Raw genomic sequence first — 288,358 nt, 5'->3', positions numbered from 1 at the left:
CATGGTCCTGGAAATCTCAGCTTAGTTATCATCCAACCCTGGCATAAACTAAGTTCTGTATGTGCACCTTTTCATGACATTAAAGTTTCCTGTGCATCTGAATTTGTTTCCTTACATGCCCCAAGTCCCTTTCAACCTGAACTACCCTATGAACCTATGAACTTGATGCCTAACTCACACGTAAATACAAGTATCGACAAAGCAGACCATTCTTGACCCTGACCAAAAGGATGTGCAAAGAACATACCTAAGCAGTACCATATTAACACAAAAAGCTGTGAAAGTAAACATTTTCCTTTGAAAAATTGCCACAGCACACAGCAGGCCCCTTCTGGCAACCTGCTGGCTGCTTACTGATGATGCTGACTAAGGCACTCCCTGCGTGGGATGGTGCTTGTCCTCGACCCTGGGTGACAACTGCCATGCAATCCACAGGGAGCCTGGATGTTTAGAAGTAAGGCATTACAATCCTCACTGTTGTAGGCTCCAAATAATTTTGGTTTTTTTTTATATTTGTCCTTCAGTTTGTTTGTTTTAAGTGAAGGCCGAGATCCAGAAGATAAACTGGGGCCTGTTTTATGTCTTTCCAGATGTGGCTTTCTTAGATGCAGGAAAACAGTGTCCTATTGGAAGTGCAAAGGAAATTCTAAATACTAATTCTAACTGCAAAATCTGGCCATCAGATCCCTAAAGCAAAATGTACAACAGAGGAATGGCAGAGGTATATATTCTGTAGTTAATTACAGCTCTCCAGAGTGTATAACTCCTGCTTCCTCACCCTGTCCTTGAATTTTAAAAATGAATAAATTTTAAAAATATCCAGTAAAATAATCAAGCCATGGAATACAAGCCTGATGGACAAAGGTAGCCAGATCTAGTTTCCACTATTGTCAAAACAATAGGAAATCCATTTCAGACATGAAAATAAACTGCTGCAGAAGCGTGATTTGAAGCTGGAATGAAATATGGTCTCTTCACACAGGTTTGTGTTTGTTGAGTTACTATTCAAGCAAGGTCTTCTAAGCAGCAAAAAAGGAACTAAAAGTGCTGAAATCCAGAATAATCCATCCAGGATAGGAAAATATTTTTCTTCAGACTAATATCTGAAAATGGAGTAGAGTGGCCTTACCTTTGTTTGTTTGACAGCCACTTTCTTTTTTTTTTAGTCTGTATTCCTGTGCCAAACTGAAGCTCTAATTAGACAATATGAAATGTCTGTGGCAACACCGACCTAGGGTACTACCTTCCACAGACAGAGCTACAACCACAAAGTTTTAGAGGTCAAAATGCTTTCATATACAAAGGTAAAAGTGAGGAAAGGATATGCTGATCAAACCTTATGTTTCTTTTGTACTGCTCCGGATATCCTTAAAGAGCCTCTGTCATTTGTGGAAGATCCTTTCTTATTCCTTTGTTTGGCTTTGCAAGGCAGAGTTACGTATGGACAGAGGGTAATTGTGTGTTATGTTCTGATCCTGGACACAAAAGGATAATCTGTCCATTTTCATCAAGAAAATAAGAAAAAGCCTCAGGAAAATAATCTGTGCTAATTTCTCAGTGAGACACTGGCCCACAATCTAACACAAACCCACAGACTAAATAGAGATTTCTTACCCATAGAATGAAGTGCAGACTTCTTTCACTGCCAGACTGTTTACTTTTCAATACTTCAATTAGTGTACTACTGTTTTCTCACACTTAATTTCTGGTGTTTTTCTTCATAAAACTGCAATTTCCTCTATAGAGAAATGGGAAAGATATTCCCAGAGGGAGAAAGTTATTTTATAAAATAAAAGCCTTTCTTTGGAAAAATTAAAATATGGTCAGAAAGGTTGGATTCTCTTTGACACCTAGCAAAAAATTCTGATCATGATGTACCATCAAGGAAAAATTTCAGGTGCATCAGAGTTTTGAAAATTATACTAAACGGCTGCCTATTCTGGTAGGTACTTAAAACAACTTTGTTAAAAATATTCCAAAATTAAGATTAAGAGTGGTTCCCTGGAGATTTACTGCAGTCTGGAAAAGCACCCAAACCAGGGAGTGCTTTGTCTGCATCCTGCAGGTTAGTATAGCTGAATACTTTCTGAAATCAGATTTCACTGTGCAGTGAAAGCATAGCTTTTCTTTGGAAAGAACCCACAAAAAGAATTACATGTCACGCATGACCCATGTTAATTTTCTTACTCAGTGAAGCAAAATTCAATCTGTTTTCTGTCCAGAGACTACCATCTTTTTGAGGCACACTTACTTTGTCATCACTTCCTATTCCATCCATACTGGCATGTGAGCTGGTTTCAATAATCCACAAGGTGGCTGTCTATAAGGTGAAATACTTATTAAAAATACCTATTCTCTCGTTTAACTTTACATTAGAAAATTATAGCCTCACTCATATAAATTACAGAAATTCAAGTAACCAGAAAATGATGTGGAGGAAGCACAGCAATTCTCTCCTTTAGAGGACTTTGCCATTTCCAAATCTGAGCACAGTCTAGTTAGAAATCCTTTGTAAAACTGAATTGTTGGCAGAAGAGCCACCAAATCACAAAAAGCCAAGCAGGCAGAAGAGCAGGGAAGAGGCATGCAGGCAGCCAGCTTGGTTTCTGCCAGAAGGTTTTCCAAATGGCTGAGGTCTTTTCCATTCTGACTGGTTACCAGACTTCAGAGGTACTGATGTTGCAACTGAGTATTTCTCTGCCCAGCTCTAATCATGACAGAATTTAGTCTTTTTGAAATATTTTTGAAAAAATATTGGCCAGTTTTAAATGCAGGATGCTGGTCTGAGCAGTGACCTTGACTAACCTTCCAAAGAAACGGCTTTATTCAGACTATCACTTAACATGTGCCTATGTCCCTTTTCCATCGACAGTTAAGCATGTATTTTAGACTAGGCACATGCTTGATTTTTCCTGAGTAGCAATAGATGTAAAAGCAATCCTCATGTGAGGTTTCCCAGCCAGTTCTGTCACATGTCAGCACTGAACCGAAACACGTTTACAAAGCTGGAAAGGAAAACCTTCTGAGCAGAAACTGCCTATCACCAGTTCTGTCAGCTCATGGGGCAGCAAAAATTAGTGCTAAGAGAAGGCTGTCAGGTTCCTCATTTGATCCAAGGTCAGAATTTGAGCTGGACTTGCAGATCCTCAGGTGCGACTCCATCCACTGACTCTCTGGATCGTTCTGCCCATGAAGATCTGCATTACTAATAAGGCTGTAAATGAAAAACCAAATGCTTCTTGTGCAAGCAAACACATTGTCTCAGCTCCTTCTATGTTACTGTTGTGAGTTATTACAGGACAAGTCTGAGAAGAAGTGATATCCTGTCCATGCATAAAGACTGTCTTGCTGAAGGAATTTCTAATTATTTCCTACTGTGGTTCAGATTTGATGAAATTAGCAGCTTTGCTTGCCTTGGACAGAAAAAATTACAGTTGCCACCAAGATTTTTTAGACTGGAAGTACCTATTACTGGAGTTGACCTCAAGTTGTCACTAGAAAGAAGTAGTTTTGATACCTAAAGTAGGGGACCTCACCTGGACCATCAAGGCCAGCTCAGGGAAATTTAATCAGCATGCAGCTCCACTGTGCATTGATTTCAACCTCTCCACACTTTTTTTTCCCCCTAAGGGCAGCGTATTTAATCTTGCTCACAATGTATTTAATCTTGCTGGGGCTGGGGCTGAGATGCACAGTATTTACTGTTGCCAGTACTAATACAAGCAGGCATAGGATGTGATTTAGGGATGTAGTAGTTGTGAATATTTTGGCTTGCACTGGAAATAACGTTTATTTCTTCACATACACTTTGAAAGCTGAATAAAGCTCGACTTGAGAAGGGGTTTCCTGTGGTAGTTAGAGGGTGGTACTCTTACAGAAAGAACAACATTGTCCCTACAGATGTTCTTTCAGAGGTGGAGTGCCAGATGGTTGCATGGTGTCCAGTTTCATCATCTGTAAAAAGGCTGCATTATATTTTCATTTAAGTATGTGCTTTCCAAACTGTGGTGACATCAGTTATCTGTTACAGCCTGGCCTGCTTCATTAATGTAAGTAAGTGTGGAAAAGAAAATTCCACCCTGTACTCACTGAATTAGACAAGGAAAGTAGGATTCTCCTGCGGGCCACCTCAGAGTATTTTTTAAAATCCCACCCATGGAGTGATTGTACGAACTGGTAGCAGTCAGTAGCCGCAGAGTTAAGGCCTCTGTTAAGTCATGGTTCAAAATATGTAAATTAATGGATTCAACATGGGGAAAGGAAAATCAAAAGTCAGGGAGGCTTGTGAGGTTTGTGTCTTCTAAACATTTTTGTTCTGGACAATTTGTTCACAATTATAGCATCTCAAGGCCAAATTGCCTGGTTTGTTTCATTCATCTTGCATTATACAAAGTGAACGTATGCCAGGCAGAGGGATTCACTGCTGGGGAATTCCCACAAGCCGGGGCAGTCTCTGGCCACTTCAGACACTGTGGGGAGAGCTCTGCCACTCGTTCCCCATGCCCATGTCACCACCTGCTTTCCTGGACACTCATGCCCTACAGTAAGAGAAAACAGAGCACAACTGAATATTTTTCCCTGTGTTTTCCATCCAGAGGGATTCAGCAGACAAAGCAGGTTTATTTTATAAAGAGTAAGTTGGAGGGGTGCTTCCTGCAGCCAAAGAAGCCCCCATTTTTTGGGGGCCGGTTGCGTGGGACACTTGTCCTGCAGGGCAATTCCTCAGAGTTAAGCCTCTCTCACTTTGGAAGGCAAAGGATGTGAAAAGCTGCTCTACCATCAGATGGATGTGCTGCCCAGCCATGCCACCTTATATATCCATTTCTTTCCTCTGCTTTTATTAACACAGTGTTACCCTTCCCTTAGCTGTTCAGAAAATTACTACAGAGATCATTTTTGTAATCCATTTCTTTGATTATGGTTACCTTTGTCCCTGCACCTTAAACTGTGCTTCTTTATTCTTTCACATGAGAGAAAAACTTCAGGTTCCTCACTAGCTAGTTCCTACCTCCCCTACTATTTCACCTATAGTGATTGTGGACTTCCATCTTTTGCAGTCACGTAATTTCACATAATTGAATTCTCAAATATGGTCTTGGAAGCAAAGGCATTTTATGGTTTCCTTCAAAACCCTATCAACATCTCTCTTTTGACAAGATGCTTGGGAAAATCATGACAAAATTAGGCTACCAGAGGGTTGACACTGACAAGAGCGCTGAATGTTAAATCATGGAATCATAGAATCATTAAGGTTGGAAAAGAGCTCTAGGATCGTCAAGTCCAACTGTCAACCCAACACCATGCCTCCTAAACCATGCCTTGAAGTGCCACATCTACACATTTTTTAAACACCTCCAGGGATGGTGACTCCACCACCTCTCTGGGCAGCCTGTACCAGAGGCTGTAATGTACCTGTTACCAGTCTTCTGCTGGTATCCAGCTCTGTCACCTTCCCTCAGAGAGACCATAAATTTGTGGGTGAGTCATCCCTTTTGATCTCACCTACCAGTGTTCCCCATGTTGTGTTGGTAGTCCATGACTATGACTCCTAGGCACAATGCAGACATTACCTAAAAAATGTACTATTAGTAAAAGTAATAGGCAGGGGTTTTATAGCTCACTTTTCTATTACAATTGGTTTAGGCATTCATGAAGTTTCTCTATTCTCAGTGACATGCTTAAATCTCCAGAGCAATATTATTCATAACTCATCTTAGCTTTCAGAACAATAATAAATGAATGTTAGAAATTAATTAATAAATTAATTAAATAAAGGAGACAGTAGTTTCCTCACATTTTTTTTCTATCTGGAATGGTTACAAGTGCATCTAGAGACTGGCTTTTCCTAAATAAAACCCAGGTTGAAAACTTCATCCAGAAAAGAGTACAGTTTGACTAAGTTTGTAGGGAATTAAAATTAAAAAGGGGGTCAACCACTGACATAGTCAATACATTTTAAAGCTTTCCTTTAACTAGTGTTCCTAAAACTAGATTTCCAGTAGAACTCTAATGTCTTTAGAACATGCCTGTTTTTATTCAAATCATACCCTTCAAATCTTTTACATAGCGATATCAGCACACTGGACACATCCAAGAAGGCAGCCTGCTTGGGTGAGGTGATGCCTTGCTTTTTGTTTGTGCTCACTAGCAAAACAATATGGATTCAGACCTCACAGAAAGAAAAATGTCTGTGTTCACTGGAAATTCAGTAAATCTGTGCTGTCTGTTCCCAATATTCCTTTCCTAATATTCAGCTTTTCCCATGTCTTAGAAAAGGAATAAAATAATCCATCCATTCCCTGCCAGGTTAGAAAACAGGCACCCTGGATTACCAGGCTGGCAAAAAGGACATTCTTTGTCAGCTCTCACACACAGCTGAACAGAAGTTAAAAGGAAAGCTGTTCTGCATGAAGGTCACCTCTCAGTTGATGAAGATTTGCTTCTGATACCATATATATTCGATGTGGTGCATTTTAACTGAAAATAAAAGAATAGAGGCACAAAATCAGTAAGGCTGGAAAGTTGCCGTCTTCATACTGCTGTGGTGAGGACATGCGTGATGGATGTACAAAAGAGATCCAAGATCCCTCTTTCTCTCATCCAGCACAAGGCAATGAACCAAGGAGTAGCAAGAAATGACCAGAGTGATTCACTGAAGTTGAATTCTCCCCTGCGAGGTTTAACTTCTACCTCATTCTTAACTGTTTGGAGGGAGAAGATGAACAGTAAATGATTCTTCTGTCTGGCAAGCGATTGATCTGTGGCACAATTTTTGGAAAGCCACATCATATCCGTCTCCTGTCCTATCTTTTATTTGTCAGGGTCACTTTGATCTCTGGCTTTTAAGGGCAGAACCTGTCTCTCACCACATGTTTGCACACAGCCTAGCAAGGCAGGCTTTAGTTTGGATCAGGGCCTCTAAGTACTACCATCATATATCATTCTCAAAGAAACAAAAATCAAACACGAAAACTACAAGGGGATGAAAAGCACACATGGTTTCCTGGTGATTCATTTTGTGCAGTCCTGAACACGTTGTTTTATTTTGCTCTCAAAAGCCAAGTCACACGTGGTGCCATCCAAAGAGAAGTAAGGATGCCAGCACAGAGGAGCAACTAACAGCAGAACTCAGGGCAAGCATTTAGGGACTGGGCTGCTTTTTCTCCTTTTTCCTCCACTGAGTACTGCATCACTAAGCAAGTATCTCTCCCTGCCAGTTATAAATAGGCACTAGTGCCTTATCGTGTTCTCACTCACTGGGAAAGAATGTGGATCAGCTGAAGAACGAGACACCCAGGAAAGCTGCTGGACAGCAACAACAATTCTTTTTTTTAAACCCTCTCCCCTACAGTCAGAAGCATACATTCTTTGGCAGTGAGTTTCTTGACCTGGTAAATGACACGATGCTTTATATACAAAAATATTAAAAGGAGATTATGTCACTGGTAAAAATGTGCTGAAATGAGGCCTTTCCCTTTTGCAAGCCTTTAAAGGAACTTTCCAAGCTTAACAGAACTGTGCTGTCATGCTTCTGACAGGCTGCCAAGTTCACATAAGGACCAGTCCAAAGGCACCTTCAAAGCCAGGGTACTCATGGACACCCATATAATGTGGTGTGTGCTAGGCACCGCATTACCAAGGCAGGACCTCAGTAACCAGAGCCCAGAAATAATTACCCTCCTTCATTCTTGTATCACAAGGTGAATCTTGAAATAGCTGTAAATCAGGACTCCAGGAAACATGGGGATGATTAGAGAAAGAGAAGCCATTAAGACAAGGCACTGGATGGGGATCAACAATACACAGGCCAAGGTCCACATAGGTATTTAGGTTCCTATCCTCCCATCAATCTGGTGGTGAGCACTGGTGCCTAAAAAGGAGTTGCAGTATTAAATCCTTTTGTAGATTTTGGCCTTCTGTTTTATTCTCGAGCTTGTTCAACTGACAAATCAACTCACCTCGTTGTGGAGAGTTCACGGTTCATAACTTGTAAAATGTGCATAACACATGCATATCACATGCACACCTTCACAGACTCAATGTCATGACAAGAAGGAGGACAGAATACCCCCAGGTAAAACCATTTCAGTCAAATAATTGAACATTGATTCTGCTTATGTGGTAGGAAGTACTTCACATTTCAGTAGGTATTTCCAATAAAGCAAGGCATCAGATTGCTTTTGCCAGTTCAACTGCAGCCATAAGCAACGGACAGGCCAGGGATTTTTACTGTTGAGCAGGGGAGAGTAAATTCATTTGAAAATTGTCTCTTTGGGGACACTTATGCTTTCATTTCTCCATACAGTAAACACCTAACTCAAACTGATACTGCTTTATTCGGAGTTCCCAGGTAGATGTTCTATTCATTGAATCTTCATCATCTGAGATCTTCGGAAGGCAATAAAATTAAAATAAGGAAAAAAACCCCAAAACCATTGTATATAAATAAAAATGTGGTCAGGATTTGACCTTAAAAGGAGTAAAGATTAGCAAAAAATGAAAAATAATTATAATCTTTTTCAGCTTTGCAGTTTGGTTCTGCAGGAGAATTTTTTTTTTAAATATTAATTATTTTAAGCCTTAGGAATGTCTTACCTAAAGTATGTATAGAGCCAAAAGACAGAGCTATTTTTAGAGTGATATTTCTCAGCTTGTTTTGGCAAGGTAAACGCCAAAGTATTTGAAATACTTGCATCCCCCAAGATTATAAACTTTGAGAATACACAGGTCAGTCCCTGTCTTCTGGGGAGTTTGGCAGACGCCTACCCACAAGAGAAAGCTTTCCAGAAGAAAACTTACCGCAATAACTTATTTGCTATGGGTAGGGTATTCAGGACAAAGTAATACTCACCTTTGCTCAGTGTTATATAAAACATGCTATTAGTATAGTATTTTCTAGATTACTCCATGGTTTCCAGTGCTTCCTGAATCCCTTGCTGTAACAATCCATCTCCTTCAGACATTAAAAAAAATAGTGATGCTGAAGATCTATTTTCTTCCACTAATATCCCAGAACTCTTTTTGGATCTCAACAGTAGTTGCAAAAGACTGCTCTGGTTTCAAATTCAGCATGATTTCAGAATAAAGGGACACCAAATGAAAAGGGATCCCTCAACCACAGAGGGATCCCACTGTCCCACATACCAACAATCTAGACAGCAAGAAGAAGCGGTCTTCCCCATACAACTGAAGTTGCATCTAGCAGATCTCCTAAATCTGGTAGGAGCCATGGGACAGTGCAGTAGCCTCAGCATGGAGATTAGGAGCACCCATTGGCACTTCATTCCCACCTATTGTTGTATTGAGGTCACTTAGTACCTCTCAAAGCCACCCAGCCTTCTACAGTGCCTTCCCCTTTACATATTGCTTTGTGGTTAGTCCACTTAAGGGTTTGGAGAGTAACAAGAGATGAAGTAGCTCAGTGTTAGTGTAGCAGCTAGAAGACCTTTGTTTTTCAGGAGCAGAATTCTCATCTTGATTTTACTAATAACTGTGCTAGAACAAGAAAATTTTGTTTTGATTTTTTTAATACCAACAGAGACATTTTCTAAAATAAACGTAACTGCAGACAGGAGTCTGGGCTAGTATGGTAGAATTACACAAGCAGACTGACTTACATCAAACTTAGAGAGCTGCTCCCAAAACGTATACACACCCTTTATACTCAAAAGTGCTGGACTTTGATCTTCATTTCAATTTAAACCACAGCCAGGGTCTAATTTCCCTTTCTTCACATTTTCAAATTCTCAAAACCAACTCAGCAAGTTCTTAGCCTCCCCTGCACCTGGGTAGTAAAAAGGCCAAAAAGGCAAGAGAAACAGCCAAAAGGAACAGGGATGTTCCTAGGCTGCTAACTGACTTTGGTCTGAGAGGGGTGGAAAAAGTTGACCTACTCCTAGCAGGTGTTGTCACACTGGTTCCCACTGACTTCCATATGTTTAGGATGCTAAGCAGATAATTAATCCCCTCTGACAGTGCAACATGCTGACATGGACAAGCTGTCTTATTCTTTGTTCATAAGGATCTGCCAGAATACTCTTTTTAATATATCTGGATGTCTCCACATACATTCACTCTTGGCCACATAGTAGAGGGATCCTCTGATCAACCAATCAACCATGCCCTTTCCGAGTTCTTCAGCTTGTTATGCATCTCATAAAAAAATGTTTGGAAATAGTAGTAGAAGAAAGACTCACATCTCATGTAACTTTGTTGTGCTGTTTTTTTTTTTATTTTATCTGAGAATTTGCATTTTTTAAAAACATACTGGTTAATGAAACAAAGACTCTACCCCTACCCATAAAATTCCTGTATTCTACAGCCCTCAGACTTGAGTTCAATGTAGAACACTTGCTTTTCAGATTTGGGAGCCTGTCCTTTTACGAGGACAACTGAGAGTACTTCCAAATCTCATCTATTTCTCCCTCTAACGCATAATAATGAGCCTTTCCTGAGAGGATCCTCCACTGCCTTGTCCCCACAAATGTCAGCCATGCAGTGAGTCTACAGGGACAGGCAAAATCATAGTGGCAGTGCATTGATACTGTCTATAGCTGTGTGTCTGAGCCTTCACAAAGGCTCTGCATCCAAACGTTCTTTTCAACATGTTCAGAGGCTTTTCCACAGTCAGATGACAGCAGAATTTTTCCTCCTCCCAGTGCAAACATGCAGCAGTTCATGCTCAAAGCATGGTAGAGACAGAAAATATCTACAGAGATGGGTGCAATCCCTTGCATGTCTGTTCCACAGCTCCAAAACAGTCACAAACCAGATGTAGTTTGGAAGCTGAGCAATTACAGAAGTGCAGCATAAACTCAAACCAACGTAACTGTCAGGCAGCAAAGTTAATCAGCTTTGATTCAGCATTGTATTAACGTAGTCAAAGCGTGCTGTAGGCTTGGCAGCTCAGCTGGCTTTCCCCTACTATGTACCAGAACTCTCTTTAAAGTACTCAGTGTAAAGAGCCTTAATGTGAGTTTACCTGTAGTTTCCAAAGATTTTAATGCATCTCCACATTATTGAAGCAGAATATGCCAAAGGGTCTCCACAGTGCAGTGAAATGAAAGTTTGACTATTATATTTGCTAGTGTCACAGGCAAAAACTGGGCTATTTTTACTTAATTTAATTAATTACTAATTAACAGAAATATCTGATCACTGATCCAGGTATTGAGAAAAAAAGAAAGAGAGAACAGAAACAAACACTTAAGTAAACATCTTTTCTCCTCCTTCCTCAGGCTTACCTTAAGTCAAATACCTATCCTCCTTAGTCTCAGTTTCCCTTATTTTTGCAAAGGAAGACACTCAGTCCATCCCAGTTGTTGCAGTGAAGCAGTGGGTGGCCCAGGAAATTTGGACTGTGTGCATAGCAACTTCTGCCTGTTGCTCTGTACCCGTTGGTTTCTTTCGGCTCCACTGGTTTTCTTCAGTGATTCTGGTGTTTCTTACTGGTTTTCCAGTATCATTTCCTCCAAGCTCAAGAATGGCGCATCCTGACAAGAAGAAAATCAAGCAAAGGTGGCAGGAGGCCTGCATTGGTGAACAAAGACCTCCTGATAAATCTCAGACATAAAAAGGATGCATACAGGAGGCGGAACCAGGGAGATGTGACCCAGAATGAATATAGAGACAGTGCTCAATTGTGCAAAGATGGTATTAAGAAAGCCAAAGCCTACTTGGAGTTGAATCTGGTGAAAGACTTGAAGGACAACAAGAAAAGTATAGGGAAAATGTGGCCTGCTGCTGAATAGGTCATGTGCCCTTGTGGCAAAAGACTTGGAAAAGGACACAGTATTCAAAGTCTTCTTCACTTCGGTCTTTGCTGGTAAAAACAATCTTCAGAAACCCCAGGGTCCTGAGATCAGTGGGAAAGTCTACAGCTAGGAAGACCTACCATGGAGGATAAGGATCAAGTCAGGGAACTTCTAAACAAACCGGACAAGCATAACTCCATGGGACCTAATGGGATATACTCATGAATGCTGAGGGAGCTGGGCAGGGTCACCACGAAGGTGCTTGCAATTTGTCTTTGACAAGTCTTGGTGATCAGGGGAGGTTACTCAGGACTGGAAGAAAGGAAATTTCAATTCTATCATCTATCTATGGGACACAGTCCCTCAGGTGTGTCTCTGCTCTGGTGTGGGTCATTGTTGGCAACAGTCCCTCATGGGTGCCCCTGTTTCAGTGTGGGTTAGCCTTAGCTGCAGTCTGTCAGGACTGTCACTGCCCTTGTGTGCATCATCCCCAGCCACAGTCCCTCAGAAGTATCTCCTCCAGCACAGAGTACCTCCTCCCAGGCATGCCCCTCCAGCTACCACCTCAGCAGTGTCACCCTCCATGTGTCCACTACCCCCAGCAGATGATGCTCTTTCTTAAATATATTTAAGTGGGGCACCAAAGGTTCTGCTGAGCAGCCAGAGCTTTGGCATGAGGTAGATAACATGTCAAAAACAACAGCATGGAGTAAGACCCATAAAAAGAAGGGAACTAAGGTATGCAGAGCAAAGGAAAGAGGTAAGGCACAGAGATGACAGACATAGACATCAGGGGTCTATTAATCTATTCATATTTCTGGAAGACCCTCTTTTATTGATCTTATAAAAAAGAAAAAAGCTGATGGACTGGAGCCCCAGTGATCAGACTCCAGTCTGGACCTGAACTTCGTTACAGTTGTGGATTGTTGGGGGGTTAAGTGTTGCCTGCTCTCTGTTGCATAATTGCATTGCATGCACAACAGGCCTGCATTCCCTTTAAAGAACTTGAGTTTGAATTGTCCTTCTTTCTCTGGACCAAATCTGGTTTGAAAAGTCAGTATATTGCACAAGGTAGGCTGCAGCGTCTGTCACCATTTAATCTCTTTTATAAACTGGTCAAGTTTCTGCCTTAATCATAGTGGGAGGAAAGGGAATAAACATTTACTTGAAAAATTATGTAAACTTTTCAGTGAAAACAATTTAATTGATTGTGAAAAGAATATACACAATTAAAATACTTAAGAACTGAGGAAAATCACATTTGTTTCACATAAAATGAAATGAGCAAACAGGACAGGAAGACACTGCTTAACACTATAAGAATGCTATTATAACTGACTACCCACATTTCAAAGTTGTAAACACCATAGAGTGAGATGAATTGCATGTAATTATGACTGACAATATGACATTGAGCAATGCGAAATGTTGGCTTTGTATCTGGAAAACAAACCTTTTTATTAGAGACAAATCTGCTATACAGCAGCAGACCTAACTACACCTTAGCTTTCTGTAAGTGTTCCAGTGTCAGGCTAGGGAAAGCTTTGGCTGATGTACCATACCCAGGGTACACTACTGGCAGAAGGATAATCATATTCTTCTTGTTCCTGAGAACTAGGAACACCACCTACTTAATGTCCATATTGTTGGTCACTGTTTCCTGACATTGCATACATCTTCCTATATAATCCCATTCAGCAAGCTGTGTTTTAAAACCAGTTAGGTTCCTTACCCCAGACTCATTGTACCTCTGCTAAAACTTTGCAGTACTGCCAGTTCTTTCAGTTTCTACCCCAGAGTGATTCATAGTCAAATTAAAAAAAAACAACCCACCATATTTTTTCCTGTGCAACACTGTCTCTAAGCTCAGATAGTTGCTCCCCCTGCTTTCCTTCACCCATCAATGGACTTAGGGAGGGCAATCCTGTTCTTTCACTATGCTAGTATGTATAAGCCAGTCCTCCTCAGTCTCTATCTTGTAAGATAGGACTCACATCCTCTGGCCACTTCAGTGATCCTCTCAGCACATGTTTTGTTTAAATTCATTTTGCTGGAGAAATGTTACTAGGTGCCAGAGGTAAAATCGCCAGTGATGCTTCAGACTCATCTGCAGGCTATGTTAGAAACATCGCACCTGATAAATCTTAAGATGATGTGTGCCATTTTCAGGACTGGTCCTGTTGGTGTTTCATAGTTATCCTGTGACTGACTAATACCCTCAGCCACTATAGCATACACTCCATCCTGATTTCCAACAGGTGAACTCCCAGTTTCCAATAGAAAATCTTGCTATTTACTTCTAGGTGTGTAACTTCTGCACTTCGGCAATTCAAAGGCAGGACAAGAATCTAAATCACCTAATAGTGCAGAACCTGTACATCTGCTATCATTCTCTCTGTCTTCAGAATTGTTAGCTCTTCCCCTTTTATGGAAAAAAAAGAATGACCTAAATAGAAATACAATGCATTTCATGTTTGCATGACCTCACCCTAGTCTTGTCTCTTTGGAAAGTACCCTACACTTGACAGGCATTCCAAGTATACACTGCTTTGTAAATGGATTTTATTACTTCTTCCCAGAGCTTATTTTAAGCCACTAGTTCCTAAACGAGGGTCACAACCTTACTTTTATGCACAAGCTTGGCTGTATAATTGGAAGTGGGGTCATGACCCCAGAAGTGGGTCTTGACAGACAGATGTTCTGAGATTCAAAACCCCTTCTGACCTCTTTTAACACTGTTAAAGTCTCTAGTAATGTGAAGCACATCATGAGTGCAACAGGAGAAGATGAAACTCCACTTACCATCATTTGAGCAACTCTGATGAACTCTGCAGCTCTCAGCTTGAGCAGCGGTCATGTTCCTGGTCTCAAGACATAACTCACATGTTTACCCAATATGCAATTAGAAATACACTATTCTTTGGGTCCATACAAGGTATTTTTAAGCAAGTGTAATGTAAATATTATAGAAAAGCTCATAGTAATACACAGTACTTCATGAAGACTTTGGAGTTTATTCTAGGCCTCTCTAATTAAGCTGTGAAATTATTCTGGCATGCTGATAAAGTCTTTCCATGCTTCTATAGGGATCATACATATCATTCCTTTCAGATAAATTGCACTCAGTTATTCCTGTGAGCTGAAATAGTTTGGTTTAATTACAGATCAGTTCATGCCCAGATAGTTCTCTGGAAGGAATTCAAGGGCAAACATATCCATTTTCCGTAGAAAAGGGACAGAAGCAAAATAGCTGCAGACTGAGTCCTGTTGTCACAAACATTGTTATTTAGGTCCATATCTTACTAAACTCATAAAAGGAGGAAATACCTTTTCACATTAGGGTGGTTGTGGACCAATGATGAAATGTGTGCCAGAGCACTCTGGTCCCACAGTTGTCTTAACAGTCACCTTTCCTACTTGTGTGCCCAAGTCGCCTTCTCAGGGCAGCCAAGCCATGAGATTGCCTTTCTCTCACTTTAGACCATGGTTAGGAGGCAAGGGCACCTATATCCAGATCCTGGAATTGTGAATCTCTCTGGAGTCCAATACCAATGAGGCTATGTCTAGGCTAGTAAGTTAAGCAGTGCCCAGGAACAGTCCCAAGCACTGGAATGCAATTGTCTATACAGTTACCTGTCAGAGGGCTCCGAGGCACATTTTCGGTCCCTGCCACTCCCAAAAAATTCCTGGATATGGTCTGGGGCCTGAACATTCTCAGGATCGTTCCCAGCAGGGACTTTGCATGCACGTCCTCTGTTTTACAGGCTGAAAGAGTTTATTAGAATAGGCTCAGACTATTCCTGCCTGTAAGCCAGTTTAAATTATGTATGAAGAGTGTTAAACATTACATTACCTTCATTAAAGGTATTTGTGACGTAACATGTTATTGTGGTTAAGGTGTTGGGATCCTCACTGTAGGACACAGTAAAGAGGCTTTCTGAAATACTCTGAGCAAGAAGCAAGATCATTAACAGCTTTTAATGGACCTGAAGGAGGGCAGAAGTATTCACTTTGTTCTTTTTGTTGTTGTGTAGCTGCTCATAGTATCAGTCCTGTCTTCCCCAGAGCATGGAGACAGAGTTGGCAGTGGTGCTTGGCAAGGGATATGCCAGCCAAAAGAATAAACTCTTGCTGGTGGTGGATTGCCTGTGACAAAGGGCACCCACAGTACAGCTGAACCTTTTTTCTAGTCTGACTGGCAAAGGCAGTTACTATCAATGTCCGCTGGTCTCAGCCAGAAGTCTAGCAGCCTAGTGATTCAACGATGTATACCCTAATAAGAAAGTCTCCACTACCTCGACTAAAGGAACCTTCACATTATATGTTAATCATAAATCTGTCACTTATTTTATTTCTTTCCTGAAGAAGAATAGTTGACACACAATAGATTTTTTTTTTCTGTCACAATGACACTACCTGCTTTTCCCTTTTGGTGGGGAGTTTTATTCCTTGTGAACTGACAAGCTTTTCTTTCTTTTGATGCTGTATTCTTCACTTCTAATTTAGGCCTGTGTTTTGTCTCAGTGTTCCCCCCTAAAATGTAACTAGTTTTGCCACAGTTCCTAATTATTTTCCCAAATTTGCGAAAGGAAGTGAATGTGCCTCTGCGGGGGTAGTACTTACCCTCTTTAAGTGACTGTGCAAATGTCCACATCCAGGACTTAACAAAAATAAATCATCCTTTACTCTGATACCATCAGTTTGAGGTCTGTGGGTCTGAGCATAAATGCTTTGCTTGTACCTGAACCCCACAAGCCAACTGGCAGGTCTGTGCTTCAGCATCCAGGCAGTCTTGGTCTGCTCTATTTAAACTGCTCTAGACATCTGGCACTTTTATCTCTACTGTTTCCATTGCTCTTTAGCACATATGTTCAGCTACGGAGCAGCTCTTGAACAGTCAGAGTCCATTTGTATTCGTATCTCAGTTTACTAAATTTTGGATAAAAGTGCATAACGTGTGCTGCCGCTGGCTTTTCCAGTCAGAATGACCCAAACCCCCTCCTCAGGTGGCATATTTTCACTATAACTTTTATCCACTTAAGATAAAATAAAAAAGTCTGGCAATGAATATTCATGCCCATTTGAGAACACAGGTCTGGTGACTATAGCTACACGTGCAACCATATGGAGAGCTCAAACAGTGGGTGACAAAGATAACACAAACCTTCAAGAAGGCCTAAATCACCATGCAGCAGATATAACGATAGAGTCGTACGTGACAATACCTCTCAGCAGTGAGTCCTTCTGTTCTGTTTGCTCATCAGTTTGCTTTTTTGAGGAACGTAGTTGGAATTTAGGCTACTAAAGCAGAAATCCTTATAAATTCCCATTGCTCCCAGTTTGTCGCCTTAGTAGTTATGTTGTGATTAAGGTTCTTTAAACCTCTTGCAAGGACCATCTCTTAGAGTCAAACCCATGTACCTAACCCTTGGTGGCTAAGTGAAAAAAATGAACTCTGAAAAATTCCATCCCAAACCCTATGGCTCCTTTGTTTCCTGGAGAGTGGGTCCACATTATATTTTGTCAGTGTATTGGGTTTGCGTGGCAAGGTTTTGGTAGCAGGGGAGCTATGGGGATGGCTTATGTGAGAAGCTGCTAGAAGCTTCTCCTGTGTCTGATAGAGCCAATGCCAGTCAGCTCCAAGACGGACCCACCGCTGGCTAAGGCTGAGCCCATCAGCAATGGTGGTAGTGCCTCTGGGATAGTATATTTAAGAGGGGAAAAAACTGCTGCGCAACAGCTGCCAGAAGAGAGGAATGAGACCAAGAGGAACATCCCTGCAGGCACCCAGGTCACTGAAGAAGGAGGGGCAGGAGGTTTTCCAGCTGATGGTGCAGAGATTCCCCTGCAGCCCATGATAAAGACGAGGCAGGCTGTCCCCCTGCAGCCCATGGAGGTTAACAGTGCAGCAGATATCCACCCGCAGCCCATGGAGGACCCCATGCCAGAGCAGGTGGATGCTCGAAGGAGGCTGTGACCCCATGGGAAGCCCACGCTGGAGCAGGCTCTTGGCAGGACCTGTGGCCTCATGGAAAGAGGAGCCCAGGCTGGAGCAGGTTTGCTGGCAGGACTTGTGACCCCACAGGGGACCCACGCTGGAGCAGTCTGTTCCTGAAGGGCTGCACCCCATGGAAGGGACCCACACTGGAGCAATTAATGAAGAACTGCAGCCTGTGGGAAGGACCCATGCTGCAACAGTAGGGCAAATGTGTTTTAAGTCTGGTTTTATTTCTCATTACCCTCTTCTGATTTGATTGGCAATAAATTAATTTTTTTTTTACATTTCCCTGATTTGAACCTGTTTTGCCAGTGACAGTAATTGGTCAGTGCTCTCCTTGTCCTTATCTCAACCCATGAGCCTTTTTTCTCTCCTGTCCAGCTGAGGAGGGGAGTGATAGAGCAGCTTTGGTGGGCACCTGGTGTCCAGCCAGGGTCAACACACCATAGTCAGGCAGCAAGAAGCAACCAACACTTATTCATGTCCTTGTCATGCCCTCGGCTGAGACAAGGCTGTTTTGGGTGGGTTGCTTTCTGCCCAAAATGAATTTTTTTCATTCATTTACATTTACATTCATTCAACATTTGCAATGGTAAAAAAATGACCTATAAAACAAAAGCACACCTTTTAGTCCAGATTATTTTATTGCTCTGATTAGACCATAATATCACAATTGTATCAAGACACTGGAGGGTGCAGTTGTGCTCACCTCTCAGGGAAGACTTTCCTCTTCCTCTCCCCTTTCCCACTTTCAGCTCGTTAACACCAGCTGCCCTCCCAGCTGTGCCAGGGCAACTCTGTGGGGTTCCTCTGTAAACTCTGCACTGAAATAGTGAGGGTGGATTTCGCCCTTCCTGAAGAAGTTGCATTTCTGCCTTGGGTCACAGGGTGGATGGCTCCAGAGAGAGCGGCACCGGCACTCACGGGAGGCACCCGCTGTGACATGGGGAAGGCAGTGATTTCGTATACCAGCTTTACTTTCAAAGCTTTACTTTAGGCCTTGACAGCACCCAGTCCAGGCCTAAGTCCCATCGGGAGGTGCACATGTCAGGCCCAGTCTGGAAGTCCTCTGGTCACCAAAAATGTGGATAAAGAATTACTCTCACACAATAATATAAAAGTTTGCAGTGGATCAGACCAAAGGACCATATCATCTCCAGTAGCGCCTTTAAGCAAATGCTGAGGGAACACCCTAACAATAAAGGAAGCATGTTTCCCTATTAGACTGTCACAGCCTCTGAATATTTCCATCTCAGTGGCATCTTAAGGCTGATATGATTTCAGTGTGTTTAGAAATTCTCAACAAATTTCCCTGAACTCATTCTGTCTCCCTTTGAACTTAGGTCAAGTTGGACTACTACAACCGTGTTAATAACCTTTTTTTTTTTTCCCCTCAATCTGGCTCTTACTGGCATCTTTTGATGTCCTGTAGTGTTACTATTGGAAGAGAAATTTAAATCACATCCACCACAACTTACTCTTTCTGTGTGAGTCATGAGTTTATAGGCCTCTACTACATCAGCCTGAGTCATATATATCCCAGTCTGAAAAATCTAAGTTAACTTAATTTTTTGTCATACAGAAAGCATTCTGTATCTCCAGCCATCCCTGTTGCTCTTCTCTGAACTCCTTCCAGGTCTGATACACCCTTTTTCAGATGACAGGATGAGAGTGGCATGCAGCATTCAAGGTGTGGGCAAGCAAGGTTGTAATGCTGTTCCCTGTTTTATTCAAACTTCCTTATCTTCTTACCTGCACTGCATTTCCATCTCCCTAGAATGGCACTCATTGTTGCTTATTTCATCAGAACTATCCTTCTCCCAGACCTATCAGGAGGCAGGGACCTGATGATTTATTTTTCTTCCTATTTAGGCCTGGAGTTTCAGCTGTACAGATTTGGTGTTACTCATTAAGGCAGTTCGTTCGTTAATTTGTTGATTTTGTATTTATGTTAGGTTCTCATTAACTTCTAATATTACTGCAGTGCCAGAAGAATTTCTTATGTTTTCTGGTATATTTTGTACCACCATGTACCATGGTGAACCTTCTTCCACCAAGGCTGCAGCATACCCAGTGTCAATATTTTCATGAAGGCTGTGTACTCCATTTTTCTCACTTTCTTTATTAGAGTCCTTGCAATCATCTGCAAGGTCACACACCTCTCATTTGGTTCCGGGGAATCTAAATGACAGTTTTCCATGACTTATGTGACTATCAATCCTCTGATCTGCCTCATATTTGGATACAGAATCCAGAGCAGAACTGTCTCACGATGAGCTCTTCCACGCCCACCCTTTAATGCTCTTCAGTTTAAAAACTCATTCACAACCTTCTTATTTCAAGTGCCTGAAGTCTGTTTTCTTTAGCGTCTATACAAATCCCATATGTCTGTATACGTTTCCCATATACCAGAAGGATCACCTATTCCTACCATCCCGAGTCACTCTTCACCTACAGTCTTTTCTGCTGGACAAGTCTGGTGGTTGGCTTCTCTCTCCAGCCCTGCACAGAGCACTGCAAACATTTCTGAGACCACTGCCATAGAAGCTTTGCTGTTTTTAAGGTGCCTAGACTTAGCTTCCAAAATCTCTGCCCTGCCCCTCCTTTTGCCCTTGGTGTCTGTGTGAACTAGGAATCCAGGATCCTGCCTGGTGCATTTTATGAGCCAGCCCAGACTCCTAGGGAGATCTGCCACCTTCGCAGCCTTCCCCAGACTTCTCCCAGCTGATGGTGACACCTGCTTCCCAAAGGCAGAGTGGGACCTCAGCTCTGCTGTAGCTCTGCATGTGCACTCACTCCCCACCCCACATCTTTGGGATCCAAAGCTTTGCACAAAGGTCCGAAATACTGGAGTCACTGTTGTGGCAACAGTTGAAAAATCCACTCTGCAAGAAAGGAAAAGTTTAGCAATGTTCTCCTTTTTCCCTAACCAGCCTGGAGACCCCATGAACTCTCCCCACTGCCCACACAGTCCCCCGCATCACTAGCAATCCAATTAGTCCCTTCTCTTTCAAAAAGGCCACAGGTATTTGAGCCATGCCAGATGCCAGACACTGGGCCCTGTAAGAGCCGGAGCACAGGAAGGCCCAAGATGTCTTGTTTCCTTTTAATTACTTACGGTTATAAATCTGAGAGTATAAACTCTGCAAGGCTAAACAATATCTTCTCCCATGACTTATTAAAGTTGAATGACACGCGGTCTTGTTCTTTTGCCATGCTATTTCACAGAGCTCTGTCTCAGACCAGTTGGCGAAAACTCATTTTAAGATGAAAAGCTTTTGGAAAGAGAACAGCACATTCTAAGCACATAACAAGTGCTCTGAGGCAAGAAAGGCTTTCTCCTATTTTTAAAGTTAAGCTCATTAGGGATTGGGCTCATGTTTTGTAAGTGATGTTGCAATGGCAACAAAGCTGGCTCCTTAATTGCTCTAGGTGGGACAGACTCACCTTCTCACATCTCCCTCCAGCATACTCCTCCCCCTGCCCAGATACTCTGTTCCTCTTACCTTTGAACACACCAGAAAATCTGCAGGCTGTGCATCCCCTCTCACTCTGCCCAGGAGAGTTGTGTCTGACTCACTGGCTGGTGATCACAGACCACTTGTAGTCTCTCTCTGAGTGCACGGTGGTCTTCTGCTGAAGCAGCGGAGTAGATAAAACATCCTCTAGAAGCTGTTTGCAGCTGTGTTCTGTACATCTGCAGCTGTGCTTGTCATAATCTCTGCTTCCACTGCTTTCCAGTATTGCAGCATTCTGGTTCACAAAAAGCAAAACCACTAACAAAAAGTTCTGATCATATTCTTTTACCTCTCTACTGGGTTTCCTTCTTTTCCTGCGTGAGTGTAACAATTCTCATTCTTTTCTCCAAGGCCAATTAAAACTCTGTCCCACCTAATTTTTTCCTCTTGCATCACAAATCACAGCTTCAGTGTTTTCCCACTTCAGGTCAATCACCTTCCATTCCCCAAATCATTTCTTTTAATCCATAGCCCTCACCTCCTTCACTTCTCAAGTTTGCCGTTTGCATCAAATCCTAGGGAAGAACAAGGACATAATGATATTTTAAAAGTCAAACAACTTCACAAGGATATATAAAGCAGAATTAAATCATCCTTGGCCCCATTTGCAGAAATAGGTACACGGGACCATCATGTGAAACATGCTGTTACTTCGTGTTTTCCTGCCTCATCCCTTGTTTGCTGCTTCTCCTCAAAGCTGCACAGCTTTGAGAGCTTATGTGCTCCAGCATGTCTGGGTAGATCCCAACATGCACCGATAGTCTGTGTCCAAGGAGAAAGGATAATCCCAAGAAGAATGAAATCTGGAGGCTTTTCTCTGGCAGTAGTACTTTCTGTGAACTATTTTTCCTTGTTCTGCTGTTTCCATGTGGAATGACAAAGGTAATACTGTTATGGTCTGCATTATATTTGTACCTACTCATTTATTACTTCTATACTTTCCACTGAACAAAGGACAGGGTTTTTTTCCCTTTAACTAGTAAATAAAAAAGAAATGACAGATAAATTTCTCTACTTTGTCACCTTTCAGATAGAGGACTGGCTTTCATTTTGCACAAACTTAAATATTTTTAGTGATAAAACTCACAAAGTGACTGACCAGCCAACTACTTTTCTAGACCCCAGTGTCTGAGATGTAGCATTTCCTCAGCTGTAGCATCACACCTTTTACAAGACTGTGAAAAACAATGACAATAAGTATGTTGTGTCTCTAGGGAAAATACTGACTGTGGGGTCAGAAAGGATATTGACTGTGACATCATGGGGAAAATATACTTAAACATTGTATTACAGGCAGAAAAAAAAGAAAGGAGTCTTGGCTTGAACTGATGGTGAAAGTTCCCTTGCTGGAGCAATTTGCCTTTGTCCATGCTACTGTTAATTACGTATGTATGTGTATAGAAATGTTCCCGTGAGAAAAAAAATCAATTTGGTAATGACAAAGTGGCAGCATCATATTCTGTGCTGGATTAAAATATTTTACATTAACCAGATCAAAGTAAAAATTGCAATAACAACTGACAAATTATTTCCTCCAGCTGGGCAGAAGAGAATGAAAAGAAAAACAAAAAAAGGAAGAGAAAAAAGCCACAGAGACAATTAAAAGTAGAAGAGGAGAAGAAGGCAGCCAAAACAGGGCACGGATTTTATCAGATGGGCATACAGAGAAGCTGGCTGGCATGATAGTGCTTTAGGAGCTGGCAAACAAAAACTTGATGCTGTGAACTCTCTGCTTTGCTTTGATGCGGTCACTAGCATCCTACCTAAGAGAAAAGACACAGTGTGTACAAGTGCCACACCATTTTATGAGCACTTGACACAAAGCATTAATCATTTTTCCTCACTAGAAGCAACTTGCCAAGTACTGTTCTCTGTTCTGGGGTGAATTCAATGAGCACTGCACCTAGCTAATAGAGACTGAAAGCTGGCCCAGGGTTTCACTTTGAAGGCATTTTGCTGGAGCTTTCCTGTCATAAGGCATTCATTTCTATAGGGTCTGAAATCTTTAGCTCCTTAAAGAGCTACATGGGGACACAGATACATGGGGGTCACTCCATGCAGTTCAGCACATCCTGCCTCCAACAGCCTCCATTTACCATCACTCTGGGAAAAGATGGAAACTACCCAGACAACTGCATAAACCCTTGCGGGGGAAATGCCTTCCTGGTTCCTGCAGAGATCAGCATCTGCCCTGAAACGTGAGGTTTGATTGCCTTACTCCAGAGTATAAAACTTGTAATGCTATTAGAAAGCCTTCAGGCTCTTAGGCATTTTCTTGAAATATAGCTACCATGTCTAGTTTGATGACCCTTATGGAACAGGTTATGTGCCTGGTATTTCCTTGTACTAATCACCAATCATTAACATCATTGCATAAGCCCTGTTCATAAGCAAACGTCCATCTGCAGGAAGCCAGGGGCCACCCAGTCTTAGCTTCCACCAGAAAAGAAAAGATCAGTCTTGGATTTGGGACTAATAGGACAACTTGCCTACAAGGCCTATTCCTCCACTTCCTATGAGCAGCTGTGCACACACACCAGTCTGGGAGCCCAAAACTTCTCTGCAGCAGTGACATCCTCAGAGGAAGCATGCACCTGCCAGCTGTGAAAAGTGGGTCAGCGTTTAGCATTTTGCCCAGAGGCTTATTTTCAACCTTGTGGTGCACCTTCTGTTTTGCCTAGGGGCTTGGATAGAGAAAGGCCCTGTGAAGTAACTGTGGTTTGGAGAATCTCAGGTCTGAGCTATTCCGTGAGGAAAAGAAAGAGAGAGACAGACAAAGCAAGATAGTTTACTGTTGGCTAAGCCTGTGATCCCTTGTGGTAAACTGACAGGCACACTCCATACCTAGGCAAACAATGTTATGTCATTTGCTTGATCTGCACCATAAAATCAGATCAATCTGAATAGTCTAGGAGAAAGGTAAAACTTTTTCTAACCCTGTCTCCTGCAGATCATTCAGCTGTGAAGAGTTCATACCTTGCCTCAGAAGAGACAAAATGCTCTTCTTTAGGTCCATTGATACCCAGAGATTTGCTGGAAGTAAAGGACCCCTGCATCTCACATAGTAAGATCTGACCTGGTAACATCACTAGCAAAATCCTTGCTGCCCTAGGTGAAGCCAGGATTTCACTCCCTGGCCCTGCAAAAGCTTCAAGTTCTGCAATTTCTCTGCAGTAAGATCTGTGACTCCTGGAAAGTTTTTATCTAGAGTTACACTTTAGGCATTTTTCCACCGTATATTAACAGGTTTTACAAGCAGTACAGTCAGCTGGATATAACAAATGGTGCTGGGCCAACTCACACGGTGGCCCTGCGGGCAGACTCCTTTCCTCCTCCATACAGGTCTTCAACAGGACAAACAGAATGCAGAAGGATCCAGCAGTCTCCTCCCTCAAGGGTAAGGGGACATACAGACAAAGATGTGTGTATATTTAATGTTACCAAAAGATCTGAAAATAAAAATAACTACCTCTGTGTTGCATAATTGTGCAGAAGGCACAGAAGAGCTATGATAAGACAAGCAGTGATCTCTGCCATACCATGTTGCAATTATCTCCTTATCTAAAATTATTTTTTTCTGACCTGACCTCTACTAACAGTTTTATGTGCTCAGCAAATATCTACTTGTATATATTTCTGTTCTGTTTTCTCACCCTTATGTCACTCCTTCAAATGGCATGATGGCCCTTGTAGAGAACAAGAACCTTTATCAAATCGCAAGCACAAATACATGCAGAGAATGGACTGAGAGCAGCCCTGAGGAGAAGGAATTTGGGGTGCTGGTCTATGAGAAGCTCAAAGTGACCCAGCAATGTGCACTCTCAGCCCATAAGGCCAACCGTATCCTGGGCTGCTTCAAAAGAAGCGTGACCAGCAGGTTGAAGGACGTGATTGTCCCCCTCTACTCTGCTCTCAGGAGACCCTGCCTGGAGTGCTACGTCCAGCTCTGGGGGCCCCAACATAAGAAGACATGGACCTGTTGGAACGAGTCCAGAGGAGGGTCACAAATGTGATGAGAGTGATGGAGCACCTGTCCTATGAAGACAGTCTGAGAGCTGGGGTCGTTCAGCCTGGAGAAGACAGGGCTCTGGAGAGGCCTTATAGCAGCCTTCCAGTACTTGAAGGGGGCCTACAAGAAAGATGGAGAGGGACTTTTTGCAAGGGCATGAGGGCATGTAGTGGTTGGACAAGGCATAATGTCTTTAAACTGACAGAGGGTAGATTTAGATTAGGCATAAGGAAGAAACTCTTCACTCTGAGGGTGGTGAGGCACGGGAACAGCTTGCCCAGAGAAGCTGTTGATGCCCCACCCCTGGAAGTGTTCAAGGCCAGGTTGGATGGGGCTTTGAGCAACCTGGTCTAGTGGAAAGTGTCCCTGCCCATGGCAGGGGGTTGGAACTAGATGATCTTTAAGGTCCCTCCCAACCCAAACCATTCTATGATTCTATGATTCTACGATTAGAGATATAGCTGAGCAGAGAAGGGATTTAAAGCCTTATAGTTGTCAGAAAGAATAACCATATGCTTTATTTTTCAAGTTGTGCTGGAAGGTGTCAACATATTAATATATTTAAAATCAAAAATATATAGCTCAACATAAATATTCACAATTTCAGAAAATGTATAAAGAATTGAGACAAAAATAACCAGCACTGCATGGGTGATACACTGGTATCAGAATGAGAGGAAAACCTCAATATCCTCCAACTCACAAAATGACTGGAATTAGAATTAGGGGAGGTTTGCTGTTCTGCTTAGTGCTTATGCCTGCTTGGTTCTTTACGTTATCAAATCTTAGTTTGAGTTTAATTTTGTGTTCAAATAAAGGCAAGAACTTAAAATTAAATTAAGCTGGAATAGCAAGTTTTGCCCAATTTTAAGATGACATTACCTCTTTTTTACAGAACTTCTGCCTGAAAAAACTTTTCACCCATGCCTTAGATAATGCAGGAAAACAACTGAGCTATAAAATATCTGCATTGTTAACCTTCTTTTGTCTTTAAAGCTTGAGAGAATTTGGAGCAAGGCTTTTTGTTTTGACACGACCAATTTAAATGGCTGTAGATGTTTGTGAATCTTTGAATGCACCTGCACTATGGAATTTTCTCTGTAACAGGACACTAGACAGACTTTAATCTGCCTCCAGACTTTAGAGAGACCATTTGAACCCTATAGGCCTGACTCAATTGTCACTAGGCTCAAGGCAGAACTATGTCTTTCAGAAAACAGGGATGTGTTCACATGCAATGTTTTTTTGTATGAACCTAAGTGGTGCACTTTTTCTTTCTGACAAACATTTTTTTTTTCTGTCAACAACTTATTTATGCACTTTCAATATCAAACTGGGGCAATCTATCAGAAATGAACTTCTGCAAAGAGGAGGTCTGGCAAAAGCCTAATTAGAAAAGTGTGTTATGTCTATGTAATAATCAGTTTTCCATTTAATTAGAGAAGACAGGACAGGATAACTAGGGAAATGATAGTGGTACTTTAAATTAAGCATTTTACGAACATTCCGTGACTTGAATTCTCTGCTATACATATAAAGTAAGCCAACTGATTGTTAAAAGCATGTTTATTGAGGATTAACGTTCATGTAAAGGATGCATGCTTCCTAAGCCTTGGAAAATCTGGTTTTAATTATCAACTGGCATGCAATTAGCCAAGAATAATGAACCTTTAAGATCTACATTAAAAGTGTATTGGAGACATTTGTTTCAAACTGTCAGTGAAATATTTCTCAGCTAATGGCATCAACATTTTTATTCAGAAATATAGAAATAATCACAGGCTCTTATTTTTGTTGCCTCTCACTGAAGAAGGCCTGATTGGAATAATTAACTATGTTATTTTAAATTAATCCCTTCTGTTCCTCAGAAGATGAAAATGGGTTCCTCCCCACATTTGCATCCATTAAAACCCATAAGCATTGTCTCCTGTTCATGCCAGCATTCTAATGACTTTTTAAAGTTAACAGCATTAAGGATTGAGAAGAAAAGCATTAATTAAAATAACGGTTCTCATAAATCTTCTCACCATAACACCTCACTAAAAACTTTGCAGGTGACATCGGTGGGTAAGAAACAGCTGTCACTGCTGCAGAAGAGTTTCTGGTTGCATGCACTAGCAAAACTGAACATTAACTTTTTAGGGCAAGCAACAGAAGAATAACTTGTCCTGTCAAAATATTACCTCTCCTGCCAGTAGTTGTTGCCAAGTCTGGGTCAAGCTGGGGGGAACTTCGGGTTGGTTCTGTTCTGCTGTTCACACTGCGTTGGTGCTGGCTGCTCTAGCACTTACCTTCAGCCCCTAGATCCCAGGGACTACTTACCCACAACAACAGTGCACTTACATTAGATAAATGCAAACTGATCGTTATGCTGGTTCACTCAAAAAGCCCCGTCGCCACAGAGCTTGAGTATGGTTTGTTATTTGGAAAAGACCACTGCCTTAGCTCTTACTAGAGGCAATCATTTCCATTTCTACCTGTGTGGGCCTAGGATTGGGCTTATATTTATCAGCTGCTGATAGATTTGGATAGGTACTTGGCAAGAAGAAAGTAGAAGAATTATTCAAAAGAAATTAACTGTTATTATCCTCCTGTATTTCTAAGTTATACCTCGTATCAATGGACTCTAAATCCCACAAAACAAACAAAACCAGTCATAAAACTATCACTGGGATATTATTTGGGGCAAGAAATGTACTTCCGGGGACATGTCAAGGAAAGAACACTAAGTGTTAACAGTTACTGTATTAGACTATGCTAAGTAGTGGGTTGATTTTTTTCTTTTTAAGAGGCTGCAGCTCTCTGCTTCCTGAGAAACAATAAAGCCTTGGATTACTCAACAGGAAACCCTAATTTTTCAGAAGAATTTATTATTTCAACCATTCTTTTACACTTATTCTTCTGGAAAACCTAAGGAGGGAGGAACAGTTTCTCCCAACAAGGCTGCAAGGATTTGTTCATCTGTTCCTGATGAAGAAATCCTCTTCTGCAGTTCCACAGCACTTATTCTTGTGCTCAGACTGAGCTTCCTCATTATGAGAATAAACAAATAAGTAAAAGCAAGTCCTCTTGCCATGTGTCTTAACGATCCCTTTCTGAAGTCTTAGTTTAAAAAGCAGTGTGTCCCCCATTAGTGCAAATAGCTAGGAACTTCACTATTTTAATTCACATAAACTCATGCGATAGAAATCCTATGTTTCACATTTAACAGATGTGAAACAGAAATGGAGGCAAATGCAGCCTGTTGTAGCTCTGTGGCTCAGTGATTTGTGCAAGATAACACAGGAAGTCTGTGACAGAGATTTTAATTTAGGTTTCCTAAATTTGCGGCTATCATCCTGACCATCCTCCTGCCTTTTTCCTCTCATTGGTAATATCATCAGAGTGATCATTACCAAGCATCAAACATGTATTTGGAGAGGAAGTGCAAAGTAGCTGCTAAGGCTAAAAAGAAAGTCTATGTTTTGAAAGAAAACAAGCCCTGTACTCTCCAGCTGGCACCCACCATTGGAAAATGAGCTTTGCTTTCTGTTCAGGGTGCAATTAAAAATGCTATTTGTTGTGGACATATGCAAAATATGCATAGAGGAGAACTGTCACAAGCCGGGGAATAAAATAACCAAGCCAACTCCTCTAAGCCTTAAATACCCTGAAAATTGCTTTCTCTAAAAAAAAGACTGAAGAAGTGTGAGGACTTTTCGACTGGTGTCAGTTCTCTTCTTTTTCTGTGTGCGAAAAGGAGGCTTCCCGTTGCTGTGCTCTTGGTCTAATGACCTAACTGAGAGAAACCCTCCTCACCTAAGTGGCACTGTGGCTGGCCTTCAGAACATAAAGCTTTCTGCATAAAACAGCCACGTTCATTTCATAAACACAACATCGCTGTGGAGAGACATGCTGAGATTGGAAATTGTGCTTATGAAGTAGCCTTGCATTCCTGTGCACCTCTGGCATGCCATAACCCTACCCAGTCTGCTGCCTCCAGCAAAACAATGCGTTTTTATAGAAAATGCCCGTAGCCACGACTGCAGTTGAGGGTCTGTTGTTTTTAAGTGACCTTAGACATAGGCGACATATATTTACATGGCAAAAGAGAGTAAGACCTCTTTATTATCTCCTCCAGAGAGAAGCAAAGCATGCAGGAAGGCAAAACTGTATAGTTATCACTGATGAATATACAGTAAAGAGGCATGTCTGTTGTAAAACTCTGCATTTCTTTTCAGTAGTGGAATGAAACTGTGAGATAAGGCTGAGAAAAGTAATCCTCTGAAACTTAGCAGGAAGTGGTTGTTGGGTTTTTTTGTTGTCATACACAGATGACTTTGCCAGCCCAGTGAGAATCCAAGAGAACTTAGTGTCCCCGTTTAGGCTGAAAATGGCCATGATAAACAACTGGAGGGTGCTGATAGCATATTGCCCTACATGCATTCTCCACAATATCCTTGCATTGCTCATTTTAAAAGAAGAAAAACATTTCCTGCCTGGATACATAACAGGGGAGGGCAAATGTTCTGGAATGACCTGAGACAAAGGCAGGGTTTTTGTTTTCTTTTCTTTTGTTTTAATGAGACTCCGAGAATAATAGTGGTTCAGGATACCAGCAAATAGCACAGTTGGGCTTTTGCCCTAGTACTCAGAAGGAAGAAAAACAACCCCCCTGGACTGCTGACATTTTTTTCCTATATCTATCTTACATCTCAGCCTGGAAGGCCTGCTAATGCTGGGATGGTGGTATTGCTTATGCTAGACTGTTCATAAAAAGTCCTTCAAGTATTAAGATTTCTTCTTTATACTGAGTGGTGCAGTTGCCTTTTCTCACGATGCTTCTCCATTGCGTAGCAACAATGATAATGACTGTAGTAACCAGGCGCAAAGCTGACCTATTCATCAGCACTGAAACGAACACCCCTATATTCAGAAACTTTTATTCTAATACTTTTTAATTATTTCACATAAGAAACTAATTGGCATTTGAAAATGCACTATTAATTCAATTAAAGTATTTTAAAGTATCTTGAATAACATATTAACTCATCAAAGTCAGAAACAGAGAAAGCCAAGATTTGGAGAATCTGCTGGTTTTTCCCATCAGAAGCAAGAGGCCTGGCTTTGAACTTTCACTAGTGTTTCATTATTTTTGCTCAGCTGGCTTGCAGAGAACTCTTAACACCACTGTTAAGTGCAATAGGATCCAGGGTCAATGTTTTGATTACATTCAAAAATAATTTCATGTGTAACAGAAGAATATATACAAAGATATCCAACTCTTGTTTCTCAGCCCAATCTTCCATAGTGTGTAATATCAGCAGTCACAAGAAGTTTCCACTTTCCTCAGCTCTTAGTTCCGAGGAGAAGTAAAACCAAGAGGCACATGTGGAATGATTCTTCTTTCACATCACTGAAAATCAGGAATAGTTCCAGAAAGATCAAGTGAGCTGTACTAGCATAACGTTAGCATAAGTGAGAATACAAGTGATATGTAATACTGCTGTAATTGTTGGCAGTAAGAGTTCTGCCCTCTTGCGTATTTGTTCTTGTAATTTTGACTGTCTGCCTAGTATCTTTTCACATGCTGAATTTCATAGTTATGTTAGCCCCTGTTTATTTCTTTTTGTCTGGTGACACCCACTCTCAGACATTTTCTTTCAGGTTCTCCTCATAAGGTTAGAAAATCTTGGTAGATCATGAACTTTGAACAGTGTTTTAATGTTGAAAGAAGACTAACATTTTCTCCTTCTTTAGGGCAAAATTGCAATCTTTGCTATGAATCTCTGGATGATTTCCTTTTAAAAGGCTTGATAAACAAATTTGAACCACTAATAATAACCCTTGTATTTCTCTGTTCAACTCTCCACTTAGATTTTCAAGAGTCTCTGCTCCTCGCCTTTTTCAGCACAGAGAGCACTTTGTTCCTAAAATATTGTGCAGTACCAGCACTTTAGGTATGCCCCCTCTTTCTTATAAATGAACTGGTGACATGCAGTATTGTGTTTTCCTTCAAATCTTTTTGCATCATCTGATCTCTAATACTCAAGTTAATACAGTTCTGGAGTGGGACACATCTCACATAACCATCCCAAATTTATGGCATCTGGTCAAGTCAATTCCTCTGGTTTCTTCTGTAGTTCAAAGAGAGAAACCATAATGTCAAGACACAAGTCCTTTCACCTTAAGATCAGTAAGCTGAATTGCCTTACATCAGTTGGAGATTTACCCTAGACAGTTAGCATGGACTAGGTGTCAGCACTCAAATGACAATGGTTAAATGAATGGTTAAATGAAATGAATCTGAATTCTGGTCACAGGAGTTGAGGTCCCCAAGCATACAGTGAATGGAAAAGGATAACACTAGAAATAGTGTTTTCAAGTACAGGGATGGTAAATTTCACCACAGGTTCTTATTATACCATTTGAAAATATCTCCAGGGCTAATGTGATAAGGCTAAGGGCAGCAGAAATTTCATTAAAGCATCTTTTTTCAGTGTGCACAGGTAAGATCCAAGTTTATTGTGCACAGGTATAGCTACTTATGTAGGTATAGTGACCTATATTCAAATGAAGATGGAGTACGAGAGGACTTCTCAAAAGATCAGGAGCGTTAAAAAATTTACGCAGAAGGTAAGTCAGCGTGGTTTGGTTGGTTTGGTAAGACAATGCACAGGGAGTATTTTTCCATTTTTTGCAAATACATTGAAGGACAAGAAAATAAAAATAAAAACCAAGGAAGAAGATTTACATTAAATAGCAGCACTGACAGAAGACTAGATGGGGACAGAGGGACCGCAGACACACTTAGTACGGGTGTCAGAACAGTGCTGTAGGAGCCAAGCAGCAGCGTGGCTTTGTGGATGTGTTATTAACTCTCCGCTTCATGTGTGATCACAGGAGAGAGGCTGAGAATGCTCTGTTCAACAGAAAGTAGGTTGGAATAGAGAGTGCTAGGTCTTTTGAAAGAGGTTCTGCGGATACATCTATTTACATAGTATTCAAGCCTCTTTTTGTTACTGACAACACATACCGCTGCTAAAAACAGATTTCTTAAAATAGTTGAAGGGGTGAAAAAATAACACTGTTCATCACTTCTCCATCCAGTCTACACTTCCTTCTTTTTAAAGTGAAGATTTTGCTAATGGCTGCCACATGTAGTTTTAATACATGAATGGATGTCTCAGAAAAGTATCTAACAAACATTAACAGTTCTTATAGTTTGCAATTTAAACCCAATATAACTCTTCCAAGATAGGAAAAAACACTTCTGCTCAAACTACTGGTAGGAAGGTCATAGCCCCTTGAAATACAGTATGAAACTGGAAATACTGGCAACCATTTCAGCAGAAGATCCCCGCTCTACACTGCTATAAGGAGAATATGGAAAGAATGATACTTACATCAGCTATCACTTTCTTCAAGAGCTTAAAATTTTTTCCATAAAGTATTTTTATCATCTTACCAATGCTGTGAAAAATCTTGTTGCATCCCTAAATGTGGGCCAGATCAGGCAGCCAAAAAGGAATTAAAGCACCATTACTTTATAGAGAACTTTCTGGTGCAAGTAAGCACTTTTTGGATGTAGCAAGTGCTGTAGAATCTGGCCCAGTATTAATAGATGCTAGGCATGCTCTCCATTAATAACTTTATGCTCAATTTAGAATAAACAGTACTAATGAGGGGTGGTTTGAAATACATGAACGCTATGCAGAAGTGTTTATTCCGTGTCAGTGCCCCATTAATAAAACTCCGTTTGCTGCCAGTGGACATTTTACCATTCAAGTGACTACTTAAGGGGTAGAAATATTAGAGACAGTTACAGATTGCCTTCTGTTATTTTTCTTCCAAAAGGAAATTGTGTTTTGATACAGAGCTCAACCCAGCCAAAAATACTTGCTTGCTAAAGGTCATAGGTCAAAACAAAATAATCCTGTAAGGGAGCAGGAATGGAAAGGCTGGGGATAAGAGGAATAGATGCAGGTGTGGACTAAGGCACAGGACATGTGTAGTGTGTATGGATCAGACTAGTCATTAGACCCAAAACCAGAACTAAGTTCTCAAAGGATAGGTATTGCAACATTCAAATTTCTGGCTGTGCCCAAAAGCTTAGATTTCCAGTTTCCTATGTACTGAGCCTCAGCACATTTGGGAACGTGGCACTTCAACACTCAACTACCTGTACTCCATCACTCGCAGCTGCCTCGAGCCAGCCAGATGAGACAGACTGAGCCTTGGTACCTGCTTTCCTCAAGTTTTCAGTTGATGCCCAAAGAAGGGTGAGTCACTTCATGCAAACACTGGGTAAAACAGAAACTGCCCTGCAACCTGCTAGCCCTTAAGCGACATGCTCCCTCTCCCTCTCTTCTTGGCCCAGCAAGTGCTGGATTCCTCATTGCATAAGGTTTCCTCTTTAACAGAAGCTGTGGAAAACAAGGTTTCCAAAAGCCAGATGATTAAGAAATTCTTCAAGGATATCTGAAAGCAGACATCACACAGACTGGACAACTGTACTATTAGATTAAGTAACTTCATGAGGACTAGGTAAGGGAGGATAAATCCTACTTTAAGTGCCCATCAAAGTATAAGATATTGCTTAAAATCAGAACTGGCACTGCACCCCTGATTCAGAGATAGCTGGCATCCAGACTCCTGAAGCTCAGAGATGACTAGATTTGAAAGACTTTTAATTAGATTTTTGTTTATTTGTTTGTTTTTATAAACAAATCTGATCTCTACTGAGAGATCCACAAAAATATCAGCACAGCACTTTGAGCCCATTCACGACCATTCACCACAGGAACAGATCAATATTCAGTTCTTTTTATAACACACTTTTTATATCATGTCCTTTTGCATGGGGCCCAGTAACAGATATCCTATTTCAGGACATGGATTACATATTCCCTTTGAATAGCTTGCATCCCCAGAAAGGCCAAAAGCAAGCAAGCAACAAGAGCGGCCAGACCCTCACTGCCATCCCACCACACCAGCCTTCTGCTCAGCAGTGAGGACTGGTACTGACAAAGTGTGAGAGTGTTCTGCTAAATACATTCAGTATTTTGGAAACTTTCTACAGGCTACCAGTGGACCCCAGGTGTCCTTTCCCTGGGCAGAATGGACTTAGCACCTCAGGAAGCTGTCTGTCCTCACAGCAACATAAGGGGACCTGAGCACCATGCGCAAAAGGACTGCCCCTTCTCCCTCAGCTGCATCCTAGGTGCAGCCTAGGACAGTGTTATTAGCCCAGACTTGTTTCTTATCGTACCTGTCATGCACATGATGATTCCAAAGGCAAATGTATGCTTAGGAACTTTTGTGTCCTCATGAGGCTCAGAAAGTTAAATCCCTTGGAGATCAATCCAGCTGTATTTCAGTCAACCAGAAGATTCCCATCGGCCATAGTCAGGACTGAACTGACAGGGATGCCTGCTGCCAAGAGCAGCATTTCCTTTAACAGCTGCTGGGTAACCTGGAAGCTTTCAATCATGGGAAACACTCGACACTGTAATGCTGTGTTCCATAAGAGTTCCCAGGAATTTGCTAAGGAAAAGGAAGCTGAGGATATAAAAAAACTCCTTTTGTTTAGTCTTCAAGTATCATAATAAATTAACTATCTCTTGCAATGTTTAATCTCACTTTTCCCAGCAAAGTACTTTTGTGAGGATATTTTGTATATAGTCTGTTAGCTTCTGTACCTTGTCTCTCACTAAATGCCCCTCCCTCCCATTACAATGAATTTTAAAAAAATCATGTTCGGAGCCATTGTCTCATCTCAAGGTAGGGAACTTCTGTGACTTGGGAGCTATTACATCCCGCTGGTTTTGTGGTGGTATCTAGCTCTTGTGGAGATGTGGTTCCTACTCACTCAGCTTTCTTTGGACTGTAGCATGCATGCTAAAGGACATTATCACAGCAAGAGTTATAACATCCTGGACAAACTGCAGCTTGGAGCTTAAAAAATCCTGTGAAGAGACAAAGCCTAACACTGTTCCTGTGGCTCACACTGTCTCAGATGTAGTTTCTGAGAAGGTCCAACCCTATATGGATCACGCTTTTCCGTGGCTTACCCCTGTCCTGCATTAAACAAACAGAGAAAACATCCACAGCTGCCTTAAGAACGGGGGTTGAAGAGAAATAAATGTACCAAAGACTTTCCACAAAAAAATTTGGTAACAAATAAACAAAAAATATTAAAATATTAGAATATTTCAGCCCTTGCTGGAAACAGAAATGGTATCATAATACCTTAAACTTTTTTATAGCTCGTGGGCTTTAGGCTCATATTTCCCGCTTTAAGCATAGCTCTCTGGTTAAATCATATTTTCCAAGGCACACCACAGCCTCTTCACTTGGAGAGAATATCTGGTTCATTACAGGAGCCAAAGGTCAATGCAGGAGTGTGCCCTTTCATCAGAAAATTTGAACACAAAGTTTCAACTGTACTTCTGTGCCCAAAACTAATTTGTTTTGACTCCTGGCATTCGCTTTTCCTTAGCTAGCAATCTACATAGATAGATAGACAGACAGACAGGTAGGTAGACAGGCAGACAGACAGACAGGCAGATAGATTTTCTACCAAAGGCAACTATTTTCTCATGTATTGTCATTTTTGAAAAGGCAGTTTTCAAACATCTATAAAAAATCTGAGTATGAGAGAATATGCAAAATTTGAAATCAGCAGCAATTAAAAGTCAAATTACAGTGTGCAGATTCACAATCCACCTACAGCTCTCTGGTTCTGGCCACATCTGGCTGTTTATGCTGAAATTAGAAAACACGTTGTAAGCCTAAGACTTAGGCTTAGAGGGCTAAGAGCATGCTGAATGCTGTTTGCCTTAGGAGTAGCAGACGTGTCTGAGTTCATAGTCCTCAAGGTGCATTTGATGTCTTGCTTTGGAAATGTTTTTCTGGCCCACAGTCAACACTAGAACAAGTAGTGGGCCACATGCCATTCTTCTTGGCCAACTATACTGATAAGGGGTCTTCTTGTGACCTTTTCACAGGACACGTTTGAACACCATGCTACATTTTATTATGCCTGTACGTCTTTCAGATCAGAACTGGCTGGGCAGCTTGGAGGACACAAACGATTATTCAAGTCTAACCTGTACCCACATAGAAAAAGATCCACCATATCTTTCCTGGGTATTTTATGCAGGCAACACCTGGAGTGATGTAGAGTCCAGCTATGTGGAAAGAAGAGGGAATTTCATTTCAGAGCTCATGCTCTCGACAGGTGGGAATGAGTCTTTCTCTTGTCTTTTTAATTCTTTTTTTGAAAATGTAATTATTGTCTGGGAAATCTGACTCCAGTTAGCCACCTGCCAAGTACTGACTCACATCTGTGCACAAGATGTTCCCAGCTCTTGTGCATGCATTTGTATCTGTTTGCAGAATGTATTGGACCAAATGCTTTCTGCATGCACAGAAAGAAAGGGGAAAGGACCCCCAGCATAACCAAGGGTTCAGGTTCTGGGGTTTCTTTCCCTCCTACTTGCTCCTGCTTGCATCTTTCCACTCTCGATGTCTTTTGACAGAAGTACTCCATGTAGCTCAGAAGCATTGTAAGGGACGCCCAGGCACCACTAAGTCATATGGCAGATCTCCAGCCCTTGTTTTTGATACAATGCTGATTGGTCTACTATGAATATATGGTGTCTTGATAAAAAGCTGGCTAAAACGGCTTAGTTCCCATTCCTGAATTACCAGGTTAGAGCACTTCTCTAGTGATTCAAATGTAATAACATTCATGGTATCAGCCTTGCACTGATGCCACCTTCCATCACACTCAGTGACATCTGGGCGTTTCTGAGCAGAGCAGTCGTTATACTCAGAGCCCTGACATCTAGCACTGGATAACAGTCAGGCAACGTCTCTTAAATGTTAGACTAGCCTGTCAGTAATTTGTGCAGACTAGGAAAGAAATTCCTGCTGAAGCTTGCAATTTGTTTCCTGATAGTCCATTGCTGGCAGTCCATTGCTGTTGGTTGTTCTTGAAGTATAGCACTCAAGGAAACCTGAAGTTACACTGTCAGGACTTGCAGCCTTTCGTATGGTGAGTTGCAGAAGACCCTGGAATTTTCTGTAAGCTGGAAATTGCATGTTTTAAGTTTTCTTCTGAGGGCAATTCAGAGTCCGTCTTGTCTCCAGAACTGTGTTTTGTGTGAGGAACTCGCTTTCACCAGTAACAGAGCCTACTGTACCTGGGTCCCCAGTTATTTTCTTTAATTTGCAGTCTACAGAAACAAGATGGAAAAGGAAAAGGCAAGGGGAAGGGGAAGGGGAAGGGGAAGGGGAAGGGAAGGGAAGGGAAGGCAAGGCAAGGCAAGGCAAGGCAAGGCAAGGCAAGGCAAGGCAAGGCAAGGCACGGCAAGGGAAGGGAAGGCAAGGGAAGGCAAGGGAAGGATAGGATCCACTTGGGCTGCTTTATAAAGCATTCTGCCAAACAATGTCCTTCCAGAGGAAGAACTTCTGCTGACGACACTGAAAGAAAGCATAAACCCCTTTGTGCTAAGTGAAAACCTATCTACAGTATTTTACCATATTTTTAATATTTGTGACATGGCAGATCCTACCTCCAAATTAGGTACAATCAAGCTGATCAGGTGTCCATAAATAAAATGTACATGATGTGTTAACAGTTTGTTCACACTCAAATATTTCACTTTCAGATGCAAAGATGCAGCAGATTTGGCTCCCGTAGCCCTGTACAAATAACACTTTTGGTGGGTGAACAGAAACATTACCAAACTATATTAGCTGGTTGTCTAGTCTTCCTTTTATTCACCTTGCTGCAAAGAGGAATGCTCTAAGTTGCACTGGACAACTGAAAAACAATATCTCAGTTACTTTTCACAGAAACTTGTGTTAAGACAGTATGGGACAGCACCCCAGATCTCCCTGCAGTGCATTGATACCTATCTGGTTGTCCAGCAGAAATGTGATTGGTCCATATGGTTGTGACTGTGTTGAAAAAGCAACTATGTTGTAGATAGCACTATCTAAACCACTTAACGAATCCAGCCTTTGGTCCTGAATATCCCTGAAGTGCAACTAGATCAAAATGATGCAGGCCAACAGGATGAACAAAAGTGCTGTTGAAAAAAAGAGAGAGTCCCTTCTGCTAAAATCTCAGACAGACAAGTCCCATAGGTTTAGTGTTTACATATCACAGAAACTGGAGCTGGAGACCAATGTCTGTGAATGTACTTTGCTAGCACCTAGAGCATCAGCCCCCCATAGTGTAGAAACTGAGGTGACTACAGGGTGGCCCAAGGAAGATTGTTTCAGAGTACTGCAGTATGGTAGCAGAGAAAGAGGTGGACTCTGGTGCGTAGGTTTGCTCATAAGGAGAGGTAGATGTACCCATCTCCCTGGCATTCTCTCTTGACTTGTGGCCAGCTGTGGCTGGGGAAAAGTACAAGGAAAGTACAAGCATAGAGTGATGCATCCATCTGGAAGAAACGTCTGCAGTTTCCTAGCTATAGATCAGCGTAGCCTGACCTTCTCAGTGAGATTTTGGTTTTGAAATGTAGACTTCTTAAATGATTCAAAGGATGGAACACTGAAAGCAGAGAAAAATGGCAAAATCAGGGAAAACAAACTCTGGTGTCTCTTGAAGAGCAACATGAGCCTCTGGCTGTTACTTCATCCACTGATGCCATTTGGCAGAAGTCAACCATATAATGACTCCACAGCATATGTGACTGCTTCAAAGCACCTTCAGATTGCTTTCATGGTGTGTTTCTACTGAGTGCAGAGTGTATTTCTTGTTTTGTTCTATCATGATCCCCTTCAGCCGTAGCTATTTCTTTAGCAGAGATACAGGAAAAAACCCAAGGTCTTTCCGGCCAAGGAACAAAATCTATTCCCATTATATAAAGAGCAGATGTATGGACTTCGCTTCCACAAAACAAATAACACTTTGCTTAAGCAGCTGTATCTGAAAGTGGTGTGTGCTAGAAGCAAGCAAGAAAAAAATAGTAAAATGTGAAATTCTCCACAGTAAATAATGTCACAGGTACAAAGCTCCAGTGGGGGAGACTTGGAATCATTGTGAGACTGGGAAAGATAGTTTCAAGACAAAGCTTATCAACTGAGATAATGATGCCTGAAACTATGTATCATTATAATAACAGCTATAGCATTATTTGTTGTGGGTTTTTTTTCTAGATTCCTGAATATGACCGACATGACCTCAAGGAAGTACCAATTACCTGCTGGTGCAGCTTGCACTTACCATGCAAGTCTTGCAGTACCACTGATCAGCAACCCCACTCTTATCATATTGGCTGCCCAGCTTTCGCAGCAGCTGCAGTGGCGACATGGCTGGAGCTGCTGCTGCGTGCCTTGGAGATAAAAAAAGAATGCCCTATTTGACTCACTGAGTTAATATCTATCAGCTCTGCCAACACTGTGTTCAGTGTCTGGGAAGCTGATATAGTAAATTTCTGGCCATATTGGTAATGGCAATGATTCACTGAAGCAGTTGGAAAGATGTTAGGATCATGTAACAGGATTAGGATTTCTCTACCTGGCAAAAGAAATAGGGATTTAAACTACCATAAATTATCCCCAAAATCTTTCTTTTGCATTGGCTTTCTTTTCCATATTTAGTTGGATTTCTTTTCTCAACCATCTTTGTTTCCTTCACCTACCTTTCTTTCTTTCCTTTTCTTTCTTTCTTTCTTTCTTTCTTTCTTTCTCTTTCTTTCTCTCTTTCTCTTTCTCTCTTTCTCTCTTTCTTTCTCTCTTTCTTTCTCTCTCTCTCTCTCTTTCTTTCTTTCTCTTTCTTTTCTTTCTTTCTTTCTTTCTTTCTTTCTTTCTTTCTTTCTTTCTTTCTTTCTTTCTTTCTTTCTTTCTTTCTTTCTTTCTTTCTTTCTTTCTTTCTTTCTTTCTTTCTTTCTTTCTTTCTTTCTTTCTTTCTTTCTTTCTTTCTTTCTTTCTTTCTTTCTTTCTTTCTTTCTTTCTTTCTTTCTTCCTTCCTTCCTTCCTTCCTTCCTTCCTTCCTTCCTTCCTTCCTTCCTTCCTTCCTTCCTTCCTTCCTTCCTTCCTTCCCTCTCTTTCTTTTTCTTTCTTTTTTCTTTTTTTACTTTTCTGTTATCATTTTCCCTTCCTTCTCTCTCTCTCATGCTCTGTCTTTCATTTGTTTTTTTAATCATGCTCTATTTCTGTCTTCCTTCAAAATTGTGTGTGTGGAGAACCTAGGAGTAACTTGTTATGACTCGCTAATAAAATTCATGTGTATCTTCATAGCGTTTTGCAGATCTTTACTTTCCCTGGTCCCAATTGAAATGATGTGTTTCAAAAGTCAATCTTAGAAGAACAGACTGAGGTACAAGAAACATATTGATCACACCAGAGTGTATGCTTTTGGTTTTTAACCTGTTGATACTGATTATTGATGGGAGCTTGTAATTTTGCCAGCACATGTCTGCAGAAAGTTTGGACCCTGCAGTTTCCATGAGACATACCTAAACCTACTCTCCTTCCAGAGAATTCATGTTAGTTTGCTAATGACTGATTTAAGACACCAGAAAAGAACCTGATATGTAGAAATATGGTATTAGATGTGAAGGAGCTAGAACAGAAACTCAACAGGATTAATGGTGAAGATCAGGGGAAAGGAAGTTGCAGGGTTCAGACATTGCAAACAAACATGATGCTTTTATTTTGTATGGGCCTGCAGGAAGGAAGGAGGCTGAAGGGTAGAAAACAATGTGGACATGGAGTTCAATTGAATTTAAGTGTGTCAGGGAGGCAGCAGAAGAGCCTTACTGAGCAGCTGCCACAAAATCACTAGAAACTGAACTCCTATGACTCGCCCTGGGAAAGTTGGACTTTCAAAGAGGGACAGATCCAGGAAAGCTGTCCTTCACTGGTCATTGCCCCCAGTCTCCTCCAGCAATAGTTCTGGATATCAAGTATGATATGATATTGAAGTATGTGGAGGTCCACGGAAGAGTCACCAGTGGAGTCTATCTAGTATTCATTAAGTCCCACTATCTTTGTTAGTTCTATCTTCAGCAGTGCTTCTGAAAATGAGTACTATAGTTGGCTGGGCCGAAAGAAAATAATTGCTTACTCTGGTGCAAATCAATGCAGGCTGAATTTTACTGACTTAAGTAAGACTGGAGATCAGATGTCTTTGTAGGATGCATTTTCTTCAAGCAAAAACCCAAAAATATATGTTTATAAGGGCCTGCTAATGGATTTTTTTTGTTTAAATTAGGCGGAAAGAACCAAAGCAAAGTATGCAGCTCAGTTCATTCAAGGTGGCATAACAGCAACAGACAAGACCAATGTCTCACAACAACGTACCATCTTGGACTGTACTCAGTACATAGCATTCTTCAAATATTGAAACAGAACAGGGTTTAGATCCCAAGTTTGCTCAAAAATACTGGAATGAAAAGAATATTAAAAGAAAATAGTTGGCTACCACTTACATGGCTCCTGTTTGTTTGGAGTTGGGAGAAAAAATGTTTCTAGAAGCAGTAATTGATGACACTTCTGAAATTACACTGAAAGAGACAAACTGAAGCCCAGGTTGGTTAGATGTAACTGTTGCCCACTAGCTGTAAAAAAAAGGTGTACTTTTGTGATTTTTTTTTTTCCAGAAAATACCCTGTGGCTTCAGCGAAGAACTGGAAAACCTCCTCACCTTGGCACATCCATGGCATATGGTGCTCCATGTTTTTTACTATTTGTCTTATTTTCACTTTTGTCCATGTAATCAAGCCTTGTAAACCTAAAAAAAAACCCCAACAAACCCCCCAAAAAAAACAAACAAGACCCAAAGATCTATCTGCAAAGAACACGCAGTACCAAATAACATTTGAGGCTGTTGTGGTAGAAGAAGAAAACGGATCAACAATTTGTGTATTGTAGGTTTAACACCAATGGAGGAAAATGTTGTAACACACTTCGCACGCTCAAATATTTACTGTTTCCCTGTCTTTGCATGGGGCCAAGTTCTGGAGCTCTTGTATGCATCTACCCATTACCGCTCAACAACCTCAAATGCCAGTGCAGAATGACATTGACCAGTTCCTTTTTCAGTATCTTTACTGGGAAGTGTGAATGTTTGCAGACTGACTGAGGGCTAACCATTGAACTTCCCCAGTGAAGGAGAAAACTTAGTTATATTTTATGCCTTTTTTTTTTTTTTTTTGGTGGGGGAGGGGATGGGGGAGATTAAAAACATTTGATTTGGCCTGAAGTAAAAGTGCATACTTCACACATATTTCTAACCAACCTCCAAAAACAGTCTCTGGCTTTGAACATGTTGAACAGGAAGCCATTTAGTGTTGGAATGCTTGCTTTGCTGGTCCAAGAAACACACATTCTTATTACTCCTGGGCTATCTAAAAAGGTTCAGGGTGAAAAAGTTTAATTTATATGTAGAACCTTGTTTCCTGTTTTGTTTTTTCCCCTTGCATGCCAAGTCTGTTTTTTAAACTCTGTGATAGGAAACACATTTCCCTTTTTCTCCCTTTCGTCTTACTTTATTTACCCAGCTGTATATTTCACTTCAATTTATAGCTCATACTCTTACCTAGCTTAAAGTCCAAAGACACAGTAAGAGAGAGGGAAAGATAGATGTTGGGTTTTCATGGTTACTGAGGGAAGGGAAGAATCTGGGTGGAGGTGAAGCTTCCTTAATATCAATATCAAGCGAGTGGTGGATGGAGACTTCTCTTTCAGGATGTGCCACAGTATATGTTCAAGAAACGTGAGGAGAGGCCACAAGGAAAGCAGTGTCAGTGTAGCGCGTCCACTGATCACTGCATGAACTTATGCATGTGTTAACTCTATCTACTTTCTCCAAACAAGGTACCCATCTCAGCAATTTTGCTCAGTTTGGAACTACTTGCATGTAGAACCATGAGCAACTGAAAATAAAAATGAAATGAAGTAAAGTAAAATAAAAATGAAATGAAGTAAAATAAAATAAAAATGAAATGAAGTAAAATAAAATAAAATAAAATTAAATAAAATTAAATTAAATTAAAATAAAATAAAATAAAATAAAAAGACCAGTTCAAAGATCTTTCTTCTCTGATTCGTGCATGTTCTTATGCATGCACTCTGCAAGGGAATTAGCTCACCAAAGAGGAAGAAAAGCCTTCCTAAGCAAGGACTGTTGCATTTTAAAGTAAAATTGTGCACATAAGTTAAGATTTCTACAATTAAAACCCAACCAGGGAGTGCCTATAGAACTGTTTTTTATTATAATTAGTTTAGGACCATTGTTTAGAACAGACTTTGAGTAAATGGATGATTTTTTTTACTTTGGAGGTAAAGTGATGGTTAATGAAAGCCACTGTGCACAAGACTATACGTCTACCACAGCTACAGGGAACTATCAAGCACACTATTTAGTTTAGTACTCAAATTTTTAAGACTACAACAGCCTTTGGAATAGTTTGAGGCTTTTCTTCTTTTGCTGTCACAGCATTTTGATATTGCCCAATATAGAAAAAATCCAAGCTATTAAGTGGAGAGAATGCACCAAGAAGAAGCCTGAGTCTGTGGCTCTTCTTGTGTGCTGTCCTGGGGGTGAAGTGATGTAAAAATACCACTCCTCTGTTTTGCACTGCCCTCCCTCTAGATGTCAAAGAGTTTATGTTAACAGCCTCAGATTTAAAGTTTAGTATAAAAGCATATGATTTATCCTGTATGTACAACAGATCCTTCACTTCCTTATACCTCTATTGCTAAGAATTGCAAGCACCCATACCTCCAGAGGAAATCACTGCTGCAGTGAGGTCTCATGGGCTGCCATGCTGCGTCGCTTCTGCACAGGTTGCTAGAAGGCCAAGCACCAGACTGAAGAGATTTGACATGGCATTTGCCCATGTTTCTGCCAATATTCCCAGCCACACTGTGCTGAGGCAGGATTGTCAAAGCTCTCTGGGGAGCAGAAATACTTCAAAAAGATTGTTGCATTTGAGCACATTTTCCATTTTCCCACAGGCCTGCGAGTGGTTGCTTCCTATAGCTGGTGGCATAACCCAGATGGTGCATGCTGAGGAGGCTGTGCTCTGTGCTGGCCACAGCAGGTCTAGAGTTCGAGATCTTTCATCTCGCAGGTCCCTGCCTTTTTCTGAAGAGAAGGTTCAAGAACAGCAAGAAAAATTGTTCCTTATTTCCTGCCAGAATGGCACAATCTTTGCTAGAGTGTCTCTGGAGCAAAGCCTCGTGCTGGTTTGAGGAACTGTTCTGCCTCTTCTCCCTCCAGGGATTTGGGATGCGGGCAAGGAAGGAGGGCTGAGCCTTTGGTGCATATAACCTTCTCAAGAAGAAAAGATGCTGCATTTAACTGTTGGGTTTTGGATGCCAAAAATTCTGCAAGGGACTCACCCGACCTCTGGACAGCAAAATAAAAAAAGCCTTCCTCAGTCCGTCAGAATACTTGAAAAACAAAGTTAAATTATTACTTTTTTTCTGACTAAATAATATAAAAATGAGGCACTTAGTGCACCATTTCAAAGGCTGGATGTTAACCACCAGCAATAAATATAGTTCACTGGCAACTGAATGCAGGAATTATGGTAGAGCAAATCACTATTTGGGGCCTGGCTGAGCCATATTACAGTCAAGTACTGGCAGAAGTAGAATGAGCTTCTTTTATCCAACTAGCGTGCCTTTCATCCATCATCCCTTTTATTGTCTGAATAGATTGTAAATATTTTTTCTCCTTAGATCTTCCTCATTATTCTAAGAATCCTTAAAAATACCTCAATTTCTTCCCTGTTTTAGGAACTTTCCATTTTGTCTTTGTAATACCAGCTATAATCACATTACTACCGGCTTCCCCCCAGGGACTACCCTACACAAGGTAGCACGGGGTGATTTGCATCCATACCAGTCAGGGCTGTACTCTGCAGCAACTCACCTGCTGTCTCCTCTGAAGCCTATATGAAGCCCCCGTGGCCCTAAGACATAATTATTATTTTATGTTATGACCTTTCAGAACATTTCAGCCTGCTGCAGCAGAGTCTTTATAGCATGATGTCAAATTAATGCACACAGGCATGGTATGAGTCTATGTGAAGGTACCTGAGAGCATGAGTTTGCTAGAATAGCATAGGAAAACTGCACAGATCTGAACAAGCCAAACTACTGTTTTCCGGGAGTAAACTATCCCCAGAACAATTTGTAGATTTAATCTCAGGAAAGACCGGATTTACTCCGAAGGGCAGCCCAGAACTCTGGTATCCATGGAAGGAAACGAATAGCAATCCGGAGCCTGAGAACAGGCTGAGCACGTGTGTTACAATGTGCTCACCAGTTACAGTCCACAGCCTCTGGCATTTCTAACTAACCCTTAGCTCTCTCAACTCTTCTTCCTAATAAGCCATAAGTGGTCATGCAAATGACAGCTGAGGACATCCCGATCTGCTGAGAGGCTCTGCATGATTCCTGAAAGCCTCCAAGAGGTTAGATGGTTCAGAATAGAGAGCAGCTGCCTGTGCTACATTCCTTCTTACCAACAGAAAAATGAAAAATCATGGGGTTTTTAAATAACTTTTTTCCCATATCCTAAAAAAAGAGTTGATTAGCACTTGGAATGACCTCCTCCTATTAGTTTTTGTTTTATCCCAGTAGGGTTATTCTAATCTTGATCACTACTGTGCAAGCTAGTTGAAAAGCCAGTTTTCTGTAGCTACCTGCTCTGGTGAGAGGGACTGAGGGCCCAGGAGTGACGGTCTCTCAGGCCTTCAACTGTCTCAGCCACATTAGTTCTGGCCTGACACTCCTCAAAAAATTCAGGGGCCTGCCTCTATGCTCAGCAAAGTTAGAGTCCATGGATTTCCACATTTCCTTGATCTGGGTCAAAGCGTCCAATTCATAAGCAAGTCACTGGGGGTTTGTGCAAGAAATTACTTGGAGAAACAATGCCGAGAAAAAAGGTTTCTGGAGGGCCCTTAAATCAGCACTGTAAGGGCACATGAAAACTGAAGGTAAGCCTCCCCTGACTGCAATGCAAGTGGGAGTAATCACACAGGGCTTTTGGAAGTCACTTATCACCGATTAAGGTGTAAAGCCTAAACACTTACGCAGGAGTAGGTGTTTGCTGATAACGCCTAGGAAACTAAAATCCTTATTTAACGGTTAAGAGTTTTCCTTTCTGATATTAGAAAACTTACTGATAAGGATTTAAAAACCTGGGAAGTACTTTGTAAACTTCCTAGGCCAAATGGTTCAAGCTAGTTAGAGAGCTTGTCATCATCTTCTGTATTTTGTTGTTGGTATTAGCCTAAGAAAAGGTGGTTTTACCCCTGTTCTTATGAAAGCCTGCAAATGTAGCAACTCTCTTGCGTGCATAAACTTAAATCCTGCCTAATCTCTGAATCCTGGTGTACAGCCTGCCCCATCCAGGATCTATGTCTCTTATCAAACCAAACCAAGCACTAGCAGTGTCCACCGAAAAACAAAATACACCTTTCCAAATGTTCCCCAGTATGTCTTCCTTAAAGTTGACCATATAATACCATAGGAAGCACAGAAGAATTTTCTTGTTCTGTATAGTTCTCAATGACTGGAACTCATATTCAGTCTTATAGATGCCTAATAGAAAAAGATAAGGTTTATATTTCCATTTCTGAGTTAAATAACTGCAAGCACTTAATGAGAACTCCCACATATGCGTGGATGCTAGAACAATTTTAATGCTAGCAACTTTTTACGAGAAGAGGATTTTTAGCTGTTTTCTGTTCCCTGACAAAATCCAGATAACTAACAAAAAGAAGATGAAGGAGTATAACACAAAGCTTTCATTGCTGTAGACTTAAGATTTTAAACCAAGATAACTAACATATATTCTGTTTCTTTCTGGCTTTTGAACTTCCAGGTAAAAAGAGGTTAAATTGTAAACTCTTCTGTGTAATACCTGCACTGTCAAAAAAATGTGTGTAAATTCTTAACCTGAGTATCTCTGATTACTTAATACAATACACTAATTTATGTAAGTATGCAACCATTTAAAAAGATGGAGCAGAAAGGAAAAGATCAGTGCAATAATCACAAAACAACCCAAAGTATCTAAGAAAAACTAGTCCATAACTTCGCACATAAGCTACTTGATAGTAAATGTGTCAAAGTCCTCCTAAGCTGTAGAAAAAGTAGGTCTTCCAAAATGCCTGGAGGGGAGACCCCAACATGTCTTTCAGCAGCAAAGGAGAATTAAGTACACACAGGCCATGCTTGACATGTTTGTCTATGACTGCTCTTCGAAATCATTGCACAAAGGGTGCTCCACAGCTGCATTACCATCTGTTCCTGTATGTCAATAACCCAAATAGATATTTTTATGTAAAGTCTAATTTCTTTCTTTGCCAAAAACTAAGTAGAACTCTTCTTGTTCTTGTCCAGTTCCCAAAGAGAAAAGAAAGCAAATGTACATTTTCCTCCCTATAACATTCTATATATTGGAGGATTATGTTAACGTGTCCCCTCTAAGTCTCCTGTTTTCTAGACTGAATAAACCCAGTTCGTTCCTTTGCTGTCATGTTTTCTAATCTCATAATTTTTACTGGTCTTTTCCAAACTCTCATGCCAAAAGTTGTTATACTATTGTAACTAGGAACCAAGCAGAGTAAAAGAATTCCCTCTCTTACCTTAGTGTCTTACAAATCACATTCCTGTTAACATAAATTTAATTTTTCACCTTTTCTTTTTTCATTGACCTTTTAAAAGCATCCCATATTTTTATTCATATTTAGTTTGCATTGTACCAGCTAAGCAACCCCCATTCTTTGAAAAGCAGTGAACCTATGGGTTAGCTTCATGTGGCACTGCTCCTCTGACACCTTCCCTAAGACATTTTATTCCAACATACATTGCACATCAGTGCAACCAAGTTCTTGTTAACAGGTTGATATGCTCATCTGACCCCAAACTGAGGGCTCTCTGCTCACCTTTTTCCATGGCATGACCCTCAAGCATATTTTTATCCCTACACTTAGTATGGTGTCAAAACTACATTTGCCTGTCTGCTTCTGGAAAACACTGCCAGGCTGGAGAGGAGGTGCTTGCATGGAGACAGACACATGCCAAGAGTGCAGAGGCAAAACATCCTGGAGTTTGGCACAGAGCGAGTACCTGGGAGTGCTGAGAAAGGGAAGGGCACTCAGGAACACTTCAGGAGGATGAGCACAGATACCTGGTTAAAGAGCTCCCTGAGAAGCTTCATTATTTCTAATACATCTATGTAGCACTCTATTATAAGTGGTTGCAAGAAGACAGTGACAGAAGGTCAGTGGCCACAGTCCTTAACTAAGGTCTAGGTGGACAAAGCCATAGCTACCCCAATACCAGTGACCGTGCCCTCTGTTTAAAACTGGGAAATTATTCAGTGCAGCTCAGTGATTCTCTGTGGTGGAAATCTGGGGTCATGGGATTGTGTAACTTTTAGAATGTATTTTTATTGCCCACTGCCAATGCTGTAGGAAGTGTAACTTTTAAGAATTCCAGGTCATAAATTTCAGCTTCCCCAAATCCCAGAGCACTAGTAAATTCTAGTAAAATTGTCTTCTTTTTTCAAACCTTGGTATATCTGTATGGCTGGTGATACCCTCACCAGTGTATTTCACCAAAGATGAGATTATTTTTATACCATTAGTATAAAGATATTAGTATGTCTACAGGAAATATAGACTTTAGCTAATACTATGTCTATAGAAATGAGGCTAATGAAGCTTATTGTGTTACCTCCCTATAAGCTGTAATTTGCGTTGAAGATTATAAATGGAAATATTGAGGTTTTATAGGTAGTAAAGGTAGTAAAGTAGAGGAAGAGAAAGTGACTTTTGCTTTGAAGCCAAAGGACCAAGAGGCATTTCCATTCATTTTGGATGAACTCTCAATAAATAATCCTAGGGAAATTTTAAAACCATAGTACATAATTCCCTCTGCCACCTCAAACACTTGAGGGTGATATTTTTCATAGAAGCATTAAGGTTGGAAAAGATCTCTAGGATCATCAAGTCCAACCATCAACCCAATACCACCATGTCTCCTAAACCATGCCCTGAAGTGCCACATCTACATGTTTTTTTAACATCTCCAGGGATGTTACTTCACCACTTCCCTGGGCAGCCTGGTCCAATGCTTGACCGCTCTTTCAATAAATAAATTTTTTCCTAATACCCAATCTAACACTCCCCTGGTGCAACTTGATGCCATTTCTTCTCATCCTATTGCTTGTTACTTGGGAGAAGAGACCAACACCCACCTCACTACAACCTCCTTTCAGGTAGTTGTAGAGAGAGATCAGGTCTCCCTTCAGCCTCCTCCTCTCCAGACTAAACAACCCCAGTTGCCTCAGCCACTCCTCATAAGACCTGCTCTCCAGACCCTTCACCAGCTTCATTGCACTTCTTTGGACAACTCCAGCAACTCGATGTCCTTCTTGTACTGAGGGGCCCAAACCTGAACACAGTATTTGAGGTGTGGGCTTGCCAGTGCTGAGTAGTGACAGAGCAGTGGCACAGGCTGCCCAGGCAGGTTGTGGAGTCTCCTTCCCTGGAGACAATCAAAACCTGCCTGGATGCAGTCCTGTGCCCCCTGCTCTAGGTGTGCCTGCTCAAGCAGGCGGGTTGGACGAGATGATCTCCAGAGATCCCTTCTAACCCCTGCCTTTCTGTGATTCTGTGATTCTGTGAGTGCAGAGGGACAATTGCTTCCCTGCTGGCCACACTATTCCTGATAAAAGCCAGGATGCTGTTGGCCTTCTTGGCCACCTGGGCACACTGCTGGCTCATGTTCAGGTGGCTGTCAACCAGCACGCCCAGGTCCTTCTCCGCCATCCAGCTTTCCAGCCACTCCTCCCCAAGTCTGTAGCGTTGCACGGGGTTGCTGTGATCAAAGTGCAGGGACTGGCACTTGTTAAAAAACCTTGTGCAATTGACCTCAGCCCATCCACACAGCCTGTCCAGATCCCTCTGCAGAGCCTTCTTACCCTCAAGCGGATCAACACTCCTGCCCAACTTGGTGTCATCTGCAAACTTACCAAGGGTACACTCAACCCCCTCATCCAGATCATTGATAAAGATATTAAACAATATTGGTCCCAATACTGAGCCCTGGGAAACACCACTTGTGATGGGTCACCAACTGGATTTAGCTCCATTCACAACTCTCTGGGCTCGGCCATCCAGCCAGTTTGTTACCCATCGAAGAGTACACCCATCCAAGCCATGAGCTGCCAGCTTCTCTAGGAGGATGCTGTGGGAGGCAGTGTCAAAGGCTTTACTAAAATCCAGGTAGACAACATCCGCAGCCTTTCCCTCATCCACTAGGCGGGTCACCCTGTCATAGAAGGAGATCAGGTTGGTCAGGCAGGACCTGACTTTCTTGAAGCCATGCTAACTGGGCCTGACCCCCATGCACATGTCCTGCACATGTCTGGTGAGCTCACTCAAGATGAACCACTCCATAACCTTCCCTGGTACTAAGGTCAGGCTGACTGGGCTGTAGTTCCCCAGATCCTCCTTCTGGCCTTTCTTGTAGCTGGGCATCACATCTGCAAGCCTCCAGTCATCTGGGACCTCCCCGTTAACCAGGACTGCCGATAAATGATGGAGAGTGGCTTGGTGAGCTCCTCTGCCAGCTCCCTCTGTACTCTCGGGTGGATCCCATCCAGCCCCATAGACTTGCGAGTGTCCAGGTGGAGCAGCAGGTCGTAAACTGCTTCCTCCTGGATTATGAGGGGTTTATTCTGTGATCTGTCCCTGCCTTCCGGCTCAGGGGGCTGAGTACCCTGGGGATAACTGATCTGTGTTAAAGACTGAGGCAAAGAAGGCGTTAAGTACCTCAGCCTTTCCCTCATCCTCAGTGGCAATGTTCCCCCCACATCCAATAAAGGATGGAGATTCTCCTTGGCTCTCTTTTTGTTGTTATTGTCTTTGTAGAGACAGTTTTTTACCTCTTACAGCAGTGGCCAGATTGAGTTCTAGCTGGGCTTTTGCCATTCTAATTTTCTCTCTGCATGACCCAATGAGATCCCTGCACTCTTCTTGAGTTGCCTGCCCCTTCTTCCAAAAGTGGTAAACTCTCCTTCTTTTCCTGAGTCCCAGCAAAAGCTCTCTGTTCAGCCAGGCAGGTTGTCTGGGTCAACCCCAATTTATCAAGACTTATCTTTCTGCTATATGTGACAGTTTCTTTAGAGAAGATTTTATATTTTGGGTGAGTGAGCAAGTATGCACATGCAGATGTGGACAATTTCATGCACACAGTGTCAGGCTGTGTTTCTGTCTGTATTAGATTGTGTTTTATGACTAATTTTATCTCTAGAAAATGTTATCTGAGTGTCCTTAATGTCTTTCTAGGATCTAACTGACTCTATTAAAAAATGTTAGTTAAAAATCCAAGAAACTGGTTCCTTTCTGTTAAACCTTTGACTGCTTCCTGTAGGTAATATTTTGGGAAACTGGCCTTGATAAACATTTTTGTTTTCTCTGAGTTTTGCATGTTTATATATATCTGCAGATACGTGAATATCAATTACTTCATTGTTTATCAAGGAAAAAAATCAACCAATCTGTGTATTAATGGTCTTGTTTATTCCTACTCCTTTTTGACTTGCGATCCTAGTGGGACTTGGGTTTCTTTACTGTTTTATTTATAGATTATATAAACATTACAATTTTCATTGTATTTGCACCAACTCCTGCAGAAGTCCCGTAAGTCTCAAAATAAATAGCTTTCTGTGTGTTGTCAAAACACTATTTAAAGCCAGGTTGGCAATTAAAAGCAATTCACGTTTACTGTCTTTCAATGACTTCCCATCACTTTTCCTCAGTTTAAAAGCAAAAGGATGATGGTGGTTTTAGCTGTCAGTTCAATGAGCTGTTTCTTAGTTTGAAAATAAGGTAGGGTTTTTCCTGGCTTATGTATCATTACCTCTAAACCAGTCCCAGTTGCAGTAAGACATTAATGTAGAAAATGAGGGGGGTCTTGAGAAGCCCAAATGCCAGGAAAGCACCACAAGGTGCAAATCATTTATAACAACCAAGCATGTTATTTGTGGCGGGGCAAGTGGCATTGCACAGGGATAAGATTGCTAGCTTTTACTTATCAACCATACACATGACCCATGGGATTGAAAGAAAAACAGTATTTTATGTCCATTTACAGGATTAATTTTTTTTTAAGTCAGAAAGAGACAAAAAACATCGCCTATACCAGCATTTTTAGAGAAAGACTTCAGAAGTTAGACTTCAGTCTGGCTGATCTGAGGAAAGGATTTCTCTCCTTCTTCATGAGTATCTACCTAGCAAATACAAATAATCCATCTCTGATAACACTGTTTAAGGTTATTTTCCTTTTGCCTATACACATATCATTAGGCATCACTACATTTGTCTGTGTTTATGTAAAAGGTCTGGGGTTTAATATCTTGAGGTTTCCTGGCAAATGCTGAGGTGAAGATGGGCAAAATAGTTCAAACAAAATAGACGATCTTTGCCTATTCTTAGAATCAGTACTGCCCAAAGCTTGCCTTGGTTCCTGAAATGTTAGGTTTGTCTTTTTTATAAATGTTTTTACTTTTGTGCTTCTAGATCTGGGATAGACATGGAAATAAATGTCAACATTACAAAAGAAAAGCCAGCTGGGACCAGAAATATTGGAAATTTGTCAAGAAAGTCTTCTATTCAAACCAATTCCTCTTCAACTTTGCAGTATCAAGATATTTGACTCATTCAGATGAAGTATGGAGATAAGAGTCTGGGCTTTCCAATGTGTGTCCGAACTGAAAACACAAACTAAAGTGAAGTTGAGAACATTTTGGGACAAAAATATTTGGGCAATGGGTAAGTGTAAATGTTATAGGAAGCATATTCTAAAAGCTCTAATATCCAGCTGCTGTATAAAACACTGATTGTTTGAAAATCTATCATCAGTCAACTTTTTGCTAAATAGATGAATAAAACCTGAACAAGAGAAAAAAGAAATCTCATTACTGGAGTCCCTGTACCTACTCTGGGCGCAGCGACTGAAATCTAGGGAATACATTATGGGGAAGAATCCTGCTCAGAGCTCCAGGGGGATGCTCAGAGCATCCAGACTGATGCTTGAAGTTTGGGTCAGCCCCTCAGTGTCAGTTAATGTGCGCATTGGAATATAAATGTTATGTAAATGCCTTAGGATCTGCAAAAGTACAGGTCAAAAAGTAGAGATTGGAGGGAAAGACAAATGTGATGGTAATTAAGTCAGATGAAGCTAATACATTTTCCAGCTGCTGTTAAGAGCTGTTAAGTAAATGGCAGTTACATATTTTCATCATTCTAACATGGGAATGCAAGTATTTTATAGTGGTTGAAGAACAGGCTTTATAAACCACATTGTCAAAGTATGAACAATCAGCTTTTACTTTAACTTTCCCAAGGTTCTTTTCACAGTAACAGCATCACTGTTCTTTGGGAAAAGAAGAAAATAAAAGAGTTCAGACTGTTCAGCTAATAACGATAGCTTAGACATCAAATAATATTTTGTAATTATAGATATAGAGTAGCATTCTCATGTTAACCTACTTTGTGGAGTAAACAAAAATATCAACCCTAAGTTCAGGGAAGTAAACTAAAGCCAGCATTTTAAAAAGCTGGGTTTTTATAACTCAGTCCCTAGTTCTTATTATTTGTTAGTTCACAGATGAATCTAATACTGTTCCCTATTACTACTGTTTTCTGAAACATCACATTTCAAGAACTTATTTTCTGTTAGTTAAAAGTCTATCAGACTGAACTTTTGCATATAGTCTATCTGCCTCAAGACGAGCAGTTCTGAAATGCTTCAGCCAAATCGATAGGGATGTTCCTGAGGGTATGCAAGAACTTAAAGGCTCAGTGTTTTTGTTTTCCTGACCAGACTCATTTCACAACTTGGTCGTGTTTCAGCTGGAAGTGGCTGTGGCTGCCAAACTCAGTGCTGTGGGCATGTACTAGGCACACTAAGCTATTGCTTACAACATCCAGTTCCATTGGACTTAGGCACAGGACTGCTTAGCTTACAAAACAGCAGAAAGAGGCCATTATCTTCAGACAAGCCATCAAACCCCCCAGAACTGAGGGAGCGTAGGGATGTTTTGTGTTGGCCACCCAGGTACCTGCAGACTCTGCCAAAGACAACAGGCAATTTCTCACTGCTTGCTCTGACAGGTACATGTCTCCCTCCTACCTGAAGTGAAATTTAAGTCCATTTGTGCATCTGAGACATGAATAAAGCACAAGACATGCAATGAACAAATACCAAATTGCTTCTTATTTAGTGAGCCCCAGCCAATATGGGTCTCAAATGGAGCAGAACCTCTCTTGCATAATAACAGACACGTGAATGCGTGCTGCATCAAAATCTGCACATGACAAGGTGTTGAACGTACAAAGAGTGTCTGGATACTTCCTAGTTTGCCCTTGACTTCACGTCTTTTGCATAATAACGAAGTGTCACATTGTGGGTGTTTCTGGGGTGGATTATGTGACTAATTAATTTCCTTGTTTAATGTTCTCTGTATTACTATGCTTTGAACTTTCTAATAGTCCATATTTATTCCATAATTACTTGAGTCTGTAGAAATGAAGTGAAAGCAAAGGGAGAAGTGAATTGTCAGTGATGTATGTCCTTTCTTTGAATGCAGTCAGGGCAGCATCCTTTCTGTCAGACTGCAAGTAGGCAAATCACTATCCCCCTTGCACTGTTATAAGTCAGCTCAGTAATGTAACGTTTATTTCCAAAGACTCACTGAAATATGAAGCTTGTGTTGCACACCTGAAGATACAACAAGGTCTGATTATCAGTCTGCCTCTGTTCTGAGTAAAAACTTACTAATGTCAGCATCAAGTCTGTTAAACAAGTTGCAAAAGGGTTCCAAGAGGCATCTCCCCTCTCGTGAAGAGCTCTAAGACCTCTGTTACAATTCCAGGAACTGCATCAGATGTCAAAAGACATACTACAACCAGCAGGTCCTGTATTACTCAGTTACAGTCCATAAACTGTCACTTTATAATTGTCAAGCAATTGTAATAGCTTGAGTCATTTAGGAAAAAAAAAATCTAAAAAATGCTCCTTTTGCTTTTCCTCACGTCCAGCAAATTGTACTGGTGTTAGAGTCATATGAATGTCCTGCAGATGATGTAGACAACTTGTCTTCTGCATGCAATGGGTCTCCAACACACCAACATTAGTGGAAAGGTTGTTGCATTTTACTTTTTGTTAGAATCCAGTTTTTAAAACATCCCTCTACTGTTTGTTTCTTCTCCTAATTAAAATCTTGCACTGGGAAAATGTGATGACTCACCTACTTCTCCCTTTTGCTACAGTAAGATAAAAGGGGTTGGCAAGTGGCTGCAGAGCAAGATGAAGTCGAGAAGAGAAGCCCATTCTCCTGTAGCGTCACTAAGCAGCATCTAGCAAGTGCTGCCTCTGCAGACCTTTTCTCAGGTGATTCAATCTCCTGCATTGACTGTGATCCTGGAAAAGGGGCTTATGCCAAATAACTATCCAGATAAAGCTGCAAATTCCAAGCTAATCAGGGAAATTGCCTATTCACTTGAACAACAGTCACAGGCCTGGGAGACGCCAGCCTCCAACTGCAGTCATGCCTTGGCTCATTAGTCCTATGTGCCCCTGAAACTAAACTGTCAAAGGGGTGTTGAGTGCACAAAGCACTGGGCAGCATCTGAATTAAATTCCGGCGCGGAACCAAAAATAGAACACTTTGAGCCCCTTTTCTGTTGTGAAGCAAAGATGCCTGGACAAAAAAAATGCTTTTCTTGGTATTATTTAATGTGTTTTTCTGTCTAAAAAGCTAAAGATTTTTGGCCTCAAGGGGTGCTAGCCTGTTACCTTAGAGACTGTTTCTTTTAGAGGCAGTGGAGTGGCAGAGGGCATGCCTTTGCTGCTTACCTTGGCAACCATGAATTGCTAAATGCTGTTCCCATGAATGCAAGCCTTTCACTGCCATTAGCGCTTGCCCACAGGTATAAACATTCCTTCATGAAAAGGTCCAGGGGAATGTACACTACCTCGATAAAAATCAAGACGACAAACAAAAGCATATTATATAACAGAGCAGTTATATAAAATTAGATTTTAAAACAAGACGTGTCTTTAATGACATTGATCCTGGACGCGGTCAAATTTCCTGTTCCATTTATATTCCCTACAGCCATACCAAGCAGTGGCAGTGGGGGAGGGAGGAAAGCAAGAAAGCTTGACAGGATATTCTTGTTTCTCTAATTGCAAAATGGAAGACCACTGTGTCTGTACTCAGAATAAATGTGCTGGACAGCTTCACAGGAATAGTACGACTCCAGTGGTCTCCCTCCCTGGCACTGGGGCAGATGCAGGCAGTAGGAAAGCAGAGCTTGCCGGGACTGTGCAATGGCACTAGCTCCCCCAGCTCACAGGAATTCTTTATGGTCTATCTGGGCAAACACTACAGGCAACATTCTCAACGTGTTTACCTGTATAAAGCCCTTGTGCTGCAAAAACAAGAGATTTGTTGTATTCTTACTGTAAATGAGGCTGTTGAGCATGGAGGAATTAAGTTCTAAACTTAATTCTCCCCTCCCCGCCCCCAGCCTCCATCTTGTAAACTGATTTTTTAAAAATGCAAGATTTTCATTCTGTTATCAAGTCAATTCACTTTCTTAAGTCTCATCTGATAGTCAGTATTTCTAGTAAAACCTTGGCTCATATGGTTTTTTAGATTGCAATGAGGCATATTTTAGAAGGAGAACAATCTCTTGGAAAAATGGCCCCACTACAAGACATGTCTCTAAATGTCTGTCAAAGGCTGGCCAGAAAGCAATTAATGGCTCACATGGACCGAAAAGCACAGACCTCAGCAAAGCACGAGGAGGCTATGGTCTTGATCTGCCTATACAAGAACAACTTTGTGCAATGATATCAGGGTATTGTCCACAACAGGCTTGTTGGGACAGGAGAAGATGACTCTTGCCTTGAGAAAATCCAGGTAGCAATGGTGTTTAGTACCTCCCATGTAACCTTCCCTGTGAGCAGAATGGTCTGGCCTTGCAGCTCCTGTCTGCGTGACACCTGGTAGTGAAATGAGCTCTTGAAAGCTGAGCCTGATGCAAGGGCAGCATTGCAGAGTTTCAGGATTGCCACTGAGCCAATGGCCATATGGCTGCACCCAGTTAGCCACCTGTGTATACAGACAGACTGCTTCTTCTGAAACTTTCATGTGCGCCCAGAAGATATCAGTGGAACAGCAGCTCTTAGGATACCATGTAATAGGGCATGTCTGGGCCAAACCCCTACAGAATGGAGAATGACCAAGCTATTGGCATTCCACACAGTGCCCTGATGCAGTGGGTGTCTCTAATCTGTTCAAAGAGCTGAATTACATTAAGCAGCAGATCTACTATTTGGTTTAGATTTGAAGTATACCTGAATTCTCCTTTATAACTTAGTAGTAGAGAAAACGTGCCTTATTGTATGGGCTTTTCTTTCTTCTGCCTTTTTGGCAGAGTATGGAGAATTTTTTCTTTTCTGGTATTATCCAAGCTCACCGCATGCATCCCCTTTCTACTCCTTCCCCTGCAGGTGATTCAATGGTGGGCTTAGCAGTGTACAAGTGGCAGGGAGGGAGACTGGCAGGGCAAGTGAACCTCTCAATCAGCTGCAGGCACCTTATTTATTAGATGAAATTATTACTTTTTCCCCAAATTCCAAGTGAATCTTTCCCCTCTTTGTGCAAAGGGAAATGCCCATTGCTGTGAAACAAATGGCAGCAGGGTCAGCAGGTCGAGGGACATCATTCTGCCCCTCTACGCCGCTCTGGTGACACCCCACCTGGAGTGCTGCATCCAGCTCTCGCGTTCTCGGCACAGGAAAGACATGGACCTGTTGGAGCAGGTCCAGAGGAGGCCACAAAAATGTTCAGAGGGATGGAGCACCTCTCCTATGAGGACAGACTGAGAGAGAGTCGGGGTTGTTCAGTCTGGAGGACAGAAGGCTCCAGGGAGACGTTATTGCAGCCTTTCAGTACTTAAAGAGGGCTTATAAGAAATATGGGGACAAACTTATTAGTGGGGCCTACTGTGAAAGGACAAGAGGTAATGTTTTTAAACTCAGAGAAGGTAGATTTAGACTAGATATAAGGGAGACATTTTTTATAATGGGGGTGGTGAAACACTGGCACAGTTGCCCAGATTGGTGCTGGAAGCACCATCCCTAGAAACATTCAAGGTCAGGCTGGACGGGGCTCTGAGCAACCTGATCTAGTTGAAGATGTCCCTGCTCACTCCAGGGGGGTTGGACTAGATGACCTGTAAAGGTCCTTTCCTACCCAAACCATTCTATGATTCTATGAAAACATGCAGAGTGCTTCAGCAGGCGTAAGCAACAGCCACATACCAGGCAAGCACAAAGAAGGCAAAGTGTCATGGGAGGGAACCTGGCCTGTTGGCCATGCTCTGCCCCTCCTGGCTCTCGGCAGGGTGACTGGAAGCCAAGCAGAGAGGAGATGCAGAGTGGAAGACCTAAGGCTGACCAGGAAACCAAGAGCAGCCTTTTTCTTTGCTCCTGAAACCAGTGGGTTTAATATTTCTCTCTCAAAAGGGGAAATGTTACACTGACAGGAAAAATATTCACAGATGTCACTTCTCAAGATACTATACTCTTTCTTCCTCCCCCCCGCCACCTCAAGCTTCAGTCAAGTGGTTCTCAATTCTTTGCTGGTAAAGCAGCTACATATTTATTTTCCTTTGTCCCTACATTGTAGCACTGTCAGGGGGCAAAGCATGTGGTAGAGGCTCTCCTTCTGGCAGGGCAGGCCAGCCGTCCCCATGGGTCCTGCCTCAGCATCTCCCCTCACTCTCCAACCTCCTCATGTCCCCTCACCAGGCCTGGCGTCAAGCACTGAGAGACACAACAGAGACAGGGATGTTCCCAGCACCCTGTGAGTGCCGGCCAACAACCCAGTACCCTCTCCCACTGCAGTGGCACAAGCTTCGTGCCCACTGAACAATTAGTGCAATAACTTTGGGCTTCTACTGGTGTCACTGGGGGAACAGCTTTGTGCTTCCTTCTGCTAATCACATCACTGTCTCCTTGTAGGAATGGGGTCTTTACTGATTTACATCCCATACTTCTGTGAAACCACTGCCTATTCTATGACTTTCTACAGACACCTTTATTGACTTTTCCATTCCTTGTGCAACATCAAACGAATGAGGAACCTCCTGGTCTGACAAACTGGGCAGTGCCCGTGGGCTCCACAGTCCCAGGGGCTTTCAGGGGCCTGGTGAGGGTATAAAGACCTTGTTTTCAGGGTTTCTTCTGAAAAGGAAACCAAAAAACTTGCAGAGTACAGGACTTACTCCTGCTTGAATTCAGATCTCATGAGAGATTACCAGCATCCATCTGTATGCATATAAATACACAACCAAACCAAAACAGGCTGAGCCCACCAGGAAAAAATAAGCATTAAAACAGACAAAACAGTCCTTACACTTTTGGTTCCCAAAAAATCGAATGTTCTTCTCAGCAGCAGTAAATGCAAAAACAACAACAAAAAAAGAGAGCTATTCCTTGGCTTTTTGATTGAAATAACCTTCCTTCAAAAAACAAATAGTATCACTTTCCAGGTGTTTGTCGAGAGAGACAATGGTAGTTACAGGACATTTCTAAAATCCACAACTCCCAACTGAGAAAAATTGAAAAGACATTTAATTTATGAGACATGAAGCAATTGTGAAGCAATGCAGTTGTGAAATCCATTTAGTGCAAACATCTTTCAAGGAACACTAAAAAACTGGGGTCATGTAGACGAAGCTTAGCAACTTTACAAACTCCAAATGTCTGCTGTGTAAGAATTATGGTGCAACTCAAGAAATGAAACAAAAAAAATTCTTTATGATACTTTTTCCTGTTTTTTGTCCTGCATTATCTAAGTACATGAAAATGTTCCAAGTAGCAGAACAAACGTTCTGCTGAGTTCAAAGTAGCAGAATAGGTAATATGTGTAAATTGAATAGATTAAACAAAAAGGTCATAAACATTTCTGTATTGAATTTGCACTGAGGAAAAAAATTCTGTCTATTAGTTCTGTATTCTGAAACTGTTGCTCAGGTTGGTTTCTGAAGCCCTTAGTGTACTGAGAAGGTGAATATAAGCTCTGGCATCTCCTTCAGGAAAAAAAGAAAAAGATGAAGAAGAAAGGAAAACAATCAGGAGGGCTGGAGTATCTGTAAACATCCACCATCTGGCAGCAAAGCTGGTAGCAAGCAGATTAATATTTGGAGGCAATTAAATTTTTTAGTCAAAACCCATCAAAATTCTGTTCCCTTTTAAAGTTTTGGATGGTTCAGACTTGGGTTCCCTTCCTTCCTCTACCCCAAAGGCATCCTCTCCTTCCTCCCTCACCCAGCTCCGTTATGGAAGTGCATGCCAATGCCTGCCACAGTTTCTTTCCTGGCATGAGGCAACAATAACCCTTTACATCAACAAAAGATAAATCTGAGCACATAATGGCATCAGATATCAAACAAAACAAGCTAGCTATTAAACAAACCTGAAGGCTGGTGTGGGAATAAAGACAAGATCAAAGGTTCCATTTATCACTCCAATGTGAGCTTTTCCACTGCTTCCCAGTTGCGCCAGTACTGCTCAGCTGAATGACAACAGCCCACTGCGTTTCAGAGCTACCAGAGAAACTTCCACTACAGGAAACATACAAAATAAAGTCAGATACTTCATCATTTTAATTTTCTAGCCTCTGCGTTAGGTCACATTTACATTTGTTTAGCTGAATTTCCTGCATCTGGGCTGTAAATTTGTGACATATTCAGCTGTTCCTCCATAACTACAGCCCCCAGAATAAAATGTTCTTGCTTTGCCTTGCCTTGCCTTCCTTCCCTTCCCACAAAAACTCTTCTCCAAGACAGGAGTTTGGTGTGGTTTGGTCACCAAGTCATGACACTTCAGGTTTTAGAGGGTGGCTTTCCCCAGGCCTGTGCTGAGCTTGGCCCCCCTGCAGCCAGCCAGCAGGTGGTCCTGGAAGGCAGTGCAGCCATAGTCTTGAGCCAAGAGCACCTACATGATCACTGGGTCTGGTATCCTTCCTTGTTACATACAGAGCTAGCTTCCAGGGTATAATAATCTGGGTGGGTGAAATAAAATAAACTGGTATAATTTCAGGGGGGAGCAAGTAGCAGTGGTTTTGGTTCACTACACTGAATGTGTTAAAGGCTGAGAGCTGCCAGGAAAAGGACCATGGAAATTAAGGGATATTTTTTTTTCTGTAACACGGTGAAATTAAAGGAAAGCTAAAATTAGCATTCTAACACTAGCTTCACAGGTCCCAATTCTGCCATTACTGAATGAATGCGCTGAAATGTGGGGAAAAAAAAGACTCTTACTTCTGGCAGGGAGCTGTGAAATGCTGTGATTATCAGAGTAGTGGAAAAGTTCCCTGAAATTAGCTAGCGGTCATGTACCAGGCTGTTTCAACCACTGTGAACTGCTCGTACCTACTGTGAACACACCAAGGGAGCAGCCCTCATCTCCCCCTCTCCAGATTTTTGCTGTGGGTTGGGTGTTCTTGATCATTTTCTTCCCCTGCTTACAGCAAACACACTCTAATTCACCCACCAACATAGCTTGTCAGCTTCCATTGTAAAACAGTGGTCACAGTTTGCAGGTATCAGTACAGATGGCCCACAGTGATCCTCTTATATTGCTGTACCAAAGTCACCATCACACATTCCTCATTTGAAAGCAACCATCACCAATTGTGTTGCTGATTTATGTCACAAGTTATTGCAATACCTAGTCATGGTTAAAAACATGTCTTACTCCAAAAGTTTTGGACTTTGATGGTCAATACCACAAGAAAAAGCTACTAATTTTTACTTATCTGGTGGCTTACTTTAATCACTGCCTCTATAGCTAAGTCACTGCTGGGATGGTGGATAACAAATATTTAACAGTACTCGATAATGTTATGCGAAAGCGTAGAACATGAACTAGGGAAGAACACCATATCCAATTGAAGTGGCAGAGGAATGCAGTAGTCAGAATGTAATTACTTGTGTTAGAATTTGCCTAGGAAACTGAAGCTAACACCTCTGCTCCCTTGAAAAATGTACTTTTTAGCATATAATCATCTAACTTTCTTTGCTAGGTGAACATTGCATTGTTAAGAGCGTTGGCAGGAAAGTTAGGGTGAAAAAAAAACCCACATGCAACAGAATGAATGTTTCTTGAGTGTCTATTAATTTCAAGCTAGTATAGGAAAAAAAATGCCACAACTGCCTAAGGAAAGCAAAATAGAAATCAAGGGAAAACAAGCTTTGTTTTGAGCTTCACACATTTCTGAATTTCTGGAAGCAGGGCCGGGGCAGAAAGGACCCAGGACACTTCTGACCCAGGAAATACTAAACTCCATACAATTGCCTTTTTTTCCATAGGATTTATGACCTGGGCCAGAGTTACATTTGGAAGCAAGTGAAAATGGTTTGGCAATTCATTATGGTTCTGATGAGAGCACTCAAATATTTGAAAAAATAGCCTGGGATCTTTTGGATGTCCTTAAGTCCCAGAAGGAAGGCCTTAAGTCTATAGTCATCAGTAAGAGCAAAAGCCTACATCCAGAGAGCTATTCAAAGGCAGCACTGGTGTTTAGAAAACCAGCACCCAGCCCTGCGATGCTGGGCATCTACTACTAGGCACAGTGCAAGGGGTGGCTACAGGGAATTGCATCCACCCCGTGCACTGCTGAGACTAACACTTAGTAAAGAGCCTCTCCATCTAGCAAACAGGGAAACCCTGAGGACAAGCACAGATATTAACTCGGTCCTCAATGGCCCATGTGTTGTACTCAAGAGTTATTGGAAGGTGCCTTCCCTTCTTCAAACCAAAGTCTCAGCCTGCAGGAAATACCCTAAATTACAACACAGAGCAGAGGTGTCCAGCCATGCTTTGCAAAAATCACCTCAGGACAGTCTACAGCAGCCTGGTCAACATTTGCAATTACATGGGAAGTGGCTGACTGATACTCACCTTGGTCCTTCAAAATTGGGAGAAATGGGCTCTGCCCTTCCCTGTTTCTTTGGAAAGCTCCCAAACCAGCCAGTAACAAGCATGCACTCTCCTGCCTGCTCAGATGCCCTGTGCAACAGCAGGGCAGATGCTCTCGGACAAAGACAGAGCAAGTGGCAATTTACACACCATGCGTAAAGGATGAAGAGGGGTAGCTTTCCATGCTAACCTTAATCCCTTGGGCCCTGGAAGGGGCATAGCTAAAAAAGCTATTTAGCTGAAGCACAGCACCATGCAGAGGAAGCAATATTCCCTTTCAACCAGAAGCTAATTTGGGTGCGCAGGGTCTACATACGCGCTGTAGCCAACGGAGCGGGGATAGGCATACTTAGCTTCAATCACTGCTCTGGTCATCCATTTGTTAATGCTGTCTGATTTTCCACAGGTGATAAAAATGGGGTGTTCTGGTATCTATACAGGCTAAAGACAAACATTATACGTTGAAATACAATGGCATACATCTGCAGCAAGAAAGAAAACAGAAGACTGGGGAGATGAGCTTCAAATATAAAATTCACTTTAATGACATATCATATTTTAGGCCGGCCTCCCTTCACAATGTTCTACAAAACCAGTCTTGAGACATTTACAAGAACGAAGTGTACATTTGGAGGGAGCAAAGACCCACTTTATTCCAGGAAACTGCGAGAAACTTTCCATGTGCACAAACGTACTTGTGCACTCACAAAACCTCCTCGAGTGTAACTTTAAGAGAAGCAGCAGCATTGCTCAGCTCAGATTAGCCAGAACCGCTTCATTTTGATTGAGGAGAGGAAAAACAACAACAGTAAAACTCAAACCGCTGGGTTCAACAATTTGGGCCAAGTCCTAAAAATAGAACTGCTTTCTTATGGAAAGAAATACCAAAAAAACCCCCGATCCAAAACACAAAAATCCCTCCAGAAGATCTGAACTGTTCTCGAAATTGTCTGAATTTGGTGCCAAGCACACAGGGCAGCCTAATGCTTAAGAGGCCGCCTGTGCCAGCTCTGAATCCCTCCAGTAACTAGAGACTGCATATCCAAGACTGGGAAGTGACTACGGAAAAAAACCCTGTTTTCTAGTGGCAAGCTGTCCAGCTGTTTTAACCCTTCCTTGAACGCTTGCCTTGAAGCCTTATGACAAACAGCCTTTCCCTGGCAGCCTGCTTGCAGCTGCCAGCACTCGTGGCCTGGCATGGCACTGCGGCCGGACCAGCCTCCAGCACCCACCCTCCAGCAGCGTGTGAGGTGAAGTGGCAGCTTTACTGCTTGGGAGGAGATGGTTCGGCCCCACTGGTGAAGGGGGCAGCTCCAGCCTTCCCCACTGCCTGGGCTGGGTGTCTTTGGTAGCATCCACTTGCAAGAAGGGGGGCGGTTCACCCCAAGACTCCAGTCAGAGGGTGCTTGCATGCGCTCACTCCCACCATGCCCACTGGGCACAGAGCAACCTGCCGGCTTCCTCCCAACAGGGAAAAGGGCATCACTGGTGGAGAATGGATCTGCTTTTGCACAACAAATCACTACTGTGAATTATTTGCCTGAAATTATCATGGAGCAAGGCCTTGCTGTGCTTGGTGCTGTACAAACTCAGACATATTTCTGTAGGACTGAACAGGCACAGGGGATGTGCTTACAGTGGCACGCAAAATTATTTAAGAGGAATGGGCAAATTTCCCTGCCTGCGCTGTTCAGAATGGGCAAAACACAAAAAATAATGTTAAGAAAATAAGTAACAAAGCAGCTTATGTTTATCCCCTGTGAGACTCCCTATTATCTTACTAAGAACCAGGCAGAAATACAGCTCCTCATGATTTTGCTTTCATGCTTTGCCCAATCTCAAAATGTGTGGTACTAAGAGAGCATATCCCCTTCAGGGACAGACTATAGGAACAAATGCTTTCTCCACATTATACTGGCAAGAAATACAGGTCTTCATTATCCATGCAGGAAGGCAGGATTCTGGATTTTCACAAATCACCTGAGAGATTCATGCTAAAACACCTGAAATGTCACTGACATCTGGCAAAAGAGTTCTCAGGTGTTATCAAACCTGCACGTCCTCTTTCTCTCTAGACTGATGGCCTAACGGATATTTGTTCAAAACACCTGAAGATGCTGCCTGCTCCATTAGGGCAACTCTACCATCTTCCTCTGCAATCCTTCCCAGCCCCTGCTGTTCTTGTGAGGCATTTCACTTGTGGTCCAAGGCAGAGACCTGTATTAGTGATTTTGACTTTTGTTTTGGTATAATAAGGTATTCAAAAAAAGTGTATAGAAAAATTCTTAGTAGTACAATGTTAGTTAATCATAATTTTTATTGCTTTTAAACAGGCTCCATTGTAGCTCCATCAGGATCCACATAAACCCCAGATGCATTCCTAACTTCAGTTTCCTGAAAACCCTTGTTAGGGTGGAAGGATAAACTACTTTCTTCCACTCCACATCGCTGAAATTTGTATAAGGAGCAAGAGAGTCCAGGACATTTAAGGAAGAAAGGTCACTTCTCTTTTCATGTAAAAAGGGTTTTTAATAAGCCAGGATCCCAGCTGAATTTTTGTATGCCAAACACAAGAAATATAATATGAGAGAAACAGAAGTGCTATTTTGGGTCACATAAGTATCATATTCTGAATAATCCTTTTATTAGCAGGCAGATTTTTCCTGCCTCTTCTTTCTCTCCAGCATTTACAGACTTCAGGCTCATACATTTCCATCGCTGCTGTGAGGAGGCCATTTGTCAACTTACTGTCCCTTAAAAAACATAAGTAAATCTGAACTTGAACTTAGCAAGAAGCACATCACAAAGCACAGAGCAGCAGCTCTCATGGTTGTTTAAAACTGTGTTTTCAAGGAGAAGGTCAATATTTTTTATGTTAGATTTATCTTCTTTCTAAATGCCTGACCCAAATAAGTAAGCAAAGAGAATGAAAGCCTAAAGCAATGAGTTTGAATTTCATCATGTGATTCTGGCCTGGTCTGTAAGAAAACACTCTATTAACTTAACAAGAAAAGTGTGCATTGGAAATATTATTCTAAGCATTTAATGGAGTTGCATAACTCTTGTGTGTTTGCTACAGATATTAAAAACAGTTAAGAGAAACCTTTTTCAATAAAATATGCCCTTTTATTTAAAAACAGAAGGTGCTTATGCTTTTTACAGACATTTAGTATCAAGTGCTTCAGGTAAACATTATCAAAGATCTTCAGGTAACATTTAATAAAAATACTCATTAAAAAGTAGTCTCTCTGAACATGATGAAATAAGAATTGAAATTTTTTTTTGCCCAGTTTTGTTTTCCAGACAGCTATCACAAATACTTTCACTTCAGAGTTAAATTTCTTTATTCAAGAGTCTGAATAATTAGGGTATTTTCTCCCACCCTGTATCTTTAAGTTTAACCCTATGTTTTAAAGCTTTCATATGATTTGGACCAATTACAGAAGCTGCTTGGAACTGAACTTATGCCTGTACTAGGCGCAGCTCTGATGCCAGGGCCAACCAAGCGAGTGCAGGAGCATTTTTAATTACAGCATCACCCTATGCATTTATGATTACTTAAGCGCACTTGACCCCACCAGTTGTCTAATCCTTCCTTTTAACTTCTCCGCAGTCTATTAAATATCCCCATTTACAAGATTCTCTGCTGGAATTAAACCCGTGGTAGTTGCAATGTCTGCCTTTCCTGCTTACAATGTTCTGACAGCCCTTTACATATTCCAGTTCAGGTTTGACCTCTCAACAGTATGTGTCTAAATTGAGTCGATCTTACTGACAAAGATCAAACTGTTACTTAAAGTGTCTCGTGGCTGGATTTCCTTCCCAGCAGACCCACAACTCCAAGCCGAAGTAGACATGAAAGGCTGCACGCAGCTGCAAGAGGAATTAGGTAGGAGAACAGTGCAAGCCTCACATGATTTGAGCAGCAAGTGCTCCTGTGTCAGCGGTACAGGGAGAATGGAAGGGAAATGGGAGACAGGCCCCTGGCCCTAGAGTAAATCCGTGCCTAGAAAGCATGATGGTGACATTCATCCATGCACAGTGGTGATACCCACCTGCCACACTACTCATGCACAATGATGACACAGTCAGCATTAGATAAATAAGTTCTCCAAACAGAAATGAAAGACACTATGCTATTTCCCTTCTTCGCGGTGTTGCTTGATTCATTTGCACTTACAGCTCAGAATTTTTCACACATACCATCTGGAAAATGAACTTCCCTACAAATCCAGGAGGTCCAGCTTTACAACATGCAGTATAGGTCTCCTGCATGGAAAAATGATTTGCTGCTCTCAACTACATAGAGTAATTAATGAATGCTGTCCTGAAGGTGATTGCCAGCTGACATTAAAATAGAATATACAATTCCTACTCTTTTCCACTGAAAAGTAACAATGTAGACAAAAAACACTGCTTTTGTGGGGAGATGAAGAAGTTAAGCAGAGAGTTATAGCATCTACAGTTTTTATCTGTTTCCATTATTTACTTGCAATCAGGCATTTAATTTCCCTTTGAAGTTATATCTTCTTCTTGAGGACAAGTATTCTAGCAGGGAGAAAGGGGAAAACTCTTGATTTCACTTTCTTGAAAAGGCTATTCTGCCATTAATATGCTGGAAAACAGCCAAAAACTATCTTCCTGCAGGACCTACAGAAACAGAACTAGTACGGAAAAAAAAGCCTTTGAACTAATTCTTTCAATACTAATGTAAAAGAAAATCATGTGCTTGCCAGACAAGTTCTTTAGGTCTAGTACAGCCAGAATGTGTACTTTGAAAAACAGAATCTACTTCCCAGATAATAATGTTCTTTTGAAACCATTCCATGCTCCTAGAAATTAATCTGTGAAGTTTATTTTCTGGCTACGTGGGTGGGGAAACACAGATCCAGGAAATACACTCATCATTCTCCGTGGATTAGAAAAGTTAATGCCTGTCTCACACAATTCTGTTAACCTTCCTTGTTCCTCTCCTATTTTCCTAGCCATCATTTTTCCACTCGGTTCTACAGTGACTCTGATCTCACTGAATGCAAACTTGTTGCTCCTGGATTTCTTTACCTATATCCCATTATTGAAGAAATGTGTGGAGCTCTTTATTCAAAACCTTCTTCTAGCGAGTCCAAGCACCAAGGAAATCAAAACCAGAGGCATGGTAAGATCTCAATGGGTGATTGTGAGGGGTTGGGACAAATAAGGCTTTCTCAGGTTCAAGTGCTAAAAAAAGATACCTCTTATTGTTCTGGTAACGGAAAGGAGAAATCAATTAAATTGGGCATTTTAGAAAGCAACCCAAATCAAATACTTTAGATTTTGTTCTTATAAAGCAAAAATGAAACCAAAAAATGAGTAAAACCTCAACTATCCTGGGTAAATAGGTGACTAATTGTTCTGTATAACGCCCTAGCAGTGAGAAAACCACCACCTCATTTCAAGACGTATATAAGTATATATAGCAACCACAGATACAATGTATCCCCTAAGCAATGTTTCCTTCTTCAGGTATTACACAATGGACTGAAGTTTTAATTATCCCCTCCCAGCTTTGTACTAGCTCTCCTCCCTGCCAGGATGAAAAACCCTTTAGCATTTCAGTTCCACTCTGCAGCTAAGCATTTTCAGTTCACACCGCATGTTTCTTGCCTTGGGTAGCAAAATCAATTTGTTAATTCAGCTGTTAATTCAGGGGGAGAAGAGTGCCATTTCATGGCTTCCGTGTAATTCTCCATCCCTCAGCTATGTCTGGTTTTCTTCCAAATATACTGCGGGGTTTGGAATTTCTAGTAAACATGAGAAATTGTTCTAGGATTTGCTTTTCCTTTCAAAAGGTATTTAAATTGAGGTATCTGCCTAGTACCTAGCAATTATTCCTTAGAGAATAAAGTTTCTTGCTAAATCCTGTGTTGCACTTAGTGCAATACCTAAAGTTGCTGTGCTGAAGGAAAGTAAGGGTATTTTGGGGGTTTCCACTAAAGATGTGTGAAGACCTAAAAATCTCAACACACACCACATAACCAGCTCCTATTGTTTCTGAACTTCACATTTCAACTATACCACTGCCTTTCTTGCCCGCTATAAAATGACAGCACTTAATGACAGTTAGCACTTCCTCTTCTTACACGATAAAAGGTGATGGCACCTGTCTGTAAGCACACACATAAATCTGCTGGACTTGCATATTATGAAACATTTGAGGAAAAATGTCCAGTATCTCTAGTATGAGAATACTATGCTGTAGAAATAAAATGCAGAACGAGATTAACAATATCTAAGACACTTCATAACTCAGAATCTAGGCAGAGACGAACTATCATCGTACAGATTTCTTTGCATTCAGTGTGACTAAGTCTTTGACTAATTTAAGCATTTTAAAAGCATTTCACTTGTATGCCATAATTCCAGGAGCACAACAAGCCTTTTGATGCACTGCTGTTCGATGTTTTAAATGGCAAATCCTGTATGCCATGTAAGCATCTGCTTCCATTACAGTTGTTCTGGTTCCCAAGAAACAAAACCCTCAGCTTTTAAAAGCTTCCACTAGTTTCTTTCCAATTGTTTTAATAAAACTTGTGGAATATATTTCATTTGCATAGAATTACCGCATGTATTTTTCTGTGATGACTTCTTCCATGGAGCATTATTTTTGACTGTGCAAAAGCAAAATATTTGTATATTACAGTATTCAACTCAACATAAATTGTCCATATACCAGTCAATCTCTGACCTGAACTACTTCTGTCAAAAACAGGACCACAATAATGTACGACCCAACTACTGAGCTGATCTTCAGCGATTTCATTCCTTCTTTGCTGGACTCCTGGATAGAAGAGAGATAATCATTAATACACATCACAAAAGCTGCTTTGGTATTTTTGACAGTTAGACCCACTGAGGGTGGAGTTTTCTGACCTGAACTTATACACTTGAGGTAGCTTTTTCCCATCTGAAGACTGAAGAACCTTCATGAATCTGTGAGGCAAGACCTTTGTTGGTATGAATTTTCATAGTTCCTCCTTTTAGCTCTCACTTCTTATTATGAAGTGTCCATCAAAGACTGTATTCAAACCTGTTCTGCTCTTCTCAGTAAGTGAGTATTCAAGTAGCTGATTGTATTGGAAAAATGGAAATTACATAGAACAGCGCAAAACCTTACTATTTTATAGATAAATGCTATACATATCTATTCATTGGAAGAAATATATTGTTACATTTCCAGGTTCTTTGGCCAGTTCAATTTGCTGTCGTGGAACTCTCTAATGATATTATTTGCCTGGGCCTTTTTCTCCTTCCAGCCATTTTGTTCTGTTCATAGGGCCTGTGCTACAATGTTCAGTTAATGTTCTCCTCTGAGGAACTCAGCTTTACCCCAGCTGCTGAAATACAAAGCAAACAAAACGTTGTCCTGTTTCCTTCAGGTTTTTCTGCTGCTGTTCTTGTTTTCAAGAGTCTTCTTCCACGCCAAGACAACAGAACTATTCTCTTTCCCATGTCATGGACCCCAAGAAGCCCTTTTTCTTCCAACACCCCTTCTCCCTGTCCCTAAATCCTTTCTTCCTTTTGGGACAATATTCCCCTTCGAGCCTCCTCTCTATCTGCTCAGCACTGAGACTGGCAAACAAAAGTTGCCTCCTGCTCACCCATGCAGTATCTCCTGCTCCAGTTCCAGCACAAGTCCTCCTCAGCTCCAGTGCCACTTCTTCCCACAAAACTGCTCAGATAAGCTGGTTGGACAGGGAAGAACACTGTCAGATATATTACCTTCAAGGTGCAGTTTTAGCACAACAAGCACAGGGAAATCATCAGTCCTGTCTGAAGGATGAACCTTCAATATTCACATTTTCACAGGAACTTTCTTGCATTTTGTAAGTGCTTTTTATACAGGCCCCCCATTTTCATTTCTGTCTAGGTCTCAAGTTTAGGATTTAGCTGAAATAAATTAGTTCAAATCAATGAACAATTTGCTGCTATGTGTCTCAGAGTCATCCTCAAAAAAAAAAACAACACCCAAAGTTTTGTCACTGTGTTTTCTGCAGACATAAGAAAGTAATTTGGCCTAGGTGATTCATTGTTTATTCCTTTCCAGATTTAGTGCTCACTGTGAAAAAATAAAGACCTTTCTTTTAAATGGCCTGCAAAACAACAGTAGCGGTTTTCACAGACTAAGTATTGTACTCCTAAAGAAATATTGATACAGATATTGAATTGTCAAGACTCTCCTCAGTTTGTTGTATCACGGGCACAAAACTTTAGCAAGTTCAAAACACACCATTTAAATACTGAACATTATTCAAGATGAAGCACATGCAGGAAGGAACTCGACCGACTGAGTCTGCAGAATCACAGCTTTGAAGAAGAATCCTGCTTTAATGGAGATTGTTTCTATCTTTCCTAATTATCGTTAAGGCATTAACTGCTGCAGCTTGTAAGGATAAAGCAGAACATTAAGATAAAATGCAATCCTATTACATTTACAAATCTCAGGTACCCCCTTACTTTCTCATTTCTGGTTCCACAGGATGCTTTTTGTTAATCCTGAATATATCTATAACTGACTTCAGAAGTGGGCCTAACTGGGACAACTTCTCACAGGGGACCTTGGCAGGAAGAATTAAAGAAAACCTCCAAAAGAGGTTTCTCGCTGCATGTGACGTTGCTACATGAGACTTTCTTCTAGGATGGGATACAGATGTAAAGCAGTCTGGTTCTTAATATCCAGGCTAAATCACTGAGAACAGTACAAACCATGGTATTTAAATTAAGAAGAGTAAATAGCAATTTTCAGTCATGTTGTTACCCTGTTCTAACATGCTGTATGCTGTGGCTGAACCATCCAACATCTGGACTGTGAATATGATACTGCCAAAGCTGTACTCAGTGGTTGCCAAACTGCTGAGCCCACGTGTGGCTTCACAGCTTGATATCCAGAGAGCTCAACTATGATTCAAATTCTGAAAAATCACCATGTCCATGGTTGCAATATGATTCAGCAGTTTGGAGGAGAGCCTTCTTTAGGAAAAACAGAAAACAGCAGCAAAAAAACCCATAACTGACCATATATGGCATACAACTCTTAACAAAGAAGTAAACTCCTTGAACGCCTTCCCTTCACAGCAGAGCTCCATAACTTGACTGGTTGATGTGGCTTAACACAAGCATCAGGGGCTAAATTCTGCTCCCCTAACAACCATGCAAACTCAGATGAACTCCACTAATTTCAGTAGTACACAGCCTGTTTAAATATGAAGATAGAGAAGCTCCTCAATATGCCTCTTGCTGGCGCTATTTGAGGTAAGCTTGAGATCATTAACCAGGTAGAGAGCAGCTTCTTTCGGGAAGAAAGCCTCCAGTGGTATTCAAGGAATGTAGCTACAGAGGTGGACTCGGTCCCTACCACACAAAGATACTTGATTTGTAAATGAATTAAGGCTTGTGAATTGACAAGGAACAAAACCCCAGGTTCTGCACACACACAGAATGCACTGGGAACCTCAGTCTTACACTAATTGCTCTGTGTGTTCCAGGGATGTTTACACACACATAAAAGGTGACCGTAGCTTGCCAAAATGAGGTGCCTACTGGCCTGGTACATGGAAGAGTTCAGCTGCTAATTCACATTGCAAAGCCTATTCCTCAAACTTGGCTCCTTGCCTTCTTGAAGATAAAAATAGTTAAACCATGATTTTTTTCTTCATTTATTGATTGTTCGGGTGCGCCAGCACTCTGCCAAGTCATGAGAGCGCTCAGCCCTCACGCTGTGCCGCTCAGCCCTCCCTGGTCAGACGGGTCAGACACCGTCTATCCATCTGTACTGCCCTCATTCTTCTGGTGAGGATGCCTGTGCTTCCTTTGCCAAGCAGAGTGGCTTAAACGAATATTCTCTAGTCCTTACAAAATACATGCTTGGTCATTTGGGAAATAAATTAAAAAAAGTGAAATAAATGCCACTCCAAGTTGAACAATTTGTTCAGCGCTACAAAATGTTGCTTTAGGAAAGCTTCCTTTTAATATAGTACATGAGACAAATGGAGCCCCTTTTTCTCATTCCCTTCTCTTTAACAGTAATTGAATGAAGTAGAGGTTGTGAGGTAAAATCAAGCACATCTGGGTCAATTAGCATGGAAAGTCAATTCTTTAAAACCTGATGGATGCCTCTGGGAATCGCACACTTCACAGCACGAATCTCAGCGCAGTGCCGCACTCTCAGCAACTCAACTCAATTAAGCCATTACGTGGTTCTTTAAATCTGGGGATCCAGGGGAATTGGTTAATTGTCTGCTTGTCATGGTTCCTCCTCAGGGAGCATGTAAACGTCTTCTGTTTCTCCTATAGATGTGCAGTGCACATAAGAACAATCCATTTTAGCTGACTTATTCAAAGCTTATTTCTCCCGTGGGAAAATTAATCTTCCTCCTCAAACACTACCCAGAAGAACAAAGCTCTCCAGTGGAAACAAACCACGCCATCAATACGGGACAGGTTTTCAATTACTACAGTCAAGTTTATATTTTCTTTTCCTTGCAAGAATCAACTATTTCTCCTGGCTTTCACTTGTTCATAGCTTTCACACCCAAACTCCTCAGGCCTATGATAGGGTTTCACTGTTCTCCGCTGCTATGAGCAGCTTTGACACACTCTTGGACTTAACCTAAGGCACCGTAAATCAGCCACCAACTTTGTAATCAGCGGAGCCCGAGCAAGCCATCCAAGCGTTTATGAAGCACTTTCCTCTGTGGACAGAGCTTAGCATCTCCAGAGGATAACTCATCCCACATCCAGATAGGTGGGCAGCATGACACATTGGGGGATGGTCATCCGTCCCCACTGAGAGCTGCGCTGGATCCACTGAACCAAGGGGTCCACTAAAGAGATCTTGAACAACCAGCCTAAGGCAGACATCCCACTTTTAGGCAGTAAAATTAGTGAGATTAATCCCACCCACATCTCCCCACCTCTGTGACTGTGACAAGCACCCAGGAAAGACAGACTTCTGTCCGTCTCACCACACCACATCAGTGAGCTCCTCTTCATGTGCACACAAGCAGCTGCTTTCACACTTCTTTTGCTTCATGTTTCAGACTGCTGAACACCCAAAATCTCTACTGGCCTCAGTGGGAGACAGTTGCTGGGTGCTCAGGATTGAGGAAAACAAGTCACCCCATTTAGCCCCTAAATATGGATTTAGAAGGCTAACTTTAGCTTCAGATTTTTTTTAAACTTGGCATGGTATTAAAATTCATCCATGGGGCGAGTTAATTTTTTACCATCAAAGAGAAGTAAAACAACTTCTCCAAGGTCATACGGCAGGACGACTAGGATTAGAATGCCACAAATTCCGTGTGCTATAACCAGAAAATTATTCTGTTTCCTAAATGTAACATAATTGGGACATAGTCTGATAAATGGAGACTGAGTAAGCCACACTAAATCTACTGATGTGTTCTGCAACGTCTGGATGCATCCCCAACCCTAGCTATGAAAGGAAATGTAATTATGGCAATGGGAAAGTGCAGTCCACCCATCATTTGGGTTACCACACACATACGTAACCGATTCCAAATATAGAACTGCAGCAATGTCTCTTACACTCTTATCTCCCTTAGATCCCCTCTCCTTAAGTTGTAAGCTTGCCATCTTTTCCTCTGACAGGAGAAACAATCCATTTTGGTGTACGCATGCCAGCTAAAGGGTTGTCATGTCCTTCAGGGCATGGGGAACGGCTGCTCAACGTTCACCAGAGAGCTGCCATTGGGGGCAGACACCTTCACTTGCCCATGTAGATGTAACAAGAGTGTTTGCTCAGGCGCAATGCTGGGGATGAAGGAGGGAAGCTAAGCCTCAGGAAGAAAGTTCAAGGAGGAGAGGAAGATCAGGAAGCCAGAAAATTTTATAAAGCACCCTGTGTTTTGGAACCTATTGCCAATTTTAAAAATGAGGCATATGTCTCAGTACAGTCTCAGCCATGAATGCAGGGCAGTGTAGAGATTCACAAGCCTTATTTAAACAGCCTAGTTTGGCTCTGGAGAAGCAGAACAGCATAGCACACAGTCCAGGCTAACTTACACAGCTTCTGTGATGGCAGCTCAGACCAGTCAGTTCCTCAGGTGTAAAAAGGTAAATTTACATTGGTGTCCTTGGCATGTATCACTCACTTGGTTTACATCATCTGGAGGACCTGTCTTCAGAAGTTGTGCAATACGTATGTATAACTTAAAAATTTCAGCTGCAGCCCCAGAGTACGTGCAAGGGATCCTGACAACAAACTTTCTGGCTCTCCTGCCTGTCTGCAATCCAGGGACACAATGCCAGACATTTTTCCTCCTGCAGTGGACTGGCATGCAATTATTTTTGCGCACCTCAGTTCTCCTTGGTTACAGAAAAGAGAGGAAGTATTTTATTAACTTTCATCTCCTAAACCAGAGTGTGGTAGATAGCTAGACTTCCAGTTTCACCAAGTTTTTGCGGGCAAAGGAGAAATGGCTCATTGCCAGGTGTCTATAAAGGCATTCAGAGGTATCTGAAGTTGAAAAAGAGTTCTCACTCTAACTTGAAAATGTTAGTATCTTTAGGCTGTCATGCCTAGATGCTTACCATGAGTTACAGAATTATAATCAGAGGCAGCAGAGGCAGCAGTGGGAAGAATTAGACAACGGGATTATGACCTGCACATCCCCACACAAGGCTATCTTCTTGAAAGTGCCTTGTTCCTGTGCCGAGCAACAGCCTGCCACAGCAAAGTAATCCCAGCCATGGCAGGGGCAGCCAGTCCCAGTGCGTTGGTGGCAGCTCCTTCAGCTTTCAGTACTTCTGGACAGAGTCACAAATCAGTCCCTTCACGTCGAAGGGACTCTCTGTTCATTTTCCACCCACAACCAAAGCAACGCGATAGCTCTGTTCTCAGTGAAGATAACACTGATGCTCACGTATGTGCGTCATGCTGTTGTAGATTCAAGATACTTTAATTTCCTTTTTAGAAAAAAAAAAAAAAATCAGCAGACTATCTCTTCTGCCTTCTGCCTTTCCTAATGCCTGGAATTCATCAAGATGGTGCCTGATCAACCAATGGCTGGAAGAAGAAAAATAGGAAAGGACTAGAGTAATCACAGTAAATTCAATCCAACCAAGTCAACAGTGCCTTGAAGACTTTCTGGATGCCTTGCAATACAAATGCAAGGAGGTCCCTCAGTCTCCTTGCTGATAAAAATCTATCTGCACCCCAAAGTTAATGCAGATAGAGACCAATAACAGCCGAATTGCTTCCTGACCATAAGGTACAGTAGCCCCTACAGTTGAATATACGTTATATACAAGTTGAGGAGGGGACAGACCATTGTATGGCAACTGCATGCAGCGTAGCCAATTCCTGGCTGCCCTGTATATTCTGCGCTGTAGTCTTCTATCCTGGTTCAGAGATTGTGTAAAATGCTGCTACCATGTTTATGCTGGCTTCACTTTGATGCAAGGGACTACACAAAATATCTCACACACACACACATACACACACACACACTAAAGACAGGCCTTCTTCCAGAGCTGTCAGCAGCACCTTTGAACCTTCGAAACGTTGTATATGCACCTTAAAAAAAAAAAAAAAAAGAAAGAAGAAGAAAATAAAAAGAAAAAACTAAAAGGAACCATTTGCAGTGAATAAGAACTTGCTTTTCTGACCTTTCTTCCAAAGCAGCTCTAGCACCCTCCAACACCCTGGGTAGCACAAAACCTGGTATGTTCACCTTGGCATTACAAATACATACACGCACATGAACATACATACACATACCTACACAGACCCGAAACCCTCTCGCCAGGAATGTGGCCTTCCCTTTTCAGGTACATACCAGCAGGAATGCATACCCTGAAGAAACAGAGGCAGAAAACAGTCATGTTTTTTCACACAGTCGTTTTTATTCTGCTTGCAGCAGTTCCTTCCTTTTCCAGCCACAGGCAAGGGTTGAATCCAGATGAGCCAAAGGCAGTCTAGGCGGGATGTAAATGAGACCACACCTTCCAAACACCCTCCAATCATAAGGGAAGAGCATGGATGTAAATAAAACCACACCTTTGCTGGACCAGCCTCCTCTTCTTACGTAGAACAGTTTCCATGTAAATAAGACCACTCCCTCAGATGGCCTGCCTATTTCCATTCGTGATGAGAGGCATGTAAGCAAGGCCAATCCTTTTTACAAACTCTTAAACAAAACTGAGAGGAGTGTAAGTAGCTTTTACCCTTCTCTTGCTCAGAGAAAAGTTAGTTTCTTCTTTGGAAAGCGCTTTCTTGCTGTGCATGGGATAACATGAGCCAGCACAAATCTTTCCTCAGTCTTCCTGTCAGGCATTGAAGACTGCTTTATGAACAAATTTCTTGCCTATAGGACATGGATACACATGTTAAGATATAAATTTCACCTTGCACTGACAAGCCTTCTCAGCCTTTACGCTGACATTAGATGGGTGCTTTCCTTCCAACTGGGCAGAACTCAAATAATACAACAATGGAAAGAGTGAGATCCTCCTGCATTTTCTTTTATATCCTTCTTTCCACATGTACATCCAAAGCTGATTTTGAGATTTCCAACCCAGATCAAATGCAAGAGGCTTGTCCCATAAGGTAAAGAACTAAACTGCAGCCAGGCTTCAGTATAACTTTTTCCAGATGTAAGAGCTCACCACATCATCTCTAAAATCAATTCTGGTTTGGGCCAACAAGCCACACAAGTATCAGTAAAACATTACTGTCACTGGAGAGTCATTTAACTACTTAGAAACACTTAAGATGTCTAGTTTAGGAAGGCAAACAACATGAAGGCATTCTCAGAGGAAAAACACTGTTCTCATCTATGCTCTTCACTGTAAGAAAGTCCTGGAGCAACGAAATAGGCAGACTCCAACTTCCTAGAACAAGATACATGAGACAGATTGAAAGTGCTTGCAATGGCACAGGCTTTAGCCAAAAAGGTGGTTTTTAGTAAAATTGGGAAAGGGTATACTGCCTTCCCACAGAAATGGTGGAAACACAGATGATGTCCAAGTCTAGAAAAAACAAAACTGTCCACATTTTTGATGCTTGCACCAAAGGAAAAACTATCACTTTGAACATTTGAGGGGAAATTATTAAAGGAAATCATTATTATTGTCATGGCTCCCACCAGTGATACAAGAGGCCAGGGTCTGTCAACATTTTCCTTATAAATCCATCTTTCGGTAGAGTCTAAATTGGCCTGTAATAGCTAGCTGGGACCAAAACCTGGATTGTGAGATCTCTGGAAGCAAACCTGCATCTGGCTGTTTACAGAATTCCAGTCTAGAGAGACCGTGAGAGCTGAAGAGGGAGCATTTTTAGCAATTAAAGCTATCTTGTTTGTGGTGCTTTACAGTGCTAATCAGTGATCAGCAACCAAAAAGAAAGTTTGGAAATTGGTGCTGATGAGCATCCGGAAGTCTGCCTGCACATTCAGCCATCTCCTCCAGGATTTTCTTCTGAAACATGCAGCTGCCACATAACACAGGATATCTCACAATATATCTGGAGCTTGCGTTTCCAAGGACATCCTGGACAAAGCCCAGTGAGGACCACAGCGGGAAAAGAAAGATTCCCAAACATTCTTCATTTTCAGCAAAGAACTATTACATGCTTAGGCTTAGATCTAGGCTATGTCAAAAGCACGATTATTATACTAATTTAACAAACCAGTTCATTAGGCTCAAAGGGTAGCACTCAAACCGAAGGATAGATGCAGTTTTCCTTTTCAAGCCAGCCCCCCAAAAGTGCCTACCCTAAAGCTCCACACTTAATGGAAGACAGGGAGGAAGTAAAATGAGAAATGCAATCATAAGGCAAGTCCGATTTGGCAGATATTCCATTTTGTGGATGGAGGATACTGGTTCCTGTCCACTGCTCCTGTATCATTGCACTATTCAGAGGCCCAGGCCACTCTCATGTGCGTGTAGAACACCCCAGCTTTCTATTTGCTTCTACAGCTTCCTTCCACACTTCAACTTCCATAGCTGTAAAAATGAAAAGTGTTAATTGTGAAGTCCATTAATGTTTCCCTGTACCAAGCTAATTAGGAAGTTGAGCAGAAGAGCAATGGGCCCTGGTATGGGCTCTGGGCTACTCTTTCAGTCATCACTCCATGTGTTTTTCTGCTTTGCAGTTTGTTCATCTTCCCCTCAGCATTTTCCTTTCTTGCCATTTCTGCTCCAGTTTATGCCACATACCTTCTCTTCCTCGCTCTTCCTTGTACTGGTCTTGCACTCCACCTCCACTCTCCAACTCTTCCTACAGCAACACCCCTAAAGTCAAACCACCCTAACTGCACTCTCAGGAAATACCCATCCCAGGTTCTCCCCTATTTTACCAGATTTTACAAGCTTTTCTATACAAACATGCTCTCAATCTGTGCAGCACAACTGACAAAATCAGGACTCGAGTGTGGTCCCTTCAACACAGAGGCTGTGTTTTACCACACATTCCTGCAACACTGCACAACTGGTATCCTTTGCATGCTAGTTTACTATTAAAAATTTATTACCGCATTAATTATGTCTTAAATTTACTAGTTCAACAAATAATATGGATCCCTTACATTTTAATTAGCCAATTAGTTAGATCCTTTAGGAAGATGGTCACTTAAACTCCTAGGCTTACAACAGAATTATTTTGTGAACAAAATCTATATAACAGTATCTGAGAGAAACTTTGAAACAAAATATTACAAGAGAAAAACTGCAGTTGGTGAGAGACCAATAAACACACTGTAAATTCTGAGGGTTTGCACAAGAAACACTGAGTCGTGAATGACTATTCCAGAAATGGAAAAATAGAGAGTCTCTTGACATCCAAATAGGGTGAGCAGGCAGTGCTCCAACAAACAAATCACAAGTGGAAAGAGAAAAAATGTCTTCTCAGATCCAAATAGTTTTGAAAATGAAAACAGGGATTAAAAAAGAAGAATTGAAACATGGGAAGCTGAAGCCTATTCCCATATTTTATTGCACCACTTGAAAGAAAGCTAAATGCAGGCTCTGTCCAGATGAGAAGCAACATCCTCTGTTTTTCTGCCAGTGTTAGATAAAACTCACTGATGAAGATGGTGTTTAAAATAGGATGGGTTTTAAATCTGTGCACAGAAAGAGAGGTCATACCGCGTCCTCTTCTTTTTCTAAATGCAAGGATGACTTTTCTAACCTGTGCACTTGGGAGGTGGTAGATTAGGTAGATAAGGCTGCCGCATCAGCTCTTCCCTGTGTCAATCTGCAAAGCAGTGAGTCAGAATGAGCAACTGTTGGTAACACTGACAAGTGCTGAATGCTATTGCACTTTGATACGAAAGGCAGGAAAACACCTGAAGGAATAACCTGCACCGGCTCTCAGACAGCAACAACGCAGCCCACACTTGAGCCCTCTGAAAACATCCCTGGCATGTCACCCCCTCTGCGAGGTGCTTGAGGGGCTACAGCAGAAACCCAGCTACGATTACTTCGGAGAGCTGTTGAGTGTTAGATCCTTTCTGTAGGGACCCTTATATGAAACTTGATAAACACAAAATGGTCATGAAGAAGCTGTGAGGGGAGCTAAGGCCCTCATGTGCAAGTGCCACCAGAGAGCGGTTTAGTATCCTCAGGTCTCCAAAGGAGCTCTCTCTAGACTCAATCCCTCCTGCTCTGTGTCTCAGCAACTCCCCCTTCAACCCCAGCAATAAAAAAGTATGACATACAACTATTGTTTCTTTACAAGTAGCGAAGCTTTAGCCAACACTCCCAAACTGTAATGCGTACTCAAGCACAGGGCTCAAGTAAAAGCACACAAGACGCAGAATAATGGTGAAGGTTTCCAAAGAAGTCAGCAGTGGTGGATCCCTACCTGTTGGACTCACTGGCCTGTTATCCAACACTGAGCCTTTGAACTACCCAGTCCAAGGCTCTGTACTGCAGACATTCACAGCAATGGATGTGTATTAAGAACTACTGCAGCTATAGAAAACAGTAAAACTGCATTACCAAATTCGCTTTTACACAACAGGCTTTAATGACGCTGAACAAATTATAGGGTATTTTTAACTGTTCCCTGATGTGGGCCAGAAAATGGATTTTCTGCTCCTTGAAGAACACTGGGTTTCCAAACATCTCTTCAGCCCCACTTACAGAGACAGATGTCAAAAAAGTCCCTCAAAGTGAAAGTTTTCAAAGTGTTTTTCAGGCCAGTCAGGACTAGTAGATCATTGACACAAAGTACATTTCAAAATAAACTCCCCCAATGTTTCTCCCTTCCAAAATCAAACCATAACATTGACATGTTTAAAAACAAAAGAATTCAAAATTTTTTCTAAGCTTCATTTTGCTGAAAATTAATGCAAGCAAGCCATAGGGCCTATTTCATCAGGATGTATCTTTCTAATGAAAACAAACTTCAATTAAAGTTTCCCAGTTACCCTACAAATGTAAAGAGAAAAGACTACAAATGTTCCTCATGGCTTTTTCTCTCAGTTGAGGAAATGATAGGCTGTATAAGCTGCGTAAGACACGTGAATAGATAGGCAGGCAGATGCCCCCAACCTTAAACACACACCAAAAAAAGTCCCAAAGATCTGACAGGGATTTTCGTAGCCTGTCTGTAGTTCTGACTGGTTCCCTAATAGGAAAACAAATATCTGACTGCCTTATATGCTCTTGAAAAAAAAAATCCTGTCGTAATTTTTAAGTGTGTTGATCATAGTTTATTTTAAGATCTGACAAACCACAGAAACATCTCCAAAAATATTCTAAAGAAACACAGTGACCTTTCCATCTTGGAAAGCAGAGATGTTTTAACAACACCATCCAAGCTACTGTACAGGCTGAACAAATCTATAAGACCCCCTCAGTGGCCTACCAAAAAGACTCACACATTCACCTATACACTGTCCCATAAAAACTTCTCACCTAGGCTAGCAAAGGCAGTTTTATCAGCTCGTACTCAGAAGCAGATCAAGCAGTCACCTATCGAAGAGGGGAGCAGAAAAGGAGGTTCATGGGAACCCGAGCTGAAGGCAGTGAGGAGCAACAGCCAGCTTTACATCTCTGCTTGAGAGAAGGCAATTCACTTAGACCGAAGCGAAATGAGGAAAGGTGGTGAAAAGGCACTGAGACTCAGACTGCTCTAAGAATGGGGAAAGAATGGTCAGGAAAAGGAGAAAGCTTCCAAAACGATCAGGGATTTGATACACAAATGACGCAAAAGTAAGTGAATACTTCGCAAGCTGCAAAGGGCAGAGGTGAGCGGGGAAGAAAGTTTTACCCCTCATGCTCTGGTGATGCCATGTTACAGCTGTCAGGCAGAGCGTCACCGTGGTCCTATGGTCAATCTGCTGAAGCTTCCTATAGCTGGGTATTGCGTTATGTCCAACAGTTATCTCAGCCCCTATGCTTGCTTACTGATTCAAAACTTCCCTCCAAGCAAGAGCAGTCATTAGGCAAGAGGATCGCAGACCCAGGGTCTATTTTCACCAGAATTTTCCTGGCATCAATACTGTGGTCCCATATCACACAAATTATGGGCACCCCACTATCTTAACCTTTGGAGTTGTTTTCTCTCCACCATCCCTGTTATTCCCATCTTAGTTGTCCCCAAAATTCTAATGCATTAGTCCACTTAGTCTAGGACTATCGAATATACTCTAAGTCCTGCAACTATGTTCCTGCTTGGCTTTCTTGGTAAATATCTGTGGGGCACAACTTCTTGTTACCTTGCCTTTTTTTTTGTTGTGTATTAATTTTTTTTAAAATTCAGTGATGAGAATGTACCGCTCTGTGTTGCTCCACAGGAAAAGCAGGAAAAATGAAAGAATTTTGAGCAAAAACATAACTTTGGCAGGATTTGCTCTATGGCCTTCAAAAAACAAAAATGAGACACCTCATCCATTCAACAACTAATTTGGCTCGATATACAGCATGTGTGGTTTTCTTTCTGGAATTATATTGTCATAAAATAACCTTTTTCAAACGACCAAAGTGCAGTATGAATCAGCTCTGGACATAATGTAAAATGAAGTCTCTGCAGGAATGAACCTGTGACCTCTAGCACCAGAAACACACATCTATACCTCTTCAACTAAAAGAATGATTCAATTACACTACAATAACTATGCTGTCCATTCATCTTAAACCATGATCAAGAGTAGAAATAGAAGGGCTAACACATCTAGTCAGGTGTTGGATACCTTAAACCCTCAAAAAGAATTGCTGTAATTTCTGTCTAACTTCAAAATCCTTTTTTTATCCCCCTGAAAAGAATAAAGTGATGGAAACTGAAAAGCCATAGAAAGAGTTCTGGAATTACAAACCACATAATGCTGGTTTTGCTCTTGGTTTTGTCTTTGTACACATTGATTTGTCAAAGGTTACGAAACACACACTATGTCCAGAATTAATATCTTGACACTGTACTTTGCAAAAGCACCCTAACTCTGGCCTAGGTTTTTACATTTTTAGGTGCCTGCCTTTTTATTCTCTTCTTTTACATACTCACACTTCGTTGCCAATTTCCTCAGCAAATGTTCTAGGACAAAAGCTTTGACAAACCAAGCTGAAACTGCCTTAGGAAGAGCGGGACAGAAGTGTAGGTATCTTTAAAAGGGATTTATGTGACACTGTGACACTGACTCAGGTCAGTGTTCTTCAGGTTTTTATTACTGTAAGAGTCCAAGTGAGTGCAATAAACTGTAGTAAAACTGTCATTATTTTTCTGACTTTAATTCCTTCTATAACTCATGCATCATTGGAACTAAGGGAAAATGTCAAAGTTGCTCAGAATTTATTTAATTTTATCTTTTTCTGTTTGATTTTTTACCTCCAGTTAACTCCCTGAATTAGTACAACCATCCCTAAGAAAAGCCAAGAAATACGAGGTTTAGGCACAGGTTTGCCAAATATATACACCTTCTTGTTATCTTCGATGTTTATTGTTGAACAAAACCAGCCTTGCATTCCTTGAGACTTTCAATATACTTAACGTAGTTCCATTCAAACCTAAATACTTTACCTCCCAAAAGCATAAACAAATTCCTTATGACTTATTTGGAAACTGGACCGTTAATTCTTTTTTTGTGTGTATGTTACGCACAAGGTTGTGGAACAGGCATTGAATTATAAATATACTATACACAAAGAATGTGGATTTCTCCCAGGTTCCTTTTGATGATAGTTCAACAGTCCAGGAATCACAGACGTACAAAAAGCACAGAAAAATTTCACCCAAAGAATTGTTTTCCTTCCCACCTTACTTTCGCCATTAAAATCAAAATCAAAAACTTGCTTGCCATATTTTCCTCTGCATTCTAAAATAACACATTTTAGAAAGTAATACACAGCATTGCTATTTTTCATAATAGGTTACAGAAACATAAACGTGATTTTTCATTTCTCCTTTAATTCTTCCTTTTTCCTCACTTACTCTATCTCATTACAGATCTGCCTACTGAGATCTGGAGAATTTTATAAAAGAAAACGTGCCTGATTCACTCCTTTTGGTTGCTTTCCTGATAATAGTAGTAGTTCCTGATAATTAAATCATTCTTTCCCAAAGTAGTTGCTGAGAATTCGTTCATTCTTTCCCAAAAATTGTTGACTTGGTTGTCCAATGATAAACTCCCTAACACAGATGCTAAAAGCGAGAAGGATGTAGTCACACCACCGTGCCCCTCAATGCAGCCTCTTCCTGAGTGCAGCAGAGCAAGGAAAAAACCAAGACTGGCAAGGTTCTCAGAACAGGAGCTGAAGGTTCTCAGAACAGGAGCACCCAGACTTCGCTGCAGACACATCTCCTCTCTTCTTCTGGTAAATGAGCTCGCCCGTGGTTGAACAGACCTGAACACTGTTTCTCGGTGGTAAAACACTGTGAAGGCGGTGGGAAGGAAGCTGCCAAGCCCACCTCATCCTTGGCTGGTTCATTTACACCACTCTCCTCACACACCATTTCCTCCACTTCCTTCCACGTCCTCCCCCCAACCCTTCCCACACAAACATACACATGCACCTCTCTTTTCAGCCCTGTTTACCCTTTTCCACTCAGCACCACAGCTGGTTGCCTCTGGGTACAGGCTCAAATCCAGCACATGGGTGGGAAGCTAACAGGAGGGGTAAGCCCCTTTCCACCCCCTTGTCATGCTGCACTACTCCAAAATCCTTCCACTCTCACACCTACATCCCCATCTCTGCCCAGTCCCTCCTCCTCAGAACGACACCAGGCCCACTGGCAGGGCAGGACAGTGACTGACAGCTGCGCTGCTACCACAGACCATGCGCTGCAAGAGCAACTGTCATCAGACACAGGATGAGAGGGTAACCCCGCAGCCAGAGCCAAGGTGTGAGGAATACATCCCCCTTCCCCATCCTCGCTGCATGGGACCCAGAGTCTCCAGCTACTCCTGCGTTAAGTAGACAGAGTGGATTTCACCAACACCAACAGTCCCACGAGAACAACCCTTTTCTATCAAGTTGGCAAAACTTTCCTTGCTGAGGACTCTGCCTGGCAAAGATGCCTTGCCTCTGCCTAGCATTTTTTCTTTATTAGCAAATATCCTAACATGGGAAAAGCCTTTCGTCAGGACAGGGATTTTGCAAGTACTGTACTACTCCCACATGTCATCTTCCCTCCTGAGGCAGGAACACAATTTGGTCACATTCCCTTTACATCTGGACAGAAAAGCTGGTTGGAATGAATAAGAAAAACAGCGTGGTTTTGCGATGCAGTGAACCATTCAGCCCGTCCCAGCTGCAGAAACCCTCCAGCTCCTTCTTCCAACCAACCCTTTCATTCCTAGCACACCCACTCTTCTTTTGCACCCGTTCTTCTCCCTGTAAGGGACTGGCCAGGGTACGCACATGGAATACAACACTTGCTTCCGTGGCTTCTTGGGCAGCACAGTCCTTTCCAAACTTCTACTCCCCCCTGTGGCAGCTTGATGGCAAAAAAGAGAAATAGAAAGCATGCTTCCCAAGTCATGTACTCTACCATCACTCTGCAAGCCATTTATGAAGAAAAACAAAGATATGTGAAGGCCAACGGGAGGTCTCACGGAATTTAAGACAGTAAAATAAGAAAGCTGTTCCGAAGGAATCTGAAATTCAACCCTCCGAGTCTTGCGACTGACATAAGAAGAAAGAAAAAGATGTGGCTAGTTCGTATATGCTTTTAAAACTCACCTGAAATTTTTGTATTACAAAGTTCCTAACTCACAGGGTGAACACTGGTTAGGACAGTTTTAGGATTTTCAAACACCTTTCAAATCTTAGGTAATGAAAAAAGGCAATTGACGAACAGCCTCTTCAACCCATGTCATAACTGAATCTTAAATAATCATACAGATCTAGCATGCTATTAAGGTTACATTTTTCCACAAGATCCATCGCGGGTAACTTCCTCACTAGAAACGCACCACAAATAACTTCATAGACTCAATCTTCATAAAGACCCCATTGTCCAAAATGGTCAAAACAAACACCTAGGTACAGTAAAAACCTAACCTTGATTTCTATTTAAAACCCTTTAATCAAAGGGTTATAAATGGAGTAATATGCTCAGAAACACTTGCTGTTAGTGTGAGTCCTACCACTTTTACAACTTTATGCCTACTACTTAAAAGCCACTCATCACCAAGACATTTGTAGCAACATGACTGTAAATTCTAGACCTGGGACCACTGCCGTTTAAAATAACTACATTTCCTCAATTAGTTCCTGCAGGAAATCAAAATAACTTAGAAAGGCCCCCATTTCCCTAACAATGCACATTTCTTGGAGTATCTGCTTTTCTCGGCTCCATGTGAAAAATGATCCAACAGAGAATTTCCCACCGACACCAGAGAGATTAGCATTGTAAGATAGTTCTCAGACCTGGTCCAGTAGTTGCTAAATTTCACACACATCCGCAGGTCAATAAGGAAGCCACCTTGGCTGTTGTAGGTTACATCCTACTTTCGCCGTCTGCGTCACTTGTACAGATGTATTTACACAGGTCACATACCACACATCACTTGCTGAAAACACAGCCAGCCACGCTGGCAGCTGAACCGTGGGGAACCATTTTCCTGAAAATCAAGCAATCTCTAAAATCCTGTGTTAACAGGTTGAGGACATTACACTCCTTTGTAGGTCAGCTGATGCAGTGTGCTTATTAAGTCCTCCAGAGACCTTATAGACCCATGCTATAACCCAACTCCTCCACTTTCTCAGGAAGGCCTGTGTAAACTGAAAAGCCCATGCGACGCTATACCAAGGTCTGTGAACACCAGCTGCAACAAAAAGGGGGAAAATTTTACAGACAGTGATCTCTCCCTTTCTCCCCAAAGAAAACACTCTGTTCATCATCCCCAAACATACAAATACCGACCTAACCCTATTAGACAGCATGGACAAATGTCTCCCACAGCATTCTCCACCAGCCTCTACTTCTCCACAGCAGCTACAACATAAATTAGGAGATCCCATAGTTTACAGCAGAGCAAACCGCACTTGTTAAGTGAAGCCCCTAATCTGGTCAAGTCTTAATTAAACAGCGATGTGTCTCAGCTTGGGGGAAAAACCCACAAAACCTCAGAATTTACACTGGCTCCTGAGAGGAGCAGGTTGAAACCCTGAAAATAAAATCACAAGCCTTTTAGAAGCAGACCTGATTCGTTCCTGCCCACACAAGCCATGACAGAGTGGGCAGATGCATTCCTCCAGCTGTTTTCCACGTGGTTCCTCTAAGAGACTGACCTCAAAGGATTTCTGGTGGATGTTCTGCATCAAGTCCCTGGCCACGCTTCCTCTCCAGCAAGTGACACTCACTTTTTATGAATTGTTAACCATTTATAGGACAATCATGAAAGGAGCAGTTAGTGACTCACTGCAGTCCTACACTAGCTGACTTACTACTGCAAGAGGTTGTGAACCTCAGTCAAATCTGAGAAATAAACAACTGAAAGACTCTCCCCTCCTTTCTCACCTTTGTGAGCTGTGGAAGGGCTCTGTGCTTCCCCACAAAAACCTAGGACACAGCCAACCTCCGCACAGATGCAGTGAATGCTGCTCCCCACAGTGCTGATAAGATCTATGGCAAATTTTTCAGAATAAAATCAGATAAACTGAACCTGAGGTTCAGTAGGTGTAGGGGAATAGACAGGGATCGGCGACCGGAAGATCACGGGCTGTGACGGAAAGATAGACTCCTCCCCATAGGAGTGGCAGGAACAGGAAGCGCAAGAGCTATATAAGTGTGTGACGCAGTTGAATAAACACATTTTGTATCCATCATATTGATGTCTGTGCATCACTGTCCCCAGGGTGGGTAGAGCCCTGTGTCCCGGAGATATGCGGCCCAAGATAAGTTCTCCCATAGAAGCGTACAGCAACAAGTAGGTAAAGGACCTTTGGTTTCAAGCTACAATCTCTCTTCTGTACAAACAGCTTTACATGTGTTTTGAACGCTAGTTTAGATTATTCTACTTCCAGTAATCATTTTGCTGCTTTAAAACTGCACACATCCATAATAAACTCCAGCTACTTTTTAAGAATGAAGCCAAGAGCTTAAAACAGCATGCTCAGTGACTCTAGAATTAACAAAATATTACATGTTATAACGTAAAGAACATAAGTTTAACTAATGACGGAAAACAACATAACCCAGATCTGCTAATGAGTATTGCATCTGATGGTTTTGCTTTGCTCACACTGCTGTAGCATTAGCTCAACAGACTTGGGCTTATCAAGTCCCAGTATTTTGATGGCCAACAGTGCACTCAGTGAATCTGCCCAACTGACGCTAGCAAAGAATCCGACCCAGTATCGCGAGGAACTTGGACGAGGTCCACCAGTTCAGCCGCAAACATTTCCACAGGCCCTATGCCATCCACTGCACCGCCCAGCCTTCTCATTCTGGTTCACTTTGGAGAAGAGCTAACGCCTCTCATTGGTAAGATTAGCTGACAAGAACTGTCACAGCTCCAAAGCGGAAGGCTTGCACCACGTGCCTCACTCTAACAAAGCAATACAAATGGCACAACGTGGAGAACTTGCTTGACAGCCTCTGGGAAACAAAGTTTTCTATTTCGCTTTGCCTTTGCGGATTCGTGTGCTCACGCATCCCTCCAGAACAGAACAAGTAAAAGCCCAGCGAGCAGTCTCCTTCTCTCCTTCAGAGCACTCTCTATGCCTACAGGTACACAGAATAAGTTACCAGATGACTTCTAAGAAAGACAAATACCAAGTAACCACATTCGAGATGGAATAAATCTCTTTATTTTTATTCTGTGTCTATTTCTGAGCTAGCAGAGTAAGTCTTGTTTGGAATCTGCATTTTAAGCAAAAGCCTACGAACGTAGCTTTAACTAGACCTCTCAGGATTTTGAGATATATTTGTTACAATTTTTTAAGAAATATCCTGGTGAGCATTTTGGGAAAGGAACTAATTGGCATACTAAACCCAAAGCAAGCCAGAAATGTCTGAAGCCAGCTACAAGCCTATCATGATGATAAACAGCTCAGGGTCCAGATGTCCATATATGGCAAGACTTCCTATAAGACTGACAGTACTGTATGTGCATTGCGTATGGTTCTTGGATCAGATTCACATTCCTCGGGTATGTTTCTCTGGGAGCTTTTGATTTCCGCTTTGAGGGCTGGCTCAGACCTCCAATTGCTCTTATAAAAAAAAAATTCTGTGACTGAAAGTTGAAAATGTGCAAGATTCTTTCTTTAAGTACACAAACACTCCAAGTCTAGCCACTTTCCTGTAGTCTTGCCAGGTTTTCAGTGTGTCTGATACCTGATCAAGTGACTTTTTTGGGGAAAGGAGGAAAAAAAAGAAGGAAAAACACAGGAGAGGAATGTAGCATATCCACACCTGTACGTTTTACAAGACTTCACCAAAGGAACGATACCAACTGAAGCCGATGTAGACACACACATACCGTATATAGCTGTGTAAACAAGTCTGCAAGGCCCGTGTAGTGAATTCCTAGTTTCAGCAGAAAAAATATACTACCTTAAAAGCACGTGCTGTATAAACACCTGCATGGAAGTCAAAATTAGTGCATTTTAACCATTTTATGCATCAATACCAAGATGGACTTCTCCAACCCATAACATATTGTCATCAGAAAGGATAAGCTGGAGGCCAATTGGACTCTGAAAGGATTACCTTCACTTCCAGGTTCCCTTCGCCCCTGTGCGTACGTACACACGCACAAATGAGGTATCCAATGTGTCGTACCTCACAGCACAGAAACCAAAATGACAAACCTGATGGCTTTGATTCTTACCCACTTTCATGGCTTCGTACAACTTGTAATTCAGTGGGCTGATGGCGCTTCACAGTGCTACAAGACCAGAATTAGTTCTGAAGTCCAAATGCCCCTTTAAGCCTTTTTTCTCAGGGCAGCGAGTGGATAGGGCTGGCTGTACTCAGCCCGCAGTGTGAGGACTTTGGACAGATTTGTCCCTTAATTTTGTATCTCCTGGCTTTCTGGTGGCTTGCTACTTTTAAACATACTTTTTCCTTCAATGAGATTCTTAGCTTTTGTTTAATAAAATTGTTTCTCTGAAAAAAACCCTATAACATAGAAAGTTATAAAACATGTCTAGAGCTTCTCTCTCTCTGATGTTCTCCTACCATATTTAGGCATTTTAAAAAGGCATTCTGTTTACCTGGTTACATTTGCATTTTGGTATGCATGTCATACATAGTTTGGTACACATATTATTTACCCAGCACTGAGGCCATCGGAGTCCTTCAAGTAAAGACAGATTTCAGGAGGCCCCATGGGTTTGGGAACATATATTATTTACCATAACTGTTCCTCTGGGATTTCTTTTTCTTTCAGAGCCAATCTCATTTCTTTTAACGGAGGATTTCAAGTAGAAGAAACGACATCCAAACGACTTTGCCAGACAAAGTACAGTGCTGGCAGAACATAAATAAGTTTTACAGTACAATATATCCTACTGGGGCTTTATATGAGAACCTTTCTTTTTTCCTCAAGAATCCCATGGATACATATTGCTGTATCATAGTGTGGAGGGATGGAAAGAGCAGGGGAGGGGGGAGTGTTACGGCAGCAGGAGAAAGCTTACATGCAAAAGATGGTACCTTTTAAGATATCCATCAAATTTCCGTTTGCCTAATAAGATGCATTAAGCTGGTCTCTCTCATTAAACATTAACATACTTCCACAGGTCAAAAGCCAAAACGCTGGCATTCCTTGTGTTAAAGCAGAGGTCAAACAACATGACATCACTGAATATTCAAATAGTACATGGGGAGGTGGGGGAATAACCATCCTCCTGGTTAAAAAAAAAAAAAAAAGAAGCATAACAGTTATCTGCAATGATTTAATACAAGCCACAATGCTTAGGTCTTGGGTTCCGTCAAATACAAACCACAGCGTTTGGGTTTTGGCTGAGTGCGGCGGCATGCCAGTCTCTTCTCGTTGTAATCCCGGGGTGGACCATCGGCAAGGTTGGGAAGCAGGGATGTGCGAGGAACGTGTTGCTCAGAAATGACAGCTGCACGCAGGCAGTGGGAAAATAATAGCCACTTCTTCCACGCTTCAGACTCCGTCCGCTGTGCCAAATATTTCAGAGTAAATAGGCACTCTCTCTATTCATAGAGAGCATCTATTAGGGAAGGAACACATTACAAATATTCAGTATGATTCAGTGGTACACAGAGTCAATTTATACCCGGTAGCGTAATTACACCTTTTTTTGGCGGTACCAAAGCGCCGGGACCGTTGGCCGCCGGGCACCGGGGACCCCGAGGCCAGGGCTCCGCCGCCGGCCGCCGCCGGGGGGCTCGGGCCACCCCCGAAACCACCCGCCCCGCGTCCCCTCAGCCCTCGGGGCGAGCGGGGAGAACCGAGGACGGGGAATAACGGATTCCCCCGGCCGCCCCTGGCAACCGCCCCCCTCGCCCCTTCCCGCCGGGCCCGCCGCCGCCTCGAAATAACGCGCTGCCGCCGGGGAGGGGGACGGGACGGACACACGGACACGGCCGAGAGCCGCTGGCAGCGGAGGTGACTCACATTTAAAAAACATCAGGATGAAAAATAAAAAGACGGGAGGGCGGCGTTGGGGGGGCGCAGACGGAGGAATGCGGGAGTCAGGGGTCAGGGCCGCTCCGGGGCGGCGGCGGCGGGGCGGGGCGGGGCGGGCGGCGCGGCGCGGCGCGCAGGAATGCGCGGAATGTCGCTGTTTGTCCGCGGCCCCATTCAGCCCATTGGCGAGGCCGCGCCGCCGCCGCGTATAAAGGGGCGCCCGCCCCGGCACTCCGCAGTCACACAGACACCCTCCCGCCGGACTCGGAAGGAGCGGAGCGCAGGAGAGCGGAGCAGCGCGGCACCGAGCAGCCACCTACCCGCCCGCCCAGCGCCCACCGCCACAGGCCCGTCCGCGCAGCGCCGCTGAGGAGAATCGCCCGGCGGGAAACCCTCCTCACCTCACCTCAGCTCAGCTCATCTCACCCCGGCTCACCTCACCTCACCGCCCCTCCGCCGGGCCGCCCGACGCCGCGCCGCCCACAAGCCGAGGACCGCCGCGGGATGGCCCCCGCCAGCTTCGCCGTAGCCCTCCTCCTCGCCCTCCTCAGCCCGGTAAGCGCTGCCGCCCGCGGCGCCGCCACCCCCGCCCCGGCCGGCGCGGTCCCGGCGGCGGCCCTGACGGCCCCTTCCCTCTCTCTCTCTCCCCCTCTCCCGCCGCCGCTGGCAGGAGGCGCAGGGCCAGGAGTGCAGCGGGCAGTGCCAGTGCGGCGCGGGGCCCGGCCCCACCTGCCCCGCCGGCGTCTCCCTGGTGCTCGACGGCTGCGGCTGCTGCCGCGTCTGCGCCAAGCAGCTGGGCGAGCTCTGCACCGAGCGCGACCCCTGCGACCACCACAAGGGGCTTTTCTGCGACTTCGGCTCCCCCGCCAACCGCAGGATCGGCGTCTGCACCGGTGAGTGGGGGCCGGGCAGCCGCCAGCTCGGCGGGGGGACGGGGGTCCCGCCGGGCGGGGGAAGGGGGAAGCGGGAAGCCGGGGCCGCGGCCCGGCGCTGCTGCGCCTCCCGACCGCCCGCCTCACCCTCCGCCTCCTCCTGCCCCTCGCAGCTCGGGACGGCGCCCCGTGCGTCTTCGGCGGCATGGTGTACCGGAGCGGCGAGTCCTTCCAGAGCAGCTGCAAGTACCAGTGCACCTGCCTGGACGGGGCGGTGGGCTGCGTGCCCCTCTGCAGCATGGACGTCCGCCTGCCCAGCCCTGACTGCCCCTACCCACGCCGGGTGAAGCTCCCTGGAAAGTGCTGCGAGGAGTGGGTCTGTGACGAGGCCAAAGAGCAGACCGCCGTGGGACCTGCTCTCGCTGGTGAGTGGGGGTCCCTCTGCGGATGGCAGCCCCGGGGGAAGTGGCACCCTGCATGGGGGTTGAAGGCAAGGGGGCGGGTTGACGCAGGGCACCCCTGCAGCTGGAGTGCAGCAGTTAGTGGAGTCACCCCACAGATAAGTGTGGCTGCCTGAATTCCTAAGGAAAGGGAAGGAAGCCTCTAGCAGAGCATGATATCAGGCAGTGGTCTCATCTTGGTTGTCTGTCCCCTGCAGCTTACAGACTGGAAGATACTTACGGTCCAGACCCAACAATGATGCGTGCCAACTGCCTGGTGCAGACCACTGAATGGAGTGCTTGCTCCAAGACCTGTGGCATGGGCATCTCAACCAGGGTCACCAACGATAATGCCTTCTGCAGACTGGAGAAGCAGAGTAGACTGTGCATGGTCAGACCTTGTGAAGCAGACCTGGAGGAGAACATCAAGGTAAACAATCTCATCTTTATGTGTCATCTATAAGGAGGCTTCCATACGCTAGCAAAAACCCCGGAAATGTGCGGTTCTGACAGGTAGTCAGTTGCAAGAGGTTTACCTTGAAATTTGAGTTTGCCCCAGTGGTGAACAGTTTACAGTTAAATGCCCTTAACTTTCTTTCATGCTGTATTATGGCGCTATGTAAGACACTTTTGCTCAATGAAAATATAATAAGGATTAGCCTGTCTGCTTGCCCTTAGCTTGCAAACTTAGTGCTGTGTGAAAGTCTACCATCTAACCATTCTGTATTCACTTATATCCTAACAGAAAGGCAAAAAGTGCATTCGCACCCCCAAAATCTCCAAGCCCATCAAGTTTGAGCTGTCTGGCTGCACCAGCGTGAAGACCTACAAAGCTAAGTTCTGTGGTGTCTGCACTGATGGGCGCTGCTGCACACCCCACAGAACGGCCACCCTCCCCGTGGAGTTCAAGTGCCCTGATGGGGAGATCATGAAGAGGAAAATGATGTTCATCAAGACCTGCGCGTGCCACTACAACTGCCCTGGAGACAATGACATCTTTGAGTCTCTGTACTACAGAAAGATGTATGGAGACATGGCATAAAGCCAGAAGGAGACGCTAACTAGATTCTCAACTTGAACTGATTTGCATCTCATTTTGTAAACATGATTCAATAGCACAAGGTATTTAAATCAGTTTTTTTTTTTTTAATTTCAACAAACTGCTCCATGTGACTTTAAGACAATTTTTCTACTGACCCCAAATGGTGGTTTGAAGAAGAAGGTAAAACGGACAGCGGGACCACAGCAAGACACAGCTTCAGAACACGCTGTTTGTGAGGTGGTGTGAAGGGGTTAAGGGAAATAGGCAGGAAAAGCAAGAGTCAAGGAAATGTTCCCTTAATGTCGTACAGCGTGCTTCATCTAGTAGTGCAATTGAGGAGGAGACCCTTAGCATGTTTGCTGGTGCTGGTTTAAGTGACAGCAACAGCCGGAATGCAAACCCTCGCCCAGCAAAGCGCTAAGTAGAAGGCGTTCTGTTAGTCAGGACAGTAATGTTTCAGCTCTGACACTCTGATTCATATGGCTTGGTCAAGAAGAATCAGAATCATGTCTATTAGACTGGACAGCTTGTGGCAGTTAATTTACCTGTAACAAGCTACTTTTTATTAATATTGTAAATACTGTGTGTATATATATTTGTACAGTTATCTAAATTAATTTAAAGTTTTGTGCCTTTGTTTAATGCTTTGAAATTTCAATGATAGCCTTCTTTTTTGGAACAAGATAGGTAGGATTTAAAAGCTTGTCTGACAATGCATTCAAAGCATGAAATAGATACTCTAGTGGAAATTGTTCAGACAGGGCCAAATGGTGAGTTGAGATCGAGATGGAGAGTAGTAGAGCTGAGGTGCCTGTATCCTTACAAAGCACTCACCTGGCAAAATACATTTGCTTCCACTTTATTGGACAAGTGACTAAGAAAAATGGCTCTTCTGCAGCTCATCAGTCCTTCCACTCGAGCATTTGTTTCTTTCTTTGACTATGGCTCTTTTTGGACAGTTTTATTTGTTGAGAAGTGTGACCAAAAGTTACATGTTTGCACCTTTTTAGTTGAAAATAAAGTATTTATATTTTTTATATAAATGGCTTGGTATTTCATTTACCTTTAGTCTTCACTGTTACCTTACATATTCCTAAAAGGGCTTGGCTTTGCACCAGATGAAAATCACATGATGCATGGTGGGGTTTTTTGTCCAGAAGCACATTCACTCATGAATAAGCTAATGATTTATGGTTACTTGTTCTGTTACTAGTGAGCCAACTCTAGTTTGTTACTCTTCTGAATTCAGAATGGAGCGCAGGGCCAGGCTTGCTTCGCCGAGCCCAGTGTTGCATTAGAAAGTGCAGCAGGTACCTCACATGTCACATGTGGTGGCTTTAAAATGAGCCAGGTGCTCACCACAGTACTCAACTCCTGCTATCATACTCCATGCAACGTTCTTGATTTCATTTAAATGTTCCACTGGTTGAGAGTTTTCAGCTAAGGCAAGGGAAATGGTTTTTGAAGTATCTGCATTAAAGTGTCTCCTGACTCTGGAGGCAAATCCAGAGGTCCAAAATTTGGTAAAATACTCAGTGTAGAGCTAATGAGTTGCACCATAAAAATCACAGAATAATACAGGTTGGAAGGCAACTCTTAAGATCATCTGATTTAACCTTCATGCAGAGTAGGGCTAACTCAGATGTGGTTTCACTTGAATTAAGACCTCAGTGTGGCATGGTAGAGCACTGAACTCAGATGGCAAATACCTGGGTTATCTTCCTGCGTGATGGCTGGGGACAAATCATTCTACATGACAGTTCTGTCTGTGAAGTGTCCATTGATTCAAACTCTTGCAGGCTCACAGATGAGCAGCGTTGTAAGAGCTGCACATTTTGATAATGGTCCAAACGTTCTCCTCAGACAAGCGAAAAACAGTTTAAGAACGGCTGTGAGTCACTTCCCTCATCCCCCTAAAGCTAAAAGGAAAGCAGCTTCAGTCCTGTGCTAGCTCCTACATTAATAACAGACTGGGGTTTTGTCCCTTTATTAAGACGGGGGGATTCTCCGAATTTAAAATTAACCTTTGCACTAGAAGTATTAGTTCTTGTTTTCAGAAAAAACACATACTCTCCAACAAGAATCCTTTTCAGGCAAACAAGTTCAATCTGGAATTTCCTGGTGCTGAAAGAGTGTTAGCTTACAAAAATGTCCATCCTTCCTGAGCACCTTCCAATCCCATTGATTTCAGCTAGCATTAGCGGCAAATCAGTGTAACACCAGCTTTGACTAATGATGGACAACAGAGCCCTAAACTAATGGGAAGTCAATGGGAGTCTTGCCAGCGGCCTCACCAGGCTCTGCACAAGGCCATAGAAGCATTTCCCCTTCCTCTAAAAAATACGAGGAATTCTCCTGGCATGAGGAAGTGGCTTTCTGTCTCCCATATGAAATAGTTTTGGGTAGCCTCTGGCTCTTATACTCCCTGAGACTCTCCAGCATTTTCTCTCTCTCTCTCTCTCTCTCTCTCTCTCTTTTTTTTTTCAGGTTATGAATATGATGCAGCCGTTCAGTTGACCCTGGAAACACTTCAAGCGTTCATACAACCACAAGGCCTGGCTGTCCCAACTGCTACTGTGGCTCCACCCCCAAATAAGAAGAAAACTGTCACTTTTAGTTCCAGCAAGGACAGGACATACATAGACTACATCCATAGCCAGCACTATTGAAGCTCTCAGGATCAGAAGAACAGAAAGAAGCATGATATACCTGCCAGGCTGGGATTAATGCCTTTAAGAGCTGGGGTGTTTATGGTACTGCTTAAGCCTGTTCATTAACAACTCCGCCCTGTGTTCTTTTACAAATTGGTGTCAGTCATTATAATGAATGGCCATGCCTTATAACATCCACCTCTTGAGCCTCATGACTGGCTCACAGGATTCACTCAGGTTCTGCTCCCAGTCGCCTGCAGCGTGGGCTGTATCTCAGACACCTAAGCTGTGCAGTGCTGTGGCCTCCCCTGGCACTGTCCGCCAGCTGTGCCTGGCTTACAAGGCTGCGGGGCCGGAGAACAGCAGCACTTCTCTAATTTAGGAAGGGCCATCTGTAATTAGACACCCACAAAGGGGCTCCCCCAGAACGGCTTGGGACCACGACCTATCCTCTGCCTGGTAAGGCAATGATGCAGCTGCTTTGCCTGCCATCTGACAAATTATCACACTGCTTCACAGGCCAGCGGAGAAGGATGGAAGAGGCTTCCTGTCAGAATATTTCAATGGTGGTTTGCCATTGCCACTGTGAATTAAAATAAGATACGCTGCATATACGAATCTGCTTAGCAAGTTGTTGCTTTCCCCTGAACATATCAAGGATCATAAATCCCAGCTATCACTGCATTATAATGATTTGCACTCCTTTTTTTTTCCAGGATCACATGTAGTCTTCCGACAGAAGCATGCATTTTACACCATTTCACAAGTGTTAGACCTCTGAAGGTTTTACCTCCAAAGGTAAAGAAATCTAAATACTTTGTTGTAAGGACTCCCAGAGGTGGAGCTAGGCATCATACTGTTTGTAAGATATGCTTTCAAACATGTCCCGGGAAAAGGGAGCCCTTGTATGGCATTTATGGCACCTTAAATGATGGTTAAAATGTGGACCTTTCAACTGTGAAGACGTTTCCTGATTTCATTCATTGTGCCTAAGATGCATAGGTGCAAGAATAAAAACAGGAGTTCAAAAGTCCAAAGTCACTTACATGGGAGAGAACATTGGTTCACATTCCTTCCAAAACACCCTGTTTTGGAAATTTGCTTTTGCGTGTTTGACATTTGCATCCTCAGAAAATCCTATTGTGCAGGTTTGCTACTGTACGTTTAAAATATTTTATTCACATATGTAAGTATATTCATTCAAATGACGAGCTCCTTGAAATGGATCTCCAGCAGTACTAGTAGTACAGTTGGTAAGGGACCACTGTAAAGTCAATACTCATTTAATAAATGATACTCAGTTAATCATTAAACAGGAATTCAAGGTGGCTGGGGACCAGAGTGTCAAACAATTTGTGAAATAACTGTAAGCCATCATATTTCAGATTTTTGTACCGTAACACTTTTATATGGATTTTCAGCTTAGCTTTCTAACACAATGCAGATGTGAACAACAGACAGGGATTATAGCCCTTTCATATGAAATAGGCTCTACTCTCCAGATGGAAATTTGTCAGATTCCTCAGAGCTAAGAAACATCCAAAAGACACTAGTTAAGAAACTCTTCAAGAATGAACCACTTTTAATGATCTGTAACCACACAGGAACAAATAAGTCTTTGAACAGTATCCAGTTGTTTGTCTCAGAAAGAAGGGGTCTCAGCTGAAAAAACTGGCTTTTGGACAGCACTAGAAATAGCATACTCTAACGAGATAATTTGTATTTTTTTCATGTAGCATGGCTTTTTCAGACATCGCACTTGAAGAAAGCACTCGTACCATTACACTGAAAAGGACCTTAAATGTAAGAAGGAACAGTACTATTCTAACCTAAACATATAATAATTCAACCATTCTGACTTTGCATCCTACCACCAAAACCCGAAGTTCTTTAAAAACAGTGCTTAAATGTGGCTTTAACTGATGTTATGCTATGCCTACATATGGAAGTAGTTAGCGAGGAGAAGTTGGGATGAAATACCAGTGTAAGGCTTTGCCCAAAACCCAAGAAGAATCCAAGAGAGGAAGTAGCTCAGTTAACTTATTTTTCCTCTCATTTTCCACTTTTTTTCCTCCCTGCAGTTCCTTTGATTCATGCCCATAAATGGACATACCAAAAGCCACTACATTCTCACAGTGTTTTTCAGCCTGCCTGGAACCAGGAAATACCAGGAATTTCTTCAAGGAACCTGTTCCCAAACTGTACTAAAGCCTTCAACACATTCAGCGTCTGAACAGAGTTTAGAAGCATGACTAAGGTCCCATCTCCACTGCACGACCCAGCGTTGCTCCTGCATCGGAGGACAACTGCTTGCAGTCATTGCTGCCAGCTCCGGCCTTTCCTGCTCTCCTCCGTGCCGGTCCCAGTCCACGCGCCCAGACAGCAAATATGGTGTGATTCTGAAAAGTGCCCCCCAAAAACCTCGGACTGTGTGTAGTGGCAGCATTCCTCAGCTCCTGTCTGTCGTTGGGGCAGTGCCAAATGCAGGAGTATTTACGTTTGCTTAATGGTAAGTGAATCCAACCCTAATAGTAGTATAATAGTGTTTTTGCTGTGAGAAACAAAGCATTTTACAGCCTCCCGAGCAGGACCAAAAGGTTGCTAATGTGGTACTGCAGTGTAAACACAATCCAGTGGTGCCTCCATTCATTACTTGGCCCCATTAATTGGGCCACTGAAAGAAATGCACAATCCAAAGAAATGTTTGTTGTTTTAAATCAGTCCTATTAAAAGCAGGTATTTAACAGCTTTCAGCAGCTACAAAATATGTTTTCCTGCTCCTGAGCTAAATGCTGAAAACCTGCTTTTCAGCCAGTTTTCAGGACTTAGGTCAGGCTAGCTAATTGACAGAACTGCAGTCACGCTGGTTTATACCACCTGCAGCCCAGAGTCCCGAGGCTGTACAGAGTTAGGGGAACTGCAGGGGGCTGTGTGCCTGGGAGGGCTCCCAAGAGGCACAGGCTGGCTTCTGTGACATCTGCTGGGCAATAAGCACCTGGAGGAGCACAAATAGCACGAGAAAGTGTTACTTACCAGGGAAGTGATAAGCCAGTGTATCTGGTAAATCAATGCAATGGACTAGAATTCAAAATAGATCTGCAATACTGTTCAGGCTTTAGGCTATGTCACATCTGGGAAGGTATTAGATAATATCTCAATACACTGTGATACAGTGTGGTGTTAATTACATTTTCTTAATTACACATTTCTTAAATCATGCAATTACAAAAGAAGTCTTTTTTTCTTAGCCAAAGGAGACATTTGAGGTCTTCTGAGGAGAGATCATCTCATCATGGACTTTGTGATTTGGCACACCACCATGCTCTGAAGGAACCTACTTTGCCCTGACTCTCAGGCTTTTGTTGCACAGCATGTGCTGAGACATCCACTGATCCAAGCACAGGTATGGCCCAGCTGTCACAAAGCTCCAGCCCCAGGCAGAGAAGACTGGTAAAACAATAGAAAACAGATTGGCTAAACAGATTCCCATCCCTCTGGGGTTCAGCTTCGCAGCCAACAAGAGCAAGACAGAAAGATAATACTGTGCAAAATATGCACCTTCTTATCTGTGAATCAAGAACAAGAGAGAATGTGTATTTGATGGAAAGCATGAGAATAGTTGAGGACCACTACATGCTGTAAGGCCAGGGAGTAGAAGTACACGGTCTTGCTAAGAAAATACTTATTTTCACAGTTTTCCAACTTCTGCCACCCTAAGGAAGGTCAGTGTTAGAGTTCATTGATCTCAGTGGAAAAGAGTATTTCTTTTGACTTGGTTTTCAAGAACACCATGTATGCACAAGAGCAAACATGCAGAGCAATGGAAATACATAAAAAGTCACATTTGGCCTTTTCCATTTATACGTATTGTTCTAATTCTAGGCTTGTTCTGAAGTCAAAAAGTCCAAGGTCAATAAGTTGATGAAGCTTTTGAAATCTAACATGGTAGGAGTTAATAAAGAAGCCCAGCTTAGCTTATCTTGGGAACTGCCATGAGTGTCTTCAATGGGCTTTTCCTATCAGCATCGTAGCTGTAGTTGCCCACCTGGGGGAATCTGCTCAGCTGAGGATTTTCTTCTACATGTGACTACGGAGGTGGTTATTAGATGGCATAGAAATGAAATGTTTCTTTCCTTCCATTGATCTTTCCAGCCACAACTCCCATAGTCAATAAATAGCCACTTTGGAAAGCACTACCTAATCAGAACATGCCCCAGCCAGTGATCCTGAATGGACCCCAGAGTTGCGGACGCCTGCGAGAAGCCACCTGGGATCAGCACTGCAAGGGAAGGCAACATGTGGCTTTGCTTGCTGTGTTACAGGCTCAGCGTTGCTGCTCATGTTTATGTTCCATAGCAGTAAAAACCAGCAATGTAGAAGTGCCATTTTATTTTACAGTTATTTGATTAGATACCCAATAAAATTCTGTTAGAGACAGATTGGCAAGGTTACCCACCTTGACTTAACAGCCAGAGTACCAGACTCATAGAGCTAGTCAATGCCAGATACATCTAGTGCAAGGATATCCTGTAAGGTCTAACCTTACACACACATACCCCCACACACCCCCACACCCCCACTGTAGCTTTCTGTATTATGCAGTTATTCTCATGAGGATGCAGTTATAATATAAATGTGTCACCCTACACAATATTCCACTCTACAAACGTGTTTATGCTCATCTTACCCTTTGGAAAACTGTATAGTGCCGGCATTTTAGTTCTGGCTTTTCTGATTTCTGCAAGTATATCATGAACGTGGCAGAGCTTGGAAGTAGATACAGCCTTTAGCATGGAAGGACTCTCTGGGTAAAAACTTGTATTCTATATGAAGAATTAATAAACTTTCTGCATGCAGAAATCAAGGAAGACTCTTCTACCCTTAAGAGTGCTTTAATTTCATGCAGTTGAAAAGCAAATGAGAGACTATTTCTGTAATATTTTCTTTGGCTCTTGCATGGAATTCTCTACAGACCTTATCACAGAACGGTTTAGAAACAATACGTATATTTGCTAGCAACTACACACAGTCATACATGAGCCAAACAAGCAACCGTAATGCTGGCTGATAACATCTCCTTGTGACTGCTGATTGTGAGAGGCAACAGGTTATTGTTCCAAATAGCTAACAGTTTTGTCTAAGAGCTCTCTTAGATTATTTATTAGACTTCATTAAACTGGTCTTTGAATTTCTTTGTACTCTCTGTATCCACACCAGGACAGCTTGTGGGTAGTAGGATCGCACAGGAACAGCCTGTACTTGAGTCAGAAAATAAAAAATTGTGCCCTGGCACCTGTATTTTGCCTGTCTGCTTTTCCAAAATGAGGAGGAGGAAGTTGGTCTCTCATTTTATTTCACGAGTGCATTTAGATAAAATTTGTTTTTTTAATGAGGCAGATCTGGAACATATAATTCCTGTTATATGATGCTGCTAACAGATGGTGTAGGAAGTATGGCTTTATATTCTAATGTTTAACCTACCTAGCACTTCATACACCCCCTGAACCTGTATCAGACTAACAACTCCTGAAACAGCAAATAATTCCTGTGCTGGTAACTACCTAGGCCCGGTCGGGTCCCGGTTGGCATGCAGCTTGGCCGCTGAGGGCTGCCAGACATAGAGCCGGGTCCCAGGGATGAGACCAGGCTCTTTCTCTGCATTACACTGACACCGTGTGACTGCTCTGCAGCAGCAGCAGTAGCAGCAGCCGCCTTGTGCTCCAGATACAAACTTTGCCTCCATATAAATGAAGATAAACAAGCTCATTGTGCTCTTTTCAGTGGTAGGTATTTTGTTTCTCACTTGAAGCAATTCCTGCTATTTTGGTAAGGATGGTGTGAGCTAAGCGTAGGCTTGTTTGAAATGTAGGGAATCTTATTTTCTCATAAAGTATTAAAGTAATAGCTACAGAGGTCTGTCTGAGCACCATGCATTGTTTATACACTCTGCAAATCATTGTTATCTGTATTAAAGATGCAGAAAATAAACCACCCAAGCATGCAGTTAAGACTGCTCTGGAACCAGCTGCAGGTCATAGGCTGAGGTCTCACTGATCCCCTCTCTCCTGCTATGGGCTGCTGCTGTGCTTTGAACCGGCAGCAGGTGCAGAACAGGAGCCCCTTGCAGACCCTCCCTGGGCATCCTCTGACTTCCCAAAGGCACCCATCCTGGAGGGACAGATCTCAATAATATGTCACAATATATCACAGTAATTGTCACCAGCAGGTACCTGGAAAAATAATCCAAAATAGAAATTTATTTATTAAAGGCAATAATAAAGAGTATACTTTACATGTCTTGCTTTTTATCTTGCATGCTTATTAAAAATTAATCAACCCCCCGAGGTCCAAGTTTTAGGATGAGCAGAGCTTGCTGCTCCTCCTTAGGTGGGCACAGACTCATATGTAGGCATTGGGCATCTGTCAGAATTCCGTGAAATTATCTTATGTAATTGCATCTCTTTTTCCAGTTGACTAATTATGTTACAGTAAGCCTTTGACTTAAATGTTGAAAGGGAAACGCATATCCTTCCTGACTTCTTCAACATGCATAAACATGATGAGTCGTATCCATTTTGTGTAGGTTTGGTCTGATGAATGGGACTTCAAGTCTGATGCTCTGGGTCTAACCCAAACCTACTGCAAAAAACCCTCTGATCCAGCTCCTTACTTGGGTTCCATCTCTGTGAAATGGGTTTGGACATACAAACCGGCAAGAGGGCTGCTGTGCCTCGTCCCCTGGATCCTCTCTACTGCAGCTGGCCCCGCAGCCAAACTGTGGAGCAGGATCTGGTACGTGGGCAGCTACATCACTTAGACTCAAAAAAGCAGTAAGAAATGCTGGGTGTTTGTTAGGTGCATACACAAAGCTGTCAAAATCTATCTTATTAATAGTGGGAAATATTTCCTTTTTACTTATTTATCCAAGTCCTTTGGGCCAAAACAGGCTTCTGGTTAATTGCTTTTCCTGTTTTAAAAAGTCATGTGATTGTTCTCAGCTATTAGATCCATCCCCTCTAGTTCCCAAAACACTGCCCCTCTTTTGATGCCCTTTCAGTAATGGAACAGTTGCGCTTTTGCTGAAATATCTACCTTGTAGGTAGGTCTTTCTCTTGTAATACTTTCAGTTCACCATCATGTTTTTGATACCAAAAATGTCCATCTTTCATAAGCTTTATTTTGGTACAGATGACACTCTGGCAAATTGTCATTGTGAAAGATTCATTCTGGACGTTGCAGGGATCTCCACACTTTCCGTATTCAGGGAGCTACATGTCAAGAAGCTACATGAATGCAACTTTCAAGTGCTGAATCTAAACAGCTGTCACCAACCGTTTTCCCAGAGCTACGGCTATCTATGCCCTCAGACGACAAAGCTATGGAGTCTGCAAGTCATTCTAACTCCTGATAAGGACTTAGAGCCAGCTAGTGGGTACGTCTACATATTGGTGCCTTCTTCCTCAAGGCGTTTTCTGATCTTCCTAAGTTTGTTTGCTTTGCCCTTTATACATACTGAGAAGTGTCCAGTCGAATGAAAACCCTTCTCTCCTCCATGTGAACAGCATATCAGTCCAAGTCGTGTCCTCTAGAACTTGAGATCTGCAGCCAAAGTTGTTAACGTAATAAAAATACAGTCTTTTCCATTAGCTGACTTTCCTCTGAAGCCATGAGTGTTTGTTGTCATAACACCACCCCACCTCTCCCATTTGAATCAGGGTATTTTGGCTGCAATGTGTTCTGATCTTGCAGTATATGGGGACAAGGGGTCTGGGGTCATGCTTTTGCTTTTTTTGTTTTTTTTCTTTTTTTTTTTTGCAGAGAGCTATGGACAACCTGGTTTATATTATGTAAGCTCCAAGATGACATTAATTTCTGTAAGATATCCCAAGAACAGTTATTCTCCCCAGCAATGAAGTTGTTGATATAGAGTCAAGCTGTATTTCTGCTCTGCTGAAGCCACCAGTGGGAGTTGGCAGTGCACATTTTATGTCAGTTGAGCTCATTTGTAAAACAAAAGTGTTAACATCCGTAGTGTAATTAGTCCCACTGGTATGTCTGATACACAGGATATACAATAATTTAAATGAAAAAATAAACTTCCTCTGTGTAGCATAACCTTCTTCCACAAAAGTTTTTTTTTATTCTTTCGATCCCAGTAATTCAGTCTTCCCAGTGCTCTTGTCTCTGAAAACTGTAGTAGGAGTGTTAGCTAATGACAAGAATGTGAAGTATTTCATAAAAAGCTTAAGAAAGCCCATTCTTTTCCAGGTGGTTTGCCTGGATTTCTACTGTCCCAGGTCCATATTTCCTTAGAAAATGCACAGTGAGCAAAACAGACCTTTTTCAAGTTATCTCAGATCAGACCAGAAGAGGGCCAGGTATCACCAGCAAATGCAGCTGTGTTCATTTGTTCAAAGTCAAATGTATCCATATGTGATTATCAAACTTTGCACCTCCCCAAAAAATTTATTTTGAACAGCAGAACCAAGTGTACATTATTCCTTTCTCCAGTATGAAGAAGCTAGGTACCGTTTGAAACCTAGTTACAGCACTATAACAGAGTATAATTAAAATTTTGTAGTGGACTGTGCCATCTTATGCAGCCAGCAGGTATATAAGATTTAAAAGCAAATTCATCATCCTCAAGCAGCACCCTTCCTGCCACACAGAAATTCAAAGCGTCAGTACAGACACAGGATGGCGACGGTAAAGCCTCCAGCACAGACAGATATAGAGAGACATAAACAAATTCTCCTTCAAGCCCCAGACGGAGGCTGGTGCTGAAGCACAGCTTTGCCAGAGTAGCATGAGTGCAGAGTCTCATATCATCTAGACTGGCTTTCAGCCATGCATATATGCCTTACAGACACGACCAAAGGGCACTTCGCTGTCTTCTAGTCAGGGGGAGATCGGTCAGGAGCTTTGGGGTGATTCAAAATGTTTCCATCCTGCTGTATTTATTTCAGCAGAGAAACTAAAAATAGAAAGGACTAAACCTGCAATAAAGGGCAACACAAATTTAACATGTTGTGGCTGAGGTGGAATATGATAATTTGCAATGGCATCCTCTAAAATCTGTTGCCAGGCTTCCATAATTATTGCAAGTTTGTCCGTGGTCTCCATAGCAGCCTTTCCTGAGGCTCGAGGCCTCTGTGGTGACTCACAGCGGTTCAGTGAGGGACTCAGACTCCTTTCCAAGGGGAGTCTGAGTCACAGGATGCCAAACCTGGACTGGTTTCCTGTAATATAGAGGTTCCTGAACTATGGTAGACGTACCGCTCATGGTACACAAACCACCTCAGTGTGATGCTCCAACACCTCCCAGGCATTGCCACAGGGTATACAAGGGTAAGCAGGAGACATTGCTGCTGCTGCCACTGGCAATGGTGGTACCCAAACAAAAATATTTGGAAACTTCTGCTTTAGTAAGTTGCTCGGCTCACACTAACTCTGTCCCTGAACTCCTCAGAAGGATGAAAACAGTTTACCACAGAAAAGCAGTAAAAGAGCTGAGTGTAGCCCTCACTGTGAGCCTGGGATGGTTTCCTGACCTCATTAGTGGTGCTGCTGTAGGTACAGAGTGTGTGACCCTGCCATAGGAGAGGTCCCTTGTGGTGCTGTTGCCCCTGAGCATCTACTCCAGAGTGGTAAGGTGGGCAACACGTCCTGGCACAGGCATTTCTTCAGCAACAGGCTTGAGCTTTGCAGCAGATCTTGGAAGAAGAGAGATCGGAAATGAGGAAATTTTCTCTGTGCCCTAACCACAGACCCACAGATTTAGGCTTTCTTTTATATTCCTTCTTGCCTTCTTGTCCCCATGAATCTCATTTTCCTGGAAAAGTGGGTGCCCTCCCATGCAGCAGAGGGGTAGCTCCTCCCAGCTTGCAGAGCCTGGTTTATAACCCTGTATTTAAAGAGATAATTTTGTACTTTGAATCTCCTCACACCAGAGAAAGGCAGAAGCCCAGGCCACCCACTCGCTGGATGAGACAGGGCAGCCTCTGGCAGGTGCCCTTAGCTGTTGTGGGTGCTGGACGTGTCGAGAACAGATTTGTCAGAACAGACCCGTCTCAAATACAGGCAGGTAGATACTGCTTCTTTTTAAAATAGGGTCAATCTTGAGGTAAATAAGAGCAAGAAACCGGTAACACAGTTAAGCGGATTACCTCACAGTTGCTGAGAGGGGAAGCAGACAGCGATATAAACCCGTACCACCCGAATACCTCTGAAGGCACAACTCCATGTGCATTTTTTTCAGCAGCAAAACCATACTGAGATGTCCTCTGCCCCACTACTCATTCCTACCACACCATCAAAGACCCATCAGCTTCTCAGGTATGTTAAGGTTTGCCTGCACAAAATCCTTTCATGACCCATTTCATTCCTTCAGTAACCAGCCTGCTCCATCGCTTAACTCATCCCACAGTTAGATGCCCCATGCCTCAACCAGATGTCCCCTGTTGCCCTTCAGGCCCTTTCTCCTTGCTTCCTGCCCACAACAGTCACAAGGACTAGATTAGCTCTGTCCACCCTCGAGCAACCTTTAACATCTGTGAAGGCTGCTACCACCCTCTTCCTCAGCCACCCTTTCCTCACCCCTAACCAAACATCATTGTTTAGGAGCTGGAGACTGGTCAGCACCTTCCCTGTACCAGTGGGCACCAGCTGGAGCCTACAGCACCTCCAGGTGCCTTCCCTGAGAAGGCCTGGTGACACAAGATGCTGCTACGACACATCCAGACCAATGACCCTTACTCTGCCCCTCCACTGTCTTTTTTACCTCCAAGAAGGCCAGACTGCCCAGCAGCTGACATTAAGAAGCAGTTACATTGAATAATGCTGACAATCCTGTCACAACAGTGTTGCTATGACACCTTTCAGATTCACTCACTGAGAATGCTCAGGGGAGCTCTAACACCCTTCATCAGCTGAAACAGAAAATATTTTACACCCAGATAGAAGAAGCTGTAAGTTTTTTGCAGAACTATGAGTCTGATGGTGGCATGTTTCTTGGGGGTCATCAGGCTTCAAAAACACAGCCCAGTATCAGCTGTCCCAGGGTATCACCAGCCACTGGATACCATGACTAGCACCGGCATTTATTAATAATGTTCTGACACCACCATTACAAATGTTTCTGAAAAGCAAAAATGAGGAAATAAAGGCAAAACTATTTACCCTAAGAGTAAATCAGGATAGCTCTCCTCCTTGTCAGGCTGACTTGTCAATTTCTGGCAAACCCCAAACCCCTCTCAGCCACTACCTGCTTGATGACCGTAACAACTTCCACAGCCTCTGTCCCTTCCAAATCCTCCCAAGGTTAAAACGGCAGTCATCTGCTTGAAGCCTATCCTGTTCCATCTTTACCCAGGAGCTAGGCTAGCCCTGCCTCTTAACTGGAACTGGCATTGCTTCACTTTCTGAAGATGTTAACATCTCTGTCATTTGCATTCAGGAGGCACTATCAGTTTTAAAAACACTTAAGAACACCTTGACCGTCTTTCTTCCTACCTTTCTCTTCCAATAACGAATGCAAGTTCAACATTCTGGTTGGAGGAGAAGTTATCTTCCACTCAAAGAGCAGGGATTGAAGCAACTGCCATCCCACACCCTCAACAAAAATGTGAAATAGCGCTCTGTATCTGCACCAGTGTTTAATGATGCAGTAGCATTTGGTACAGAACGGGTCACAAACAGCATACTTCTGGTGTTTTTATTGGTCACAGGCAATGTTACAAAGCAGTTACACTGAATAATGCTGTCACAGTCATATCATAATGTGATGTTGCTAGAACACATTTAAATTTCACACAGTGAAACTACTTCAGGGAAAAAAAAAAAATCATGCTTGTAACAGAAGATCAAGAAAATACATTTGATTAAGAGAAAAGATGGTCCCAGGATTTCAGCCCACTCAAACTGAAGTTAATGGAAAAGCTTCCACTGACTTCAGCAGGCTTTGAATCCAGCCTCCAACACCCCCAGACTGAGCTGTAAAGGTAAAATGCCTCTCTGCTCAGTCACAGGCTCTTCATTCTTCTAACATACTTGTGCGTGATGTATTTTCTTCTTTTTAAATGAGAAGAACATAAATGTGTAATCGACTATGCCAAACTTTATACACAACAGAGCCCAGTTTGGCTCATCAGCTTTAGAGAGAGTGGGAGAATTGCAAAGGTGTACTGGAAAAGGAGGGAGTTCCTACACGCTCCTGGGTGCCTGTAGCAGCTGTTTGTGTAGCCTGAAAGCTTCAGTAAAGCTCATTACATGCTTCTTCAGAATTTACATCTGGCAGTGCCTGCATTCAAGATGGGTAACTTATGCGAGCTGGAATTTGGATGATTTGGATGACTAAGAACAGTTACAAATGCAGCTAGGATGTGGTCAGTTTCCTGTGAACAGACAACCGAATGGCCTGTGGGGCATTTACTGAAGTGATGAGATGTGCCACTACAGAAGATCATCTTATCATTCTAACTAAGGCAACAACCTTAGTGCAAGATTACCTCTTCTTGACAAAAATGGGATTTCAAAACCACAGCTGACGAAATCAGGCACTAATTTGAGAAAGGCATCTAGCTTCAAGAAAGCAAAATCTTTTAATCAAATCTAATTTTGATTTGAAGTAAGATAATTATTTCTGGGAGCTCAGAGGTCTTCTTTAATTAATTTCTTCTGACTTGCAGATGACTTGGTGCATCCTATACCTGCTCATTCTGAGGATGCTTATACAACATGCAAACTGTGCATCAAATTCTCCTTCAGTGCTGGAGACACCAGAGGGCAGCAACATACCAAGGCTTCCCAGCTAACTGAACTCCTTTAGCCAGGCATCTTTTCCGTGTTGGGGAGGTTTCAGTTACCAGTCTTACTAACCTCAGTAAAGCTTCCAGCACCATAACACTGCATTATTTCTAAGGGACCTGAGGCTCAGAATGTAATTCATGCTTCATGGAAAACTGGAGTGAGCGGTGCTGGTTAGATTTCAATGGTCACCAAGACTGTAGCTATTTCCCAGAACTGTATTTGCTAATTATCTATATTTTTGAAGTAGAACATTGATCATAACCCGTGCTTTATAAACTTCTCCCTCTCCAGTGCATATAAAAGATAACATTTTTGTTCGTGTCAGACTACAAGGATCAAATGCCGTTAGCATTTAATAATGGACATGGCTGTACCACATTCAAGTGGGAATGACAGGAGCTGCCACCCTGTGTTATATACATAGTCCATCAGGGGTCCCTGAGATACAATTATGGCACCCACTCTCCTCCCTACTGGCATTTTGGTCAAGAGTTCTCAATAAATGTTCCAGCTTATTTAAAAAAAAAAAATGCACTCATTAGTTAAAAACATTCTATTTACAAATCAGTTATGACATGGACAACAACATTCCATAGGAAAAAATCAAACCGTTTCAAAAGTTGGTAAATATGTTTTTAACTGTAAAATCTCAGATACTGGCTCTTTTCTGTCTTGATAGAAGCTGAGTCCAGTAAGTAATTCTACATCTCTGACCCGAGCTGTATGAAACTTCATTCTCTCTTCAACCCACTCAGACTCGGACTTGCCATCCTATTGGGAGACAGGAATGAAGAAGAGGGTTTATAAACCATCTTTTTTTTTCTCACATACACTTAATCAATTAGCAAAAGACATTTTGATATTTTATGACAGAAAGCAGTAATTGTTGGCGAACATCTAACAAAAAAGGAAACGGATGGCACTGGATTATAACTAGTTATAAGCTTGCCTGAATTTAATACTTGCTGTTACTTCCTCAAGTATACAGAACTTGTAGCTGCACCAGTGGAAATTGGTGATAACAGGGAACGTCAGGTGAGGCCAAGCATCTATCCACCATCTCTATGACAAAATTATTTCTGAGAGCTGTGCCTGACTTGGGCAGTGACTTGAGTAACTCTTCACTGTAGGACAGGTCTGCCCACTTTCCATGCTTTGTTCTGATGTATATGGAACGCAGCTATGTGCATTCCCATCACAACGCCAAGGTACCTGAACTAGAAGCAACCAATGCTCTTTAGGAACATCTATGCCTTCTCCTTTTGGGTATGCATTTGGCCTAGCCCTGACCTTTGTTTGTGGATGACTCATCTTAGCAGCTCTTCATCCTTCTCAGCTACTGGCTGGATATTCGTGTTACAGAAATCTATGTATGTATCACATTGATGATGTCAACATACTCTGAGACTCTATTCTGCTAGCTGTAAGTTTTGCTCTTTGAACAGAGAGCTTCTATTTTCACATTTGAGCACATATACAGACTTCAACATCATTCTATTTACAAAAATATTGTCTTCTCTCTCAAGATGACTTGATAGACTGTACTGTTTTTGCAGTCTTTAGTTAATCACTGATATCCAAGCAAAACAAGCTCAAGCCTGACTGCAGGTGTTTATGGGGACCGAATAGACTACTTACTGCACAGCTTTCACTGTTGTCTTCTCTGTGAGGTACAATGAAAGACAAAGCATCTAGAGATCCTTCACACTCCAGAGGGGTTTCAGAAGTATTTTTACAACTAGTCAGCACAATGAAGAAGTGAGTTGGAACTGGAACTTCTGAATTACTGGGGTGTCTGAAACACAAAAGATCTTTCTGTAAATCCACCAAAACGTAATTGCACAAATAACAAATTACAGCAATCAGCTATATTCTGGCATATCCATTTTAGCAATCCACCTGTTTACTCAAGGAAAGCTTAGTCCTGGAAGGAAAATTCCAGATTACTGTTTTGCAAATCAAGTCTGGCTTGTAGGCTGATCTAAGTAAAAAGTTTGATGAGGAATAACAACAAACTGATTTATCATGAAAATATATAAGAATCCAGACTAGATGGAGAGTTCAGACGGAGCCCAGAAAACCAACTTTCTGCTGGCTTGAAGCAATTTTGCTAACTGCTGTATTTGTACCCACAACTCCTAGTGGAACACTGCCAGCTCAGGAACTGCAGGGATAAGCCCCTGCCTCGTCCACTCCTAGAGGCAATGTCATAAGATTTCAGGCTAGCAGACATTCTTCCACATGCAACAGCTTCACTTACACTTCACCTTCAGGTTTTGGGATGACAGTTTTTGAGGGTGCGTTTTCTCTTTAAGCTTGTTACTTGTTTCTTAGCTTTACACTTCTGTAACTGCTTAGGACCATTTGACTGTCTCCCTCTGAACTGATACAACCTGCCAAGGGCCCTTCTCCACAAGATGCTTTCCTTGACAACAAAGATCATAGTTACTTTTTGACCACTAATGAAGGAAAGAAAAAAGGGTTATAAAGTGAAAGGTTCCTACCTTTTCACCTTTTCTGGGGTATCATAGAGCCCATCAGAGTCATAATCAAACACAGGACCACTGACTACATTGACGCCGTTCCTGGCTGCAGCATATTCAGGTAGCAGGGATTGATGGAAGTAGTTCCATAACACTGAAACACAGTAATGGAAGTAGGAAACAACCTCCAAGGTAGAAGCTGTTAATACAACTCTGCAGAGTTTTCAGTGGAGTTTAAATAGACATCAGCTAGGAAAATAATAAGTTATACAGGTGTTTACAGTTTTCAAAGGCTGCATCTAACCGAGCAGTAGCATGCACCGCAGTGTCTCCTGGCATTGTGGTTTCACAGTCACCATAACCACAAACCTGAATGAGGCATAGTGATGCTGCTCACTTGTGGCCTTGCGTTTCTTTCCTTGGAAACCAAATCATAGAGAGGCTAGATGAGGGAAGGTGAGAAAAGACCATGTCTGCCTGTGTCTTGACCCACTATCAAGTCGGCCTGTCTAGCCGTACAAGCATACCTATGAACTGGGAAGTATCCTTAAGTCCTTCAGTTCAGACGTACCTGAAATGTCTCCTTATCAACACTCTATTTTTAATTGTATGTAAGAGTTGACCGCTATTCCATTACAAAACAGGACACCTCTCCTGTCCAGAGGAAGTGCCTTCTTTTTCACCAGGAATATGCTTAATCACCCTCAACCAACCATCTCATGTTGCCCCTCACCCAGGAAATCCCAGGTCTTCATATCTTTTCTACTCGAGACATGATTATTTTCCTGTTTTCTTAGTGACTAAAACCCTGGATTCCTACCTGGAAACTAATCTGAGTTTAGGAGATATTCCTAAACCAGAATGAATTTAACTCACATAATTATATAAGGCTATCTGGGTTCTTTAGAAGAAGATATTTGATATAAAACCCTGTTTAGATAGGTAGGAAAATGCAAACAAAAACGTCAGACTTTAAATGGAGACACTTATACTTTGCTCCCATGTAATGAGCCAGTTGATTAGGAATTGTAAGCTCGCAATGGTGGGCCTTTTTCTCAAGAGTGATAATCCTACTTCAAGGAACTCTTCACTGAGGTAAGAAGCCCACAGTCTGGGTAGGTCTTACTTTACAGAGGCAGCTGAACCAGGGATCATTTGCATGGTTTGGAAGCAGGCAAACAATCGGCAGACTTTCTTATATTCAACTGTGCAAACAAAATATACATACAAATAAAATACCTTTAAATGCAGGATACATTGGCACAATGTTGCTGGTAAGCAAGGCATCATAGTGAGGTTTCTTCGCATCTGTCATAAAATCTAAAACAAAGAAGAAAGCAATTCATTACTTGGATTTGTTACTTTAAACTTACATTTTCATGCTTTTAAAGATCGGTGTAATAACATTAAGGTGGAGCTGACCTAACTTCACTTTCCACAGCTGACATGGGTTTAAGTGCTAACTTCAGTACCTGCTGCACCTTATCTAAAATAAATAGTCTTAGCCACAGCAATTGCACTTGTCAAATATACAGTGGACAGATTTCCTGAGATTTTAAAATATCAGAACAGACTTTTGAATTATGGGGAAAGGAATAAAATTCATTTCATGAGTGTCAGACCAACTTGTTCTGACTGCAGAATGTAGGCATAAAAACAGGAGCTCTGTTGGAACTTCGCAAATTACACTTGATGTAGATGTTTGCATAACCTACTACTCAGTACTTTAAGGCACTAAAGTCAATGTAAAATGCTTCAAAATCAGGTCAGCAACAGTTCACAAACAATTTAACCACTTGTAAACAGCTAAGTATGACCTTGGACAATGCACCAACTGCTGAAGTGCCCAAAATGTTTTTCATTTTCATATGCTGAAGTGAACTGCAACAATTCAGCAACTACTGCTCCATACTCCGATTAGTTACCAGAAACATCTATAAAAGACTACACCTACCACATTACAAATTATTTAAATCAGATATGCTGTACAATGAGGGTAGTATACTTACTTGGAGGAGAAAGGAATCCGTAAGTTAAGCGAGGATGATTGCTGTAAAACAAACACGTCTGGTTGTGATTAAAAGAAATACGAACATCCTTGTGTATACAGCTGGAGATATCTTCTGCAGCAAAAATCCATTTGTCCTATTGAACAAGAAGAAAGTATCATTGGTAAAACAGATAGCTGACTTACAATAACTCTCTCAGTGTGGGGGACTGGAGAACTCTAAATATCTAGCTGCAACTGCCTTTAATGGTGTGAAGGAACTTAAGATGCAAGAATTGTTCCTCTTGTCAGTAGAAGACAAGCCCTCCCGTCCATTTCACGTATTTTGAAAATAAAGTGAATGGAACTGCAGCATCTTAGTTGAGTTGAGAATAACATCTTCCAAAACAAAACCTAGAGCTGCCCATTAAAGATAACCTGATCTATTGTAAATGTACGTGGTCATTCAGGCTAGGAATCAGAGACAGACAGATGTGTTGTTAGCCATCTCTCTTCACTGGGCCACTTGTTATAGTAACTGGTTGCTTTATGCCACTAACCTCAAAATATTTAGGATCAAGCACACCTTGCCAGAGTTTAGTAAAATTTACTCATAACTGTCATTATTTAAAACATACAATTCCCAGATAATCAAACTAAAAAGCAACCTCAACTGTCCTAATTCCTTTTAAGCACAATGTCGCTTCTAAATTTTCTATGAATGGGAAAGGCCACTCACTTTCATTCACAAGATCAGTACTCTGCATGAACATATGCATCTTAGCATAGGGCTCGGGACAGCAAATACCACATTTATCCCCACCAAACTCTTTTTTTCCCCAATTAGGACGATCTTGTGAGAGGAGGATCAGATCAGGGCATGAACTGCTCAAGACAGTCCAGAAATTATATTTTCAAAAGGGTCCTGCCACATTACAAACACGGTTTTAAGACCACAAAACCTGTGTTGAGACCAGACTTTAAGGACAGCACTGGAAGACTGCTGTAGCAGACTTACACTGCCAAGCCGTAAGTCGGTGCAGACTCATAGGGCTTCTATATCAATGGCAATGGGCTCGTAACTTCCTGGCAGATCTACTTGCTCTGGAGGCAAAACTGCAGCTCACTCGAAGAAACAGGAAGGAGCCAAAGCCATTCCTTATTAATACAGGAAAGTGAAGAAAAGCTCATACAAAATTACGCTTTTTATCTCATGTGGTTCTACTTGGTTCCCTTGAGATAATATCATGAGCAGATCTAAGCAGCATTCAGGAATTAATGACATTCAAGCTTTTTACCTTTTGAGATTGCTTCTAACCTTTCTTCAGATACTTACATCTTTGTTAACAGTGTACGCACTCCACAGAGACATCCTGTAGTCCTTGCTGTATCCATTCACATAGTGGTAATGGTAAAGGAGGCAGTAATTATGTCTCTTCTGCAGAACCCTGGGCCGTCCATAGGGCAAAGTAAGTTTCTCTGTCCTTTTAACTGCAGGAGAAATAGTGCTTGTTACATTTCAGTCAACACTAGTTGTTAAGTATCTTCCTCTCTTATACACCTAAGGTCGCCCCACTTTCCAATTGCCTAAGTTGCAGTAATGGAACAAAAAATATTTCATTCTTATATCAAAGGTATAGTTTCTATGCTAAAACAATAGATTAGATGACAAAGCTAGCATAAAACAATCATTTACACTTATACTGTACAAATTGAGTTTATATTTAAACCAAAGCCTTTTGCCATTTAAAACAGGAAATGGATCTAAGTTGAAAAGTTAAAGTTCTTGTTGACTTCGTGTTTTAATCGAAATATGTAATGCACGATCTGCTTCTACATAAAATTTAGATGGGACAGCAACCAACTGTGGTGATTTGAAATCTGCTGAGGGGACTATTTTAGTAGAAACCACAAAGTCATATGTAAAAGTGACATTTAAAGGACTAAGAAATATAGAGATCTAAATAAATGATACAGTGAAGTACTGGTTGTATTTTCAGATGTGTGAGAACTTGCTTTATAATGAGTGTGACAGTCACAGAACCCTCCTTCTTCTCTCTCATGGACCACATCTCTTTAGAAAGTTTGTTCATAGAGAAAGATATCTCCAAATATTTTATGTTTGATACTGCAAGAGGGTTTTGGCAGACCCTTGCCTAAGGCACTGCCTATCTATTGGCCAATCACTGCATCCAATGGAAGAGTGAAGACTTTCCTTTAAAACTGTATCAGAAAGAAGCTATGTGGGATCAGCAGAGGGTAAGTCATAGGACAGAAGCTCAAAAGTAAAGCAGGGTTAGCAACAGAATTACTTTAGGGTCAACACCATTTAATTTAAAAAGTAACAGAGTCAAAAGAAACACATGCTATTGCAGTCATCTGCTGTAGTCAAATGTCAGCAGAATGTGGCAGCTTTTAACGCCTAAAGTAGACTTCAGTTTCATCAAAACACTGAATATTTAAATTTTTGCCAGCTGGAAACAAAAATAAGGTTTTTCAAGTTTCGAGTTCTCTGATGTAAAATAAAAACTGAGGAAAACTAGCACATCGCGGAAATATTTTAAAGTAACAAAAGTATTACTTTGCTATTGAAAAGGCAAGGATTTTCAGTCATTGCATGACTGGAATTATAGAGAAGGCAAAGTATATTTTCCATTACACAGGTCACTACCATCCACAAATTATGCAGAACTACAATTTCAATGCAACTGTTTTAAACGGGGAAAGAAATTGAGCAACAAATGCCGCATTTTTTTTCCACAGTAATTCCACAGCACAAAAAAATGTCAGGATTGTGACATTTATTTCTCCACCCACGAGGGAAAAGGAAAACAATTAACTTTTTTTTTCATAAAACTAAAAATGCAGTTAATATTTTGTTGTTCTTAAAGACTGTCAAGTTATGACAATCAGTGAGAGAACAGGCAAACTGAGGTAACTAATGAACTCCAGTCTTAAGGAGCATTTAGGCTGGTTACTAGAATTCTTTCATCTGTGATAATGCTTTTTATATCTAATTAACAAGTGCTTAATTCATACAATTTATAAGGAAATTACTGCTTTTAAGACCAGTGCTAAACCAGGTCTCACTGATAATCCAGGCCCAAATCCTACTGTTTTGAAAACGTAGGTTTAGAGCCTTATTCTCTATTTCTAGGTTCCTATTTCTTCAAAACAGAACTGAAATAGGTTACGTGCCTGGCCTTGACATATTTCTTCAGAGCTGGGTTCAGCAAGGCACTCAGACATCCACCTCCACATGAGCAGAGCCAGTTTCAGTGAAACCACACTGTACCTTACCAATTGCATTTCATTTTGTTGCTCCCATGAGTGTTACCAGACTGAAACAGTTATTTTAAAAGGGTTCTGGGGCATATTTTAAAAAGATGCCACACCTTAGTGGAAAAGGTTCAGGAAAGCTCTACCTACTCTTTGTGCCAGGACAAGCTACGCAAACCAACAGAAGCCTTAAATTAGGCCTGAATAAGCAGCAAGTACTGGATCCTGACTGTAAATGGCATTTAACTCCACTTCTTAATAGTGAGCTATGGTGGGGTGTTGCCAAATACAGAGTTTCTTTGCATAAGAAAAGAGGCTTCATGAACACACACGAGGCAAGGTCTCCATCAGCTTATTTCTCTTTCTGACAGCCTAATCATCTTGATTTCAGCTTCTAAGGTTTTAGCCCCAAGGGCTACATTCCGTTTTGACTTATGGTTTTCATTACTTATTGTCTTACCTGCTTCATGCTCAAAATAGTTTATTTTGTTTTACAAGTCATGAGCATATCTACACCCTTGCAAACTGCAGCTCATACATGGCATGTACATGTCCAAAGAATGGAAATTAAGCATAAGTAAAACAAGCAACAGCTTAAGACCATGTAACAACTCAACCATGTTAAATACCCCTTATGCTTCATTAAAAGCATGCTGCCGTCATGTCAGTATTTGCAGGGATTTCTGATCAGATACTCCCCCCATACACCACTTTTCCCTCCCATTCTGGAATGCTCTCAATTCAGTGCTAGAAAATTCAAAAATATCAGATAATACATGTGCCATAAGTACACATGTATAAGGATACACATTTATTTGAGAACAAATGGTTCAGTAGGACTGTATTTGAAAGCCTCGAGACTATAGTCCCAGCAAATATTTCAAAGAATTTTTACCTCATGTACTTAAGCTTTGCTCAGAAGTTTAGACATCAAACATTTTATATTTTTAATAATTCTTATATTTTTGTTATAAATTTATATTACTATCTAAAGTTCTTACCTTCTCTTTCAGTGAGATTTAAACGCTGATGAAAATCCCTTATTGGCAAGCCCTATAATTATAAAGCAAAAAGAGTGAGATTCTGCTGTGTTCTACATAGCATATTATGAGCCACTACAACACTTAAAGCACCCAATATGACGTCTGCCTTGCAAGTTATCCCTATACAGAACTGACTGACATCTACTGGAGAGGGACTATGGAGAATTTGTAGGAAAAAAATTGTTTTTGCCACAAGCAAATCTACAGCCTTGAAAACCTCAGCCCAAAGACACAACAATGACAGAAGGGAAATCTTAACATAATTAAGTAAGGCAAGCAAGAACCGAATGCTTTCCCCATCAAAGCTTCTTTCTGTGGCGCCTTCCAGGCCCTTCAGAGATGAATATGACTTTACATAAGCAAATTGCAAAAATGAATATACAATACAGGCTAATATCCACTAACCCCAGGCAAGGCTTGATTTTGAAATCAATAGTAAGGGACTGCAAAATTAGCGGGTAAAGATAAACACTGGAGAATCCAGAGTTTTGCTCTTTGAATACAAAACAGACGCTGCCTCTACAATCTTAACCATTTCAGTATTTACCCCTGTCCTGCAGGAGCAGCCGAGGCTCACTGAAAAGGCTCTTTGTCCCACCACAGAGCATTCAGAAGGATGGCTTGTTTCTTTGGGATGCTGGGGGGTGTAAATGGGGTTTCTTAAAAGATGATTTAGGAGTCCATGAGTTCCGTTGTTTGGGGCTGGTTTCAAATCAAGCAAATCTATGGAAGAATTCAAATAATATTAACAGGATGAGAAAGACTATAATACATTGCTGAGTATATCGTGATTACGAGTATGGCTGAGTCAATAAACCTGCACTGTTTGCTGCTCATAACACCCAAAAGGGAAAGCAATGTAACCCCTTTAAAAGGAAGCACACATGTTCGTAGCTAGGGCTCAGGATGGTATTAGTCTGCTTGTAGAGGCACAGAACAAGCGGAAAAAAGGATAGGCTTACATCTGAGGGAAAGCAAACTTGCAGCATCCAAACTTGCAGTGGGGGACAGAATAGGAATCTCAAACACATGAAGCTAGTGACTATATAACATTGAAGCTTTGGTCAATAAGTTTGGGGGCTTTTTTTTTTTTAATGATCTGGCAATTAGATATAAAAGCTTCAGTTAATAAGCATCACTAAAGGCTAAAGCCATAAAAGAACCTAGACAGAACATAGGTTCTGCTTGTCACTTAGGTCTAAAATGTTAAGCTTCAATATTCTCAAAGTAATCTAACTGCAAAAGCATCCCTACCCCAAACACACAAAAATCTCTGCTATTAAACTAACTCGAACAACTAAAACCTGCCTACCACCAATGCCTAGACACTCTTCAGACAGCTTCAAAACACTGCATAGATCAAGCCCTATTTCATGCTTAACCCTTGCTAGCATTCATAGATTTGTTCTTCCACTTAGCTCATACTGAACCTATGAAATAAGATGTTTTCAAAACATAGCAGGTGACGAGACATGGTTGTATCCAAAAGCTGGGTGTCTAGATCACTCACCTAGAGCACACGAGTTAGAGCTTCTTACATGCGGAACTGAACACATTTCCTCCTACATTATGCCACTCATGTTAATGCCGTTCCCTCCAGATGAAGAAGCTGTTTTGCTCTAGAAAGAATAAAACCACCTTTCTAATCCTAGCAGTCTCTGCTCCTACAATTACATCACACAAAGGAGTGAAAAACCAAACCAAACCAACTAGTCCTGGAACTCGGGTCCCCACTTCAACAGCTAAATTACATTGTTATGTTCCTATTATTTCAAGTGGAATATCCAAGAATTCACAGTGCCCCAGAAATCCCCAAGTCCAGCAGTTTGAACACCTTGGAAAACATGAGTTGAAATTTCCCAATTCAGACAACAGTTGTAAATATCTGGTGGTCATGCTTTTAAGTGCTGAGGTGTTGGACAAATGGGAGACAGTATCTCTTCTCTGGCTGTATTTTGCAAGAAGGTACAGTCAGGCACTTCCATGAGAAACCCTAGAGCCCCAAAAGACAAGTGAAAGAAGGTGCCCTTCTGCAGTCCAGAAGGCGCCTAAGCCCTGGGCAAGGAAAAAGGTTGAGTAAGGCATCTCACTTCATTTTCTGTCTGAAAGTTAATATGCTGGCTTTTGCACATCCTATTCTTCTAACTCTGTCTACAGAGGGTGGAGGAAATCTAGACCTCAATGACTGCACTTAAAACTTGATCTGATCTGTCACTGAACTTGCTTCACTGAGACGTCAGTAAGGACTCCACCTTTCCCACACAGCATACACAGAACAGAGCGGGGGGGGCACAAGAAGGTGGTTCAAGATCAACAATGACATGATAAGACAAAGCATACAAGGCTGTCAGAGACACACTCCCTGACAGTGGCCTGTCTCCTATTCCAGGAAAGACTTTAAACACATGGCTTAAATGTGATATACCTGATCATCGCCACTGATCTCAAGCATGTGCACTGCTTCCGTTAAGTGTTTTCTGGATCAAACCCTTTGGTAATACTTTGTCTCTCACAGATGGCAGATGTTAGAGCAAGTATAGATCCTGGCAAGAGAGAGAAGTAGGCAGGAAATAATGGAAAACAGGTGAAGACCTCAAGGGAAATAAATGAACAGAAAGTGGCAGAACTACTGATAGACCTTTGGAGAAACCAATGAACTACAGAACACGGGAGAAGGGACAAAGGAACAAGGGGTCACAGCAATATTGCGTTTGAAAGGGGGGAAAGGGAAGGCAGCAAGGTGTCTAATTTTCAGAAAGACCACTTCTCTGGTGCAGCGTACTGTACAGTGTCAGAAAACAAACTGAAGAATATCTGTATATGGCATGTCCTGTCTGTGATCCTCAGATACAGAAGCAGACTGCATGGAACAGAAATCAATCATGAATCCTAGAGTTAGAACATAGAGGGGTGAGAAACTGGAAACCTGACTACTGCAGAGACAACTAGCTCTAGAGCAAGACTCTAAAGCAATGGGACTACAGACTAACAAGACAGTTGCAGTCCATCAAAAGACCAAAAAAAAAAGTCTATCTGGAACACTTGTTGTATTAGACAATGAGGAAGGACAGGGAAACATCCAAATCTAGTATTAAGATACAATACATAAATTGAACAAATAGCACACACAGTGATGAATTTGGGAGAAGGTTTAGTATATGAATCAAGTAAATAAAAATAAAAAATCTAAATGTTACCTGAATTAAAACCCTATTTATATCAAGTACCTAAAATTAAAAATATGATAAAGGAAAACAACAAATAAGAAAACGCATGACAAAATAAAAGGAATTGTTCAAGTGCATAAAAAGCAGAGGGCGACTGATTCAGGCTTTCTGGAAATTAGCTACCTGGCTGCTGCACCCATACCCATTACTATGCTTGTTATTTATTGTTCTGCCTTAATAAGGTCACCTGAGTAATTAATCTAATAAAGCCTCTAGTTAGAAATGAGAGAGAAGTATCTCTTCTTCTTGATGGTAGAGAGATTGTGAAGTAGTCAGTTTTAGTAGCGGTGAGTCAAAGCATCAGCTCTGGAGCAGCCAGAGGAACACACAGGGTCACCAGTGGAGAGATATGAGGCAGCCTGACCAGTAGTCTCTAAAAAGCTGTTAGTTGTTTAGTCACTGGACCTTTTTCAGAAAAAAACTAACAGCTTTTTATTAGTAAAAACAGCAGCAAGTCTTCAGGACAAATTTCTAAGGACACTTAAGAATCTGTTATTATAAGATTTACAATACCCAAAAGATACTATATTTTACAGAACAAAGGTGACCCCCATCAATTGTACTTACCACACATTAAATTATATACTTCAATGTTTTCAAATGGATCAACTTGAGTACGAAACTTGAATCCTGGTCCAAAACCAATAAAGATAGCCTAGGATTTACAGAGAAAAGTAACATGGAACTCTGTTTAAGACAAGTTGAAATGGAAAATATCTTCAAACTCAGAGAGCATTTTCTTCCAAGAATTTAATCTTTTTCTTTACCAACATAGTATGGATCACATCAAAAGCATGATTTCTTTTTTTTTTCCAAAAGCAAATGTATGAGAATAATTTTAAAAAGTAGTAAAAGAGTATTAGGAAACCCAACTCTGTCTCACTGTTGTCTTTAAATAGTTGCTGTCAGCCATTTATGAAGTCCGTTGCTTTTCTCTGCTTTTGAAGATGTTAAATTAATTTTCTTAAATGCTTTGAGAGATTTAATGGAAATCCTGAGCCAAAAAAAAACCCATCGCATTTCATGCCCTGTAAACAATTTGGAAGCTTTTAATTTAAGGCTATAAAAACATCTGTTTGTAGCAATGTTTTAAATCATTTAAGCAATGGCAAGATCCTAGACTTCTATGCCTGGTTTGCAGCTGTACTTTCTTCATCTTGCAACACTTCCTGAGCTGTACTGGCACAAGCTATTGAGTAACCACACAGTGAACCTGATCCAGGAACACAGCCAGCTCAGAAAAATTTCTTTTTTTTTGCTGCTGGCTCTTCTCCTTCTGGTTCATTTCCCCGACCTACTTAACTCTGCAGCCACACAAAGCTTACACTAGCACAGAGCAGGGTTTGCTGCAGGAGTAAGAACAAGGAGACAAGGGCAGCAAATGCTTCAACTCAACTGCTGCCAAAAAGATTGTTTTTAAACTTGCCCTGAGATGTTCAACTTTGTTTCATTTAACTAAAACTGATTGCACCCATCTGCGGTATCAAGACACTGAATGAGTGATGGATTTGCAATCTATAGCATCTTCCTGGGTAAGATCTCAAAGCTCTTTGCAAACAATGCAAATGACTCAGATTTCATAGCTTTGTGGCAAAAATAGAGCCTAAAAACTCAACTCTAACTTCTTTTTTGTGATTAAAGCCTAAGGCAGGCTGTCATTCCGTAACTGTTGATACTAAAATCCGCAGGCTAATAATTTACTCAACAAGCCTAATCTGAACCAGATGAGGCAGGAACACGTTATCTCCTTTCTGTTGAACTAGTTAATTACACAGTATGAAATTTATGCTGCTATAATGTTAGCCACAAAAGGATAAGTTATATCCGTTTTAAAACCAATTGGGAATGGTACGAACTGACAATCACAAATCTGGCAAAAAGTTTGAATAGAGTCAACATGCTGAAAAAGATCTACAGAGTTGAACTGTGGCAGAGGGAGAATATACAAAGCTGGCATTTAGCATCACATGGCCTTGCTGATTGTAACCAATTACTAGGTACCCTATCAACAGATTTTCCATTGTCAAATCAGGGAAGAAGAGTAGGCCTGGAAGGGTGAACTGATACAAAATTAACACCGTTTTCTTAAGTTTTTAAAAAACAGTTTGACACCAACACAACATAATTCTACAAGACATGAAAAATAAGGCTTTTAAGAGAAATCTCTGATTTGCATGGACTACATAGATCTTTTCATAAAACTTGTTTTAATAATTTTTTGAATACAGGGTTCTCTCTTTATAGATGTGCTTACATATATTCACTGCAATAGTACCAAATACCTCACAACTGTTAGTGGATTTTATCCTGAAATATAACTTTTTGAAATTAATAGTATTGCCTTTTTGTTTTAATAGCAGAAACTAATGCAAGAATGGGTTAAGTGACTTCCCCAAATTAGATGGAGCTCACTAAGGATCTGATTTCGTTTTTCCCTATGATTCCTTCCCATTTCCAATTAAAGAGAATTCACAGACTCTCCTTATTTTAAACATGGCTGACATGCTCTCTCCTGAACGGACTACCACAAAACAGTGATGCACAGTCTATCACGACAAAGTAGAATTACAGAGTTGGAAGATGATTTAGTCAACTTTTGCAAATTTCAGAATCAAAATTAATTATATTATTTCTGAAAGATGCTTGTCTGACCAGTTGTTAGGTAATTCCTGTGGTGGAAGCTCCACAGACTTCCAGGGCAAACTGTTGTACTCATTAATGGTTAAAAAAGTTTTCTAGTAAGCTGCAATAGAGTTAATTTGGTTAAATCTCCTACTTCTGTTCTTAGGCACTCTCAAAAACAAAGATGGACTACCCTTACAGACCAGGGGACTGGCTGGCTGGGAACAACTTTGCTTGCAAGGGCCTGGGTGACATAGTGGACAGCAAGCCAAACATGAGCCAGCAGCACACCCTGGCAGCAAAGAATGCCAACAGCATCCCATGCTGTATAAAACAAGTTCAGCCAGAAGGTTGAGGGAGGGGATTATCTGTCTCTACTCAGCATTTCTTTAGGCCACATTGGGATACCCCACCTCCGACATAAACATGACATCAATAAACAATCATTGCAAATACAGCGGAGGGCCCTCAAGATGGTTGGGGCTGAAGCTCTTGCCCTGCAAAGTGGGACAGGTCTTGTTCAGCATGGAGACAAGACTGCTTCAGGTGGACCTAACAGCACTCCCTCACTACCGACAAGGTGGTCATCAAGGAGTTAGAGCTATGCTCTTCAGTGCTACACAGTAGGAGGCAGAGACACAACAGGCATAAAGTGAACAAGAAAGATTCTGGCTGGCTATAACTCAACACATTTACACCCTGAAGACATTCAGGCAGTGGAATGGGTTGGTTAGAAGTTGTGGAGACTCTGCCCTTGGCAGTTTTGAAGATGCAGCTGCATAAAGCCTGGAGAAACCTGGTCTGATCTCACAGTTGAGTCTGTTTTGATTTGGAGGTGGGACTAGAGACCTCCTGAGGTCCCTTCTAATCTGAATTCTCTCATGACCTACAATTACTGGATTTGAGTTATTGATGAGATAAGTTTTCTCTTTTCCTTCTTTTAATGTTACAACAAAAACAACTTGGCACAACTTTATACTCTTACCAGCACAGTGAAATCTCTGGGGTAAGTCCTGCTGGGTTTTTATGCAACTCTTATGACCACAGAATCCCGCCCTGTATAGGTTACCCAGCATGTCACAATACCAATCATACAAATGCTTGATTCTTTAATTGCAGATGGAATAGCGTCACAGATCTTTTAAAAAAAATTCCAACAGCCAGCAGCCACAACATTCAGAAATAGAAGGAGCTAAAAACTAAGATCTAGCATAAGTTTAAGTCTCACCTGCATACTGGGGAAGCGATTATCTGAGCCATGGAATCCACCTGTGCAGCTTTTAATCTCAAGTGGTTTCCTATTAAAAATTCACAGCTTATATAACTCACAATTTACAAATCTTATCAGTATAAAATACATTCAGTGATGCATTGTTTACTTGTCTATTTAAAGATTTTTAGAGGCTTGTCCTTAGGGACTAGAAAGTGTTTAAGCTCTAGAAGAGATGCCTTTAAAATCAGAATTATAGTTTTCTCTGCAAATGTTATCCTTTTGGAATTCTCCAGTGTCCACCACAGTCACTTGAAGTCAAAGGTCAGATGACATATGAAGAGAATGTTTGCTCTCAGGATAACAGATTTTCATGTTACTCTTATTTGGGAAACAGAACTTCATAGTACTTTTTATATGTAGTTTCTTAAGGGTTTTTTAATTTGTTTTTTAACAAACGACAGGCATCTTACAGTCCAACAAAAACAAACATCCAGCATATGCCAGGTCCATACATATTATCTAAATGTGTACAGTTCTAGTAACCCAAACATGATTTGCATGACTTGTACATGTTCACAATGCTATACATCAGGACTTAATGAACACATGGACTTAACTTTTTCATGATGAAAGCCTTGGAGTATCACAGGGGTGTTCAAAATTGTATTATTATAGCAGATGCCATTATTCTGGGAGTTGTAAGTTCACTGGTCTCAACATGTGAGGTAATTAACAATAGTGGGTTCAGTACATTTGGTGTATGCCAGTGGATAGCTCACAAGACTGATTCAACTGTGTAGCTATGCACATGCTTAGCTTTCATGACTCACTTTGGAAATTCCAAAAGCATAGCAAGATGCGCTCAAGTATCTCACATCTGGGACCTTACTTTTTAACATTTGTGTCACAAAGCCTGCCACTACCTGCACACTCAGCAGGCAGAGTAAAGCTGCCGGTTTAGAATTCAGCCTCCTCAAGCCAGCAAAAACTGTAGAGAAAAGCATGCATTTTTTCTTTGCAACATCCCTTCGCTGTGACAAACAAGAATACCAGGCTCCAACAGCTATTGTTGAACTCTAAGCATCTGGAATAGAAAAGCTATGAGAAAATAAGACATTATTTGCTGTATAATCAAGTACTGAAAACTGTAACTTACCTAGCAAGCTGCCATTGGGAGTCTAAATAAAAGTGCAGTGGTTCAATCCGGTCGTTATAGGAATAATGGAAACGCTTGGGTAGCAGCTGTTTCATATAAGCTTTGAACGGCTGATTTGGTTCTATGCACTGAAATGTTTAAATTAAAATGTAAAATGTACATTTCACCAAACTTCTGCTTATGTCATGCACAGTTTTATAAGAAACTTCAATTACAAAGGGTCTGCAACAACTTCCACCATGGACAATGGGACTCTGTCAGGTTTGGAGTTGTATGGTCTGGGACATAAATATTAATAACTATTTAAATAAGAAATACTGACTGGTTTTGCTCTCAGTAGTTATTAGAAGAATATTTATTTTGGATTATGCACTTAACTTAGGTTTTTTTCTTACAGCCTACAATTATACAGAACAAAACAGTACTGCTTAGAATTAATAAAGAATTACACTGAGATGTGAACATCATGATACTTTCAAGTGGTAGGAGACTATCCAGTGCAATAATTCTACACTCTGCAATACAGAAGGTAACAGGCATTCAAGGTTTTTTTAGACTGGTCACTCAGGGACAAATAGATTTTTCCACCAATTAAGATCCATTCACGATTAAAAGAAAACCAAAACCAAAAACAAAACACCACCCCCCCCCCCCCCCCCCCCCCCCAAAAAAAAAAAACAACCTCTACTGTAATAGTGGAATTTCTGAACAGTGAATTCATCTATACAAACAGCACAGCTCTCATGGGCAGCAGTGTCTGCACAACTGAGAGGTAAACAGATTATGGTGCAGGGGTAAGAAGAGAGGCCAGGTATAGAGAAGAAAAACAAATTCCTTAAGTTGGAACTGACAAAAATATCCTCTTTCAAAGCTGATTATCAAAAAGGTGTGAGCAAGAAAATCTTATGATTGTCCAGGAAATGGAGCTGAGCTTTACACTGACTTGGCCTGCAGCCAGTATGGTCCAGATACACAGGTTCTCCAGTCTGAAGAGCAACCTGATACAGTGCTAGGTAAGGGTTAGTGAAAAGAAATGAACACAAAACCTTAGTTAATGCACAACCACAGTAGCCATATGACACCCTACTCAACTTTGACCTTCCCTTCCCCTGCATGGAACTAGTTTTGTTGTTGTTAACAGCACAGCATATGGAAGGTCACCGATTCAAAGTCCAGGTGCTATGTAAGTAGCCCAGCAAACAGCTGGTGCTACAAAATACCTGTAGATGTCAGTAGAAATCAAGCTAAAACAACAGATATGATGACACTTACTGTGAGGTTTCTGACAATGCCTTCATAATTAACTGGAAGAATCATATGTAAGAATTAGTCACCTAAGTTAAAAAAAATCAGATGTAAAATGAAAGCATTCCTATCATGTAATATGATTAGTTTAGTTCCAAAAAATTTCTGGACATAAGAATTATTTTTCCACAATGAAAACCATATGGAACAAAACAGTCAGGAGGCTGTCAGGCTATTGCTTTTATGAGATTTTAGTCCACAGCCTCTCCTTCCCTTGCTCACTTATTTACAGCTTTAAAGTTTTAAGCTATATTAGCCACAGTTAGAAAAATAATCTGAGAAGTAAGTTTTCACAAAGAGAGGCAACTAAAGGCTGTGCTGATCAAGCTGGATTATTCCTGCTTGCTAAGAAAATTATAAGGGAAAAGAAACAAATAAAACTCCTGTCCTAATAGTTGTATCTGGCAAGCATTCATAGAAAGATAGCCAATTGCAAGCTGGCTAATATTCAGATGCTTCGACTCAAGCCAAAAGGGACCATTACATCCATTTATTTTGACATTTTGTATAACACAGGCCCATTACATTTCACAGAGTTACTCTGCCCCATGTCTGATAGCCAGTGCTTGACTAAAATACATGAAGGACTACACTGGCAAGGGAACCATTAATAACTCCTGCATAGATGTATGCAGTGCTACAAAGACAGCTACGCTACTTCATTAAAACAGTGCACATGTCAAAAAGAGAAGATACTCTATTTTTCTTCTTCCTGAACTTGTTTCGCCAAGGAGAACCTGGAACTGCATTTGACTCCCACGCTCCCCAAGGAAACATGTAAAACAGTTTAGAATAGCATCAAACAATGAAGTAAACAGAACTTAAAGTCACTGCAGTTGACGCCTACAAGTTTTAAAGGGCATGGAGAACAATAATCTAGATAGAAAAAAACCCAACAATTATGAAATGTGAAGGGAACACATGTATTCTACATTAAAAAGTACAAAAACCTGCAGGCTTTAGTGTTCACCTGAAATGAGACTGCATAATGAACCAAAGTTTAAAATTTGCAAGCATTCATTGATTTTTACTCAGGTTTATTATCTTATTTATGTTTATTTACAGTTTACTCAACTGTTTTCAGGCCATTAGGCCATGTTTTCATAGCTAGGAAATACAATACTCATAAAATATGTAAAAGATAGTAACAATCTAGCATTCCTTTAAGACAGAAATATAGCAAGTCTACATATAAGCTGGTAAATCAGGAAGTGAGGTGAGACATGAGGGGGAATTTTAGGGCTGTCTTGAGTAGCAAAGATCTGATTCAAAGGAACGCCATTCACAGGGCAAGAGCATTTGCAGTTGGTCATTCTGAGGTAGCCCACAAAAGCAATCTGTAGGTTCAAATACGCTTTCAGACCTGCAAAGTCAAATGGTCTTTAAAAGCACAGATGCACTACTCAGTATTTCCTCTTCATCATTATCCAGGTTGTCCCTAGCTGACCTTCACTCAGGTTTACTAATGGAAGACGTGGATCCTAAGTTTGTATTCATAAAGTACAAAAGCATTTAACTAAGTAACAAAAATTAGTTTAGCAACTACATACAAGAGAAATACTCATCTGGAACATTATTAGGTCTTAGGCGAGCCGCAGGACCAGGTACTACTATGAAATCTTGAACATCATCCAGGTAGGTATTCAGATATGCTGTTTTTCTGCAGCTCCCTGCTTCCATCCCTGCAAAAGGAAATTAATTTTAGTTAAAAGCGGGAATATCAATGAAGAGTAGCCTTACTGAGGAGACATGTAACTTAAATTGCAGAAGTCAGAAATGTAATTTCTTAGGTCTTTTTATCAGCAACCCTAAGACATCTGATCCAAGGAGATCACAATACTCATGTATCGAAGAAAACAAAACATTACATACATACACATAATCAGCCATTTCCTCAGCCTAGAAAGACACTCCAATTGAATAGATAGACAAATTTTCTTCTCTGATGGGGAAGAAATCTTATAAGCCTAAGAACAGTAGTAATGGTCAGGCCAGATATTCATTTAGTCCAATACCAATATTCAGTAGTGTGTATCTAGAGAAATACCCAATCATCACAGCAGTTACGGACTGATCTTTTCCCCAGTGTTCCTTATCAGTTTCCAAACCCCAAAAGGGACTCTGAGTTACATATTGTATTTGAACTCTTACTTTTAATAATTCCTAACAGGTTTACCCACCAGTAATTTTGTAAATATTTTAAGCTTGTATAGGTAATTGGCTTGGATCATTCCCAGTGGAAATGAGCTCTGCAAGTCAGTTTTGTGCTGCAGAGAAGTGTGCTTAGATTTTTTTTGTCCAGAAAAGAAACAGAAAAAAATGTATTGGTAAAATACAGAACTTATTACAGAAATAATTCCAGAAATACAGAAAAGCTATTAAAGAAATAAATTAAAATTTCATATTCACAGCTTGTAATAACGGAAAAGGGAATGGGTAAATGAAAGGAAGATACGGCTTCTATTTTCACTTCTTCAGTAATTCACAACTGGTGCTGTGTAGTGTAGTTAAAAGACAGAATAAAATGAAATCTGTTTTTTACAGTTCACATTTTTATTCTATTTCCTTTATCATCTGGGAATGATCACAGGAGGATTTAGGAATAAAATATGAAAATTATTTAATCCCACCAGATGTTCTCCACTTCTTCACCCCGCCAACAGTCTCATTCTTACCAATACTGATTATCTCTCACACCATCTTGATAATGTGAAATGTAATTTCTAGGTATCAGCTGCTTCCTTAACCTTACCAGAAACATGCAAGTATAAACTCAGAATATTACTTTATAAAAACAGCCCTTCAAAATTCTGATATATTTTATAAAATCAAATTTACCATGATCTGATACAAAAATAATATTCAGGCATTTATGCAAGTTCATTTGTTTGAGACCATCCATCAGCATCCCTACTATGTTGTCCACCCTCTGTAATGCCACAATCACCTGCAGGGCAAAAATACAAACAAAAAGTAGGTGTTAATCACTTCAGTTAGAGAATAGAATTTATTTCTAGGGAGAGTGAATACATATAAACTGTAACAGTGTATGCTAAGAAAGAATAAGGAGCTCTTCTTATACGCCATTCAAGGCTAGATGCAGTCCAGACATAATCAAAGGACACAGGGGACCTAAAACCGTGTAGTAACCCCCAAACTCATGACAGGAAGCGCATATAGCACATGCTAACAGGAGGAATTGTGAGGACAGCAGACTTACAGCATTCTCGGTTAAACCTGTTCCTACTTCTGTCAGTTCTGCACCGTTTAGATGCATAGTCTTTACATCTACTGAGAATGGACTCAACAGGCACACCTGTACAGCTAAATAAAAATGGGAGCTTGCAGAGTGCCTAGCACCTGCACTGCTCGTGGCTACCTCCCCTACAGAAGACTGGCTATATTTACCCTATACAGGTGTTGGTCCCATTTTTTTCTGGGCCCCACACCGTACTAAGACACAGCTACACATTTTTGTGTGTTGAAGATATTAAAAACAAACAAACAACCCCAAAACACCACCCCAGATTATAGCCAGTGAGGGTGGTTTTAAAATTGAAGATGTTTAGTGTGTTTTAAAGTATAAAATTGAGAATGTTTGGTGCATTACCAGGGGCACAACTGAGGACAAGAGGGAATGCTTGAGTGTGCAGATGCTAATGAAAGAATACCAGAGGACTGAAGAGAACCGAGGAAGCCAAGCCTGTGGCACTCTTCCCCAAGATCCCTGTTGGGAAAGACCCTGGAGCAAATTACCCTTGAAATTATGACTAGATATTAGCCTCAGAGCAAACTAGTTTAAAGGAACAGAAAGATCCAAAGAACAAGCCACCAAACTAGCACTGTTCATGATCAGGGGTCTGGCATTCAAGCTCACTTGTATAGGCACCACCATTGGGGCTGCTTTTGAATACTTGCTAAGTAAAGAAAGCAAAAAAAGTATTTTTAAATCAAGTCATTCTAGTACCTCATTGAACTATAATAAGCTGTCTTGCTTTGTGTGAACAGAGATGAGATGCTTCTGGGGATACTATGGACAAACCCTCAAGGTCTTTCTCACCAGAACATTTGTGGCATACAGAACTTCAGATCCACTTATTAACCAAAGAAAGGATAAATATCTGAAGGGTGGGTGTCAAGAGGATGGGGCTGGACTCTCTTCAGTGGTGCCCAATGACAGGACAAGGGGCAATGGGCACAAGTTGGAACACAGGAACATGAGGAAAAACCAATTTACTGTGAGGGTGACAGAGCAGTGGCACAGGCTGCCCAGGGAGGCTGTAGAGTCTCCTTCCCTGGACACATTCAAAACCTGCCTGGATGCGTTCCTGTGCCCCCTGCTCTAGGTGTGCCTGCTCAAGCAGGGGGTCAGACAGCATGATCTCCAGAGGTCCCTTCCAACCCCTACCATTCTGTGACAACCAATTTAAAAATGTTCCCCATACTGCAGTTCCAATTAGTTGTCTACTACTTCACTGGGGACTTACATTCATCTACAGTTCCTTACAGGAACACTAACTGCTCATACCTTAAAAGAAATTGGCAAGAGCTTTTTCCTGTTGTCACCACTGAGGTTAAAAACCTAGTTAAGATGCCCAAACTTCCTGGCCATTGAAGATGAGAGAATTTTACAATGTTCCTGAATTTCCAAAAGCTTTTTCTTTTGCACTCTTCACTTTGGTTTGCTAAAATGTAAAGCTATTTAGTACTTTTGAAAACAGTAGCAGTCCCAAAGACTTCTGATTTATACAATAGGTACACCACAGACTGATGGGGTGAACATCCTTTTTCACCTAACTGCAGAGAGATAAGGCCACTATTAATCTAAACTTCGCACAGAGACTGGGGAAAAATTAATGACAATTATAACATGAATACTTAACCACTAAAACTTGGACCATTGCTATAAGAATTTATTTTCTTGCTAAACTGAAAGTAAATAAACTTTCTGTCTCTCTCCCCCCCGCCTTAAAGGAATTCCTTAAACCTTAAACTTCAACATAAAGAATTAGTAGGAGCAGATAAAACAACATGCAAGACTTACCCAAACATGCTTCGACAATGTAAAAGTTATTGAAATACAGAAAATAAAAATTAGACTTACTAAATAGGCTGTTTATTACATGCTTTGTATCAATGTTAATTATGGATGGGCTGTCTGCTCACAATTGTTTTTCCTAATAAGCATACTGAACATATTTGATTAATCTAACATGAATTATAGAAGTTTACTATAGAGTCAGAGCAAAGATTCAAATTGAAAAAAAAAAAGAAGAAACTACAAAACTACTTACTCCGCTGCTTACTGGTCCAAACTTATGTCCTGAGGAATCTGGTTCTTCTAAATACAGAGTGTAAAAGTGTGGTCTATATCAAACAGTACCAAAAATGTAATATTTTACATACATGTAGAGACAGTTTGAAGAAATTGTATTTCAACAACAAATATCAAATATTGGAAACAACACTATCATTCAGAGAAAGGACACATTAAAGGGAAATAGAGAAATATAATTTAATAAAAAGTTTCACTCCTAGAAACAGGCTTTCATTAAATAGTATTTTAACATTGTTAGAATAATGCATAAGATATTGTTTAAAATAGAAATAATATATTACAAAATAATTCATTGCAATACCACTCAAGCAGGAACTTGCACTTGCAATAGCATACCTACCTTTCATCTTCAGGTAGCTGCAGCCAGCGAAGAACAGTTACCACCCTTTCTTCAAAGGGGATTGAGCTGTATCAGAACAGTACAACATCATCATGTATTTCCAAAAGCTAAAAAAATCTAGTCACACATTACAAAAATCAATGTACTTTAGCAGAGAAAATTGAATTCAGCTGGATGCCATTAATGGCTACCTAGCAAGATGCAAGTTTATCTATGCTAATTGTCTGTGACTCTACAGGAGTTAATGGCCTGATCTAAAGTTCCCTTGAATATTGTCCCCATTGACTGCAACTCGATTAGAATAAAGCTCCCAGTATTGCTTGTGTTTATTATACAAAGAGGATAACTGGCTTGAAGGTGCCAAATCACGTGCAGGTTTCCATTCCTGTACTGTGTTTTCAAAAAGTTTTACTTTGGGAGTGTTTTGTTTTAAATTTTTAAACAGTTTGAATACAAGTTCTCATACTATTTTGCAAAGTAGATGTTCTATATCAATTACTGAAGTAGACCAACAATAAGTATGTTGACCTGTAACAACATGAGGAACACATGAAGTTAGTAATTCAGCTATTTAACACAAGTTCAAGTAACAATGTACAAGTTCCTAGGAAAAACCACATACGTAGTAAGTCAATAATCAGAATTTCCATGCTATATGAAGGTTGTAGGAATAGAAATGATCCTAAGAAGACAGAATTGAAAAGCCTGTTTTCTTGTGTGAGATTTGAGATTATTTAGTAAAGTGGTGACAAACATATTTATGTAGAATTTTCATTAGGCAGAAAATGCTTAACTACATGCAGAGCAATCACTGACTAAAATATGACTACCTCAGTGTGAAATATTTTCAAAATTTGCAAGGAAAATAATTTTACATTGGAACAATTTGCTACAGTCAATAGTAAAACATTAGTTTTCATGGACAATATCACATCAAGACCCGATCTATTCACTGTATGAGAAGTTTGGATTGAATGACTCTAAACACACCCACGAAAGACTTATAAACAGAAACAGAAAAGCACTATAGCTTCAAAGCTGGCTGCTCTTAAAGCTGATTTTTTCTACATCTTTCCTGTAAAACATTTGCTGCCCAATGACAAAATGATCATACAAAGAATCTACATTAACCTGAAACAAAGTTAATTGGATCCTATCTTTTTTTTCATGTTGTGTACAACTATTTAGAAAAGCAGGAAAAAATGTATGCTTTCTCTGGCATCTGTCCCATTGCAACAGTTAAAGTAAAATACTCATCCAAGACACAGGAGTTTACATACCTATTGTAGTTTTCATACAGGTTTGGAAAGGTTCCATTAACTGCTACATCTGATCCAGGCCAAAAGAATGTACCCGCTTTTAGACCTTGGTACATAGCTGTTACCCAAATCTGCAGGAGAACAGTTGCCATCATTAGTGCAGGTCACTGCATTAGCTGAGTAACTGCCAGATCCACTACCACCCCACTGGCTCTGCACCCTTCAGCAAGATCAAAAACTAAAAACGTAAGTGGAGCGCTCCAGACAATCTTGCATGCCATCGCTATCTGCAGTCCAGATACACACTGCAGCCTGACTCCTTTTGGCAAACACTCGCATCCCTTCTGCTGCTATACTGTGGGGCAGGGGGGGCAGGACAAAAGTAGAAACCATTAGCTCCCATGAATGGAGCAGTAATGCAATGGTAGAATTCTCATCCTGAAAAGCGGGTTCATTTGCCCAGTGAGGAAAATACCCAAAACCATGGCTGAACAACAGGAAGGGGAAATGTCTCAAGAACACTGAAGCAAGAAGAGGTGGGAATGTTCTGAGGACCTCCAACCCACATACTCTGAAATACAGGAGCAAGACTTTGGTCAACCCTTCTGATTTTACTGCTGATATCATGATTTGCAGGTTTCTGTCTGCCTTCTGCATGTTTTCCTGCGTGACTCGTACACCGCTTTCTTCTCAGTGGCCCACAAAGCCTGCACTTGTACTTTCTTCCCTCAACAACAAAACAAAACCAACCAACCAAAAAATCAGCCTTCCCCACGTTACTAAGTAGTTGCATCTGTTCCCTTGCTTTCTTCAGGCTAGCACTCACCCAGACTTTCCCATGTCACTTGATTTTGATGGTAGTCTCGGCAGATTTGCCATAACTGTATGACTGAACTGAGGCCCCTTCTTTAAAAACTGCATCTTCAGTCTTAGTAGCAATTTGGGCAGAGTGTAAACTTTTACTACTGCTCATTACTAAAACTGACTGCTCTGTTGATTTCCTCAGAGAAGTTAACTGCAAGCCCACTTCAGTTCAAAACCAGAACAAAATCTGGTATCTCTATTAGTTATTTTAAACTAGTTTTCTCCTTAGAGAAAATTCCATTTAAGTTCAACAAAATCTGTTACACTTTGTTTCATTTGTCATTTTACAGCTCTCATATTGCAGTCATGCTGAGTAATGCTTCTTGGCTGACTTAGAAGTACCCTCTGTACTCTTTCAACACCACTATGCATCCAAGTGATATTAAGTAACAAAACAACAGACTGATTGTACATTCTCAGCAGTATATTAATACTTACAGGCTGTCCTTGATACCACTGTGGATTAAACTTCTCTTCACTTTTAAGGGCGAAGGATGCATTTCTTTTGGGATCATACATCTTGTTATCAATTATACCATGAGACTCAGGATACAGCCCCTGTAATTGTGACAAGGTATACTCTCAACATCATCAAGAAAAAGATCTTTCCAGCTACCTAGACAGATGTCTGTTAGACAAATATGTCCAGTGAATAATCTATATCTTACATCTACTCCACCAGTACCTCAAGACCCAAATTCAACAGCATCACCTACCACTGCTACCAAGCCCTACCTTCCAATTCTTAACTGCTTCTCAGTGAGATTAAAAAAAACATAGGCAAGCAACTTGTGCTGGGATCAAACCAAGAGACACTGTTAGGTAGTTTTAACAGACTTTGTGCTCTGCCTTCAAGCAGACTAGCTCCTTTTTACCTTGAAGGATATAACACCACCACCATTAGGACCCTGATACACACCTTGCTTGCTACTTTTCACAAGAATAGGGAGCTGAGACAAAGCTCTACACTGCATTTAGGGACCCTCTCACCTGGTTGCAGGGCATGATTAATGCCTCTTAGCTGCATATGCAATCATGGATTTTTGTGAGGATTACACAGTTAAATATCTTATTCCCAAACCTGTATGTCTCACTTACCAAAAAACAGTCCTGACAAACTGGGAAGATAAGAAAGAAGGTGCAGACCCTCAAGCCTTTGACTGAATTTTAGTTCTGACATGATGAAACTAAGAAGGACCTGCTGTATTCCGACCCTGCGTTTGGTGTTGAAAACCTCCGTTCTTCTTTTTCCTGCTATACGCAGGTGTTGATAAATTTACAAGATCAGCTTTGCGCCATTCCTATCCAGGTTTGGGTACAGTCCATCACAGAGTCAACACTAATGTTATGTTCAAATCTTTCCTTTCATTTCACACTCTTCCTTGCACCATGTCAAGATACTTAAAGAAGTGGAACAAGGCTGGCAGTTTAAGAGTCAGGCTGCTCTCACTCCAAGAGAGAGCGTGCTGCAATTTAATGGAAATATTTATCCAAATGAAGAGTTGTAAAGGGATGTGACCTTCCACCTATATGGGAGTTGTTGCAGCTAGTCTTGGAAGGACTGGATTACTTAAATCTGACCATTTAACTGTAGTGTTATATAATGACTGTTAATCTAAATCAGATAAAGAGTGTAATATATACATTTTTATATTCTGAATAGAAAACCTATTATGTTAAAAATCAATCAAAAATGTACTATTCCTATGAAGACAACTTGATAATGAACAGTCTCTTCAGTAGTGGAAACACATAATATACAGGAATTCTTACTGTAACGATGGAGTAATGATTGGGAAAGGTTTTTGAGGGATACACTGGTCTCATACTGGAAGTGTATGTTCCACATTTCTCTAGACAGAAGAAAGAAAAATCAGCAGAATTACAGAAATACAAACTTTACAAGTTTGTCTCATGGAGATATATACATATTTTAAAAAAAATCAGACAAAAAACCCACCTCAAACAACACAAAACCAACAACATAAGAGATTACTGTAAAGTTTTAATTCTTTAAATTCTGAACTTAATACTTTATTCTTCTTCCCACATTCATTTATATTCTGACTAAATAGCTATACAATAGTTATATAAGTTTTATGTATTCCTAATGACTGACTTCAGTGGTCACACGAGCAAAACCTACAGTCCTTATGAAAAGCATGCATAAATAAGTATGAATAATCAAAGAAATCGCACACCCCAAAGTAGCCCTGGTGCATGGTAAGTGCAGTCTGCAGCTTGAGACCAACTAGCTACTTCACCCTGGGCACCTCCAGAGATGAAGCTGCCACTGGCACAATGGTGCTCTGGTGCTTTCAATCACCTGTCACATCACTATTCAGTTTGCATTCTCCTTTTTATTTAAAAAAAAAAAAAAAACAACTCTTATTCTAGGATGAATCTCAAAGTTTTATTCATCTTGATATAAAAATCATAGGTTTCTAAGGAGACTAGTGTACAGTATTTGTCAGTATGCAGAGTCTTTAGCCAGGCCAAAGCACTTAAGCAAAGCTTACTTAAGTTAGGTGCCTAAATCTTTGGTGGGTAGGGGGCAGTTAAGAAGAAAAAAAAAAAGCCTTAACAACTTCAAAAATACTTTGTGATAAAACCACTTCAACTGATGCTAAACAGCTCAAACTAATGTTCCTATAGAAAGAAGACCACTGGCCGCCTTCACTAGCCCTCTGGGTCATTATATATAAAATAAAAAATAAATTAAAGGTTTGATAATATAAAAAATGTTGTGTCACTTTGAACTAATAGGATTGGGGCTTTGGATTAGATCTCAGCTGAAATAATAAGTTTGAGCTAACTGGGATAAGAAGCCACCAAGCTGGAAAAAGAAATCCTTTAGAGTTACATAGACATCCTCTCCCCCATTTGCATTCTGTAGTAACAAATCACCATGTGTACCCTTTTTGGTACTGCCACACACTTCACAGAACCACAGAATCACAGGTTGGAAGGGACCTCAGGGATCATCTAGTCCAACCTTTAGACTGGGAGAACGGGATTTGTTCAGCCTTGAGAAAAGGAGGCTTAGGGGGGATCTCATCACCATGTACCAGTACTTAAGGGGTAGCTACAAAGAGGATGGAGACTCCCTTTTTACACAGTCACATGGAGAGGACATGGGGGGGATGGACAGAAGTTGCTTTAGGGGAGGTTCCGACTGGACACCAGAGGGAAATTTTTCACAGTGAGGACAGTCACCCATTGGAATAATCTCCCCAGGGACACTTGATGCATTTCAACAATTTCCAAATCTGTTGCTGAGGCTGTTTTCCCAAATCGTAGTATTTTGGTCGGGGTGGTGGGGAGGGAGGTTGGGGTGGCTTGGTTTTGTTTTTAAGGTAAGAGAAAACTACACTTAAACCTTGTTTTGTCCAAAATCCTAGGGGGTTTTGCTGGGACTTTCCATAAGATTCATTTTCCTTCTTTTTGGCTTACTGTCTTAGTTAAAGACAACTGAAGACAAAAGGAGGGTTTATTTTAAAATTATGTTATCACAGCATAAAAGTATGTGAAAATATCTTCTCTGAACCCCATATGCACACATTACAGCTATGCCTGGGTTCACCGAGAACCCTCAGCTCCATGCTGAATTGCCCACCTTTCAGCAGGTAGCAGAGTGTGCGTATAATAAAATTTACTGAAAGTGAAATACTGATATTGTCTTACAGGAATCTAGTCTAACAGATCTCTCCAAGGAGACATCAGAATCTCATTGTAGGCATGGCTGAACTAACAGGACTAGATAATTGAAATATTTTTATCAAACAGAAGGCTGCACAGTTCTAATCCAATAAAGAACTGGGCAGTCCGATAAGTCACTTAATGTAAATAACTCTTCACTGCTTTGTAAATGCTGACATTCATAAACCGTGTCTCTTTTTGAGCATTTACTAGTCCTGTAAAATGGCTAACTATGAACTACAAAAGGATTCAATATAGTTTTTCAGCAATAGTCCAGCAATTCATCTGTTATTGTTACTCATCCACCAAAGAGGGATAGATTTCATTACCTCTTCCTGCACAGTAAAGTATTGTAGCAGTATCTAATAACGCATAGAAATATTTTTACAGTGTGATTGCTTCCATCATTTTCAGTGCCTACAGACACGGGGGACCCAAAGCACATGGAAATTTGAAGCCACAGCCCCTCAGTGTCATGTGATCTACACCCACCTATTTTCATTCATTCATGAGACTACTTTTCTCTTACTGAAGAAAATTTGCCTTATCTCAGCTTTTCACCCACCATTTTACTATAAGGGGAAAAAAAATACTAGAAAGCAAGGTTTTGTAACAAAAGAAAGCTAGATATATTGTGGTATATCATAAAAGTCTTCTATCAGATTACAAGCTTCCTTTTTTACAAGATTCCTAGATAAAAACAGATTACAAGGTTCCTAATTACAAGATTACAGGTTCCAGAGTAATATAGAACTGTAGACATAATGCAGAAATAGTATTTTTCCCCAGACTGTTCCTTATTTTATTCTGTGCAAAACATGTATTATTAGACAGTCTGTTTTCAGAACCCTTCAAAAACCTAAGTTTTGACCATCAAAAACTCCACAGAACTGGAGAAGTGAAGTGCCTTTGATGAGACTTGTATTTCTTAGTGGTCAGAATTTATCATGGCTTCAATGGAAACAGAAATACAAGTTTACTAGAAGACAATGAGAGGAGTTGCACTGTAGCCTATCCAGACCAAAGAATGAAGAAACTTTACACGTGAAAGTGGATGTCGCAGCCTGGCAGTCCTACCGATGCTTTGTGGCACCATCATGTTGTATCTCAGCCAGAGCTATAACAATCTGTAATAGTCGACCTCTCCCCTCAATACCCAAGAAGTCTTCTTCAATTGAAAATTTTCGTAACTGCATGTTATGAAATTGTTTCAAATGTCTTGTTTTATTCTAACATGGAGAAAAAAAAAACCAACCTAAAACCTCAAATGCATCTGTGAATTGTTATTCTCTGGAACAGATCAAGTTGTAACAACCGCTGTATAAAAAAGCAAGTATTTTTACTGAGTTATTTTCAGTCAAACTGAAACCAGCCACCCCAGGTAGTAATTTATGAACGACAAGAAGATTGGCATATTTTTCAGACAAGAAATGCCATCGGTTCTTTACAGACCACAGCTAAAATAGAAACAGGAAAAGTAACTAAAGTTACTTAGGCACTACAAAGTTAAGTAAGACACTACAAAATCTACATTAAAATATGTACTTATAAGGCTCTCATTTCTTCTGAAAATGTTTGTTAAATGAAGTTTTTATTCAGATTCATCACGTTTCTACCAGCCCTTCTATATGATCTGTTCCTAATCTCCTCCTTCTCTACCTTCTTTTTCAAGTATAATGAAATGCTTTCTACCTTGCTTTCCATTTTCCAAAGCCATTCCACCTAAATATGAGACAATATGCAATACAGAGTAAAAAGCATGTTTTCTCCACTTTTAAAGAAATAAAGTAAGCTCACAGCAAAAAGTGCCCATGTCCTAAATACAGCAAGGGCTACTTAATAATTTTTGAGGTTTCACTGAATATCCAAGGGGTCCTTTCCTCACACCCTCCCTCTCCTTGCCCTTCCACACCTCAAGTTCTCTGTCCACAGTTGCTATATAGGGCAACAGCTTAAATTTCCATGGAAGAGTGAGGATTCAAAAGAGTAAGCATAGCTGCATCTGCAGAAAAAACAAACTCTGTGGATTTTTCAGATAAGACATCATGATATTGCTTAGACAAAGAAACTACTCACGTAATTTGCTAATAACAGGTAGAAGTCCACCCCAAGTCTGCAAATACTCTGCTCTGAAGCCATCCAATGAAAATAGTAACACTGGAGACTTGGTAAATCTGAACAAACGGAAATTGAAGTATTAAAAGACAGACTGAGAAATAATTTCCTAACACTTATTTCAAGAAAGTTCCCCCCATATGTTCATTATGGGACTATAAACCAGGCTGAGGAAGAAAGTCCTCCTAAGCAGGAAGGTTCGCAGGCTGGTACAGTGGTGAACAGACCACTCGTCCGGTCCCTCTGCTCGTAGGCTGGCATAGCAACGCTGCCCAAATAGTCTGAGGATTGTAGCAGGGCATGCACAGGGAAATCATAACAAAGCTGATTTCACAAAACCCCAGAAAATAAAGTACAAGCCAAGATGCTAAAATAATCCATCTGGTGGGTTCAGTACCTCTTATCTTGAAATCAGTCCCACTGCAGCAACACTCAGCCCCTCCAACCCCCCTCCTCCCACTCAGAGGTAAGAGCAGGGAAGGAGAAAAGGCAATGTGAAGCCATGGCTTTCCTTTATTCACTTTGCTCCTGAACAACTTGTAGTACAGCTGAAAAAAAGGGAATTTATCTTTTTACACGCACAGTGCACAAAAATGTAAGAAAGTCTAGTGTACAGGATATGTTAAATCAGCAAATATAACACACATTTTTCTTTCCATCTTATAAAGATCATTTAACCAAGAACTGAACCACTATCCCTTTTGTACCACAAGTACTATCAGTCTCCAAACTGAAAAAATGTGGCCCTATGACTGGAACACTGAAACAACATTTCAGCCTGGAACCAGACAGATAAATTCAGAACCTGATTTCACTAGAACCAACAAAAATAAATTCTCCCATCAAGTCTCCACAGGACTTATGTTTTCCAGCCTGGACTTCTTCCCAGCTTCAACACTGTTCAAACAATTTCTCTCCAACTCTAAGTACTTAAACCATTGCATCACAGATGGGAATAGTCATCAGCAACTTCTTCCTTGAAGAAAAAATAGCCTATGTTTGACCTATACGTATGACATGTGAGCCTGCAAGAGATCACTGCAGTGTAGCAACAACCACTGAAAATACAGATTCACATAAAAGAATCAAATATATTTTACATTACAATTGCAACCTAACTTTTCCTTTTTATGTTTACAAATTGTAAAACGAAAATGTTTTTTTTAATCTTTGTTGTACTTTAGTTTCCCAAAATAAAACAGTGACTATCAAAGATCAATATTTATAAAGTGTTGTCAATTTCTTTAGTGAGGCACCCCACAAAAAAATCCAAACTGCCATTTACAAGTGAAACATTTATAAGCTTTATTTCAGTCAAAAAAACATGACTATATTAAACTGAAGATTAGTCAGGCAACAAAAACGTCTATCCTAAGAAAATTTTAATCAACAGTTTGGACAACAGTTCAGCCAAAAGGACTTCATTAGTGAGAACCATTGCATAGCCTACTCTACGCTCCAGACAGGATAAAACACTAGGATATATTTGTAAGATGTGTGTTTGTAGCCTGTTTTTAATCTATGTGGTATATTTAACACAATCTTTTCGAAATCTTAGTAGGGGCAGTTAGCTGGGAACAAGAAATGAATAATCTTCAGACCAAGACTAAAGTCCTTTGGCAGGAAAGGGTAGGGAAACTTCATTATTACCTTTGCCCGTATTACAAGTACTTTTTGCACCACAGATTCTAATCTCTGCAACTTTTGCAAATACCTTCTCCGCCCACCCCCCTCCAACAAATTGAATCCCTCCAACACAGAGGTCTAAAAATCTACACTGCAAAGTTTCCTGAAATAAAATATGAACTTTCAGGCAAAGACTGTTGAATATTACTTACCAACAAGTCTAACTTAAAAAAATATATTTAAAACAACTCAGAAAGGGACTTTACGCAACTGTTCCTGGTTTGGCATTTACAAGTAAACCAACTGTTAAGTACATGTTTTGGTTGTCTGCAAATGCAGCTACTGACCCCCTTTGCACATATAAAATTAAACTTTGCAAAACAGACCATTGCCACAACTAGGAAGGCTGGCCATTTCACTTCTTGTATACTGCTGAAACTCACATAGTGAATTGCCCTGTGCTCAGGGAAGCAAACCATGACAGATCATGTGAAACTACACTCTTTTTGGAACAGTTCCAGTAAAATCCCCAGACAAACTGACCTGAGCTCAGTTCTGAGATGTATCAGCAATTTCCATGACCTTCCTGTCAGTAGCCAAGGTTACACTTGCTACTTCAAAAATGTGCTACCATGAGCAAAGAAGCCTGGGACGCTCAAGTTTTGGCTGTGCCAGTGATTCATTCTGGCTGTGTCCAAACAGTATGACAAGGGTGTTTCACAGCTCTTGGATAAATATGTATGCCACAGTCACATCCTGACTCCAAACTGAAGGAAATGCAGTGGTAATTATCCCCTCCTATAAACTGGCTTCTATGGAAACATAATGCAGGCAATACAGGCTTGCTGTGGTCTAGCAGGTTCACCAGTCTGCATGATCAAGAGCCCAGAACTGTGGATCACACTGCCAAGCTGACCTGCCTCACCACAGGCAAGTTACACCACAATTAAAGGAAAAAAAAGACGGAAAAAGAAAAAAAGAAAAGAAAGTCCTCTTCAAAAGCTAAGCATACTACACAGAAAACTTCCTTTCCTCCCCACCATACACTACTGCCTATATACAGCCACAAAACATAGGAAGCTTTCTTTACCGCTAAATGTATGAAATGCCTCAACAGGAGGCATGATAGAAATCTTCAAATATACAGGAGACATCTGCAGAGAGGAAAGGAATCAGCTGCTCTTCCAGCTCAATGAAGACAGAACAAATGGTGACAGGCTTAGAGTAGAGCAAAAAGGTAATAAGACATCAGGAAAACCATCTAGCTAAGCACTAGGATAAACTGCTTAAGTAGGTTTGAAGTCTCAGAGTATCATTTCATTCCTAGAACAGGGGGAAGGACTAGATCATTCCTGGAATCTTACAGTCCATTAACTTTAAAATCCTATTAAAAAACTTAGAACCTAGTCTTGGAAAGACTTAGATGTGCACTTAGTTTTAAGCATTTGATCAGTCTTACTGAAATTGAGGGATTTCTCAGATTAAACACCTCATTGAACACTGCACCACAAGAGTAAACCCAACTTAAACCAAAACAGAATAAAACCAACAATTTGAATCCACAAAACATCCTCTATTGATATGCACAGAATCAGAATTGATATCTTGAGGCCTCAAAATGAGCACCAAGCTAAGTCACCTGTACTCCTGCCTACTCGACCATAGGAAGTGGATTGTTTACGGAGTTGTTAGTTTTGGAAGAGCCTTGTGCGCTAATAGTCTGAGATGAGCCTCAGTCAACACTGTTTGATTCAGCTTTGACCACACATCACGCTTTCCTGTATTGGGTTTTATTGCAACATTTTTGGTTTTGCCAGGATTAAAACAATTTTAATAGAGTAACTATGCATCCCTTTCATGTGCTGAATGGAAAAAAACAAACAAAAAACCCTAAAACCAAGTTAACCAACAGGAGTTGCCCTAAAGCATTTACACCATTAACTGTGGCTGTGGATGTGCACAAGGCTCTTGCTTGTTTATCCACTCCTTGGTCTTGCATCAGGGAAGTCAACATCCAGGAGTCGGTTCCCAGCCTACAGTCCTGAATGGTCCCTGTCCTCAGAACTGGAAGCTTTTGCCATTAACTTCTGAACTGCCTGGCTACCACGCTCCTACATGGCAGCTTATCAGATACTTGGACTCCCAGATGGAGAGAAGCTCCAACTTCTGTCTTGAAGAAGGTTCTGAAGTGTCAGCATTTGTTATCACTCTGAATCAGAATGAAAAGTGCCTATTTGGTATAAAAATATTCCAAAAGGAAATGTATTTTGACAATATTATAATTCCAATGAATAAATATAGCACTATTTAAATATCTTAACATAAGTCAAAAAAGTAATGACATAATAACAAAAGGAAGTGTTTTTGCTTTACTAAAAATATCCCTAGCACACCATAATTTCAAAGTCATCAAAATTAAAATAGGTTCGATTTTTGTGACACTTTTCAGACAAGAATATAACTGAACTCAACTCATTCAGTAAGCTATTTTCCAGTGGAACACTTTTCAGTCAAGAATGTTTAAGTCACTTCTACTAATAACTTATAAATGCAGTCATGGTTTGCAGTCAACCTTAGCTTTAAAGTTAATTTGAAGATCCCACAGCAGAAACATTACCAGAAATGCAGGCTTTTTTCCTGGCTGGGAACTTTGCTGTACTATTCGAGCCCAAGTGCTGATGCCATAAACTACATGAGTCATCTCTCACACTGTACACATAACTTGCAGGAGCGGGCCCAATGTGGAACTGAGCCAAAAAATAAAAGGATCCCACGTCGTTTTACACCTTTTAAAGAAAGTAGTTCAGACAGCTTGATAATAATGCTGTCCCACTGCTGGTGAAATTGCAACAGTGATCCACTCTGCAGCTCTGGGGCTGGAACAGGCAAGGAAGTGGAAAGGTCTTCAGAAGTGACTGGGGAGAGAGGCAGTCTTGGGAGTCTGAGATTTCTGGGTGGGTCACAATATTTGGGACAGTGCGTATTGGAGCATACGCAGGACAATAATGAGGCCGGCACAAGGCAGAGCTGCCTAGAGCACACACATCTGTGAGAAAGTAGGGTTCAGGAATAGGCGTATCTTGCAAGTCAAGCAAGCGCTGGGATACATGAGCACTGCTGGGATAAAGCAACCTGATCTGTTAGTAAGCGCTACCAAATGCTGGATGAACAGGTGTCCTTCTCAGTCTGGCAGCTTCTCTCACTGTGGATAAGAAAAGCAAGCAGGTCCCAGGAAGGCACAGTAGGGAAAATAATCTCAAAAATGAAACGTAAGCAAAGAGCAGAGCTATGCAAATATACAACATCCTCACCCTTTTGGACACTGAGGTTCAGTAATGTCCTCACACTCTTCTTCAACCCAGCTTGCCTCTCCTTAAAACAAATGAGTGCAATTTTATTTTTTAAGACAGTACATTCTTATTTATAAATGCAAGCTTTTTCATTTTATTAGATGCTTTTAAAATTATATTATGTCCTTGCTCCTTTCATACAAATATGGGTATATATAAGAGACTGTAGGAATTTGTTGAGGTTATTTACCTTTACAAACGGCATGATAATTGACACAGCAATCTTTATTTTCCATACAATCATCAGAACAGGAACAATGGTATTCTGGTCGCCTCTTCTCTCCACACCTAAATTTACTGCAGGTCCATATATGCGCTAAAAAACAGACAAGAGAAGACGACAGCACAATGATTAATACCAGTGTAAAAGTTCTGTCTCAAATGTGTACTCACTGAAAAACAGTCCTGAGGGATCTCATGCATGCATAATATTGCAAGCTTTGGCAGTTTGGAAAATAGAAACACCCATGGCTAAAGAATCCAAGCACATACCCATCTGAATACAATTATGCAGCATATGGTAATAAATATCACAAATAGAAGAGGTCAACGTAAAGAAATCTGTTTACAGACCTCCTAAAGTATAGTAATTTATGTGCATTTCATCTGGTAGATGCATACTATAAAGAAGCTCCCAAACAACTCCCCCAGAAAAAACGCAAACTTGAGTCTGAGTTTGGAACGCCTAGCATTCCACTGAGCAGCACTAATTTATTCTGACTTACACCGAAGTCACAACGGCTTTTACCAGTCACCATCAAGCACTTCAGCCTCCTTCAGCACATCTTAGGCATGGGCATAACTGTCACTATTTGAGACTATATACATAAGCTCACAGGAAGACCTACTGACTTCAGCTTCATTGCTGTTTTTAGTAGAGACCTTTTTTTCCTGAACCATATTGATTTTTCTGAATGGAATATTCCAATACATCCTATCATTTGAAGATGATCATTTTGTTATCAGTTGTAAGCACAAGCAGATTCTTTGCAGTCAATGAGGATTAACATGAATGAATTTACCAACAGAGTGAATACTTAAGTGATGGTCTTAAACATGGAAGCCAAATCTAAATGTCTGAGTAGAGGACAATCAGTACATGACCTTCATACATGACTAGCAATTAGAAATCCCTAAAGGCATTCTCAGAATGTTAATCTCACTTTCAGGAATACTGAACTTCAGTACCTCCACCAGTATCAGTAGATCTTCACTTCTGTGAGAGATAGAAGAATCTATTATGGCTCTAGTTACATGACACTATTTGGAAACTAGAATTTGATTCTCCATGGATGTTAAGGCTAATTAATTAAAAAAAAAAAAAACAACCAACCCCAACACCTAACAATGAATTCTCATTCTTACTGCTAAGACAGAGTCTCTAGTTTGTTTTTAAAGAATGCTTTAAACTAAGGGAGGGTGGTATAATGAAACAAAGGAATAAATCCCATACAACTATTCTATAAGCAAAAAGCTTTATGCAATTTTGAGGACCTTTCAATAATAGTCAGTTGATGCAGAGATCTGAGCTCAGTTTAATCATTTGGTTTTAAAAGTCAACATTGGAATTTTTAATTTCAGGGTGAGACTACATTGACAAATTTTGCAAATACACATAAAGAGGAATCAGAAGAAAAATAGTTAACTGAAAAGAATGCTGCATATGAAGCATTAAGACAAAACCAGAATAGAGAAAACAGTCGGGTTCTGTCCTTAGTGTTACTACCCGCACTAACATCTTTCTCTGTAAAATGCCTCTGTTGTGCTTTTCATACCTTTGCCTATCTGACCTTTGCTTTCTGGCAAATCATGAGAACTGCTTCCCACTTCGCAATCATTCTCCACCAGTGCCATCTGTTTTGTCACCCCACCTTGTCCCAAAGGCCAGCACGTGACTCTTGCTTCACACTCAGGCTGGGGAGTAACAGTGCAGAGGGCCTGGGTAGCTGGGTAGGGAGAGACAGCAGCTTTCACAGAGCAGCTCTGTCCTCCTCCTTTCTCACATGGGCGCTGACAGAAAGATACAATTTTCAGAATGCACTCCTATTCCTGGCTTGCCTAAGAACACTGGAGTTGTCCCTGATGCTAGGGACAAAGCAGGTCACTGTTCTCTCACCCCCAGACAGAGAACAAAAGGCTGGCTGAGACCTCCAGTTGCAGTTGTTCCTCCTCTTTCCAAGAGGGAGGGCAGCAGCACAGTCCCTTGCAGCCTCTTTCCCCACAGGAGCTATGGGAAAGCCAGCCTACCGACTACTTCAGCTTCTATGTAGTCCAGCTGAGTGAAAGACAAGCTTTGTTTATGTACAACAGCAGCTGCACCAAAGCCCCGATGTTTCCACAGGAGTCCCCAGTACTACTCTCACCACTGCAACTCCACCCGTGGTTGCAACAGCAGGAGCACTAAGAGGGGGAAACCGCTGGTATCAGAATGACCCTGCTGTACAGCAGCCCATCTTTTGCACTCACGGCCCATCTGAAAGAAGTCAGGGGTTACAGCCACCCAACCACAACAGTACTCACATATACAAAGTTGTCCTACATCACAGAATAGGGGAGTTTGCCCCATAGCTTTTTCCATCCTTACCTGGTTGTATACATGCTTCCTGGTAATCTAAGCAGCAGTTTCCAAGCTTGACGCAATCTCTATCACAACGGCAGCTTCCAAAGGTCCTTTCAAAGCAACGACCTTTGCAGGTTTTCACTGTAATATTGGATAGTGTTAGATGTCAGTGGCTGAGCCCAAATCAGTCAATGTGCAAAAGAAACAAGTGGGACACAGCTGGTCCTTCCACAACTTACAGATGGCTGCAAAAACAGTGACAGCCAAAAGAAAGGGAAATCTTTATTTTCTGTTATTGAACAAAAATATTTTTTCATCATATTGAACAAAGGGTTCTGTTCTGTTTCAGCAGGAACATGGCATTTCATTATTGGCAGAAACAAGTGAAGCAAAAGACTACAATTCTAGTTGTGACTGTCCTTGCCCTTCTGTATCACCAGAGCACACAAGTACAATCATTCAGAAATACGGCAGATCTCTATCAGAGGAAATCTGAACCTAGGTTTTCAATACAAGTCCCCTAAACAGTGAAATGTTTTTGCAGAGAACACTGATCATCATTTTCCCATCTGACAGTGTTCCACTTTCTATAAATAATTAAACATTAATTAGAATCTAGACTGTATTGGCTATGCTTGCAACTCTCCCATGCTCATGCCCTGTTTGAATTACTGTCTTCATACAAATCAGAGGAACCGAAGAAGCCCCAGTTCCGCATCCCACTGTACCAAGGTTAAGGTACTGTGTCAAGACACAGGAAGGGCTGTTCTAAACCTGACACAGAAGATAGGAACTTCAGCGTACCGCTCGCTGGCTTAATTTTTGTTCAGTTTTAATGTTTAAAAAAAAAAGGCATAGCATTCTTCTGCTAGATTGGGGTTGCCTGGGGGAAAAAAATACTGGTGATGTGAAGCATTAACAACACTTAAGTAGCTGGTCAGTCTGTTTCATCCTGTGCAATCACCAGAAAATAATGAGGTGAATCCTTCACTTCTTTGGCTCTTCTTCTCAAGAATTTTGAGGTATGTGATATTAGGAAAATGAGACAATATGGAGAAGCTGTAATAAAATGAGAAAAAACCCTGAACAGATTCTAGTGGTAAATTAATAATCTGAATTTTGGTTAAAAATCATTGCAAGACTGTTTGTTAAACAGATCAGCTCTGGAATTATTCTAGATAGTTGTTCCCAAAGCGAAGTTTGATTTCTTAAAATACCTTTCATAACCTTCTACCTGAAGAAACTTCATCACTAAAAAACCACATATTTTTCAGGACTGAAAACAGCCAGAGGAGTTCCACAAGGAACGTTTTCAGACTACAATTCTAACCAGTAAAAAAAATAACTTTTTTCCCCCCCATAATTGACTGGAAAAGATGAAAAACAAATGTTCCAGGACAACATGAAATATAAATTGTTGGGTTTTTTTTATAGTGAACTGAGAAAAGCCAGCCATGTGACATCACCACAGTGAGACTTGGGATACATGGAAGCTGCCAGACCAGACAGCCACTGAGTGCCAGGATCAGTTTACCTCCCAAGTGAGTACACACAAGTGCTGAGTACACCTGAGGTTTATTTCCTGGTATTTTCATTCCCCTTTAACTGAAACTGTTTCAAGTAATGCATCCAAACCTCTTCCTGCAGCAAGAAAGGGTAGCATCCTGATAATATCAAAATTAATTTACCGAAAGAAAAACAAAAAATGAATTGTTTAGAAATATTACTAAATAAAAGGTATACTAGTTACCATCTTTTGAACAGCTAGGCTTCAGGCCAAATATACATCCTAGGATTGTCGTTAGCATGCAGACACAAAGTACCTGTGGGACAGAAAGGAAAAGTAAGTAATCTTAAATGACCACTGAATGGTTTTGAAAGTCCTCATTATCTCTATAATACTATACAACTGTACTGAAATTGATACACATGCAGATCAGGAATCAGGAGGTTGGTTTCACAAGCAGTTTTCACTCACACAAGTAGTTATGTTGCTTGCAATTGATTACTGGTGCATGAACATGAATATTCTCAAGACTCGGTCTGAGTATTTAATTTCTTATCAAGTTATTTAATGTAGATGTGATTATATATTTCTTTCTTACAAATAAAAAAATCAAGATATTTATGGTTACATATATATCAGTTTTATAGAAAACTTTCTTTGCTCCACCTCTTCCTTCCTCCTAGGTTGTTCTAAGAAAGTGAAGTTTTGCCATTGACCACAGACTACAAACTGAAGGCATAGCCCTTAAGTGATACCTATAATTTTCTTAGGCAGGAAAACTTTTTCCCACTTCCTAGTATCTAGTACATACTAGATGTTGGTCCATACCATGGTAGGCAACTGTGGGATGTCACATTAGACTGACCACAGTGTCTTACACTGACCAGAAACTATGCCCATGTTTATTTTGGATACTGAATGTATTAAAGTTATCAAACAAGCACCATATTGTCTTTGCCCAGCATATTAGGGCAAGATCTAATGCCTACTCAAATACAGGGAAAGGTTCCTTTTATCCTCATTAAGTATTGGATTTGGTCATAAACTCTTTAGGAAGAAGATACACATTATCATCGCATGTAGAGTAATTAAAGAGTCCAGAGAAGCCAATAATGCACCGATGATGGCTATTCTATTCAAGTGTAGAATGTAATAAGGTAGTTTGCCAAAAATCCTGAATGAGAAGGCACTTCAATAATGCAGACTTTCTTATTCAGAAGTATTTAGGAAGGCATGGGTAGGAGAGAATGTACACATGACTTATGGTCATTGTTTTTTGAGGAGAAATTGCTTTCAAGCAATACTTCAATAACTTTACGTAAATGCCCACACGAAGTCTCTCCCTTTTTTCCCCTCCTCCCCCATCAGCAAAAGCTGCTGAGTCAGTCTTTTGAGTATGATGCCTGAATTATGTTGTGGTGTGGCAAAAACTCATCCCATTTTAAAATACACCTGATTTCTTAAGCTTATTTCTTTAAAGACTGTGAACACTTTGGTAAATAAAAGCTATTTGTGTTGGTTTTGACAAATACATAGTTCACTATACAATTTTCTTCACTGAACAGTTTAATAAAGACAGTAAGAAAGCAATTTCTGGAATGGGTAGCAATGAAATTCAGATAGTCTGGATTTGTGAAGTGTAAATGATCATAGACCATATTAACCAGTGTCAGAAATATTACGTATATAGCATTCATGAAAAAAGGGAATTATAGACTGGACCCGATGAAACTTTGGCCTAGAATTCTGAAGCAGGCAAGCCTGGAATCTTAGATTATTCAACACAACGTCTAGCAGAGAAATAGGTACTTTTGAGTTCAAATCTATGTTTGAATTGACAGGGAAAGGAGGAAAATAATACAAGAATGAGGAAGAAGTCTGGCACTATCAATGCAAAAATGCACCTAGATGCACTACAACTGATAGAAAGGTGTAAGTCTCCATTAACCCAGCTGTCAAGAATGAACATGACTACAGAGCTGCATACTTGCCTTTTTTTTTTTTTTAACAGCATGCTAACATGTATTATCAACAACATTTTCTGTTAAATTGGTATCAACAGTATTATCTTCCATGTAAATTGTTCTGGGCCTTTGAAATCTTCCATATGAAATATTAGCTAGACAGGAGCATGTGCACAGCTAAGTAGGTAGCATGTCAGATGCAAGATGTCAAAGCACAGTAAAATCAGTGAAGAGAGCAAAACCTTTTAACTTATATATTATTATTTGGAAATTACAAATTGATTAATTTGTTTTTAAAAAGTCAGCTTTAGAACACTTTATTTCAGGGTGATGATATATTACTGCCAGAAGGCTCTGCTACAAAGATCAAACATTAGAATGTCTCTGGTGTGTAACCACAAATACACTTTAAAATAAACACAAGCCACACCTACTCTATCTGTAGGATCTTTATTCCCATATCTTCAAATAGCTACATGACCTATAGGACTTATGCCACCTAAGGCATCCTTGTAATGAAAACACATTTCAGTGACACTAAATTGACTATTAATATTCCCTTATGGAGCTCCAGTGTAGTTAAAGCATGTTTAAATATCAGGAATTTCATTGTAAAACAAAAATAATGTAAAAATAAAATCTAAATAAAAGCCACTCCAAAGTGGCAGCATTATAATACTTCCCAACTAAAACCAGTAAATCCTCACTGAAGTTCTCACAAATAACTCCTGAGATTTTGGCACCATATGTTACAAAAAAAAAAAAATCACAGTATTGTATTCCAGATTTTCAGTTTTACACTTCCATGAACACAATCAATTCCAACAAGCAAAAACATGAAAAGATTATGTTCACTGAAGCATATGAACGTTCTTTTGGGTAGGAAATACTACAAAATGGTAATACTACTTGATACAATAGTGCAACTTCTGTTGCCTGCAAGCAATACTCTGGAAATCTCATAGCATCCCAAACCACAGCATACTCCAGATGCTCTCTGTGTCTCTACTACAAATCAGTTCTGCTCTCAAATTTCTTATATATGCACAAGGCAAAACATGGTCGAGGTCCTTACCTGATATACTATGTCCATCTATAATAAACTAAGATATTGGAACTTCTATTGACTCATTACATTCAAGCCTTTCCTTTACTAACCTTAGTCCCACTAGCTTAAATTTTAGTAAAAATATTTTATTGCAAAATACTAACACTTCCCCCCTCCTTTTTTTGCTCTTTAATACTTAAAGAACCTTCACAAAAATGTTAAGCTTAGAGGTAAAACATTTGACAATATTCTGGGACAGTCAACTCCAGTCTCGTAGACTATACCATGGAATTGCAGCTTAGTGTTTAAGGCTTTGAATCAAAGCTTTATCTCGAGCCTTAATGAATTCAGTCATGTGGATATTATCCCCACAAATGGCACGAATATTCAGCTGGAACAACGTTAAGTAACTAATACTGGCCAACAGCAGCAGGAGTCCTGACTAGGCACAGCAAGAGGTGTTACACTCTGCAGATGAAGATGAATATTCAAGCTAGCTTTAAAGATTGCCCAGGTACAGAAAGTCATCTCCCTGCTGCAGCCCAAATTTGGACTAATTTGCTTTTCTTCTTGCTACATGGGACCTCACTGCAGCAGGTAGGTCACTAATATTACCTGATCTATTTTGCATACAGGTAGCTCAGGTTTGGGATGCTGCAGTCTGCTGTGTAAAGATTATATATTTTTTTAAATTTATATAAAGACACATAGCTGCACATGTAGTCTAAGGTTTACTATCAATAACTTCATTAGAACCCCCCCAGCATCCTGCTGCCAGCACCAGACGCAAAGCTTTAGCTACTACCACACTGTCAGACTAACACCCGCCTTCAAGGTTTTGTCTGTCTTTTAAACAACAGGAGAAAACGTTAACTGCGCGCTCTCACTCTCTCCCATATTCTTCCCCTCAAAAGAGGAAGCAAGAATTGAGAAAAAGGTGCAATTAAAAAAGAATATGGGAATCCAACATTTAAGTAGGAAGGCAAATAAAATTAAAGAACCTGGCCTTGTTATACATAAAAGTAGCACATTACATTTTTATGGTCTGTAACTTGAGAGATTGCCAGGACAAAATGGCAGATTTTGCTTTAATATAATCTGAGAAAAGTTTTTAAACCAACACAGTAACAACTGCAGAGAAGAAAGTGTCCTCTTTTGTTTTAAAAGTATTTTTTAGAAAGTTTGGTTTGGAATCAAAAAACTGTCATCTAGGGATGAATCTCTGTCCCATCACTGCTTCCTTTACGTGGGAGGAAGCAATAAAAGCTTTGCTTTGTAAACATTATGGTGGTTGAGGATAGGTGGTTGAGTGTCTGGAAAACTGCAATCCCCGAAACATTTCAAAAGCCTTTTATTTTGAGCCGGGCAGAGGGAAATATGGTAACATGGTTAGAGAGCAGAATCACTGCTGTCACTCACTTCTAGAACTGCAGCTGTAGAGAATTTGTAAGCAATGGTTTCAGGGAGCTTGTGGAAGGGCCACAGAGCCAGCAAGCAAACAGGCTGCAGACACTGGATCCCAGAGAGGTCAGTCATACTGTACCAGTCTCAGTGACATACAGAGAACTCTCTCACCAGCCTTAGCTACTGTCACCTTTCCTTTGCTATCACATTTTACTCTTCCTTTACACAGTCAATGCCACTGTCCCGTTCCCTCCACTCCTCCCTAGCTCTGTCCATCTCCCCTACTCCTCCTCTACTCTTCTGTTCTGCATTTGCTTTGGCAAAGAATGCATTGATATTTCTTTTAAGGAATAATCATTCTGAATTAAGTTTCTTTCTGCGTTGATCTTCCTCACTCTTTGCCTACCATGTACTCAGTTGCTTTCCATCTTCCTTTCTTCACCCCTGGTGTTCCATGGCCAACAAAACTTGTCACTTAAAGGTTTGGGGCACATTCATTAACAACTACGCAATTAACAAAGAAGCAATGTAAAGTAGTGGTTTTCCATTCTAATCTCCATGATTGACTCTCACAGTTGTGTCATGTCTATCCATAAAGGGAGAATGTCTAGACTGGGTCTGTAATGTCAGTATTACAAAAACCCATGGAATTTTCCAAAACCACTGGGATCCACGAAGGGCACACTATGCTTTCACTGTTATGTGCACCTAGAATAGATGATTAATGACCTGGACCTTAAACACCAAAATTTCTTTGAGAATTTCATCTGCAAAAGTGTAAAGAACACAGTAATAGATAATGAATTTCAAGTAAGAGCAGAGTCTCCTTCTGCCTTTAAAAGGGCATTATTAAAAATGCAGAAAGCATACTGTCCAGAGAAAAAAAAAACCCTTATCTACACTTGCCAGGGCAGTGAAGCACTTATTCATGTCTGTAAAAGTTACTTCTGAACAGGGATAATCCCCAACATCTCAGTTTTACTAAAAAGCAGGGGATACTTAATAAAGTGTACTAAACTGAAAGGACGTGGATACTTCAGTCACACCAGCACAGCTACATAAATCACCTAAAGCCAATACATAAATCACCTAAAGCCAATACATAAATCACCTAAAGCCAATACATAAATCACCTAAAGCCAATACATAAATCACCTAAAGCCAATACATAAATCACCTAAAGCCAATAAAAGTTATCAGCAGCACTGAAGCAAGTCCACCACCTCCTCCATGCATCACTCACGTCTTCTTTCTGCATCTGAAACACTTTTAAGCTCTTCAAAGACATGGTTCTGTTGATCCACACTCCGCACCTAGAGCCCATGAGGAAGAGGTACATATTCTCCTGAAAGGCATTAACATATGAGCTGTTATCAAAGCACACACCTTTCAGCCCTGGCTGTTTTGGTTTTCAAGGCATTTTATACCATGGGAGAATTTAGAGAGATACTAATGTGCAACTATATGCTAGCCAAAAAGAGGTGGAAATGTGGCTTCTGGTTAAATTCCCAGAAAAGATAGCAGTTGACTCTGCTATTTAATCAGCAGATAGGTTTTTACAAAAACCTATGGGTAAACAGGACTGAAAACTGATTTTGATTTATGAGGAAAAAAAGTAAATATTGTACTTGCAGACACAATTCTTTTATTTAGCACAGCAGACTATGAACACAGAAGAAAGACCACCACATACCATCTGGTTCAGTGGCAACCACATATGAATGCATGGTTACATAGAAAGAGTAGAAACTGTCAGTATTACGCCAACTCTAAACTGTTGTCCAAACAAGCTGCACTTGACCCATGAATAAAAATGAAACTGGAGAAGAAAATACAGCCTTGAGCCACCTTCGTGCTCCTTCTATTCCAAAAATCCGTTTTTGAGAATAAAGCTAAAGCTGTTCCAATTTATAGAATCACAGAATGGTTTGGGTTGGAAGGGACCTTTACAGAGAGGTCATCTAGTCCAAGCCCCCTGCAGTGAGCAGGGACATCTTCAACTAGAGCAGGTACTGTCTATAATACTATAGTACTCTCATGAGTGTTGTATCAAGAGGCGTGTAAAAAGGGTGCTGCTTCTACTGGGTACTGACAATACTACCGAATATACCAAGTAAACCCATATTCACCTCTGTTTTTCCACAGCAGATGCTGTTGCCGCTGTTAGAATAACAGCAACATTAGGCTGAGCAGGAATACACAGCAACCTTAAAGAGCAAGTGAAGAAATCCTGTAAAATACTGGAAGAATGTAAGGAGTGTCAAAAATTGCAGATCCACAAAGGGGTACAGGAAGAAGACAGGACAAATAAGGTTTCAAAGCTATTCACTATGGGTCTTTACTAAGTACACTGATATAGATTACAGGCATACCTTTAGTCCTGACTCCTTTCGCCATTTTCCCAAAATGAAAGCCAGGGCATACAAAGAGGCCATTATTTACCTCTGCACCCTTTGAATATAGCCCCTCAAAAAAACAAAAGGCAGACTTCCAAGTTTGGTGCTTCACAACATGGAAATGTTGTATTTCAGCCAGAAGAGGACTCAAGAACTGGCCCACTTGAGCATGCCAGAGATATAAAAGCACAATGGAAGATAAATGGCTGGGTTTGATTATTGGCTTTTGTGTAAGCAGCTGTAACAAGATTGTATTTTTTTATTGTATGAACAATAAACAAAAACCTTTAACACAAACTAGTGCCAAAATACTACCACGTATTAAAGGGCATTTATATAGGTTGACTTGCCTATATGCCATTACTCAACAGAAGGAGAAGGTTCATGCTTACCGGAGTTTCTCCAATAATACAAATATTTCATTTTTTCCTCATTACTTCCCTTTTCTCCTTCACTAACTTATTCACTCAGTGTTGAACAGTTAAACAATAGCCTGTCTGCCAAAAGTCTTTACTTATACTTTCTTTTCCCTCCACCACATTCCATTTATAATAAAATACACTGATATCTTGTGAGTACCCTTAAAGGAAACTTTATACAGCTGACCTGTGCAACACCTGTGCAGAAAAGTATTTTTTGCTTTTTAGCACAGAAAATATGGGAAGTTTATATTTTTTACATGGTTTTGATAATTTCCTATATCATAGGAATATATGGATCATATATCAATTTTTAATATATATTTTCAAAATACCATTCCAATATTGATCATTACAAAATAGCTTCTCTGCAAATCATATATGCTACTGTTCAGTCAAACAGGATAATACCGCAATACAGCATACTGCATAATTCTGTCAGACAGAACATTCTTTAAGAGAAGTATTTATCCACTGCCCATAGCGTATGGTCACAGTGATGTTTGCCAATATATTAATTTCTAATACTGGCTCTATGGTGGGAAACTTTTCAAACCTTTCATGTTTTCAAAGCCTTTAATTTCCTCTACTCCTCCTTTTGGCTGACAGCAACAGAAACATAACTTCTATGGCAAGTCAAGTCAGAACAATCCACTCCTTGTGTAATTCTATTGATGTTGGTGAAAAAACGCCAAGGAAAAAATTTGACGAGCAGGAGTTGGAAGGAAGCCTTGCATAATTTTTATATCTTTTGCCTTGCCTGAAATCTAACAACTCCGGCACAGTAACTAAGTTGTTCTGAATTCAACTCAATAATTACATCTACAGAAAGTCTATCAGTTTAAACTGTTAATGTGTTCCTTATTATTTTAGTATCTGAGAGCCTTGCAGAACTACACCTTTGTGTTGCTGTTCAGACCAAGAGCACACTCCCTCTTCCCAGGAGTCTGGCTGCCTGTGTGTCCTGGTTTCAACTCGGATAGAGCTTATTTTCTTCATAGCAGCTGGTGTAGTGCTGTGCTTTGGATTTAAGATAAGAATAATGTTGATAGCATCCACTAAAAGCTCAGTGTGTTAAGTAGTGCTTACACCAGTCAAGGACTTTCCAGCTTCCCATGCTCTGCTGGGTGCACAAGAAGATGGGAGGGGGCACAGCCAGGACAGCTGACCCCAACTGGCCAAAGGGATATTCCACACCATATGACATCGTGCTCAGCATATAGAGCTTGGGGGAAGAAGAAGGGGGGGGCCACACACATGTTCAGAGTGATGTCATTTGTTTTCCCAAGTAACCATTATGCATGATGGAGCCCTGCTTTCCTGGAGATGGCTGAACACCTGCCTGCCCATGGGAAGCAGAGAATGAATTCCTTGGTTTGCTTTGCTTGCATGCACAGCTTTTGCTTTACCTAAACTGTCTTCATCTGAACCCACAAGTTTTCTCACTTTTCCAATTCTCCCACTGGGGAGGGAGTGATCGGGCGGCTGTGTGATGCTTAGTTGCTGGCTGGGGCAAAACCACAACACTGTTTCAGCTGTTGAGAGCACTGTTTTGAGAAACCTCAACCATCCTTGAAGACAGCTCAACCTAATTTGGCAATAAGATTTAAAATTAGTTCTGAGTACAGTTATAAACAAAGGCAGCCCCTACCCTCCCTTGGTGAAGATTTTTATAAGTGGAATTTTTTGTTTTTAAGTATAGACGAAGCCTCAATTCCTGCAAGTGTTTCTTCAGATAATATTTTTTTATTTCATATCAGCTTCTGTCATCCAGGATAGGATATGCTGACTAGCTCTGAAGTAAAGTGCAAGTAAAGCAAGAATACAAGTTAGCCCTGGAAACCCTTCAGAGTTAAAATGGCTAAATATCTTAGCTTTTTACTGTATGAGAGCAAGATTATGATTTTTGTCTTCAACAACCAGCATGAAGGCACCCACTTGAAGATTAAAGAAATTGTGGGATCTGCAAAGTCTAGCTTGAAAAATGGGTGGACTAAAGAGAAACATAAAAGTTAATGATCTTAAATTCACTAAAACCCAAATTTTCTTTTGATGGATTAAATTGGATAGCAATGTATTTATTGTATGTATTCATAGATACAATTGTATTATAATTAGATTCACTTAAGCCATATCAACAGCAAATGCAGTAAAAGAATCTGTTGTTGAACATTAGCTTTCATTTTTCTTCAGAGTTCAAAACAAACCACCATTGGAGCTGGAGAACTATAACATTGATGGAAGACAGGCAAGATGCTTACTGTAAAACACCCTTGTTTCTAAACACTGGAATAGTTTCCTACAAAATATTGGAGATGGACCAAGAATTGCTTTAATATTCCTGAACCAAAAACACTTCAAAATCTATTTAAACTATGGCCATCCTATCATTGTCATGTTTTACTTCCTTTTCCAAAGGATATTTGCCTAACAGTCAGCCACTTTAATATTACCGTTAAGTGGTGTCAAGTTTCCTGGAACAAAGTTTGACTTAAACTCAATCCAGCACTGTCACAGGAGCTAGTAATTTCAGCAAGGACTGCTTTTCCTTACTGAAAAAGGAAAAAAAAAAAAGGCAAAACAAAGCAAAACAGTACAAAATGGCTGAAATAGAATGATTTGCTGAGGGCCAAAAAAGCTTAGAGGAAAGGCTGAACACAGCACCCAGTTCTCCCAAACTCAGCCAAAGTACAGTGCCCTGAATCCAGTGCTTAAGAACTGACTGATACCCATAAACACACCCTCACCAAAGTTGGCTTAAGTCAATAACCGTGTTCCAAGTCACAAGGTTTAGCACAAACACTTTCCTGTCATTGTCCTTCCACTCCTCACATGCGTTAGTTAATTCCCAAGACTGTATAATGAGCACAAAGGGAAAGTATGTGATTTTGGAACTGGCTTTCTACACAGTCCTTCCCCTGGGAATCAGGACCACATTGCTGCAACACAACAGCAATGGCAGAAGACAGAGGAGTTCATCCAGTGACCATACCCCTCAGGAGCCCAAATCCGAAAGCAGAACCTCAAGACCAAGCATTTGAAGGGTCTGTGCCAACACACTACTTCAACAAGACTAACTCATTTCCCACCTGCGCTTTCACTAACTGTTCCCCATCTTTCCTTCTCCAACAGGAGATGTAGAAGAGGATGTAAGATTATTTTATTTAATGTACTTGTCAATGTAAAGAGGTATTTTACATCTTTCTGGAGAAAGAATATAGAAATGTGTTATTCCAAAGAAGCATTAACCTATACAAAGGTTTAGGCATACTCAAACATTTAGGAGGAAAACCATCAGCACTAAAACAACCAAACAGGCATGCAATCTTCCAGACTCCTACATAAAAAAGGTTGTTTCCACAATTTTTTTTGCTTCCCCCACAGAGGTGAAAGACCAAAAACCAAAAAAAAAACCAAACAGAAAACCTACAGCTGCCTCTAAAATCCTGACACAGCACACCCATCTTTCCCTGTATGAGCAGAAAGTCAGCAACTATGGATTATTTTAGAAGAAAGTGGTGAAAAACTGTCAGAACTCTTACGTAAAATATCTTGATAGCCAACAGATCTCTCATATAGTTAGACTCTCTCCTGACTGCAGCAATGGCAGATATTGACTTTCCCTTGGGCCAAGACTGTCTCACTGATTTATGGAGGTTTAAGACTCCAATCTTACACACTAAACTTTATAAAGAGACCAATGGACAACTGGAAACTCATTTATAGAATCATAAGACTAGAAGGGACCTCAAGAGGTTTTTATTCCAATCTCCTGCCCAAAGTTGGGTCAAAAGTTCATTCAGACCTGGATGCTCAGATCTTTATATTGTTGAGCCTTGAAAACTTCCAAGGGTGGCAACAACGGTCTCCCTGTGCAACCTGTTCCAGCACTTAATTATTCTCATAGTGGTTTCCATCCCCACCCCCCCATATCCAGTACAAACCTCTCTTGTTCCAGTTTATGGCCATTGTCTCATTCTCCCACTGCGCACATCAGTACGGAGCCTGTTTTCACCTTCTTGATGACATCCTCAGAGGTATGGGAAGGCTGCCATTAGGTGTTCCCTACACAAGACATTTCTTCCCCAATCTGAAAAGGCCCAGATCCCTTGGCCTTTCCTCACAGGAGGAAAGCTCCAGCACCAGACCACCTTGGTGGCACTCTGATAAACTCGCACCAGTGGAACTGATCTTTCCTGTACTGGAGGGCCCCAGCCTGGACACAATATTCCAGGTGGGATCTAAAGAGTACTGAGTATAGAGAAAGAAAAAACTTGTTTACCAGCCCCTGGATACAGCCCAGCACCCATAACTTTCACTGCTAGATAAAAAGACAACAGAGGTCAGTGCAGAGGCTCACAAGGATGCCATCTTTACCCCAGAATCCTTCACTGGCTTCTGTTCACTGATGACTACAAGACCTTGTCCCACCCACCGCCTTAGTCTGATCCTCAGGCTGATAAAGAGTTCAATAACCATCCAAAAGAAAAAGTAACCAAGCCTACAGGAGTACAACCACATATCCCAGATAGCTTCTTGGTGCATCTGTAACAGACAGTAAGACACAGAGCAGCTTTCTGAGCGTATGCACCAAGCATTACACTGTCTTAACTTGTTAAGTAAAACTGTCTTAATTCACAGGTATTACACAAGTTCTAGCTACCTTCCAGGTGAACTGCAGAAGGCAACTAACAAAATAAAATTTTAGAAGACACTTTAGTGTTTGGCACACACATAAAACATTAGTCTTAAAAAAAGATTAGACTGCCTTAATGAAAAAAGTACAAGGGAAAAATAATCCCAGACTTATAAAATATTTTTAAGGGTACTCCCATGGCATTTTTTGAAAACCTCACAATTTATTATCTTTATGCACTCTGAAATGCTTGAGTTACTCTTTACAGAGGACTAACACACTTTCAACACCTCAATCTATTTTTTCCTTCTAATCAGGAATTCTCAAATTGCAAAAACTCCTTAAGAAATTTTCTAAAACAGTGTCAGTTTAAATGAGTTTTCTAGTTCTGACAAAGAAAGCTGAAACTGTTGAAAAGAAAATTGTCTATTTTGTTACTTTTTTCCCCACCTCAATGTTTCAGCTGTTATAAATGCATGGAAAAATTTATTTTAATGGAACAAGTAATCAGACCAAAGTCCAATACCTGAAAGTCACTGGCAAGCTGGAATAGAAAACCTCAAACCTAAGTAAGAATTACAGTGCTCTTGGGTAGGTAGCAGCATGCTGCTCAGCCACACAATGGCAGCGGGTGAGCCTGGAGAGACTACAAACAGGCAGGCAACTCATTGGATATGAACTCAGAAAATTGGCAGGGCATTAAATGAAAATGTGTACACAGAAGTTACATAAATGGGTAAGAGAATCACCATCTCTCACGATTACTCAAAGCTGGATGTTTTCATTCCATTGCCATAGGGCCTGTCCCTGCATTCGCAGAATCCTCCCTGTGCAGCAGCAACAGAAGAGCTACCTGCATAGTATGAAAACCTACACCTGAACTTAGTTATGCATGTCACAACAAGCACCACTAGAAGTGGAGGTGACTCTATATACCACTTCCTTATCTACATCCTCCCTCAACCAACACACATTCAGTTAAAAACTAAGTACTGCCATGGAATACAGAGGCTTCTGGAGCAACCAACAAAACCCATGGATAAAGTCTGCATGGCACAACCTTTTGTACATGCAGTTCCTAAGTAACTGGGTAAGGTTGGCTCATGGACAGAAGCTGGGAACATCAAGGTTGTGTCCCAAGTTGTACAGACATTCAGGGGTGGCCAGCAAATGGAGAGGAAGAAGGGAAAGCAAGAGAGTCTGCTTTCCAGAAAAGTGAAAAAGGTAATTCAAGTATTCTCTAATCACCAGAAATGCACTCATCAGTTTTCACAAAAAAATCAACACAAACTTACCTGAAACCAGATTTTTATCTGGGCAGATAAAGGAAGCAATGGCGCACAACTAGGATAAATGCAGGCAAAGTGAGTTTACCTATGTCTAGTCACTTTTATAGTTTCATATTGTCCAACCCAAAACACCAAGCAAGTCTACTCCTTTCTTGCACTGATGCTATCATCCCGATGTATTATAAATATATTGTCTTGTGAGAAAAAACAAACTTGCATTTCCAACTCTAGTTTTCCACTTTCTAACATGACATTTTGGTTAAATAATATTCTTATTTTACTCAATCCAATATCACCTGCAGCATTTAGAAAGTTTTTCAAGCTCTCTCTGAATATCCTAGTTTATCTCAGCATCTGCAATAGCTGAAAATAATACTGGCATGGTCACTTATATTTAGAAGTTTTAAATTATTTCTGTATAGATGACATACCTTTCACTCAGACACTTTAGTCAGCACAGGATGAACGTTTCACCAATTCTCAGGGAACAGCTATGGTTTGGAAAATGAGGACTGAATTCAAAAGAATAACTACCTGCAAACATTTTAACTTGTGCTCAACTCCAGTCTTTAAGCTGCTATGTATCTCTGATCATTTTGTTGTATTAGAGCCTAAAAAGCTCAGAGCAACATTAGGTTTTGAGTAGTATACGATTATTTTCTACTGTTACTACCTATTTCTAAGCCTGAAAAAAAGCTGGGCTGTTTCTACCATCCAACTGCAATGACTTTTATGGCACAACCTAACCTCCCCAGAAGACAACAAATAATGAAAACAGCTAAAAGCCACTACCTTTATTTAAGGGGACTTTTCATCAGAATACTTGCCAAAAAGTCTACATGGCAACTACTAGAGACCCTTACATGAATTTTGATATTTTCCTTATAACATTTTGACAAACTTGGAAATGCAACTTACCACCCATTATGTCAGAAAGTATGACCAAGATGTAGTTGCGCTGATGTGGTAGATGGCTCATTTGAAACAGTAACCAGATAACAAAGCTATAGATAAATTTGGAACAGCATCTTGATATTTATGCTTTAATGCAACAAAAGAGGACTCCTTATGGATATTTATATGCAACAGAGTCTGGTGCAGTTCCGCCAAAGCTTCCTTCCAAGAAGGCCACAGTTCTTCCACACTGATAATGATTTTAGCCTCATAATGATCACTCCAGGCAGTCTGGAAGGTCTTATTTTCACATCTCTACAGAAAGGATAATTACAATACAGCAGCATGGCTAAAACTGGAAAGTGACCCACCTGCTAACAATGGCTTTGGCCACTGGGGCCTCTGAAACAGGGCTGAAAGCGGCTCCAAGCAGCACTTGGAGAGAAACTTTCAATCCATGGTACTTAAGATTCAGTGAAAAGCCAGTTTTTAATACTTCCTCCATCCTTTTTGCTCTTGAACTCTTTTTAGCTTTTCCAGTCATATTTTCCTGTTTTAACCTGGTTTTGTCTTCCTTGGTGCATCCTCTAACACCAAACAGCTAGAAGTACATGACGGAAGATGGGACAGCCATTAACACCTCAAAAAAGAATCAAGGCGATTTAACCCTGAGCACTGTCAATAGAGTGAAAATAAGCAAGAAGTCAGGAATGCCCCTCTCGGGCAGGTTGATTGATGTCTGTAAGCAGTAGCATAGCCACAAGAGCCACGCTTCTGCCCGAAGGCAAGTCCTGAGGCGGGCGGGCGGGAGCCGCCCGGGGAAGGGTTTCCCTCTCCCGCCGCCGCTCCAGACCGGCGGGACTGGCGCCCCAGGAGGCTCCGAGGGCCCCGCCGTGGGCTCCTCTCCCGTCCCCAAGGGACCGGGGAGAGACTTGTCCGTCTCCAGCCCCGCGGGAGGAAACACCTGCCCTCCGCCGCAGCCGGTTCCTCACCCGCCCGCCGGCAAGAGGAGCCGTGGGGAAGACCTGCCGCCCGCCCGCCAGCCCTTACCAGGGAGAGCACTTTGTAGGTGTTGGGGTCCTTGTTCTTGCCACCCGGAGCCTTCTCCGGCTCCTCAGCCACCTCCATGGCCGGCAGCATGGGCACGGCCGCCGCCTGCAGCCCGCCATCAGCCGCCGCTACCCCGCCGAGGTGGTCCTCACGGCCCTTCCCCGTCAGTGCCGCCGCATGCTGCCCGTTACCCTGCATGATGCCCGCGCCTCTATCCGCCACCCGCCGCGGCCACGGCTATTAATAGCGTGGCGACCCGGCCCGGCCCGGCCCAGCCCAGCCCAGCCCCGCCCCGCCCGGGAGCGCGGCCGCCCGCAGCCCACGCTCCCCCACCGGCAGCCCCGCCGGCTGCGACGCGGAGGAGGGAGCAGGCTGTGCCCTCCCGCCCTGCCCGCCCCGCTCGGCCGCCGCCCGCCCCCTCCCGGCAGGTAAGGGCGGGCCGCGACCGCCCCTCCCTATGAGCAGGGCGGCGGGGCCGAGCCGCGAGGCCTGGGGCCGGCGGGGGCGCCGCGGCAGCTCCCCGTGACGTCCCGCCGCCCCAAAATAGCGGTCGGGGGAGGATGCCGGGCCGTGTTTACGAGGGAGCGCGAAGAAAGTTTCCGCCGCGGAAAGCGGGCGGCGGCGGCGCGGGTGTGAGGCGGGTGCCGGTTCCCCTGCCGCCGCCGAAGGCATGCACCAAGCGCCCGGAAGGCTCTGCTCGCTGGCGCTTTATTGCCTGCTGCCGGCCGCCTCCGCAGGGCGAGGGGGCTTCTCCCCCTACCTCCCAGCCTTCGAGGGCTCCCCTTCTCGCCTCTTCCCCCGTGCCCATGGAGCCCCTGGGGCGAGACAGCAGGTGGGTCGGAATCCACAGATGCCAGGCAGGAGCGCAGCAGGCAGCTTCAGTGCCCTTCCAGGGGGCATTTCTTCTCTTTTGGGGTGACTTCAGGCTAACTGTCTCCAGGCCGAGCCATGCTCCGAGGGTGCAGCGGCGTTAGGGTGAAATGCACACCTCGGTATCCTTCTGGGTCTTCTCGTATTTTGGGCAGGCACCATGTTGCTCCCTGGTATCGCTTCCCACTGATTCTCGCTAAACTCTACCCCGCTGTTTGGCAAGGGAGCAGTGTGCTTGTAGCTTTTTTACCAGCCCTGCCTGCCAGCGGGGACGGCCAGTTTGGCCAGCCCATGCAGGCGCGGCTGTGCTGCAGGGACGGTGAGCGTGCTGTGTGCCTGCTGGCTCCAGGGAATGAGTTGTGCTCTCCCTCTAAGAGGTGTGCGAGTGTTTGGTAGCTTCAAGGCTTGCAAAGTCTGCATAAGCTCGAAATTGCTAAAAGTACCTCGTTTTCCAAGTTATTATAGTATGTATAGTTACCTATGCTGACATTAGATTTACTCTTTCAGTTCTAATATGGTGATGGTTTTGATTTCCTAGGGCTTGAGGAGTCTGGTGGATTTGACCAGGTAGACCTGATAGCCTTCTGTGATGGTGTGACTGGCTGGGTTGATGAAGGGAGAGCAGTGGATGTTGTTTGCCTTGACTTCAGCAAGGTGTTCAACACTGTCTCTCATGGCATCCTCATAGTCAAGCTTAGGAAGCGTGGGTTAGATGAGAGGACAGTGAGGTGGATTGAGAACTGGCTGGACTGCAGAGCTCAGAGGGTCATGATCAACAGCACCGGGTCTGGTTGGAGGCCTATAACTAGTGGTGTTCCCCAGTGGTCTGTGCTGGGTCCAGTCCTGTTCAACATATTTGTCAGTGACCTGGACGGGGGGACTGAGTTTACCCTCAGGAGCTTCGCTGATGATACAAAACTGGGAGGAGTGGCTGATACGCCAGAAGTGTGTGCTGCCATTCAGCGAGACCTGGACAGGATGGGGAGCTGGGCTGAGGGGAACCTCATGAAATTCAACAAAACCAAGTGAAAGGTCCTGCACCTGGGGAGGAACAACCCCATGCACTGGTACAGGCTGGGGGCTGAGCTACTGGAAAGCGGCTCTGTTGAGAAGGACCTGGGAGTGCTGGTGGACAGCAAGTTGATGATGAGCCAGCAATGTGCCCTTGTGGCCAAGAAGTCCAAAGGTATCCTAGGCTGCATTAAAAGGAGTGTGGCCAGCAGGTTGAAGGAGGTTATCCTCCCACCTCTACTCCACCCTAGTGAGGCCACATTTGGAGTACTGTGTCCAGTTTTGGGCCCCCCGGTTCAAGAAAGACAGGGAACTACTGGAAAGAGTCCAGTGGAGAGCTACGAAGATGATCAGGGGACTGGAGCATCTCTCTTATGAGGAAAGGCTGAGAGACTTGGGTTTGTTCAGCCTGGAGTAAAGACTGAGGGGGGAATCTTGTCAATACTTGTAAATATCTGAAGGATGGGTGTCAAGAGGATAGGACTGGACTCTTTTCAGTGGTGCCCAATGACAGGACAGTGGGCAATGGGCACCAATTGGAACACGGGAAGTTCCACTTGAATATGAAGGTGACAGAGCAGTGGCACAGGCTGCCCAGGGAGACTGTGGAGTCTCCTTCCCTGGAAATATTCAAAACCTGCCTGGACGAGCTCCCGTGCCCTCTGCTCTAGGTGTGCCTGCTCAAGCAGGGGGCTTGGACAAGATGATCTCAGGAGGTCCTTTCCAACCCCTACCATTCTGTGATTCTGAGATTTATTTTAACTGTCAGTGTACTCAGAGAGGAGTTGCCCGTGCATGGTTTCTGACAAAATATATATTTTCTGAAAAATGGCTACAATTAAAAGAAGATTTCCTTTGGAAGTGATTTTCATCCCTGTCAAAATGTTGTTGCTCTGTTTTCTGTATCAGCTGAGTTGCGCAGTTAAGCTGCCACTACAATTTTCCTTTAAAATAATTGTAAAGATATAGCATTTACAAAACTGCTGGACTGTAGTGCTACTGCACCTCACAGCATATTGAAGGTTTCTGCAGAGCTGCCTTCGTATGCCGGTTGTCACCTAATGAGGCTCAAAAATGCAGTCTTGAGAATTTCTACTAATATTTCACTTGATCACAAAGAAAATAAAAAGGCAGCAGAAGCTGTGAGAATCAAGCTCTTCAGTCTACAGTAAGAGTCTCCTTTACTGCATTAATGTGGCATTTCAGACTCCCCAGCTGAGCAGCTGACTTATGTGTTCAAGGATTTTGACATTTGGACTACTAAAAATGTAAATTGAACACTGATTTGTAATTTTAAAGCACTCATGAAAACTGACATAGCCAAATTGTTTGTTTGGGTTTTTTTTCAGTGAATGTAGTTTTAATAACTAGCACAACAAGAAGCAGCAGCAACCTCACTTTTTTTTCCTCTAAAAATGAAAAGATACTGCAATCACATGGTTTTAAGTTAAAATCTTCTTTTTCTCTCTGTTTTCAGTCACACTGGTGGGAAAGAAAATGCCTTACCCCACCCCCTGAAAAAAAAAACCCAAAACATAAAAGAAATTAGAGAAAATTAAAATATTTCAGTGGGTTTTTTTACAAATAATTAAAATTTCAATTTTCTTTTTCATGTTTTTCTATGTAGAAAGATATTTTCTGGTTAATTTTAAGTCAAATTGAAATCTCCTTTCTTGTCCTGGATAAGTCATCTCAAAATTTTGGATAGCACATACTGTGTGCTGATGATTCAATGGAAATTATGTATAACTTTATCCCAGACAAAAATGTTAACTTTTTTTTCCATAGAAAGAAAGGATATTCTGCTGCTGGAGCCAACTTCTGAGCTGTTCAGTCAGTAACTATTCATTAACAGTTACTTTTCTGTGTATAAATATTCATGAAACACCCTCAAGTTTATAATTTCTTTCTGTGTCAATGAAAGCAGTTAAGGTACCTCAGGCTAAGTGTGGAAAATAGTTAACCTACCAGTGAGAAGTACGCTCATTTCAGCTGACTGACAGGGTGTCGAGATACTCTAGGCAAGAGGAGAACGGAAAACCAGGAAGGACTAAGTTTTGACACTGAAGACATCAGGTGGAAAGCCTTTTCTGTTGAATATTCAGAGAAGAGGCAGAACATTTCTAATGTTAAACCTTCAGAAATCTACAGCTGCTTGATCTCTTTGAGAGGGGATTGTTAAATAATTGTGGGAAAATAACGGAAGATTGGTGAGGAGGGTTGTAAACATGCTCAAGTGACTTGCCTCTGGAGTGTCGAAGAATGCATGCATCATACTAATTGCTGTTTGGCCTTGTGTGCTTGACAAGTAGAACATCTGTGTTTAGATTACATAGGCCTGCGATAGACTCAGAGGCACCCTGTTGAACATGCTTGAGATTCCTGTCCTGCTTTGGGGAAGATCAAAGCGCAGGCTAAGCTACGCCTGCGCGGACCCCTGAAATACAGGCAAAACCAGCAGGTTCGGTGATCCTCTAGCGTGGACCAAGGTCCGTGGTGCCTGCATTCCCCGCTTGTGTGCCTCTGACCGGGTGCTGCTTTGGGGATCCCCCAGATGGCAAGGTAACGAAAATAAATTTATTCTTTGCATTTCACCCGTGGTTTTATGGTTGTTCCTGTGTCCTGCCTGTGCCAGCTCACACAGCAGTCAATACCATTTTAACAAATCCGTGACAAAAGACATCATTGTGTAATGAATTAATTGTGGGGATTACTGAGGTTGCAAATCCAAATTCCCAAGAATTGGCTGTGGCCATTTCAACAGAGACAGCAGAAGCTTTTGAGGAAGCCAGGGCTGCTGCCAGCACAGCTGCAAGGTCCGGCTGTGACTGAATCAAGGGGCCTTACCAAATGTCAAGGGAGAACAGCAGCAATGCCAGCTTTGTGTTTCCAGGCCTTATCTGGGAAGGGAGTCATCAGAGGTTATCGATTATTATTGTTCAGCAATTAGTGGCTACAGGGAAGACAAACAAATGTAAATGATGTTGTAGTAGAGAAAGGTAAACATAGGGAGTTTTCTACACTGCTGAGTCTCGGAGCTTGTGACACCACTTGCATTTTTTTACCTCGATAAAATCTCCACCAAATGTCTGTTTCTTAGCAAGACTGGAGTAAATGCCAAGTACCCGCATAACCTTCATCTGACCCCAGTTTGTGAGGTGGCTATGGCACAAAAGGAGCTACGGCTAGCAACAGAGGGTGTAAATTGCACCTCGTTGCATGAGTGAACTATCCACTCACTCCAGCCGGATCGTGTAGGCCCTTGCTACTCTCGCAGCAGTGGGACAGACTGAGCTTGCAAGCAGAGGAGTGCCATCATGTGAAGTTGCCTGCAATAATTGGCTCCAGGCTGGCTGGGTCTTGACCCTTAATTGCAGCATAAACCTCGTGGTGGTTGATGGTTGTGGCCACTATTTCATGTTGCATTGTCCCTAATCCTCGGCAAAATTCCCCTAGCCATAAAAAAAGGCCAGGAGCTCCGGACTAAAAGCCTGAGGCTGCTTGTTAAAGAACATTGCTGCTCAGTGTAACACTGGACTCTCCACATTACGGGAGCTAATGAAGCTCTGTTTCTCAGCTCCTGCTGTGAGGACTTCTCCGGTGGTATTGTGTGAGAGCTGCATTGTAAACTATTCTAAAATCAATGAAAAATTAGCAATTATCTTAGTTTCCCAGATATCCTTATGGGGATTTTTATTTAGTACTCAAAGTATGTCTAAAACTTTACAAAAATGGAAGAAAACCTTAATAAAAGGGATAAATGAAACTGGAGGTGTATCTGAAACTGTGTTATTGCGTCTGGCAGTAATGCCTAAAATGAAGTCAGAAATCCCATGGCATTTATGGGCATATTAGACCATGTGGACTGAACTGTGTCAGATTTATATCTGTAAAACCAGCATCAAGGGACAGTACTTAGCTGAGCAAAGATCTAAGACACAAGGGCAAGGTAAAGTTTCAAGACACACATTGCTCGTCTCAGGTTCTGAACTTTCCATCATGATGTCTCATTGTCAGGAAAAATGACTTACTCCTTTATAACTACTTGTTTCAGAATCTGTTATTTTTACTCTCCAACATGCCCCCTTTTTGATAATTACAGGGAGAAAATTGTTTTTGCAAAGAATTACCCATTTTTTGGCTGTTTTACTGGTCTTGAAGAAAAATATGATCCAAGGATAATAAACTGATCACCTAATATTTGCTGTATCATTGAAAAATGGCATAATCCTGCCTGCTTTCAGTCTTAGTTTGGTATATATTATTGCAAATTTAATAACTGTTAATCTAACAGTTGTTAGATTGCTGGCAACATTAGAAGCAAACTATGAAAAGCCTTTATTTTAGCAATAGGAAATACTTGCTTGACAGTAGTTGCCTGTCTATCTAAGCTTTCAGAAAAATGCCTTTACTTGATTTCAGAAAAAATGCCTAAACACCTTTAAACTATAAAATCCTGACACAATGACTGTGTATTGGCAGTATTTGGTGGGAAGCACTTTATAAGATGTTTGAATACTTTAATGCTACCCAAGCAGACATTCATTATGCTGTTATCAGTGTAGTCTCTCTAGCAAACACAGTTTTAATACCTAATCTGTCAACCATATCTAAGTGGTCTGCACCAGCAAGCCTATTACCAGAAAGAATACTTTTGTACCTATGTTGGAAAAATTGTAAGATGTTCACCAACAAGAAGAAGAAAAAAAGGAAAAATATTGTATTAGAGCCACTAGTCCAGTAGTTTATTGAAGACCTGAAGGGTTAATTCAGTGCTGCTTCCAGAGAGATTAAAAGCAGTGCTTATCAATCAGAGAGGAGTCCAGAACAAAGCAATAGTGTAGGTACTGTAACATCCGCTGCAGCTAGCTGGTGATTTAAAGAAGATAAAACAGTCTTTCATAAGTTAAATGTGTTATGATTTAAACTAGGTAAATAAACAGGAGGCGTACTCGTGTTCTCATACATGTTAGTCTCTGCATGATATAGACATGCTATAACCGACTCCTCTTTCAGTCCTTGCCTTAAAACCTATTTCTTCTAAGACATCTATAACAGCTTGGTGATCCAGAAGGTAACATACAGAAAGGCTGCTGTGAAATTACATCGACTAACTCCCCTCTGAATCTGTTAGATGTATTCCTAATGCTCAGCCTCACCACCCTAAGTCACACTGAGAAATTTTCATACATCTCACTGATTTTTGACGACCCAAAGTGAACAAGGTTCAATACAGAGACTGGGGGGGGGGGGGGGGGGGGGCAGGGGGGAAGGACTTTCGATATAGATGCACAACTCAGGGTAGAGATCTGAAAAAATGCCTGAGGAATTTAGGAATGCACATCCTGCATCTCCAGACAGATTTATATTCCTAAATCATATAGACAGTTTTGAAATCTGCCTTTATTTCATGCCTAAGGGTACAATAACAGCTGTATTAAATCAGGTTAAACAGCAATTAAAGATCTGCAGCTGAGAAGATTTTTGAGCCACAGGGAAGGTTTCCTGCTAAATATTGTTTGAGATCATTTTCGTCATGTGTAACCACTTTTTTAACATATGCACGCTTTTAGCATCTACCCCGTTCTGCAGTAGGAAGTCTTGCAATTTAATTTTTGGTGCTCAGAGGAATTCCTCTTTACATTTTAGTATTTATTGTCATCATGTAAAACATGTAGGTCAATGCAATTTGAGAAAGTCCTATGCCCTGTATAGTAGCATTACCATTCAGGTGCTGCATGTCTCCTTTTCAATAGCTACAGGCATTGGCATTCACAACCTTTTTACTGGAAGCAAGTGCATGGAATGCCAAGTTTGTGTTTCACTGCTGGAACAACATCTATTACATATGAACATACTAAAATGTCATTGAAACAATACTCTGGAAAATATCTTTGTGTTTGAAAAATACCCACAACGATGCTTTAAGACTGGCTGCACTGAATTATAATGAAAAAACCCCCAGCCTTGTGATTTTTACAATGCAAGATGTTTCTCCCGGTGTCTTAACAGACCACAGATGATCCAGGAACTTTTTGCACATTTAAGGAAACATCTGGTATTGTAAAATATAAACCATTTGCTGGGACATGGCCCATATGAGAAGCCCACCAGGAAAGGGGAACAATGCATGTTTAAATAATTGTTAAAAAAATAAAAATCCTTCAGGATGACATCTCAAGGATGCAGTAGGTGTTCTGGGCAGGGCACTGCATTTACCCCTCTTTTTTGAGAACCAGCATGAAGTCTCTAACAGGGTGCCTTCTGCTGAATCCCTGCTACTTTATGACTAGATCTAGACTCAGACATCTTCAAAATACTGTCCAGCTGTTGTGGTTTAACCCCAGTCAGCAACTAAGCACGACATAGCTGCTTGCTCACAGTCTCCCTCCACCAATGGGATGGGGGAAGAGAATCGGAAAAAAACCAAACCCCATAGGCTGAGATAAAGACCGTTTAATTGGACAGAAAAGGATAATAACAACAACAACAATAATAATAATGACAATAATAATAATAATAATGATTATAATAATAATACAAAACAGGTGATGCAAAATGCAATTTCTCAGCACCCGCTGACTGATGCCCAGTCTGTCCCCAAGCAGCAACCACTGCCCCCAGGCCAGCTCCCTGCAGCTTTATACACTGAGCACGATGTCACATGGTGTGGGATATCCCTTTGGCCAGTTGGGGTCAGCTGTCCCGGCTGTGCCCCCTCCCATCTTCTTGTGCACCCAGCAGAGCATGGGAAGCTGAAAAGCCCTTGACCTAGTATAAGCACTAGTGGGCTTTCATAGCATGTACAGACAATTATGAAACAAGGAAAACTTTGGGCATAGTACCATGTTCTTCTTGGCATTCTTAGAGAGCAGTAGGAGTGTCTAAGAGGATTCTGTAAATGCAGATTAGCTTCTCCACAGAAACAACTCAGACTATTTCCCCATGTAAACAAGCCATAGTTTCTTTGCCTCATGCCTCACAGAGACATTTCCTCTGGCTTTTGTCACAGGCCTCTTTACTAACACAAATTAGAGTACAGGAGCCCCAAGCCTGTTTCCTTCCATGACCTGCACCTCTGTAGCATGAGGAAAACCAGTTCAACAACTCTGAGAAGGATCAGGAAGACTGACCTGATAAAGAGGCCTACTTTCACAGATCAACACCTGGGGCTCCCACCATGACCTGGACTCTCACCACAACCACCAGCCTCGAAAATGAACTAGTCAGTTGGCAACACCATAATAAGGTGGGATGAATCCCAAACACTGCTGGCCAGTCCCAGCAGTGCCGCTGCCCTTGTATTCCGTTCAGTCTGTACTTTGGTTACGAACCAAGGCCTACATATTAGCAGATATTACTGTTGTTTAGCTTCTCCACTAATTAATGGGAGATAGATATTAATGGAATGGGTTTTGAGGATGCAAGGAAAAATATTACTGTACTCCTTTCTGTGTGTGAGCTTAATGTCTTAGAGTACATGCCAGATATCTATCTTTATAGAAGTTTTACGCAAAGCGCAGAGATAAGTAAGCATTAATTGTACCCTGTGGAAAATGTAAATACTGAATCCTTGCAAGGCTTCATGAAAAGTATTTGGAATAACCTTTTTATAAAAGCTACAAGGCAGTAAATCTGCTCATTCTTCCCCTTTATGGTATAAAAATACAACGCTCCAGCATATCAATTTTAGATTATGCATCAGCTCAAGCATATAAATCAATTTCCCTCTGATCTTCTTTTTGAGGTTATTTCTCAGCCATTGGTGTTTATCTTATGCATTGCATGTCCCCTAGATAATTGAAAGGTGGACAGAAAGGTAGAATATTCTTTTTTTCAACTACTCTGGAAGTCTGCAAACAATAAAACGGACAGGTCTTTCCACTGTCCAGCATCCTAGGATAACAGCTGAGTAGTCTTCTGTCACTAATGAAATAATGATACTGATGAATAGTGATCAACAGCTGCATCCTGTATCCAAAACAATAAAGAGGCAGGAACCCAGCTATTATGATAGTCATGTAATGGTCACTCAAGTTAATCAGCTTTCACATCTAGATAATTTAATGCATTTAATTGCCTTTGGCCTCCTGTATTTCTTCTCCATCTTCTGACTGACTGCTCTCAGTAGACCTAAATGGGTATGGTCAAATGGTCTGCAAGGCAGCTTTGCTGCAATGAAGGCTTCTGAGCTGATCTAGTAACTACCACATTCTCCGTCATATACCCAGCCAGGCTGCCTTGCCCCAGTTTCTGTATATGTTCCAACTAAAATTCATGTATCTTTTTCTTATGAGGAGTTGGAATAGGATTTTGGCAAAGAAAGCAAGGACAACAGCATGAGTTTTGGATGTGCCAAAGTGGACAGTCATGGCAGAAACACAGTGCTGGAAAATATTTCCTGTTCTTGGGGAATTTTTAGGACTTCAGAAGGTCTCACATTCTGCACCAGGTCAGAGCCATCATTCAGATGGGGAGAGCAGTCAGACAGAAAGGTGACAAAACAAGTAGCAGGTTAGTTAAGACACTCCTTCAAGTTGTACAAAATCCAGCATCAAGCTTGTGCCTGCAAGCTGCTCCAACTATGGATTTTGTCAGCTCAGCCAAACTTGGAGCAATATGGCTGTCAGCCAGGACTCAATGGGTTCAGGTTGTTTGTCAGCTCAGGAGAAGCCTGAAAAAAAAAGTCATGCAGAGGATATGTTGGCATCTAACCTTGTTCTGAAAATTGTTTAGCTGACAAGGTTGTGTTGGGACACCACTGAAAGCAAATTCAGACTCTGCAAAATGATTTCATTTCAATGAGCTGACTAATTCATACCAAAAAAAACCCCCACAACCAGCTAAGTTTTATTATGCTTTTTCTGACCAACTCTATCCATGCCCTTTTTCCCCTAACTAGTCAAAGGCACTTTGTACAGGCATTTTCTGGCTCAGCATGACATCTCCTGTTGTTACATTTCAGAGAGTCTCTCTGTCACACATTCTTGCAGGTGCTGTGCAAAACAGTCAACAAAGTCAATACCTGAAGGAGGTATGATGAGTTGCATTACAACTCCACCCTTGGAATAAAGGCTCCCTCCACTTCCCTACCGCCTTTTCCTTCAGTCATCCACACATACTTCCCAACCTCACAAACAAAGTAAAGCAAGTAGGGAACACTTTCCCTACCCAAGTGTTCATTAAGATGATTTACAAGCAGTGAAAGCAGAGCGGGAGCTAGGACTGCTGAAATGGCAGCGCGAACAGTGCTCATACAAATCCTGGCAACACATACTTTTTACTTAAATTGCCATAAACTGAGTTAAGTTTCTCAAGTTCCTGCCCATGAGGACTTCTGGTGTTAACTGCCATTAAACATCCTTGAGCACTGTCTCAGTCAAACACTTGCATTACCTTTCTATAGTAATAATGCCCTTGTTTGTCTTTCTTTTAATAGTTATCCATTGAGGCAAAGAACACAGATCCAATTGAGTCATTGAAGCAGTTCCCTGTTATCATGGGTAACTGTAATTCAGGCTGATTCATAGGTTGACCAAGCTCTTTCTTAAAAGTATTTTTGTTTATCCCTTGCAATTTCCATTAGGTTCCAGGAGCTTACTGGTGAAAATCTGTCTTCTGATTTCCAGCTGGAATCTACTGCTAGCAAATTTATGTATCATTCTAATTATTTGGTGCCAATATTGTTCTATACCACAGGTAGCTCTTTTTTTTTTCTTTCTCTGCTGTTCATCACTACTATTACTCTTAGCAATACAGCTAGAAAGAGAGGTTTAACTTCTCTCGGGTTCTGTTTAAAAGACAAATTTTTTAAATCTCTTATTGTTTGGGAAGAGATTAAAGTAGGTAAGAATACAGGGACTTAATTTTCCATGTCATAGCAGGAGCATTCCTTTGCTCCTGCTTCAAATCGAAACCTCCTCTTCGGTCACTGGAATTACAATGTTCCCTTACAGTTTTAAGCCCCCTTCACAAACTAAACAACAACAAAAATGTATCATCAATGTGCATCAGCCAGCCTTACATCAGCTCTACTCTGCCTCTGCCTACAATAACTACCTCTGGAGACCACGTGGACAGCTATTGGACAAGCTGCTTAGCTACTGACAACTAGCAGTCCAAGACAGGGAGGTGTCACTGGGGACAGTCACACCCTTTTCAATCTGAAGCAAGCTTTTGGTTAGGTAAGAAACTGCTGCAGCTCTGGGCAAACTCTATACAGGCTTCAGGATGACTAAGACCACTTTCTTGGAAGTTTCACTGTCACTGATGGTCATTCCAGGTCTACAACGCAATCCTTGTGCCATCTAGTCTGAGCTGGCCAAACCTGTAAGTAGCTATATGTGAAACCACTCAGAATTAATATTTAAAGAAGAAAATACAAAATTCTTTGTTTCCTCTCCTGTACTTGGCCATTAGGGCATCACTGCAGTTGTCACTCTGTCCAGCCAAGCCCATGTGGCTATATAAACACCATGGAACAAATACTTATATATAAAAAATACATATAATACATATAAAAAATACATATAAAAACATATGTAAAAAACCACACATGTATATAAAACACATACATATAAAACCACATATATACAGAAACATATCTATATAAGCACACATGGAACACCTCATTTGTATTCAAAATGAAATGTAGAAATTGACAGCAGTTCACAAATGAAACTGAGTAGTTAAAAAGCAGATGGATTATCAGAGACCAGGAGGAAATAGTTGTTTTCTTCAGTTTAACCTCAAACCTCAGTAAACAATCCAAGATGTCACACAGGAAAATCCCTAAGCATCAACAACACGCTGGTTCATCATGTCCCATATATCATTATCCCATGCTATAGCTGTCCAGAATGCTGTGCAGCTTTGTAGGACAAGAAATAGATTGTGGATTCAGTGATTCATAAAACAGAAGCTTTAGCCAGAACATACAAAGTTTGTTGATGTTATTTTTCTTTCCAGTTATTCTGCATTAATCTCGGTATAGAAACATGTTGTAGAAAATAGAAAATCAATTCCTATGAAGAAATATAATCTTTCTTACAGTGGGTTTCATAAAGTTCCTGAGATATTCCAGAGATCAGTTAGACAACTTCGCTTTTTGACTTTATGTCATTCATCAATTTTGTTTCACCAGGGCCCGTTTTTTACAGCAATCAATCAGCAAATTTGTCAAGCAATATTACAGCAACGTGTCCATGGTTGTATTAAGCTGTTTGTGACTGGAAAAGAGGGAGATCTCCATAACTGCACTAACAGCAGGTATAAATTTCTGCCTGCTACTTTGAAATATACACTGCTTGTCTTTGTGCAAGATAAAAAAATCCTTTATTCTGTTTTCATTTCTATTTCTAGAAAGCTTTCTTCTTGCTTTTATGCACCTCTTTTAACATTTGGTAGCTTTGAATAGCTAGAACACCTGGTAGTACCACTGACAACATTTCAGCTGGATTTCTCTTAAACATTTTGCATGTGAGAAAGATATTGAAAGAAAGACTCTATATACTTCTGTAGCCCATACAGTTTTACAACATTTCTCATACAGTGTTGTTTACTTAGAAGTTCTCACCCACAAGTCATTCAGACCAACAGAAATTTTCTATCTAAGGGTCTTTACACCACTACATTAAATGAAATCGGTACCTCAGAGAACAGTTATAATGACATATATGATATCATAAACTGTTAAAGTCTTTTGTTATTGAAAATGCTTATCTCTGGACTTCTCATACCTCATCCTATTCCTTTGGCAGAAGCCATGTGATTTTAATGACTAAATTAATCACTTTTACAGTAAGATTTCTGAAAGTCCTGAGCTGCAGAAGCAGCATGATTTCAGGTCTGAGAAACCATGGGTGGCAGTGGTCACAGTCCCAAAGACCAAGCAGGAAGCTAGTTGACCTACTGGTTTTATTCCAAATTGTTTAGGGAGTATGGCTGGCACAAGAACAGTTGGGCCAAATGCTAAGGGCCAAACTGGAGAAAGGAATGGGAACCGCTTTCACTGCAAGTGGCAACAGCTGGAGAAGCCAAAGATCACGTTGAGCCACAAGTGCTGGGGACAAACATGACTGGGACTAGGAAGAAAAAAAGATACACACTGGAGTAAGAGAAATGATAAGCAGGAACCATGGGAAAAGGAAGATGCTGGGCAGCAGATACATCCAGTGACACACTGCACAAAAGATAGAAACTGATGGGGTTGCTTCTTATACCCGGTGTTGTGGGTCAACTACAAAGAGGGGTCACTGGCCAGTCCCTGGGCCCTCCACAGCCCACAGTCTCCTAGGGAAACTGGGTTACCAGTTAACTCCTAGGTTACCAGTCCTTTTTGAAACATGCCTCACTGCCATCTCCTCTTTTCTCATTACTCTATTTTCTCAGACAGCATCCCATTTGCTGTCACTCTATCTAACTGTGCCTTTAGGAACAAGGATTATGGGGAATTATTTGCTGCCAAACAACCAAAAGCATGTTTGATATGCCAAACAGAGCCTGCAAGTTGTTAGCGGTGCTCATAAATAAAAATTTACTATAACAATTATGAGATCATATCATGTGTGTTTCCTAAGCCTATGCAGCTAAACTGTTTCTAAAACTATGGACTACTCATAAGATTAAGTAAGTCGCAGACCACATAAAATGTGATCTAACTCATAACTGAGGAAAGGAAACGAGGCAAGATTTCTCATTCCGTGGAAAGAATTAGAGTAAGCAACAGCTTGAACTCACCTTTCCCATGGGTCTGCAGTTAAGCTTTTAAAAATGCCAAGGAACAAAAACTTGAATATTCTAATTTTTTTCTGCATTCAGACAGTGCTTTATTTCTGCCCTTCTTCCTCTTTGTAACTGAAGACTGATCTGAAATGCTTAATGGTGCTAGGGAGATATCCAGCATCTGCAATCTGAAGAAAAAATTTAGAAGAATATAAACTGGTGAGATGAAAAGATGTGGACAATGCCCCTAGGGAAGATTGGAAAGGAGGGTTGCAAACTAATCTCTTTGGAATCTGCTGCTGCATGAAAATGTGCTCCCAGATACAGAAAAGGCATCCTTTTGCCTAAAATGGAGGAGAAATTCATAAGAAGAAATTAAAACCAACTCTCATTTCTGAAGCACGTTTTGCGTTATTGGCTGATGGGAATATCCTTCAAACGTTCTAGAGATGAGAGAAATGGTATTCACAGCTGTAGGTTTGGTAGTTAGACACAAATCTATTAGCTTTTCTCCTAAAAACAAATAGCAATGGGAAAAAAATCTCCAGACCAGAACAGCTGAATGGATGGAAATTACATTCACTGGCTTGCCTGCAAAGCAAAAGGAGCATTCCTTTCCAAAATGCTTTTTCTCAGCCATATCCTGTCAGTTGTCTTTCTTCCCCTGGAGAGCTGGTTACTTCTGAGATTTGAGAATTCTGTGGCATGTCCTGCATACAATAATAAGAGAAGGACAGAAAGATTGTTAGTTCCCATAGTTATTACAAAAAGGTTTTTTTTTGTTGATCAAACTGAGTGGTTTATATTTACAGCTGGCTGATACAGCTTCCATCTGTGCTGATGAGTGTTAAGCTGCTTATACAAAAAAGTCTGGCATATCTGAAATGCAGGACTTTGGGAAAACTCTTTTATACTGCCTCAGAATAAGAGGCTTGTATTCTGCCACTAAGAAAATTTCATAACAATAAATAAAACCAATGGCTTCAAAAAGCATTCCCAAAAAAGCACGACGATTAGCCTTGCAACCTTTGAGGCATTCCCATTGCTGAGTATTCACTAGGGATCTATACTGGGTCCAATAGTATTCAGCATCTTTATTAATGATCTCGATGATGGGGCAGAGTGTACTCTCAGCAAGTTTGCTGATGACGCCAGACTGGGAGGAGTGGTTGATATGCTGGAGGGTCGTGCTGCCATCCAGAGGACCTCAACAGGCTGGAGAAATGGGCTGACAGGAACTGCATGAAGTTCAATAAGGGAAGTACAAAGTCCTGCACCTGGGTAGGACCAACTGCAAGCACCAGCATATGCTGGGAGCTACCAAGCTGGAAAGCAGCTTGGCAGAAAAGGACCTGGGGGTCCTGGTGGGCACCAAGATGAACATGAGCCAGCAGTGTGCCCTTGTGACAAAGGCAGCCAATGGTATCCTGGGCTGCGTTAGGAGGAGTGTTGCCAGCAGGTTGAGGGAGGTGATCCTTCCCCTCTACTCAGCACTTGTGAGGACAAACCTGGAGTTTTGGATCCAGTTCTGGGCTCCTCAGTACAGGAAAGACATGGACATACAGGAGAAAGTCCAGCAAAGAACTACTACAGTGATTAAGGGAATGGAGTGTCTCTTCTACAAGGAAAGGCTGAGACACCCGGGACTGTTCAGCCTGATGAAGAGAAGGGTCAGGGGGATCTTATCAATGTGTATAAATACAGGAAGGGCGGGTGCAAAGAGGACGGAGTCAGGCTCTTTCAGTGGTGTCCAGTGACTGGACAAGAGGCAACAGGCACAAGCTGAAATACAGGAAATTGAACCTAAATATAAGAAACATCTTCTTTGGTGTATTAGGATTCACTATGTTTGCAATGATCTAGAAAATGCATCTAGACTAACCTTCAAGTCTTTTCAGGTTTTTCCTCCATCTTACCTTATAAGTGGTCCTTGTAGGCACTCAGAGATCCTCCAGAACTACTGTGGTTATCCTGCCCAGAGCCTGCTTAGAACACCAGTTGCTAAAGGGCAGAAGTGGGGAAAAAAAAGCTGGGGGTTTTGTTTTTAAGGAAATGAAATAACTTATCATGCTCCCATCAAAGTCTGGAGCCTAACCAGTAGCTTATTTCTCTTTCAGCTACACAGCACTACAAACAATCCTGCAAGTGATTAAAAAGCCCTCAGTTGCCTTTTTTGTATGCCTTGCAAGCACAGCTGGAGTTGGTATGGTTGGCATATCTGTTTGTGAACTGTTGGTCTTGCTGAAGTCACAATGTGGTCAAAATTCACTTGTCCAGCTATGGCTCTCCTAAGACAGTGGTTTCTAAATCATCCCCTGCTGTCACTGCGATTGTGAAAAACATCTGTTGTTGAGGTACAACCAGTCAGAGAAATGGTTTACTTACTGCCAAATATCAGATTAGTTGATCTTCTTCTTTGGTGGGAAGGAAAGTCTGTGCCCACTGTCTGCCCAGATAAGACCACCCTGCCTCTTAGCTTGTAGCAGCACTCTCTACAGTCCCTAATCTTGTGCAAAACCATACACACCTTTGGTGAGCTGTTCTGCCCGTTAGGCAACAATCTGACTCAGTGATAAGAGGTAAGCTAGAGAGCAAACAAAACTCTGCAAGTTTGTCTTTCCTCGGATAGCCTCTGGAAAGCCAGAGTCCTCTTCTCCCCAGCCACGTTTCTCTCACATGGAGTAAGACCTGGAGATCTGCCCTTCCTTGCAGCCGGTCTTGGGAAGCACTTGTTCTCCTCCCAGCTTCCAACCATTAGAGGCAAAGCAGGCTGTGGCTGAGCTTCCTGGACAGTGGGCAGTTTGGTTTATGTGCCACATCAGTTGACAGGTCTCCTTAATGTATATTCATAAGTAATTTGGGTCCTCGGCAAAAGACTGCTCCTGCTTCTTGTCTGGTTGATCTCAAACCCAAAGCTGTCCTAAGCCCTGACACTGGCTGATACCAAATAACATTCCACCCACCACTTTTCATCCTTCTGAGGACACTCCTGTTCTCTGGTTCCTGCACCAGGGACTGAGAAGCATTCAAATTTCCTGATATTTCCAGGCTATAGGAAGGAAAGTCATTTCAGTAGTCTTCACTTCCCCCTCCCCAGGGGAAATGTGATGGGGCATGGAAGTGCTGCTTGATTAGGAGAACACTTTTGAACCTCCACTTTTGCCAAGACATCAGGTCCAGAGGCATGACAGATTTGCCTTCCTTCTTCTTGACAGCTCTTCACCCAGGGGCAGGAAATCCCCTCGCTGCACAGAAACAGCACAGTTTGGGTTAAAAAAAAATGTATTTATAAACACAGTTGCACATTTTGCATATGAAAAATCCCATCATCCTATGTACAAAGGTTGCAAGACCACTGTGGGAGGTAATTTGAAAGAACAGCCCTTTCTATATCCATTAATACTATTTTCCTTAAGGAAGAATGTCCAAGGTAGGAGTCCAGGGTCTTCCATGCCATTTAACTATCTGCACTCAACTTTTAATGTAACCTTCAGTGAGGTACTGAAAAAAACCCAGAAGTTTCTATAGTAAATATTAAGAAAGAAAATATGTTTGTTTTCTGTGGTGACAGTCTTGCAGAGCCAGGGCGTGGTGTTAGGGAAACAGTACGACTTGCTAAAAAAAAAATCAGTTAAGCCTTTCCTTGCTCTGGCTGTAGGATTTTCTGGAGCAGGGCAGGCTGTGTTTCCCTTGCCTGCTCTCTTTTGTTATTACTGTGCCTTGCTACAGAGATAAGACTAGCTACAGGTAGTGCCAAATTTCTGTATTTGCTCACAGGTTTGGTTCTAATACGCTAAAACTCAAAAAACCCACAAGTATAAGTGAGGGAAACAGCCAGATCCTCCTGAGGTCAGATTTTCAATGGCTACAGGACTGCTCAGCTTCTTAGCTCCAATAGTGATGTATGGAAAGTAATGTTTTACAGAATTTAAATTTTTAATTCTCAGGCATAATGTGGTTATGAGAGTTGGGACTTGGCAACATCTGCTTTTACAGTCAGCAGATTGATTATGCCTATTCCACTTAGGGATCCCAAAACTGGCTAAAAAACACAGAAACGAAGGGCTTGCCATTTTGGGGAAGTTTCAGAAACAGCATTATTTCTTAGTTCTCAGGACAAAGCAGAGTGGTTATCAAAGGAGGAGTATGTTTTTCAATCAAATATTTACCATATGCTGGTTTTACTATGTGTTATTTTGTATTTGTTGTTACTTTTACAGTTTCTTTATTTTAACTTCTGAATTTCCCAGCATTTCTGGATTAAAAAAAAATATATTTTATACATTCAGTCAACCATTCCTTTGTCCTGCTTTTCTATAGTAAGGAACATGTCCCAGGTAGGCTTCTTACAATGTCACCGAGTTTCACTGCCTATTAACTGCAGGATAGAACTTATTCCCCTCCTATCCTCCTCTACATACCAGAACTTTCATATATTTGATAACTTTAATGAAGAATAAGTATTCTTTGCTTTTGAAATGCAAACCAGGACAACCAGTTGAGAGGCTTGAAATGTAAGTGGCTGAAATGTTCTAGCAATGAATTCAAATTTATTTGAATAAAATAAATTTTTTAGATACTTGGAATGACTGTGCTGTAGTTTGTAGCTTTGGTGGCGCATGAATTCTGCCTGAAGCAGCTGTTCATATCCATCTCTATGCAAACTGTGGAAGTTGCTCTATTTCAAAAAGGAAAAGAACCATACAAATGTCTTAGGGAACTGCGTAAGTTTCAGGCTATATCTCTACTGGTAATTGAACCATATGTACACAGTATTGAGTGTTTTCTTATGAACTGGCAAGATTTTTTTATTTTTTATTACTATAAGTGGATAAGGCATTACATTTATTTTCAATTTTAAACAAAAATGCCTGTGCTACCCTATGAATCTGTTAAAAATTTTAGATAAGGTCACCAAGGCCCAAACCCTCATGAATTTCCCTTGCATAAACCTCCAGGGTTTGAGAGCTGCACTTCCTCCCATGTGCAGCTTTAACGATGTGACACAGGGGTGGTAGACAGAGCCAGATATGTCCCCTAATCACCATTCTGTGAACTGCACTACTAGTTCTCCAGTATCCAATGCAGGCACTGGCTTTTGTAACTAGGGAAGGGAAAGCAAGAAAACCTAGCCCACAGTTTTTCCACCAAATCAGTCGGAAATCCAGATGTGTTCTAAAGCAGTCAATGATTAGGCTCCCTGACTGAACTTAGTAGTGATGGGGGAAAGAAAACTTCCCATGGTCGTTCCTGTAAGTAACAAGAAATGCAACAGGCTTAAGGAGGCCTGTGAAACCACAAGACCAACTAACAGATGGACATTACAGCCTCTGGGGAGAAGGACAGGAAACACAATGCTGCCAGAAACAGTTTATACCAGAGTTTATGTCTCGGGGTGTGACACAAGCTGTATGATTCTGCACAGAGAATTGGCACTGAGAAAGCTGGAGACTCTGTAACATGAAGAGAGTACCCAGGCTTCAGTGCCAAGGGAAGAATAAAGGACTAAGAACCAAACCCTTTACTCACAGAAAATTTTCACTGAGTTATTCCTATGTAATCTCCATACTTTTATCTGTAAATGACCCACTACACTTTTGAATACTAGGTATTATGACAGCTGAATGAATAATAGAGAAAATAGACATGATATAGCAAAATCACTTTCATATTTGCCTTCTTAGAGTAACTGCAACTTCAGAGTCCATTACCACAAAGGTTTATGTAAAACCCAGATATGTGATCAAGATCCTCTTGTGTTAGGTGCTGTACAAATGCTGAACGAGAAATACAGGTTTTGTCAGCCTGACAGGCAGCAATCTTTATGCAGAAGGGGCCAACTTTTATCAGCAGTGTGTGATGCTTTTGGGAGGAGAGGCTAGGCATTTTGATAACAATATTAAAGCATCTTGTGAAGAAGGACAGCAGATTAATTTTGCTGCTATTTAAGTCATGCGTGAGAGTATGGATAAAACTAATTTTCAGGAGTCAATTTCAAGGGGCAATGAATACAAGTTGGAAGACAGGAAGTTACACCTGAATATGAGAAAAAACCTCTTTCCTGTGAGGGTGCCAGAGCAGTGGCACAGGCTGCCCAGGGAGGTTGTGGAGTCTCCTTCCCTGGAGACATTCAAAACCCACCTGGACGCGTTCCTGTGCCCCCTGCTCTAGGTGTGCCTGCTCAAGCAGGGGGGTTGGACAAGATGATCTTCAGAGGTCCTTTCCAACCCCTACCATTCTGTGATTCTGTGCACCTGGGAAAACCTCAATGGCATTATTTCATTATGCAGGTACCCAGAGATATACATAATTCAAACATGAGTGTGACTGTTCACAAAGGCATATCTACACCAGAAATCTGCTTTCACAATTGAACTAGAGTACTGACCTGAAGCTTGTGTTGTTGCCATGGCCGGTGATACAGGGGGTAATACAAACTTAAACATATCAAGTCACAATATCACATCAGACAAGCTAGTTCTACTTTAAATTGCTAATGTAGACATACCAAATATTATACTCCTAAGAAACTGTTTGTTTCTTCTTATCTCTGAAATTAGTTTTATGATTCTAGACTAGTTAATTTACATGCCTAAATTATTATGTGTTATGTAGATTCATTGACTAAGGGTATGATTTACTCTGCAGTGAAAAATCAGTTGTATTATTAATTGAGGCAGTTTAGCAGAAGTCTCCAGTTTAGATGGACAGACTTAGATGCCCCAGTGTTGCAGGGTGAAATACAATTCTATGTTCAAGGAGATGGTGCAATGGTTTAACCAAAGATATAAATCTTGATGTTCAGCTCGGTCCCACATCTTAATGTAAGATAAATATTGCTAAGCTACGTTTGGAGTGTTTGTGCATACACTGATCATCTAAGACACAGGGGAAAAAACTGTCCTGTGGTGACTTGGGGTTTTTTTTGTATAGGCTTTTAAAGCTTCCTTTTTTAAAAAGACATATCTCCTTCAGTCCACAATTAGTTACAGATTGAAACACTCTTTGACATGCTTCTTTAAAACTCCCCCACCGTGCCTATACGTCAGACAAATGGTCGATTTTCTGCTGTTATTCATACCTGGGCTTAGCAGCATTTCAGTGGAGGAAATCAGCTCAACACTCAGTTAACACGTGACATTTCTGTAATAGCAGAATCTGGGAATTTCCACTGCCCTGTCTCACATATCTGCCCTCAGTAATAATCTGTGTACAGCACAGTGCACGTTAGAGAGTCTCTGTGTGTAAAGTCACTACAGAAAGGAACACTGACTATTTTTTGGATGTCACCACTAATTCTGTGCTCTAATCTCAGGTTTAGCTATTTAAAAATACACACAAAAAGGCATTTGGAAATCATTGCAAATACAGGTAAATATCCAGACAAAATTCTTCTGGCTAAAGGGTTTCTTTTACTGCTTCATGTTCAGAATACTTCAAGATTTCCAAAGGGTATGGAATACAGCTGATTTACTCTAACTTCACTTCACTTGTTACTAGCAAAATGAATTAACCCAAGTGGAAAACACAAGGGATGATCACAGAAGACACTTCCACTATATAAAAACTTTTTGTGAGTCTGAATATGTTTCTTCTTCATAGCGGTTTCCACGTGAAGTAATAGTTCAGAAAGAGAAATTCAGAACATTTCAGGACATACTAGTATTATGTAACCATAACCTCTCTGATAAATATAAGGGGAAACCCACACACACTCCTCTGAAAATGTTTCACTTTCCAGCTCCATTATAAAAATATTTTCTATACAGTTTACAGTCTGGGGTCTCTCTATTATGAAAAATGTTCCTTTTGCAGGTTTTTTTCAAAACATTACTAATAAAATATTCTCTATTTTGAAAGCCTGGCTCAGCAATGATGATTTAATTTACTTTAGGCAATTTTTATTCAGCTGGCACAGAACACTTGACTGAAGAATAGGAATTTGAAAAAAAAAATTAGCTCCTCTAAGTGTCTTTTCCTATAGAAGAGCTGTAGTCATGTTTACTAATACTTTAGCAAGGAAAAAGTTAAATCACTTAAATTTGCTTTCTTCCAAGCACTGACACTTTTTTATCAGATACTCAGTTAACGTCGGTCTCAAATATTGGCAAAAATGTCTTTAGCTGTAAGATCTCGGAGATGGGTTCTTCTCTTTCCTGGTAAAAGTCAAGCCCGGTTAGCAGCTCCACATCCCGAACACGCGCAGAATGAGCCTGAACTCTTTCTTCAACCCATTCAGAAAGTGTCTTATTCTCCTGTCAAAACAAACAAGAACAATGTTCAAACACATAAAAGGCACTCTGTTGTTTGGTGGTGTTAGACAATAACCACTGTTTGAACTGGTTTGACAGACGAAAGGCCTCTGGCTAGTAAAACTTCTTTCAGGTTTTCCTAGGCATCTTTAGAGCCTTGCATTTAGGGATCTCATTCAAACAGAATCAAATGGCTGTCCCTACCTCCCCACCTCCAAAGCAACAGAGAAGCAAAATTATGCTGAAATGGCAAATATGGCTTTTAACTACAAAGTACAGTTGAGTCATGTTTTAGACACAGAAGTAAGGATAGTTTTAGTTACAGTGTAAGTTAGCTGCACTGCTCAGGCTAGCCAAACAACAGGCACCTGACAACCTGAACAAAGTCCTTACAGCAGCTCAGTCTTGATTGTTGGACAGCAATAATACTTGCTAGATAGACAGGGAAAACAACGGAAATGTAAGCTCTAATCAATCAAAAATGTTATTGTTCAGTACTTTCACTACAAAGGTTTTTTGCAGACAGATGGTAATTTTCTCTTCCATTAACAATACCTGCTTCTGACACAAATGGTTCGTTAAATTTACATCACTGCAAGACACAATGCATATAAAGTGCAACAATATTTGGGGCTTGTTGATAAACTTTAGAAATAACAGAAGTTAATTTCTAAAGTATAAAGACTAATTCATTCAAATTATTGATTTTGTATATTTAGCCAACTCTCAACTACCAAAAAGACCACTGAGCAGTTGTGGATTATCTACACCACAAATGAGGAGACACCCAAGTTGTTTCTAAGCAGTGCAAGCTTGCACCTGTCCGGAGTTATGAGTTCAAAGTTAAAAATAAAGTGAATAAACACAATTCTATTGCTTTGAGGGCCAGTTCAAGTCTGTGCCGGTATACTTGTGTGTGGGCAGACTGTAAAACACACTGAGCTAAGGAGCCTTCTGCATCCCAGAATTTATGGAATAGACACTCAGCTGGCTCAACAATACATATTACACTCAGCTACAAACATGAGATTTACACTGCTAGTGGTCAGCATAGATTTTATTTAATTCAAGTAGGACTTTCAACTGCAGAACCATCCATCTAAATGCCTACTGTCTAATTTTGATAAAGGTGGAACAAAGGAGTGAAGGAATTCTTCTAGCTACACTGAAGGGAATAACATTCAAAGTTGTCTGATACCTCTGGAGCAAGTTTATCCTGCAGCCTTCCATAAGTTATCTCATCACCCTGTTGGCTGTGCTGCTGTTCTCAGCCCTCCTCAGGTGACAGCATTTCCAAGTCCTCTTATCAAACCCTGTGTTCTTCTTCTTCCTTGCTTCCTATCAGCTCATTGGTTTCCAGCTACTTCTTCTGGAGCTTCTTTCTCTCCTAGTCATTGCTTTAGCTCTCAACTCATTCTCAACTCATGGGGAATGAATTAATTAAACAGACTTCTAAAGATTCTCCAGATGACTAAATCCCGCCAGATATCAGTTCACACAGGCACACATTGGCACACAGGAGCATAGAACTATACTTACAGCACAGCTTTCAGTGTTGTCAGGTCGATGAGGAATGATAAAAGATAAAGCATCCAAGGAGCCTAAACAGTTCAGTGGAGTATAGGACTTATTCTTGCAGCTAGTCAGAACCACAAAGTAATGGGTTGGGACAGGGATTTCTGTATTGTTTACATGCCTAAAAAACAAATATCAATTAAGGGATTTATCTAGACATCATGTGTTAAAACCACTGATGCCATTAGTAATTTACAGAACTTATCTCAGCATCGTTCTTTCACTACTATATGACTTCTGTTTATTTTATAATCGAAATAAATACCTGATGGGATACACAGCCTCACTATCTGTTTCACAAACAGCCGAACACACATGGATTAGTCCTTTTGCTGCAAGCAGTCCCACTGAAACCAACGGGATTGCTTACATGGTCAACACCTTATTTTACCAAAGCCAGAGATCTCTACATCTAGAAGAGGCAAGATAAAGCATCATATTTGCCCTTCATTACATTAAGAATTTCAACCACATGAAACTGAATTGGAGAAGAGTGACAAGAAAATTAGCTTCTGGTTCCTTGCCAGCAAGAAATGCCAGAATGATGACTCGTGGCTATGTGCTATAGAAACCAGTTTAGGATACCTGATTCAAAATGTCTTTGTCTCCCTTTTCGGGCTATTCCATGAACATGGTAACTTTTGTGTATAAAGTTATAAGGAGCTGAATGCTTCCCAAATCTGCTGTACATCTTCAGTATTCAACAGAACACCATCACTGAAATCATTATATTATTTCATATGACTGACTAACCATGCTGAATAAAACATGCTTATTCCAAACTGTAGGCAATATTATGTGGTCAGCTGGGTATTACAGCATTTTGCTTGGAAGGAAGTTCTCATCTCTCCTCCCTTTCACCCTCCTGCTTCGTGGCAGAGCTGATTTTCCCATTCTCAAACCACTCTTGACAGATGTGGTATCAAGTCTAGCCCTGAATAAAACATCTCCAGTGACAGATTCAGCTGTGCAGATTTCCCAGCACTTTTCTGCTATTTAAGTGTTCTTACTGTCACAAAGTATTTTCCCTATATTTGGAACAAAGCTGTTTATTCTTATTATGTTTTTTCCTCCTTCTGTCCTCATTCATTAACATAAATAATTGGGCTTTATTTCTCTTTTATATTTCTCATTTACAGAATTTTTAATATGTCTTCTCTTATTCCTGTTTCTACACACAGATTGATTTTTAAATGTATTTTGTTGTGCTACCAGAGCTCACTAAAATCAATCTAGAACTTGTCAGACCTCCAAGCAATCTGTGTAAGCCATAGTTATGCAAAGATACCACTCAAGAATGTTACATTTTACATTCCCAGTTACATGATTCAGTGAAGGCAAACACAGAAATCTGATCTTTGATAAAATACATCAGTTTGAGACAACCAGTAGAAACAACAAACAGGTGAGTGAGCCCAACATGAAAGCGAGGAAATCATGCTTAAGCACATCATCTGCATATTCACATGCCCTATATTCTCCCCGTATTTTTGTTGCACAGGGCCAAAAATCTAGGCATAAGCCTGGGAAGCAAATTACTGGTCTGTATCTGTGCACGTGTACATAGATACACGCGTAACTGCAAAGCCTTTTTCTCTTTTCGGGAATTTCAACTTCTACAGTACCGTATCTGTTTGCAAGAGTATTTGCTGTTGTATGAGTGGCAGTGGATGTAGTATTATAAAGTGAATACTCCATTCTCTGTTATACTTGTTTCTTGTTCTTTCTTAATATAAGTTTGTTTGTGTGGAAATACAGTGGGAAATAGTCTGGAGTTTGACTTCTTGCTTTTCCATGTACTTACTGCTTAATTTCATCAAGAGTATCAAAATGGCCATCATAATTGTAATCAAACACTGGTCCACTGATTACATTTACTCCATTCCTTTCTCTAGCATACTCCTTAAGAAGCACGTTATGGAAATAGTCCCATATGTCTGTCATTAAAAGAAAATATAAGCATATTTAACATAAATTTAAAGTTAAGAAGTTAAGAAGAAAAAGAACGTATTTCCTTTTTGCTCTATAGATGAATAATAGGAAGTTCCAAATGAAACTGCCTGTAAAATCAACTCTCTGTTACACAAAATTTAGATTTCATCAGAACGGACATACTCTTACTCACCATTGGAAGAGGCACGGTAAATGCTACTATAGCTCTGCAAGGCCCATTGCACTACTGGAAATAAGGCATTCGATCTGGAGCTGAAGCTACGGTTCTAGAGCTGAGAGGTCATTCATTTGTGGCCTATCTGCTAGCACCTGCAACTGTGCCAGTTAGTAGAAACTGAGATAATGGCTTTGTGAAAGGAGTATTTACCACCTGAGAGTTATCTAACTCTACAGAACTCATGTCAAATATCATTAGATAATTTGGATTATTTCACAGATTTATTTGAGAAAATATAATTTGTAGATAAGCTAGTGAGGTTATTAAAATATTTACAGCTATCATGGCAAAAGAACTAATGGGTTTGGGGGTTGAGGGCATCCCCTGTTGATTTACCTCGTTCTTATGGTCTAGAGTAACTGCTTGTAAGTTTAAATCTCTTCTAGAGTTTTCCTTGGAAAAGTGGATTTTCACGTCTCTGATTTACTTGGAAGATTAAAGCCACTTAGATTTTCTGGGTCTCATTTTTTTATATGACACAAGTGAATGAATAAATGAGGTCTGAATGCATTAGAAAGGTAGTTACATGACTGATTTTCATCCAGCTTTTTCTGCACGCAATTTCTCTTTCTATCCTTTGTCTAAGAAAATGAGCCTAGGCCTAGGAGTAAAACAGCGTGATATGCAGTTGTGGAAAATTTCTTATCATTGATTATGAACAAATGTGAGTCAGGCTGGATGGAATGAGTTAATGTAGCTTACTGCACTTATATAATAGAAACATCTGCCTGAAATAAATATTCCAAAATTAATATTGTCTGGTTTGAGTTTCTGCTTGATGAAACAGGCACTGTATCAGGGCATTGTTTACAAACTTCATACTGCCTTCTCTTGAAACCTTGCAAAAGGAAAGAAAAAGTGACATTTTCATTCACTTTGAGCATTTCTCCAATGGGATGTTTTCATGAGAGTTTCCTAGCTAGCATTTCATGTTAGGACAGCACACAGGAGATGAGAAAATTCAGAATTGAACAGGTACACCTAAGCAGAGGTTAGACAGCATTATACAGAGAAAAATATTTACCTTACATAAGTGTGTTTTAAAATTTCACACATCTACTTTTAAAAAGTTTGATATATATTTGTGCAAGATCTGGATATACTGCAGAGCATGCATTAACATTTTTAAGTCCTTGTTGTAGCTTTATCAAATCCAGAACTGAAAATTAATCAAAATGAATCAAAGCTCTGCAACCTACCTCTGAAAGCTGTATACATGGGAACAATATTGCTGGTGAGTAAGGCATCATACTGTTCAAGAGCAGATGAATTGAAGTCTATATAAAAGAACAAAGTATAAATTAATGAAATACTATACAAAGATTCATTTGATTCATATGTCATTATAAAATGCAGGTACATTCTATTACATTTGACATTTGAGCATGAGTCAAACATATCTCCAAATTTGTTTGTATAATCTGTTCAATAAAGTAATTATCAAATTTGACAATAGGAAATGAATATTCATACAAAGGAAGAGGGACCACCCTTCACTGCAACTCTTTCCATCTTTCCAACCAGTTTTCATCACATTCGGGTTGTTCCATTAAAAAAAAAAAAACTTAAATGTTCTCAACTGAAAATATTTAGATACATGTAGTAGTTGCCTTGCTTTTGGTCAGTCTGCGAACACTGGAAACCTTTTTCTGCCCAACATGCTGATCCGAAGAAGTTTGTTTTGGTGTTTGGGTATATGTTTAAACATAAACCCACATCCAGCTGATTAAGACTTTCTAAGCTCTAGCTATAAAAAGAATCACGCTCACTGGGAGGATAGAGGAAACTGCGGGTGAAGGTCAGCCCTTCTGGGTAGTTGGAACAATTTTGGCTCCGAGCAACAGGGATTCTAACATCAGCCCGCAGACAGTTTGAAACAGTGGGAGGAAGAGGAGATGTGTTTTCCTGTGAAAAGGAAAAAAAAAAAAGTATTACACCCACGGCTGTGGCTAAACCAATGCTTTGTATGGTTTTAACTTTCTAGAATGGACTTCATTGAATCTTCTCCTATTTTCATAGTGAATCAGGCCAATTGCAAGTAACAACACTGATGCTTTCTGCCTAGTGTTTTTCTTCTACTTCTGTTTTTAGGTAATTCAGGGAAATCCTTATGCAGCATGTAAAATTGTAGTAGCAAGATAAGGTTATACTTTAGGCAAAAAAAGGTGACAAGTTTGGCTCATTCGTCACTTTCACACATTTCTGGAAACACAAACTTTATGTCACATCCTCCTGAAAAGCAGCTGGTATACAAAGGTGACACTATCACCTCATCTTAGCATCTGAGGATGCTATCTCCATAATGAGAGTCTGTGCTGCTGAAGAGTTAAAGCTAAATAAATTCATAGTAAATTCAGTACATTTTACTGGCTAGCTTCACTAACTTCACTGAGACATGCTAGCATGCACACTAGCTAAGATCTGGCCAAAAGTGAACCTGTTGAGTATAATTGCTTCTATAACCTTTACTTCTCTTCGTATAACCTTTTCTATAATCTTTATCATAACTTTATGACAGCATTAACTAAAACATCAGAATATGCTTTTCTGTGTTTAACTGCATTTTCTTTTTCATACTCATTTACATGTAATTTATTAGAATGTAATATATTTATTTGCTTTATACCTTTATAAAGGGTAGTTAGACATCTAAATTGATTTTCAGTACATTGTTTATTTTGATCAGTTAAAACTGAGCAGAAATAAAGAACTGGAATGTTCTTCTTGTTCTTCCTTGTACCCCTTGATTTCATTTCTTTACTTACTTTTAGGAGAATTCCTGTAGATGCCCATATTATGGTCGGGTTGTATATTAATGGAAAAAATGTATGCCACATAGAATGAAATATAAAAGACAAAAGACTGCCTTTGCCACCTGAGCAGGTAAGTTGTCATTGTCAAGCAAATGGAAATACCAATACAAAACTGACATCCAAGTCATTTGAGCAACTTGCCCTTTCTCATGTCCAAATCAATAAGGCAGGGTTAATGGATCAGGGTCACTGAACAAACCAATATTTTAAACTTAATAATTGAGCTGTGATATTCAACCATGGCTTCAACTTCTTTATCGCTTCTGACGAGAAGCCCGAGACAAAGTAACAAAGGTCTGAGCAAACATGCCAAGGACTGTCCTGAAAAGAACTTCATTCTTCTCACTAAATACAGTGGTCACAGTTAATGTTATCCAAATACATTAGGGAATCTGCTTTTGACCTATACAAGGAATCTGGATTATTAATAACATTCACATTTTCTGCAGCTTGAAGCAATGAGGGCACCACTCAACTCTCTTCTCATTACTTCACATTTCTCAAAGCTAAATGTATGAGCTATAAGCTCTAATCCAAGTGCCAAGGCAGGAGGACAGTGTTTTAGAGCTGTCTGTCCATCACATATGTAATACATCATATAACCTGTATCTTCACAAACACTCTCCTACAGTTAGGAGATGAAGGCTGCTCATGGCTATTTCAATTGGACATCACAGGTGAAAATTCTCCAACTGAAGAAATGAGAATTCATAATGAACCTGCGAACTCTCACAAAGCAACAACTCAAGAATATTTTAGCTAGTTTTTTCAAGGATCTACAAGTCAGCAAGTAAAAAATATCAAAAGCTGTTGACAGATGAGAATGGCTATGTCTGTGTCACGTTTTAGTATGAGATCAACAGTTAATGCAACACCAGATTGCAAGGCATGTTGCTAGTGCTCTGTGAACTAATACATTCACTCTGCTACGACCTCTTTTCACTTATTTTCCTCAAAATAGAGGAATAAGCTATTTTTAAACAGATCATCTATCAATAAGAACAGAATGATTCTCAAAGGAGCTGTTGAAAGTGCTCATTTATTAAGAAATTAAATTAATCTTGACAGTGATGGCCACTGCCTCAAAACTTCAGAATCAGAAAAAAATATTTATCACCAATTCAACAGCTTTAGCCCTTTGGCTCCTTGTCTTTCAGGTCAAGAAATCATAATGTCTTCTGAAGAAAACACTTACAACTGAAAAATGGCTTTGCCCATCACATCATGCATTACCTTTTCTGATGCAGGCTATTGTCTTCTGACGAGCTAGTAATTAATGTCAAAAAGCATGAGTTTTTTGCATTACATGACAGACTTTAAGCATCTGCTGTGGTCTGTCATGTCAACTTCAGCCACCTCCAGGAATCTTTTTTCAGTAGTCAAGAAGAAAAAATACTAAACCACAAAAAACAAAGCTCACATAATCCCCAGTGCACTGAGCTTTAGTTCCAAAAATCCCAGTGATTTCTACAAGTCTCATGCTGTTTTCATCCCACTGCAGGACAGATCAGATTGTTATACATTTTAATATATTTTTAGAGTATACTTCAGTAATTCTACATAGCAAAGCTATTTAAATCCCATAGGTCTCTGCAGGCAGGTGGAGGGACTGTTTTTTTGCAAGAAAATCTGCCTTCCTGGCAGATGAGTATAAAACCTCAGGAAAATAAATGTCCTTCAATCTTAAATTTTCTCTTGACTGAGAATACTAAGTAACCAAACTCTATATGGCATCATTTATTTAATATCTGTAACTATATATTATTCATAATGTCCCTGATTCTGATATCACATGCAGGTGCATTAATACTGTGCGGGCTTGATCAGCCAGACCAATTTCACAACTTCAAAATCACACAAAATCAGCACAACTCCAGTCTGCATCATCTGTTTTACTGTTTAAGCTATTCTTTATAGCTACCTAATGTCAAGAAATGCCCCACCTTACCAATTGTGCAAAGCACTGCAGAGGCTTTATCCACAGCATAGATAACCTAGGATGCAATGAAAATCCTGTGGATATCACGATTTTCTGTCATTCCCAAGCATTGTAGCCAAAGCTTACAGTCAAAGGCATTATCTATCCCTCTGTCCTTCCATGGCTGTTATAATTTGTAAAGCTTTTTTCTCATGTTTACTATGCATTGTAATAAAAAATCATAATGTCAGCTTACTGTGTAAGGTAAGTCAGCAAGAAAGCTCTTACACTTATAACCCTTCGCTGTTGTGTCTCTGTATTACAGAGGAAATTTATTCTTTCCTATTCTTTCTATAGAAAACATACATCATTGTATTAGAGTGCGTAAGAACTATACCCTCCAATACTTCTTTCTCAATCATTCATTTCTTCCCACAATGTTGCAAGAACCGCTAGAAGAAACTCCCACAAATATGTATTTCTGTTGATTTAGATCAAAATTGGGCAAGATCTTTATCAGTGATCTGGATAACGGCATCAAGTGTAGCCTGATGAAGTTTGCTGATGACACCAAGTTGAGTGGAGAAGTAGACACTCCGGAAGGGAGAGCTGCTCTGCAGGAAGATCTGGATAGGCTGGAAGAGTGGGCCAACAAGAACCTTATGAAGTTCAACAAGGACAAGTGTGAGGTCTTGCACCTGGGAAAACATCATCCGGGAGTGCAGCACAGACTGGGATGCACCTGGCTGGAGGGCAGCTCTGTGGAAAGGGACCTGGGGGTCCTGGTGGACAGGAAGCTCAACATGAGCAAACAGCGTGCTGCTGTGGCCAAGAAGACCAACAGGATGCTGGGTTGCATCAAAAAGGGCATCACAGGCAGAGATAAAGAATTCATTATCCCACTCTACTCAGCACTTGTCAGGCCACAGCTGGAGCACTGCGTACAGTTCTGGTCCCCGCTATATAAAAAGGATGTGGACAGGCTGGGGGGGGTCCAGAGAAGGGCCACCAAGATGATCAAAGGACTGGGAAGCCTGCCATACGAAGATAGGCTGGGAGAGCTGGGTTTGTTCAGCCTTGCGAAAAGGAGGCTTGGGGGGATCTCATCACCATGTGGTACACACAGTACTTAAGGGGTAGCTACAAAGAAGATGGAAAGTCCCTTTTTACACGGAGTCCCGTGGAGAGGACATGGGGGGATGGACACAAGTTGCTCTTGGGGAGATTCCGATTGGACAACAGAGGAAAATTTTTCACAGTGAGATCAGTCACCCATTGGAATAATCTCCCCAGGGAAGTGGTTCACTCGGCCACGTTGGACACTTTCAAGAGTCGTCTGGACAGGGTGCTGGGCCATCTTGTCTAGACTCTGCTCTTCCTGGAAAGGTTAGACTAGATGATCCCTGAGGTCTCTTCCAACCTGGGATTCTGTGATTCTGTGATTTATACACTTCTTTTCCAACTGAGAATTTGGTTTTCAACAAAGGAAAATGTCTGAAAAGTTATTTGCTTTTTTTTTGAGCTTTTTGCTGCTGGTGCTGAAATATTAAAAAGACCCCAGCTCTGGTGGGACTTTTTAATCTTTTCAAAGCAAAATCAGAAGAAAACCTGCCCACAGTTAACTGGTTTTCATTACGGTAATGCATTTTCATAGTAAGCTATAAGGGCAGATCTTCAAATATGATGAAGTAAAAATAATCTTTGTTGAAATGGACATTTGTTTCACTAGACCTTAAGTCTTCTTAGGGCTGGATTTGTGATCCTTCACCCAGATTATGAAAAATCTGCAGAAAGTATGGAGTAAAACTTCCTGAAATACTAACATTCTAGCAGCATATATTTGGTTAAAATAATTTCCCCATATTTGTACTGATAAAATAAGAAATCATGTAGACATCAATAACGGTTCTTTTCAGACAGAAAAAATCAGTGTAAAAGATATTTCCTCAGGGCAACTTAGAAAATGGGTCAAATTATAGGGGGAATTAAGGCCATGAATGCCCACTAGTTTACTGGCCCTGAAAACTCGAACAATTTATTCCAGAGCCACATACCCTTGAACTCTCAGAGGTATGTAATAGGCTATAATTACATTTTTCAGAAATTATATGATGTAATAGAGAGCAAATAAACAGAACATACAGAAATATGCATTAGTTCAAACTGTTTTGCAGAGTTGTACAAAGGTTTGTTAATAGGAAAAAGACCATTATATTCATAGAAAAGATTAAAAGCTCTGATTTTGGAAATCACAGCCTGCTTTTCCTCAAGAATTGACAGGCAAGTTGGAGAAATGTCTTGACTGCTTATCCCTTTTCCAGAACAGACTTAATGGAATAATGGAACCAGCTTACCAACAGGTCTATTCTTCTGTATCTTTTGTGTCCCTAACAGATGGCCATTCCTACCTTTTTAACCGTATTTTAAGATAGTTGAAACTTAAAAGATATCAAAGACACTTTTTCAGACATAAGGGCCTTAGTCACATGATATCTACCAGTCCTCAACCAGGATTCCTGGTGAATGAATCACATTTTCAGTCATTTATATTGCATATTTAAGAATAGTATGGGCATTTTATAACTTACAGGCTTATTCACAGTGTATGCAGTCCACAGTGGCATCCAGATATCATAGCTGTATCCACTCACATATTGATGATGTGAAAGGAGGCAGTAGACAGTTTTCTTCTGAAGAACTTTGGGTCTCCCGTATGGCAAATGATAAGAGTTTGCCTTCTTTACTAGAATTTAAGCAATAATTATTGTTTTATTCTTCTATAACATTTTGGATGGCACAAAGGTTTTAGAGAGCAGAGGAAAATGTAAATTAAAACATTAATAAATACAAATAAAACCAATAGTAAACATGGGCATGTGTTTCTTTAAGCTTTTAGCTTCTGAGTGGAATAAAAAACGTAGAAAATAGTTTTCATGTTATGTTTAACATACAGAAGTCAATGTAATATATCAGACTTGCAAATTCTTGTGTCTTTGCAATTTCATACCAATATAAATCTTTCGAACTTCTCATGCCAGTGGAGTGAAATTTACATCTTATTTGGCTAGGAAGCATTATAGTGCTTCCTAAAATTTCCAGAAACCCCATAAAAAAGCACACAGAAATATCTATGGGAATTTTTGATCAGAAAAAGGCAAAATAATGGTTACAAGGTGGGGAACAAGAATTATGGCGTATAGGCTGGAAGTGCTCAGGCTTTCCCGAAAGACCGCTGAAACCTGTCTGGTTTTTTCCAAGATTTTAATGGGATTCAGATCCAGTTCCTATGCAGAAATGTTGTTATAACAGTATTTTTTAAAGAAATGCAAAGAAAAAAGAAGCAAGTTATGCTTCTGTCTTGGCTTTCCTACTTCACTTTAAATTGTAATTAACTTTGCAAAATTCCCACTGAAACCAATAATATAAAATCTAAACCAGGCATAAATTTAAAAATATTGCTGTCCTCTTCTTTTCTTGCTACTTACTTTCTTCTGTGGTGAGATTTAACCTCTCATTTAGTGCTATAATATTTGATATCTGTAAAATATAACAGAATCATTCAGAATGAATCCATAGTTTAGAAAAAAAAAAAAAAAGAAAAGACAACACACTTGACAATGATGATTACAAGATCCCAGAAGCCCCTACTTACATGGACACATTTGCATCCCAGGTCATCTGTAGGAGTCAGATGGGAAACTGGACATGAAGAAGGAGATGAGTCTTCTTTTGCATGTGAAGGATTATAAAAAGGTTTTTTTAAGAGGTGATTCAAGCTGCCATGTGTTCCATTGTTTGGTGCCGGTGTAATACGCAGCAAATCTGTTGAAATATTTGAAATCTGTGAACAAATTTTACAGTTATTTTAAGACCAAAACGGCATTTTTAAAAGTCATTATCCTTCCAACTCTACATATTTCCTATGTATTCATTCTAAATATAGAAGAAACAACTTATTCAGTTATCTAAATTATGGTAACTCCTATCATCAACTGGCAATTTACTAGGTATGAAGGGTCATTGCTATCTTCCACTGCATCAAGATTTGGTAATTATGTATTTGTGTACTGTCGATACAATTTTATACATTCCCATAACATTCATAAGATTAGATGATTTAACACAGAATAAAAATTCGGTTGCGAATGCATCACATTGTGAAGCGTACTAGACTACTGCATTTTTGTGTGATGCCTTAATCCACATTTTATGGCCTAGACAAGTGGTCTGTGCAGTGGGTGGGGAATTGGCTGACAGGTCGCACCCAAAGGATGGTGGTAAATAGTCTTTCTCAGACTGGCAACCTGTCACTAGTGGAGTCCCCCAGGGATCGATATTGGGCCCAATGTTATTCCACATCTTTATCAGTGATCTGGATAACGGCATCAAGTGTAGCCTGATGAAGTTTGCTGATGACACCAAGTTGAGTGGAGAAGTAGACACTCCGGAAGGGAGAGCTGCTCTGCAGGAAGATCTGGATAGGCTGGAAGAGTGGGCCAACAAGAACCTTATGAAGTTCAACAAGGACAAGTGTGAGGTCTTGCACCTGGGAAAACATCATCCGGGAGTGCAGCACAGACTGGGATGCACCTGGCTGGAGGGCAGCTCTGTGGAAAGGGACCTGGGGGTCCTGGTGGACAGGAAGCTCAACATGAGCAAACAGCGTGCTGCTGTGGCCAAGAAGACCAACAGGATGCTGGGTTGCATCAAAAAGGGCATCACAGGCAGAGATAAAGAATTCATTATCCCACTCTACTCAGCACTTGTCAGGCCACAGCTGGAGCACTGCGTACAGTTCTGGTCCCCGCTATATAAAAAGGATGTGGACAGGCTGGGGGGGGTCCAGAGAAGGGCCACCAAGATGATCAAAGGACTGGGAAGCCTGCCATACGAAGATAGGCTGGGAGAGCTGGGTTTGTTCAGCCTTGCGAAAAGGAGGCTTGGGGGGATCTCATCACCATGTGGTACACACAGTACTTAAGGGGTAGCTACAAAGAAGATGGAAAGTCCCTTTTTACACGGAGTCCCGTGGAGAGGACATGGGGGGATGGACACAAGTTGCTCTTGGGGAGATTCCGATTGGACAACAGAGGAAAATTTTTCACAGTGAGATCAGTCACCCATTGGAATAATCTCCCCAGGGAAGTGGTTCACTCGGCCACGTTGGACACTTTCAAGAGTCGTCTGGACAGGGTGCTGGGCCATCTTGTCTAGACTCTGCTCTTCCTGGAAAGGTTGGACTAGATGATCCCTGAGGTCTCTTCCAACCTGGGATTCTGTGATTCTGTGATGCTGTGGTCTTCTGAGGTACGCAGTTCCTAATTGCTCACTGCTAGGACTCCTTCGATCCATCTTAAGTTATGAGCAAGAGCGGTAACTCTCTACATGATTCTTATCCCAAAATTATTCCACAGGCACCATTTCAACAGCAAGCCCATGTGGCCTGAGAGCTTCTCTGACTCTTTAGTGGACTCCTTCTGCAATCAGAAACAACCTTCAAAGCAGAACAATTTCTGGCAGTTAATTTTTACCAGTGTACAGAAGGCAAAAAAGCATGTCTTCAGTGTTTTGTGAGAAAAAAAATCTAGCTTCTGAATTGAATTAACTGAATTTTTAGTTACTCTTCTTTAAGCTGCTACAACACTGGTATTTGAAAATACTGTTAGTTTACCATCTAAAGTACTGGATTGTTTCTACTCACCACACATAAGGTTGTAAACCTCAATATTTTCAAAAGCATCCACTTCTGTTTTCTCTTTAAAGCTTGGGCCATATGCTAAGAATATAGCCTAGATTGTAATAAAACTAAAGTTGTTATCTAAAGAAATTAAGATCAGAAAACAATTCAAGTGCATTTTATGGAAACAGTGACACTGGAACAAAATATAGTCTTTTCACAGTGATAAAAGTTAAAATACAGAACTGTTCTGGTAAAGAAGGCCAGTTTTGCCCATTACATGATCATTGTTTCCATGGTAACCAGAATTTACCTTTTCTTTCCATACAAACATTCAACACCGTTCTGATCAGTATATTGACATATGGTTTTACTATAGTTGTGAAGTTCTGAAAGAATCTGATTCATAGGCACAGAACATGGGACTACTTCAAGTAAGGCATGCTTGGCCTTACTTAAAGATTCACATCACAGAAAGTACATTAAAAAACCAAAAGCTCAAGACCTCAAAATATTTTCACAGTAACCAGAATTGAAAATCAGATGAAACAGCAATATAGGCTATACTAACATACAGGTTATACTAATAACCTTTTTTGCTCTGATGATATGATTAAGTCTTGTGAGATAAGCAGAGACAATGAGATTTAATTGATTTGAGCACACAGGCTTTCAGATGCCCAACTGAACTCCCAGAGCCTATGGAGATTTTTCAGTCATTGCTTCAGTAGGAGAATGAAAGAATGAAAGAGTTCAGTGTCCCATAGCTAAACATCGTACACTTGGTTTACTGTAGTCTATCTGGCTCCATGGAGTTGAGTCCAGACAAGTTTTACTACAAGATCCCAAGGAAGCAGGCCTCAATCATACCAATGAAAGGCAATACAAATATATGGACCCCGTATGTGTTCACGGTTTACATGTCTGGGTGATACAGAAGAAAAAGCACACTGCAAAAACTATCATATATTCTATATTCTGATGGCTCACCTAGCACATTGTGATTTATATTTAAGAAGGTGCAAGACTTGAACAGAAATCACCTTACCTCCATACTTTTAAATTCATTGTTATAGCCGTGGTTACCCCTATCACAATATGTGTAACTTCTGTCCCTAAGGAGAAATCATCATACAGTGTAAATAAAAATGGCACAAATAGAACCAGCTAGAATAGTCATCCTGAATCACCAGACCCTGGATCGTGTCTCAAGAACTGACTCTGGCATAATATTGTAGTACTTTTTGCTCATCCAGTGTTTGCTTTTATGAAGATCATCTCCTGTAACAGAGATCACTATGGACAGAAATAAATTAACCTAAGTAGCTAATGAGTGTACAGTGAATCAATGTTTTCAAAATAAATTGAAAAAATGGCTATTTTTGAACTGAGGCCTTCACCTAGCTACAAGTTGCAGCGGAAGTGTAATCTACTTAAGGAAGAAGTCCTCCATTGTATTCTATGGTATCTGCATTTTAATAGAAAACTTGTAAAGGGAGAACTCTGCTGTTAGCCTCTGTGGAACAACAGAAATAAGACTGCAAGGGATTTTGCCTTACAAGAGAGTGCATTTTCATCACGGATTCCAAAGGGTGAAGGAGACATGTGGATGTATGTGTGTGGGTTATAGAATTAATTACAAACCGGAATAGTCTGACTTATAATGACTAACACTTGTTTTAATTTACCCGTTGCTGAGATACATGGAAAGATAAAGAGATAGTCATCCCATACTGATTCTATGCACAACTGTCAAGCACATGTATCCTGTTTTCAGAGGCAAAGAACATTTGAGCACAGTTTAAAAAAGGGTGCATCTGAGATTTTTCAGTGGACGTTTCTTATGTACCCAGGACAATTATTTGTGGTTGCATCAAAACAATCAGGCATTATACTGTTTAAATAGTCTTGAAATTCCAAGTTGGCACATGCTTCTCCTACTGCAACACCGTAGCTTAGTAAATACAGTACTTATACTAACACCCCAGGCTTTGCACTGAGTTTTCAAAGCCTCAGGGCTAAGGCTTGTCTGAACTGCTTTTGACCTGTTCACAGCTATTTTTAAATTGTTTAGCTCTTAGAGCAATTTTTTGTAATGACAAGGTGGTTATGTTTCATCTGTTATCTTACCAGCTTATCTTTACATGTCAAAGACATAGTTTTCATACAGATAGCAGTAACAATTAGTTATTCTGGGTGGAATGGAGACCCGAAGATTAGCTCACTGCTGGTCAATTAAGGAAATGCATATATGGAACTGAGCAAAACCAGATTTAGAGGTAAGAACACGAATAAAGAACAAATATATAACACGTGTAGAATGCACCATATCTACTGAACAGAGATGTAATGTTAACTTCCAGGCCAGTGAAGAATGAACAAGCTGTAGTGTTAGCATACATATAGGAAAGACCACATTCTGATCACACAGTGAGGAAGAAGAAACATTGACATCCTATTTCTCCTGATGAAGGACTCATAATACTGATCAGTGGCCATATCCACACATGCACCAGACTGAAGCCATCAACCTTAGGATCGAGAAGGACAGGGGAGGGGTGACTGTAACACCAAGAAAAGGGATAGATACTAGGAAGGCTTTCTATGACAATTTTAACTGCATTATTTTTGAGACTTCTTCTGTGTAGTAGTATTCAGTTCTTTATTTTCTTTTTCTTCCATTTTTTTTCCTGTAAAAATTTGGTCTGGAGTAATGATGATTATTTGATTAGACTGTTAAGATTTCAATTGTACTAATAATACATTCTTGGCTTTATGTATAAGGCCTTTTTCCTTTTTACACATAGTAAGATTTTATGTAACAAACATGGCAATTTAACAAGTCTAAAGCAAAACAGGAAATGAGGCATCTGTGAAGGAAATTAAAAGGCTAAGAATGGGATGAAAAAGGTAAGATAACAGTCACACAAATTATGTTACCTCACAGCCAGCCACTGTCGATCCACCAAAAGATGAACTTTATCAATACGGATGTTGTTAGCATAGTGGAATCGTTTTGGCAAGTCAGGCGTCAGATAAGGCTTGAAGTGCTGAGGGGATCTTTTGCACTGTAGAATAGGAAAGAGCCCAGTCATGAGTTTTGCTCAGCATCAAAAATAAATTCAAAATGATGATGATTGTTTATCCCTCCAAATGAGGATGATGTTTATCACAAACATCTTAGTGAGAGGAATGTAAGCACAAAGCACATTATTCACAGATAGTTTCTCGGATAACCTTCAGATCTCATTTTTGGCCCAAAAAGCAATGGAAGGAAAAATGGCTGGGGTTTTTTTGGAACTGTTTGAAAATATACTGCTACTTCTATAAAATGTATAGCAAGTTCACAAATACTGTGGTAAAAGTACTCATAAGGCTGAAAGACATTTAGTAGTAAGGTTTAGTCTATATGTCCATACTAATGTCACTGGCATCTAGTTTGTAAGATTACACTCTAGAAGAGAAAGCTTATTTCTGCCATCTTCTATTACTTTACCATTCAATAAATAACACAGAAAACCAAGTATACATAATGTAGCACAGTCTAGGGTTTTAGTTGCAAGACTGAACATGTACTCTTATGCCATGTAAATGTCCAGTGCTCAGCTGTTAGCTAAAGGCCTTAGCTTTTACATCCACATTTAATGTGTTAATATAACTGTTGTGTTAGCAGGCATGCCATGAATGAGTTTGGCATTGAGAGCCTAATGACAACCATATGACATACTGGAGACGTTTAACTACATACAGTCATCTGGCTGCAAGCATCATGGCAATGTTTCAGAAGTGTTGCTCCTGATCAGGAATCCACTACTGGGTCAACACAGAGCCAGTAAAATGCTGAGGGAAGAGCTGCTAGGAAGCTGGCTAAGCCAGAGAAGTGGACCTGTTTTACCACACAGGCAGTACAACCTATAGCATGCTTGGAGTCTGATCTGACATCTTCACCTCTAAGTACTAGAATTGTATACTCTGCACAGAATGACATTAACATGTGAAATGAGAGCAAGTGTGCCTGCATAGTCATCAAACAAGCATTGTGGAATCCAGGAAGATGAAAAATAAGGATTCAATGTGTTTGCTAGCCTGGGAGAGGTGGTCACTCTACAAAGGATAGTCTATTAAAGGGAAAAATAGAGGAAATCAACATATAATATGACTTTATGTCTATTGATAAGCAATTAATATACAACACACAACTCCTTTCTCTGCCCAAAACCCTCATTCTAAGAACCTGAAAGGGACAAAGTACAAACTCTGTTTATGAATAGAAAAGGAATGAGGAAGTATCATAATACCAGGCTCTATCTGTAAGGCAGAGTTATCACATCTCTGTAACTATTAGCAGCTGCAGTTTCAACTGAGGTTGCGAAAATGCAAATTATGCTATTCCCTCACATTGATGCTCTTTGATATGACAGGCTCCACATCATACAATGAGGTAGGGGATGTAGCACTGAAAATGCATCTTTTGCTACTCCCGACCATTGATATGGTTGTATTGATATGGTAACATCTGCTTTCGATGCTGGGGAATAAATAAATCAATAAAATATTAAACAGGATCGTTCACTGCCCTTTGGACTTTAGTGGCAGGCAAAAGCTACATGCAACATTGCACAACTGAGTTGTTCAACAGGTTAAAGGAAGACCTCTAGTGGTGATTTATCAGAAGTATACCCAGCTGAGACAGCCCAGAATTCTTCCAGGCTGAGAGCATTTATTCTAAAAGTATCAGAACATGTCTACTGCTTGGACTAGGACTAGTCACAGAATAGAAAACAAACTGCCAATGAAGGAAAGAAGGGAAAATTATGACAATACATAAAGAGGAAGCAGTTTAAATTTTTAACTCACTGCAAATTTTAAATGCAAAATAAAGACAACTTTCCTACAAGCATTTTAGTTTGCCCACCACATTCATCCCACATGTATTAATGTATATCATGAACACTAAAAAAAAAAAAAGGCAGTGAGTTATCTATCTAAAAAAGTATAAGGAAAAACATGCACTGTCACATCTTATTACCTTTCAGTAAAATAAATAGGCTTGGTCTTCCTTTCTTTTGCACTCTGTTCTGCACCCCTTTGCACCCTTCAGAGCTCAGCTGTCTCAGAGTGTACCCACAAGGAGCAATGGTCTACATGGGAGACACAGACAAGCTTGGACCTGCCCTGAAGTGCTACATCCACACAGTAGGCAGAGATCCAAACAGAACTATCAGTATGGGTCCCAGTGGTAGTGCAGCATACCTAAAAGCACTGCAAGTACTTAAGTGGTATGTCATGAAAGATCCTAGAAGAGCCATATTGCCTCATGCCAAAGGTCCGCCTTGCCAAGGTTCCTTGTGGATCGCATTTATAGGCCTGTGCCATGCCCTTACAGGCCTGTCCTCCATTCATGTGTCTAAAATCCCCCCTTCCTATTTATATTTCCAGCCTCTACACACCCTGTGCCAATGTACTCTACAATGCTATTATCTGTTTTGTGGAGAAGTTGCTTTAACCTAGCCTGAGTGCAGCACTTGTGGTCCAGAGCTAACAGATGCTTATTACCTAACACATCTCTGTGTTGTATTCTGTTCTATAATGAAGATATACCCTACTTTCTCCTTGTGAAGTCAGCCACTTCTTCTCTTTCAAAGTGAAGTACAGAAAACTCTTGCTCTGAACAGAGATCACCCATGGCAAACCTTTGTGCACCACCTTCGAACAATTTCCAGAACAGCCTCCTGTGGTACACTGGAGTCAGTACGCTATTTAAACTGGCACTGTACCCTCAGTTTTTCACAAACTGGGCTTTTTGGTCAGATTCCTATTGAGAGGAACTATGAGGAAAAATTATGAAAATATTTACTCACTGTGAGGTTTTTAACAATTCCTTCTGAGTCAACTGTTAAAAAGAAAAGATGAATTAACATACATTCAAACAGCTGAAAGTCCAAAGCCTCATGTGAAAAATTTCAACATGCTTTTTTCTGCAAAACTGAATTTCTTTATTAGCTTGTGAAGATTATGGTAACAATAACCTTCCACAGGTAGGAAGATTGTGTTTCCAAGGGTGACTGTCTGTAAATGTGCTAGCCTGTGGAAGTACCTAGCACTTTGGGCACATTAAGGCAGACTGTATAAAACTGCCATGATGATGACTGCCTACATCTAAAGCTGACAAATCATCAGAACCAAATTTTCTTCTCCCACCTAACCTCTGTTTAAAGTATAACCTTTTTTTACATTGAACTGGACCTGGAGCACTTGTCTTGTATTCCACTTCCAGCAGCAGTCACAGAGAAAAATCCAGTCTTAGTACTTTGATGTTCCACATTCTCAAAGACTGACTTTAACTTTTTGACATTAGCTTTCTAAAAACAAATCTGAGCACTTTACAGAAGGAAAATTCCTTCAGAAAAAGTAAGACCATTAGAGGAAATGAGTCAACAATTATACTGAGATTCAGACACATACAAAACATCATTATTCTATCCTTTGCTTACTACTTTGCTCCTGTCTGACTTCAACTGTCTTCTACTTAAATTAAGGAACGTCTGTTTTATATTGTATAAATATTGTGCCTGCAAATATAAATACAAGTAGAAAAGATAAAATAAAAAGTACAATGGGATCCCAGCTCTTATTTGAGATCTGCAAGAATTACACCTTTTCGAATACTTTATTAATTCTACAGACTCACTAAATAGAGAACTTCCATGGTTTCACTTCTATCCATTCTTTTCCCTGATACAGAAGGTTTTAGGATGAGGGTTTTTTTTCAGTCTGGTAGCACGTTATCTATTCCAAGTCAGCTCATACGGTTTCGGTTTTGTGTTCTTTTGTGATGCTGGCTAAAGGGCTCAACCAAGTCTTAGATGCACTGTGCTAAGATTCAGGTTCCATAATTTTGTGCACATGGTTAGAAATAGTCATTGCTTCCAAAAGACTGACTCTGCTAATGTTGCACAAGAAATCTGTGAAGAGCAATGCACTTACAAAAGACCTGATGTTCCAGTTCAAAACAATAAAACTATCTTTACTTCACCTTTCCACATGCCAAGAAAATGCAAATCAGAGACTGCAACAAGCTTTTCTAACCTTCAATTTCATTTAAAGGGGTTGTTCTTGAAAAAACAGACAAACAAACAACTTCCACGGATGTTTAAGCCAGGTTAAGTGAAACAGAAAGCCATTCACTGCTGATTACTACTGATTATCCATTTTTCCCATTCATTAATTTACTTATTTATTTCCTGTTATATTAATTGTGCAATCCCAGGATTGGTCCACACTTACAGGTAAAATAGTCCTTTGGAACATTTTTTGCTCGAATGCGAGCTGCAGGCCCAGCATATATGTAGAAATCGATCTGTTTGAAGTAATTAGTCATATATTCTAACTGTCTGCAGTAGGTCATCTCCATCCCTAAAGGACAATACAGAAACAGTTATTTTTTATATACAATATATGGCAAGGAAGAGAAAGTGAATTATAAAATCATTAAAACTAGTAAGCACTCATATTACACAGGGGAAGAAAACAATGACCCAGTAAAATTTAGGTTGAAAAAAAGAACTATATACATTACCATGATCAGCTAAAACAATGAGGTTTACACATTTGTCCAGGTTTCTTTGTTTAAGTCCATCCATTAGCATCCCCAGTGTTTGATCTGCTAGCTGTAAGGCTTTGATTACCTGTGAGATAAACCAGTTTAATTTTAATTTTTCTTTCTGATTTCAAGTTCTAACTTAAATAAAATAATCAAAGTCTGATAAAAGTGAGCTTTTCTGTCAGTTTTCAGGTTCTTAATATTGCTTCTTCTTCTCCTTTTCCATCACCACTAGAGTATAGATGTGCAGAATTCCACTACACTACCGCAGAATATGTGACTTAAAAAAAGACTTGCAATTAATTTTTTCTATCACCTTAGAAAAATTGAGCTTTAAAAAATGTTTATTGAAAGAAAAAAATTAACACATTTGTAGGGGAATAGACAGGGATCGGCGACCAGAAGATCACGGCCTGTGACGGAAAGATAGACTCCTCCCCATAGGAGTGGCAGGAACAGGAAGCGCAAGAGCTATATAAGCGTGTGATGCAGTTAAATAAATGGACATTTTGTATCCATCATATTGATGTCTGTGCATCACAGTCCCCAGGGTGGGTAGAGCCCTGTGTCCCGGAGATATGCAGCCCAAGATAAGTTCTCCCATAGAAGTGTACAGCAACACACATTCAGATCAAATCTGTTCCTTGCTCCCAAATTTGTATAAAATATCAGATTTATAACACTAAACACAATTTTTGTTGTAGTATGAACATGTCATTGTATTAACACGTTAATAAGCAGTGTTTCAAAAATATTTACACACACATATTATCTATAAGACCAGCGTAGCATCCAAGAAACCCCATACCACAGAGGCTTTACCCGCTTCGCTTGCTTGATTGCAGCACGTTTCACATTCGTGGGTAACCTGCGCAATAACGTCCATGGTCAAGTCCACCCCTCGATCACGAGCCCACCTGTATGTTGCATCTCTCCCTTGATGGCCTGAGGTGTCATGGGCCCACTGAGCTAGAAATAGTTCACCCTTATGCTGCCAGTCCAGATCCGCCTCAGCCACTTCAATTTTGGCAGCCTGATCTACCTGCTGGTTGTTTCGATGTTCTTCAGTGGCCCGACTCTTGGGGACGTGAGCATCCACATGCCGTACCTTTACAACCAGGTTCTCTACCCGGGCAGCAATATCTTGCCACAGTGCGGCAGCCCAGATGGGTTTGCCTCTGCGCTGCCAGTTGCTTTGCTTCCATTGCTGCAGCCAGCCCCACAGGGCATTTGCCACCATCCAGGAATCAGTATAGAGATAGAGCACTGGCTGCTTTTCCCGTTCAGCGATGTCTAAGGCCAGCTGGATGGCCTTTACCTCTGCAAACTGGCTCGATTCACCTTCTCCTTCAGCAGTTTCTGCTACTTGTCGTGTAGGACTCCACACAGCAGCCTTCCATCTCCAGTGCTTTCCCACAAGGCGACAGGACCCATCAGTGAACAGGGCATACTGCTTCTCCTTTTCTGGCAGTGTGTTATACAGTGGGGCTTCTTCAGCACGTGTCACCTCCTCCTCTGGTGATATTCCAAAGTCTTTGCCTTCTGGCCAGTCCATAATCACTTCCAAGATTCCTGGGCGACTGGGGTTTCCTACTCGAGCCCGCTGGGTGACCAGTGCAACCCATTTACTCCACATAGCATCAGTTGCATGGTGTGTGGAGGGGACGTTCCCTCTGAACATCCAGCCCAGCACTGGTAGTCGGGGTGCCAGGAGCAACTGTGCCTCAGTAGCAACCACTTCTGAAGCAGCTCGGACCCCTTCATATGCTGCCAATATCTCTTTTTCAGTTGGAGTATAGCGGGCTTCGGACCCTCTGTATCCCCGACTCCAAAACCCTAGGGGTCGACCCCGGGTCTCCCCTGGTGCTTTCTGCCAGAGGCTCCAGGTAGGGCCATTCTCCCCGGCTGCAGTGTAGAGCACATTTTTTATATCTTGTCCTGCCCGGACTGGCCCAAGAGCTACTGCATGAACTATTCCTCGTTTAATCTGTTCAAAGGCTTGTCGTTGCTCAGGGCCCCATTTGAAATCATTCTTTTTCCGGGTCACTTGATAGAGAGGGCTTACGATCAGACTGTAGTGTGGAATATGCATTCTCCAAAAACCCACAACGCCCAAGAAAGCTTGTGTTTCCTTTTTGCTGGTTGGTGGAGACATGGCTGCTATTTTGTTGATCACATCCATGGGGATCTGACGACAACCATCTTGCCATTTTATTCCCAAGAACTGGATTTCTCGTGCAGGTCCCTTAACTTTACTTTGTTTTATGGCGAAACCAGCTTTCAGGAGGATTTGGACTATTTCCTTTCCTTTCTCAAAAACTTCTGCTGCTGTATTGCCCCACACAATGATGTCATCAATGTATTGTAGGTGTTCGGGAGCTCCACCTTGTTCCAAAGCATTATGGATCAGTCCATGGCAAATGGTAGGGCTGTGTTTCCACCCCTGGGGCAGTCGATTCCAGGTGTACTGGACCCTCCTCCAAGTAAAAGCAAACTGTGGCCTGCACTCTGCTGCCAGAGGGATTGAGAAGAATGCATTAGCAATATCAATTGTGGCATACCACTTGGCTGCCTTGGACTCCGGTTCATATTGAAGTTCTAGCATGTCTGGCACAGCAGCGCTCAACAGTGGAGTGACTTCGTTCAGGCCACGGTAGTCTATTGTTAGTCTCCACTCTCCATTAGACTTCCGGACTGGCCATATGGGACTGTTAAAGGGTGAGTGGGTTTTACTGATGGCTCTCCAGTCGACGAATGAACCCGTGGATGGGGATCAGAGAGTCTCTGTCAGTGCGATATTGCCGCCGGTGCACTGTTGTGGTGGCGATTGGCACCTGTTGTTCTTTGACCTTCAGCAACCCCACCACAGAAGGGTCCTTTGAGAGACCGGGCAAGGTAGACAGCTGTTTAATTTCCACCGTCTCCAAGGCGGCTACACCAAAAGCCCACTTGTAACCTTTTGGGTCCTTGAAATACCCTCTCCTGAGATAGTCTATGCCAATGATGCACAGAGCCTCTGGGCCAGTCACAATGGGGTGCTTCTGCCACTCATTGCCAGTTAGGCTCACTTCGGCCTCCAATACAGTTAGCTCTTGGGATCCCCCTGTCACTCCAGCAATGCTGATGGGTTCTGCCCCTATATAGTTTGATGGCATTAAGGTGCACTGTGCGCCGGTGTCCACTAAAGCTCTATATTCCTGTGGGTCAGATGTGCCAGGCCATCGGATCCACACAGTCCAGTAAACCTGGTTATCCCTTTCCTCCACCTGGCTGGAGGCAGGGCCCCCCTAGTCCTGATCATAGTATTCATCACTCACTTCTGGTAAATATGAATCACGGGTGTCTCTGTTAAGATCAGTCAGGCCATCAGCACTTCTGCTCCTCTGTCTGGAGAATTGCTTACAGGAAACTGGAGCAGCAGCTCTCCTGGAGAAACTCCCCTGAGTAATTGTTCTCCCTTGCAGCTCACGTACCCGTGCCTCTAAGGCTGAGGTAGGTTTTCCGTCCCACTTCTTCATGTCCTCTCCGTGATCACGCAGGTAAAACCATAGGGTGCCCCGTCGTGTGTATCCCTTCTCTTGAGCCAAGGGACGATTACTCCTAATGGCTGAGATACTGGTCCGTACTGGTGAGGAGTAGAACATATCTTCTTTGAGTTGCTGGAACTCTCGGGACAGTTTCTCAACAGCAGAGACGAGCGAGGAAGAGAGATTCGCTTCATATTCCCGGAGTCTATCAATCAACTCAGCCACCGTTGGTGTCTCGTCATCTTTCCAGGACATCACTGCCAATGAGTTTGCATACGAGGATGGTGCGCTCCGTACAAACTTCCGCCACATGGGTCGTGTGCACTCAGCTTCATCTGGATCTTTGGAGGACCGTTGATCGTCCAGGTCACCATAAACCACCTCAAGCACGGCTAATTCCCTTAGATGCTGAATGCCTTTCTCCATGGTCATCCATTTTCCTAGGCGAAATACAATATCTTCTTTAAAGGGATACCTCTCTCTCACCGTGGACAGGAGCCGCCTCCAGAGGCTGAGGGCTTGTGTTCCTTTTCCAATTGCTTTATCAATGCCCCCTTCCCTAGAGAGGGATCCCAGTTGTTTGGCTTCCTTCCCCTCTAATTCCAAACTACTGGCCCCATTATCCCAGCATCGGAGCAGCCAGGTGATAACGTGCTCACCTGAATGACGCCCGAAATCTTTCCGTATATCCCGCAACTCACTCAAGGATAGAGATCGGGTAGTTTCCGTTTCTTGTACACATGGTTCCTCCTCCTCCTCCTCTTCTCGTGATGGCCCTGGTTCCTCGTAATCTCTTTCTAAAAGAGTTGACCTTCTCTTCCATGATTTCTTCTTGCGTATAGGGGCGACTGATACTGGCACAGGTTGGTCCTCTGGTTTGCTGCAATGCTTGGCACTGGGGTTTGAGTAGCTGCAGTGCCTGTCATGGGGGTTTGAGTGGCCGCCGTGCTCGTCACCGGGGTTGGAGTAGCTGCAGTATCTGTCGTGGCGGGTTGGGTGGCCACAGCGCTTGTCACTGGGGTTGGAGTAGCTGCAGTATCTGTCGCGACGGGTTGGGTGGCCGCAGTGCTTGTCACTGGGGTTGGAGTAGCTGCAGTATCTGTCGTGGCAGGTTGGGTGGCCACAGTGCTTGTCACTGGGGTTGGAGTAGCTGCAGTATCTGTCGCGGCGGGTTGGGTGGCCGCAGTGCTTGTCACGGGGGTTGGAGTAGCTGCAGTATCTGTCGCGACGGGTTGGGTGGCCGCAGTGCTTGTCACGGGGGTTGGAGTAGCTGCAGTATCTGTCGCGGCGGGTTGGGTGGCCGCAGTGCTTGTCACTGGGGTTGGAGTAGCTGCAGTATCTGTCGCGGCGGGTTGGGTGGCCGCAGTGCTTGTCTCTGGGGTTGGAGTAGCTGCAGTATCTGTCGTGGCAGGTTGGGTGGCCGCAGTGCTTGTCACTGGGGTTGGAGTAGCTGCAGTATCTGTCGCGACGGGTTGGGTGGCCGCAGTGCTTGTCACTGGGGTTGGAGTAGCTGCAGTATCTGTCGTAGGGGGTTGGGTGGCCACAGTGCTTGTCGCTGGGGTTGGAGTAGCTGCAGTGTCTATCGTGGGGGTTTGAGTGGCCGCAGTGCTTGTCACGGGGGTTGGAGTAGCTCCCTTCTCTTTCCCTTGGGGGTACTGAATAGTGTTAAATAGGGCTCGATAGGCATAAGCCAGACCCCAGCACATGGCAGTGATTTGTATCTCTCTGGAATTGCCAGGGTGACAACATACTTCCTCCAAATGTTCTACTAATTTTTCAGGATTCTGCACTTGTTCAGGGGTGAAGTCCCACACCACAGGGGGTGCCCACCGTCTTAGGCATTTGCCCATACTTTCCCACATACCCTGCCACGCATAGCTATCGAGCCTTGAGACAGATCTCTGGATTATATTCTTAACTTGCTTATTAACCTTAGACAGATCTGATACCACCTGCCAAAGCAATATCAACAGATGTATCTTAACTACACAAGGATGTTCAAGATACTGAAAAGTTGTTGTAATGAAGGAGGAGACATTACGTAAGATAGTAGCTATGGTGCCATTCTGTATTTCCTCCATAAAAAACTCCTCAGAGGAGGAGGTATAATTGCTAATTGCCTCCATGAGGTGGTAGCTGTAGTACAGTAACGGCTTCCACGCAAGACCTAAATAACCGATAACGGTCAAGGCCAGTGTTTTAATAACAAGTCTCCTAGGCAAAATATCTCTAATCACTGCAGAGCACAGCAAACTGACAAAACCAACAGCAAGTTTTAACATGTACTTTACAATCAGCATGGTAAAGACTGGACAAACTAATACTGCGAGCAGATGAATCAATGCTGTGACCAGCAACTGTTATTATCTCAAACCCTTCGTGCCCCACGTTGGGCGCCAAAAATAGACTGTCGTGATTCAGCCTCAGCTGGCAACTGAACACCACGCAGCCGCTCGCTCACCCCCCCCACCCCTGTGGGATGGGGAAGAGAATCGGACGAGCAAAAGAACTTGTGGGTTGAGATAAGCACAGTTTAATGATTACAATAAAATGATGATGATAAATGATTATGATAATAATGACAATAATGTTAATATAATAAAAGGGAAAAGGAAGGAAAGGGAAAACAGGAAAAAAAACCGCAGAAACACGAACGATACAGCTGCTCACCACCCGCCAACCGACGCTGCCCGTCCCCGAGCCGCGATTGCTCCCCCCCTCCCCCGGCCAGCCCCTCCCAGGTAACACACTGGGCATGACGTTACATGATATGGAATATCCCTTTGGTCAGTTTGAATCCGCTCTCTTAGCTGTGCCCCCTCCCCTCCCAGCTTCTTGTGCCCCCAGCAGAGCATGGGAAGCTAGACATGTCCTTGACTAGTACAAGTGCTACCCAGCAACAGCCTAAACATCTGTGTGTTATCTCAACAGGTTTTTTTTTCCATGCTAATTTCAAAGCACAGCACTATACCAGCTAGAGTGAAGAAAATTAACTCTATCCCAGCTGAAACCATGACAGCATGGTGCCCTTCTCTCATATATACAGTCCCGTTAAACTTCCTACAGAAAAACACTGATCACCACTGAAGTAATGTGGGAGAAATCCAGCACAAAAGGCAGCCATTCACAAAGGATAGTTCTTCCCTAGTTGGCTCAGCTGACTTACAGTCTTCCCGTAAGTCCTACAGTAAGGATGATACCCAGCTGAGTCTGAGGACTCCATGTCTAAGCACTTGCACCCTTCTTGTTCGCCTAACTCTGCTGCACTCTCTTGAATGTCTCGCATGCATGGACAACATACACATATACAATCACATATACAGTAATGGGTTTTTAAGCCCTTTATGTACAATGGAGTTGCCTTTCCAATTAGGAAGCCTAAAACTATCCTACAAAAATAATTTTTTCTGTCCTTGTCTGCTACAACAAGGCCTTTTGCTGAAGACCATTTTCAAATGTATTTAAATATATTAAACAAGACCATTCCAGGAAGGAGCTGATATGGTAAGTCCTAAACTTCTAAACTCCTTAAAGACTGAACTTTTTGAAAGTAAAAATGTAATACTTTTGGGTTACAAATTAGCATACATTGAAGTACAGTGTTAGGAATAAAAAAAGACAGTTCTGAGGATTTGCCAGACCACATACTTTCAAATATCACTTGGCAATAAAATTAAAGTTCTAAGTACAACCGTTAATATTATTGCTAATAGTATGATCTGAAATTATTTTCTGCCAGTCTGTTTGGTTTACAGCTCTTTTGATTCACACTCAATGTTGGAATCATAACAATGAGCTAAACCACAAGCAAGAGTTCTTAATAAAAACTCATAAAACAGGAACAGTAATTTTTTATCTACTATCCTTTCCAAGTTTATAAGTTGGTTAAGTTCATAGAACAGCACCTTTTTTAGTGCGATTTAGTCTAAGAAAAACACAAAAACTACTTACACCACCACTAACTGGCCCAAATGAATGTCCAGAAGAATCCGGTTCTTCAATATATAAAGTGTAGAAATCAGGCCTTGAGTTAGAAATAAATAAGAGTGGAATATTATGAGAATTTGGAGACAGCATTTCAAAAGTACACTTTCATTTAAAAAAAATATTAAATGAAACTTAAAACAGAACTGGAAATAACTTCTTTAAACCTTAACAATAATCCAAACAGCAAATATATTCATTTAGCTTCCTCTGAGTTTTGTAATTAATCAACATGGACTATTTGAAGTTACAATTTCAGAAACAGTATCCAGTGTCTTTAAATGGTATCCAGAAATCACTCTGAAAAAATTAAAGATCTCAGCAGAGCAAGCTGTTCCTTTTTGAGATGTAAGTGGAACCACCACCTAAATGATCTCTTCCTGATTAAGCGGTGAGATTCTAGTGAGCATCTCCTAACTGCAAAGATATTAGGAATTTGTTAGCAAATTATCATATAAAAGATTTCACTTATTTACATGTCACAAAGCTAGGCACCACAAACAGTACTGACATCTAGTTTTCTTCCTGAATTACTGCCTGCAATTACTTTCAGATATTTAACCTTTCTTGTGCAATATCTTTTATGTAAAATCTTTCATCCATACACTTAGACTAGAGACAGAATGTTCCATGTTTCCTCTGGGCCATGCACCAAGAAAAAAGACACAACAATAAAAACAAACTTATACAACAGTACATCCCATTCAGATATGTGTGCACTTTTTCATCTTCTGGATCTACAATCTTATCCTGAAAATTATTAGCTATACTTATAGAACAGGCTTAAGTTCAGTAAATAATCATTTGAGATGGTGAGGAGGATTCCACAAACACCAACAGAAGTTTCAACTGCTAAGCATTAAAACCTTTCTAAGCTATAGTGTCACAAACCAGCTAGATGTTACTAAGTGTTACCTCTCAGATTTGGCATAATCAAGCCATTTCAATACTCCTGAAATTCTCTGTTCATATGTAACTGAACTGGGGAAAAAAAAAAAAAGGTATGATGTTAGCAAGGTTTTTCTGATAAGCCCTTCTAATTCCAAGATACAGAGAAAGTGTGCACCCTCTAGACATATAGTGAAGTCACAGATTTGGATTTCAAGAATGATGCATCTTAACAAGGTACCAGCAATCAGTTTCATTATTCTCCTTTTTGATTGAATGTAGCTCACTTGTAATGGTAAATTAGACAGATCCTGATTTTGCAAACGGAACATGTGATGTTAATGGGAGTACTCATATTTGTAATTAAATACACGGAACAAGAGATTTCAAGTTCAGGACATAAACCTGAAGTATAAGTCAGTGTAATTTTTATTATTTCCAGCATGTATAAGCCTTGGTCTTTCATATCTTAAAAGCAAGTAATGTCCCCAGCAAAATCTTTGTGAGATCATGCTTTGTTTCCTATGAAGGAATTAATCCATTAATAGTTTTGCTTTCCCCCAAACTCATACACAAGCTTTATATTAGTTACCTACAGTATTTGGGTGTTTTCTGAGCACCAATCCTACACATCACTGCAAATCCTTTGTTATCTATAGAGACTTTACAAGAAGTCTTGTGAAAGACTTCTTGCTTTAGATTGTCTTTGTAAATGTGAAGAATCATGGGAGATTTACTGAAAACATAATGAAAATTTAGAAATAATTTACTAATACCAATACTTTCCATAACAAAAAAAAAATACTGTGAAGGTGATTGGTATATTTTGACTTGTGTAACCTGTGAATTTACAAAACAAAACATACAGACCTATGATTCAGCAACCATGTGCATATTATCACGCATGCAAGCAAGACCAGAGGAAATTGAACTAGAGCCCATCTTCCTTTAGTAGCTTCCCTATCCAGCATCCCCTCGTCAGTTAGTTTCTGCCTTCTATACCCTTTTGCCTCCAAGTTTGTGTTCATCGTCTCAGAGTATAGGTTATCTGAAAGCTTATTCTCAAGCACAAGTATTTTTAAAGGGCTGTATAGTATGTGCAGATTTTATGTATGGAAATATGGCAATCATTGGTATAGCTTAGCAGCGGCCACTGATCAGTTATAGGATGCTTTCCTAGATGACTTCCTAGTGGGACATCAGTGGTTTGCAGCTGGCTGAAACTCCAAAGTTTCTGGGAGAGCATAATATACATTTGACTTTCTTATTGTGAATCCCCTAAATGGTTTTGAAAATTTCAGCTAAAAGTGGCAGTTCCATGGCAAAACAAGGATAATGTGACATAGCACTTACCTCTCAGAATGTTGTTTAAAAATATTACAACTCATTTCCTTCAACTGTCATATGGCAATTTAGAATTTTGGAGTAATTTACAGGAATTTATTATAAGTCCTATAAAAACTTACCCATTGAATACCTGGTACAAGGTGGGGTATGTTCCATTAATTGGAACATCAGAGCCTGGCCAAAAGAATGTGCCTGCTTTCAAATTTTGATACATTGCTGTCAGCCAGACCTACGGGTAAAGATACAAATGATTTTATGGCATTTACACCACTGGAGGACCTCAGATCACCAAAGTAAAAATACATAATTGGGTCACAAATATGGGCTGCAAGCATGCATTCCTCCTTTTTCTTTCACACATCACACAGTTGCCTAATGACCATATCTGATTTGGAGTTTTTTTTCTACATACACATTCTGAAGAAAAATCAGTAGCACGGAAGCCACTATGTTGCCAGTTCTTGGCTATTCTGAGCATAGCAAAAAATCATATAGGTATTTCCATAATTGGCAACAGGTAGTGATCTTTTTTCCTGTGGCAAATGCCAGTGGAATGTATCATGAAGTTGAAAGAAGAGCTCTTGGCTATTCTCTTCCTTGCTTTTATATGCCTGGACTTTGTAAGTGTATTTGTAAATGGATATAATTTGGAAGTCGATTTTCAGGTTTCATTTTGTAGCTGGTTGTCAAAAGACAAAGAAAAAATACCCCACAATAAAACCATATTAAAAATTGACTGTGGCTTCCTGTGGCAAGAAATCCGTTCCAATACTAACTGAAATATTTAAGTCTTTTTTACTAACTGCCACATTAAGAGAAATTTTTAAGTCTTAGAATTCACATTTTAAGAGTTCTCTTACTTTCCTAAAAACCAAACTGTTTTGTAAGCAACCTATAAATATGAAGCCTACAGGATATTTAGCACGTGCTGCCAAAATATCACACAGCTTTGCATTTCATTCTCTTTTTGTTTTGTTTTATAATATGGCACATGAGCCACTCTATACATAAAGAAATAACGTGATGAGAAATAAACCTACTGGCTGCCCTTTCCACCATGAAGGTTTGAACTTTTCTGTTCCCGAAAGTGAGAAATGCTTGTTCAAGTTTACATCATACATGTTGTTATCAATAATACCATGAGATTCTGGATACAATCCCTGCAAAATGAAAATATACAAAAAACGATGCTGAATGTTGAAATCAAATGGAGCCTAAACTATGTTGTTATGCACACTGTTGCATTGTTACAATTATTTTTAGGGCTGTTTTATCACAGAAACAGAACATGCTTTCCTAACTCACATTCCCGCCAATGAATTCAGCGTACCTGTCAAGTTCCCTTGAGTCTCCCTATTTTCTCCCCAGCCCGATTAAAACCTGATGTGCTATAGGTTAAGTACCATATACGTCATTCGGCTGTATATCAGCTGCCAAACCCATCCTAATGCACACTCTCATCAAATAGCTGTGTCCTCACCCATACTCATCGGTATCCAGTTAGACTGACAAAGATCAGGAATAACCGGTTCACAGGCCAGTATCAGATAGCATACGTATATCGCCACATAGGTCATGCCTGCATGTACTATTTCAGCATATCTCTCTCTCTTTTATTCCTATATTTTGAGTTCCCATGTCCCACAGAAAGATGGTGCCACATACCCCCTTCTATCTCATCCAGATAATGAAGAGGAAAAATAGCAAATTCTTACTTACTGTGACAATAGTATAGTGGTTTGGAAAGGTTTTTGTGGGGTAAACAGCTCTCATGTATTTTGGATGTGTACCACATGTTTCTGCAACAGATCATGAAATTAATATAAATTTACATATAATATTTTTTAATCAAAAACTAACAGTCTTAAAAACAAACACAAAAAATATCACCACAGTCAGTTGCTGTCAGGGGAAATGTGACTCCAAATTAAGACGCATACATTCTGGTGTCTCCCTGTGAGCTAGGCCTACTGTCCCTTTGCAATCAAGGGACTCTGGACACTCAATTCAGCTGCCTAATGCCTAGACACCTAGGGCCATTTGAGACATCTTTAATGATCCTGCCTGGCCTTCAGATGCTGCTCCTAAGTCCTGCCTGCCAACCCAACCCAGATGAGTGTCTTGGGTAATTCTAATACCTACAATGGCAAATAGACATATATGTTTACACAATGAGACTGAAGCCTCAGGTCAGCCAGGGCAAGATATTCTGCAGAGCTGTCTGGTGACTAGCTGCATGGAAAGGACTCAGTTGCTTAAGCTCTGGAGTCCCATGCCATTGGAGATACCCTCAGATATCCAAGACATCTGCATGAAAGTTGGCAGTTTTGATGCAAGATCACACAGCAGCTGAAGGCCACCTAGGATATGCCACCACACTCTGAAGTATACTACAAATATAGGTTAAGGCAACAATTTGTCCTGTGGCACCCTGTCTGTTGGTTGAGCTGACTTGCTCCTTAGGCTCTTGCACTGTGCTGTACAGACTGTACTAATCATAAACACACTGACTACAACAAGCGTGTAGACATCTCACATGCAGACACCTCCAAGAACATAGCTAAATGTAGGTGTCCTGCTCTGGAGTGAATCCCACCCCAGGTGTTCTATCTTCATCTCCAAACATTGCATCACTTCTCAGCAATCTAAGGCACTTACCATGCCTGAATATCTGTAATGTCTAAATCTACTGCAGTATCCAACTTATTTACACACAAAACAAAGGTGTAAAGACTGGAAGATGACTTAATGACATTCTTTAATCTAATTTATGGGTAAAAACATTTCTGTATTAAGCTGTAATCAGATGATTATTTGATTCACACTCAAACACACTTTATTCTTTGATGTACAGAGTTTGGTCAAAGAACAGAAACCGATTTTAACTAAACAACCTCAACTAAACAATAAAAGCCTGAAATTATTCTACAAAACTGTTCCAGTGTGGTACAGAAAAAAAGGCTTAAAGAATGTTTAAGGAAGGGCTGAATAATTGACAAATACATGAGAAACTCAGCATAATCTTTTATGGATCTCTCTTGAATGGTAAAGGAGGTACACTCATAGTGTACATATTCTATAACAACTAGCTTGATTAGCTCTACTGAAAATCCTAGGCTAATGGAGTTAATAGAGAGGAAATATTTTATGCTACAAATCAGTGTTATGTTTTTTCTTTTGCAAAGAAAGGAATTTCCCTTTCCTTTACACTGTGGATTTCTGAGAATTATAAGCATGAATGTGTATTTCTCTAAATTGACCACAAATATGAGTAATGCTGAATTAGATCTGTTCCTGTTTGAAATAATTTATTGGAAACGTACATGTAGTGTGGTTTTCATTCTTTTTGTCAATTTGGCATTTCCTTTTCACCTATTTCAAAAGACTGGAACTGAACACTGACTTCTGCTTGCATGATTAGTTCACCAATTCAAGTTCCTTCCAATGTCAGAATGACATCAAAGACTAGCCTGCACAAGAAGTCAGGTTTGCACGCTGCTTCAAGTTCAGGCTTCTGGATACCCTCGTAATCCACAAATAAGACTGTTAACTATTCAGTAAAATGTAGTACTTTGTAACATCCATGTGAAGTTTTCAAATGAGCACAATAGAAACAGAATATGATATATTCAGGACAAACACTATCAATTTAGACTATTAACTGCTGAGAAGAAATGAATAAACATGCAGACATTTTGTCCAGGTACAAAGTATCTTGATAGCTGAGCTCTGAAATATTCAGAAAATTTTAACAAAGTGCGCACTAATGGGTCTCACTTTTTAGAGCCCTTTATAGCACAAGCTAAAGTTCTTCAACTTCTCCCAATATCCAAAAACACTGGGAAACATTAACTTGAACCTTACTGCAATCATATAAATATATTAAATTATACCAATATGTAAATTATATTGCATTTATGTCTAATATAGTAATATTCACTGATATACTTTTAAATATGCAGCTTCTCTTTAATAACTTAAAAATCTGACTTTAAAAAGCACATCTTTGAGACTGAGTTTTCCCAATAACCCAATGCATTTTCTCTTCATATTATACTTTAATGATGATATCCTTATCAGCCAGAATTTTTCAGTGGTGTACAGAGAATGCAGGAAATCTTTCTCTGGAACTTTTTTTCAGTCCTAAACTGTATTTGAATGTACATTTCAAGCTATACATTTAATAAGAAGTTGCTGAGCAGTATCAGAGACCGTGTTAAAAAAAGTCATGTTTGCTGTGCACTCAAATACAAGAATTAATATAGAACATATAATAATAAATATATACAACTGATGAGGGAGACCTGATTTGTGATTCTCTTATTGCTGAGCAGCACATATGCATGACAACAGCAAACAGGACTGGAGAGGCTGCATGGAGACTTAAAGAAAATAGTCAAAGCATTCTTGGTAACTTACTGAGTTTTTCAATATTTGGCAGCAAAGATCTCCAAGTTTGCAAGTATTCTGCTCTAAACCCATCCATTGAAAAAAGGATAACTGGTGGCAGATCAAACCTACAAGAAAATATGAGTTTGTCATCATAAAGGAGTTTGGAGAGTTGGTGACTTGTTAAGACCTTTATCAACAATATGAATTCTACTTTTAAAAGCAGGATCCAGAATTCCCGTATACTTCCTAGAATTAAAATCACATTGTGAGATAAACAAATAGTTCAATTTTGAGATCAAATACACAATCCTCCTGGAAAAAGCACTGGAGGAATAAAATACAAGCTACTCAGCATAAAGAGAACCTAGGAAAAGAAACTGGGTTTTGTTAATCTTTTCATTAGAAATAATTAATTACAAATACAAATAAATACAAATGCTGCAGACTAGCATCCAAATACAAGCCCAGAGTACAGAATGGCCAAAGTCCCTCTGTACATATGTACATAGTAATGGGTTGAATTCTGTCTCTTGTCTCTTAATGCATCTTTAAAAATCTTTCAGCGCAGTTGCACAAGAGCTGTGAAACCACAGCAATCACCCAGCAAGCAGTTAGGGTCAATTGGCCTCAGTGCTGGGAAACTCCTTGCAATGCCAGATTTGCGCTAGCCCCTTACCATACCACATTCCCTTTGTGAAGACATCAGTAATCAGTCCATGTTCTTTGTGGATTATATCTTTCAAGTTTCCCAGCTCTCACAGAGCTGGAGAACATGTTTTTTTGCCTCAAGGCCCCTGACAAACTCAACTCAAAGCTACAAAAGCAATGCAGCATCTGCTAATGTGCTTAGCGGAAGACTTTATGCAGAGAAACAAGGATAAAAGCCTCAGGTCTGAGTTCATACAGTAGGTATGATAAAATAGGCACAAACTGCAGCTGTTCTCTAGAACAGTGTTCAAATTCTTGTTATAAAAATTCTAACTAGGAGGTGCTAACTGTGAAAATAAACTTCAAAGTTATTAAACGTGCCTTCTCTTAACCAGCCTAAAAGGACTCCTAAAGAAAGATACAGTTATAAAATTCTGGTGCTATAGGACCTTTCTTCATAACACAAAGTGGCAAAATCAGTAGGATCAAGTCATCTAGTTCTGCAAATTCAGTCTTTTTGTTAACAGTCATTATATGTTCTACAGTCTCCTTAGAAACATATAAAGAAACATAAAAATTGTAAACATACAACTAAAATATGTAGTTTGAAGACATAATGTCTAAAAAAATTCTCAACTATTTGTAATTTATGGTAATGGTTCACCACATAAGCCTGGAAACTATTGGGGAAGAAAATGATTGATTAAATGCAGTTACTGTTAACTGACTTCAAACCATTTTTTTGAGCAATACTTTGAGTGGTAGCTATCAAAAAAAAGTTATATATTCACAACAGGCAGTAAAGTAATGCCTATCCCAGTTTGTTTTTCATTCACAGTGATCTTTTCAAAACACAGAACTACACTGGCATGAACAGTTTGTACAAAAACAGTTTCTATAAAACAATCTGAAATTAAACAGAGCTTTATACAGCAATGCTGTTTAGAGCACTTAAAGAAGCCCTTCTCCACTAGTTTCCAAGCTTTAGTCTATGAAACTGTGTTAAATCACAAAGTTATTTGTTAACCTAATACGTGTATTTTTATACCTATGTTCGGAGGCGCGTGCAGGACTCCATGAAGAGGTGACAATACTAAAGGTATTATTGCTATAATTAAACTAAATTGGCAGTAAAATGGATAGAATAATGGATAACATCAAAAAAACCATACCTGAACTAGAAAATAATTAATTTTTCTTTGAGAACAACTTTTTAAACTTTGAGTTTGCCTAGCCTCTACCTATGATTCTGCAACAGTGCACAAATAGCAAAATATCTACAGGTGGACATCAGAATTATCATGTTCTACCATTTGTAGATATATAGCTACTTTAATCACCTCCTTTTTAACACACCTTTTTTCCCCACAGATAATTCAAGTAAAAAAACCCCTGTTACTTAGATAGAGAGCTGCAATCACAGATTCTAACTGTTATTACAGCCTGCATAAGGTGATTTATCCAAATTACCACAGATACAATATGGTAACATAAAATGGACTATGAACAATTTGTGATACATGAACCTTGAGATAACTCTAATAATTTTTCCAGGTCTTTGCAAATCAACCTTCAATCCAGATTTGAACTCCTGTACTCTGCTCTCAGCTGTAAATAGTACATGAATGTGCAACAAAATGACAAAGGTTTTAGAAAGAAAAAACTTTGATAGCACAAACTGCTTCTGTATAATATTCCTCAGGGCAGGAATCTTATTCTCAGTAAATATGAAAACCTCATGAAGGCCTGCTTCAGGCCACTGGAGTGTTCCTGACCATCACAATGATTTTATTTCCTAAGAAGACAAAATTCTTTTATCCTACCCAGCTGGACACTGAGGAGTTTCAAGTGATACACATGGTTCTTCCACCCAAGGTATTTCACCTGAAAGGACAACAGAAAATACTAAGTCAGCATTAAACAATGCAACTCAAACAACAAAGAAGTTTCCTGGTCGAAACACATATACCACACAGACGAGCAAACAAATAAAATGGAGAAGAAATCACTATGAAAACTTAGCCTAAGTTTTGTCTGGTTTTAAATGGAAAACATTTAAACTGTATCCTGTCCACAGTGGCTTACTGCCTTCTCTTTTTGCAGATACTACTTACACATTTAGAGATGATTGCCAGGGCTCCCTTTAGCCTTTTCTATTTTTTTTCTATAAAAAGCCCAAACTCCTTCAATCTTTCATCGTTGACCATGGCTTCCAAATTTCAAGTAATTCTTCCCGTTCTCCTTTGAATATTCTCCACCTGCTTTACAGCTATACTCATTTACGATAATGTTTGCCCATCTCTTTGGAAGAAAAAGGGAAGTCAGTAAAAGAAGAAAGAAGGAAAGCATCCAAGAAATGAAAAAATATAAAGAAAAAAGAAGAAGCAGTGACTGTTGAAGTTCTTGGCTCACCACAGAAAGCTTCTTTCACAGTAAGCAGCCAAAGGCAGGGATGTGCAGTGACCTTAGCTAGGTCAGCCCTATCAGTTTGGCACCCAGTCAAACTTCTGAGTGCTTTTAGCTTTAATTTGCATTTTTGTGGCAAATATAATTTTGCAGGAGTTGCCTTAAATCTCTTCCACCTCACAATATAAAGGAATTCTGATAACAGGTACCACGTTATTCCTCAGGTATATTTCCTGTATTCTGATTTTACTAGTGCTATTCTTAATGTGTTTAGCCAGAGTCTGTATGAAACAATCAGCCATGAACAAAAATATTCCGAAAAGATATCAAAAGCTCCACCTCAAAACATCTTTATTTCCTAAAACGTCACTGTAAGACTCTAGTCTTGAGAAACAAATGCATCTACCTTTATATTTGCCATGCTTGCCCATCTATTTATTTCACAGGACAATTTATACATAAAACTGTTGGACTTTTGATTTACCTTTGCAAATGATGTTGTAGTTTACACAGCAGTCTTTTTTCTGCAAGCAGTCATCAGAACAAGAACAGTAACTTCCAGGTATCCGTGTCTCACCACAACGGAAATTAGTGCACCTCCAAGATTGGGCTGAAAATTGGAAGAGAAAGATTATGATGCAGTTCACAAAACCTTACGTAAACTCCTTTGTATGGAAATTCCCCAAACATGTTAAAAAAAAAAGGGGGGTTTGTTGAACTGTAATTTATATATCCTTCTTCAGTGGCTTTAGAAGTTTTATCTTAAAGGAAAACTTAAGATTTCATTTAACATGTAAAGTCTACTTCTGTGGCCATTGAATGGTAACACAGACTCATAGAGTAATTTATTTCACAAAGGGGTCCCCAAAGTCACCCTGTTCAATGCCTTCCACCCTACCAGGAAGATCTGAAAAAAAAAATAATCAAACCCAGATTTCTACTAGAGAAGAGAATGAGAAGGAAACAGATGTTTTTTCCTGCTCTTGCACATGATTTTCAGCAGACGGCAAAAAAAGAGATGTAAGGGCTGAAGTGGGCAGAAAAAGTGGTAAAGATGAAGAAACATCCAGGCAGCTGCTGGGAGAGCAGAGAGAGTAACTGGACAGAAGTCTGGCCTCGAATGCAGAGCCAGGCTGGTGCCCTGGAAGATGAGTGCACTCCTCCGACCCCCGGCCCCCACCGAGTGCTGCATGAGGCCGAGAGTGCACCTGGCCAGGAAACACCCACGCATTTCCAAAAGCACAAGAGGAGCCAGCACAGCAGCATTATTTCAAGGCCCAAGTCAAAGATAACCTATGATTTCTGTTCACACTCATCCACAGCTTTATCCAGACCAAGAAATATGCACTGCAGATGCTTTGGTTATCCACTGGGGGCGAAATACAGGTATCTGACTTGAGAAAGACACAGGAAGATTTCGTGTCATGCCAGGTCACCAAGTTATGGCCCTCTAGCCATCTGAGTGCAGCAGCAACTTGACAAAGCCACGTCCTTCCCTCCCAGAGGAAATGTGACATAGCTTCTGTATATCTGTATAAAAATGAGAATTTCTCCTTTTCCTATTGCTCTCATGTGAAAAAAACGAACCCAAAATAGAATGGAAAGCAATAAGCATTGCCTGCAAGGGAACATACTTGGCTCCATGCAGGTGTCCTCATAGTCCCAGCAGCAGTCCTGACGCTCCTTGCAGCCGCTGTCGCACCAGCAGCCAGGCACCTCTTCCCTGTGCACCTCGTTGCACTTGTGTCTGCAGCTGACTGTAAGGAGAAGGCAGCCACCCTGAGTCCTCAGATAACCCTGTCCCAGGCAGGTCAGTTAAATGGATCACAGACACAGGCTGTGGGGAAAAACATTCTTTCCCAAATCCGTTTCCCGACTCCTTTTCCTATGTGGTCACTAGCACAAGGGTCAGCAAGGTGAAACAAAAGCCATTGGAAGTCCTCTGGATGTTGAAGGTCCTGGTGGCTGTTTGGGCTGTGCTTGCCCACAGCCTGTGGCAGGGCTGTGTCTGCAGCAGGTCTTCCCAGGTCCGGTGGCACAGGGGGCAATGTTCAGGTGTCCCACCCTCCCAGTATGAGCAGGGGGAAACTGGTGTCTCTGGTCCAGGATGCAAGAAGAAGAGCAACTCCCACTTTGGACATTCCCTAATGTACCCACCAGGGAGCTGCATGGGATGGGGGCTCCCTCAGGGCCAGGCACCCAGAGCCACAGGGCGCTCCCCAGGGCCAGCTGGGCAGGGCCGGGCAGCCAGGGCCCGTCTCATTGCCCCAGCCAGGAGCAGGGCAGCCAGAGGGCACCGGGGCAGCCCCAGCCCAGGCCCTGGGCACCTCCCTGGAGATAGGCCAAGGCCAGGCTGTTGGCCTGTGGGTGGGCCTGGCTTGGTGGAAGCCATGGCCGGGCAGGGCAGGGCTGTGGGGGGCTGGAGACAGCTATGCTGCCACATTGCTGGGGCTGATGGCCCCAGGGGGCTGACATGAGGTCCTGGGCTGTGGGCTCGGTGGGGGCAGCCCCAGGGGGCTGGGCAGGACCTATAATGCTTATTAGTGCACTTGGGACTCTACCCATACCTCTCCCACATAATCGTTACAACATCCCTTAAAAATCTGCAGGTTTGGTTGTTTTGAACGAAAGAAAGAAAAGGGTCCAAATGAGGGGCCTTGTGCTGGAAATGGAGCTATGCAGTTCCTCAACACAGCTCTGACACCTTCGTGCAGGGAGAAAGAGGAGCTCTGGCTCTCCCAAGGACACCCAAAGACAACCCCAAATCTCCAGGCATCACTCAGATTTGCTGGTGCAATTCTATTATAGTTGCCAAAAGGTTCATGCTTTTGCAGGGTGCACTGCCTATAAAATTGGGGCTTTAATATCCACTGTATAGAAGCCATGTAGAGCTAAAGTGATTTTTTTTCAAGCTAGCCAGCTTGTGTCACATGTAAAAAGTTCTCATGACGTACCTTGAGGTTTCAGTGCTTACATCAACAACTCTGGTTGAGTGCAAGAAAGCTTTGCAAATAATTAGAATAACAAACAATATATGTAATGTGCATAAATGGATCTGTCAAAAGTAGAGATAGAAAGAAGTAATTGAGGGTTAACTGTTTTATGACTGGAGTCTGTTCTGTCAAGAAAGAGCTATGATTTTTCACAAATTTACATCAATATATGCAAACAGTTTTTCTGTGCTTTTTTGGCTGAAGTTTAGAGTAGCTGATTTAATTTTTCCTCTATTCATTGGCTTTTGAACAACTCAAAGTTGTTCAGATAGTCTACCTGATTTAAAATTATATAGATACAGCATGGTGAGTCTAAGAAAATATATAAACTTTTCTTCTGTCTGCAATGGAACTGTTCATACCCCTCATAATTTGCAACCCATGCTTCTAATTTCTTTACAATATTTACATAACTATGTGAGATCAGGAATTTAGTATTTCATTAACTTTAATTTGGAATAATTGTCATAATTACAGGAGCTATAAGGCAATTTACCTTGAATATACAGACAGAATTGAGTGTACTATCACCAAATTATCTTCTGATTAACATATAGAAGTCAGGTCCTCCTGACTCCTTTCCAGGCCCCTTCTCCCAAGACCACAAGCCGCCAGCACTCGTCTTGACCATGACTCCCTTCATCCTGAACAGCCACACTCTTTCCCAGTGTCCTCATAACAAATGCAACCACACAAAGGTGTGTGCCACTCAGGCTTGAGGCTTCCCTTCCACTCTGCAGTGTAATACCATGTGTTGCTAATTCATCTTTCCCAGGTAGGTCTAGTTATGAAAGCAGCAAATAAAGGTAGTCAGTCCCTGTTTAGGGTTGCTCTGTAATGCCTGCAGTCAGGGGCACCAAAATGGTAACATTATGATTTGGTGCCATCTTTCACTTACTACAACTCTGACCAAATTCCTCAGTTAAAAGTCAGTAAAGACTAAAGCTGTGGGTATCTACATATGTTACACGGGAAGTTGTAATACAATATATGTGTCATCAAAAAGCAATTACATTTCCATCTCCTCCTATTCGCTAGGCCCATAGTATTGAAAGGTCTCAGAAGGAGCTAGTATTTGATGAATAAGTAAGTAAACAAGTTCAGTATGTATTGATTAGGAATGAGAAAGACTGTGCTTCCTTGAACCCCTTCAGTATGAGACTATCATTGTTTTGATTCTAAAAGAAGTGTTTTATTTAATTGACTATGTGGTGTGTTTGTTCTCATCCAACTTGACCTCCTGACATCAAAATGCTACTTTGTTTTTCTAATAAAAATAACATTCCAGAAAATAAAAGCATTATCCCCCTTTGTCCTGGTTTTAGCTGGGATTGAGTTAATTTTCTTCCTAGTACTTGGAATAGTGATGTGTTTTGGATTTAGCATGAGAATAATGTTGATAACACACTGATGTTTTAGTTGTTACTAAGCAGTGCTTACAGTCAAGGACATTTCCAGCCTCCCATGCTCTGTCAGGTGCACAAGAAGCCAGGAGGGGAGGGGACACAGCCAGGACAGCTGATCCAAACTGGCCAGAGGATATTCCATACCATATGACGTCATGCTCATTATATTAACGTGGGGAGTTGGCTGGGGGGCAGCTCGGGGACTGGTGGCATTGGTCAGTGGGTGGTGAGTGGTTGCATCACTTGTTTTTTCCATGGGTTTCACTTCCTTCTCTCTCTCTTGTTGTTTTCCTTTTCATTACATTATTATTACTGTTGCTGTTGTTATTATTGTATTTCAATTATTAAGCTGTTCTTATCTCAACCCATGAGTTTTCTTACTTTTGCTCTTCTGATTCTCTCCCTCATCCCACTGGGGTGGGAGGAGTGAGTGAGCAGCTGTGTGGTGCTTAGTTGCTGGCTTGGGTTAAACCACAACACCTTTTTACGATAGCTTTACATAAATTGAAGTTTTCAGAGAAAATTCATAATCAGTTTTAACATTAGCCACCTGAACTATGCCTAATGTACCCAAAGTGTGAGTCCCAAAGATGGTCCAATGATATCACAGAATCACACAATGGTAGGGGTTGGAAGGGACCTCTGGAGATCATCTCGTCCAACCCCCTGCTCAAGCAGGGGGCACATGACTGTGTCCAGGCAGGTTTTGAATGTCTCCAGGGAAGGAGACTCCACAGCCTCTCTGAGCAGCCTGTTCCACTGCTCTGTCACCCTCACAGGAAAGAAGCTTTTCCTCATGTTTAGTTGGAACTTTCTGTGTTCCAACTTGTGCCCGTTGCCCCTTGTCCTGTCATTTTGCACCACTGAAAAGAGTCCAGTCCCATCTTCTTGACACCAATCCTTCAGATATTTATAAGTATTGATAAGATCCCCCTCAATCTTCTCTTGTCCAGGATGAGCGAACCCAAGTCTCTCAGCCTTTCCTCATAAGAGAGATGCTCCAGCCCCCTGATCATCTCTGTAGCTCTCCACTGGACTTGTTCAAACAGTTCCCTGTCCTTCTTAAACTGGGGAGCCCAGAACTGGATGCAGTACTCCAAATGTGGTCTCACCAGGACGGAGTAGAGGGGGAGGATAACCTCCCTGAACTTGTTGGCCACACTCCTTTTAATGCAGCCTAGGATACCTTTGGACTTCTTGGCCACAAGGGCACATTGCTGGTTCATGATCAACCTGCTGTCCACCAGGTTCTCTTTTACAAAACATATTGCTTAGATAATTGCAAGGTATTATATGTAATAAGATATTTCCTATCTCAAATTTCCTAAATGTATTATTGTAATAGAATTTACAAACCTGTTGTCAACTAGGTTTAACACTTCTGCAAAGAGAACCAAGCCACTCAGTGGTTTAGGATAGGTTTTTCAAGTATAGATTGTGAGCGTACAGTTTTTATACAACCCAACTTGAAAAATACAAAACTTTTTCACAGGTGATAAATGTTCACAGAGCATTTACATTACACTATAAAAGAACCTTTGCTGAAGGTCTTTACCAGATCTAGCTTCAGCGATAATTATTCTGAAGTATCATAAAACATACCTTGTTCCTGGTCTCCACGGTTCAGTCCTAGTCCTAAACCTAGTCCTAGGGATACAGCCACCAAAGCACACAGCAGAACCTGTCACACAGACACAGGAAAATTGAAGTTCACAATTGTGATAAACTGTTAGGTTTATTACAAATTAACTGTGTGATTATTATTTCTATGAACATATAATTGCTTATGAACTAATAATTTCTCTGAACTTGTTCATCAAAAAATTGGAGATATTCTGAGCCTGAAGACAGGATAATCTTGTGAACTGCTTACAAGACAATGGCATAATACTGCACTTTTAACCTATGGCCAGTCTGATGTTGTACTTGGGGAAGTCTTTGCTGGGGAAGAAAGTAGGAAGTAATCAATATATTTACCTGTTTTGCAAATTCTTAGTCTGTGTAAAGAGAAGGAAATTGTTATTATTTAGCTTCTGTATTTTCCTGAAATGTCCACAGGCATTTCTTAAGACACTCAGCTGGACTGAGGCTGTTATTGTCCAATTTTCATCCGCATGCCAGTTTCTTGTAATAAGTCACCCTGTTAGTGAAGTTAGAGGAAATTGGAAAGAGACGAACAGCCCAAGGAAACCCCATAACAGAAAGCAGCCTAAAGTTTGGGAGATTTGGGTAGAGCAGAGGAAGCCTCTATCAGCTTAACAGACACTCAAGATGAATGGTGACCTATGCCGTCTGAAAAGCACAGTGAAAAGTGACTACCCTCTCAAAGTATTTCATAGTGTATGCCGTTCACTAAGGCAACGATGGGAAAGAAAATTCAGATCACAGAATGTCACCATAAACCAGCCCAGTTTACTTCCCATTTTTGCCTCAGAGCCTTCTTTTATCTCCTGCCATTTCCAGCAAATACTAAGATTCAAAATGAAGTGGAAATGAGAGATGCTTACTCTCATTCCCAGTATTACTGTAATGGAGCCTCTTAACTGAGACTACAGCAATTGTAAAGAGCTGAGAAAAACTGTGTGTGTGGGCAGGATATAACCAAGTGCATGTACACCATCCTATTACTTTTCACCCATCCCTGCTCACAAAAAACATCCTACGCTCTTTGTTACTGCCTGTCCTGCCTTTCAGGTGCTGCGCAGAATTCTTGCAGCAGGAAGGGCTGCACAGTTCTCAGGTGTGGCTGTAAAATTTGGTCACAGAGCAGCTCCACACCAGGACAGTCCAAGCACACATTATTCTTTCCCATAGACCGGGAAGATCCAGGCACGCAAGCCAGAAAGTCAGGGGTGTGGCACACTCCAACTAGCCCTCTAACAGCGACAACCCAGAGACCCAACTGGCATGGCATATACCTCTTCCTCTGGACTGATACAATCGAGGGGCTCCTTCCAGACCCCACTATTTCTCCTCTTGCTGCCATGCTCCCTGCAACAGTGCTCAAGAATTTCCTGTTTCTCCCTTGCTGCCCACCCTCTCCAGCCTCACGTCACTGATTTTTTCCCCAAGCAATACCAAACACCAGCAGCGCCAAAGTTAATTCCTTCACACTGTCTCTCTCCCATCTTTACCTTCTTCCTCTCCTCACTCCCTGGTTTTTGTGCAGGAGAAATACCCCAAAAGTAGGAATGGAAATGGAAGTGGCGAGAGAACTGGGTAAGAGAGACAGATGGGATAAGTGTGTGTGGAAAGATTGCCCAAAGTGGCAGAAATGAAGAAGTCTTTTGAAGAGGGGCCCCAGGAGTGAAGGCAGCAGTTTAATCCTACATCCAGTCAGCAAGGACTGAGAATCAGGGGACACACTTGCACTAGAACAGCAGCCGCTCTTTCTGGGGAGGGAAGATAACGCTGCCAGGGTAACCTAACAGGTCTTATTTCTGAGTACAGTTCAGCCCAGTCACCTGGGCACACACTCTTCACCTTAAAGGTCACTATGGTTTTACCCTCCATTTTCATTAAAACTCACATTTGTAATTGAAATAAATAGATGATACTGAATTGAAGCGCAGGTATTACAGAAGCAAACATTCCCACTGCTGCAAGCTGAAGTAAAGAGAGCTGAAGTAAAACCCTAAAACTCACAGCAGGTAGACAGATGCTGCGTTTATTACAGCATTTACACAAAGACTCTTGATTTTGGGACATTCATCCTTAAGGTGAAATAACAGTGGTAGCACCTACTCAAATCCTCAGACCTTCCACAGCTAACTTCCCTGTCTAAATTCAGGACTGTGGCTGCTTATTCATAAAAAAGTTGTTCCTGATGCATATTCTCTGTTCTCTGGAGGACTGACTAGACAGCGTGACTACTATTGGTGAGTACACAATTCTCTGCCTAAGCTTTCAGGAAAAAGTTGCCAAGGAAGTACTTACTGCATATAGTTTATCAAAAACATAGATAAATGGTGTAGAATATTAACAGTTTATACCTCCAATATCTAGATTTTGTTTTATCATATATGTAGGCATTTGAAAACTAATGAATTTGAAAAATGAGTGTTTTAGGATACTTAAATTTCTCACTTTACTCTTCCAAGTATAATTTACTTAATTTACTTTCCTTCATAGTTAGGCATATTTCCCAAATTGTTTTTCATGATCTAGTTATTTTTACTGAAGACTTAAGGAAAAAATGTCTGTCATTTTACCTTCTTTTTTTTTTTTCTCAGTTTCCAATATTTCCCTCATATTTTATGCAATCCTTGCACAATGCAGCATTAAACAGGAAATTGTTCTACATGGAATTTTTCTGATGATATAGAGCTGACGAGTATCATAACTTGACTCACTTTTTCATAGGCTTGTTTTCAAAATTAAGTCTTTCCCGAATCAGTACCTGTCATTTTCTCTAAATTCCAATTTACAGATGCAAGAGCTTGTGCAAACATATACATGTACGTATACACACTTGCAATGTTTGTTTCTTTTGTGGTCACAAACAGAAGCTTAAAACTGTGTATTGGCTACAACAAATGATTTAAAAAGCATAACAAAACTCCTACACATTATTTCCAAGGCAGCTGCAAGACTCTTGAAGCCCTGGGGAAGAAGGAAAGTCAATATATTTGAGATGTGGGACCGACAATACTGTACGAAACAGTTCACTGATCTTTCCCTATGCCTTGCTTCCTGAATGTTTTTCACCAGTGCCTTTCCTACACGTTCCGGTTTGTTAATGACAAATCCAAAGATAAAAAAGTAAGCAAAAAGGAAGAGTGGCTGCTTTGGCCACAAACATATTTGTTTTAAACAAATATATAAAATAAAGTATTGAAGCAATGACTTTGCTGTGCAAAAGAACTGTCAGGTTTTCATAGTAAAACAAGAAGTGCAGTGCACCACCAGAAAAAAAAAAAAAACAAGTTTGCTTGGTAAGTACCAGAAGAACTTCAGAAATCTACCAGTGAAGTTAGTGCATTCATGCTGTAAAACTTTAAGTGCCAATTACCAAGCTACCCTGAAGATTAATACAGTGAACTTCTAAAAGTTTTTCAAATTTGAGAATTGTTAAACTAGCAGCCCTGAAGAACAGCACCTACTTACAGCACAGATGGCTTGGTATATCAGGAGGGTTTTTTTCTTCACATACTCTGTTTGTTTTAAAGACATCTCATCCAAACGTTCTCTTTCATCCTTGGTGGTAACATCCCGAAGCTCCATTTCGCCGAGATCTGCCTCTCAGCTGCACATGTGCTGCATTCCTCAGCCTCCCCAGCTGGGTTAGCTGTGACTAAGACGCTAGTCCTCCTTCAAGTGTGTACATACTTTGTTCACAGGTTTTTTGTGGGTTTTTGCATCAGTGATAAGTTTGCAGGAAGTCGAAGTAAGCAGAAAAATGACTCAGAAAGTTCAAAGGGTGAAAAGCATTATCTGTGCATGGAGGACCCATCTGTCACTTCTCAAGAGAAGGACAAACAGCATTAGGTAAACTCTTAACTGGAGATTAGGAATAATACATTGCCCCGCAATAAAATGCAGAAATGACACAAATCCAAGTACTCAACTGTTTGATTAAAAGCTTGGCATCCAGAGTATTTATCTGCAAAGAGATAAATATACTAAACAAAACCAATGTGCAAGTAGACAGTTTAACTCCTGCTCTGTGTCACACTTATGGTTTTAGGTCTCTCCCCTTATTTAGCACCAGAGGATTCCTCCCATTTAGTTTTAATCCATCTTTTGTCACATACTTCTTTCAGCTTGTTATATGTTTTTTCAGTAGTGATAGATGTTCTCATTAAAAGCAAACGATATACCGCCAAGTCAAATTCAATAAAAAATAAAAAGGTTTTGTTTAAGTACAATTTGAAATCCATTTGTTTTTCAATTTGGTGTTTAATGGAAGGGTTGTTTGTTATGAAAATGTATCTTCAGAGCCTACTAGGGCTATGCAAGTGTAATTATTCAAATGTTGATCTGATTCTAAAGTTGAGCACTGCATGAGCTGTAAATTATAATAAATAAATTTATAATATTGATAATTATAAAAACAAATCCAAAACATAGCTTTACATGAGCCTGTATGAAGAAAATTAACTCCATCCCAGCCCAAACCAGTACAATCTCGACCCCTTATTCTATACTATTTGTGTCATGCTCATGTTCCACACTATCCAGTACACCCCCACTAATCACCCCCTCTGCCCCGCCCACCCTTTGCTATATAGACAGATGTTACCCTCTCACACCATGAGCCACCTGTGTAAAATGCCCATAAAACATCCATTGAGTTCTGTTCTTCCATGACCATCTATGGTTGCTCAGGACAGGACAGGCAGCGTGTTGTGTGGAGCTATTGGCTGCCAAAGCCTATTCAGATTGGGTCACACTTGCAGGGTTTCTTGAGAGGCTTGTCCTCTGTTCAGGTGGTTCTGCTGTAGTACTCCCTCCAACATGCAACTCAAACAACGGGTTACTACTATAGCAGTAGAGGGACAGCAGCAATGCCCTGGCCATCTGCCAGGGCAGGCACATGGCCAGTGCTGTTATCAAAATGTTCCCAGGCACAGCAAAGTAAGATGATAAACAGTACAGCAAGCAGCAGCCACTAACAATTATTTGACTCTAATATACAGCAAAGCAAGCAAATCCCGTAGCAAGTGCAGGAGCCTGCCAATTAATAGCTAAACAGCTGTAACATCTATAAACTCCATCTAGCACATTCCAAACAAATCTGTCATTATCTCAAACCCCTCTGGCCCTGCACTGGGTGCCAAAAAGTGCTGTTGTGGTTTAACCCCCAGCAGCAGCTCAGCCCCAGCCAGTCGCGGTGGGACTGGGGGCAGCATTGGAAGGGTACAAGTGAGAAAACTCATGAGCTGAGATAAAGACAGTTTAACAACTTAATGACTGTTTCTTAACAAGGTATTTCCCATTGCTGACAAGAATAAACTGACTTCAGTCACCCATACTACTGCCTGTTGGCTACAGTACGTACCTCTGCTACCTGTGCAAGTCCCGGTGTCCCTCATATGACTATTTCCTGGGGTACTTTTAAAATTTATTTATAACATTTCTCATTGTTTAAGTTATCAATTTTTCTAGGCCTGTTTACACAAAAGCTGTTAAACTTACAAGAAATAATCCTCTATCCAATTCCACGCGTGATCTCCCCCATGGGTACACCCTGTTGTTTTCCACTCAACTCCAAGCCTGGAAATGTTAATTTCTCACTGCTCTGAGACCCAAGTGCTATTCCAGGAAACTATGTGGCCAAACAGCCACCAACAGCTCCAAAAATACCATGCCCACGTCACAGAGCCACAAAACTTTAGGACTGTCTCAATTTGGCATTTCACTTTTATTTTTAATCTAAAAAAAACACTGCATGCATATAATGTATCCTCAGATGTTTTCACATAAATGCATTTTTAGTTTATTCTAATTTTATGACATTTTATGGGAAATAGTAATTCTAACTTTATAGTAATTACAGACAAGTACAATCCCCTAAAAATTTAAGGAACTTAAATTTTTAAGTCCCTTACTATAAGAACCAGAGCATGTGCTTTGTCAGATTATTCTAAGAAAACATTATTCATAAAACAAAGAAGAAGAAAAAAAAAAACAGCTCCCAAATTTTAAGCGGCAGCTGCTTTCACCCCTTCAACCTCGGTTCCCGCTTTGTTTCCCCGGAAGAAGCGCTCCCGGGCCGTCATTCGCGGGGAAAGGGGCCGGGACAGGGACAGGGGCCGGGACAGGGACAGGGGCCGGGGCCAGGCCCGGGGCCGGGGCCGCCGCTGCCGCGCCCCTGACCGAGCAGGGAGAGACGGGCGGCGCCACCCGGAACGCTGCGACCGCCGGAACGGCCGGGCCGAGCAGTCGCTTCCCGGAGGGCGGGATTAGGGAAGGAACTTCCGGCGGGGAGGGTGCGCGACGCCGCCGTCTCCGGCTGGGAGGGGGCTTGGTGGCCGGCGGCCCTCGGCTACGGGGCCCGGCCCAGCCAGGCGCCATGGCCATCCCCATGGTGCCCATGGAGACGCAGTTACAGAGCATCTTCGAGGAAGTGGTGGTGAGTCTGTTCCCGGAGCGCAGCCGCGGGGGCGGAGGGGAGCGTCGTGGGCCCGGGCCCGGGGCCCTGCGGCCGCCGTGCTTCCCCCGCGCGGGGGTGGGGCATCCTGAAGAGGATAAAACGGGAGAAAGGGGGATTCTTTATTTTCTTGGCGCGCCTTGTGCGTTGAAACCCCGGGGTGTGAAGGCCCGCCGTCCTCCCCGGCGGTAGGCTGTGCCGTTGCCGCCGGGGGGTGAGTGGCGGGTAGGTGATTTCTGAGAGCTGGGATCCTTCCTCTGCTCAGTTTTTATGAGGGAGCTGATGCAGGGCAGGGCTGGGTGTAAAACGGGGAGGCAGATTGCTTACCGAAAACCAATTTATAGTGTGCTGAGTTCACTGTGGAATAAGTAGTTCAAGGAAATGCTTTGAAGGAAACTACGAGAAGGTGAATGTCTTGAGGAGACATTTTTTTCAGCCAGCAGAATGGAATGAGCGAATCATGGAAATACACCTGCACAATGGTATCGGCAAAATGAGGCATAGTTTGGTAGATTATTAGAATAGAATAGACTATTTCAGTTGGAAGACACCTACAATGATTATCTAGTCCAACTGCCTGACCACTTCAGGGCTGACCAAAGGTTAAAGCATCTTGTTAAGGGCACTGTCCAAATACCTCTTAAACACTGACAGGCTTGGGCCATTGCCCACCTCTCTAAGAAGCCTGTCAAGAAATGCTTCCTAACGTCCAGTCTAAACCTCCCCTGGCGCAGCTTTGAACCATTTCCGTGTGTTCTATCACTGGATACCAGGGAGAAGAGATCAGCACCTCCCTCTCCACTACTCATCCTCAGGAAGCTCTAGAGAGCAATGAGGTTGTCTCTCAGCCTTCTTCTCTCCAGACCAGACAAGCCGAAAGTCCTTGGCCACTCCTCATAGGACATTCCTTCCAGCCCCTTCACCAGCTTTGTTGCCCTCTTCCAGGCGCATTCAAGGACCTTCACATCCTTCTTAAATTGTGGGGCTCAGAACTGCACACAGCACTTGAGGTGAGGCTGCACCAATGCTGAATACAGCGGGATAATCGCCTCTTTTGACTGGCTGGTTATTTTGTGTTTTAATGCATCCCAGGCTGCAGTTTGCCCTCTTGGATGCCCGAGCACACTGCTGACTCATTGAGCCTGCTGTCGACCAGCACTCCCAGGTCCCTTTCTGCAGGGCTGCTCTCCAGCCCCTCCTCTTCCAATTTATACTTGTGCCTGATGTTACTCTGTCCTAGGTGCAGACTCTGGCATTTCGACTTGTTAAATTTCGTCCCATTAATCATAGCCCAGTCCTCCAATCCATCTGGATCCCTCTGCAAGGCTTCTTTGTCCCTCAAGGGAGTCACCATCACCTCCCAGTTTGGTATCACCAGCAAACTTGCTAATGGCGCATTCCACTCCTGCATCCATATTGTTGATAAAACTATTGAACAGAGCTGGCCCTAGAATTGAGCCCTGAGGAACACGGCTGGTGACTGGTTGCCAGCCTGATGTAGCTCCATTCACTACAACCATTTGAGCTCTGCTCTTCAGCCAGTTCTTCACCCAGCACATGGTGAACCTGCTCATCCCACGGCTGGACAACTTGTCCAGAAGGGTGCTGTGAGGGACAGTATCGAAAGCCTTACTAAAGTCCAGAAAAACCACATCCGCTGCCTTCCCTTCATCCACTGGGCAGGTGACCTTATCACAGAAGGGTAACAAATTAGTTAAACAGGACTTCCCCTTTGTGAACGTAAGTTATTGTGTCATTAAGTCATTGTTTTGTGGAGCACAAATGAATGAGCTTCTTGGTAGATATGAGCACTTCATGTTCTAAATAGTGGGGTGACAGTAGTTGATTGGTCCTGAAGAGGAGCCTGACTGATGTTTTGGACAGAAAAGGCTGGTCGAACTGTCCGAACTGGAAAGAATATGTAGGTCTTGTAGAGAAGCGTAGTTGAAAATGATTGATTTCCACCCATATGATGAATTTCAGTAGAGGGAAGGTTGGGTTTTTCTTTCTGTTTTAAGTTTGCATTATAAAATGCACAATGTACTTTTCTTTGAATGGTGTTAAGTTGCTCTTAGCATATTAATTGCCCATAACAGGTTGATTTCTCATTTTGGCACTGTCATTCAGATTATGTTTTCACATGTTTAACATTATGATTTGACTGTATTGTTACGTTGCCTGTTTGTGAGCAATGTTATTTGCCTAAAATTTTTATGTAACAAAAAAAGGCCCTTACAAAATTTCGTTGCATTTTTTAAGCCATAACTGAGAAAATAGCGTATTGTTACTTTCACTGCTGCTATTACTGATTTTGTGGACAGCAGTGAAACTTAGACCTAAGTTTCTCTGCAAAACTGATGAGTATTGGTTTCTCTTTTGCTTCTTGAGAAAGGGATGAGGAGCAGTGACAGGCAGTTCTAGGCTATATGATTGAAAAGGATCACCAGAAACATTATTTTATTACATGCTGTTATTTCCACAATATAATAATGACAATACCTAGTGGTCAGTTATAGATCACATCTGAGTTTAATATGAAATTCTTATAGAGGGAAAAATTTTATAGGATACTGTTTTTCAGAATGTTTTTTGGTGATGTGTTAGAGTAATGATGTAGAAGCCTTTCAGCAAAATGCAGTTTTGGGAAAAAAAAGGGGGGGCAGAAAAGAATGATTATGGGGAGATAAACTGGATATTCATGTATAGACTTTCACCTAATGCAAGATCATATAATCATTTAATGGAATTTAAGAAGCAACACATCTAAACTCCGATGAGAAAGTAACTATGTAATTGATTTGTGTAACTGAGTGGTATGGAACATAAATGGGACAAAAACTTAATGGGATTAAAATATACTAAATTTTTCAAAGTATGACAAAAGAGTTGCAATAACAGAACCAAACAATTTCTCCAGCTTTGGGAAGTAAATTAATGTCTAGGTGCTTAGAAGAAAAACAAACAAACAAACAAACCACAAAAAACCCCACAAACCAAAGAGCCTTAATCTGGATCCAGAGAATCACACAATGGTAGGGGTTGGAAGGGACCTCTGGAGATCATCTCGTCCAACCCCCTGCTTGAGCAGGGGGCACATGACTGTGTCCAGGCAGGTTTTGAATGTCTCCAGGGAAGGAGACTCCACAGCCTCTCTGAGCAGCCTGTTCCACTGCTCTGTCACCCTCACAGGAAAGAAGCTTTTCCTCATGTTTAGTTGGAACTTTCTGTGTTCCAATTTGTGCCCGTTGCCCCTTGTCCTGTCATTGGGCACCACTGAAAAGAGTCCAGTCCCATCTTCTTGACACCAATCCTTCAGATATAAGTATTGATAAGATCCCCCTCAATCTTCTCTTGTCCAGGATGAAGGAACCCAAGTCTCTCAGCCTTTCCTCATAAGAGAGATGCTCCAGCCCCCTGATCATCTCTGTAGCTCTCCACTGGACTTGTTCAAACAGTTCCCTGTCCTTCTTAAACTGGGGAGCCCAGAACTGGATGCAGTACTCCAAATGTGGTCTCACCAGGACGGAGTAGAGGGGGAGGATAACCTCCCTGAACTTGTTGGCCACACTCCTTTTAATGCAGCCTAGGATACCTTTGGACTTCTTGGCCACAAGGGCACATTGCTGGTTCATGATCAACTTGCTGTCCACCAGCACTCCCAGGTCCTTGTCAGCCGAGCTGCTTTCCAGTAGCTCAGCCCCCAGCCTGTACCAGTGCATGGGGTTGTTCCTGCCCGGTACAGGACCTTTCACTTGGTTTTGTTGAATTTCATGAGGTTCCCGTCAGCCCAGCTCCCCATCCTGTCCAGGTCTCGCTGAATGGCAGCACACACTTCTGGCGTATCAGCCACTCCCAGTTTTGTATCATCAGCGAAGTTCCTGAGGGTAAACTCTGTCCCCCCGTCCAGGACACTGACGAATATGTTGAACAGGACTGGACCCAGCACAGAACCCTGGGGAACACCACTAGTTATAGGCCTCCAACCAGACCCGGTGCTGTTGATCATGACCCTCTGAGCTCTGCAGTCCAGCCAGTTCTCAATCCACCTCACTGTCCTCTCATCTAACCCACGCTTCCTAAGCTTGACTATGAGGATGTTATGGGAGACAGTGTTGAACACCTTGCTGAAGTCAAGGCAAACAACATCCACTGCTCTCCCTTCATCAACCCAGCCAGTCACACCATCATAGAAGGGTATCAGATTGGTCAAGCATGATCTTCCCTTGGTGAATCCATGTTGACTACTTCTGACAACCTCCTTTTCCTCTATATGCCTGGAGATGACCTCCAGGATGAACTGTTCTATCACCTTTCTGGGGATGAAGGTGAGGCTGACTGGCCTATAGTTTCCCAGGTCCTCCCTCTTGTCCTACTTGAAGATTGGAGTGACATTTGCTTTCCTCCAGTCCTCAGGCACCTCTCCTGTCCTCCATGACCTTTCAGAGATGATGGAGTGTGGCTCTGCAAGAACATCTGCTAGCCCACAGTGAATCCCATCGCTGCCCATGGATTTGTGAGGATCCAGTTTGCCTAGGTGATCTCTGACCCAATCTTGCCCAACCAAGGGCAAGTCTTCCTTTCTCCAGACTTTTTCTTTCTCCTCTGAGGGCTGGGATGCCTGAGGGCCAGCCTTAGCAGTAAAGACTGAGCCAAAGAAGGCATTCAGTAACTCCACCTTCTCTGCATCCTGCATCACCAGGGCCCCTACCTTGTTCAGCAGTATCCCCACTGTATCCCCAGTCTGCCTTTTACTGCTGATATATTTAAAGAAGCCCTTCTTGTTATTCTTGACATCCCTTGCCAGTTTAGTTCCAACTGGGCCTTGGCTTTCCTCGTCACATCTCTGCATACCCTGACAAGATTCCTGTATTCCTCCTTTTTCCACATACTGTGAACCTTCCTCTTCCATTTGAGTTTCTTTAGAAGCTCCTCAGTGATCTCTGCAGGTCTCCTGGCTCCTGTGCTTAACTTCTTCCTCGTGGGGATGCACCGATCTTGACCTCAGAGGAAGTGGTACTTGAATATTGACCAGCTCTCTTAGACCCCCCTGCCTTCTAGAGCCCTAGCCCATGGGACTCCTCTAAGCAGGTCTTTGAAGAGGCCAAAGTTGGCTCTCTTGAAGTCCAAGGTTGTAATCCTACTTGTTGCCTTGCTTTTACCACACAAGATCCTGAACTCCACCATCTCATGGTCACTGCAACCAAGGCTACCCCCAGCTCTCACATCATCAACAGCCCTTCCTTGTTCATTAGTATAAGGTCGAGCAGCACATCTTGCTCATTGGCTCCTCTACCACCTGCATCAAAAATTTGTCTTCGATGCTCTTCAGGCACCTTCTGTATCATGCATGCCTTGCCATGTTGCTTTTCAGCAAATATCAAGGTGGTTGAAGTTACCCATGAGGACCAGGAACCGCGATTGTGAGGCTATGTCCAGCTGTCCATAGAAGGCCTTGTTGACTTCCTCTTCCTGATCAGGTGGCCTGTAGCAAATGCCCACAACAGTGTTGCCCATATTTGCCTGCCCCTTAATTTTTACCCACAAGGTCTCAACTTGTTCTTCGTTCGCTCCAAGGCAGAGCTTGATACATTCCCATTGCTCCCTCACATAAAGAGCAACTGCCCCCCACCCTTGCCTTGCTGACCCGTCTTTCCTGAAAAGCCTGTAGCCATCCATGACCACATCCCAGTCATGCGAGCTATCCCACCATGTCTCTGTGATTGCAATGAGATCATGGCCCTGCGACTGCACACAGATCTCTAGTTCCTCCTGTTTATTCCCCATGGTGCATGCATTGGTGTCCAGGCATTTCAGAGAGGTGAGTGAGCATGCAGGTTTCCCTGGAGGGGTGCACGAAGACCCACCATAGCCATGCACACCCTTGAGGTGGTTGGTCTCATGATGTATGTTGTTTATAAGTTTATAGGAAAATGAAGTAATTTAACTTTGAAAGAGTCTAGCGTAGCAGAAGAAATACACCTGTCTCTGATACAGTCCCATAACAGTATTCATTCTTTTGTGCTTCATCCTGGTGGTGTGATACTCATAGAAAACCTTTTCACAATAGCTCACTTGGGGTTTTTCTCTTACAGAAAACAGAAGTAATTGAAGAGGCTTTTCCTGGGTGAGTATAATGTTGGTTTATTTGTGCAAGACTTCCTCTATACATGTATTTTTCCACTTGTGCTCTTTCACTGGGTACTACTAATAACTAATATTTTTATTTGCATTAGTATGTTTATGGACACTCCTGAAGATGAGAGAACCAAACTGATCAGCTGCCTGGGTGCTTTTAGACAGTTCTGGAGCAGTCTTTCCCAGGTTAACATTTATTTTGTTGCTTATGTGTACTTTATATACTTTTTTTTAACACAGTGAAGCCTTGTCTAGTAGACAGACACTTAAGCTATTAGGTCTGTGTCCAGTCATTCAGAATTTGGCTTCAGATATGGCGCAGTAAAAAATATAGGATGACTTTGCAGGAAGAAACATTAGTTTTGACATTTATAAGATGATGCAGTTGTTCAGCAGAGGTTGGTGTGCAGTGCAAATAAAGATAAGCAAATGGAAGGATAAGATTAAAGAAACAAACAAAACAGGTAGTTTGTTACAGGATTTGTGGTAGAAGTGAGTAAGTAAAAAACAAAAGAGAAAAGGAAATAGATATTCATGTTCAGAAATTACCTTCCGAAAGTTAGATCCCTCTAGGCACTCCTCTGTAATTGGAGACCTGGTCATCTTTGTTTTCATTGAATTTGATTATAACTGTGAAAAGGAAAGAATAATATAGAACAGTTCTGTTTTATTCTATTCTGTGCTAACTTTTATGTGAAAACCAAAGTTGAATATAGAAATCAGTGTTTCAGCTAGGAGGTGTTTCCAATACTGGACAACTAGACAACTTCTGTTGGACAATTGGACTTCTTCAAAAGAAGATGCAAAGACTCATAGGGAAAACTGTTTCTGGACAACTGGACAACTTCTACCATTTATAATCTTGTTTTTCTGTTAGTTTCACTTCTTCATGGTAGGCTACTATATGAATTGTACAGTTCATTTCACTACCTGTAAATACATTCTTTCTCCCCTCTACTGCTTTTCCAGGAATCCCATGAACAGTGCGTCCAGTGGATTGTAAGATTCATTCATAGTCAACATAGTCCTAAAAGAATTTCTTTTCTTTATGACTGTTTAGCAATGGCAGTAGAAACTGGACTTTTGCCACCCAGGTAAGCTGCGTCGGAATGAATTGATAAATAGGATGTGTGCAAGTTGTGATATTGGAGGGTATTTTATGATGACATTGTAAAATTATTGCTGGAGAGCATGTGCTTGTTATCTGTCCTTCATTCTTACATTGTCTCCTGCTAGGATGGTTTGTGAATCTCTGATAAACTCAGATACACTTGAATGGGAAAGGACGCAACTGTGGGCGTTAACTTTTAAATTGGTCCGGAAGATTATTGGAGGTGTAGACTACAAGGTATCTTCCCCCCATTCCTTTCGTTGTGATAAGATACCTTATTTTCTGGCTTTGTTTTTACAGTATTATGTCAGAGACATCCAGTGTTTCAAAGTGCTTTGATTATAAAAGAAAAAAATAGTTCAGTGAGACCACTTTTAATGCTCTTTCATAGCTGAGCTTTCCCTTAGTAGGCAATTCTATATGGACAATGTAACTCTTCTTATGCTTTTCTCTGTTACACAGTCATCTTCCATGCCTCTTTCAGTTACAAGCTAAATAACCCCAATGCAGTTGCAGAAGTGGTACACATGAAAAAGTAGTACTGTCGAGCATTAGGGCTGAAGTTCTTGCATGTGCTCGTGACTCCTGATGCTGGTTAGGAGAAATGTCCTGAAAGCTGTTTTTGGCAGGGTACCACTCTAACAGAAGGAGTAGGAAACCATGCACCTCTTGCAGAGAATCCCCTCACCCGCACTGGTGAGCATGTTAAAGCAAAAACCATAAAATACAATGTTGTACTTTGGTCAGTCTGCACAAGCCATTGTAGGTTGGATGTCTCTGGCTGCACACCAAAATTTCAACAGTTACTTTTTCATCTGGGCTATCTTAAGATTTGGAAAGCTCCGTAAGGAGTTCAATGTCTTTAGCGCTCACATTCTGAGTAGAAGTCTGTCTTTTGACATTTAGCAACAAACAGCTACTTTTTCTGTCAAAATATTTTCTTACCATATTGTTTGCTAATCCTTCTGCCAGAAGTAAGGAATATCTGGGAATATTAATTTTGTGTGCTGTCTTTTAGGGTGTGCGTGATCTGTTGAAAGTGATCCTGGAGAAAATCTTAACAATTCCAAACACTGTGAGCTCAGCTGTTGTACAGCAGCTTTTAGCAGCAAGAGAGGTAACTGTCTGAATTTTATATTATCACCGCAGAGGAAGATAGGCCTCATTCTTTTGTCATTAATGAGTTTCTAGTAGCTGGGATGGCTCTCTTTGAGAGTTGGTGCAGTTCAACAGTAAAGACTTAGGCTTTGTGCTCTAATTCTTTTCTGTAATTGCATTTTATACAGTAAACAAAGAGCTTTTGGGGGATATTGTAGATAAGTACTAAAATCCGTAACAGGAGAGTCAGGCCCAATGCTTGACTTGCTAGAGGTAAGATGTATGAGATATAATACTGAGATCAATTTCTTTTTTTTTTTTCTTAGTGGATAAAAATAGTGTTTTCAATAGTTTGTAGGCAGACATAGAGGCATAATTTTACTTAGGCTTAAACAGTCTAACTTGCACTTGTACAATTAAAACCAAGTTTTAAACTAATGTACTATCAGAATTCAACTTAAGAAAAAGTATTTTAATTTTTATATCTATTTTCCTGGGCTTCCTCTGACTAGTAGACAGAGTACAGTTTTGTTTACCTTATCCAAGGCCTTATACATTGATGTATTTTTTTTTATTTATAGGTGGTAGCCTACATTTTGGAAAGAAATGCATGTTTGTTACCTGCCTACTTTGCAGTTACAGAAATCAGAAAACTATATCCTGAAGGAAAACTTCCCCATTGGGTAATGATATGATATCAAATCACGTAGTCTGGAGTTTTGTTCCATACAAAACAAAACGACTTCTATTTTTTTACAATAAAATTTAAACAAAGATTTAGAATCTTCTATTCAAGAGTAAGCTCTGTGTTTGGGCACGTAAATTCTGTGTTTGGGCATGTAAATTAAGATGTAGTCTTGATGTGATTGCAGCAGCAGCTCCCTTTGCTTTTGCATGAAATTGAAGTTTTGGCCTATGGCCTGATTCAAAATTCTTGAAGCACTGAGCTGGTTTTGTTGAATACATTCAGAAATGCAGGTCATGCTTACCTAGCAGATTGTGTGTTCTCTGTTGCTTCAAGACAAGAAAAATCACTTTAAATAGCTGGCCAGTGTTTTCTTTCTATTTAAATTCCGTTATGCAAAAATATTTGGGGCTCTGGTGCAATGAAAATGGTCACTGTTTCCAAAAAGAACATAGTATTGATCCAGTTTTTAATTTTGTGTTGTGTCAAAATAACTAGGAGTCAGGAAAAGGATAAAATCCCAACTCCCTTGAATTAAGGGGAAAACTGTTACTGACTTCTTTTGAATGAAGATCTAATCCAGAGTGTACTAATCTAGGTCCTTTGTCTGTGTGGAATCGTTATCCAGAGGCAAACAGAGATTTGTTATGAACAGAAATTCTAAAGCTTGTCTTAAATCTTCAGTTACTAAGTAGTGTGTGCTGAAATAATACAGTACACATAGGAGAAACAGGTATTACATAAACTTTCATTCGAGTCCAAACAGAGAAGAGTGCTTCCTGCCCCTGCTATACAAAGTCACGCTTTTCCTTTTTGGTTTTAGGTTCTGAATGATTTTTCCAACTTGTCGCAACGTGTAGGAAGCTAGGTTTTTTAGTAGATTCCTGTATATTTGATTAAAATATATGAACTATTTTTAAAGTCTTAAATATTCCTTATCAGTAGCTGCAACTTAAATCCTTAACTTTTTCTCCTCTTCTCACCCAGTTACTAGGTAATTTAGTATCGGATTTTGTGGATACCTTCAGACCTACAGCAAGAATAAATTCCATTTGTGGTAAGAGAACGACTTAATGAATGACTTTGGAGTTAATAAATTTATTTGAACAATTTTGTTTCTTAGAACCTTTTGGGGCATATACTCATCTCAGCAAAATGATTCGGAGTTTATGTTTCAGGTACTCTCTTTACTCTTGTCAGTTTGTTCTCAGACTTGCTTCTCTTCAGTTTTTGCTTTGAAGGGGAAAGCTTATTGGTGAGAACAAATAATTTTTTGCTACAAGCTGGTGGTGGAAGTGTACTACTTGTTACATGGCCATGTAGTTTCTAACTACAGTAAATGTTAAGAAAACTGTAGGTTTTCTAGGCTCAAGGATTTTGAGTTAATACAGATCCACTGGTATGCTAGTTATGGAGTGTTTTCTGACTTCAGTTTCCATTGGAGCTTTTGAGCTGCTCAGCCTTATCCCTATAGTTGCAGGCTTCTGTGTGAACACTTCCTAGCTCAGATGAATACTGGCTGTCCTCGTCTGTGAAAGAAAAAGTCACCTTTGTTTATTGCTAGAAATCTGAAGGTTAAAATTTGGCTGTTCTAGTAGTGATGCCTGTTGCATTTTTCTTCAGAAAGATAAAAATGCCTTCTGTTTGCTTTGAGAATTAAGTAGCTTAATAACAGCTGCATTGTGTCTTAGATCTGAGCAATGTTTACTGCAACTGAGCTCCTTCAGAGCAGAGATTAAGAAAGTAAATTCATCTGTAATGGTCCAAAACATTTCATGTTTCAGAAGCATGTATTTACTCTTCTATTGAAAGCATCGCATCGCTTTTGTGCATGTGACTCGCAGGCATCACACACAAATTTTTACAAGTCTTGTACACATAAATGACGTGTATAGATGTGGTTGAAGGGGAGAAAGAAATATTTATTTACTTCTCATTTTATCTGTTAGTAATATGGCCAGTCTGGACAATAGAAGTCACGGAATTTGAACTGACAGTGAGATTTAGGTCAAAGTTGAGGCACCTAGATTTCGATGCGGATCTACAGGTGTGCTAGGGGCTCAGCTCAGATGCCTGTGTTTAAGCAACTGAAATAAATCACAGGTGTCTGATCTTCACCGATGAACAAGTCTAAACTTACCCTACAAAAAACTCTTCGTATGTGATCAGCTGAATCACATTGGCATAGATCTCCATTGACTGTAACTGGAGAACAGATGTTTGGATTTGACTAGTTTGATGGACAGAATCCTGCCCACAGTTTGTCTTACAAGGTGAATGAAGGGAGACCAAAAGGCTAGATTATATACTTAGATTAGTAATACCATTTGCTTTGTGGAGAAGGTACATGTGCCAAAATTAAATCCCTAGGTCAAGCAATGGCAATGGAACAGTCCTATGGTAACCTAAAAGGACAGTTTTAGATTAATATTTGTAAATACTTTATTTTTGGGGTACCCTATCTGAACAAACAGTTTTTACTTGTTAGATCGTTCATTACTTGAAAATAAGTTAGAAAAATAAAATCAGCCTGAAGCAATCCTATGGGAAAAAGCTTCAAAGAGTAGAAGTTTAAGGAGAACATAAATGTGGTTGAGGCCAGTTTTTGCATCAGAATGATTAAACAACAGGCCAGTTTCACTGTTTTAGAATTTATAATGTTTCATTGCATGTAGGTCGCTGTAGTCTTCTTCCTGTGGTAAATAACTCAGGTGCCATGTGTAACTCATGGAAGCTGGATCCTACAACCCTTCGTTTTCCTTTGAAAGGTCTCTTACCATATGATAAGGTATGCCTTGTTAAGCTTCTTAAACATGTTACATTCTAAAATACAAAGCTTTTTTATCATTGGGGGCAGGAGATTTCAGCTATGAATATCCGATTGCTCCAGCTAGGCTAACGTTAAAGATGTAGATGTTTTCACTGTGTTACATATTTCAGTAGTTTTAAGCTATATGAAGAGAACCTTTAAAGTAGTGTGTGGTATAACTGCTGCCCAGGTTGCTGAAGAGCATGAGACGTTTAATGCACTTTGTGGGTGTGTGCATATGAGAGAGAAAGTGAAAGCAGAAAATTGATTGGAAAATTAGCTTAGTAGTGGGGAGATGAAGAAATTACCTTCCCATTCTTTCTATTCTGTGCGCTTTGTTATTCTATAGGAAAGATAACTTTACAATTCAAACTTAAATATAAATTAGCTTATTTAAACTTAAAACTCCTAGTGTGAAATACTGGCATACTGAAAGACTTTAAAAACTGTAAAGGATCAGGACAAAAATCCATGTTGTCCAGCATCCTATTCCCTGTGTCCTAGGTGTCTAAGGAATGATCTAAAGATAGCATACCTAATGGCGTGTATAGTGCTCACGGTCTACAGCCATTATCATTTTGGGTGTTTCCTGAGACAGATTTTATTTCTATATATTTGATAAACCTTCCTTTTCCAAATATTTGTTCGGTTTCCGCTTAAGCCTGTGTAAACTTTCAGTATCCTCAACATCCCTTTGACAAGGAGTTCCACATTTCAACTTCATGTTGCATGAGGAATCAGCTCCTTCTGTTTGTTTACAACCTGGCTTCAGATAATATTTTTCTTTGAAGTGATTCAGCTATTGGAAGATACAGTGAGAAGTTGTTTGATATGCTTTCTTCATGCTACTGCTGGGTTTTATGGGTCTTGGTCGTGTGCTTCATCAGTTGCCTTACCTGGCTTCTTTTGAGTTCCTGACAGTCTTCCAGTATTTCAAGGCTGTTTCAAAACTTGTGCCATCCTTTTATTGGCTGAAGAATGTTCCTCTACTTGGTCCCCATAAAATCTGTCACTTCTTAAGAGTTGTGATTATTTCCCCCGTTCTTTTGGGTATCAGAGAGCAAAAAGATTTGCCAGATAATACATATCTGCATAAATAAAACATTTGTTCTCAAATTGGTTAGTTCAGTTAAACGTGAACTCAGTATTAAATGTACTCTTGAGGCAATATATGTTTGTATGTGATTGCTTCTTTTTTTTAAGGATCTGTTTGAGCCACAGACTGCTTTGTTGAGATATGTGCTGGAACAACCGTATTCAAGGGATATGGTCTGCAATATGCTAGGTCTGAATAAGCAGGTACTGTACTATGCTGTAACACGTGGTTTAATTCTGCATAGAATCTGCACTATTCTTTTTCTCTTTTCTTTGCTATAGCTAACTAAGCAAAACAGTTTAGTTCCAGCAAGTGATTTTTTAATTTTCTTTTTTTTATTTTTATTTTTTATGAGATCATATTAGGTTAATTGGACACTGTTGTTCCTATCATTTGTATATTGCTTTACGAATGTTAAACTGAAAAGTAGAGATTTAAAATATGATTTTTTTTTTTTTGCATTGCTTTTTTTTCCTATAAGGCCAGCCTCAAGTACACCTTTGACAGACAGTAGGAGACTGCTAGCTCAAACAATAAAAATGGTTATTGTTCATTAGTTTTTAAAGCATTGTTGTACTCTGTTATATTGGCATTTCTAATACTAGAATAGTGAAAAGATGGGTTTTGGTTTTAAATTTTTTCTTTTTGTATCTTAGAATGGGAGGGCTTAGTCTGACTCGGGGATCCTTGAGGCTGGCCTCATAGTCACTGTTTTGTCTTTTCTTTTTTTCTTCCTTTATTTTTGTTCTGTCCTGTCTTGTCCTGCCCATCCTCCAATGCTCTAGACCTTGAACATTGCTCAGGTATGTTCACAACCTTACTGTTGTATTGTGACTAACGATACGCTGGCCGCTTTGTAGCCACTGATTCCAGTTAGAGAATACATGTACAGTCAGGGCTTGAAATTGGCAGAACCATTAGGCAAGGGCAAATTCTCACTACAAATCTCTAGAGATATGAGAGATGTAGCATAAAGCTGACAGTCAGTGGTCCTTTGGTCCTAAAATTTTGGTTGGAATGGATTGCTACCATTTCCTGTACCAGTCATAAGAACTACTTTGTCTGCTGGAATTTTCAGATGAGGAGAGATTCTTAGTTCAAAATTTCTTTCCTCATGCAGGTGGAAACATCCACTGCACTTGATTGCAAAATTATAAAGCTTTAAATACATCATTGTTTAAAAGAAGAAAACAATGGCGGTAAAAAATGCTTTACTAGTGGAATTTTCTTATCATTAGGAAGCCTCTGTAACAAACTTCTCAACAGGCAATTATAATATTCTCCAAGCTGGGTGAAAGAAAGGTGAAAAGTAGTTCCTTAAAATCTGACTACTTGTTAAAATAAATAAATAAATAAATGCCTGAGCAAATCAACCAAGTGGACTTCTGCTTGAAATTTGAAGTTATGGGTATTATATTTACAGTTGTTCCCTTGTTACAATAACCAATTCCACACCTACTTTAAAAAACATAATTTAAGATTTATGAAATAGCGTTGCTGTTTGCAATACTATAGTGAAGGTTGTGTCAGTGTTTCCATTAAAGAAACTTTTTTCAGATTTGTAACTTGACTATAAAATTTACATGATCCTGAAACCTTGTGTATATTTCCTACTGTAACTGAATACACCAGTGCTCTTTCTGCATTAGGGCAGTGTTTTTGAATGCGCAGATTCCTACATCTTGACAAACAGTACTCTGTTGTATATGACAATCTTTTGTATTTGAGACTTATGGCAGCTGAAATGTTAAACCCTGGAAATGAGCTGCTAGGCTTAATGTTGAAATGAGTAGGATTTGTATTCTGTGTCTATTTCTGTATCTATATTCAGTTATAGGTCAAATTATTCCTCTATGCATCTTGTAGCAGGTAAATAATGGCAAGATCCAGACAAAAATGTATATTGAACCCATTTTATTCTTCTAACTGTGGGTGGTCTGTGCCTTCAAGTCAAAAAACATAGATGTTAAAATTGCTGGGTTTTAACTCCTATTTGACTGTCCCCTAAAAGTAATTGAAGAAAATTTACATGTAGTAATGAAATACATTGAACTATACTTCTTAAAATTTGTTTGTTAGTACAGGAATTCCTACACAAAGTTTCAACGTGGCGTGAATTTTTATGGCCAAGGAACAAACTTGAAGAACGTAGCTTATAAAGGAAATGCTGACAGAACATGAACTATAGCTGTACTACTACAGTTACATCAGCAGAAAGATGTTTGGACTGTTGAAAATTTGTGAGTTAAAAATATAAATGTAGAGTAGGGTGGTGTAGTGATATAGAACAGTAAATAATGTGCCATTTAAACATTAATATGCTCTGTTTAAAACTGTGGGAAACATTAAAATTTTACTCGCTTCTAGGTACAAATTAACTTCATGTCATAGTTGAATTTGTTAATGTAGCTAGCTGACAAAAAATAGTAGCATGCTTTTCAAAAGTTGTGTAACTGTATTGATGCTTTCAGTAAAATGGCTGATAATTCTGTGTTTTATTATTAGAACTGAACTAACCTGCATAAATGAATTGTCAGTATAATAGAAGACACTTAGAAATGCAAGTAGTGCCAAGTTCGTTTCAAAGTAAATACAGAAACACCTCAAAGCAATGATCATTATTTATTCATGATCATTAATTATTTATGTGAAGCTGCTTGTATGCCCTATCAACTATTTACACAGATCCAGTTACAGGATTGGAGCCTTCATTTGAATCTTTTGGCAACACAAACTAGGTATGGTTCAGCCAAATTTGTCCTAGTTCTCAAATACTCTTGAAGATGAACAATGAAATTTTCTGGTTCAGTCTTAACTAAGCAGATCTATGGTAGAAAACTGTTAATCAAACCACCTCTGAGTTGTGTAACAACAAAAAAGGTACAATTCCAGCTGTCCTGTTAAACTTGCAGAGACAAAAATGAAGGTAAAATTTTATATGTTTGTAGATTCCTATGTTCCTTTCAGGATTCTAAGTTTTGTTGTGGGTTTTCTGATACCTTTATTGAGTATATGGCTTTAAGACCATATGTAATAATACAGACTTCAAAATCTTCCTTCTGTCAGAGTGGGGATTTTTAGTTTTTCATGCTGTGTACTTCTGTGTGGGACAGTACGTCCTCTTGTATGCCTGTTTGAACTGGTCTGTAAGAAGTAGAGATTTAAATTGTATTTTATCATGTATTTTATCATGGTTTATGGTTGGACTCGATGATCTTAAGGGTCTTTTCCAACCTAAATTATTCTATGATTCTGTGTCGATATATATTCTGCTCCTAGCTGGGGTGATACTCCCAATACTCAATTATCTTCTAAGTAATTTTTTGAGGTATGTAATAATCTGTTTTGGGAAATGAGTAACAGTTCAGTGTCTTTATACACTGGTGCCACATTAACATTCAGTTTAGGGATCCTACAGTTTGTTCTTAAAACAGCTTTAGTAATGTCTTCAGGACACAAAGTCACTTTGAACGTTCTGGTTTATATTTTTCTTCTCCATATGTATAAACTCGCATGAAGAATAAAATGCCATTTTTGCCTGCATAATTGCAGTCAGGGTTGTACTGCAGTCCTCTAAACAATGAAAACCTTTGTTGAACTTTGATTTCTCTGGTTTGGGGAGTATTTGAGAGAGGAGGTAATTTTCAGGTGTCTTGTTTCTATAATGTTATACAAACTTTTAATTAGCAGCTACTTTATTAATGATTTTGCTCTTTAAATGCTGTATTTGGCTGGTCACCTTCTAAAGCAGCCGTGGTGATCTGCAGCTTTGAGTAGGAAATTATGCCATACTCTGTTCAGGCAAATGTGTAGTTGTGTACTCTTCTAGCTACAAACAAGGATAGTTTGCCTGGGGAAGATATTGTTTATTTCATGTCTGTCCGTTCACTGAGTAAGCAGAATCATTAAATGAAAGGAATGACATAATGCAATATTCAAAAATTGACTTTTCTTTCCCTTTCATTTTTAAAATATTGTAGGTTGATGCTGTGAACTTACTACCCGATATTATTGGCATTAACATGGCAAAGTACTTAATTTAAGGGGTGTGATTATTTTTATATGTTTTGACTGTAAGTGTGTGTGTTGAGAGCACTTGAGTGCAACTTCCTTGTTGAAACTTACTCCGTTTTTTAATGAGGAAAACTTGAGAATGCCCACCGAACTTGGTAGAAGTACAATCAGGCATAGGCAAGCTTTTAGGGCTTTGTGTCTGGGTAGCATACAGTTTTGGAAAATGGAAATGATAAGAGGGCTATAGTTCTGTGTTGTATTAACTACTTTAGGGATTTAACTTACACATTTTGAATTGGACTTCTGGAGACACCATCTACTTTTGCAGGGATCTTGGGCTCTGAGGTTTAGTCTTCTGAATCCATTTCTGACGTGTAGATTCTTGTTAAATATTTTTGAGCTAAATGTTGTTTGCTTAAAACATTCAAAAACTGTAATAGCTTGCAGCTAGCCTACTGACTTCTTAAAATACTTTTCTTTTAGGGAACACTTTCAACTCTACCTGCCCCTCACCCCACACACACACCTTCCCCATCCCCACAAAAAAAAACCCCAACCAACCTGAAAAAAACCAACCAAACCCAAACGAAAAAAACAATCCCCCCAAAAAACCCCAAAACCAACAGAAGCTTTGATCCACTGAAAAAAGTACAAGTCCATCAGAGGGCTGGTCGTAGGAGAAATTTTAGTATCAAGTTGGCATGGTAGTACTTTTTTCCCCCTCGTATTTCTTTATGGTTTAATAATGTTTTCAATGAGCTTATGTATTTGTCAGATCTTTAAATATTTTTTCCAGGACAAAATAGAGAATATGTATTTATATAACCAAATTACAAAAATTTGAATAAACTCCTCTTTAGAAAAAAATTATAATGGTTTTGAATGCTATATTTTTCCATATATAACCCAAAACAGTGTTTGGTTTGGTGTTTTTGTTTTGTTTAAGCCACACCAGAACATGAATTCTCATTTATTTGTGAGGAAAATCAACACTCACCTATACTTTCATTCATCTCAGTATATACTGAGATGTTCTTTCAGTTACGAGTAATTAATAAAACAAGGACCCAATCCTCCAAATTTTATTTCTGAGTCCTCCAAAACTATAGATAAAAATTTGTGTAAAAATTTATATTCACTGAAAATGCAGGAAAAAAATGCCAGAAAATTACATTAATGAAGATAGAATGTGAAGTACTGCTGTATTTCTTACTGAAAAATATTTTTAAAGCAATAAAAGCATGATTTTCAGAATAGAAGAGTGTATTTATTTCTTTTTTATTTCCTGGCTCCTAAACTTTTCCCAATATTAGAATTATTCAGAGTAGTGAAAATTCCTACTGGAAATTCTGGCTTTCTTTTTAATAGTAATATTTTCCTGTTGTATTCTTCAAATAACTATTCTAAAGTAATATAGCCTAATATCATTAGGCTTTTGGACATTAACCCAGTGCTTAGCAAACTATTAAATTTCAAGCCCTGTACATAGTAGTTTTGCATGCTGAATTATAAACTAGTCTGTAGTGTTGTCTGTTGCACTGTGCTCTGCTTCATAATTAGTTGCTTTGGGATGGGGAAAAAAAATGAACGGCAAAAACCCCAAAGTATTCTCAACTGGAGGTGTTAAGACTGCTCTCTGTAAACCTGTAATGTGGTTGATCCGTGATAATGGCATTGTGTACTGGAAGAGAAGGTGACACAGTAATCGATGCATTCTGTTTTAGTTAGAGGTTTGTGTTAAGCATGCTTCAGGAAAGCACAGCTAGAATTGTAGCTTTTTCTGCATTTTTGAGCTGGTGAGGAGCATGCAACAGGGGATGCTGTTCATTGTTTTGTCAACTTTTCCCATTCTTGCATTTTATTTCTAATTGGAAAGAATCTTTTTTTCAAGGCAAAAGACTAGCATCGATGAAGGTAGAACAAGCATCTCCTTTCAGCATCTCTTTCGTTTTATTTTTTTTAATTAAAAGGTGTTTGTCTTATTTTTTTTAGGCTGCCTGGCTAGTAAGTCAAAGAACTCACCTAAGGCATCCCTAAAATGTTTTATGAGTATTTGGGCGATCTTTTTAAACTTTTTTACATACACCTTTTTGCCTCTAGAAAGGGATACTGCATTTTCATGATTAGTGTTTGAGCAGCTCAGTTCCTTTTATATCATTGAAGTAATAATGTTTTCTTTAAGGCTGCATTATGTTACAGGCATCAGGTGTAAAAACAAACAAACAAAAAAACCCCAAACCATTCCTGAATATCTCTGTTCAGGAGAAACAGAGATACTACTTGAAACAAACAGAGGTTAGATTACTTCCAAAGGGCTAGCACTGTCTGAAGTAGGTTAAATTCCACACAGCTTTTTCTCCTTAGTAATAGTACTTTATACCAGTATAGCTATACAAATGCAGTGTAATAAAAGATTGTTGCACTAAAGAACTTGTGATATGTGACATTATATTTGAGGGTCTTAAATTGAAGATACATAATCGTGAGTTCCAAACCACTGGTAGCAGGCCTGCTTTACTTACATCTGTACTAATGTATGTATCTGAATATAGAATATATTTCTTAATTGATCATTATTAGAAGTCATCATGGAAGGTGTGTACTTTAAATTATTTCTGTGTTTGCATAGCTCACTGTGGAGATAGTGGCAGTCTAAACTGAACCTCTAGAGGGCTCATCACTATGATATGTAATTTCTATAGTTTGTGAATAGAACAGAACATATCACTTCTATCAGATTAAATTTCAAATCTTTTTGACCTTGTCTTGTACCTGGTGGTGCTGTGTCACTAGGATAGCACCTAATTATAGGGGTATCAACCAGGTGTTAATTCTGCTGCTAGCTGTAGGTGAGCCCAAAATGAAAGTGAAAGAGAATAGTCATTGAACATTTATATATGGGATATTTCCTCTGGGTTTGGTGGTATAATTGATTTCTCTTTTTCTGTACGATGATCCCTACTTTTGAAATTGAGTTTAAAGGAGAAAAGATGGAAGGTAAAAAAACACCAAACCAACAAAAACTCCCAAAAGAAACAAAGGAACCCCACCAGTGTGTGGAAAGAATGGACTTTGTTGGACTTTGTTTCTCCATGAATGCAAGATCATAGAACTAGCATTCTGCATTAATTTATTAAAAAACACAAACAAAACCCCCAGATGTTATCTGTGCATCGATGGTCTGTTTTGGAACTGAGTAGGGAATTATGTAATGTGTGATAAAATGTAAAAATCATCATGACCTGTAACGTAGTGCAGCTTTAATACACTGGCTTATCCTGAACTTAAGTTCAGACTTCATTTCATGCTTCCCAGCCTTTCTCGAAATACCATACTGTAACTGCAACTGTACAAGTTCTGAAGTTAATGGCAAGGCTTTTGGAATACTGTATCTGATCTCTGCCTTACAGCACAAGCAGCGGTGCCCTGTGCTGGAAGACCAGCTGGTGGATCTTGTGGTATATGCCATGGAACGGTCTGAGACTGAAGAGAAGTTTGATGATGGTGGAACCAGTCAGCTTCTGTGGCAGCATCTCTCCAGTCAGCTCATTTTCTTTGTGCTCTTTCAGTTTGCAAGTTTTCCTCATATGGTCCTGTCACTCCATCAAAAGGTAAATTGTTTGTATTGCTGCCACTTGGTAGGAGAGATTTTTAAAAACAAAACAAAGCAAGTTTAAAAAAAAAAAGGTCACTCACCCCTGCAAGAAGTACCTTATGTGCAAGAACTAAATTTTTGATCATTGTGCTTCGTAGAAGTAAGTCAAATTCTCAAGTTACATTACTATGAGCTAGGTCTGTTTCCAGTGTACGCAGTTACAGGATGTTGCATTATATTTGGATTCAAAATGTGCTAGTAACTAGAATAAAAAGGTAAACTTGGCATAATTCAGAAGACCTGAGTACTGTGCTTTTACATCCAATGTACAGCCAAGCTTCAAAGAGAAGGAACGCCCTGTTTAGTTTGTGAGCTAAACAAACATGGCACGTAAATGGATGCAAGAACTTAGAGTTTGTCTAATCAATCTAACCAAAGCAGTGTAATCAAAGATCATTTGTCCAATTACAGTGATCTGGGCAATCACAGACCAAAGTTATTATTACTTCCTAATAATAATTCCGTTAACACTGATACACCTTTTAGTATTTACCCTTTTCTTTGGCACCCAGTGCCTCTCTGAACTCTAAGGGTGGTGGGGCTAGTCCTCCATAAGAAAGCGGAGGAGTGATTATAGTAACTCAGGAACATCCCGAGCTCTTTGCTGAGGGCAAGTATGGTGTTGATGGTAGGAAAGGAGTGCTGTTTCTCCTCACTATAGGATTAGCTTGTGGCTATTTAGGCACAGTTTCTAACATGCACTACATGTTGCTCCATCTTCATTTGTCCACAGTTCCATGTTACATCAAAATTTACTATTTACGTTACGTTTTACTTGTGATGGATTCTAGTTCTCTGCTCTATTTAATATCCCTGAAATTAGTTTTACCACAGTTGGTTTCCTTCAATTACTGTTAATGAACCATTGAAACAATAGGCGCTCTACAGTACAATTGTACAAATCTAATCTAAAACTGAAGCAAACTAGATAAGAGTAGAGGTTAAGAGTAGAGTACTGGTTATTAGAGAATTGCTGTTACAGATAAAGAACGTAAAAACCAAAAAAGTAAAACACCCAGAGGGGTCCAGATGAAGCGAGCCCAAGTTGCTCTGGTTCAAAGACTTTATAGACAGAGTTAATATAAAACGTCTGGCCTGCTGCTGGCAGTGGCAGTTCTGAACTTGGCTACAGGGCTGACAGTTTAGTCCAACATTTGAGTTGCTAATTTTTCAAAACAGTGATTCTCAAGAGCTAAATACATTTAATTTAAAAATTCCCAGAGTCTGTTTCTGTGTTACAAGTGATGTACCTGTTTGCCATCTTTCTGAAAACATGACGTACATTTCTGCCTAAGTCCTGCTATAAAATTTCCGGTAATGTCTGCTGGAACTGGTTTAGTCTGCCCTTCTATTTTTATAGGAATCTTTGCAGGGATTTTTCTTCTGCATGCAGTATTTGTCTGTTGCTGAGTGTTTTTGACAGTTGGCAGGCCGTGGTCTTATTAAAGGAAGAGACCATCTGATGTGGGTGCTACTCCAGTTCATCTCTGGCAGCATCCAGAAAAACGCGCTGGCTGACTTCCTCCCGGTTATGAAGCTTTTTGACCTCCTGTATCCTGAGAAAGAAGTAAGTCTTCTCTCTGAAATGAAACATTTCATTTTTAATTCAACTTGAGACCTTCATATGTCAATGTTACTATCATTCTTGAGTCACTGTTGCATAGTTGGAGATAGATGTTCTATAATTGAATGAAAATTTTCAGGATTTCCTAGCTATGTTTTTCCAGCAGCTGCATTTGTGCAGTGTTTTTAGGGGCAAAAAAGATTTCTGTTAATCATCTCTTCCTTGACTTTGGTTTGACTAGGGTTTTGAGGAGTTTGTTAAAGCACTGATGATACTATTGTCGTGGTTTAGCCCCAGTTGGCAACTAAACACCGTGCAGCCGCTTGCTCACTCATTGTTACATCTGGGCTGTACACTGAGAGGCACTTTCAGGTCCAGAAAACTGAACAAGACACTTTAAATTGGTTTTGTATTCATGGTTACTTAAATTCATTCTGTGGTAGTAAATCAAACCCTAGTCATGCTTTGTACATTCCTCTAGAATGAAGGTTCCTGAGGAAGGGGGAGTTAGGGGAAGTTCTTAAACTTCCAGCATGACAGCATTGTCAGCATGAAGTCCTGATTGCTTGCTCTTATGGTAGTGCCTTCTATTTTGGGTCATAGCAGATATGCTAACCAAACTGATAGGCAGTTATGTTTTTCCTCCTCTTAAGTTAATTTTGACCCACAGAAATTCTTCTGTGCAATTTATTTCATAAGCTTGCAGTTGCTTTTGGCAGCACAAAATATGGGAAGAGTGACCCGACTATTTGCTTTAACTGGAGTGATGTGCTCTGAGTTACCTTGTTCAAAGTGTTTGTGGGACTAGGGTATTTCTGAGGATTCAATTTCACAAGAAGTTTAAATATTAACTACAGCTGTTGCTCTTAGGATCAGTGTTGCTCTCCCCTTGATTATGTGTTGCTGCTGTCTCACCTGTGCTATCAGCAGTACTTCTGCGATAGTAACTGTACCAAAGGAAAAGAGGTGCAGCTGTTGGCAGGAGGAGAGAGCTAGAGTGCCTTTCCAATGGCAGTAATATACCCAAGTCCGTAGCTAAAACCGTTTGAATTTTGGGGTGTATCTGTTCGTTTTCATAGGAAGTGTATTAACCTTTAGATATAATGGTGATGCTAGACAAGTTAGGTTTTTCAGAAAATATTGCTGAACCACTGAGTGCCTACTACGGAAGCACATACCATAGCTGATTTCTGAATAATGTATAACTGGGAGATTGAGAGTAAAAGTATATACTTTGTAACCATGGATGTCTTGAATTTGTATATTCTAAGCATGAACTTTCATTTGCTAAGGTCTTAGATTATTTGTTTTGGGTTTGGTTTGGGGTTTTTTTTTCAGAATAATTACTAACATCCAGGTCTCTTCCAGAGCCCTTGATTTAAAATTGCGTATAGAGATGAGGGTAGAATCTGTTCTTCAAAAAAGTTGCTTATGGTGTTTCAAGTCAGAAAAAGAAGAACTTGACCTTGTGAATGCTGGCTATCCAAGTTGATTTCCTGTCCATTAATACATGCAATATGTCACCTTCATGTGTTCTTTCTTTCTTTAGTGTATTCCTGTACCAGATATTAACAAACCCCAGTCAACTCATGCTTTTGCAATGACCTGTATTTGGATTCATCTGAATCGGAAGGCACATAGTGACAACTCTAAGTTACAGATTCCCATTCCTCATTCTCTTAAGCTTCACCATGAGTGAGTTTTAGGGGTTTTGTTCTGTTTTGATTTGTCTCAAGATATAATGGAATAGGAAGCTCCAAGTCTGTATTCAGAATGTATTGTGTGGTGGGATGCTGTGTTATTAAAGGAGCAAAGCAGGACTAAGAAAGAGCTCAAAGTCGAAATATTTCATTAAAAAGTGGAATGCTGTTATAGATAATGGAAATAGAATCATAGAATCATAGAATGGTTTGTGTTGGAAGACCTTTGAAGGTCATCTAGTCCAACCCCCCTGCAGCGAGCAAGGACATCTTCAACTAGATCAGGTTGCTCAGAGCCCCATCCTGCCTGACCTCGAACGTTTTCAGGGATAGGGCCTCCACAATCTCTTTGGGCAACCTGTGCCAGTGTTTCACCACCCTCATTGTAAAAAAATTTTTCTTTAGATCCAGTCTAAATCTACCCTCCTTTAGTTGAAAACCATCACCCCTTGTCCTGTCACAACAGACCTTGCTAAAGTGGTTGCCCCCATCTTTCCTATAGTCCCCCTTTAAGTACTGAAAGGCTGCAATAAGGTCTCCGTGCAGCCTTCTCTTCTCCAGGCTGAATAAATACATTATGTCTCAGATTAATAATTTTTTTTTTACTGATGGAGAATCTGAAAGCAAATTGTTTTGTTTTATTATGCTGTGGTTTGGAAAGTGTGGATAAGCAGTATGCTGCACTAAGTTTTGTCCGGAAAGGTGATTTTTAAAGTGTACTTTTCTGCTGAGGTGTTCCTCTGATATAGGGAATTGTGGCATAAGATATAGTCATTTTGACGTGGTGCAATTAATAAGTATTTTGCTTTCTCTACTATTTTACAATGGATTTTTGACTGGGGTTATTGTGGCTGTAATCCTGGAATGCATGTGTATTCTTCTGCTTGTTTCTTTCCACTTAATGGTTAATCTCTTTGACATGCAGGTTTTTGCAACAGAGTTTAAGAAATAAAAGCTTACAGATGAATGACTACAAGATTGCCTTGCTGTGCAATGCTTATTCAACCAATTCAGAGTGTTTCACTTTGCCAATGGGTGTACTAGTAGAGACTATTTATGGAAATGGCAACATGAGGATATCTCTTCCGGGGACTAATTGCATGGCATCAGGGTCTATTACACCGTTGCCAATGAACCTCTTGGACTCACTCACAGTTCATGCCAAAATGAGGTACAGTATGCAGCTATCTTTCCTCTTTCTCCTCCTTTCCTCTTTCTCCTCCTTTCCTCTTTCTCCTCCTTTCCTCTTTCTCCTCCTTTCCTCTTTCTCCTCCTTTCCTCTTTCTCCTCCTTTCCTCTTTCTCCTCCTTTCCTCTTTCTCCTCCTTTCCTCTTTCTCCTCCTTTCCTCTTTCTCCTCCTTTCCTCTTTCTCCTCCTTTCCTCTTTCTCCTCCTTTCCTCTTTCTCCTCCTTTCCTCTTTCTCCTCCTTTCCTCTTTCTCCTCCTTTCCTCTTTCTCCTCCTTTCCTCTTTCTCCTCCTTTCCTCTTTCTCCTCCTTTCCTCTTTCTCCTCCTTTCCTCTTTCTCCTCCTTTCCTCTTTCTCCTCCTTTCCTCTTTCTCCTCCTTTCCTCTTTCTCCTCCTTTCCTCTTTCTCCTCCTTTCCTCTTTCTCCTCCTTTCCTCTTTCTCCTCCTTTCCTCTTTCTCCTCCTTTCCTCTTTTCTTTTGGAAAGCTTTCCTGTGTCTGGACATGTCATGGATCGATCTGCTTGTTTACTTAATAAATTTCTTGACTTTCATGCCCCTGTTTTTGATCAAAAAATACTTTCTGTCTTTCCTCAGTCTGATTCATAGCATAGCTACAAGGGTTATTAAGTTGGCTCACGCAAAATCTAGTCTGGCCTTGGCTCCTGCTCTTGTGGAAACCTATAGTCGCCTGCTCGTTTATATGGAAATAGAGTCCTTGGGAATCAAAGGCTTTATCAGTAAGAAAGAAAACTTTTTTTTTTTTAAAACTCCCTTTCGTTTTGTTCAGTAGCATTTTCTTTTAAAGGCAACTAGGGACAATAGTAAAATGAAAATCTAATGAGACAGCATGCTGAATACATGTACAAACTATTTTAGTGTAAAAGAAATTCTAATAGTCCTTCTAGTGCTGCAGTAAAGTTTAGATGAGAGTGCTGCTGTCCCTTTATGCCATGTGTATGGTCAGGACATTCCTAGTTATGCTGCATTCTGCAAAAATATGCTAAATGTGGAAAGTTGTAAGCAAAGTTACTTAATTAAATGCAAATGGTATTTAATTGCACTTGTTAAAATAATTTGCATGTCTGCTGTATATGTTCCTTCAAAAGATTATTGAGCTGTGCACATTTACAGCATCTTCAGACAGCACTTGCTCATGCAGTCTTTGGCGGTAATAAAATTTTCAAATCAAATATCTGACTTGCAGCTAAATATAACCATCTATCAACAGTGTACTCTGTAATTGTATTTTAAAGTGTAATCACTTGGAAAACTTACTTTACAAACTCTTTTTCATAAGGTCAGCTCCTGCCAACAGTGTTCAAATCTCACGCATGGGGAATTTTGCACACTCTGCTAGAAATGTTTAGCTATCGAATGCATCACATCCAGCCTCATTACAGAGTCCAGCTGCTCAGCCATCTTCATTCCTTGGCTGCTGTGCCACAGACTAATCAGAATCAGCTTCATCTGTGGTGAGTGATGGTTGCCATGTTTAACCATAATCTCTGATTCATCCTTCATTGTGTGTTGAAAGCTGTGTGAGAACTGTGTTTTAAATGGGACATGAGTACTTCCCAACCTTAGTTCTGTGGCTAAACTATTTTGTGGTATCTCAGCAGGTCATGTTTCAGAAGTGCAGTTAGATGTTTAGCAGTAGTACCCTGCAGAGTTGCATGAGGCAGCCTCTTGCGCAGACATGGCAGCAGTGTCACAGGTCAAAACACAGGAATGCATACCAGAACCGTCATGTCAGGAAGTGTCAGGCAACTGTTGAGCTTGCACTGGAGACAAAGAGCAATGCCTGCTCCTTGTAGTCACAGTGATTGGCTTGTCCGCCAGTGGGACTGTGCTTGCTTACTCCTGTAGAGAATGTTTAATTCCATTACAAGAGTTAAGCTGGCTCCACTTAATTCTTTAGCCAAGTTAATATAGAGTCAGATCAGAGAAATAATCTGATTCATCCTGCAGCTGTAAAGGACTTGGTGCAAAGCTATGGTGGCTGCACGTGAACCGGAGTGGACAAAAAAGTGTCGCTTCCATTGTCTGGTGTTTGCCAGTGTAAACCACGCAAAACAATGGCTAATCTGTATGAGAAAGATGGAAAAGCTGGTTAAAGAAGCTTGAGAGTTTATATGCAGCTAATTCTAGGCAAGAGCTTTGAGTTTAACTTACTGTTAAAAAGGTGGAGGGTATGAGATTCAGTTTGTATGTAGAACCTGGGGTTTGTTGTAGAAAATTAGGGAAAAAGAGTGTCCATTCACTCTACTCACAGAGTAGAATAATTCTTTTGGGTGTATGTGAGGGAGACAGAGCAACCTCCATTATTATCAGTTCATATCAAGGAAGTCTAATGACACAGGAATTTCTTAGTCCAAATTCAAATCAATCAGTTGCTTATTCTTTACCAAGAATAAAGAGAGCAAGTGAAGGCAATTTTCTCCTTAAATTCAAGATCTTGCTCTTTATTTACCTAAATATTGTTTTGTTGTCTTAGTCTGTGAAATATGGTGTTAATTGGTCACTTTTGCTAAGCACTGCATGGAACTAGATTGGAGTAAACTAACCTATGCCTTTGGCATTTCAAAGACACAATGTTATAAGAGTCTCTTAAATAACCTTGAACCTACCTGGTGTGAAAAGCTCTTCCATCTAGAGCACTGGAAAATATAGCACTTTTAATCAAAGGCAGTACTTCCTCCTTTCTTTAATAAGGACAATTTAGTGCTGTCTGCTTCAAGGTGATGGTTAGCTTTGAAACATCCCATGCATTATTCATGCCTTTTTATTCTGTTTTTGCATATATTTATTTATGTATGTAGCCTTGTTTAGAGGAAGACATTCAGAGATAGCAGAAGAGGGTGCGTCTGTAAATTGGAGAGATTTGAGGCTCTTTTTCAGGGGCTCTGCACCTGGAATTTCACTAAATCAACATTTGAGAGCTTTATCGGAAAAATAAAGTACTTACGTTTATTAAACAGTTGAAGAAGCAAACTTTTCCAAAAGATTAAGAACATCACTTTCAAAACAAATGTTTTTGTATTACCTGAAGCAGAAGACGGAGGAAAAATAGGTATTTTGGGCATCTTAGAAGCAGCAGCGTAAGCATTATTTGGTAACTGGGCTGTTTCCTTCTTTCAGTGTTGAGAGTACTGCTCTAAGGCTAATCACAGCGTTGGGCAGCTCGGAAGTCCAACCACAGTTTACACGATTCCTCAGTGATCCCAAAACAGTTCTTTCAGCAGAATCAGAAGAACTCAACAGGGCTTTGATCTTAACTCTAGCAAGGGCAACACATGTGACAGGTAATAACAATACTTGTAGATAACATCTAAGTGAAAGCTGTAGTCAAGCCTAAAATACTGTTTAATAGAATAGCACAGAAATGACCCAGTCATAAAACATATCCTATTCACCTCCAGATTTGAAAGAAGTATAATTTTAATTTCCAATTACTTGTTTTTAGGCAAAAAGCTATTATTAAAGCAGTAGTGAAATCAGACATTGTTTAGAAGTTTATTTTTGTACAGAGATACAGTGTGACTAGGTTTTTTTACTGTCTTATTTTCAGTTTCATTATTTTAAATTTAAATGTTTGGATTGATTTGGATAGACGCCACTTAAAAAAAAAAAGTGGAATGTTCACAGCAAGTATGTTGCTCATGTGGTAGCCACCCCCTTTACAGCTTACTTTTAAGGAAAAGTAGTGTGTGTTTTAGGTTTGCTTTCTTAGGGAGGGGAGAGGGGGAAGCTTTTATTGTGTGTTTTAAAGTTTTAACAATGTGCAATGACATGGGTCAGGTTTTTGTTAGCTTGGAGGTGGAGGGGGATGTATTTTCTATCTCTTTATGCTTGTAGTCTGGAGGCTTACTGGTGAGTTAGAATGCTATTTGACAAAAACTGGTGGAGGTGATTTGAACGGGAAAGGGCTTCTTTGTGTTAGGTTTTTATAGATTTTAGGCTTTGCTCAACCTTTAGTGTTAAATCAATGCTGGGTTGGGGGAACGAGGCTTGTGTTTTATTTCTACAGCTTAATTGGGAAAGGTACTGCTGAACAGCCTTTTTAAAGTAATATAAAATGGAATCTGGCAATTTCATCATTATCTTCCTCAGGATTTTTTTTGAAGTCTAATCAGTTAATCAGCAAAAGCTTGGCTTACTGTTATTACAGGAAATTAAATGTAAAATCTTAAAATCAGGATTGCTTTATTTCTAGCTCAAAACCTAAAAATAATTTTGTTATTGTTAATACCCTAAAAAAGATAATATCCAGCTTGTTCTATAGAGTAAATAAGATTTAACGAGAGGGGATGGGAGAAGTTGGCCAAAAAGGAACTCTGTTGAACTAGCAAAGCCTTGATGTGTGTGACTACAAAAGGAATATGAATAAGAAATGTGTTTTTTTGTGTGAAATTCTAATACCATCAATCCATTTTCTATAGACTTTTTCACAGGCTCTGATTCAATTCAGGGAACTTGGTGCAAGGATATTTTGCAGACTATCATGAGTTTTACTCCGCATAACTGGGCATCACATACACTAAGCTGTTTTCCAGCTCCTCTGCAGGTAATAGTTTCAAACTGATGAATTTATAATTGGAGATACAAAGAATTTACTCCCTTAACAAGATTCTTTGCATTTGGCTAGTTGGTGAGATTCTTCCTCTGTCCAGACTACATTTATCTCAAGTCGCTAAAGACGGCAGCATGATTGTAATATTCCTATTTATTCAGAAATGCATTAGCTTCTCCTGGAGTATTCTAAGGCCATGTTGGCCAACTGATACTTCTGGTGGAAACTAAATCAGATCTTTTAAAAATGTAAAAATAAAATTTAAAAAAAATTGGAGAAGCCTTTTTTTCATGTGGCAATTTGTCATGTAGCTTTGTTAGCGACAAGGCGGTCACTTTGGTGTCACAGTGAAGCAACAACCCTACCTGGTAGGTTTGTACTGTACAAGGAACTAGGAACTCATAAGGTGCTAAGTCAAGCAAAAGTTTGCCTGCTGAAATTATTTATTCTAGGCTCTCAGTCACAACAAAGCCTACTTTATTTCAGGTATTCTTCAAGCAGAATAACGTACCTCAGGAAAGCCGTTTTAATTTGAAGAAGAATGTGGAAGAAGAATACCGAAAGTGGAAGTCTATGACCAGTGAGAATGACATAATCTCACACTTTTCTACGCAAGGTTCATCCCCACTTTTCCTATGTCTCCTATGGAAGATGTTGTTAGATACTGATCACATTAATCAAATTGGCTACAGGTGAGCTTAAAAGGTGTGCTATTTCAGAGTTATTACAGCAATATTCTCTGTTCTGAGGACATAGGCCGTGTGCATTAACAGCTTGATTTGTACATTTTTCATTAATTCAGAGCATGCAGAGCATGGAAAAAAGGAGTGGAGCTAGGTATTAGCAAGCATATCGTAATCATTGTGCAGTGTTTAAGATTGGTTACACCACACAGTGGTCTGCAACACACATTCTTCCTGGTAAGAGATAAGGATGTGAGGTGTTTGAATTAAGCAAATGGCAACGTTTCAGGCAAACTGAAAAAGTAAACAGAAAATATAAAGCATATATTTACTTCACCTTTGTATGTGAATAAAGGCCAGATATCTTTTTTTTTTTTCTCAAAACAAATGTTGGATTAAGATGAAAATCTATGATAGGACTAGTAACCCTACAGTTTTTTTACTTGTTCTCAGTAGTAACAGGATCAGCTTCAGCCCTGAAAAATACATTATTTCTTTTCAGTCCTTGTTAGGTCTTTTGAATTTATGATAGCATGTGTTACTCTTCTGTGCAATGAGGAAATACCAGTATTTTAATGCTATGGTTTTATTAAAATGCATACTGCAGGAAAATAAAATTGAGTTGCAAAAGATTATCCCAAGAGGTATATAACTAAAAGTGCGTAACTAAAGCATCGATTCTGGGCAAAATACTATACATAAGAATTGGCGAACTTGAAGCATTTCTTAGTGTGCAGACCTTGGAATTCCATTGCTCTAAGTTTTTTTTTTTTCTTTGCTTTGGGGTTTTCTTCAGCTCCTTTAATAAAGGGAGGGGTTTTGTCTTTTTTTATTATTATATTATTTTTTATTAAGACAATTGTATTAAACCCCACTATTTTTTCTTCTTCCCTGCTAGAGTGTTAGAAAGAATTGGGGCCAGAGCTCTGGTGGCACATGTCAGGACATTTGCAGATTTCTTGGTGTATGAATTCTCTACCTCAGCAGGAGGCCAGCAGCTCAATAAATGTATTGAGATTCTCAATGACATGGTGTGGAAATACAACATTGTAACTCTGGATAGGCTGATACTGTGTTTGGTAAGTATTGCCTTAGAAGATAGGATGCTAGTTCTTCATGCAGAGGCTGCTTTCTGAGTTGCTTTTGTAGGAGCAATCTTTTAAAAAATGCATTGGTTTTAAATAGTGACTATTTACTAACCCAGTAATCAAGTTAAATTACTTCTGTAAGCAACATACAACTCAGAGTCTTACAGTTCTCTGAATCTTCAGTGGAAGCTTTTCTTGGTTATTTAATGGCAACCATTGAATCGGTATTATTAAATGTTGTTATTAGTGCTTTGGGTCTCTGACCTCAGAGCTATGCAATTGTATCTGCAGCCTGAAAAGGTAGAAGGGGTATGGCATGTCATGATTCAGAAGCAAAAGGAAAATGTTGTGCCCATCAGAGTATGCTTTCTTTGCTTAGCATTCAGCCTGTTTCATCAGAAAAGAACAAGAGAAGTGGCATTCTCTGTGTTTCCAGGTTACCCTACAAAATAAAGCAGAACTCACCTAGAGAGAATTAAATTTGCCTTCAGTGATTATCCTTTACTTATATTTTAAAATCTTATCTTAATGTAAGGCTGGTTGGTTGAATTTTAGTTTGGTTTTCAAGTTGAATTCCAAACATGTCAGAATGGCCGGAAGTTTGAAGCAATCTTAATTTCATTACAATTAATTGGTTATTTTCAATAATAGAACTGACAGCTAGAAGAGAGCTGGAATTCTTGGAGAATGTGCTATCACTAGGGAGTCTGTAAGACACTGCCTATGGAATAAAAAATGTGATGGGTACTTTTCACAAGGGTGATTGAACCTGCCTCTGTTCCGTGTCTCCACTTGAACAATAGAGTTGAAAGACCATAAGTTCAGTGTGAATTTGTGTGCAGATGTACTGAATGTGCAGCCAGATTTGCTAGCCAATGTTTAGGGGTTATAAAGCAGAGAGCAGCGTCAACTCTAATTCCATGTCTTCTGATCCATTTTGTTTCAGGCTATGCGTAGTCATGAAGGAAATGAAGCTCAAGTCTGTTACTTCATAATTCAGTTACTCTTACTGAAGCCTAACGATTTCAGAAACAGAGTGAGTGATTTTGTGAAGGAGAATTCTCCGGAGCACTGGCTGCAGAATGACTGGCATACTAAGCATATGAGTTATCACAAGGTATCAAAGCTAATAAAATCCTTTTGTTGTGATACTTTCCATGGAGTTGAGATCAGCCAGAGAGTCTTTTGTCCTCTAAATAACAGGACAGCTTTCTCAGTTTTTGGAGTTACTAAGTAAGTTGTAATTTATTTGGGCTATTATAAAAAAAAAAAATCACTATGTTTATATAATAACTTTAAAATATAATGCAGTGATATTCAGAGACAGAAGTAGCTGTAGAGTTGGTTAGAAATTCATTATTGCTCATTTAAATTCAATCATTTTAAAATCTTGGGTTTACTGAAACTAATTTAGAACTGAGCTTTTGTGCATCAGGGAGAAGGTATTTCCTTCTGGTGTTTCATGACTATAGCAATAGTTAAACTGACATTTTCTCCTAATTATTAAAGCTTCTTGCATTTCCTGTGTGGCAAGAACATGATAGCCTGACATTTTAGGGAGGGGAATGGGGAATTGCTGAGATTTAAATGCTGCTGTAAACGTAGTGGCTTTTGCTGGCTGGAAAAGGATGTACCAATGCAATGTTCTGTCAAACGATACATCAATGCTCAGATGAAATAGAAGCAAGCAAACTCTCATGTAGTTAGCTACACATACAATCTAGTTCTGATCCAGAAGCTCTTTGGTCTGTATTAGACACTGTATGGCTAAAGCAGAGGGCTTACCAATGCCTAAAAGTGTAAGAGTAGCCTGGGAAGTGCTCTGACATGGCTGTGCAGTTACTAGACCCAATCTGCCATAGAAATGTCAGGCACAGGTAAAACGCTATAAGCTGAGCCTTCAGCTCTACTCATCTGGTATTTGAGTACATTCCAGTTCCTTCCCAGGGAGTTACTACGTGTGTATTACTTCTAGTGTTCTGATTCAGTATGTCATGCAGAAACTTTCAGTAGTGTTTATTTCCCCTAGGTTTTCTCTTAAAATACTTGACAAGGGACACATAACCACTGGCTGCTTTCAGCTTTGCCTAGGGATGCTTAATGTTCTCTTATGCCCACTTCAAGTGGTGGTGAAACTTTGTGTGTGCTTTGGTTTTTTCTTAAGAAGCTATCTATTAGTCTAATAACTAAATAATTTCACTCAGAGTTGAACTTTCTTCGGTAAGCTTTGCAGTGAAATCATCTCACTGCACTCGTGTGATAATGAGATTTATGAAGTGTCTTTTTAAAGAAGTGTAGATGCTGAATGTTAATGCATTGCTTCTAAGGAAAGAGCTTTGGATTTTCTTGGATTTCTTTCCTTCCAGAAATATCCTGAAAAGTTGTATTTTGAAGGCTTGGCAGAGCAAGTCAATCCCCCAGTTCAGATCCAGCCCCAGTACCTACCAATTTATTTTGGAAATGTATGCCTGCGCTTTTTGCCAGTGTTTGACATTGTAATCCATAGATTTCTGGAATTGCTTCCAGTATCCAAATCACTAGAAACTTTATTGGATCATCTGGGAGGTCTATACAAATTCCATGGTAAGTTATCTGTGAATACATACCTTTATTCCTGTTGCAATCATTCTGGTCTCCTTCATCTCTTTCTTTCATAATTTTCATTTACTGTCACAGCAGTGTTTTAATCCTTTCCTATTCTGTAAGCCCTGTGTACATTTCCACAGAGAATTACAATCCTTATTTAGTGAATTTCAGCCTAACAGTGAACTAGCTTTTTATTGAGGTAGCTCTTGCTAATTCATGCTTTCTTCACACCTTTCCGTTTCGCTCCCTTCTAGTAGTAAGTACTTGGACCTGTGCCCTAACAAACTTTCTGTTACCGAGACTGAAACAGCTAAAAAGCAGTTCCTCCATCTATCCTTGTTTAAGATTCAGAGAACTAACCTGATTTTTTTTAAACACTTTTATAATAATTTTTTGTGCAGATGTCACTGCTATGATATGCCCAGACAATTTATAAAATTCTTTCTTCACTGTGACTTCATACCTGGATTCTTCCTATTTAATACCTTTTATACAAAGGGATGATTTAGACAGTTTACTTACAAATATGTTAGTATTATCATAATGATATGAACTGCTAGTAATACTGATTTTCTTTGCCATTTTCTTTGCCACCATAAACATAATAGTGATGCTAGAAGTTATATCTGGGTTTTGTTTTTTTCCTTTTCTTCTTGGCAGACCGTCCAGTGACTTACCTGTACAACACTCTTCATTATTATGAGATGCATCTCAGAGAGCGCACAAACCTCAAGAGGAAACTTGTTCATGCCATAATTGGCTCTCTCAAAGATAATCGCCCACTAGGCTGGTGTCTAAGTGATACTTATCTCAAATGTGCTATGAATGCCCGAGAAGAAAACCCATGGGTTCCTGATGACATTTACTACTGCAAACTCATTGGAAGACTAGTAGACAATATCCTTCTTAAAGTTTGCATTAAGCGGTGCCAATGTCTTATAGCTTTGTTTCATCAAAATATTAAGTTCAATTTCCATCTATTCAGGTACAAAATAAAGCTTGGAGTCTTTCATTAGCTGCATATATCAGTCTAAATTCATATTGGTTTACTTCAGTGTAATTTTTTTCATTATTCTACACAGGGACTGTGCTGCCCTGGTGAAAATGTCTTGAAAGATATGGTGAGAACAAAGCACAGTACAGCTGTATAAATATTTCACTGTTTTAACACATCACTTATAACTGATGCATATGCATTCTGAATTGAATTCTAATTGCCATATAAAATCAGCTTGATACAAAGCATGAATATTTAAAAAAATGTAGAAAATTAGATTACTTTATTCTAATGGAATTATTAATATTACTGAGAATAAAATATTGTAAGCAGTGTCGCATTTAAGATGGTATATAACTAGCTGTGCCTAGCTGAAGATCGGTGTATGTGCTCTTAACAGCTGCTGAGAATCTGGTTTTTAGGAGTGAAAAACTAGAAGTTATATTTTTAATGCAAACATACATTTTCTTAATTGCTGCCTTTTATTATTTTTACAGTTATGACTAGAGCTAATTTAAGTTTCTGAGGAAATAGCTGGTGAACCCATGCAGCTATGTTCTGGGGTATAGTGCTAGTGGAATCTCCCTGGATGTCGTCATCTTTCTGGGTCAGCTTTACGGGAGTTGACCAATTTTCTGGATGTTATATGTCTTCTTTCACTCCTCTTCCCGACCTTGCCTTTCTTTTATGTGTAACTTGAGAGAAGTTTATTAGATCTGTCTAAAGAAAGCTAAAATTATATAAACCCCTGCTTTTATGCAAATGTTAACAGTCTGTTTGGAGATCGTTTCTATATGTAGCTCAAATGAGTTAGTCTTGGTTGGGAAAACAGAATATTTTCAGAGACTAAGCAGGTGCTCGTTTTGCATAAACTGTCACCCTAGCATTCTGCTGAAAGATCTTATATTGAAGCAAATTAATGATTTCAGATCATGCAGAGTAGAAAATTTTTGTTATTTTAATCTTCTTGCCTTGGAAGCAGATGGTGAATGAGATGGTTGGTGTTGTTTTGTTACACCTCTTAACTGGGGAAATTTATCGTCTGCATGACCTTGTGTGTGTGGTATATTTATGGCTATGTATTCGTGCAGTCGTTCAGTGATTGAGTATCATTGCCTTATATTCATCCTTTTGTCTATATGTCTTAATTTTATTAAATGATGTTCTTTTTTATTTGTTCTCAGTAACTTATATTTCATTTCAGTTCAACTTAGCATGTGTAGTATATGCCTATATTTTTAAGCAGTGTGCTGCTTACACTAGTCCGTGTTGTAGTGACTTCTTTTCCTTAATCATTGCCACCTATGGCAGGCAAATCACCCGGTCCATTTCCGAATTGTGACTGGAGATTCAATGAGTTTCCTAACCCAGCTGCCCATGCTCTCCACGTTACCTGTGTTGAGCTTATGGCGCTGGCTGTTCCAGGGAAGGATGTGGGCAATGCACTACTGAATGTTGTGCTGAAGAGGTATGTTGGCTCTCTCAAACTGCAATATATAATACATAATTAGAGATTGCTAGGGTAGTCTGTGATACTAATTTTCTTGGGGTTTTATAAATTTTTAATTAAGTATAACTCCTTTAAGTTTTACACATAAAGAGTTTTTGGAGGGCAAACAAGGCCATAGGAATCAATCAGAAAAATCACATGTTGGATTTCTGTGCTCAAGTGGGTTGTGTGTGCTTCAGGAACAGTTGATTCAGCGTGATCCCCTTAAAAGACAGAGGAAAGACTTTACACAGGGAAAGAACTTGTCCAGTGGATTTAGTGGCACGAGGCTGGAAACAGTCTGTTCTCCTTTTCAGCTGTGCTGGGAGGACGACATTTCATCAGTTAATACCACAGCATCTTTGAATGCAAAGAAAGGGGCAGGAAGCATTCAGCAGGGCTCTGAATCCTCCTGATGCTAATGTAAAATTGGAAGTACTTTGCAACAGAGTGGTGTACCAAGGCTAGCTTTTTGTCACGATGCATTAGGTTTGACCCATGGCTCTGTTTCTTGCTCAGGCACTGGTAGAAGAACTGAAGTGAAAGAAAGGTCGTGGTATTCTTGCAGTGGTTCACATGTCATCTTTGAGCAATGACAAACTGAAATGATTAGTTTTCAGCCTCATTCAGCTTTGTAATATATTATTGTTAGCTCTATTTGGGGCACATGGAGGGAAGGAGTAAATAAAGTGACAAGTAACCCTTAACCACTGAAGCCTGTTCAGCAGGAAGAACAGTGTAAAAACAGCCTTTGAATCCACTAACACAAAATCATGCCTGAACAAAGTTTTGCAAGCAACGTCACAATGGCATTTATACCATCTGCTGGCTCTCTTAAATTACCTGTATGTGTATTATTCTCTCAGCTTGAGAAATATTCTTTGCATAAGTATACCTTGTCTTCAGCTGCACCAGAAGCACAAATTGCAGTTCTGAATTTTAGAGCTTCAGTTTTCGTTTTCTCTGTCTCTAGTCAGCCCCTGGTGCCAAGAGAGAATATCACAGCTTGGATGAATGCAATTGGACTAATTATCACAGCCTTACCAGTGAGTCAATATGTTGTCTTTTAAAATAAAAAAGTATCTTCTTCCATGTAAGGTTTATCATCTTTCTATTGTATGTTGTAAAAACTTCTGCAGTTTGCAGTGTGATAGCCAACATCTGTAGATTCCAGAGAGGGCTATTCAGAAAGGCTGCTTGCATGTTTGAGAAATACCTCTTCCTGCAGCATGGCAAAATTGACCAGGTTTTGTTTTTCTATTATGTTTTGAGCCTCGGGTGAAAAGAAGTAAATCACTCCTATTTAAAAAGGTAATTAAATGTCACATGTGTAGTATTAATTGAGAACTGGATCTATAAAGTAAGGTCTATAAGGGTTCTGATGCAAAGCTAACTTTCTATTAATGCTTGCACATGCACACCCTCTATCTCTTAAGAGATGTGCCTAAAACTGCAGAAGCAGATGTATTCAGTATTAGAGTTTATCATTAGAAACTTTGATCTTCTAAATATAATGACTCTTGGTACTTGTCCAGGACTGCCTGAATTATTTTGATCTTGCTTACCTGTTGCTTATATGTGCAACAGTTATCCTTTCCCTGCAACTTCTCTTCCCCAACAAAATGGTTCCTTTTCTTGGAAGAAAGCCACCATAGATTCAATCCTTATTATTTTGATAATGCTTCTTACTATTCTTCCTGTTCCATCTCCTTGCATATTCATCTATATTCCTTGACTTTTGTGCCTTTTTTTGTTTCCTGTTTCCATCTTGGATTTTTGGTCTGTTTGTGCTTGTACTTGGAAAACTCAGAAGATTCTCAGTCTCCTTCCATTAAGGCTTTTTGCTTCTGCTCTGCTTCTTTTGGAGACCTTTATATTAGCTAGCTAAATAATTAATGAAATGCATCTTGATAATGCCACACCCTCAAGTGTGCCACATCCACTAATATGGATGTTTCCTGTATTGTGCTGCTTAATTTTCATGTTTGTCAGACAGGGTTATAAACTACCATGTAGTTGAAAATGTTTTAGAAATGCAATAATACTAGAAAGAGATGAGGAAGCATTGTCTTAGATGGCGTTCTTTTCAGAAGCAATTCCAACTGCTTGTGTTTTCCAGGAGCCGTACTGGATTGTTCTCCATGATCGCATTGTGAGCGTTATCAACAGTCCCAGCTTGACGTCAGAGACAGAGTGGGTTGGTTACCCATTCCAGCTGTTTGACTTCACAGCGTGTCACCAGTCTTATTCTGAGATGAGTTGTAGCTACACTTTGGCTTTAGCACATGCTGTCTGGCATCATTCTAGCATTGGACAGCTTTCTCTCATTCCTAAGTAGGTGCAATGATTTTTATTATTTAATTTGTCTTTTAAATTCCATGCGTACTGTAGATAACAAAGCTATACCTGTAGCCCTTATACCAGCAAATATTTACATGGCTTTCACTGACACAACTCTTGTTATCTGTAGGCTTCAGGGCTTTCGTCTAGAGCGCAACTGCCTTTAATGAGCCTTTTTTTATCTTGGTTTGCTTTTATGCTTTTATTAATTTCAATTTTTTTAAACCATTGACTGTAGTATATTCCTGAAGTATCAGCTGTAATCAGTAAATGTATCCTTAATTCTAGCAAGTACCCCCTAGCTGCAAGTTGAGATGCTTTGCTGACTGAAGGATGTGTTAGAGGTCCACTTAATCATTAAAGCAAGTGAAAAATACGACTGCTCTAAAAAGTTGATTAGACTTTCCCCAGTGCCATGCTAATGAGAGAACTAGCAGACTTCATTTACTAAGTCTTAAAATATTGGACAGAAATGAAGGTGGCATGATGTATTCCTCTCAACTAATCCCCGGTTAATCCTGCACCTTGATTTTAAGGTAGTGTTAAAACATCAGAGGACATCTTTTTGACTGTGTGTACCGTTCTGCTGAGCTTAAAATTGTTGCATGTTCTAGTCCAGTAATAATGACTAGAAATGTTCTAGAGCTTCACTGAAATGACTAATATTTGCATAACCACACTGTATTTTCTAAAATGAAGGCCCAAATCTGTGAGAGAGAATGTGATGTTTTGGCTAGAATTTGGGGTAAGGAAAAGGGTGGGTGGGCAGAAATCCAGTTGAAGTAGTAAGTGTCTTGAAATACTACAGGTTCCTCACAGAAGTATTGATACCCATAGTGAAAACAGAGTTCCAGTTACTCTACGTTTACCATCTTGTTGGTCCTTTTCTACAACGGTTCCAGCAGGAGCGGACACGATGCATGATAGAGGTAAAGTGAAGCTCTTAGTTGACTTTATACAGTATATATTATTTGAACTTTGCAAATATATTACAAGGCAGAATCTGATAGAGATCTTTGATAAACATTCAGAATTAAATTCTATACAAATTAAACAGTATTTTCAAGGATCTGAATTGCTGGGCTGGTGTTCAGTTATCCAGTTAATTGAAATCTTGTCAGCTTTGTTCGGGATAAAACACATATCACTTTTTTTTTTGTTGTTGTTGTTAAAAAAATACAACCCCCAAAATAGCAAGCAATACACCACTACTGATTACTTTTTCATCCCTAGTTACCAATGTCTGTGCTGGGGACTTCCATCTTAACCTTCTTAGGTGTCCATTAGTTCCTGTGCTGCAAGTCCTCCCTGCTTCCAGTTGTTTCTAAAATATTTAGTTTGCATACATTGTTTTTATGAAGAAGTCAAAAAGTGTAGGGATGTGTACACAGTGCGAGAAGTGTTTTGTAACTTTTATTCCCATTGGATAGATCATGAACACAGGATACTGAGAAAGAAACTGAATCAAGCAGTTAAATAATGATACGGCAGCGTTTCTGTATACTTGTTTACGTATTTCTTTCAGTTTTGCCACTGAGTTACGGCCTTCTCTGGTTCTTTTTAAGTATACTTTGGAAGCATGAGACAAAAAAAATACATATATAGTTCTTCAGGAATGCTTTCTTTCTTTTTCTTTTTTTTTGGTCTTAAAGCTACACTAAGTTACTCCAAAAAGTATTGGGTTTTTTTTTTCATAAAGTAGCACTTAAGTAAAAGTACTGGAGAGCAACAGAAGGTACTGTTTAGGCATGGATCAGTATCATTCCGTGGACTCCTGCTTTATACTATAAATAGATACTAAGTATTGCTTTGACTGGTTTCTTCCTTCCTCTGTCAGGAAGGTTTTTTTTCTGTGCCTGCATTCTCTGTATTGAACCAAAATACAAGAAAAGTTAAAAAGCTGTCATCTTTCTGTGCTTCTTAACATTCCCGTACCACTTCTTTTTCTTTGTGAGGAGTTGATTTCAGTGTGAGGAAATTGTGAGGGGTTGCTACCCTCAGACTAGGCAGCAACTATCATCTGACTTAAATGACCAGCGCAAAGTTCAAGTTTCACAATTGCCTTCTTCAAATGGTCGTAGGCATACGTATGTTTGCACACCGCACTTCCTTAATAACTATATTCGAACGCTGTAGTTGTAATCCCTTTGTAGAGAATGCTTGAACCATTAAAATGCACTGTATGCGTTTGCTGAAGACCTTGCTGGGTTCTAGATACAAGCTGAATGCAGTAAAGTGCAATTTCTTCTCTCTAGAAGACATAAATCTTGTGCTAAGCTCTTGCTATTTTTTATTAAGGTCTACTTTTGAAAATTTTGTAGGTGCTTACTCAAACCGTATTGCAGTCCATGATGTTTAAGCACTAATTTAGAAGCTTGTACCAAAATACCATTATTGTACTTGCTGGAAGTTAACTTGGGAAAATGGGTTCTTTTAGTGGAGCATAATGGGATGAGTTAGACCTGCATGTTTGTCCTTGCAACAAAGTAAATAGTTAGGAGTCACAGATACTTCAAAAGCAGTACACTCTTTTCAACTGTATTTCTACTCTAAAGCGTTTTAAAAGGTGTTTTAATTGGAGGTGCTTTTTATGTCTGTGGAAACAGATTGGAGTGGCGTTTTATGAAATGCTGCTGAATGCGGATCGGTACAGCTCGCACCTGAACTACATAGATCCTATATGTGACTTCTTGTATCATATGAAGTATATGTTTACAGGAGACAGTGTGAAAGACCAAGTAAGTGAACAGTAGATATTCATACTTTAATCACCTTTCTTCCCATATAGCAGTTCAATCACTTTATGAATTATTTTCGTAGGTAGCAGTACAACAAAATGCTTAGCAGTTGCTGAATCTCCCTGTGCAAATTAGGAAGTAGGTGCACTTCTACACATGAAAAAGCTTTAGCTGCAATAGGCAAGGTATCTTAGATTTCAAGATCAGTTTCTGTAGTCTGAATTTTAAGATAAGCTTGAGGGTGCTTTAAGTACTACTATTAAAGCAATTGCTTGAAATAAAGCTACTGGATGTTTTATAACTTTTCCTCATTTCAGTCTGTCCCTTTTAAGTTTTTACCCAATTTCTGTTTCATTAATATAACTTGACATGTGACAAAAGCAAGAATGTGTCCATGTTCAGTGAAAAATTGTTCACCTGATTTAAGTTTGGTTTATAATTGTATGCACTTTTAAAAGTGTCTGTTGTGTGAATCGTTTTGCAAAGCTTTGGTGTAGAACTGTTACACCAGGGAGGGTTATCTGGTTTTTTTAAGGTTAGTTATCAGAAGAGGTCCAAAAGTTAACACAGTGAATAAAACATTAACATAAATACCACTATTTACTATATCTTTTTCCTTTCTTCGTTGTACTAATGTGACATCTGTGTATAGTAGTGACATGTGTCAAAATACTCCTATTCTACCAAATGCACTTCTGTCCTATTTATTTATTTTAAACAGGTTGAGAAAATAATTTGTAATTTAAGACCAGCTTTGAAACTTCGGTTACGCTTCATAACACACATCAGCAAAATGGAACCAGCTGCTGTTCCACAACAGCAGCTCAGTAATGGGTCACCAGCACAACAGCCCAGCCAAGTGCCTGTCAATGTTGCTTTGCCAGTAACACAGTGAAATGAAGTGTTCAGCTGGCCTCGGTGTGAAGGCTTCCTTCTATTACTGACCAAGGTGAAACATCAGCTGATCTGAAATCTGGTGTGCTGTGCGGAAGGAAAGCAAACCACGTACAGATCTGTGCTTTATTTTATTTTGCATAACAAAGCTGTCTAACTTTATTACGCATGCCAGTCTTCTTACCTGTTTATATCAGGCACTAGACGAGGTGTATTTTGCCTTTCTCTGAAAGCACTGAGTAAAGATTCTCTGCAACCAAATGCATGGATTTCTGAAGAGTTTACAATATCCTGCTCCCTGTCCTGCTTTGAGTCATCTGGGTTTTTCCTTGCTTTCTGTCTGTGATATGAAAGGACACTCAATGTATGTAGCCTGGTAGGAAATGGCCTTTTTAAACTTGGGTTCCACCTCATTACAAATTTGTATTCTTTTTGTCCAACAGAAGAATTTAAATTCTTTTTGCCTTTTGGGCAGACAAGTTCAGTCCTTATACAGAAACGGTCCTAGACAGAGAGACTGCATCAATTGCATTGAGTTGTAACATCTTTCCAAAGACTAAGCCTTTGAAAATGTCTGCAAGTTTTGTATGTACAGTTTATATTCAACAGATGAGCCATGGGTTTGATCTAGCATCAATTGCTAGACTGCTAGAGTACCACCCAGAGGCGCTCTCTAATGAATCTATTGTCTAAGCCTGCGTATTCAGTTCAATCTGTGCTGGTTCGTATTTTATCTTTCCTATTTGGGAAATGCTGTAGTTTTTCTTAAGCCAATCACATGAATTTTACTGATATTTTATATTTTAGATTTGTATAATATTCTACTTAAGTTTTATGTGTACTGTGTTCAGCAGGTTTTGATAACAGAATGAAAGGCTCAGTGTTTTGTAAATACTCATCTTGTTTGACAAACTTTTTAAATTAAAAAAACTCTTTAAAAGACTGTATTAGTATTAAGCTTACTTATTTTCCATATCCATTACCTTAAAAAGCACATATGCTTCCATGTCCCACATTCTCTATCAGCTTTACAATAATGCCAACTTAAACCTGTTACAACTCCAAAAGCAGAAGAATGTTTTAGGTTTCTGCTGTGCCTTTGTTGCTTCAGCAGATACCGGCACAGTAAGGCACAAACTTCTTTTTCTGATTTAGGATCCAGAAACCCCACATGGAGAGGTTCCCCTCCAACCCTCCTATTTCTTTACTTACGCATCGGTATTAGCAGTGGTCAGAGGCACCACTGTGTTTCTCCCTCCTTTCTTCTAATCATTTGAATCGGAAGAAAGGTCCTGGGTTTTTTGGTCTCTCTTTCCTTTAGGGGGGGTGGGGGGGATATGTCTTTTTTTTTTTTTTCTTTTTCTTTTTCTTTTTCTTTTTTTTTCTTTTTTTTTTTTTTTTTGGTCCTTCCTTCCTGTATGTTTGTTCTGCATAATCTTTAAATTGTAGTGCTGTTCAGGTCTGGTCCTTCACCTCATAGACTTTCACACAGAGACCACTCTCTGACTTGGTGATGTGCATTTGATGTCAGGTTTAATAGAATTGAGTTTTTTTAAACATAAATGGGCACCTTTGAATATTTTTCTCTTGAAATGTCAGGGGAATCCTGTCTGTGTCCTGGTGAGAGGAACGCAGTGGGTTCCTGTCAGCCATCAAAGGCAGAGGATCTATAGTTCTGCCCTAACCCTGTTTCAGCACTGAGCAGGCTCAGGCTGCTTTATAGTTTAATTTTAATTATGAAACTGAAATGCCCCACACCTAATTTCCACCCTCCCCCTGCCGTCAGTGCTGCATGGGAAATTTTTAAAGCAACCCAGATGGCTCTGAAGCAAAAAGCTGAGCTGCAGGAAGCAGGAGAGACTGAGGGAGGCCGTGCAGGCACAGGGAAAAAACCCAACCTTGTTAAATAGTCCCTAGGTATATAACACCATCCACGTTGTACGGGGCCCTGATCCTTTCATAGTTGGAAGTTTGACATTCCAGATTTAAGGTGGGACTCCACTAATGACTGTTGCTCATGAGAAGAGCTACGCAGGCTAAAGTAAAGCTTTGTTTGGGTCAGAATTGTTTATTGTGGTGCAGACTTGAGGGGATGAGAGTTATTTTTGGAAAGTGAAAGGAGAGAAATCTGATGTGGTAGCAGATTGCAGCTGAGTGACGTTAGAATTCAACAAAGAAATTTGAAAAGAAAAAAAAGAATCGTTTTACTGTAGTAAAGCTGCTGCTTTGTATTAGAGCTGCATCTGCAAGCCCTACCTGGGGACTTACACACAGCTGTGGTGCTGTAAGCCCCCAGACGCAAAGTGATCTCCTTTCATTGTAGGCTGAGCTGTGTCAAATCAGCCTGCACATCAACAAGAGCCATTCTCACAGTTACTGCCTCTCAGATGCAATTTCTTCATCACGTATATGAACCAAGATTCACGTGCTTTATGTTTTTAGGGTCCCCACAAGTATGGATTTTGGATATCTCCACCTCTTTAATGCATGTCTCCGTAATGGCAGGGCTGGGAGGGCATAGGCTAAGGCTTGCACTGCATTCCCTGAAAACGTGATAAAACAAGGCTGCAGATGACCTCGCTCTTGGATTAGCCATTTCCATTTTCCATTGACTGCTCGTCGAGTCAAGGGAGAGTGGCTGGCCAAGCTAGGTGCTGAATGGTGGATAGGGTGGTGTTCGTACAGTCTAGTGCTGATAGGATGTAATACCTAGTGATCTCTAGGACATGTTAAATACAGCAAAACAAGCAAGGAAAGGACATGCAAGTGTCGGTGAGTTCCATGATTCACATCCTTACAAATAGAAAACTGATGGCTACAGTGAAAAACGAGCAGAGAAGGGTCTGGCAGTCCTTCTGCGTAACACTTGTACAGAGATACAAGATTTGCAGAGGCTTGTTCCACACTAATGTGAAAAATGTATCTGTCATGACATTTCCATGTTTTTTTTTTGTTTTTTTCCTTTCGGTTGAAGCACATTTTCCCAATGCTGGTCTTGAAAGCAATGGCAGGTACATTTAAAATTAGTGACGTTCTACTGAAAGTTGTATAAAATACAATTAGCATGTTCAGTGTGAAATGACAGCATAGCATTATCCGTATGATGGCACTGGAGTTGAGAAATTCAGTGTTGATTCCCACTGCAGCTAAAAGTCAGGCATGCCATTATTTATTAAATGCTGACAGAATGAAGAGCACGAAACAAGGTCCTGAATGAACCAGTCTCTGCACTGAAGAACTTATATCCTATAAATGAAGGTGTGCAGAAAAATTGTGTAGTTGAGAAAAAAATAATAACTTGTTGGGTTTTCTTATTAGCCTATCAATTTACCTGGGAGTGCTGCAGAGGCAAGGTGCATGTGTGCTATCTTTGACTTGTTTGGCAAATGCAGAGGGGCCTTAAGAGGTGTGGATGAGATAAACAGATAGGAATGGAAACTGTTGATGTTTGCAGAAGGGTTGTGAGGTTGAATTCTCTAAGAAAATCCCTGTAGGCTCCTTCCTTCATGTCGTTCCTGCTAAGGCATACTTTAGCAGAAAGGAGACCTGGGTGTAGCTTGTCACATCAGTATCTTTTCTGTTGGATTTTTTGTGTTGTCAAGCCCCAGCTGAAACAGCCTTTAAGGGCACTTACAGGAGTAGATTCCCTTTTTTATTGGCTTTCTTGAAAACGATAGATGAAATGATTTCCTTTAGGAGTGCAGATTGATTCCATACAAGGCAGTAAAGGTAGATTGTTGTCTGCTTTCAGCTAGCTCTTAGCCTTTTTTAATCAATGGCAGTGCTCTGACTATGGATAAAAAGGGGAGAGATGGAGAATATATCCCCTCCGCCACTGCAGGATTAGTGTTGCTCTGGGAGCAAAAGCCATGTTAAAAGACATGATAAAAAGTGTTCGGCAGCAATACTGGCTCCCACTTCTCCCTTCCCACCTGTTCTATTTGTTCTTGCCCCCAGTGACTACCCTCCTACCTAACTGCAGAACTGCCCTGTGAAAATAAAACATGACTTCTCCCCTACGGGAGCAGATCCCAGCTGGGAGCTGGCGTGGGAGAGGCTGGGCGGGCACCACGAGCACCTCCCAGCTTCCATGCTGCAGGTAGCTGATGCGGCCTGTGGTGAACGTGCTAGCGGAGGGCTGTCAGCATGAAATGAAGTCCGAACTGTTGAATGGGTACATTTAGGCTACTTAGTAGCTTGAGAAGTAGATCAGTGATGGGGGAAGCTCTGTGAGGTTGGAAAGAAAGATTTGGGGTGCAGTTCTCATCTAACTAAGCCACGGCACAGACTGTTCTTGCTGGCTGAATTGCAAAGAACTGAGCCCATGCCAGTAATGTGTCTCTACGCCTGGATGTGCCCACACTTTGGAAGCGCAGGTCACATACCAGCCATGTCACCTCCTCTTCTTTGGTGGCTTTGTGCCCACTTCCCCAGAGAGAGCTTGGCTGGAGAATTAGATTTTTCCAGAGAAATGCCTTTTTTGGAGGCGCTCAATGCAAACACTTAGAGCAGCTGAAAACAGGGACCTTACAGTCTCTTTCCTACTTATGATCCCAGATTAAGACATGTGATGCCTTGGACGTATCCTGGCCCTCTTGAGGACAGGATGGACAGGATTTCGCCTCTCCTGCTACCTCCTGGCTGTTGGCCAGTCCCTGCTCATCCCTTGGAGGGCCCTCACTGTAGGTGAAGGGAGGAGGGTGCTGAGGGCTCACGCGTTGCGGGTCAAGCTAAATGTTGACAGCATGCAAATCAACACACACAATAAAGGCTTTCTGAGCCTTTCACCTCTACAATTAAAGGAACAACTGAGAGAAGTCTGAACAGCACCCAGGCGTTGGCATTATGGTCTGGAGTCCTGTGGGCCTCAAATTTAACATGTCAGAAACACTCTATGTGCTGTATCTAGTTGAAGAAGTAGCCTCAAATAAGTTTATTACGTTAAGGTGGCTGTGTGCCAGAGTCTGCACTCTTCGAGGCAGTATTAGGATGAGTAAAACTCCCATGCTACAGATGTAAGAGAACAACAACCACAGTAATTTCATTTTAACTCCCCTCTTTTTCTTAATAAAAAGGCACCTTCTAATATTTAGGCTCGGTTTTACACATTTTAATAGCTGGTTTTGAGCTCTGCAATGTTCAGGGTTTGGAGAAATAGGCCAAAAATGGGGGTGAGATGAGTCATGGCTGAGGGGCCTCATCACTCTGAACACTGGACAAAATTAGCTTCTGATTTTCCCCAAATGACTTCTATGTTAAGTCCAAAACAAAGACAACAGATGTCAATCCTGAACGTAACATTCATGAAAACTCCTTTTCCTCCCCAGTAGAAAAAATGTGGCTCAGTTTTATATATTTTCCATGGTGCCCCTCTTTTC

General features: G+C 40.7%; 4 protein-coding genes and 1 long non-coding RNA gene across 8 annotated transcripts; 3 read left to right on the top strand and 2 right to left on the bottom strand.

The window, feature by feature from the left end:
- Positions 1-92,487: 92,487 nt before the first annotated feature.
- Positions 92,488-95,760, top strand: CCN2 (cellular communication network factor 2). The gene is given in 7 exon segments (XM_075087649.1): positions 92,488-92,682; positions 92,684-92,832; positions 92,834-92,918; positions 93,034-93,256; positions 93,409-93,660; positions 93,894-94,105; positions 94,421-95,760. Coding segments are annotated over 7 exon segments (1,398 nt in total). The 5' UTR covers positions 92,488-92,502; the 3' UTR covers positions 94,718-95,760.
- Positions 95,761-109,067: 13,307 nt separating this feature from the next.
- On the bottom strand, positions 109,068-166,542 carry ENPP1 (ectonucleotide pyrophosphatase/phosphodiesterase 1). 2 transcript variants are annotated; one of them, XM_075087645.1, is made up of 25 exons: positions 166,249-166,542; positions 151,392-151,464; positions 149,666-149,782; positions 147,272-147,397; positions 147,043-147,103; positions 142,067-142,164; positions 138,065-138,144; positions 136,730-136,849; positions 135,449-135,558; positions 134,169-134,234; positions 133,785-133,857; positions 131,329-131,437; positions 130,041-130,172; positions 128,458-128,489; positions 127,186-127,313; positions 126,045-126,114; positions 122,762-122,849; positions 119,515-119,690; positions 118,926-118,977; positions 115,982-116,136; positions 114,668-114,803; positions 113,898-113,978; positions 112,680-112,812; positions 111,814-111,970; positions 109,068-110,946 (listed from the first exon to the last, which is right to left on the bottom strand). In XM_075087645.1, the coding sequence occupies exons 1-25, from the start codon at positions 166,444-166,446 to the stop codon at positions 110,779-110,781; spliced, it is 2,739 nt and encodes a 912-aa protein (XP_074943746.1). In that variant the 5' UTR covers positions 166,447-166,542; the 3' UTR covers positions 109,068-110,778. The 2 variants fall into 2 exon arrangements, with proteins under 2 accessions (XP_074943746.1, XP_074943747.1); XM_075087646.1 differs by lacking the exon at positions 166,249-166,542 and adding an exon at positions 165,570-165,588.
- Positions 166,543-170,516: 3,974 nt separating this feature from the next.
- On the top strand, positions 170,517-200,444 carry LOC142054729 (uncharacterized). The gene is made up of 3 exons (XR_012659654.1): positions 170,517-170,691; positions 195,621-195,732; positions 198,074-200,444. It is a non-coding gene; the product is annotated as an uncharacterized LOC142054729 (long non-coding RNA).
- ENPP3 (ectonucleotide pyrophosphatase/phosphodiesterase 3) lies at positions 188,242-238,942 on the bottom strand. 2 transcript variants are annotated; one of them, XM_075087647.1, is made up of 26 exons: positions 238,713-238,942; positions 237,558-237,909; positions 234,054-234,132; positions 229,687-229,809; positions 228,537-228,662; positions 227,470-227,530; positions 225,026-225,123; positions 222,326-222,405; positions 221,647-221,766; positions 220,726-220,835; positions 219,287-219,352; positions 218,339-218,411; positions 210,837-210,945; positions 210,545-210,673; positions 209,119-209,150; positions 206,198-206,325; positions 204,306-204,372; positions 203,282-203,369; positions 201,233-201,402; positions 201,066-201,117; positions 200,169-200,323; positions 194,619-194,754; positions 194,049-194,126; positions 192,484-192,616; positions 190,644-190,800; positions 188,242-189,107 (listed from the first exon to the last, which is right to left on the bottom strand). In XM_075087647.1, exons 2-26 carry the CDS (start codon positions 237,672-237,674, stop codon positions 188,934-188,936), a joined length of 2,661 nt encoding a protein of 886 aa, XP_074943748.1. In that variant the 5' UTR covers positions 237,675-237,909; positions 238,713-238,942; the 3' UTR covers positions 188,242-188,933. The 2 variants fall into 2 exon arrangements, with proteins under 2 accessions (XP_074943748.1, XP_074943749.1); XM_075087648.1 differs by lacking the exons at positions 237,558-237,909; positions 238,713-238,942 and adding an exon at positions 234,429-234,591.
- Positions 238,943-240,356: 1,414 nt separating this feature from the next.
- On the top strand, positions 240,357-283,923 carry MED23 (mediator complex subunit 23). Of its 2 annotated transcripts, XM_075087643.1 has the most exons (30): positions 240,357-240,525; positions 246,636-246,667; positions 246,777-246,864; positions 247,648-247,772; positions 247,915-248,026; positions 248,808-248,906; positions 249,469-249,570; positions 250,560-250,629; positions 252,248-252,360; positions 253,585-253,680; positions 254,263-254,280; positions 260,902-261,102; positions 262,570-262,713; positions 264,260-264,405; positions 265,336-265,581; positions 266,190-266,332; positions 266,893-267,067; positions 268,734-268,897; positions 270,035-270,159; positions 270,652-270,857; positions 271,747-271,927; positions 272,883-273,053; positions 274,303-274,519; positions 275,183-275,419; positions 276,822-276,987; positions 277,982-278,054; positions 279,128-279,342; positions 280,157-280,277; positions 281,955-282,086; positions 282,808-283,923. In XM_075087643.1, exons 1-30 carry the CDS (start codon positions 240,466-240,468, stop codon positions 282,979-282,981), a joined length of 4,152 nt encoding a protein of 1,383 aa, XP_074943744.1. In that variant the 5' UTR covers positions 240,357-240,465; the 3' UTR covers positions 282,982-283,923. The 2 variants fall into 2 exon arrangements, with proteins under 2 accessions (XP_074943744.1, XP_074943743.1); XM_075087642.1 differs by lacking the exon at positions 254,263-254,280 and having other exon boundaries at positions 240,358-240,525.
- Positions 283,924-288,358: the final 4,435 nt, after the last annotated feature.

This window comes from Phalacrocorax aristotelis, chromosome 3 (genome assembly GCF_949628215.1).
Source record: "Phalacrocorax aristotelis chromosome 3, bGulAri2.1, whole genome shotgun sequence".
Lineage (NCBI taxonomy): Eukaryota > Metazoa > Chordata > Aves > Suliformes > Phalacrocoracidae > Phalacrocorax > Phalacrocorax aristotelis.
The sequence above is the reverse complement of the archived record's forward strand: the minus strand, read 5'-3'. Positions and strand labels throughout refer to the sequence as shown.

Excerpts from the sequence above, each read along its gene's own strand:
- ENPP3 (XM_075087647.1), bottom strand. The coding sequence starts at position 237,674 with ATGGAGCTTCGGGATGTTACCACCAAGGATGAAAGAGAACGTTTGGAT. Across the intron at positions 206,326-209,118 it reads GAATTGTTAAAAACCTCACA|TGCAAAAGATCCCCTCAGCA; the intron begins GTGAGTAAATAT and ends CCTATTCTACAG. Across the intron at positions 192,617-194,048 it reads CATGTATACAGCTTTCAGAG|ACATATGGGACTATTTCCAT; the intron begins GTAGGTTGCAGA and ends TTTTAATGACAG.
- ENPP1 (XM_075087645.1), bottom strand. The coding sequence starts at position 166,446 with ATGCAGGGTAACGGGCAGCATGCGGCGGCACTGACGGGGAAGGGCCGT. Across the intron at positions 147,398-149,665 it reads GGAAGCATGTATACAACCAG|CGCATATATGGACCTGCAGT; the intron begins GTAAGGATGGAA and ends TCTGTTTTTTAG. Across the intron at positions 127,314-128,457 it reads GCATTGTCAGAAACCTCACA|TGCATAGAACCAAATCAGCC; the intron begins GTAAGTGTCATC and ends TAAACATTTCAG.
- MED23 (XM_075087643.1), top strand. The coding sequence starts at position 240,466 with ATGGCCATCCCCATGGTGCCCATGGAGACGCAGTTACAGAGCATCTTC. Across the intron at positions 247,773-247,914 it reads ACTGGACTTTTGCCACCCAG|GATGGTTTGTGAATCTCTGA; the intron begins GTAAGCTGCGTC and ends GTCTCCTGCTAG. Across the intron at positions 271,928-272,882 it reads ATAGGCTGATACTGTGTTTG|GCTATGCGTAGTCATGAAGG; the intron begins GTAAGTATTGCC and ends ATTTTGTTTCAG.